General features: G+C 56.8%; 2 protein-coding genes and 1 long non-coding RNA gene across 3 annotated transcripts; 2 read left to right on the top strand and 1 right to left on the bottom strand.

Annotated features, from left to right (window-relative positions):
- Positions 1–140689: 140689 nt before the first annotated feature.
- Positions 140690–150609, bottom strand: ACKR3 (atypical chemokine receptor 3). Its single transcript, XM_081142680.1, has 2 exons — positions 150534–150609; positions 140690–142552 (listed from the first exon to the last, which is right to left on the bottom strand). Exon 2 carries the CDS (start codon positions 142507–142509, stop codon positions 141424–141426), a length of 1086 nt encoding a protein of 361 aa, XP_080998806.1. The 5' UTR covers positions 142510–142552; positions 150534–150609; the 3' UTR covers positions 140690–141423.
- A 130-nt stretch (positions 150610–150739) lies between these two features.
- On the top strand, positions 150740–158260 carry LOC308559613. Its single transcript, XR_013999185.1, has 4 exons — positions 150740–150991; positions 151278–151396; positions 153874–154146; positions 157579–158260. It is a non-coding gene; the product is annotated as an uncharacterized lncRNA (long non-coding RNA).
- A 13798-nt stretch (positions 158261–172058) lies between these two features.
- DRC11 (dynein regulatory complex subunit 11) lies at positions 172059–243414 on the top strand. Its single transcript, XM_081141897.1, has 19 exons — positions 172059–172376; positions 177894–178218; positions 180072–180191; positions 183243–183434; positions 183993–184064; positions 193395–193600; positions 205272–205356; positions 212304–212420; positions 215180–215255; positions 218807–218913; positions 219043–219144; positions 220579–220634; positions 222271–222353; positions 224198–224305; positions 227971–228170; positions 236362–236448; positions 238454–238631; positions 241980–242218; positions 242793–243414. The coding sequence occupies exons 1-19, from the start codon at positions 172366–172368 to the stop codon at positions 242916–242918; spliced, it is 2490 nt and encodes an 829-aa protein (XP_080998023.1). The 5' UTR covers positions 172059–172365; the 3' UTR covers positions 242919–243414.
- The last annotated feature ends 6068 nt before the right edge of the window (positions 243415–249482 follow it).

Here is a 249482-nt window from a genome sequence, read left to right on the forward strand (position 1 = left end):
TCAAATAACATGGACAGACGGCATTAATGTTTTCAACACCCAACACAAAATCTCAAACATGAGATGCTGTTTCCCCTCTGCTATAAAATCTGTGTACGCGCACTCCCGCCCACTCTTTTCAATTCCTTTTACCAATAAGCACAGAAATTTCGGTACATTGTAGGTCATTTTTAAATTTTGCTTTAGCAGCTCTCCTTTCAAAATGTTGACTTTTACTATGTTTCATAAACATAATTACCATAGTTATTTACACTCAGTCCTGGGTTAAAATGCTCACCACCAACCAGTTTTTCCCCCCATAATATCTCCCTTTCGTCTAAGTTGGTTTTTCTTTTTATTTTCATTCCTTTCAAGTATGATCTACTAGTTATTTCCAGAGACGCTTATTGTATACTTGGTCGTGACTTGCTGTCGGCCTTTTCCAAGAAAACCAGCCTCGCTGGGTACCAGCGCCGGGGCTCCGGCTCTCCGTCGGCCGCCTGGGCTTGCCGGTGTATGGAGCTGTGTTGGGGGGCGTCTGCACACGGGGTGCTTCCTTCTGCTCTCCATGACGGGAACGGCGGTTTCTCTGTCTGGAAGCTTGTGGTGCTCTTTCTCCATCCTTGGAGTTGACGAGTTTCACCAGGGATGTTTCAGGACCTGCCTCCTCCATTGAAATGTCCTGGGACATTTCAGCAGCCGACGGAGCTCCCCTGTCCCCGGGACGGCGACTTCTCCCCGTGTCTGATCTGTCCCGTCCCCCCACACCCCAGGTGCCCGCTGGCTGTATATTGGACCCCCACGGCCCGGCTGCTTCTTCTGCGATCTTTTAAAAATTTGATTAATCTCTTTGTTGTTCCCTTTATTCTGCGTGGACATTAGCTTCACAGTGAAGAGCGTGGAGTGTGGGTTTTAAATGAGGAGCTTATATTTTCTCTTCGGTCTTGGGTACGATGCCTTATGTTTGCGGGCCCAGGGGCCCCTCTGAGTCCCGGCGGTTCCCTGTCATTCTGTTTTTTTGTGTTTTTAAAAAAATATATCTTTATGGACTTCAGGGAGAGGAAGGGAGAGGGAGAGAGGTAGAAACATCAATGATGACGTGCTTCCAGCGCACAGCCCACCCCTTCTCCGAGGGCAGGCAGGTAACGTCGGGTGGGCTCCTGAGAAACCGCCAGTCTCTCCCCTACAGCAGGGCACGTTCCCACGGCTCAGCCGAACACGTCTTAGCTGTTACAGGTTTGTAGTGTTACTGTGCTTCAACGCCAGGCCCCCACACTGTTCATAGGCTCACTGCTGGGTTCTCTCTGCTCTGGGATGTTTCTAATCCACTGGCTCCTGCCCTGTGTTAATGCCCGGTCCCCGCTCCCTTCATTGTTCGTCACGTCTGTGCTGATACACTTCTTACAGACCCTCTTTCCCTAGCCAGACACCATTTTCCCTCGGGCCCCTCTCGTCCCACTGGGTCCTGGTTGCGTCTCCCTCAGGCCACGTGAGCTCAGCAACCGTGTGCTGCTGGTTACAGCCACAGCACGGGGTTTCTCGGCTTCAGGGCGGCCGTCACTGCGCCCAGGAAATTCTCGGGGGGGGGGGGTCCCGGGCATGGCAGGGTGTCCGGCAGAATCTCTGGCCTCCCCTCGCTAGATGCCAGGGCAACCCCGCCTCCTACTGACAGCCTGAAGTGTCCCCAGACGCGGCCACGTGTCCCCATGGCTATGACTTAAGCGTTTCGACAGCAATCCCACTTCCAGAACTTTATCCCCCACATTCCTGCACATGTTACGGAGAGAGTTGTAATAGCAGCCTTTCTAAAATGAAATATGAGAGGTGTAGAAGCGGGGAAAGTTAAATGTTTATACGTAATTTTTGTATTTACACCAAAAGAAATATTACGCAGCCATTAGAAGCTATAGATTTATATGTGCTGACATTTGAAATTAATTGAATTTATTTTCATTATGCACATGTATTATATTCACAGTCCCTTCAAATTAAAGAATTAATTAAAATCAATTAAAAGTCCTACTGGAAGAAATACAAAAGACTGTCAAGGACACAGCGGATGGGCTTCAGGATCTGTACAAGATAAAATATAAAAACGTAGCAGGGATAATTACAAATATGAGAATAGAAATGTTAAAATATTAAAGATAGTTTTAAAAAAACTTAACGTGAAATAGAGTCCGGAACTTGCATCATCGAGGGGCAGTCGGGCTGCAGGAGACGCGTCCTGACCGGCCGAGGTCCCTGCACCTCAGGAGCAGGGGGAACGGGAGCAACGGCCCCATTATTCAGCCTCCGCGTGGGCTGCCCGGCGTGTGCGCGGAGCGTGCTTGCTGGGCGCGGGATGGGCGTGGGGCGCGTGGACTGGGTGTTGGCGTGTGTGTGTTTAATGCATTTAGTGTAATAACCAAGGACCATGTGGGAACCGCAGCACACTCTGGGCTGAAGAATGTTCTCCCAGGGGCGTGTCCGGGGGCTCCCTCCTTCCCTAGGACCCCGGCGGGGAGCCAAGGGGGCGGTCAGGGGAGAGCAAAGCGCCGCGCAGCTCCTGACATGAGACCACTCGCCCTCCAAAAGTAAAGGCGACGCCTGGACACTGTCGTGCCTGAAGGACCCAGCAGCTACAGCAGCTGAAAGCTGCCCCTGGGAACCCCAGCTCACCGCACCCCGAATCCAAATAAGCAAGTCAGGGAGAAACCAGATGGCGGCGCAGGAAACCCTGCACGCACCCGCCGCCTCCCGCAACCACAGCAAAATCACAACTAAAACCCAGAACCACCCTCACGCAGAGCCTCCTGAGATCCTGCTGCACGGAGCCCGGCAACCAGGGAGCTGGAGACGCACCGAGACAGGCAGGAGGGGCGGAGACGCGGGCGGGTCGGGGCTGAATCGCAGAGATGTGGCCGCGGGCCCACACCTGGTGCCGCAGGGTAAACCCGGGAGGGAATCTCGGCGGTGGGGGTTTCCCGGAGGAGGGAGGGGTCCCAGCCCCACATCAGGCCTCCAGCCCAGGGCTCCAGGCCCAGGAAGAGACGTCCCCACAACTCCGGGCTGTAAAACCAGCGGGGACTGTCCCTGAGGGTCGCGGAGGCCGCGGGAGCCCCAGCAGCTCCTCTCAAGGGCCCGGCAGGACTCACTCGGACGCTCCCTCTGAGCCCAGGGCCGGGAGCAGCCTGAAAGGACCCGGGACACTCGGGGGGAACTGACCTGCTTGGAATCCAGGCGAGAGGCGGAGGGCGGCTTCCTCCCGGGCAGAAGGGCTGGCGGAGGCCACGGCTCCTGTGGCGAGTCCTCCCCGCACAGCCCGCAGGCAGGCGCCATGTTTGAGTCGCCAGCACCTGACTCACCTTTGGCCCCGCCCCGTGATTCCGGAGGCCCCGCCCCTCCCCACCTGCAGCTCATCCAGGCCCTTTCCAGGGGCTTTTCTGTGCAAGTGGCCTCAAGCCTCACGCTTAGGACTTTCCTAAAATCTTTCAAACAAGCAGCAGCTGCCCCATGAGGCTTGATAAGCGGCCCCAGGCCTGGCACTAGCGGCAACTGCATTGGTTCATCGCTTGGCCTCTCCTGGGCACCTCCAAGCCCAGCACAAGGAGCAGCCAACTGCGGTTTGCTGTGTAGCTCATGCTGGGGGGCCCTGGGCAAGGCACTGGCACAGGCTGACTTTGCACCTCCCAGGAGGCCCCAGAGACAGTGCACCTGGTGGTCAGACTCCACCACCCTGGATCACAACCCTACCACAGCCACAAGTGACACTCAAGGGGTGCACTTGGTGAACACCAAAGCCCCACTGAAGTAAATCCTGCTCCGTAGGGGTGTCTCCAGCACAGCAGCTCTTTGGCTGTAGTTGCAGCTGGTCCTCACAGCTGATTGACCTGGGGGTCAGTTCTTCCCAGGGACACCAACAGCAACCAAGGCTCAGCTACAACAGGACAGTGCGCACAGCCCACACAGGGGAGCACCTAGAAGGCCCAGCTCAGGTGGCCGGGGAGGCTGAGCCACTGGGCCCTACAGGACACCTACTACACAAAGCCACTCTATAAATGCCAGGAGACATAGCAGCTCTACCTATACATAGAAACAAACACCTGGAAGCAGCCAAAATGTGGAGGCAAAGAAACATGTCACAAAGGAAAGAACAGAAGAAATCTCTAGAGGAGGAACTAAATGAAATAGAACCAAGCAAGCTAACAGGTAGAGTTCAGAATTTTGTTTATAAGGATGTTTAAGCAGATGGTTAGGGAAATAACTGAGTAAATCTATGACATAATAAAGGACCAATTTGAAATGAAGGCTACAGGAACTGAAATGAAGAATAATTTACAGGGAACCAACAGTAGAGTAGAGGACGCTGAGAATCAAATCAGCAATTTGGAACATGAGGAAACAAAAAACACCCAACCAGAAGAGCAAAAAGAAAAAAGAATCCAGAAATATGAAGATAGTGTAAGGAGCCTCTGGGACAACTTCAAGAGGCCCAACATTCATATTATTCAGGTGCCAGGAGGAAAAGAGAGCAAAAAATTGAAAAGTTATTTGAAAAAATGACAGAAAACTCCTCCTACCTGGGGAAAGAAATCGACTTACAAGTCCAGGAAGCACAGAGGGTCCCAAACAAAAGGAACCCAAAGAGGCCCACAGCAAGACACATCATAATTAAGATGCCAAAGGTTAAAGACAAAGAGAATCTTAAAAGCAGCAAGAGAAAAGCGGTTAGTTACCCACAAGGGAGCACCCATAGGACTGTCAGCTGATTTCTCAACAGAAACCTTGCAGGCCAGAAGGGAGTGGCAAGAAATATTCAAAGTGATTAAAAACATGGAACTACACCAAGATTACTCTACCCAGCAAAGCTATCATTTAGAACTGAAGGTCAGATAAAGAGCTTCACAGACAAGGAAAAGCTAAAGGAGTTCATCACCACCAGACCAGGACTACAGGAAATGTTGAAGGGTCCTCTTTAAGAAGAAGCTAATGAACAAAAGAATCTGACGAACTAAATAGATCCAGAGACATTGATTTAGGCAACAGACGCTCATATTTCAGAGGGAAGAGGGAAGGGGGGTGGAGGGTGGGAAGAGAGTAACCAAAGAAGTTATATGCATAACCCATGGACACAGTCAATGACGGGGTGAAGGCCTGGGGAGGGGGTGGGAGCGAGGTGGAGGGGGTCAATTGAGGGGGGAAAATGGGACACCTGTAATACTCTCAACAATAAAGATAAATTTTAAAAAACCCACAAAACCACAAATAAGCAAGTCAAGAAGTCCCTCCCCAAGGAAATACTGCAGAATATTGAGTCCCAGCGGGAGCAGAGCACGTGTTTAAATGTAGAGTCGGGACCAAGCCGTTCTGGGAATTACTGTTAAGGAGCAGATAGTAGGTCCCAGAAACCTTTCAAATGTACAGAGACAGCTGCCGAACCCTGGGGGGCAGGGGAGAGGGGGCAGGGGAGGGGGGGCAGGGGAGGGGGGCAGGGGAGGGAGCGAGGCTCACCCATCCGGTCATCTTTCACAGCAAATTAACAGGAACCGCGAGAAGCTGAAACAAGCAACCAACGCGATGCGGAGACTGTGGCCTGTTCATGGTTTATCATCGTCTTACGTTTCCAGGTGTCTTTTAGAAACCAATTTGTTTTCTCCTGGCGAAGAGGCAAAGAAACCCTTGTAATTCAGCACTTCCTTAAAATGAAAGTCAGTCATTTTTGATAAATAACACTTTATAGCATAATCCGTTTTTATAAAACCATTTCCATCCATCTGTCTGTAAGTATATTACTCTCTGTGCTGTGACATTCCTAGGCTCATGTTCAACAAACCTTACTTCTTTCATAATTTTTTCACAACGTCTGGGTTATCCATCTAAAGATAAATGTTCTTTTTGTTTTCAAAACACTAAAGTCATTTTCCCCCAAACCCGGTAGAGTAGGGAGTTCCTTCCCTCTCCCCACGACGGACTCCCACCCTGCCCGGCAAAGATTTCATCGCCGCCATCCTTTTTCCACCCATCCTCCCAGAAGACGTGTAGCCGCCGACTGCCGTGTTCCCAGGACGGTGTCATTCTATACTCAGGGCTCTGCCACTTGCTTTCCGCAAACGCCAAGGTCAGCTTTCCGATGGCTCCTCCTCCAGGCCTGAAAGCACTGCGGCCCGGAGGCGCTTCGGCCTGCGTCCGGCCCGTGTCCTCGGCCGGCGAGTCTCTCCATCCGCACTGATTTTTCTGGAGCTAAACGTCGGATATCCGGGAAGGCCGGCTCTCATCCCTGTGATTCTCCACAAATCCCTCAATCACGCTCGCACGCGTATTTTCCCACATGAAATTTAATATCCTGCCGTGGAATCCCAGAGCGCCCTGTTGGTGGTTTACTTAGCATTGCATGGATTATATCGCCTAATTTAGGGTAATTTCGTTTATGTACACGGTTGAATCTGCCGTTCCAAAGATAAGCTACGTTATCTCATTGACTCAAAGAAAATGCCCCTCAGGATGAGTTTCTCTTTCTCAGTAGAATAAAAGTCCTGCAATTGTCTCATCTGATTTATTCGTAGCTGTTCAAGCGTTATTGCCATTATAAATGGGAGCCCCCCTTCGGTCACACTTTCTAAGTGTTTAATTTTCAAGTGAGGGAAAGCTATTGATTTTTGCCAATTAATTTTAAAACCACACAGCTCGTTTAATTCTCCCATCGATTCCAATAATTTCTTCAGTTGACTATTTTGTCTTTTTAGCTATGCAATTACGTAATCTTCTATTTATCTAATTGCATTGGTCGGTATTTTAAAAACAATAAGTGACTATAGTGGACATGGGCATTCATTTCACTGCCCCGACTTTAATTTGAATGACTTTATGTGTCACCATTAAGCATGACAATGACTTGTGTTTGGGGTTTTAAAGAGCATATTAAAGACCCACAATGCATCCTATATACTAAGGGTTGTATGTTTAGGGCGTGCATGTGAAATTAAGACATATTCCATTTTATCTGACAAGTTCATTGCCATTTTATTCATTGTTACTTTCTTTCTTTGACGTATTAAATGCTGGGTTAACTGATAGATCCACGTGCTACTTGGTGGGGTTGGTGTGTTGGTTTTAAGTCCTTGCGGAGGGAAGCCTACGCTTGCACAGCACCGGCGTGGACATGGTTCTGAAGTTATCATTTAGGCCTCAGCTTAAACACTTTCACGTAAATAACTGTAGTTGCCTCCATTTAGGCCTGTGGTTCAAACACGATTTCTCCAATTTTCAGGTAAAAATCTGGAATGTGACGAGGTCAGAGCTGGTTCCCGGTCTCCTAGCCTCCGGGTGGGGCTGGGGCCACCTGGGGCCACCAGCTTTCTCCCCCCTCCACCGAGAGGAGAGACAGCCATGCCCGAGTCAGAGAATCGAGCATCTGAACATGTCCCTCAGGGCGACCCTCGCTCCCCCCAGGTGGAAATCAGTAACAGGCACCCTCCCACGGGCCCAGCCCCTCGCCCTCGCCCCGGGCTGCCTCTCAGGAAATGGGGGAGGGGGGAGCTCGAGGAAATCAGATCTAAAGAAATGTCGAGAGTCCATAAAAAATAATTATAACCATGAGCCACAGGGAAGGGGAAATGGACTCCGGAGCCTGATAAATAGGATTTTATTAACTTGTTAACCTTGCTGGCCTATTGAGGAAGCTAAAAGCGGGACCTTTTGGCCCAGCGGTGACCGGGACACGCTGGGACTTGACGGGCAGACGAAGCCCAGGGGGACAACGTGTTTACACAGAGCCCGAAGGTGCAGCCACACGAGGCATGCCCGCCCCGCCTTCCTCCCTACTGGAGACTTCATGCCCGCCGGAGCCTTCATGCCCCCCAGCCTTCCTCCCCACTGGAGACTTCATGCCCGCCCGGCCTTCCTGCCCACCGGGGCCTTGGCTGGGAGGAGAAGTACCTTGAAGCGTGAGGCTGGAGATATTTCATCCGTGGCCACACTACAGATAAAAGGTGTTTAAAAACGGCTAAAACAACGTGAAGGAAAGAGCATGTTAAAGGGTTTAGGATAAAATGCGTCCCTTCCTCCCGCGGGAAGGTCAGCTCACGTTTGGGGAACATAATTTTAAGCCCCCATCCCCCCGCCTGCCGCCAGGGCTCAGGGGGAGGCGGGGGCCCCTGTCCCCTCTCCCCAGAAGCCAGCATGTGGCCCCGGCCGGTAGGAAGGAAGGGAGGGGGCACAGCCTTGGGAGAGGGGCCCTGGGCTCCCCTGTCAGCGACATTAGGGGGCCGCAGCTCCTGGAGACCCAGCAGTCCTCCGAGTCGTCTGCCGTTGCTGGTCCCACAGGCAGAACGTGTGGGCCCAGGAGGAGCCTGGTCTCTGGGTCCAGAGAGAGGAATCCCAGCGGCCCTGGGCTCAGCGTCGCAGCTCCACAGAGAGGGGTGGGAGCCTGTGGGGGCCCGGCTGCCACACGGCCCCTGGAAATGGCTCTGTGGGCGTTCCAGCTCCAAACCTCGGGAAGGCTGCCCATCTTCTCAAACGCCAGGTTTAGTCTGACAACGACCCATGGCCTGTCCCCTCACATACCGAGGCCCTTCTCACCTGTGGGCCGACTGTGGCCACCGTCACTCCACACCAGGGCCTGTGCCGGGGCCTCTGCGCAAATGCTCCGAGGCAGGCCCTGGGGACACTGTCACCCCTCCATCCCTGTTCCACTAGCTCTGCAATGGGACAGCCAGGTCTGCTCTGCGTGGCTGGCTCTCGCTTTGCTCTGTATTTCCCACGGCACATACCCCCTTGTGCCTTAGGAGGCTTGACTTCATTTATTTAATAGAATGTGGGCACCTGGAGGCCAGGGGCTCGGCCTGTTTTCTCGCTCACGTGCTCCAAGCACCTACACTAATGAATGAGCAATAGACACGTTTTTTTAAGCCCCGTGAGCGGTTGCACGTTCCCATCAAACGTGGCCTTGGGAGCATGTGGCGCGTCCCCGCCCTCTCCTGTCCAGGACAGTAACACGGAGAAGGGGGTGTGGTGGGGGGAGATCCTTTCGTATTAAAGGCCCTGGCCTGGCCTCCTTCCTCCCGGACGAGCTTTCTCTGCTCCAGCAGGAGCACGTAGCCAGTGTCTGTGCTGAAGTCCGCTGTCAGGGGCCTCAGAACAGTAGGTGATCATCCAAGATTTACAAGCGATGGCACCAGGCCTGATGGAGACGGAGCCAAGAGCCGTGTTCCCGCTGCCTCAATTCCGGTTTCCTGGCTCACGTCTGCCCGGCTCTAACGCAGCTACTTGCACATAAACATTTGTGAGGTGTTTCGTCCACACGCTTGGAGAGGGCCATCCTGGACGGTCGGGACGCTGCTGACCTAGGCTTCCCGACCCTGCATCAGAAGCCCCCTCGAAGGGCGTCCTCGCTCTTCGCTCGTCTCTTTTCCTTTCACTCACTCCGGGAATGTACTTTATTTTTGCAGTAGTTAGCAGGGAAATTGCATAAAGACGCAGGAATTTCAGGATGGAAAAGGAAGCCTAGGCTATGGAAGCTGACAGGGTCGCGGATGGCGGTGCAGCCTGATTTATCGGGGAGACTGGACCAAAGGGAAGCCGCGGCCGCGGAGTCAGCGATAACCTCGGGTTAGCACAACACAGCCCCTCGGCCTTTCACCCGCCGTGTTTGAACTAACCTCGGTGCGCCCCCCGCTGGAAACCAGGCCCCGGCTCCCGGGAGTGGGGCCGCCCGCCCCCTGGACCAGGCCGGCCGGCGTTCCCCGGGTCTGATGCTCGGCCGATCATTTCACGCAGCGCAGCCCAACGCGGCGCGTTTCCCACCCTGAGAACCACTGTTTCACAGAACAGAAAACCTAAGAAAGGGAGGGATCCTGTCTGCATCTGCGGCAACACTTTCTATCGCACCTCATGTCTATCTCAAGACGTTTGCTTGAGTGTTTCAAGGAAAAATGAATCCAATGACCAGAGCCTGGTGGTCTTGGCCGTGAGTCCAGTTATTTTTCTTGGTAAATTAGCACCTTGATGGGGCACCGGGTAGACCTGTTTTTAGCACTATTTTGGTCAAGACACCTGAGAGAGTCAGTGTGTTCTGATTTCCAGCCTCTCTTTTTACTTTATTTTTATTTAATTTATCGGGTGACATGGGTTAATAGGTTGTATAGGTTCCGGGCGGACAGTTCTGACATCATCTGTGTGCTGTATTGAGTGTCACCGCCCCAAGTCAGGTCTCCTCCCATGGCCACGTCCCCCCCTACCCTCCTCTGTCCTCACAGGAGTGAGGGGCCGTCTCGCTGTGGCTTTAATTCCCATCCCTCTGATGCTTAGTTGAGCAACTTTTCACGTGTCCGCCGGCCGTCTGCACGTCCTCTGCAGGCAGGTCCCCTGAGAAAACAGTAGAAAGCGTGGCCTGAGGTCTGCGTGCGAGAATGCCCAGGGCGGTCCTCTCTCTAACGTGAGGACAGTAAGAGCTTAGTCGTGGCGGAATGGCCGACCACCCTAAGGTACTAGGGTCATACAGGGTATTACAAATCCGTAAAATTATACCCTCGCGGAGTATTAAAGGTCCGGGGGAATCTAAAAATATCAAACCGTGGACAGCAGTTATGTCTGAACTGCGTGCTTACAGAGGATTTTATTTTTTATACTTTCTCAGCTCCCTTTTTTAAAAACAAACAAACAGGGTTTATATAGTGCTTTTGTTCTCTGGAGAAATACTGATGCCGCCTTGAAATACAATGGACAGAGCCTGGCGGAATAAACTCTGATGGGCTATCCGCATCATCTTGTTAGGGTCGGGATTTGGGAGCAATGCAAGCGAGCGACCTCCAGCATCCTCTGCACCTGGTTGGAAAGTGCCTGGTCCCCAAACCCAATGTCATCATGCCCTTTGGCTTAAATAAAAATACTTTGGATGTTTGTGGGGGATCAGTCAAAATGACAAACTCTCCCTTCGTTACCGAAGGAAGTGCCCTGGTCCCGGTAGGGGGACTGGAGACCGGTGCTCCTCACGCCCTAGAGACCCAGACATTTCCCTCTGTCCCTCTCGTGTCCTGACGTCCCCTCCAGCTCTTCTTTCCTTCTACTTTGTCACGAGACCAAATATAAATCCAGAAGTGGACAGAACTTGTCCTTGGGGCTTTGCGATGAAATGAGACCAACGGCATTCCGCTCTCTGGCCCCGAGTTTACTTTTGGAGTAAAAATAATGCCCACAGATGCCTCTCTGGCTCCAGCAAACATAAACGATGTCTGGAGAAACGGCGGCTTGATTAATGCAGGCAGTCCTGGCAAACAACGTCAAATTCCAGGGGAGAGGAAATGCCAGTAAAAAGGCCGCGTGGCCGCGGGGCCAAGGCCGCTGCGTGTGGGGAGCCGGCTGCGTCTCCGCCGGTGCTCGGTCCCGACATCTGGACACCTCTGGGCACAACCCTGCGCAGGGGGGCCGCTCGCCCCCTGCCAGGTAGAGCGCCCGCTTCCTCCGTTAGTGTTATTTGTTGGTTAGGAAAACGCTTGTTGGCCAGCAAACGGCCCGCGCAGGAAGTGCTCAAGCCCCACAGCCCCTCAGCGCCCGCGACAGCCCCTGGGTCTGACACATTCGTTACGGGCCTGTCACAGTGACGGGGGGGGGGGGGCAGCGGCGGGTTTGCAGCTATTCGTATGGGGAATAATACAATAGTCAATAAATAATACAAGAATCAACTCTGCGTTTTGAGCACTCGCCACTGTAACCTACTTTTGCCCACCCCTGTGACAGGCAGATTGAGTTCACTACTCGAAACATTAAAGTAAAAATAGCGTCTGTGTGAGCAGCGCACTTGAAGGACGGTACAGCATTACTCCCGGGCTTATTTTAATAATTCAGGAAGATTAAGTATCAAGGGACCCATTTCTTCTACCTAAGAAGAAGGATCGCTCTTGCTAGCCGTCGCTGGGTATTTACTGTCCGGGCAAATCCACGCGTCATTTTCGACGTTCCTCCACCAGCGCGCCGGCCCCGAGGCCTCGAGTTCCAGCTTATTTCTACCCCAGCATTTCTGTGTGTACCTGGGTCTGTTTATTTAAGCAGCCTAGTGGTTCTTAACCCGTCAAAAGTGTTATTTTAACAAAGAATACGAAACAGTTAACCTCCGACGGGGGGAGGAGGGGGGGGTTGAAATAAGCGAAGTTTATCCCTCGGTCCTGACCAGCGGGAGCCCCCGCGGAAGCGCAGAGACACTGCCTATCTTGCTTGACAAGACCATGACATGTTCACGTCCATGACTGCCGCCTTCTCAGTCATCCAGTAACAGCTAACTAAGCCTCCATGGCCCTCAACCAGGCTCTGGGAGGGCTTCAAAGGTATACACAGCAGTCCCGCCATGAGTGGCCTCGGGATAGCCCACAGCCCCGAGTGCCCCGCCACTAGGAGCCCCGACAGATACCCAGGTACGGGTTCCAGCTCTGCCTCCTCTATTAGTGGTGCGGGATTGGGCAAGACGCCACTTCTCACCGAGCTTTGGTTTCTTCCTGTGCAGAATTAGGCTAATCAACTTCTAGGAAATAAAGACAAAATGCGGGCCCATGTGACTGCACTCTAATCAATGTCACTGTTCAGCCATAAGGGACTCTCCAAGGCCACGGTGAGGGTCAGCAGTGAGCCGCGGAGCCAGTGGAAGGACGGACTTGGTGTAGACTCCTCAGCACGGTGGTGGCTTCAGTGAGACCTCAGCTCCTGATGGCTACCAGAGGCTGCATGCGGGGAATCTGCCTCCCGGACACCAATTTCCTGTCAAGGACATGAAGCAAGAATGCCCACGTTCTTCAGAATTAACGACAGTTTACATGTGACTGTTTAAGTCTCAAACACAGTATCAAAGGTTACAAAGGGGGCAGAGGGAGGGAAAACTTAGTATCAAAGATGACAAAGGGGGCAGAGGGAGAGAAACACAGTATCAAAGATGACAAAGGGGGCAGAGGGAGAGAAACATAGTATCAAAGATGACAAAGGGGGCAGAGGGAGAGAAACACAGTATCAAAGATGACAAAGGGGGCAGAGGGAGAGAAAACATAGTATCAAAGGTGACAAAGGGGGCAGAGGGAGGGAAAACTTAGTATTAAAGGTGACAAAGGGGGCAGAGGGAGAGAAAATCTGTGCTACCCTAAATGCTATGATCTGGAAGGTACTTGGATAGTGGGGGAGGTACAAGAAATATGACACTTTTGCTTAAAATATCAGTTAAAATGCCGATTGTTACAAAAACAGAACATGTCACCTATCTCCACACTTTAAGTCACTTCTGGAGGGATCATAATTCTCTGTCTCCGTTACTTTCGCGGAATTGTCGCTCTGTGGGAGCTGAGGGAGCCCGGACGTGCCGGGAAGCGGCGGCGCTGATTAGCTGCGAGCCTTCCTCCAGCGTTTCCCCGAGGGCACGGAGCCTCGCTCCCCTTCGCGGCGGCTCTTGCGTGTAAATCTCTGCCCGGCTCGTGGGCGAGAGCCCATTCTTCATCCACGGAGAAAGCAGAAAAGCTCAGAAAGCAAAACAAAGTTAGCGTCAGGAAAGAGGGGAAGCGTCTCGAAACCACTCAGAAGCAGGGAGCTCGGAAGGTAAGGGGGCTGTGAGGACGCGTGGACCCCCGGGTCCCCGAGCCGGCTGTCTCTGCGGAAGGCGGTGGTCCCCTTGGTGGAGCTTCACCCGGGAGGAGTCAACAGGGTGGGAGCGACAGGCTGAGGAAGAGCTGCAGCGGGTCCTAAGTCCTCGCTCGTCTCCAGGGCCAAATGAGGCCGAGCCCCGGGCTGCAGGCCGCGGGAGCCTTCCTCTCCCCCGCCAGGAAGGAGGGGCCCCTGCAAAGCTGAGCTCCTTCCCCAAAGGTCCCTTCCTCGCGGTGCGCCCACGACGAGATGCCTGCTCAGGGGTCCTCAGCCTTCAAGGAACAAAATTCCCTCCATTGTTGAGCTCGAGGCTCGAAGCTTTCTCCTCGCCACCCCGGTCACGATCCTCAGCGGCCCCAGGACCCCGGCTCTGGGCTCTGGCGGATCTGACACTGTGCGGGGCCCCAGCTCTAAGGCTCCTCAGAGCTGCATTGGTCTCCTGCGGTGACAGTCCCTTTCCTGTCCCGTAGGAAAGATGCTTGGGAATTGCTCACGCCGGAGCCTTGGAAGGAGGGGAAAGAGGGAAGAGTAGGCACAGGAGCTGGACAGGTTTTTTTTGACACTGATCACAAGGCACGTTCAAGAGGCGTCACCCTCTGCAGTCGGTACCAAGGCAAGAAGAGGAAATGGCTCCGCTGGGAGCGCCCGTTATCTGATGCCATGGGGGGGCCGGTGGAGAAATGCCCAGGAAATTGTAAGTGTGTGTGGCAGCCTCAAGATGGGGGACTGAAGTCAACAAGGTCATTGTTATTCATCGAAGGCCAAGGTTCCTGAGAAGGGGGATTGTTTAAAGGCACAAATTGCAGTTCTTACTCGAGAGTGTTGGAAATTACGCTGGACACAAGTCTTGGTGTAATGGTCCCATGAGGCGGGCAGATCAGCGTTTTAATATTGTTTGGCACCGTATTGAAAATTAGGACCAAATGCCAGTAAATAATGCCCGTACTTTTCTAGGTGAGTTTTCTCCCTAATACTCGGTCAGCGTGGGATCGAATGCCAGGCCGACCCAGAGAGCTCCGTGGGAAACGAACAACCTGAGCTTTGAAGAATTTAGTTTCACCCAAGGCACGCCAACGCTTTGTCTACACAAGTATCTCTGTCCATTTAACGCGGTTCACGGTCAGGAGTGTCCGACGCCACGTGGTGCTGGATGTTTTCACTTCATCCGCCCCCTGACACATCTAGTTTAACTTAATCAGGGGCTGAGGCTAATTTCCTGAGGCAGTTTCCAGGGTCCTCGTGCAAAAAGGGAAAACCATTCCCACTCTCCTAGGACATCTGGTTGTTATTACGTGGAAGTTCTCTCCTGCCATTCTGCCCTCTCCCCACCTCCACAGACGGGGCTTAACCACGGGGTGTCCAGTGCACCAGTCTTCCGAGGCTCTCTGGCAGGCCTCAGCCACGCGCCTCCCTGACAGCAGGGGACGCATCCGCTCCTGAGCTCCACATCCCACCCTGCCCAGCCCTCCCCACCGAAGGCACTGCCCTCGGGAGGTGGATCTACTCACAGGACACCAGGTCTCTCAGAGAGCACCGTGGGGCAGGACATCTCCGAGAGCACCGTGGGGCAGGACCATCTCCGAGAGCACCGTGGGGCAGGTCATCTCCGAGAGCACCATGGGGCAGGTCATCTCCGAGAGCACCGTGGGGCAGAACGGGCTTTGGACAAAGACACACCTGCGCTTGACAGAGCTCTGTCACACTGCCTGGCTGACTCTGGGCAAGTCACTTAAACTCTCTGACCCCATTTGTGAGCTTAGGAATGATACCAACAAGGTCACTGCCTTGTGAACATTAAATTAAATGACAAATATAAGTGAAAAGCATCTCCCTCAGCACAAGCATTCAATTATCTTCTCAAAGGGAAGTCGTCATAGAAACAGGCCCACGGTCAACATCACTGACCCGGCTTTTACAGGCACAGCAGTGGACGTGGCAGAAGCCGATGCCCTGAGATCCTGGGGACACCACCGGCTGGGGACACCACCTGCTGGACTGGCCAGGCCCCTTTCGAGCAGAGAAGCATGGAAACGGGCCACACTGGCATTGGTGAGCCCGGGTCAGCTCAGCAAGCTCGGGTCTGTGCAGTGGGCAGCCAGAGCTCAGACATCACGAGGAAGCCAATTCCCAAACGAGCCCCGATTCCCATGGAAAGGAGCGAGAAGTAGTCATGGAATTTGTGCTTCTTGGCAGCCACTCCCTCCTGGGCTGTGCCCAGCTGGTCTCCGCGCTCTCGGCTCCTGTTGACCTGTTCCCAGGGACCTTGGCGGGCCTGCTCTGCCGGGCTTCAGTGGGATCTGCCCCAACCCCAGGGTCAGCTGAGATGTCACCATGGAGACAGCTGGACCTCCCCGGAGCTGATCTTCTCCATACTCGTTTCCAGGTCATTAAAGTGCACCCCAAACACACACATGCTCACAAGAGCTCCCCTCCTCTAGGATTTATGGGACGTGGCCAGCAGATACGGTTTATTTCATGGGTGGATGCTTTTAAGTGAGGCTGTCTCCACGATGCTTACATGGTAAAAATTACAGTCTAGCTAGACTTTTAGTGTCGGGTAGATCTGACCTTTCCTTTGAGCCTAATGTAGTTGAGGTCAACTACAGATGACTCAGAGCAAAGGGACAGCAAGCCCGTGACTTTGGTACCTGCCTGTCAGTCCTCTTAAAGTGGGATCCCTGTGTTATTTCAGCCCATCTTCAGAGTGATCACCCGCAGGATACTGGCTTGAATTCCCCAGACTCCATCCCGCTCAGCTGGGGGCAGGGGCCCAGAGTTCGGTGAGCATCTTGTCTCGGGAATCGTGAGACTCAGAATGAATTCGGAGCAGTATAGATAAGGCGTTAGATGATTATAACTGAGGCCAGGACAACGGGCCCGGGCAATCGGAAAGCAGAGGGGTGGCCTGGGCTCAGAACCTTCTTCCGAGGAGACCAGTTAGGTGTCCACGTCTGTTTTCACTGGATGAAGCCCAGCTGAGCTGGGGCCATGGCTCACTGGCGATTTGGAGGCCCGCACACCCCAGCGGAGTGACGCACTGCAGGTCAAGTGACTCATGAACACTGAGACCTCGAGACAGTTCTCTCTAAAACGGGATAAAGAATAAAAGTTACTCTGCTCAGCTCACGGGGCCATTGTGACGGTCAAGCTGCGCAGGGCCTTCTGCGGCACCAGGGGCAGAGGGAGCGCCTGAGGGTGTGGGCGAAGGCTTGCGTCGGACTCTGCCCGTCACAAACCGGCGGCATGTCTCCACCGACAGGCTCGCGTCCAGGCATAGGAGCAAGGGCCTGGGAGTCAACAGCGAAGGGGGGAAGTCCATACAGTCTATGTGATAAACTCTAAAGTGCGACATGAAGCTGGTCCACCCCCACAGGGCAGACCGAGGCGAGAACAGAAAGGTCTCAGAATTGTCCACCCGAGGAACCGACGGGGGAAGCGTGCACCCACAGGCTCCCATCCCCCGGCCGAGGATTGGCCTGTGAGATGAAAGCTCCTCCAGACCGCGGGGGCGCCGTGCATGGCAAGCTGGAGACCGGAGGCGCTCCCGAGGTGAGCTGCGGCCAGGACAGTGCTGACCAAAGCCCACATCCAGCTCTTCACGGGGCCCCGGGGGAACCCGAGGTAAGACTGAGCAGGGCAGGGGGTGCCTCAGGGCTGGCCGGTGCCCACCCCTCCCTCCTGCGCCTCAGGGTGCGTCCCCGTGGGCACCCAGGCTCACGCTCTCAGCTGCTGCTGCTACAGCTCACTCTCCCTCCGACGAAACCTTGTTTTCCGTCTTCCCTGCATGTCCTGCAAACACCCCCCTTTCTCACCTTCGCTGCCATAGCTGCAGGTCTAGATCCTCACTCCACCCACCCATCCGGTTTAGCTCCATAGTCTCCCGGTGGCCTTGGCCATTGATTCCCCTCTGGCCCCTCCTCACATCACTGCCACACCGACTCCCCGAATTGCTTTTCTCGTCACCGCATGGTCAGAATCACGGCTGCCTGCGCCCAGCCAAGTTCAGACGATAGATGGGTCAAGGGCCGTTGGTGGAGTTTGGAGTGTCCTGCAGGGAAGTATAGCTATTTATACACAATTTGTTTATCCGTTCCTTTACCCAATAATGTTTATGAGAACCTGCTCTGCTCCTGGCCTTGCTCCAAGCGCAGAGATGGAAAAGCGAGTGCTCCAGAGAAGGGCTCTGCCCAGGAGATGCTGAGAGGATGTTCCCGTAAAAGACAGAGACCACAAACAGATGTGAAAAACAGTGACCGCTTTTGGATCCTTTTTCTTAAGCGGGTGTTACAGACTGAACCGTGTCCCCCCAAAATTATATGTTGAAGCCCTAAACCCCATGGGACTGAATTTGGAGATGGAACCTTTAAGGAGGTGATTAAGGTTAAATGAGGTCATGGGGGTGGGGCCCCAACCTTATAGGATTCACGTCCTTGTAAAAGAGGAAGAGACACCAGAGACCTCTCTCCACAGGGACACAGCAAGAAGGTGGCCGCCTTCAAACAAAGGAGAGAGGCCTCGCCAGGAACCTAAGCTGCCAGCAGCTGGGTCCCGGGCCCCCGGCCTCCAGAACCGTGAGACAGGAAGGTCTGTCGTCCAGGCCCCCCATGTGGCGTGTTGCTGCGGCAGCCTTGGTGCACGAACACAGTAATGACACGGAGTGAGGTGATGGGGGGCCACTGGGTGGGGGGAGACTCGGCCTCGGCCAGGTGGCGAGGAGAGTGTCCTCGGGGAGGTGTGGCAGGCAGAGCCCCGAGAGGAAGCAGGAAGCAATTAGAATAGTCAGGGTGCTGCTGTTATTATTTTTTTACAAAGGGAGTGTTTATGCTGGTAAAGGGGGTTCAGGGACATGTGGGTGATGTGCCTAAACGTCCACGCCCCATACCCGCGGCCGCTCCCCGGTGCCCCTACCTGACCTGGCCTGTTGAGACCTGTGGGCCGAGCTGCTAGCTGGTGCTTCACTTCGCAACCCTCTCACCAGAGCCCGGACCAGGCCTCCCCCAGGTCTGCGTCCACACGGCGGAGGAGGGGGCGCGCTCTGCCCCCGTGATGCTTAATTGCGAATTCCTGGCGCGAATTTCTCTCTCCCGCTCGCCCCGCAGGTGGTGAGAAGCAGGGCTGACTCCACAATCTCGCAGTCGGCACTGTTGCCATAGAGACTAAGTGCTCAGCTCCTCCACCCCCCCTCGCCGCCCACCCGCGCTTCCCCCGGCAGACCCCTGATAACAGGATGATCACACAGTCGTCACGAGGCCGCCACACGCTGCGCATTAATCATGTCGCCAGCGGGGAGGGCGCCTCTGGATCATTGACATCCGAGTGGTCCAATCCGGGAATCCACAGTGAGGGTCCGAGGGTCTGCTTTGCCCACCGGTTCTGGTATTAGTAAGAGTCCCAACAGAAAACAGGGCACGTTCAAGTTAGGATAATTCAGAGAGTTTTAAATATTTTCCCCCATCAGTTGGGAGGGGCACCGGGGGCTCACAAGGAATGGTGCAGTAGCCCAGGAGAAATGAGGACTGGTGGCTACGGCACAAGGAGAGGGTTGTGCAGGGGACCTGCCCTGCGGGGAGCAGGGAGTGACAGTCCAGGGATGACCTGCCAGGGTCGGGGCAGGTGAGTGAATACCCGAACTGTGCGTGCTTTCCCTTATCTCGTGCAGGGCTCCCCCCGTGCCCCCCCCCCCCCGCAAAAGCAGAGGGCACCAGGGCCCATGGCTGCAGCCGGCACCAACCTGCTTTCTATGTCCTATACTTTGTGATGCTTTTACATCTTGGGGCTTTGCGGACCCTGGAAGGAACTGTCCCTCCCAGGGTGAGCTAATTCCTGCAAGCATGCCCGCCAACCAGTCCTGAGTCCATAGCCCCAATCGCCTCCTTTGCCCAACCCTCACACACCAGGGCCGATCTTCTCCTCACCCTAAATCACCCCATGACCAGGTACTGAACAACCAGAGACCACTCCTCTAGCCCAGAACACAATGAACTTATTCCAACTACCCAACCCTAAGCTTGCTCAGCTGGTCTCTCCTGCCTTGTCCATCCCACCCACAAAACTACAGTCAAGGTCCCGGCCCAGGCTCTCCCCTGGCTCCCTCTGCCTCCTGACCAACCCTGGTGCTTCCCCATGTGGCCCTGCATGGCCTGGTATGCCCCCCACAGGTGGTGTGTCCTCTCCTTTTCTTACAAGGCAGTTGTCTCTGTGTTAGTCATTTTATCGTAACTAATAAATTAAATCCTGGATCCAGTTCTAAACACAGCCCGCACGGTCAGCCTCCCAGGGCAGGAGCGGGGGGAGGTGGGGAGCTGATAAGGTCCAACAAGAGTCCCAGCACAGGCGTCCACTCTCCATAGTAGCTCAAAGCAAGGAAGAGGCGGCCAGACCCAGCAAATAAAAATACAGGACACCAGTGAAACCTCAATTTCAGATAAACACAAATAACGTTTTAGGATAAGTACATCCCGAGTATCTGAAATTCCAATTTTACTGGGCGTCCTGCATTTATCAAGCAACACTGGAGAAGGTCCCAGCCACTGTCCTTGCAGGGAGCTGAGGTCACAGGGGGGACAAGACCAGATGCGAACGGTCAAGTTCAGAGGCGGCCAGATGGGGAAGGAGGCAAAACGGGATGGAGGCTGGACCAAGTGGGAGTCGCCTGCAGCAGCAGAGCCCAGACACGGACAGTGTCGGACAGGTGGCCCACAGCCCACCAAGCCGGCTTCCCCTCCGGTGGCTGACACCTGCACGGTTTGGGGCTGTTACGGGAATTGAAACCTAATCTCTGCAGTCCCTGGGAATCTGCTCAGGAAGTCAGGGGGAGAGAAACAGAGGCTCCTCTGCTCGCCCGCCAGGAGCAGAGCAGATCCTACTTCTCCTAGGTGTCCAGGACTAGGCACAGGCGGGCAGTGTTGAGAACACACACACACACGCACACACACACACGTACACACACACACACTCACACACATGCATATGCACCCCCCACATGCTCAGTCACACACACACTCATATACACACACACTCACACACACGCACCCCCCCACACATGCTCAGTCACACACACACACACACACATGCACATGCACCCCCCACACACATGTTCAGTCACACACACACACTCACACACACACACACGCACCCCCCACATGCTCAGTCACACACACACACACACACTCTCACACACTCACATACACTCACACACACTCACACACACACACATGCACATGCACCCCCACACACATGTTCAGTCACACATACTCACACACTCACACACTCACACACACACGCACCCCCCACATGCTTAGTCACACACACACACACACACACACTCACACACACTCACACTCATACACACACACACACACACGCACCCCCCACATGCTTAGTCACACACACACACACACACACACTCTCACACACACTCACACACACTCATACTCACAAGGGCATCACTCTGCAGTCTGCTCAGGGCCCATCCCCCCCCCCCCCACTTCTCTTTGTTTCGGAAGCAAAATGCATGTTCCTGCCCCTGTGTCACGGTCTGACCCAGAGACCTATTTCCTGCAAAAGCTTAGTCACAGGGGAAGAAAATGCAAGAAAACCTCAGGGAAACCTAAGCTATGAGTTTCCACTAGTTTTCTGGAAGGAGGCCAGGAAGAGTGACCCCGGTGTCTCCATAATTCCTGGGGACAGGGAAGGTGAGGTTACCCCCCAAAGACCAGGGGAGGCCCTGGGAGCAAGGTCGCTGCCCCGTCTCCCACGGGCACCTGGTGCATGTTTGGAATGAATGCTGCCGTGAAACATGTGGACACGCACGCGCACGGGAGGGCGTGCTCCCGGGAGACGTAGAGGCATGTGATTGTCACAGCAGGCCTGTGACAGGTGCTGGGGCCATCCCACTTCACAGGGGAGGATTGGAAGCCAGGGAGGCCGGCCATCTGCCCATGTCACACCCGGTGAGTCAGCAGTGGAGCGGGAGGCAGACACCCCCGGTCCACGTCCCTGCCCACCTCGAGTCCCGGGACTCAAGGGCAGCATCTGTCATGATGTAAAAGTGAACAACCTGCTCTAAGTTAGGGTGGACTCCAGAGCAGGGCCTCCTCCCTCACTGTCCCGTCCCGAGCATGGACACGGAGGACCATGGCGTGCTGGGGAAGCTCCTCTTTGCTGCGTTCCAGGCCCTTCTACCCTCATTTCTGTCCTGGACGCAGATGTCTCCATGGGCACGTGGGCCTTGCTGGGGCTCAGAGCAACTCCCATGACCTCAGTCCTCGGCTGGGCCCATGAGCCGCATCCTTGCAGGGCAGGAGGCGGGCAGGCCTGGGGCTGCTGGTCTTTCTCAGGGAAACGCCAGCCTCAGCCAGGCCGCTTGGTTTTGCTGAGAACACCAACTAAGGGCATGTTGCCTCCTCTCTTGAGCTTTTAGGGACCCGCGGTCCTGCCCTCTACATGACTGACCACACTGGATGGACGTAGCAAATGCCAGACTCCGGCCAGAAATGCTCCCAGGGAGGACGGCGGCCGTCTCCGCGCCTGGGGGACGGGGGATGCTCTCGCTTGCACTTTCCTGCCAGGTGGGAAAATAAACGTCACAGTTTCGTGGAACTGTGATATATTTAGCGTTTGTTAAGTTTAGACTTCCTAATTTTTCTGTCGCTAAACAACGACACACAAATAAGATGCAATGTTTTAGCCCAAAATAAACACAGCGAATAGTTTCCCAGACACCACGGGAGAGAGCGCCCTGCGCTGGTCCCTCCGCCGGTTCTCACGCAGGCTAGGCTGGCCAGGGTGCCCGCTGGGACCGAGGCCCAAGACACCAGGGTCGTTTGGTTGCTGCTTCTGTGTGACCCCGTCGGAAAGGTCTGCTTGTCTGAGTGTTGCAGCCTCGCCGGGCCCGGCTCTCTGTGTGTCTGACACCGAGTATGGACAGGGAATTTGCTGAGTCCTGATTTGCCTGAGACAGGCAGGTCGGGGAGCTTCAGGCCTGGCGGGGACTGGGAGGCCCTGGAGAAGCTGTCCTCCCGGATGGCCCGGGCAGCTCTTTCGGTCAGTTCTGGGGTGGAGGTGACCTTGCCAAGGTGCCCATTTTGATTCCAGGCAATCCTCTTGGTGCCTCGGGGCGAACGCATGGACTCTTGTACCCGCCTACCCCTCCCCCCCCGGGCATTGTCCCCTCTGCCTCCTCCCGCTGCCCGACGACGCTCTGCTCTCGGCCACACGGAGCCTCCCTGCTCCTCCTGCCACATCAGAGACGTCAGCACATTTGAAAATGGCTATCAGGTCACCCAAGTAAGAGGGTGCTAATTTCCCCTCTTACCTGGAAGGCATCTCAAATAACTGCTGAAAGGACGGATTAGTCAGTGTGGCGATGACATAATTGGTTAACTGTTTAGTTTAGATTCTTATCTCAGCCGATGGCCCAAATATATTCCAGCTGGATTAAAGATGGAAAGATTCTTTTAAGATGAAATCATAAAATAATAACAAATTTTAAAATAGCTACAAGAAAATGTAAGTGGGAGGAAAAAAAAAAAAAATCTGGGACTGGTTTGGCCTCTCTCAGCATAACCCGGGTCAGAATCCACAGGAGCCGTCCGCTGACCTGTTCAAACCTGCGAGCAACACGTAACTCTAAGGTGAAATAACCCGTAAATATAATTAAAAATAAAGCAGCACACTGGGGAAATTCTCAGCATGTGTGACAGACAATTGGCTCCCAGGCCATCGCATGAGGACAGTGGGTGTGTATCACCCATCCACTCGCAACGCATCCCCCCCACGAGCGCGTGCTCCCCGCGTGGCCCCCAGGCCGGGCCAGCGCGAGCAGATTGCCGTGGCTCAGGTGCGTGAGAAGAGGGAACCGTGGGAGGAGGGCGGACGGGGCAAGTCCAAGGTCTGGCACACGGCAGTTGCCCTGCAGGTGCCTGCTGCCCGAATGAACGAATGAACGAATGAACGAATGAACGAATGAACGAATGAACAAATGAACGAATGAATGAATGAGCGTCACGTTTTCTCAGGTTCCCAGGCCCCCTCGCCGGCTGGCTGACAGGCGGGCTGCTCCCGGTCCTGTTACCTCCTTTGAGTCAAACAGGAGCAAAGGTTTTCAAAGATGCTCAATACATTTCTGGTAAAATAAAACATACAACAACACGTCAAACCACATAGCAACTACCCGCCTACCCAGACAGCAAAAGCCAGATTTCCACCCTTGGCCAGAAATGCCCGCCCGCCAGCACAGAGAAGAAAAACCTCACCCTGCGCTGAACGTCGGGGTGACGGACAACTGGGGGGGAACAGAGAAGCCCTCGGCCCGTCTTCCCTTCGCAAAGGATGGTCGCAGGGCGTCTGAGTCCCTGTGGTGAGCGACGCTGTCTCGGTCTGCAGGGGCGACCAGGCGGCCTGGGCTGGCCCCGGACTCTGGCACCTCCTGGGTTTGAGTCCACGGAGCCGGGACGGCTCCTCGTGGTGTCCAGGGCTCTTCCGTGGAGCAGGGTTTTTCCGTTAGAGGCGCTTGGAGTTCTTCCTGCAGGTATCGCCCTGGGAGGGTGGCCGACGTCTGTGCCCTGGGCGGCGTCCCCACAGCACATCACGGCCAGAGCACCAGAGGGGGTGGCCTACGTCCCGACGGAGGGTCAGGGCCAGAAACATGCTCCAGAGTCTGGTGATGTCCCGAGGTGCCACAGGACGCAACGGGCAGCTGAGCCGACGAACGCTTTCCTCGTGGACCCCTGGGGAGGCTTGGTTCGAGCTGCGGCTGTCCCTGGCCAGGTTCCTCTTGGTGAGAACAGGGCAGGAAGACCGGCCCGGCCACGGCTCTGACGCTGGGGGGGAAATGCCTGAGCTTTGCGGGCCCCACATCGCGGGCGCTCAGACTCGGGTGCCCACGGTGCCCCCACTCCTGTGCAGGCCGCCTGCTGTTCTCCACGAGCCAGGACGCTTGTCTCAAGCTTGGCCCCTGTGGTCCCTGTTACCAAAACAATGTGCAATTTATATCATTACCCAACTTTAGACACAGCGCATGTTTTTTCAAAATACACTCGATCCGCACCTCCAAACGCTGATCCTGTGCCCGGGGTGGGGGCAGCTCTCAGACTCAGCTGCAAACCTCCCCTGCACGGAGTCAGGTCTCGCTGACGGCCGCAGGGGCCTGGGTAGGGAGGAGAACAGGCCGAGGCCAGTCACTCGCCTCCAGCCAGGCCCGGCCATCAGCCGCCACTGAGCAGGGAGCTGCTGGCGGGGAGGAGCCAAACCCTGTGTCCTCCAGGGAAACCAGCCTGTAGAGGTCCCCGAACCAGCTGGCCAGGCTCGGGGACAGATGCGGGGTCTCTGTATCCCTCGTCTCAGCAGGAGGAGATATGGAAAAGCCGACCGTCCACCAGGCTCGGGCTCTCGCAAGTCAAAGGACGTCGAGGCCGGGCCAGGCGAGCGAGGCCGAGGGGGGGGCGCTGGCCTCGGGCCCCGGGGGGAGGCGCAGCTCCAGCCCGGGCCCCAGTGGTCCTGAAAGCGTGTTTTTCTTGCCCACAGACAGTGTGTGAGAAACGAAGTCACGGCCCGTCTCCAAGATCTCACCACTTTCCTCCGCTTGTGGCAAAGGAGGCTTCTAACAGTATGTACCCGTCTCACACCCGCCGTGGGAGAATCACGGCGTAAAACAAGCCCCACCCTGGACTGAGACGCTCCTGGGGAAACAACTCACGAGCCAAATACGAAGAAATGAGCGAATCCTGTGAGGGCCAGAGGCTCTCAGACCAGGAGGTTCCCCAAGATCCGGGATCACCGCCCTGTGGAGGGGCCGCCTCGCTGGCTCGGACGCTCACACTCGGGCTTTTAAGTCTCACCCAGACCGTCCCAGGAGGCCTGTGGCTCTGCTTGTTCTGGGGTCACACAGGGGAGCCTGCCCTCGGGTCCTGCTGTAAACAGACAGTTGTCCTGCAAAGTGGCCGGGACCAGAAAAGCAACTTCCCCGAACCCTGAGAAAAAGGGGAAGGCCCTTCAGTACGTTTCTGGGACAATAACATTAAAAATGTAATTCATTAGACTACTTCATACCACACCCCAAAATACACCCAAGATGGGTTCAAGAAGGACGGGCTTAATCATCCGCTTTTAAAACGCAGCAAAAGTGCAAGAAAGTGAACATCCGTCATGAAATCTCTTGAGAAGGGTGAGTTTTATATTTTGAAACGAGAAAAGAAACTACAAAGGAAAAGTTGCCAGTTTCTGACCGGGCCCCGTTCTAAACGCCGACGCGTTAAAGCTCTAACGGGGATTTCGGAGCTGAGGGCACAGACGGGGCGTCCCACTCACAGCCAGACGTCCCCGGGAGGGCCCGGGCCGCGGAGCCGCGAGAGGAAGTACAATTAGCAAACAGGCGCTTGGGAAGGGTCCCCAGCGCCGAGGATGGCATGGACACAATTACAATAATTACGCGGCATCTGACCCACAGAGTTAACAGAGCCTGTGAAAATAAACACGTTGCCAGAGAGGCCAGGAAACGTGGCCGCTGGAGTGGACAGGGCTGCCCCGGAGCCAGGGCCGTCCCCGGTGACGGCGCAAGTCGCCTACCCTCCGGGAACCCCGAGGCAGCGAACAGGGACCGGGAGAGCTTCAGAGAGAAGGGTTTTTCGTTGCCGTGTAACTCACAGGGGACACGGATGGACCGTGTCACAAACCCCCCCGTAGAGCCGCGCGGGTAAGGAAACGCACTGCTTTGCGAAAGCGATGGCTTACGTTGTAAAGGCACGTGTGTCACGGCCAGGAGAGCGCGTCCCCCGAGACAGGTGCTAAGTGGGAGGCCGACCCCAAGCCTGCATCCACGGGGTGATCACGTCTGTGCTGGAACTGGTCCCGTGGGAGGCGGGGGAGCTGACCGAGGTCCCTCGTGGGATTAGGAGACATTCATTCTCATTTCATTCTAAGAGCTTCTATTTTACAATCTGATTGGCTGGGTGGGTCACTGGCTCCCAAGTTTTAATCTGTAGAAGCAACATTAGGATGCCCCTTAAAAATAAGGATTTTTCGGCCTGGAGAACCTGATCTACGAGACCTGGAAGCAAGGCTTTCGTCAGCATTCAGGGGATTGTGACGTCGGCCGCTCTTAACCGATTCTCCGACACCAGCTGGGGGTCCCACAGGTCAACTCGATTCTGACACTAACCACCCCACAAGCTAGAGGGCAACTTCCCCACAAGACGGCCCCCGTGTCAAATGCCAGCTGCCAATGGGATCCCGAGGATACCCCGGCTTTGGTCCAACTTGGCTATGAATTTGGGGTTCCCATGACCCCTACCCCATGTTGGATGGTTTGCTAGAGCAATTCCCACAGCCCAGGAACGTGCTGACCCTTGAACCACACGGGTCTGAATCGCACAGGTCCACTTACATGCAGATTTTTCAATGGACACTTTGAAAAAACTTGAAAACAAACCATGTAGCCTAAAATAGAGGATAGACACTTACAGGCTCAATACCTACAGCACCGTCAATGTACTCACTCTTCCTTACGGTTTCCTTAATCACGCCTTCTTGCCTCTCCCTGACTGTAGGGCAGAGCACAGCATACGACACACAGCCCGTGAATTGCCTGTTGTCAGCCAGGCTTCCGGCCAACACGGGCTCCTAATGGCTAAGTCTGGGGGGAGTCAAAAGTTACATGTGGATTTTCAACTGCACCGGGGGTCAGTGCCCCTGACCCCGGCCGTGTTCGAGGGTCAATTGCACTTATAATTACAGTTTTATTTTAAACAACGCAAATTAAAGGCAGGAAAAAAGAAGCACAGGGCGAGGTGTGGAGAGGGGTAGCCAGAGCTTCCAGGCCCTGTCCTCCCAGAACCCCGGCCACGGCCCCCCAGCACATCAGGGACAGTGTCCGCCAACCAGGAGGCTCCCTCACGCCTGGTTCAGAGCCTCTAGTGGGGTTTTATCACCTGTGGATGACTGATCACATCACTGGCCAGGGCTGCACACAATCGAGTGTAGACATAGGCGTGTCTGCCTATGGGACAGGGCGACACCCAACAGGGAGAGCCAACAAAGAGGAAAAGCAGGAGGACAGAGAGCCGCAGCCACCAGGGCACAGAGGAAAGGGGGGGGCTATTAGGGAGACAGGAGCAAGAAGCCGAGGACCCTCCAAGGGGAGTCCCGGGGAGACACCAGAGCAGCCCCCGGCTCTGCCCCCGAAGCCCTGGGACACCCACGGGACTCACTCACCCACTCGGCTGCAAAGTTAACCAGGCTGGGGAACTAGAGACTTAAATCAGCATTTTCCACACTCGGGGAAGACGTTCCAGTCAACGCTGTGTGGGCAGAGCCAGCAGGAGCCAAGGTGATTAAAAGCCCATAGATTCGGGTAGAGAGAGGCTGGTCACGGTGCAGAAAGATTCAGAACAGACCTCGGGGTGCCTGGGAACTCGATGTCGGCAGAGAAATGGCCCAGCCCCGCAGAAGCCAGGCCACCGGTTACCAAGCAGCCCCGGGAGAGCCGGTTCTGTGCTTAAAAAAGAAGCCAAAGGTAGATGTCCCCCCGAAGTCACATCCAGGTAAAATGTAGGCCAATTAGTTAACGAACAAAATGAAAAATATATGAACATTGATACAATCTCTGTCTAAAGAAGGGCCTTCTAAATAAACAAATCACTTACATAAATTAATATCCAGAAAGGAGGAGCAGAACCAGAAGAATGTGCCCCAGAAAATGGTGGGGGTGTTTAAAAAAGGGGGGGCAATAGTGTCAACTACTGTGGAAGTGACATGCGACCGCTGGGGTCCCACGGGCACTGGGCCTTGAAGAAAGGCGATTTAGACGGTGCCCGTGGGAGGGCAGGGCCAGGTGCCAGGCGGGGCAGGGGGACAGCCAGGCCTTCAGCTGGCCCGGCTTAATGATCAGGTAACAAAGGCCACCTGGACCAGGGACACCACCCGCCTGGCCTCATTCCTGCGACTGTCAGTGCCGGCATGTGCGGAGCCTTTGAAACAAATCTAATGACTCCAGCAAACACGTCCCCGCAGGCCCTCGGGGCCAACCCACCCCCGACGCAGGACACCGACTGGCCAGAGGGAACCGCCGCCTGGGGAACCGAGCCCAGAGATTGCCACGGGCTGTGGGCAGAAGGGTTTTCTAGCTATTTCCTCCTTCAGCAAACACCCGACGAGCAGCTTTCTGCGTGTCATCCAGGGAGGCGGGGGGTCCGAGACAGGCCCCTCCGGTCGGGAAGGAAAAGTTAGGAACGAAGGGGCAGGGACAGGGGCGGACACTGGACTCGCTGCTACTCTCCCCAGATGGGACTTCAAAGGAAATGCCCAACCCGCCCTTAAATGCCGCGGGTCTGTTTCATCTTCAGGCGCTTTCTCAGGGAACAGACAGAGCCTCTGAAATGCCTGGGAGCGGGAACCAAGCGCCTAATTTAGGGAGGGCACGCCGTGTCCCATTTTAAATGACGTTTTATTTTCTGATATTCAAGAAAGAAACTAGACCATTCTACGGAGAGGTTAGGAAAGATACCCTTCTGGGAATTACAGCCGTGGGTTTTCTGTGCCGTCTCGGCTAAGACGTCCACAGAAGGCTGGGAGGGGCGTTGCTGCTCAGTGCAGACCGGCTCGAAGGTCCTCTCAGCAAAGCTAAAAAGCAGCCCGGCCGGCGTGGCTCAGCCAGAGGTCGAGCATCGACCTAGGATCCAGGAGATAGGGGTTCGATTCCCATCAGGGCACAGGCCCAGGTTGTGGGCTCCATCCCCAGTAGTGGGCGAGCAGGAGGCAGCGGATCAATGACTCTCATCATTGATGTTTCCGTCTCCCTCTCCCTGAAGTCAATTTTTAAAAAAGCAGTTTTTCCTGGTGACGAATCCTAGATTCAAATTGATGCCATTAACATCTACCGGTTTGAATATCAGGAGATGCTGACAGGCCTCTGCCGCACCCCCAACTCGCACGAGCCCCCCTCCAAGCTCCTCCCGACCTCCTGCTCTCTCCCAGGTGGAGGCAGGAGGCCTGAGAATCTCCGCTCCCCGGAGCCCTCGGCCCTCGTGTGAAAGATCAGAGGCCTGGGCCCTCCTTCGGAGTGTTAACAGGTTCTCGCCTTCAATCGAGCTGCCGTCCTTCCATCCGGCACCCGTGTTTACGGAGCTGATTACAGGTGTCCTCTCCAGGCCCACCTGGCGTGGGGTGGGGACAGTCCCCTGAGGGGCAGTGTTTGGTGAGAAGGGACCCTCTTCGGGGAGACAGGATTTTTTGCGATGTAGGCACCGGACGGATGCAGACGCCTGCTCAAAGCTGAGAGCTCGTTAGCATGTGGGGGGGACCACAACTGCCCACAGCACTCGGGGATTTGCTCGTGTTTTGTCTGTGGAGCCCTAATAGAAACACTTCTCCTTCCCAGGAGAAGGGTGGAGGGACAGCAAAGTTCCCCTTTATGACGCTCAGGAGGACGCTGGAGCTGACGTTACTGAGAGTGAAAGGTGAGAGCTGGGCAGAGGCCCCGGTCCCGCCCGAGCCCCCACCGGGGCCCCACCACCCCACCCGGTACCCCGTCCACACCCCGCAGTGTCGGAGGTGTGGGCCTCAGGAGGCAAGACCGCGGGGCCCTCGGGGGGCTGCTACCACACACACCTGCCCCAGGGCCCACTTTCCTCTCCCTCCTACTGATTTACTGGCCCAAACAAACAAGTGTGTTCAAACATCTCCTAACTGCAAAGTGCCAGGGAACGCTGGGCCCATCCACCTGGTGTCACTAAGAGCTTCTTTAAAAAGCCTCAGCTTTCTCAGCTCCATCCCTGCTTCTGCCCCCTGCACCCTCTTTCCTCCCGCCCTTCCTCTAAAATTCCTACGTGGTCCCCAAAAACAGCGAACACTGTGACTTTGGGGGCATCTCTGGGGACATGGGCACAGGGAACACCCCTTCCCTTTCTGAAATACTTTCTCCCCCGGCTTCTTTCTCTCTGTGTCATCTCTTAAGTCCCTTCTACATCCCTCGCCGCTCCTTCCTGGGCCCTGTCCGTAAGCGCTGGCACGTGCGGGGGATCCATCCTCAGGCCCGGCCCCTCCCCTCCCTCCCCTCCCCCTCCCCCTCCCCTCCCCCCCTCCCCCTCCCCTCCCCCCTCCCCCCTCCCCCCTCCCCTCCCCCCTTCCCCTCCCTTCCCCTCCCCCCTCCCCTCCCTCCCCTCCCGGCCCTCCCCTCCCCCTCCCCCCCTCCCTTCCCCTCCCCCCTCCCCTCCCTCCCCTCCCCCCTCCCCTCCCTCCCCTCCCCGCCCTCCCCTCCCCTCCCCCTCCCCCCTCCCCTCCCTCCCCTCCCCGGCCCTCCCCTCCCTTCCCCTCCCCTCCCCCCTCCCCTCCCCGGCCCTCCCTTCCCTTCCCCTCCCCTCCCCCCTCCCCTCCCTCCCCTCCCCCCTCCCCCCCTCCCCCCTCCCCCTCCCGTCCCCTCCCCCTCCCCCCTCCCCTCCCTCCCCTCCCCGGCCCTCCCTTCCCCTCCCCTCCCCCTCCCCCTCCCTCCCCTCCCCCTCCCCCTCCCTCCCCTCCCCCTCCCCTCCCCTCATCCCTCCCCCTCCCCTCCCCCTCCCCTCCCCCTCCCCTCCCCTCATCCCTCCCCCTCCCCTCCCCCTCCCCTCCCCCTCCCCTCACCCCTCCCTCCTCCCCTTCCCTCCCCTCCCCCTCCTCCCCTTCCCTCCCCTCCCCCTCCCTCCTTCCCTCCCCTCCCCCTCCCCCTCCCCCCTCCCCTCCCCTCCCCTCCCCTCCCCTGCGCGGAGGCCTGGCGCCCACACGTCACTCTATTCTCAACGCCTGGCCAAGGTCAATACCGCAGCTTCCTGCCGCTGAACCACAGACGCTTCCCACAGGAGCTGGGGCTCCGAGTCCCTGCGGCCCTGACTCCGAGGCCTCCGTGTCCTGCGTGGCAGACGCCCCGGGGGGGCAGGCGAGCGAAGGCGCAAAGTCTGTGTCGGGGGAAGAGGTGGGCGCGCAGGCAGGCGCCTGGGATATGTCACACGTATCGCCACGTGTTGTGTTACATGCACATTTAGGTCATTTTTTAGTGGGTCAGGCACCAGGAGTGTGTCTGGGGTCTTCATGGAGTTTGGAGTGAGAGGGAGAGAGACCAGCGGGAGACACAGGAGTCCTGCCTCCAACGGGATGGACCCTCCTTCCTCCGACGGGCTCCCTGGGCATCTGGTCCCCCCGCCCCCAGGCCACCCGCTCGGCGCGGCCCAGGGAGACGCTGCCCGCCTGGCGTCTGGGAAACAGCGGAGGGCGATCCTCGCCGCCGCACGCGCGCGAAGTTGCCCGAGTCACGTTCCCACGTGTCACCCTGCGCGGGGTGGGCCCGGCCTGTTGTTTCTGGACCAGGCTCTCTTCCCGGCGCCCGAGCGCCGCCTGTGACGTGCAGGTGACTGGGAGCCAGGGGAGCCCCACAGGACCCCGTTTCACAGGCACAGACGCGGCTTTCCTCAGAACATTGTTTCATACATCACAGCCGCGGCGTGGGCCAGTGTCAGCTGTTGGAGAAGAGAGCGCCAGACTCCCGTTAAAGGGCAGTAATGAGGCGGGGGGCTCCCCTCCCGGCCCCTGCGAGGAATTCTGTGGCAGCTGTGAGCCTTCGCGTGAAGGGGGGCCTCGCGGGGCCTGAGAACCTCCCAGCCGCGTCCTGGGTGGAACCTCGGAGACGCGTCCTGGGCGGACCGCAGCGCCCGGGGGACACGGGCGGCCTGGGTTACATTTTCTGTGTTTTCATCTGTCCATAAGGAACCATTTCTGCTTTTCCCCCCAGTTCCCTTGGCTGTAGGGGGCCAACCCGATGTCAAGGCCGAGTCCCCTCTGCCACTGGAGCAGGTAACCAGGTGAGACCCGTCCTTCCAGGTGAGACCTCGCCCTTCTGTCGCCAGACCCCACCGACTGTGGTCACCGTGAACCTCCTCACGGCGAAGGCAGGCTCTGCAAGAAGCACTTGGTTGACATGTTACCTTCCTTTTTATATTCACGGTGCTTTCTTATACCAGCCTGTCCTGGACGGGCCGAGCTCCGGGGGGATGCAAGGGAGAGGGGGCTGTGCTGGCTGGTGGCTCCCCGCCTTCTGCTTCCCGCCGTGGGGGCAGCGACTCCACCTGCGACAAGGTGGCGCCAGACTGGGGCAGGCGGACGGCAGGCTGGACACGTGGCCAGTCCCTGCCCCTCAGGTGGGTGGAGGTCTGAGAGCCCCAGAAGAGCAGCAACAAGTCGGGGGGCTGGGCCAGGACACGGGGTGCACTGCAAACAGCGGCCGCCTGCAGCCCTGGCGCCACCGTGACCACCTCGCTGAGCGAATGTTTATCGATCCCGCTTTCCGTTAATTAAATTAAAGCTCTCTCCCCAGCCAGCGCCGGGCAGGCCAAGCCGCCGGGTGGGTAAAGGGGTCTATTTTCCCAGGTGCTGGGTGGGGCTGTAGCCAAGGGGAGCGAAACGTGATCCCCCCAGGTGTGAAACTCCCCCAGAGGCGCCCCCGTCACCAGGCCAAGCTCGGGTTTCAGCCCATCCTGCTTCAATTCAGAGCTCTACGCACAAAATCCCACGCAGAAAAATAAAACCCAGACCTAATGATTCTGATTGAAAATTACTGCTCTCTAACATAAAACATATTAGACGTCATTAAGTTTTATGGGTTATGATTCCCTGGTGGACGTTGCGCCAGCCCCACGTGCAGAAAGCGGCACTGTGGCGAATTTGGATCCGTGTGATTTATGGGGACGCTCAGACATGTCATCAGGTTGCCTCGTGGCCCAGAGGCTGGATCGATCCTTTAAGAACCCCGTCTGCGCGATTTTAATTACTGTCAACCCCTTTCACTTGCCGACTCCACGTTTCAAATTCACCTTCCCGCTGAAATGTATTTGTGACGGCAGCCTCAGCACGCACGCGCCTGGCGGGCAGGTGTGACAGGTGCAGAGCCACGCGCGAGTCGTGCAAAGCGCGTCCCCAGGTGATGGGGGGGGCAGCCTTTCAGCTCCCGCTGTGAACAAGGGTCCTTCTGCAGTCCACTGAGTGCCACCTGGGTGGGGGTTTTCATTTCTGTGTCTTTGGCGGGGGTTTCACGGTTTAAGGTGGCCCCGCGCGCAGTGCCCAGGCGCTGGAGGTAGGTGCCCCTGAGCTGAGGGGGCTGTGAGGTGCCGTCGAGCAAGCACGTGTCAGAGGCGCCTCCCTCGGGCCTGGGTGCAGGTGCAGGTGCCTCGGGGTCGGGGGGCGGGGGGCAGAGCACGAGGCGAAACCCGGGGGAAGCCCGGTGCACGCGAGGCCGCTCCGGGAAGGGCTCAGGGACACCCAGCGCGAGCGAGAGCCACGGGGCACGGAGAAGCAGCTGCATTTGTGGGGTCGTGAGATGCTGGCTGATTTTAAAAATGTGGCAAAGGCATTGCTGTGAGGTTAAAAGCCAGAGAAATGAATGGTCTGAATGGTCACGTTGCCCGGAGCCATCACGTGTGAGATCTTCCTCAGGGAGCGTTTGTTGTAAACACTGTAATTAGTTATTTATGAGAAATACGTGTTAAGTAAGGTGCCTTTAAACAGAAACACGTGGGAGGCGAGGTTACATATCGATCGGCTGATGGGAATGTTGTGGCCTGAGGCTCACGGGAAGCTCCCCTGTGTTTCCTGGGGGCGCAGGGCCCCGGGGTCCTTCCCTCAGGGCTTGTGCTGACTTGATACAAAGTAACTGCTCTGAAGAAGCAGAACGGCCGCGGCTGTTTTAATTAGGCTGTTTTATTACAAAGTTGCACATGAGATGAAGGAAAGCTCATCTCATCTTGAGAAGAAAGGGGACAGTTACAGTTCTGCTTCCGGCCCTTTCTGCCTTCTCCGGGGTGTCAGTGTTGGCGTCCCCACCGTGCCCTGTTCGGGCTCCGCTTGCTTCTGGGACGTTACCTACAAGCATCGCCCTTTTCAGTGAACATCCACCTACAGCCTCGCTGCTCACAGCCGCGTCCTGCTCCGTCCTGGGTTTGCCTGGCGCCCGTCTCACCCTCTCTCATTGGACGGGGCTTCCAGGGACGGCACACAGGCCGCTCACTGGCCAGCAGCACCCGAAGGGAGCGCGGGAGGGATGAACGCAGCTCGCCTTGAACACGGGAGACCTTGCTTCCTGGCGGGAGCTGTGTCCTTCTGAAGGAAGGGACGCCTGTCGGCCCGTGAGCCTGGGGCTGGGTGCCCAGTGAGCACACCCTCACCCCATCTCTGCGACGTCCCCTGGGTCAGGAGGGTCCCTGGTTGGACATTCAGGTGGCGGCTCATAAAATCAGGGAGGCCATGAGCTGGTCGCCTCCCGGCGGCAATTGCTGTCATCCTGTGCTGATCGTTTCAGAAGTGGAATAAAACTTTATTCACTGAGAAGCAGCCTTTGCAGGAGATGGAATGACTCAGACGCGTGGGGGCCGACGTCAGGCCTCATGTTAGGACGAGCTCTCCCCAGTCAAAGCGAGTAGATCGAGATTTCGACGGCGACACTGCGAGGCGCCCTGGAGCAGCGAGCCTTCCCGGGGGTGCTGGCCCGCCGGCTAAGGGACCGGCGCCAGTGCCCGAACCCGCTCACTGCCGTCATCCTCGCTTACTCGGCAGAGCTGAGAGGTGGCCGGGCTCCCCTCACCTGAACCTGAACGTGAACAGGAGGGAAGAGAGGCTGGCATTTGTCTAGAGTGCTCATGCCAGCAACCTGGCCTTGACTCGCCTGCTCTGGGGAACCTCCCCACACGGCAGCTTCTCTGAAAAATGAGATGATTCACTTGGCCACCCTCCAAGTCCTTCTACAGAAAAATAATTCCAGTGTCGTGTGTGCTAGACTCTGGCTTTTACTGGGGGTGTTTTTAGTGTCGGCATTTTAACCAGGAGCATGTCTTCATTAAAATTCTGGACGTGCATTCCCCAGACCCTGTGGCTCGCTGCCTAATGAGTCACTGCTGTGCACTGATCCTGAGGATCCATCTGCGGAATCCCCTGTCCGGGGGCCCCGGGGCTGGGGGACCCTGGCTGAGGCCTTAATCACCCTGCTGTTCATCTGCTCCCCACTGGAAGAGCAAAGTCACAAACCAAACACACGGGGAGACACTAAAAATGCATTCTTTAGTGTTTCAAATATTTTCTGAGTAGCTAAAATATATGTTCTCTGTCCCTTGCAGGAAGGACTTCTGTGTCCTGCCAGCACTGTGGCCTGGCACCTTCCCACCCTCCATGTCCCTGCGTGGGGAGCAGGGGTCACCACCCCGGCAAGGCCTGTCCACCTGCAACCAGCTCCGAAAGGTGACCCCACTGGCAGCGCCCCCACACAGCCAGATGAATGAATATCTAAGAGGATGACTTCATTCCCAGGGGAAGTGTTGTAACTGGATAGAACCACCGGCTAAGCAGTTCAGGGGGACCTCAGGTGGTGAAGGGAAGGGTGGCAGCAGCTTCCTCCCCCGAGTGGGTGATGGTGCTTTGCTTCCAGGACTTGGGGCCCCCCTGACCCTCCACGGTTAGGTCGAAGGAGCCTGTGCCTCCCACCCCGACAGGAGTGGGTGGCCGGAGGGCTGTGCCTCAGGAGGCGGCGGGGGGATGGCCCGCCCCATGCCGTGGGGACAGGCTGGGTTTACCAAAGGCAATGAAGGGAGGAGCCTTCAGGGAAGGGGACCCCGTCGCCCCCAAGGCCGCTGCCGCGGGGCCTCACGAGCCCCCTCCCTGCCCCGCCGGCTGGCTCCCGGCCCCCCCGGGTCACAAAGACAACGAGCTGCTCTCTCCCCAGTGAAAAACGAGGCACCACACAGACCTGTCCTCTCTTTAAGCCTAAATCAAAGTAATGAGGGGCCTGGCATCGGCAGCCTAACTTCTAATGACCACGCGAGTGGGTTCGTGCCATGTTCCGATGAGCTCTGACACTGTCTCAGTCACAGAAGGGTGGGACGAGTGGGGGCCGAGGCGATGGTGCAGACGCCTCCGGCAGACAGTCCGCGCGTCCCGTCCAAGCCCCCTCTCTGTGCGGCGACTCAGGCTCCCGTCTCTGTGGAGCCTGGCTTGTGACACGGAGCCGTCGGCGTCGATAATCCGGCTTCGTGAGCTCCTGCGAGTCTACGAGGCAGGTGTGGGCCCAACAGCTGGCTCCTCGCAGAAGGGAGGTTCCTATTCTCTGAGCACTTCCCCCCCCCCCCGCCACTGCGTGAAGGGGAGCTGGGGTGGCAGGACTCGGGGGGCGGGCCTTGGAAACAGAAGCACCCTTGGGGTGCCCAAGTCTGGGTCGTGCCCAGGAGACTCCGGGACCCCTTTAAACCTCCCTTCCCTCCCGCTCTGCGAGCCCCTCGGCCTGGCTCCAAGGGGGCTCAGGACCCGCTGTTTCGTTTTAACAGTCTTCTTTCCTCGTAGAAGCAGAGCGAAACCATTTGTGAAAATTTTCAATATATGGAAAAAAGGAAGGAAGGAGTGGACAGAGCACACCTGAGACCCGCACCCGAGGCCAGGTGCCCGGACCCGTACCCTCCCCGCCAGTTAGTGTTGGGTGTGTAGTTCTCGGGCGATGGTTGTGGCCGCCTGTGAGCCACCTCACGCCCGGGTCTGTGGAGTCGCATCAGAACAGCGTTTAGAGCAGATGGGGAGCAGTGTCCGGGTGCGAGGGGCACCCAGCGCCCGCCTCGGCCTGCGCAGAGCAGCGGTGCTGCAGTAATTCTTCAGCGAGCCCAGCCGGTGTGGCTCAGTGGTTGGGTGTCATCCGCGCACCAGGAGGTCACCAGTTCGGTTCCCGGTCAGGGCACATGCCCGGGTTGCAGACTCAACCCCCAGGAGGGGCGTGCAGGAGGCAGCCGACCGGTGTTTCTCATGTTTCTTTCTATCTCCCTTCCCCTCACTAAAATCAATAAAAAACATTAAAAAACCAATAAAACCAATGAAAGCATCAGGAGACTAGGAAGTAGGGGTGGATGGGGCAAAGTCATATTTTTGAAGCAAAGAGCTTGACAGCCTCAGCGTGCCCTTTTCTATAATAATACAGACTGAGTGGGTCCGGGTCAGGACTGGGCCGAGGCTCAGGTGGACGCTGGGCCCTGCTTCCCACCTGCAGCCGCGTGTCCATCCCCTGGGCCGTGTCCACCTCTCGCCCCAGGACCTGGCCCAGCCCAGACGACGGGGCAGGTGATCTGGAACCACTGAGCTTACAGGGTTCCCTGGGCCTGTCCCCCTCGGTCCTATCAACCCAGCTGGGTGGGCACCGGCCCCGCCCTGCCCACGTCCCCCTGAGCCTGGCTCCCTCTGACTCAGCACCTCGGGCCCATCCCTGCACCGGCAGCTCCTGATTGTAGTCCATTTACTCCAGACACGCAAGAGGGCCTGTTGTGACTTATCCGTGTCGTGGAGAAGAGCGAGGTCGCTGTTCTCTGAGGGGGTCTGTCAGGTGTCCTTGGCGAGCTGCTGGACGCGGCTCTGCTCTCGGGCCCACCGTCTCAGAGCCGCGGGTCTCGTTCCAGGCGTCCATCACCTGCCTGCCGGCTCCCGAGAAGGCGAGACCGGGGCTTTCATGGGAAAGAGCTGACTCACTCTGGTTTTGGCATAGTCTCCCACCTTCCAAGTACTTAAACCAGCCTCAGGGACAAAGCACCTGGGTGCCAAGTCCAGCCTATGTGGTGGGGGCGGGGGCTGCTCCGCACACGAGTCTCCAACAGGCCCCGACAAGACCAGCAAGTCTCGGGATGGGTGGGCATGTGGAGGGGGGGCTGCCGAGGACCGGGCCACGTGGGGACAGTGCCCCGGTGAGGACGGGCTGGGCTGCCCGTGGAGGGAGAGGGAAGCCCCCTGGGCTCCAGAGAGATGACGGCAGCCGGTCCCAGCACCGGTGGAAGGACAGCCGGTGGGAGAGAGGCTGTGGGCACCTCGAGCTTCTGGGGGAGCTCGAGGGAAGAGAAGCGGCTCTGTCTCCCTGTCCCCGCTTGGCTGTCCGCACAAGTGGAGGGGAGAGCCCGGCAGCAAGCGGAGGTGTTGGAACTGAGAGAACAGCCTTCGTTTTCGAGTCAGCCTGCAGCTCATGAAGTGGGGCTGGGGAGGGGTGACCAGCAGGCCCTGCCCAGGGGGACATGAGGCCAGAGCAGGGTCAGCGCTCAGAGCTGCTCTGACCTGCAGCCAGGCCCTGCGTCTGTCCTGCGTGCGCCCGAGGTTGGGGAATAACCTGTGAGACTCTCCAAGGCAATCCCATGGCACAGACAGGTCGGAAAAGAGCGCCCCAGGCCTCAGGAATGGTGATTTTGTTCTGTCCCCTTGTCAACGTTGACCCCTGTCCCCACATGTCCAACAAAACATCTTGAAGGATTATTTCTAAAATTTGCCCTTCCACAAATCTTAATTACTGCAAAGAATTCTATGCCCAACATGCCTCAGACCTAAAACAATCCCCCAAATGTATTTGTCTTAGTACAAAGCGGTCGGCACCCAGCAGCTCTATCTTTTCGGGCCCAGCGCCCTGGTTTGGCGATTCCGACTGAATTACGGTCGCAACGACTCATCTCGCTGAAAAAACTTCTTAAAATATGATTTGCCTGAATTTTAGTCGTAACAGTTGTTTCATTAGATTTAATTTATTTAGATGAGGGTCGGGGGGAACCGACTGTAATTCTGTGATTAATTGCCTAAAACGGTTAAAAGTTTATTTCCTTGCTCCTAAGTTTTTTTCTCCCTCGAAGACCAAGTTCATGCTAACATTTCAGAGAAAAGAGATCTGTTTCTCAGCTGGATAGAGAGACTTTTATGGGCCCGAGCAGGCTGACCGTGCGGGGAGAGCCACACCCAGAGGCCCCCCTCAGTGGGTGGACCGAGCACGGGGTCAGTCAGCAGGCTCCGGGCAGCAACTCCAAACCGGGCAGAGAGAAGCCAGAGAAAGGCTCCCGCCTCTGTCCGTCTCGCCCTGGAAGAAGTCCAACCCTGTCTTCAGCAGGGCCAGGATTAAGGCCGCTGCCCATCGTTTCTGCTCCACAGTGAAGCGCAGTCCAGTAGCCTGTGCCCCCGGCTGCAGCCCATTGCGTGTCGGGTCCGCACAGCCATGAGCCACGTGGCTGCCGTGGAGAGAGAACAGGTGAGCGCGTGGGCAGGTGCAGGTCATGGAGCAAAAGAGAGCAAACGTGCCGAAGAGCCCAAGAGGCAGGGAATCTTTGGGGATTTTAACTTTCCAAGGTTTCACACATTTCTGATGGGGTCTGCAGGCCAGCCCACCCATTCCCCAGGCTAGAAGGACAGGAAAGCACCTCCCCGAGGTCACCCCGACTTCACTGCGCATGAGCCCATCTCCCCTTTGTTTGATCCCTCCCCCCAGTGACCTGCAGGGAATGGGCCGGTGGTTCCCTGGGGAGCGTGAAGCTGTAGCTCCTTGGGGAAGCTGCCCAGATGGCCATGCTTATAATGTCCAGCCTGCCCTTTGCTTTCTTTCCTTTTAGTAATACTAACTAGCTGGTTATGATGATAATAAATCCAGGCTAGTTCGATGGGTTTGGAATGATGGGTCTCACAGAAAACATGGAAGCGTTTGTCCGGCCCTGCGATTGAGGCCCGTTTCAGAGGTTCCTGGGCGGAAACCCTCGTCTGTGTCAACTTATTTTTTTACATATTCAAGTTTCTCCCTGTGCCTACCACGGACGCAGGATTTAATACTTCTTTGTAGAAGTTTTGTTATTTACAGCTAGACCTCGGCTGTGATGTTTGTGCCAGTAAATCTCTCAGGCTTCTCATAGACGTTGCTGAATCCCTCCACCCCCAAATAATCCAGACCCAAAAGCTGCATCAGAAATTAATAACCACGATCGTAAATCAAAGTGAGGTTTTTATCTGTTCATTCCGCATATGCCATCAGGACTAAATGAGGACCCCAATGCGCACGGGACTTAATCAGAAAGGGAGGGAAAAAACTTCCTTAATCAAAGGCATATTTCATCTCTGAAGAATTCATCAGAATGTGGTATGGTGTGACTGCACGTCTTGAAAATCTCTCCCCAGCACATCTGGAAACTCGCATTTTCCCCCTCATCATTACATTAGGAACACGAGCTGTTTCGATTTGCATGCACGGAGCCGTTCCTTCGTCTCCCACCTTGTGCGCCGTGCGAGCGGATGTCTGTGATCTATGTCGCGGTTACGGAGACGTGGATTATCAGGGCCCCGGTACCCAGACGGCTGCTGCGGCCAAGAAACTGCCGGAAACACGGGACAGCGCTGGGCACGCTCCGCGGGGGGTCAACACGGAGCCCTCCTGCGGCATCTGCCTGGGATCAGAGCTTCCAGGAGCCCCCGGCCCCTGAGCGGGAGTGATGCTGACAAGCCCCCCGCTCTTGCAATGTTGCGCTCACAGCCAGCTGCTGACGCCGCCTCCGACTCCCGCAGCCCGCGGCGGCGCCGGCCCTCCGCTCCGCCGTCGGGCGCCGCCTCTCGTCTCTGAGACACACCTGCCGGCGCTCGTCAGGTCTCCCAAGGTGGAGGTTAGGTGCGTCTGCTCCTTGTATGTTGATATCAGGGGCCAAAACCTCCAGGAAGGACTCTCATCATCTATAATCATGCCCTGTCTGCCCGTTCACAAAATAAACAGACACCGGAAGAAAGCAGTCTGCGTTCAGCAAGGCGAGGTATCGGAATGTCACGTTCATCACCCCCCCCCCCCCCCGGAGCGGGGCTGCTGGTGCCCGTGTGGCCTCATCAGCGGCGGCGACCCCGTGTCCGGGGAGGCAGGCGCCGAGAAACCCTAACGATGGCTCCGTGCTCAGGTTCAGTGACGGGAGCCTGGAGAAAACCTTCTGCTGGGTCCTCGGCTATGAAATGGAAACAATGATACTGTTTAATGCGTCTGTTCCTGTCCTGTGGCCGCTGCAACAAAGTATCTCAACCTGGGTGGCGCAGATCCGCAGGAATTGATCGTCTGGCAGTTCTGGAGGCTGGAGTCCAAAACTGAGGTGTCGGCAGGGCCCGCTCCCTCCGAAGGCTGCAGGGGAAGGGTCCCGGCCTCTCCCAGCGCTGGGAGCTCTGGACAGGCCTTGGCTTGTGGCCACACCCCTGCAGTCTTCACCGGCCGTTTTCCCTGTGGCTCTTCACAGAGTCCTCCCCCCGTGTGTGTCTGTCTTTCTGCCCCCTTTTTATAAGGACGCCCTGGTCACACTGGACTAGGGCTGACCCTAGGCCCTCCTTTGAACTCTATTATCCCCGTAAAGGCCTGATTTCCAAATAAGGTCCCCTTCTGAGGTTCTGGGGGTTGGGGCTCCAGAGTGTCCTTTTAAGGGATCAGAATTCAGCTATAACGTGTTTGCAGGGGGGTTTGTGGGAGCTGGAGACGGTCGATGCGCACGGGCACGTTAATGACCTCAGCACCGTCCCGGCCACCTCGCCCCAGGCCCCGAGGACAGACACGCGGGGTTCAGCATGCAGGGGCTTCTTTGCCAACATCCAGCCTGAGGAGTTGGGGGGCTTGGCTGGGGCTCACGCTGCAGCAAGCGGGGCGCCACTCCCAGAGCCGCAGGCATCGCAGTGGGTCCCCTCAGAGATGCAAACTCAGCTTCCAGATAATCCCGCAGCACACACAGCTGCCCCGGCCCCGGCGGGGTAAGCACCACGTGAGCTGCTAATTCTGGCACAAAACCTGCTTTCTTCCCAAATCACGGGCAACTATTCTCTCTGAAAAGACCGAGATTGTTCATTGTTTTCAAGGAAACATGAAATGGAGCGGAATGAATAAAACATAATATTAACAGCTGCTCTGGGGCTGAGTGTCGCACAAGGTACCGGGGGCTCTGAGCAAAGACGGCCACAAAGACCACGAGAAGACACTCACGTCAAGTCCGATGGTAAGATCTGGGGGTTTGGGGCAGGGCTGCCGCGGTTCTAACTCGGCCCCGCTGTACCCATGAACCCCTTCTTGACGAATTTGTCATACACAGTCTCACGCTGATGCTGCTCAGCCGCCGGTCCCCAGCCCTGGACCAAGGGCCCGACCAGGCTGCAGGGTGACCAGTGTGCACTCCCGGCGGGTCCCAGGGGTTGTGCTTCTCGGGGTTGGCGTTTAAACACCTCTGGGTGACCGGGCCTCTTGGCAAGTCCACCTGCAATTCCAAATAGCACGAAGCAGGACGTGTGGGCCCCCCTGCTGACGTGGCTTCAGGGGCGCTGGCGGCCGCCCTCCTGCCTGGGAGGGCTGAGGACAGTTCCACGGGCCCACGTGGCTTCACTCTCAGAGCCGGGGTTAATCGCGTGCTGAGACCCGGCCTGTGGGTTAGTTACCACCAGAGATCATCGTGTGGTGTCATCTCATCTCAAACCCGGGTCCTGAGCCCAGCGGATATGCTCCCCAAAATGCCGTGACACAGGGCTACCCATGGTGAATTCTGAAATCATTTCTCCCTGCTGGTGTCGCTGAGAAATCATACACAGTGGAAACTGAGGCTGCACAGGGACATGACAGATTCCCCCCCCCCTTGGCTACAATTTTCTTACTACAAAAAATTCCCAGCTAAAATAACTTCTCCAATGTTCTACATGGAATAGACCTTCGGAAACCCACTGGTTCCTCTTGTGCCCCTGACCCCCTCAGCTCGATTCTGGCGCGGAGCTTGGGTTTGGGCCCTCAGTCCCCACCAGCAGACGTGCGGCGTGAGCACCTGGCGAGGGCCAGCCGCTCGAGATCAGCCCATTTCCTTGCTCTGGCGGGGAAACGGGGCTCGCAGAGCCGAGGCCGCTGCAGATGTAAAGTATCTGGGTCGGAACCGCATGTTGGAGAAGGTTCCCACGCTGGCCTGCGGAGGCGAACGCAGGGGGATCGCGCTGGGTGGGCCGGAGCGGAGGGCTGCACCGAAACGGGGCTGATCCCGCTCACGCGAGCCCGCAGCCCGGCCTGCTTGTTGCTGCAGCAAAGTTGACCTGATCCTGACTGATGCAAACGCGTAGCCCATGGGGACAGCAACGGGGGCCCAGGCAGGCGTCGGGCAAGGTGGCCTTCTCCGGTGGCCGCCAGCTGCGCCAGGTAGGCCCATCCTGTGAGGGAGAAGCGGGCAGGGGGCCCTTGAAGACTGGCAGAATCCAGGCAACCATTCGACCAGGCTTGTGAACGCTGTTAAAACAAAGAAGTAAAAGAAATAATAAGATTAAAAATGTAGATGGGTTGGTAGCCAGGAGACACTGGATAACACCCTAGCGGCTGGAGGAGATAAGAGAGACGAGGTTTTCAAGGAAATGGGAGAGGAGCACAGCCAGAGGACAGAGCTGAACTCACTGATGAAATTCCACTTGGACCTGCCCTGCCTGGATTGTTCTGAGTCGGAGTCTCCGGTCACTGGCTTACAGATGTCGTGCCGGGCTCCACGGTACCCGGAGAAGGTCCTGAAGAGACCAGGCTCCCGAGGGGGGGGGTCCCAGGGCTCGGACTCTCTCCTCACCGTGTCCCTCAGGGCGGGTGGGATCCTGGTTGGATGTGGGACTTCCGGAGGCCATCAAAGCGCAAGACAATGTGTTTTCCCTTTGTCTGGAGGATCCTAGCAGAGCTTACTGTCCGGTGGCTCCAGTTGGTCAAACTCAACAAGCAAACAGTGTTCAATTAAAATGTCACCACGGCGTCCACTTTCCATTTGTCTTCCTCACGGAGAGGCCCGCGAGGAGCCGCTGACCCAGAGCACCCTCTCGCCTCAACCCCAGCTCATTAGGGACGAACCCTGCCGTCCCGTCCCCAGGCTGGGCCCAGGTCTGTCCCGCCCACGGGGAGCACGACCCCCACCCCACAGGGCGCAGGGAGCTCTGCCCGGGCCCCTGTGATTCCCACGCAGGGGGCCTGGTCCCGCAGATCAAGGCGGCCAGTGACTCCGGCTGAGCAATTGCATTTGTTTCGACACTGGACTTAAGTACCGCATGTTTGTTTGAGGAAAATCAGCAGTCGTTGGTGCTTTGCCCACAGCAATAGCGCTCGTGTGGGTGGGTGGGTGAGGGCGACATTGGCTAGAAAACCCAGGTCCCACTGGCCGGGCCTCTCCGTGGAAACTGTGGCTCCAACCCCAGGGGGCTCAGACTGACGGGGTCCAACCGTCTGTCAACAGTCCCCGAGGCCAAACATGCCTGGGCGTCGACTACGGGGCGGGGGGCAGGGGTCACCGCAAAGCCCTCCAATATTTCTTTACATTACATCACTTCGCAAATCAATGACGTCAGTTCCACAGAGCACGAGCGGGTGTTTCTGCTCCTCGGGGTGTCGTCCTCGCTGGCAGTGACTCAGCTCCTGACCACGGCCCCCGGGGGCTGCGGGAATTCATTCCTGATGAAATAACACGGCCCGCGCCCAGAGCCCAAACGCCGCGGATTCCGGGAAACCGCTGCTTTGCGGCTCCTAGAAAACCATGAAACGGGGGAGAGAGAGACTTGGGAAGCGAGAGAGGCGTTGTTGCCCCTCAACAGCCCCTCCCACCTGGCGTTTCTGGGGCGGCCGGCGGCTCCGCGTTTGCTTTCACCACGGAGGCCGCGTTCCTCGTGGGCGCCGCCCCGGCTCGGCTTTCTCCCCGCACGACCGTCGGCCCCGCGGCGCTCAGCTAGCGCCCTGTTTTGCTAAATAGACAGAATCCGCACTCCCGCCCCACGGGGAATAACTCCTCGGCGTGCTGTTTCTTTTTTATTTTTTTTAAATTGAGTTTATTGGGGTCACACTGGTCCGCAAAATCCTGCGGGTTTCAAGAGTACAACTCAAAGCATCGCCTGCACGTGCATCGTGGGCCCATCTTCCCCGGGCAAAGCCTCTCTCTGCCCCATGCCCCCCTTTGCCCCGCCACCTACCCCCGCCCCTTCCCTCTGGCCCTCCCCACACGGGCGCCTGTGTCTGTGGGTTTGCATGTGTCTTGGCCAATCCGCTCACCTTCTCCCATCCAGCCCCCCGGCCCCCCACAGCCGCCAGTCTGCTCCTTGCCTCCACCCGTTTCCATCCTGTTTGTCAGTGTATTTTGTTCATTAGATTCCACGTATAAGTGAGACCACCTGGGACTTGTCTTGCTCTGACCTTCGGACGCCCGCTGTTCCCAGAGGGGCAGGTCGTGTAGAGGCCACAGGCGGCATCGTCCGCGGAGGGAGCAGGAGCGCGGGTCCCTCGGCGCGGGTCCCTCGGCGCGGCCTGTCTCACCTGCATCCTTCACAGACGCTCTCGAGCAAACCTCAGGGGCCGTCCCCCTGTAAACGGCGCTCTCACAGGTCAGCGAATGACACTCCGCGGAACGAGCCGTTTCCAGCCTCAGGCTGTGTGAGCTGGGTCCTTCTCTGACGGCCGGACAGCAACAGGTGGGTCCTTCTCTGACAGCCGGACAGCAGCAGGTGGGTCCTTCTGTGAAGGACAGACAGCCAGCAGGTCCAGGAGCAGAACATCCCCACCTGTTGTCGTCGAACCAGCTCTTCCTACCTGGGACTCGTTCCATCGAGGCCTCAGCCTGGGACAGGGACAGCGCGGTCCTTTCTCACGGAGTTGGGAGCGGGGCTGACCAGATGACCAACTGCGCACTGACAAAATGGAACAAGGGCCCATTTACGTCCGGGTCACAGGACCGGGTCACGATGCTATAAATCACTCCCTGCCCGGGACACACGGTGACCGTGTGAAATGACCGCGGTTACCCTCTGACGGCCCTGCTGTTGGGAGGTGCTCTCCGGCCTGCAGTCACCCGTCTCCAGTCTCCGAGGGGCCCCCAGGGGTGCCCTGCAGAAGGACCCGGGTGTCCGACCTGCAGCCTTGGGACAGACGGGCCTGAGTCGAGGTCTCTGGGGGTGGCCTGTTCACCCCTCAGATGCAGGAAAGCCAGAGGGTGGCCCCGGCGGGCCCTTGAGGGGAGGAGGGAGAGGAAGGGGGAGGGGGAGGGCGGGGAGCCATCCCCCGTGACCGCCTCTGCCTGGGTGTCATTTTATCTGTTGCAGGGAGCAGGCGTTGCTTCGGAAAACAGCCGAGGAATGCGCGCTGGCCTCGGGGCAGAAAATAACTCACGCAGGCTACAGACCTGGGTGTGGCTGTCCCCGGGCCGCTGGCTGTCAGGACGAGACGGGTAAATTTGAATATCAGATTTCTTGTGAACAGATGTTAAAATCAATGGAATAATATTTGTCCTGGCAACGCTGCCTGGGATAAACATGATCACTGATAAAAAATGAACGGTGTGAGGTGGGTGAGCATGGAACGGGGGCGCTGGCGCAGAGGCTGGCGGCGGCCGCCTCCCGAGCTCGCCCGCGGTGCGCCCAGGCCTCTCCTCGTTAGCGAGGAAGGAAACGGCCTCGGCCCTGCCGGTGCGGCTCGGCGGTTAGAGCATCGGCCCGCGCACCCCGGGGTCAAGGGCACGTACCCGGGTTGCAGGTTCCATCCCCAGCCCCAGCCCGGGAAGCAGGGAGCATGCGGGAGGCAACCGATCGATGTGTCTCTCTCACACCCACGTCTCTCTCCCTTCCTCCCTCCCTTCCACTCTCTAAAAAGCAGTGGAAAAAATATCCTTGGGTGACGATTAAAAACAAAAAACACCGCCCTCGGTCCTCGCAGGAATCTGGCGTCAACAGAGCCGAGCAGGACCCAGGGTCCCTCTCTGGCCCCCTGGGGCTCGGCTCCATCCTGACCCACCCCACGAGGGCCCCCGGCGGAGCGGTTGTGCGGGGGCAGGTTGAGGGTTTAGCGGGAAGGTGTGTGTCTGGAGCGCTTGTCCGAGCTGTGTGTTCACAGTGAACACAGACGGCGGGTGTGCACAGAGTCGAGGCGCGATTGTGCACCTGCTGTGGACAGAACCACGGGATTTGGTGGGAAAGCGGCTCCTCCCCAAGGCCTTTCATGGTGACTGATTCGCGTCCCGTCCGCACAGCAGAGAGATTTGCGAGGGTCCCCATCGCGCTGCGTGTACCCCCCTGAGAGAAAATGAGTGGAGGCCACGCGCCATCCGGCTCCCCGGTTACACCGTCCACAAAACTTACGAGACTTAAAAACCCTCATTAAAGGCTCAAAGCCATCAACATTCACCCTCAGCAACAGGCAGAGCTGCTGTCGCCAGAGACACCGCGGCCTCGGGGGGTCTGCGCGGCCCGGGCCTCGCCTCGCGCACGCCCCGCCGTGTGGCCCGGCCTGAGCCCAGGAGGCAGGGACCCCCCTAAAACGCCAGAGAGGCTCCCAAATAAACACGGTTCTCGAGGGTTAGCGCACATTCCGTGAAATGTCTTTGCAAATGGGCTACAAAACTGAGGGCGAGAAATCTCCAAGTACAAAAAAGGGTCCTCAAATGTTTGAAATTCTTTCTCAAAATGTCAAGATTCCTCTCAAGTTCGCTGGTTTCCTCTCAAGAGTTATTTTTGCCATCACCGGGAGCAGGGGCATGAAATGGCCTCTTTGTCTGAAAATCCCTAATTGTACTTTCTTTTGTTAGATCTATAAAGTTCGGGGGTGGGGGGTTATGACTGTATTTCTGTCATTGTTGTCAAGAGCCCGGTGGGTGCCAGGAACCCACAGAACTTAAAAAAAAAATCCTTACCGAGGTCCCTAAGTCGCTATGGCTGTTCTCACAAAATGCCCTGTAACCCTGTTTCCAGGGGAGTAAACTACAACACTTGCTTTTTTTCAGTCTAGGACTCTCCTCTCCCATAAAATAGCTGCTCTGTGAACAGGATTTTATTGGATTATAAGAAATACACAAGCAAGCAATTATTTCCACATCTTAAATGTTCAAATAAATTATGGTTCATCAACACAGTGGGAGCCATTAATAAAACAGCTATTGACTGTTACGTTTTCAGAGAATTTTTAATATTGGAAACACGCTCACCATCTGAGGTCAAGTGAGAGCGAGCCTGTCGCGCTGAACGCACAACCTACGGTTCCTGGAAGCCATCGGCTTATTTCTAATTTAGTTATCGGACACTTGCTGTGTGCCAGGAACAGGCGGATCCTGGCGTACTTTATCTCACTTAATCTTTTATTTATTTATTTTTATTTATTTATTTATTTTTAAAATATATCTTTATTGATTACAGAGAGAGGAAAGGAGAGGGAGAGAGAGAAACATCAATGATGAGAGAGTCATTGATCGAGCCCACAACCCGGGCATGTGCCCCGACCGGGAATCGAACCCTGATCGCCTGGATCCTAGGTCGATGCTCAACCGCCGAGCCACGCCCAGCCGGGCTAATCTTTTTTTTAAAAACTATGTTTTTATTGATTTCAGAGAGAAGAAGGGAGAGGGAGAGAGAGAGAGATAGAAACGTCAATGACGAGAGTCCTTGATCGGCTGCCTCCTGCACGCCCCCGACTGGGGATCGAGCCCGCGATCCGGGCCTGTGCCCTGACCCGGAATCGAACTGTGACCTCCTGGTTCATGGGTCGACGGTCAACCACTGAGCCACACCGGCCAGGCCATCTCATTTCTTCTCTATGGAATCTCTACATGGGAGATGCTATTCCCATTTTACAGATCAGGACACTGAGGCGCAGAGAGGCCCAATAACCTACTCCCAGCACTTCCGCAGGATGAGAGAGCAGCCTCCGGGCTCCAAGCCTGAGCTCCGGCCTTCAGTGCTCAGAGCCGTGGTTGCCAGACCGGCAGCATCGTACCACCTGAAGCCCAGGCAGGGGAGCAAACCTTCTGAATCAGAACCCGAACTGGGGCCAGATGTCCAGACGACGGCCGTGCACTGTCCCCTTCCGCAGACACTGCCCTAACCCGCGGCGTGGAGAGCACGCAGGGAAATGTCAGCCGTGATTAACGGCGACTCACAAGCGGTTTTAATTCGCATATTCACACTTTTCTGTATTTTCCAAACAACTTCAACGAGCGTCTATAATAAGAAAAATATTGAAGCCAGCCTTCCGTTCTCACTTGTTGGTCCCACGGAGCACAGAGCTACAACACCCTAAGCTGCCAAAACATAAATAAGAACCAACTTTCCCCCTCCGTCCCCACCAGACTGCGGACGGATGAAGCGCAGGCGTGAATGTTGATGTCAACAAAAAGGGAAAGTCTAAACTGGGGGCCTGCCGTCCCCACGCTCCTTCGAGGACGGTCTCGCTCTGCCAGGGCGGCCCGCGCGGCTCAGCGGCCAGAGGCAGGGAGAGCAGAGCCGGCCAGGGTGGGATTCGCTCGCCGGCAGGCTGTCCCCGCCTGCGTGCTGGCTGCGGGGTGTTCTGGCCCCAGGCTGGCGTGACGAGGGGAGTTGGTTCAGGGGATGAGCTAAGGAGCGGATCTGAGGACGGGGATGGGTGGCGGGGCCCAGGGAGCGGTGCTGAGGTCTCTGGGGAAGACCATGGTCACAGCCCCTCATCGGAAGCCTGTCCGTTGCCTGTGGGACGCGGTGCCCACATGCCTTCCCGCCCCTTCCTGGAGCTATTCTGTCCCTGCCCCGCAAGACAACCGTTAGGGGAGAGACGACCGAGGGAATTAAACCAAACCCGGCCCAATGCAGGCAGCCTCGCCCTGGATTTTCTCGGCACCATTTCAAAGCCATCCGAGCAGCTACAGAGGCATCGGGGTCTCCAAAATGCCTTCTGAAGGCCCACTGTGGGGGCTGCCGGCGTATCTGACTTTCTCCCCGAGAGCAGCTCATTCACACTAATCTTGTCGAGTCCTTGGCACTGTGACTGGTTTTGAATTGCGACCAGGGTTTCTCTGTACCCAGGAAAGGGACTCTGCCCAATTCTCATCAAACCAGCTGTCCCCAGGGGCCCAGATCTCGTCTTCCCCTCCAGAGACACCCTTCCCCCTCCCTCCCGCACAGGTCTGGAGGGAGGGGTGATGGCCCCCTGCACAGTTGATTCACCAAGGGTGGGCTCTTAATCCAAGCTCAGCCAGCAAACATCTCTGAATTTTTCCACCTGCGTCTGAGGAGTCCCATGCCCCTTCAGAGGGGGAAGCTTTCACGACAAATGCAGGCACTATCAGTGACTTTGTTTCTCTTGTAGGGAGATCACCAGCCTGTCCTGAGCGAGAGCACTCATGGGGGTCAGCATCCCAGCCTGTCATTCCTGAGGCCCGGCCCCCCACCCCCGAGGGCTCTCTGGGCCGTGTCCTGCTTGTCCCAGGAGATGCCGGGCAGCTCCCACCGTGTGTCTGCCTCCCACAGAGCAGGAGCCGGGACAGCCGGCTTCCACGTGGGTGGGCCGCCGCTCTCTGGAAAGTACAACTGAGTTGTCACAGGTGCTCTGAGGACTTGGAGAGGCTGCTCAAGGCTGGGGACCTGGCAGGGAGGAAAGCAAGCTTTCCGAGGATTGGGTGGAAAAGACGCTCCACGGGCTGGTCCAACATCCCGGCCCCTGGAGGGGGCAGGGGAGGGTCCTCTCCTTCCTCTTCTGCAGGACGGTGTCTCTCTGGGCCCTGCTTGACTCATTCTTAGAAGCTCACATCTCAGATGACGAGGAACGAAGCAGAGGCCCTGCCTCCCCCTCACGCACATGCCCACACACAGGCACACATGCACACTCACACAGGCACATGCACACACACACACAGGTACATGCACACTCACATAGGCACATGCACACATGCACACTCACACAGGAACATGCACACTCACACACATGCACACATACACAGGCACATGCACACACACTCACACAGGCACATGCACACACACTCACACAGGCACATGCACACTCACATAGGCACATGCACACATGCACACTCACACAGGAACATGCACTCACACAGGCACATGCACACTCACATAGACACATGCACACACACTCACACAGGCACATGCACACATGCACACTCACACAGGAACATGCACACACACTCACACAGACACATGCACACATGCACACTCACACAGGCACATGCACACATGCACACTCACACATGCACACGTGCACACACACACACATGCTGCCAGCCCCCAGCCCCGGCAGGGCGTTCACAGCAAGGGTGGGAATCTGCCCAGCCAGGTGCAGCTGCATTTTCTGCATTCTCCCTCCAAGCACAGACCTGCCCAGCGGGGACTCACCCTTCAGGGCCTGTCACACCCCGTGCAGCTCAGCATGCCTGGGCCACACCTGGGGGTCAGCACGCCAGGAGCACAGGGTTTGTAGCTTCCAACCTCAGGGCATCTCTCTGGCTCCACCTTCTCAGCTCCTATTGGTCCAGGTTCCCAGGAAATAAGCCATTGAGTGGGGGGAGCAGTGATCCTGACTTTGTAGCCTCCCCCCTGCTGAAGGGCCTTGGAGAGCAGGGAGTAAACCCCCAAAGGAGAGGTGCTGTGTGCCCCCCCCCAATTCCCCAGTTAGCTCTGGGTAGACAGCTGATGGGCTCCTTAATCTACCTTAGATGGGGCTGGCCCTGAGTGCCCCCTGGGGGATGCTGTATCCTGAGGCTTCTGGGTCTCCCTGTATGCACCCTGGACTCCAAGGACTGAGCACCCTGGAGAGCGAAGCCCACCTGCCTGGGCCCCACCTCTTGCTGCCTCGATTTCCCTCACAGCCCAGGCTGCGCCCCCCGCGGTGCCCCTCCCGCCTGCCCTGTCATCCCACCCTGCCTGGGTCTCATCCTGGGCATTCGCCACTGGCCATGGTATGGGCGATGCAGGGTGAGGGTGACCCCTGCCCTCACGCACCCATGCCCCGCGGCAAGGACGCCGTCTAGCAGGAAGACACAAACCCTTAGCCAGGCACCCAGGCCTAGCCCCTGCCTGAACTCCTGGACTCCCCTCAGGAGGCCCTGGTGGGAGCCCATTGCCCCCTCCCCCGCCGGCACGTCCTGGGGGCCAGGTCAAGGCCCTTCCTCTCGGAAGCTGCTCCCCCCGCCCCTTCCCTACAGGGCCCTTGCCTGGCCTTGGTCACGTACCATGTTCCTACTCCCACATGACCCTTACACTTAAAAATGATTAAAATTGTGAATTTATATTATGTATATTTTATCGCAATTTTTTGAAAAGTCTTGATGGGCTGAGTTAAATTTGAGTCACAGATGTGAAGTCAGCCTTGCTTTTCGACCAATAAACTCGAGGAGCGCCTCCGTGTCCAGCTCCTCTCTCCCTGGGCCTCTTTGCTGGGCCCCCGAGCAAAACGCCGCAGGACTCAGCCCTGAGATGCTCGGGGCTCCGCCCTGCTCACCAGCCCCGCACCTGGGCAGCTGCGGCCGGCCCGCCCTGATGGCCCCAGACGCTCGCAAACCTGCGCGTGCACGCCCGCGACCCGGAGCTCAGGTGCCTGGGAGCCTGAGTTTAACCTACAAACCGTACGGATCGAATGGCTCTCGCCTTTGTAAGTGCAACACTTTTATAAAACCGGCCTGAAGCCTTTCCCAGGCTCACGCCGACTAGAGGACCGGACTAATCTTCTCTTTCTAAACCTGGTGCTTCCTGCCCCAGGGTGGTCCTGCCACTCCAGCCTCTGATGCCCTTTAAAGGCTGTTTATGGGGAAGGGCTTAAGCTTTGGAGACTCAGATCTTTTGAGAGGTGGACGCATCTAAAGCCCCTGTCAGAGCCTCACTGACGTGGCCACACAGCCAGCCCCGGGCAGGGGGGATCTGTCCCGCTAAACCCTGAGCATGACAGAGATTAGACTCACTGTAAACAAGAGAAATTAAGAACAAAAAGCAGAGCTGAGCAGGATCAAATAACATTGATTGTGAGAATACAGGCTCCTTGGAAGGTTAGAAGGCGGCTGAGTGGAGACTGGAGCTGGTATCTTAGATCACGCCCACAAAACCCGCAACGATGTCCTTAGCGAAACAATAAAGCGCTTCCCGCACCAGCGCCTCCCACAACAGAGGCAAGCTGCCCACGCCAGTGACCGCCACCCCAGCGCCTGCCTGGCCGTCACCTTGGCCTCCAGGTGTTTTAAGCTCAACGACTTGCAGGTTACTTCTTGGCAACGGAGACCCACTCGGGACTGTCTACAGCTTTCCTGTTGACTCTGCAGCTGGTCCCCAAGCCCCTGAGGGTCTTCCCCACCACCACCACCCCCAAAAAAACTTTAGAAAGAGGGCCCTTTCCACCTGGTTTTCTCAGCATAAGGCTCCAGCCACGTGCCGGCAGGTCCAGGTCCGCCCACGCGCCTCCAGCGGGAGGCTTCTCCACGGGCGCCCAGCGGTCGGCCACCTGGCCCACCTCATTGCTCCTGCCTGCAGCTCGCCTGTCACTCACCGTCTTCGTGACAGTTACCCCACCACCGACATCAACCGCTTCTAAATCACCAACCTACACGTTGCGAGCACCGCATGGGAGGGCCCAGAGCCTTTCCCACGCCACGCGCGGCCCCCCAGGAGAGGCCTCCCGCCTCCCTGACGCCGGATTCTCTGTCTCACTCTGGAACCCATCCCTTCCCAGCCACAGGACCAAATCCCTGGGCGCCTGGCGGGAGGCAAGAGAGCACAGCACCGCGTCTACCACGCTCTTCCAAATACGACTAATCTGAATCTCATCGTGAGAAAGCGCCGGATAAACCAAAACTGAGGGCCATGCCCCATGATCCCTCGAGTGTCATCTTCAAAAGCATGAAGGTCGTGAAAGTCAAGGACAGATTAAGAGATTATTCCAGAACGGAGGAGGCAGAAAGAGACAGGACAACTAAACACAAGCCACGGCTCTTAGCGGAGCAACTGGTCAAACTCGAAAGGAGTGTGGGAATCAAGGCGTCCGAGGCGTCAGCCTCCGTCCCCCGGCCTCGGCGGCGGTGCTGCGGCCGCGGAGAACGGCCCTGTCTGCGGGGAACCCCAGCAGGCTCAGGGGACAGTCCCAGGTGCTGCTGGTGCGAGCTTTCTTGTGTATCTAAAATGATTTCAAAATAAACAATAAAAGAGTGTGCTGAAATCATTACAAAGATTCACCGACGACAACACGTACGGACCAGGAACCTTAAGATCCATATACATTTTGACCCAGAAATGTCGCCCTACCAGGTAGGTCCTGAGCATAAAATGACAAATGTCGGCAGAGACTTAGCTCTCAAGCTGTTCATCCGTTTTATTTATAGGTAGGAAAATGGGAGTCGGCCTCAATATGTTAGGATGGGATTGGGGGCCATAAATTACGGTGCAGCCGCGGAACGAATACGAATGCGTTTCCTGTGAAGAAAGATGTTCGAGGGAAGTTCCTTGACGGCTTGAAAAAATGTTTGTGACGTGTGATTAGGTGGAGAAAGCAGGTTTGAAAACAGTACATTCAGGTCGTCTCATGGTTGAAATAGCGGAGAAAGACAAGCGTCTCGTGCACGTGTGCATGCGTGTGTGTGTGTGCATGCGTGTGTGCATGTGTGCATGCGTGTGCGCGTGTGCTGTGGACAGCAAGTTAACCGGACGCTTTACCACAAGGAAACCCAACACCCTTCCCGTTCAGATGTGCGCTGTGGGTCTCCAAAGCTGGGATCACGGGGCCGCGTCCCCCAAACGGATTGGACCGTAGAGCCCTCCTGCTTTCAGAACTCCTGAGCCCGGCCTGGGCTCGCCGCTGAGCCCCGGGGCCCGGGGGCTCACCCCTGCACCTTCCTCTCCGCTTCTCTGCGTATCCCAGTCCCTGCCGTGCTCTGCTGCAAGTCAGCGGGTGTCGTCTCACATCCTATTTCAAACAAAATGTGTAGCGTTATAAATTAATAATCAGCAAGAATTAGACCTTCTTGAAAGAGGCCCGGGGGCCTTGGTCCCGGGATGCCCGTCCCCACCTGGCGGGCTCCCCGCCGGGGCCACCTCGCCCTTTCTCACCCTCTGGGCGCAGGGCCCTTTCACAGGCTTTCTCTCTCCTGGGAACTCCTGTTCCTTCCGCTGACACCGGAAACCCTGGAGGCCTCCCTGTGACCGTCCCTTCCTCAGGAAGCCTTTCCTGCCCCATTATTACTTTCCAAGCTTGTCTTCCTTCCCTAAGGACGCTTCCCACCATTGTGCCAGCGCCGGCCTGCGGGACCGGGCCTGTTCGCCTCCAGCTGAGCCGGGCGGCCGCGTGGGCATGTCTGCCCGCTCGCCCTGAACCAGGGCCGTCCACAAGCATCACAGGATTAGAGCAGCGATGAAACAGCAAACAAAAGAGTTTGCACAGAATATTATCAGTGAACCACATGCTGAAAAGTCAGGCGGACCTCGAGGTGAAGCGTTAGAAGGCAGGCACTGCTGTTCCCACGGATGGTTTTGGGAGCCTGGTCCCACGACCTTCACGCTCTGCCTGGCCCGAGGTGGACATTCCTAAGAACCTGGGGTCAGGCCAGCTCCAGGGGAGGGTCTAGGGTGGGAGCCGGTGGCTGCCAGCTCCAGGGGAGCGTCTACAGCTGGAGCCCCCAGGCTCTGCACCCGGAGCCAGCCTGCGGGGACCCCCAGGCACTCACTCCGCTATTGTCTGGCTCCACTCAGCAAAACCAGAGAAAAAGCCTTAATGTCAGCCTGGGGAACCTGTCAGAAAGCTCCCTAGCCATACGCTTCCATGATTTTAAAGTATCTTTGGCTCAATGGCCAGGACTCAGAGGAGGGACTGGGGGCAGGGTGCTCAGAGCTGGGACCCAGGGAGATCCTGGAACTGGATATAAAACAGCAGACTCAGCGAACAGGCTGGGAGGCTGGGGGTCCGCTGTGGCGGGAAGTACAGCCCAGGGAAATCGGTTAACGCCGATGTCTCCTAACGGTGACGCTGACTCCTTTGGGGGCCCCGTGGGCAAGGTCAGCGCGCCCAGTGCATTAAAGAAGGCGGCTGAGGGATGTGGCTGCAGCTGGCTCTGCCTCCGGGTGACCCTTCTGAGGGGTGCCCCCACCAAGCCCCCCTCTGGAGCTGTGGAACATTCCAGAAAGCAAAACCCAATGTGGAAGCAGAGCAGTGGCCCCTGTGGAGCCTGAGCTGCCCCCAGGCGCCCCTTGCTGGAGGCGGGGGAGACGGAATCAGGGGATCAGGGGACCTGACGCCCCCTCCACGGCGTCCGGGGGCAGGGATTCTGCCTGCATGGTGGGGCGGGGACGCCCTGCCCGCACTCGGTCCCCGGCAGACAGTGGAGCGTGCGGCCGGAGCAGTGACAGGAGGGAGGTGGGCCGTCCCACCCGGCCGGCCGCCGTTCTCACGGTGGGCTCAGCGCCGGGGCTGTGGCGAGCACCCCGGCCAGGCAATAGCGCAGGGGCCCCTTGTGGTCGCTCCAGATGTCTGAGGACTGGGTGCTGATTTTAAAGTGAATTAGCTGGTTTTTTTCCAGACTTGAGGAAACAGAAAGACACTTTTTTGTGGTGGTGTTGGGCTGATTTGATTTCATGAAGAGACTCAAGTAGCGGGTGATACAGAAAAAGCAAAACAACCAAGTGACCAATAGCAGCGAGGACAGCAGTGCCCCCCATGGGCCCCCGGAGGGTAACCTCACCCCACAGCCTGGGGCTCCCTGGCCACCCACAGGGGACGAGGCCCTGGCTTCCGGGCGAATGCAAACCGCGGGCTCAGGCTGCCCCTGGGACACCAGTGGCCTCTGTGAATTCCTCGCACATCATGAGGTTAGAGACCCCCCAGAGAGGGGCATCTGCGGCCAACTGCAGACCCTCCGCCAGCCACCTGGGGTTCTGACCCCGAACCCAGCACGTCCCCGCCGGGGTCGGCCGGCGCCAAGGCCTGAAGGGACACGGAGACGGGGCGCGTCTCAGAGGGTCGCACACAGGACTCCCGGCATCAGATGAAGGACGTCCGTGAGCCAATCGCCCACCTGGCAGGGAAGCCGCGGCTCTGGCCTTTCAGCCAACAGAGACGTCACCCCTGCAATACAAGGGGACACGCTGAGGTGACAGCGCCCTCTCAGCACAGGGACAGCTGCGTAGACAGCCGGGCCTGCTTTGTTTCTGCTTTTCTCCTTCACTAGGAAATGCTGGTTATGGAGCAAGAAGTGGCCCCGGCCGGCGTGGCCCCGTGGCTGAGAGTCGTCCTGGGCACCAAGAGGTCGCCAGTTCGATCCCCAGTCTGGGCACGTGACCGGTTTTGGGGCTGGATCCCCAGTGGGGGGGAGCAGGAGGCAGCTGATTGATGTTTCTGTCTCATCGATGTTTCTCTCTCTCTCTCCCTGCCTCTCTCTCTAAAATCAACAAAAACATATATATATACATATATTTTTTAAAGTGTATTGACTAGGATTCGAGGTGTCTGGGCTCTAGAATCAGCTCTGTCGCTGTGGAAAGCTGGTCCCACCCCTTTGCTTTGGGGTTTCTCACCCAGAAAACCAAGGGCCCCCTGTAGACTCCGGGTGTCAGATGGGTGGTGGCCCATCTACCATGTGCCCCCAGCCTGGGCAGCTCTGCCAGGCCGCTCCGAACCCCTCCTCTATCACAGGAGCCGACTTTCTCTTCCCACTGTGTCCTTGGAGAGACAGTCTTCGCCTGTTCTGTCTTTACGTCTTTACAAGAAACGAGATCGGAACCTACCTGCCTCCTCGTTTTATAACTCAAATGGCGCTTTCACTGTTTAACAGTTTTGCGTCTGCCGAGATACGGAAAATTCCGCTCAGCACAGCTGATTTTAATAAAAGAGCCCTGGAAACAATGCTCCAAACAAACAAAGCATCCGTCTTCTCCAGCCAAGGAGCAGGCGGGCCCGTCCAGAGACCTTCCGGGCACGGCCACCCCGCACGCAGGCCGGGCAGCTGGTGGGACCCAGCACGCAGGGCTCATCAGGATGGTGGCAACCCTCAGGGGTGACGCAGAGCCCCGGGAGCTGGGACCCGCCGAGCCTGCGTGGGGGGCAGGCCACTCGGGTGTTGGCAGCCAGCCCCCTTACCTGACGCCCAGCTCCCTCCCAGGGCAGCCATGCCCCGAGGAGCAACGCGGGCGGTCAGAGACGCCAACCTCTCGCCTGCCCACCCGGAGCGGGGGCGGGCGCGGGCCTCTCCGCAGACACAGGTGCTGCGGCCGGGGGCAGTTCCTTCGTAGCAGACACGGGCTCGGAGGACTTGCTAAAATGCACTTAACGGGAAGACGCGGGCTCCTGATGTAAACCGCGTGAGCTCAGCACTTCGTGACCAAGGTGGTCTTGGGTTCTGCCTGCCCACCTGCCAGCTTCCAGCAGCTCCCAAGCAGGAAGGCGTCCCCGGGCACCTGATGCTGGCTCCGTCTCTTCGGGGCCCCCTCGATGTCAGTCCCTCCGCCTCCCTGGTCAGCTGGACCCTGTGAGCTGGCAACGGTTGGTTCCCTGTTAGTGAAGCCCCCACGGGCATCTTAGCTGTTTACCGAGTGTCAGGAAATTCGGACCCTGTGCTTGTGTTTTAAGTCATATTTCTGTGCGAGAAGAAGCCAGGTGGGGCTCACATCCTAACACTACCTCGAGCAACCCCAGCGGCAGGAACCTCCGCGCTGGGCCCTGGAGCCTGGGACTAGGACCCTGTACCTTGGTATTGTCGTCGGATCCATGACCCAGAGTTCCTTCTTAGGAGGACGATTCAGAAAGTTTTCCAAAGCCGTCCTGGCGACAAGAAGAGGGAATCTCGCCAAGACGTGATGGGAGCAGGAATTCACTCTAATGTATTTCTTTAAATCATCCACAACCTTCGAAGACGTCACCCTGCGACCTAAGCCTGGTCCTTAAGAATAATCTTTGAGTAACAGGCACCTCCGCCCTGAGTCGAAGCACATGTTGGCTTATCGGGTCGGCGATAACGCCTGTGAATTCTGTAAACCAGTCACGTTCTCGGGGCTAACAGACCACCCAGCTCGGCCAGCGCACGGTCTGAGCCGGGGGAAACCAGCCATCGGGTGCCAGGCTACCTTCTGTCCGGCTCAGAGAGCATCAGGCACGCCTCCCGAGCAGTGGGCCCCTGGGTGCGGGAAGGGAGAGGCCTTGGGCACACGGGGACCCTGGGCAATGACTCCAAGGGCCCGACCCGGGCCCCTGTGAAAGCTCCCTTCACCCTCATTCCTCAAGGCAATTAGGCGAATCAGTGACAGGGGGGATCTGCGCAAGCAGCAAGGGATGAGTTTAAAGCAAACAACCCGGAAAACCGTGGCCAGCCGCCTCCTGTATCTCCCTGCTGTCGCCTTCATTTTTTTCTGAATGGAGGGATTTCCCCACTCCCGCGTCTCTGGCCGTGCTCTGTTTTGTTCTGTTTTGGACACAGAAGTAGGAATCTGTGGGCCTCGTTAAAGGCCTGATAACCGAGTGGGGCCCCCTCCGCAGTCTCCCGCCAGCGGGTCTGCTCCGCGGGCCATGCGCTCCCCGAGAACGGCTGCTGGTCAGCGGCGTCATGCTCGTGGTCGGGACGGTCAGCAATGTCATGCTCGTGGTCGGAATGAAGCCCTTTGCAAACGTCTAGTTGACAAAGTGCAGCTGGCACGCAGGAGCGTCCGCGGGCGGGATGCACTGTGACTCCTCTGAGGCAGTTTTGCGTTTGCCAAACGCATTCCGGTGACTTTCCTGGGGAGATCCTAGGACGGCCCGGGGTGCATTCGGTAGCTGGACTTTGTTTCACGTGGCCGGGGAAGTCAAGGCGTAATTCAGTAACCTGAGCACAAGAAAATGCGGAGCTGTGGGGCCCTGCAAAGCCATCCCCGAATCCCTCGGCTCTGGGGGCCGTGGCAGGAGGTGCCCGTTCAGAACTGTGACATAAATGAAGACAGACCGGATGGTGACCCGACGGATGGGGTCAGGGTCACCAGCGGAGACCAGTTTCAGTTCGGTTTTATCCTCTGATCCGTCCCCAAGAACTTGCATCTTTTAAAAAAAATTTATCTTTATTGTTGAAAGTATTACAGATGTCCCCATTTTTCCCCCACTGACCCCTCCCCCCTGGACCCCCCTCCCCCCAGGCCTTCACCGCACTATTGTTTGTGTCCCTGGGTTATGCACATACGCATACAAGCTCTTAAGTTAATCTCTCCTCACCCCCACGCGCCTTCCCTCTGAGACCCCTCAGTCTGTTCCATGCTTCTGTGTCTCTGGATCTATTTTGTTCGTTAGACTCCATATGAGTGAGGCCATGTGATGTTTGACTTTCTCTGACGGGCTTATTTCACTCAGCGTAACACTCGCCAGGTGCCTCCGAGAACTTGGCCTCTTCATTGTCTGACGGAGCTTCCAAAGGCCTGGATGCATGTCCCCAAGATAACCCAGAGGAAGACAAGTGTCCTCCAAGAGGACACTTATTCATGAACCGAGAGTGACCTCGAAAGGTCCAGCCACAGCCAGGAAGAGCTGCTCCCATGGGTCACCCAGCCCTATTAGCGCATTGCATCGAACACTTGCGTTCTGGGATTAGGGACGGTCTTGCAGGTGAGTGTGCTACCGCGAAGTCGTTTTCAAAGAAAATTCAGGAGAAAATGGAACCGGTCCCTAACGTCACCTCTGCTAAGCTCAGGACACTGTGAACAGCGGAGACGGGAGGGGGCAGGGAGGAAACCCAGCTGACCTCGTTAGCGAGAGCACTCGGGGCATCGTCAGGGATGCATTGGCCTCGGGGCCCTGAGCCTCCGCAAGAGCCCACAGCCTGGGGGGAGAGGTCGAGGGACATAGTTTTGGTCGTCGGGTAAATCCAGCCAAACCCGCCTCCAAGGGGCTCATTAAACAAAATGACTCAGAAAAGTAAAAACGCCCAAGCACCAAGCGCTGGTCACTCAAGCAGAGCGAGGGGGGTGGGGGGGTGGCCATGGAGCCCCACCTGCGGCTCTGCCTGGTCATTTAGGTTAATTAAGCCTGTTAATTAAATCCGCAGCCAGGAGCTACACAAGGGGGGCCCTGAGCGTAGAGACACTGCCGAGGGAGGACTGACCCACCGTTCACGGGGTGAGAGAGGAGTAAATGAGGTGCAGTCGCTGGGGGTGCAGCCCCTCCCCAGGCAAGAGGCTCCTGCGGGCCTGAGGGACCAGGCTGCCCCCCAACCCCGCACCCCGCCCGAGCCTTGGGAGCTGGTGCAGGTTTCACTTTGAACACGGAATTCAGTTCTGTAGGGAAAAGGTAAAGTTTCGGAAAGTTTGATTTTCTGGGTGGATAACTGAAGAGAAGCTGCCTCAGGAGTGAGGGCCTAAGGGGACCTCTCGGGCACAGGACACCCCAGCCCAGCCAGCCTCCCAGCTAAGGAGCCCCCCCCTCCCCCGGGACTGCTCGGCCACCTTTCCCGGCCTTCACTGACCAACAGCCCCAGGGGCACTCCTGGGCCATCGGGGAGGGAAGTTGGAGCTCAGATAACACCTCCCACAGCCGAGTGAGCGGGTGGGCAGCTGGGCGGGATCAGGGCCCGCACCTGGGCTCCTAATCCAATCACAATCAAACTAAGTGGATTTGGTGTCTTTCCTCATAGACCAGTGTCACCAGGACCGATTCTCTTGTTGGGTCTTTGCAAATACTTACCTGACCTCAAAGTGATTTTATGGAGGGAGGAAGGAAAGCATGGTAATAATACCCCAATGAAAAATTAAAATATGAATACTGACAGCCCGGCCTGCGTGGCTCAGAGGTTGAGCATTGACCTAGGATCTAAGAGATCGTGGTTCAGTTCCCAGTCGGGGCACATGCCCGGGTTTCAGGCTCGATCCCCAGTGGGGGCGTGCAGGAGGCAGCCGATCAATGACTCTCATCATTGATGTTTCTATCTCGCTCTCTTGCTCTCTCCCTTCCTCTCTCTGAAATCAATAAAGATGTATTTTAAAAAATAAAAAATAAATAGAGCTCAGACCTCCTGCTAAAACCTAGATCCCTCCAGTGGCTCCAACCCCACACAGTAGTAGCCAAAATCCCTCCGAAGACCAAAGCTTCCCTGTCACCCCCTCGCCCTGTCCCGCTGCCCTCCTCCCACTGTCCCCAGCCGCAGTGACCCCCACTCGGGCCCCTGCATTTGCCTTTCCCTCCCTGGGATGCTGTTCCTGCATGCAGGTCGCCCCACGGCTCCGTCCACCACTCCCCTCTCCCCCGGCGCGCACTGGCCACGCACACTCGCCCACAGGCACCCACTCGCTCCTTTCCTCCCTTCCCCTCAGCATTTACCACCCCTGAACGTTTTTAGACCTTCCTTGCTCATTGTTTCTTTTTCACCCCGCAGCCCGGCGGGAAGACAGCTCCGGGCAGAGAGGGCCTCTGTGTGGCCTTATTTTGATTAGTTCCCGCCGCTGGCCTCTCAGCACGCGGAGCACGCTCGGCACATGGCAGCGCGGGCGTGTGTTGAACAAGCGAAGGCACCTCTCGGAGGCGCCAGACAGATGGCTGCGTTCCTACTATCTCAGCGGCCGGCCAACTGGAGCTCATCTGTTTTCCTTGGTTTTGGGCCATTGAATATCCGTGACCCAGAGAGACACCATTTCAGAGGAGAGGCTGCCTGGGAATCGGGGAGACCTTGCTTCTCATGATCTCACCAACGGGTGAGACGCAGGTGACTCCCTCACTCCTCCCAGGACGATCCTCACTCAGCTGTAAATAACAATTATAGAGACGGTAACAACTATCACCTTCCAGCCCTTCCTCATAGGGCAGACGCTGCGCTAATCACCTCCTGGGGTTCTGGCAGGAAGCTCAGGAGGTGAACACTGTTATTATGCTGATCTCATGGAGAAGGGAGTGAATTCTCAGGAGCAAAGCAGCAGCAAAGCTGGGGTTCAAACCAAGACAGTCATATCCACGTGACTGTTACTAGGCCACAAACATTCGCTGGGAAAGGAGGCATTGGAGCTAGCATCCCCTCCAGCTGTAAGAATTTATCTCTGCCCAACCATCCATCCACCAGCTCACTCATCCATCCATCATCCATCCATCATCCATCCACCCATCCATCATCCATCCATCCATCCATCCATCCATCCATCCATCATCCATCCATCCATCCACCATCCATCCATCCATCCATCCATCCATCCATCCATCATCCATCCATCATCCATCCATCTATCCATCCATCCTCCATCCTCCATCCATCCATCCTCCATCCTCCATCCATCCATCCTCCATCCATCCATCTACCATCCATCCATCCATCCATCCATCCATCCTCCATCCATCCATCCATCCATCCACCATCCATCCATCCATCCATCCATCCATCATCCATCCATCATCCATCCATCTATCCATCCATCCTCCATCCTCCATCCATCCATCCTCCATCCTCCATCCATCCATCCACCATCCATCCATCTACCATCCATCCATCCATCCATCCATCCTCCATCCATCCATCCATCCACCATCCATCCATCCACCATCCATCTACCCACCCACCTATCCATTCACCTACCCATCTACTCATTCATCTACCCACCCACCCATTCATCTGTCCATCCACCCATGAGTCCATCTGTCTTCGCATTTATCAACCCCTCCTACTCTCTCACCTGCTGACCTGAGGAACTAGAGTCATGGACAACTTAGTGAAGCCCATCTTCCCGGCCGGAGAAACTACTCACAGGGCATGTCCTCCTGGCAGTCAGTCACTGGTGGCGTCTTAGCTCTCAAAGAACAGTAAGTACTTCCTGACTCCATTAGCCATACCAATAACTGGGAATTTGAGATGACAGAAAACTGGCCCAAAAAACAAACAAACAAACAAAATCCAACCAGGCAGGAAACGCTAGAGCTAACATTTGGTGGAGAGGGAGCCAAGAGAACCATAACCGATTTTATAGCACAGACTGTTTGGGAACTGGCTACGCCTTCAAATATATTCAGTGTCTGAATATTTTTTTTTAAATTAAGGATTAGATTGGCAAAAACACAAAATGCACTTTACAGGGACAAATAAAAACCATTGGCATCCTCTGCAAGCATTTACTGCAGGCGGTTACAAGCACGTGGCTCTTCTCCATCCCACACCGCGTGCTCGGGGGAGCCCCAAAAGTAACAGGCATGCAGTTCCTCCCCTCTAAGACCCTTCATCTCTGGGGGAGGGGGATAAAACATGATTTGGGGCATGAAGATGGTGCATAGAGGTGCCAAGGTGTGGGAAAGGCACCAGGGCAGGGAAGTGTACCCGTCAGGTAGTTTGCGGGGAGGGGGCAGTGCAGGTCTTCCCAGGAGGCAGGAGCCTCCTTACTTGGAGACAAGCAGCCTGAAGGCACAGCTTTGGTGGCTCCCTGTGGGGTGAAGTGAGAAGCCCTGCAGGGTGTTGCTCCTGCCAGTGTCCCCCCCCCCCCATCTATAGCAGCAGGAACAGCCCCCCACGAGGCTCCCTGTCACCACTCGTTCCACCCTCCAGGCCAGGGCATGAGACAGGGGTGCCCACCGCATCCGTGTCTGAGGAAGTGGCCCCAGCTGGGAGCCACAGAGCCTCCTGCCCTGGGGCCACTCCACGCTGGGCTTCAGTGTCATTTGCTGGGATCCTGGGCCACTGGCATTTCCACCCATCACCCGTTACCACACCTCCTGCTGAAGGAGCACCTGCCTCGTCTCTCTTTCATGCAGACGTGTTTCATTCCTTTAGATAAATAAATGCTAGCAACGTGTGTGGTTAGATAGTTTCCTTCCTTACAGCTCAGACTCGATTCCTTGTGGCCTGGGGCCTGGCTGTGCTCACTGGGGACCCCCGGGCCTGATGCGCTCTGGCCCTCAGAGGGTTTGCCACAGTTTTTGTGTGTTTGTCTTAAAAAAAACAACACAGCTCATAAGATTCACGCACCATACAATTCACCCACTTAAAGTGGGTTTTTAGCATATTTCGGATGTGCAGCCATCACCACAGTTGATCTTAGAACATTTAAATCTCCTCAGGAGGAAGCCCTGTGTCCCTTAGCTATCTGCACCCTGTCCTCTTGTGTCCCAGCCCTAAGCAGCCACCATTTACGTTCTTTCTCTATAGAGTCGCCTCGTCCCACAGTCAGTGTAAACGGAATCATAGAGTCCGTGGGTTTTGTCCCTGGGTGTTTTCACTTAGCGCAGTTTCAGGGTTCATCCACGTATGAGTATGTGTTAGTGCTTCCTCCCTTCTTGTGGTTGATAGTGTTTTATTTATCTATTCATGGACTGATGCACACAGTTTTTTTGTGGGGTTTTGTTTTTTGCCTTTTGGCCAATATGAGTAATGCTATAAAATTAATGTACACGTTTTTGTGTGGACATGTGCTTTCATTTCTCTTGGGTGCACACCCAGGAGTGGGATGGCTGGGTCCTATGTAATTATGAGTTTAATTATTTGAGGACCTTCCAGACTGTTTTCCAAAGTAGGTGCACCATTTTACATCCCCAGCTGCATGTGTGAGGGCTCCAGTCTCCCCAACACTAGTGATGGTCAGATGGGCAGGTGTGACACAGGTGGAGAGACCCCTGCAGGATATGAGCCGAAGCGAGGCCAGGCCCTCAGGTGGGTGTCATTACCCACGATTCTCAGCCCTCCCTGCAGACCCAGCTTGGCGTATGAGGCGGGTGGCTCCCCAGGTTCCCACGGGGCATCGGTCCCCATCCTGAGAGATGGCAGCCTCTGCCCACATCCATCCCCTTTCTTTTCCGACCCCTCCCCATCTTCTGTCCCTGCTTTTGAAATCTCCCTTTGCTCATGCAAACCTGGGTCCACCCCGACGTTGCCCCTGACCGCCACACTGAGGACCCGGGCAAGGCACCCACACAGAGGTGAACACCCAGCTCCACCCAGGTAACCAGCAGGGGGGGCCCCCACCTGACCACGCCACACACCCCCTCTGGTGGGAAAGGAATGAGCAATACTGAAAACTCGGCGAACGTTTTCACCTGAACGGGCGCTGACCACCGGCGCCGCAGCAGGGAGAGGTCCGCACGGCCCCGGAGGAACGAGAGGCGAAGCCGCAGGCCCCCTGAGCGGCACAGGTGGGCGCCCCACCACCCGAGTCAGCGCGGGAGGGCCGGGCGGGCGCTCGGAATCGCGTTTCCCTTTCGCCCTCCTGGGGAAAACAGCTGAGTTCACTAAATGAATGATTTTCCAAAAGGAATTCAAACCTTTTGAATTAATATATCAATTAATTAATATCAACTCAGACTGTGGGTCCTGTCTTCTCTTAAAACCATTACCGTTGCCGGGCCGGCGTGGCTCAGCGGTTGAGCATCGACCTAGGATCCAGGAGATCCTAGGCTCGATTCCCGGGCAGGGCACAGGCCCGGGTTGCGGGCTCAATCCCCGGGGTGGGGTGGGGGTGGGGTGCAGGAGGCAGCCAGTCAATGATTCTCTCTCATCACTGATGTTTCTCTCTCTCTCCCTCTCCCTTCCTCTCTCTGAAATCAGTAAAAACATATTTAAAATAATATAAAATAAAACCATTACCGTTGATGGAGTTTTTTGAATGAAAGTTTTGTAGCCGACCTTGGGTTTGATTAGTCTGTTTGTGTTGACAAGTTAGGAAGGCACGTTGCCTGGCGCCCTCACAAGCGGTCCCGCGGTGACCGAGGCCACCTGCAGCCCCACAGCGCTGAGCGGGAGACCCGGGAACAAAGCAACGGGCTTAATCCCTGAGAACAGCACCCGGCGCCCTTTCCCAAGGAGCAGCCGAGCGTCCCTCCCGAGGACGGTGGTCGGTGTTAAATAACAAAGGGGCCGGTGCTGAGCGAGCTTATAGCTCGCCGATTAAACACAGTGGAAGCGGGTTTATTTACTGCAGCATTTTTGTAGGTTTTAATACTGCGACGCGCATTACGGATCTCCAGGAAGAAGCTGTCCTCTGTGATTTTCCCAAACTCCTCTGACCACAGAAACCGTATTTTAAAGAGCGTCCGGGGGACTGTGTTTCCACGGGGCCCAGCCTACACTGCGTTACATGCCAGGGTGTAGAAACCGGAGATGACGGAGTCTGTGAGACGGGGGGCGGCCCGGGCGCCCCAGCTGCGTCTCCGCCCGTCTTCTGTTCGCCTCTGTCCTGAGACCGCCCGGCGCACACGCGGCTCGGGACGGCTGCCCGCAGAGCTGCGGCTCGCGTCTGCACACTTCCTGCAGCTTCGCTGCACTCACCTGGCCTTTTTGTTTCAAGTGCCGTGCTTTGTAGAGACACATTTTTTCACAGCATGTATTTTGTTGTTGTTAATCCTAACCTAAGGGTATTTTTTCCATTGATTTTCAGTTAGTGTGGAGGGAAGAGGGTGGAGAGAGAGAAACATCAGTGTGAGAGAGACACACCGATTGGGGGCCCCCCCGCGCCCCGCCGGGGGCCGGGGATTGAACCTGCAACCCAGGGCCCTCCGGTGCGGGGGGCCGACGCTCCAGCCACTGAGCACACCAGCCAGGCTCACCGTGCATCCTACCTTCTCCCCCCGGGATTCCTGCAGGGCCTCGCGCAGAGTCCGATCCTTGGGAGCGACACTGTAACTGTCACCTCGTCATCAGGCCATTACGTGTCACTGCCAGGGAGGTAGAGCCATCAACACACATGAGAGGCTCCGTTTCCGTGGTGAAGAGAGGAGGGCGAGGCCGGGGACCTCAGTGCCGGCGGCCGTGTGACGGCTTCGGGCCGGAGCCGGCGGGCGCCAGCCTGTGAAGAATGGTCTCCATCCCCGTCGACCCGGAGAAGCCGCGTGGAGGAACATGGCACCGCGTGAGACCGGAGGGCGCGAAACGGAAGAGCGCTCGACACAGCGGGTGACAGAGTTCAGCCAGGGGCGGCCGTAACAAAGCGCCGCAAGGTGGGTTTATTCGGACAACAGAGCGCACCCGCTCAGCTTCCCGAGGCCAGGACTCGGGGTGAGGGGCTGCCGGGCTGCGCCCCCCCAGCCCCGGGACGCGCGGCCCGTCCTGCCCGCGACCTTCAGGCGCCGCCTTGCCGCAGCCCGAGCGGCATCGCTCTGGTCACCCCTGTCCTCGCGTGGCATTCCCCCGCGTCTGCGAATCCGTGTCCAAATTTCCTTCTTACACGAACACCAGCCATTCAGCCAGGGCCACCCCACTCCAGGGTGACCTCATCTTAACTTGATTATATCTACAAAGACCCGATTTCCAAACGAGGCCCCCTGCACAGGCACAGGGGTTAGGGCCAGAAGGTACATTTCGGGGGGGACCACTCAGCTCAGTGCAATGACCAAGGTGAGGTCTATAGAAATTTTGATAATCAGAACAAAAGAGCAAGTACCCAAGAAGAAATGAATAGTGATCATTTAAAAGCTTGCACTTGGGCTCAAAAATACATCTAAATATGTCTACATTTTTTAAAAGATATGATTTGAGGAAACACGTTGTGAAAAATCTTGAGTATTTTAGTTGAGTGCAAAGTTCTTACGAGTTAAGCCTGCATCGTGCTGGTTAAAAACGCCAGCAAAACGTCCCCTCTGACCTCTGGCTGGGACACCCAGACACAGGGAGGGAGGACAGGTAACCAACAGGCCGTCACCTGGCCGTTTTTAGTCACTTCCTCTCAAGTGAGGCATCGCGAGTGGGCTTCTGTGTCTTCGAGGCAGGAAGTCCCACCCACGTGCTCTCCCCGAGTTAATGTCACCTACTGTCCTCTGTTGGCCTTTAAACCACCCCCTGTCCCCCTCTCCGGTGTCCCTCACAGGCGGAGGCAGGGGGCTTCCATGTCCCCCAGACGTCCCTGGAGCCCTGGCCAGATAATCGCCGCGCAGTCGGCTGGCTGCTCCGGAGGACCCAGGGCCCCCGAGGACACGGGGCAGGTGGGGCCCAGGCTGCTCCCCGGTCATATTTATGTGGCCTCTTGGACAGAGACGGAGGGAGGATGCGCCGTGACCCCAGGTGAAGGAGAACAGACCCGGCCCTTGCTGGGGTGGCCAGTGAGTGGACACGGGTCTTTCCCAGGCCACGTGTCTTGGCCCTGAACCCTCTGTCCCAGGAACCTGACTCCTGCAGAGTGACCTCGGGGAGCCTTTTGGGACAAGGGCACTTGGTGACGGTCTGTCCTCTGTGGTTGGCTGCGGTTTCCGCTGAGGTGAAGCTGGGGCCAGGCTCCACGACAAGGACGTGGCTTCCTCCCCCATGTTCACGCCTCGGACACACCATCATGATTTGGCCCTTCCCTCTGTGAGGTGACTGCCTGGGGCCTGGGCTCTGAAGGCAGCTTGTCACTCACAGGCTGTGTGACTGTCCTGGATATAGGCCGGTCAGCCCTATGTACCCACCCCGCTTGCTGCCATCAGCAGTCCTGCCCAGGGCCCTGGCTTGGGAGTCCTGGGTGCCCAGATTAGACTGTCCTTCCCTCTCAGGGCCAATGCTGGGGACAGACACAGCGAGGAGAGCACATCACACCAGCCTGAGCGTCCTTGCTCCGGGGGCTGAGGCCGCGTTTGAAGTCACGGTGATTTGGAGAGGAAGCTCCCGAAAGCAGAGCCTGGTGTCCAGAAGGGCCAGAGACCTTGGAAGACAGAGGGAGACCTTGGTCCTGCTGTGCCACCAATTCCTGGTGTCCTGGCTGGACGTCTCCCTGAGACCTTTACCTGCACAATCACCTGTGTCTTCAGTTCTGAGAAGCCTGGACGAGAACATGGACCTCCCTGAGCCTGAGTCTGTCCCCTTGGAGGAGGGTCAGTTTGAGAAGTGGGCGGGATAACGCAGCCCTGACACAGTGTATCGAATGGCGGCTGTCCTGACACAGTGTATCACACGGAGGCTGTCCCGACACAGTGTATCACACGGAGGCTGTCCCGACACAGTGTATCACACGGAGGCTGTCCTCACACAGTATATCACATGGAGACTGTCCCAATACAGTGTATCACATAGAGGCTGTCCTGACACTGTGTATCACATGGAGGCTGTCCCGACACAGTGTATCACATGGAGGCTGTCCCGACACAGTGTATCACACGGAGGCTGTCCCAACACAATGTATGGAATGGATGCTGTCCAGGGTGTGCTTTCGGCATTATGGACCCCAGTCTCTGTCACACCACTCAGCTCTGCCACTGTGGCCTGAGAGCAGCCGCAGGCAATGGTACCCAGATACCCAGCTGCATCCAAATAAAGCTTTATTTACAAAGCCAGGGACAGGGCGGGTTTGGCCCCTGGGCTGTCCATAGCTGACTGTCGCTTAAATTGGCCGTCCACCTGTCCCTGCAGTGGGCATCTCCCCCCCCTTCTCCCACACGCCGTGCTGTGCCGTGTAAGTACCCCTTGAGGTGGGCGTGTGGATCTGGGTGGCCCTGGGGCTGCCAGGTGCCAGGTCAGGTACAGGTGCCCAGTTATGACTGAATTTCGGAGAAGCGGCCCATCATTTGTCTCAGTGTAAATATATCCCGCTTATGGGACAGGCCGTATCTACTCTAAGAAAGAATCTGTCGTTTGCCTGAGGTTTGAATCTTACTAGACCTCCTCTATTTTTATTTGCTAAACCCCCCAGCCCAGGGACATGCCACTGCAGCCTGGGCAGTGTGGAACCCAGCATGTGAGTGCAGATGCAGGAGAGCTCGCTGCTAACGGCTCTGGAACGGGTCCCCAGGGAGCCCCTTGCAGAGTCAGCAGGGCTGAGAGGGCAGGAGGACGTCAGCCGGGCAAGCGGGGCCTCCCATCCTGTGACCTCCTGGACGGCGGCCTGGGGACAGGAACCAGGCCGGCCAAGCAGTTCACGGCCTCAGGTGACCCGAGTGCCCCCATCAGCCTGCCGTGCGCTCGGTGTCCCCAGCCCCAGACGGGAGCAGAGTCAGCTCGTTGCCAAGTTCGCAACCCGGCAGCCGGGCCTGACGTCCCAGGTTCTGATCTCACTGGAGCAACGGCCTCCTTTTCTCAGGAAGGAAGGAAGGCCGCGAGCACACTCACCAGTCTCCCGCTCGTCTCTATCGCGTGCGAACTAATTACTTAAATGTGCTGCTGGTGGTTTAACGGTTAAAACCTAATGGCTTAGAGCTGTGTTAATAAGGAGTGTTTAGTGCAGAGGTACAGAAACTCACTTCTGGACTGTTGCAGCGATTATTGTCAGGAGGTGCTATTATCATTTCTGCCTTCCAGTTAGGGAAACTGAGGCACTGAGGAGCTCAAGCTCACGCACAGGTGGACACGGTCAGTGGGGGAGGCAGGATCGGAACTCAAGGGGCTCGACGCCGCAGCCCAGTCTCGCCGCACTACACCCAGAAATGGCCTGAGCACACTTAGAATATTTTTCAAAACCGAATCTGTTTCTAATAGTTTGTTTTAAGCGTGGCATTTGCTTCTGTTGCCTTATTATACAAAAAATTTTAAATGCAAAATAAAGCAAAAAATCTACCACGAAATGCAATAACCTTTACCTTTGTGGATTGTTACTTTATTACTTTCTGGTGTTTTCTGTGAGCAGGTACAGTGTGTGTGTGTAAATGTGTATATTTAACAGAACCGAGCCCCGCCCTGCCTTTCTGTTGAATGAGAAGATCCCTCCTGTTCTCCCCAAGGAGCCGCACCCTGCGGACGCTCTGCTCCGAGAGGCGCCTGGGCTAGGGCGTGGCCAAGTGTGGGACCCGAACCACATTTGGAGCAGTATTTCCACCGAGTTTGACTGAGGGGGGTAACATCCCACCCATCCTGCTATCTGAGATCCCACCGGCTCCGAGGAACTGGTACAGGCGGGGGGGGGGGGGGAGACTGAGGCAGGGCTCCCAGGGCAGGTCGTCCAGATGACAAACCGTCCGATTCCTCCTCAGATTGTCCCTGCTGACCAACTTCCCATCCTCCACCACTCCCCATCCGGCCAGCGGGCTGATCTCGCCAGGCCTGCCTCCTCCCATCCCCAGGGCCATGCTTTCCCTCAACTCCGAGGCCTCCTCTGACCTTGACAACGACATTCAGGTGCCCCCCTCCCCAGTGCCTCCCCCAGGGCACAGGCCAGGGTCTGACCATTCTGCCCCTCGGTCCACTGACCCTCACGACCCACGTGGGACTCACGGAAGTGACTTGGACAGAAGCAGCTCATGACAGCCTCATCTCTCAGATCACCTCTGTACAGGAAGGTCACAGGAACTGCGAGTATTTGTCCCCACACCAATGTTTATGGGCCAGAGGTCCCAGCATCAGGCGTTGGACAGGAACTCAGAGAAGTGGCAGTTCCCGTGCCCCTGATTCCGCAGCCTTGGACGCTGGAAGTTGCCTCTTACTGACAATGACGGGTTGACATTAGACTCCAGAACAAGCGGGCGGGTGGGACGGGAGGGAACAGGAAAATAAACAAAGAGGAAAGGAAACACGACGTCCTTCAGGTGGGCCCGCTGCCTAGTGCTGTGCTTGACCGGACCAAGTGACGCAGAACAAAATCCTATGACAGGACCGGTGGCCCGGGACAGGGCTGCCGGACGCACCGGCCGCTCGCTCGCTCTCTCACGACCACTCGGCCATCACTCACTGGCCCTGGCTGTTTCAGAGCTTTGAGCCGAGCTTGTGGGGAAGGGAACCGTCCTGCCCTCAGGGACGCCCTCGGAGGGGACGGGGCCCAGGGAGCCAGGGCACAAAACCGCAGGCGGGGTGCCAGCAGAGAGGAGCTGAGAGACACTTAACAATCAAAAACAGGCCGTTCTCCTAAACACAGCGTGGAGGTCAGAAAAGACTAAGACTGGGGCAATGTACCAGACCGGAGGTGACTAAGGACATGACAGCCAAGTCCTGGCCAGAGAGAGAGTGTGAGAGGACAAGTGGCAAACTTTGCAGAAGGTTTGAATGTTCCTTAATGAGGCTGCACCTGCAGTAAATGCCTCGATTAATCGTTGTCAGATGATTGTTTAACATTTGGGGAGGTAGGAGGAAGGGTATTTGGGAGCTCTGTGTATAATTTTTACAATTTGGTTGGTTCTAAACGTTTTTAAAAAATAAAAAAAAAGTTTTAAAATATGCTCCACGGGAATGGGCTTGGGAGCTGCCGCCCTGCGCGCTCAGCGGAGCCCTGTCTGTGGCCGTCAAGAGGACGTCGGGGAAACGCCGACCGGTTCCGGAGCCTTCACAGAATCGCTGAGATTAATCTGAATTATGCCATTAAACAGATGTGCTCCGTGGGGCATGGACAACTTTTTATTTCTCAAACGTATCACCTGCTGCCTTATCCAATGGCATCAAATTAATTATACAGTTATCAACGGGCGTGACATAACAAGCCGTGGCACAGCCATACATCATCGCCAGTCACGGCGGAGCTGCCGCCAGGAGGGGGGATCAGACCCCACCTGACCGGCGGGTGGTGGGTGACTCCCACACACGCCCAGGGCACACGTGTGTGCATCTGAAAACGTACATGTGAGCTGAAAGCAAAAGCCCCCAAATTAGAGACATATCTAAATTGACCAGCACTGGTTAATGGATACAGGTGTATCACTTACACTTGAAAATGCAAGGTACAGAAGAGGTATGCTTTGAACATGCATTTATACGTTTAAACACAGTGCTCTATATTTAGGACTTAAATATAATGCTCTATATGTGTGTTTGAATAGTCTGTGCCACATGTATCCTGATAATAAATGTGTCTTTTTCAGTTCAGCCAGCTCAAGTTGGTTCTTTCTCAAAGTCCAATGGTCCAACTAGCAGAGGTCACCGACAGCCTGACCTTGACCCCAATGTGCCCCTGCAGTCCTGCATGAGGGCCTGACCTCTGGTTACAGACTCCGGCCAGCAGGGCCTCCTCCTCATGGCCCCTCTTTGCCTCTTGGGCTGTACATCCGGGCCCTTGTGACCTTGACCCTGACCTGACCATGACCTGATAATAAGACCCTTTGGGTCGAGTCAGACATTCACCTCCTACCTGAAGCTCAGCTTTAGGGTTCATTGGGAACTGGGGCACAAGCGGGGCCTGGGGAAATGCAAACTCCTCATTAACCAGTGCCCGAGCCCATTTTCATCCAACCTCTGACTTCCCAGGAATATGTGTACAGGCTCCACGTGGCCGCTGAGAAACACCAGGCGCAGCCGTGGGCCTGGCGCACGCGGCCCAGCCGGCCTGGAGCTGGGTCCCGAGTCTGAAAATCGGCAGAGGCAGGTGGAGGCGAAGCCTGGCCAAAACCATCCCAGCAACACAGACCCGCCGACTCCTGGGGCCGAAGAAGCCCAGCGGGAGAGAAACGAGGTCATGGAGGGGAAGCCCAGGAACATTTTCCGTGGTCACTGCTCCGCCGGCTACGGCGAGAGTGAGACGGAGGAGGCGAGGTGTCGGCGCTGGCCCCTGGCGGCCTGCATTCTGCAAACTCGTGCTCGGGCCCCAGACTTCACACCACCCCGCATAAGGAGCTCTGCGAACCTCGCACTGGGCCGCTCCGTGCCTGCTGAGGGACAGACTCAAGGAAAGTGCAGCTTCTGGGCACCCCAAAACCCTGGCCTTCGATGCAGAACCCCCGGATCAGTCTCAGTTAAACCACTGGATTATCCTGTGACGGTCCTCAGGCTACATTTTGAGAAACACCATTGGATACAAATAGACTTTAGAGTAAACTCAGCGGCCCCGGGGCCCCGGGGAGGTCCGGCCGGAGCTCGGCTTCCCGCGGCTGTAGACGCCACCGGCCCGCAACCTGCAGCACGCATCTCATCCCAGCCTGCTGATGGCAGCCTTTCTGTTTCCCAGGAAAGACCAGAGTCTCTCTTTCTTTGGCATTTCAGTCTCCGTGTCAGGGGATGGAGGAGTTAAACACTCGCGGAGCCACATCCCGACCTGCGACAGCCGCCCCTGCCCGGCTCCGGGAGCCCTAATTAAAGCATGTCAGGATCTGCCAAGCTCGGAGCCTCCGGTCACATTCGCTCGTAAGACAGTCGGTGCGGCTCACACGATGATAAACGATTTTATCAGCACGATCACATTACACGGAGAGAAAGCGGGAGGGCCCTTAATATGCTGCTCCGGGAAGAACCCAGGGCCCTGCGGGGAGTCCGGGCTCTCTGGGCTTCAATCCATTTCCATTATCGTAAAAAATTACCAGACTAAGGGCACGAGGGGGCCAGCCCTTCCCTCGTGTTAATTCAGACCCACCACAGCCTCGTCTTCATCTTCATTGTCTCCGAGCAGAGGTTGGATTCCACTTCAGCTCAGCGCACTCTGGGTTCAAGGTGAACAGGCGGAGGCAGTCAGCTTAAAAAAATTATTCCCGGAGGCCATATTTTGTGTAGCAGGACCAAATCCTGACTTTGTGAATTAAAATCCCAGTTTTCCCCAGTACGAGCGGGGTAACTTAGTTGGGCGAATTCTTGTGCCTCTCTGTGGTTCAATAGCCTCATCTGTAAAATGGGTATAAATGCGGCGCCCGCCGGGTGACAGCTGGAGGGAATTAAAGATGCTAACACACAGAGCTCTCCACACAGGCCCCGGCATCCCGCAGGTGGAAAGAATGAAGAGCCATCGTGGACTTTCACACCCTCCATGAGACCCGGGACTTAGCAGGTGCCTAGCTTGGGGTTCCCACCCCCACTCTCCCCCAAAAAGCAGAGAGCTGAGAAAAGTCCCCGTGGTCACCTGGATTTCATGCGGAGGATCGCAGGGAGCCAGGGAGAGTGTGAGAAGCAGAAGGGAGGTCAGTAGAGGGCTGTGTTACTGAGACGTCCCCTCGGAGAGGACGCCGGGCCTTGACCCTGCTTGGGACCCTCTGGGGAGAGGGTAGAATTGTCCCTGCAGGGACTCAGGCCAAGGGTTGACCCACTGGCCCCTCCCCCAGGTTGAGAGTGGTCCCCAGGACTCTAACTCCCCACACTTCTGATTGACTAATCGGCTCCAGCAGTGTCTGCCCCCCGGGGAAGCTGCCAGGTAAGGGGACCCGCAGATGGACGTCAGAAAGGGGACCCGAGGATGTGAATCGCATGGCGCAGGCTTAGGTGCCAGGCAGAGACACGGGGGAGCGGGTTAGGATCCCTGAGATGGGGGTCGGGGGCTTAGGGTGAAATAAAGCTCGTGTGGATGCCCTGGGGCAGGTGCTGAAGACGTGACTTAGGGGAAAAGCCCAGTCCCGGCGATCAGGGTCCTCGCGCTGGGGGTGCTGGTGGCGCCGCTGGAGCACCCACGCTGCTCCCTCTCCCAGGCCGGGTGCTCGCCCCCTGACACCCCCAAAGCACCAGCCTCTCGCACCTGGGATGCCACGGTTGGTTAGCCATTCCTGAGGGATTTGAACAATGCTTGACCTTGACCTTGGCCTTGGCCTTGGGTGGCGGCTGGCCACTTGCATCTAATATTATTGTCAGCGGCAAGAAATCCGTGACACTTGAGCAGCAAAACGGAAACCTCGGCGAGAAGGCGTGAAGCAGCTCATTACAGGCGTGTCACTCGCTCCCCGCGTCGCTAAGCGCGCACACTGACAAGTCCTTACGGATCCCAGGTGAAAATCCAATCAGAGCGACGTTTCCAGAAGTCCCATCTCGCAGCCATGATTAGCTAATAGAATCCCCGCGGCCTGATGATATTAGTTTTCTGGGCTGTAATTTCCATCTGGAGTGCAATCCATCTTTGTCGGAGCCCAGATCCATTTCTTTGCAGCTCTGGGCACCAGCTAATTTGAATAAATGGGACAAGCTCGGCGGACAGGTGACTATCCATCACAGGTCCCACATCCCCTGGGGACGGATGCCACCGCGCCCTCCAGCGGGCGGTCCCGGCCCGGGCGCCCGGCGGCTCTGGCATCGAAGGAGCGCCGCCAGCCCGAGCGGGCCAGGGCCCGACAGCTCAGGGTTTGGTCTGGCGCCTGAGTCCCTCGAAGTTTCTGTGACGGATGGAGGGTCCGCGGCGCCCCACTGCCTTCCCGCCGAGCCTTCCTCCAGCCTGCTGTTGGGCTGTCAGCGCAGACAATGGCCCTGCCGCGGGCCGCCCTCCGCGTCCATCAAGCGCGGGAGAGCAGACGGCTGCTGTCACTGTTGGCGAAGCTCCCACCCCGGGGCAGTGCCGTTTCTTCCCCTGTGTGGTCCTCGGGCCGAAACCCGCTTTCTCAAAAGCAACGAACTTTCCACCCGCAGTGAGGAAGCCGATCTCTCCTCCCGTCCTCTCTCCGAAGGCACGTCCCGCCTGGGGGTCCCCAGTGCTGCCTCCGGAGGGAACGTCGTCCTGGAAGGTTTCGTGACCTGAGGACTCAGGGCCTCAACCCAGGCGGAATCCTGCAGCCGCCCCAGGAGTTCCCTCTGAAGCGGGAGAGGGTTTTCCCATCTCCGGGCCCCGGCCATCGTTCAGTTTCCTGTCAGCAACGCTCTCAAGGCGACTCCTCCGTCTCCTGCGCGCGGCCTCGGCCCCAAACCGCGGCCCCACACGCATGCGCGCACGGGCTAGCGGCCTGGCGACCCTGCCCGGGGACCGCGGCCAGGGGCCCGGGAGCAGCTAGCAGGCCGAGGGCCCGGGAGCGTCTGCCCGAGCCTGACCGTGCCCTGTCCGCCAGGCACGCGGTCGCTGAGCCCCGGGACTCCGGACCTGGACGTGTAGCACATGCCGGGCTCAGGGGCACCACAGGGAGGAAGGATAGAAGCTGTCTCTCTGGTCAGTTTTCCACGGAGCGCGTGTTGAAGTGAGAATATCTTGGATGTACTGAGTCAAATAAAAATATACTATTAAAAATTTTACCTTAAAAAGGCTTTCTAAAATATAAGTTCTAGAAAGTTGAAGGTTTTGTATGTGGCTCACGTCGTATTTCTGCCGGGCAGCCCCGCTCTGGTCCGTCCCTGGGTGGCGGCGGGGCCCAGCTCCGGCCCGAGCGCCTCTCGGAGCCCAGGAGGAGCGGCGCCCGCAGACGCGGACGTTCCCCGGGCAGAGGACAGCGTCCGCGGCTGGTGGTCCGCGAAGGGTGCGCAGAGCGGGGCTCCAGCTCAGCCAGGCCTGCCCGGGCGGAGGGAGGGGCGGCCACATTTGTGTGGCACAGTTGTGCGTGGGGCGTGTTTGCGTGTGCGTGAGAGAGGCTGGGTGGGGTGTGAGCATGAGGAATGTACGCACATGCTCGTGTGTGCGTGCGTGTGGGCGTGTGCTGTGTGCTGCGTGCGCATGTGTGGGGTGTGTGAGTGTGTGTGCTCGAGCGTGGCCGGGCACACGCCCAGCCCATAACAGCCGTTGGGTCTGGCCCTCCCTGTGGGAAGCCAGGAGCTCGGCCTTGTGTGAAGAGTCACATCAGCAGCCCCTCGGGCCTCAGCCCGGGCCGCTCTAGGTTGCGCTCATTTCCGAGGCCGCTGTTAAATCGCCGAAGCCGGGTGGCGGACAGCAACGGAAGGTCAGCCTCGCGCCACTCCCAAGGCCAGGAGCCCAGGCCGAGGTGCCCGCAGGTCCACCCCCCGCCCTGGAGGCGTCTAGGAGAGGGCCCTGCCCGCCTCCTCCGGCGCCTGGCGGCTCCAGGCGTCCGCTAGCCGGCGACAGCATCTCTCCCTCTCCGCCTGTCTTCACATGGCCTCCCGTCTCGCGTGTGCGCGTATGTGTGCACCGAGCTCCCTCTGCATCACTCGTGACGGCCCGTCATGGAGTGCAGGTTCATCTTTATCGTCGAGGACAAGTGCCTCCTCTCAACATCCTGGAATCAGGCAACATGCACGGGTTCCAGGGACTTGGATATGACACGTCCTCTGGGGCCACCGCTAAGCCCAGCGCAGGCGGCAGGCACCACCGTCGGGCCCTGGCGAGCAGGAAGCGCTGTGCTCTCCCTGCCTGAGTTTATGGGCATCCCAGAGTCGGATGGCATTTCTCATTCCGGGAACTCGGCAATAAAGTGCCTCAAACCAAAATCCCTCCGATAAGGGGGTGAATTGTGTGCGAGTTCAGCGTATAGGGTACTTTTCCAAACCACACCGTAAGACCGGAGCCAGGGCGCTGTCTCAGGTGGGCGGCGAGCTGGTTATTGCTGTTCCTGGAGGCCCTTCAGCCCGGCCTGGGCTGGACCCAGGCCCACCTCGGATCCGGCCGCAGCTGAGCCTCCCAGAGCATAGCCGCCAAACCCAGTCTCCAGGGTGACCCCGGCCCCGTGACTGCGTCACCTCTCCACTGTGACCATGTCACCTCCCAACCTCCCCCAGACCAGAACCTCTGGGGAGGGAGGGAGTCCCAGGGACTGGGGCTTCCAACAAACTCCCCTGGTGATTTTTATGAAAAGAAAGCGTAAGAACTGCCGGGTCTTCTCTGACCTCTGTCCTTGAGGGAGGCTGAGGCTGTGGGTCGGCTCACAGGGCAGGGAGTAGCCACCAATTCTGCTGGTGCGGGGCAAGCCTCGGGCATCGAGGGATGAACCCCATGGCGAGGACTTTATTGCCTTCGCATCTCTCTGCCGCAGCTCTGCCTGTGACGCCCTCGCTGCTCATCTCCCGTCCAGCAGAGACGGGGACCCGGCCCCCCGGCTGAGCCGGGCCACAGCACGGCCCGGAGGACGCCTCTCTCTGGCTTTTGTCCCTGGTACGGGACAGTACTTTTCAGTTTCAGGTGGTGGCACTAAGTTCCCTTTTTAACATAATGTATTACAAAAATAAGTCAGTTTGAGGGAAAACATTAGGAAAATAATCTCATCCAGAAACACCCCACACCCTCAGAATAACGTCTGACCGAATGGGCGGCCTGTGGCTCAGGTGAGTTGACACAAAATTAACCTGCACACTGGCCAATAGAACACAAGCAACTAAGCGTGTCGGAGCATGTGTGTGCATGCACGTGAGTGCACTGTGTGCGTGCGTGTGCACACTGAGGGAGCAGCTCCTTGGTCCCCAGGGCTCAGTCCAGCAGGAGGGGCTACTTCTCAGGTTGACCAGATGGTCCAGTTGGAGTGTCCGGTTGGACAACCTGGCTCAAGAAGGTAGCTTATGCCTGGGCTCTGACTCACCACAGTCGCTCCTGCCAAGCAGGTGACGTCACCAGAGCTTCCTCCCGCAGCTCTACCTTCGGGACTCACCCGCCACGGCTGGGGCGCGGGCCTCCTGTGGAAGGGGCTGCGGGTTGGAATCCAGGTGTGGATGTGGGTCCGATGGTCACGATAACGCCCTCCCTCTGCAGAGCTGGTGCACTCGAGGTAAAATATTGAAATAAAAAGTCACTACAGGAAAGAACAGCACGTGGCAAGTGTTCACAAGGAGATGTGAGGGTGGTTTATTAAAAGGATGCACACTTTCTAGAAATAAATAGCTTGGAGTCAGGGCCTTAGGACATCACTCCATCCCTATCAGATCTGATTACTGTTCAAAGCTTCACAATTGTTGCTCCACTCGTATAGCAAATAGTCGTAAGTAACTACTATAAGCCAAGAAGAGCAACTGCAAAGGGTACAAGCCTTTAAAGACACAAATCCAACCCTCTCGCCAAACCTTTGCCTTCTCCCCCTTGCTGCTCAGGAAAGGGCCCAGCTCCCTGGTGGCCTCTGGCACCGTGAAGCCTGTAGGCTCACCCTCCCCTGTTGCCCCCCCAGGGCCCCCCCACCCCGCCTGCCCAGCCACATGGTCCCGCTGCCCCAGAGCTTGGACTGACAGGCTTTTCTGTAAAGGGCCCCGCAGTAAACATTTGTAGGTTCAGTGGCCCGAGGGGTCTCGGTCCTAACTATTCAGCTCTGTTATTATAGCACAAACACAACCACAACAGTCAGTGCGTAGCATGTGGGCGTGGCTGCATGCCAATAAAACTTTATTGACAAAACAGAGAGTGGGCTTGATTGGGTCGCCACCGCAGGGTGCAGACCCTGCCCTCTGACTCTGGGCCTGGTGCTCGCTCCTGCCGCGGCCGACACGGCCTTTTCTTCTCGCCCAGCTAATGCCCGCTCTTGCCCAGGCGTCAGCAGACACCCTGCCCCAGGGCCCTCCTCCCTGGCTGCTCAGGGAGGTGAATGCGCTCCTGGGGCAGGTGAGTGGGGGCCTGCTGGAGGTGACCCCTAGGGTGGGTGGGTGGCAGAGCAGGGAAAGAGGTCAGGGTCACTCCAAGGAGTGGGGCTGGGCTTCGAGGAAGCAGAGAGATGTCGGGGGCTCTGCACCATTCCAGATGCAGTCGGATTGTGTGCTGAGGCCTCGTGGACAGGAAACGGACGGGGGACTGCAGGCGCTCATTAAAGAGTGTGTATTCTCAGTGGTGTGTGTGTGTGGGGGGGGTGCGTGCGTGTGCACATACTTGAGCTGCTGGAAATATAAACATCTTGCATATTTTGTTTGTTTTTCTTCCAGCACAGAACAGCCTTCCTTCGGTTTGTCATCTGCAGGCCCCTTGGCAGCCGGGGTGTAACCTGATCGAGGAAACTCAAGCCCAGTGAGGTGTCCCAGGATCCTGAGTTGGCTTTTCTTGGGAAATGGCTTCTCCCAAGATTGCTGTCACTGCGAGACTGCGTTTGCACAAGGCCACTTAGCAATACTGGATGTGACATTTGACTGGGCCTTCCTTTAAAAAGGTCAGCTCTGCTCGAACGGTGGTTCGTGTCATTACCGTGTGTCACAGAAAAACACGAGCCGGTTGACAGACCGGAGGCAGAGTGGGTTTTTTCAGCCCTTCGATTGAGACTTCCTAGAGACGGTCCCCAGCAGTGTACATAAATATTGGAATGTGGTAGCAATTATAATGTGTGAATGGGGCAGAAAGGTTAATTCTGTTTCATTTTGGCACCTGAAAGTGTCCGGCGAAATGTCAGTTTAAAATGTTCCGATAGAGCCTGTTCCTTTCGAGTTCAAGTAAGCCAAATACACATCTGACATTAGCCAAAAAGCCGGTAAGTGGGAGAAAAAAAACATAACTCGAACCATATTCCATGTCCGCCCTCCAAAGATGGACATCCTAACCAGCACCATGGAACCGTTTGGATCGCTCATGGGCTTCCAAAGAAAGATGACTGGCTACCTCGTAGGTCCAACGAGCAACCAAGGCCCTGTTACTAAGCAAGAGAACAGAGAACCTCGCGATCCACGGCAGGTCCAGATCAGGGCCCAGGGGGACCCCGCCTTACCAGAGAGTCAGGAGTAGCACCCTGAGTCCACTTCTGCGCTAGAGCCAGCCTCAAATTGAAGGCAGGAATCAGATGATGACTCCTTCATCATCCGATGACCACGGGCCAGGGAGGGAAGTGAGGGGAGGCAGAAGGGTGGGGACCTGGCCCAGAGGGCATCCCCTGGTGGCAGGGCTCTATGGGGGGTGTTTGCCTCTGCCTCAGGCATTTCGCACACTGACCGAGACCCAAGTGCAGTGGTGTGCGGGCTCCAGGTTCAGGTCTGGCTCTCCCCTCTGCCTCGGGGACAGCGCGACAGGCAGGGCACAGAGATCTGGGTGGACGGAGACTCCAAGGGGAAGGCGGGAGTCATAGGCTGCAGAGGCCCGGAGGAGGGAGCAGGTCCTACTTGTGGGAGCAGACAGGGAAGCACAAGCTTCCTCCGCTCGCCACCCACTGTGGCCTCTACAGCCGGACCCTGCCCAGCCTCCGTGGCCTCTACAGCCGGACCCTGCCCAGCCTCCGTGGCCTCTACAGCCGGACCCTGCCCAGCCTCTGTGGCCTCTACAGCCGGACCCTGCCCAGCCTCCGTGGCCTCTACAGCCGGACCCTGCCCAGCCTCCGTGGCCTCTACAGCCGGACCCTGCCCAGCCTCCGTGGCCTCTACAGCCGGACCCTGCCCAGCCTCTGTGGCCTCTACAGCTGGACTCTTCTGGGCCCCAGGCTCTGGGCGCTTTTCGGGCTCCTAGGCGGTGGAACTGGGTTTCTAAGGGGCCACCCAAGCAGCACTCCGCCAGGACAGTTCTTATTTTTAGGAGTTTCCTGTCCTCACTTCTGGCCTCGATCGAGAATCTCGCGTCAGAAGGGCCGAGCTCTTCCTTTCTCTGCCCTTTTCGAAATCTGCTACCTTCCTCCACCGACACGGAGGGGCCCTGGCACGTGGTCCCAATGGCAGGGAAGTTGACACTGGGGTCAGTGTGGGGTGAGCCCTGGTGGCCCTGAGCCACTGGCTGCTCCAGGCCAAAGGAATGTGGGGTGCCCAGGACCCCCAAAGCCACCTCTGAGTCCCGACCGGACGGCCGAGTCCCTGGGCAGCTCCAGGCGTCACCTCTCCCACAGCCCGCTTTCCTGTCCGGCAGGCCTCCCCTCGGCCTCTTTCCTGCCCAGCAGCCTGACACCTCCAGATTTTCTCCAGTGTCTGCAATCCCCTCCAGCCCGCAGGGTTCGGTGGCACTTGTGTTCAAGGTGCATCCAGTGGTGCCTCACAGGCAGAGGGAGAGGCTGACCTCACGAGTGAGGGACAGGGGCCTCCAGCCACCTCGGTCCCCATGGTCATTGCTCGCCTGTCAGTGAAGCCCCCTGGGCTCCAGCCGGGTGGGGCACCTCAGCTGTGGCTCCCTCGGGAGCCTGCTGCAGAACCTCAGAGGCCGCATCCACTGTCCACCTGACTAAAGCCCAGGCACCACCGTGGGCAAATCCAAGCCCTCAGACCTCCCTCCAAGTGCAAATCCAACAAAGGAGAAGGGACGAGAGCAGGAGAAAGGCCCTTTTGGCCACAAGGCCTCACCTGGCTGGTGACGTTCCTCTGGTGTCCGGGCCGGCTGGGTCATCCTGCCCACAGAGGCTGATGGCCATCCCCAGCCAGGGAGCTGGCAGCCCGGGGAGTGGGGACCACAGGCTGGGGCGGGGGACGTCCCTGAGCTAGAAGCAATGGGATTGCCTGCAGAGACTGAGGGTGATCCGGCAGATCCCAGCCCCAGGCGAGCGACGCAGGTGAGTGCACACCACCGGCCCTGGCAGGCACGGCACCGAGCTGGCGGAAGGAGCGCACCTGCTAACCGCTGGCGCCGGGCTGGACGCTTTTCCTTGGTGAAGGTCACTTGCTGAAGCTCCCACATGCGGGGGGCAGAGCTGGACATCCCAGCGGTTCCGTCCACAGCAGATGAAGGTGCAGGAAGATGGGGTGTGGAACTCATCCTGTGCTGGGCCGGCAGCTGATTCATCGGGCAAGACAACCCTCCCCCAAGGGAGAGCAAAAAGGAAACAGGTGATCCCAACCCCAGGAAACCTCGATAATGAGAGGGCGCGGGGGAGACCTGCCTGTCTGCCTGGGGCCTCTCGGAGGACTTCCAGGTTCTCTTGGAATCTGGCACCTGTCCACGAGCAGGAGCTCAGTGAACACATGTTGGATGGATGGATGGATGGATGGATGGATGGATGGATGGATGGATGGATGGATGATGGATGGATGGATGGATGGATGGATGGATGGATGGATGGATGGATGGATCGATGGATCGATGGATCGATGGATCGATGGATCGATGGATCGATGGGTCAATGCATGGATCAATGAGTGGACAGACAGATTAATGGGTGGATGGATGGACGGACGGACGGATGGATGGATGGATGGATGGATGGATGGATGGATGGATAAAGGCACTTGAGGGACCGCCTTTGAATCCAAGGCCAAAAATAACTACCTTTCAACTTCGGGCAAGTCAGACCAACTCCATCTTTTTTATTGTTTATCTATAAAATGCAAAAAATGATTCCACAGGTTGTGAAGATGAAGCCTATGTCACGGAGGAGCACAGCCCGGCGGAGGGCTCACCGCCTGCCAGGGCCCCTCCGTCTTTCCTGGGCATGTCCTCAGCTGGGAACGGAGGCTGTCTGACTAGACCTGGTTGCGGTCGCTCCCCGCTCATAGCCCAAGGATCCGAATGCTCACAGGCAGGCATGCGCGGCCCCGGGGTCCGTGGTGCGTGGGAGGGGACCAGTCGGGCAGAAGGTGGCGTGTGAATGCAGTCGGCCCTGCTGGGCTCCCGCCTGTGTCTTGGCTCAAATCCGAGATAGGAGAAAACATTCTTTGTTTTCAATTGCTGTCCTGACTGACGGGTTCCGCGGGGTTCCCTCCGCCCGCGTGGAACGCAGAAGCGCGGGAGCCAGGCATTCCCAGCAGCCCCGCAGACGAGCTGGCCACTAATTAGGCCCAAGGGCCGGGGCTTCGGCCCGGGCCGGTCCTCAGAGGGAGGCCGACCCAGGAAGGCGGCCGCTAGCATGGGGCCCGGGAGCGGGTCTGCACGCTCACCTCAGGCGGCTGAGGCTGAAAGCACCGAGCTGGGAGCCCCGGCATCTCCGCGGGGTGCTTGTCCTGTTCTGCAGCTCTGGCAAAAGTCCTACAGGACAAACCTTAAAACAGTTCACAGACGAGGCTTCCAAATCTGAAGGAAGGTCCAAGGCATCTTTTCAACGACCCAGACCACTGAGGAGGCAGAATATCCCCCGAACTTGGAATAAAAAAGAAAGCAGCCCTGGCTGGTGTTGCTCAGGGTCACGGGTTCGATTCCTGGTCAAGGGCACACACCTGGGTTGGCGGCTTACTCTCCACCCCCAGCCAGGGCACGTGTGGGAGGCAGCCAATCAATGTGTCTCTCTCACGGCGATGTTTCCCTGTCTCTCTCTCTTTCTTCCCCTTCCCCTCCCTTCCTTCCACTTTCTCTAAAAATCAGTGGAAAAAATATCCTCAGGTGAAGATTTTAAAAAAAAAAAGGGAAGCAACCTGTCCCTTAAGAGTTAGATTGGTATCGACACACAAGGGCGGCCTGAGCGACATGCAGAACCCTCTGTGGAGGGCCCGGCCCCTCTCCGCAAACCCCACTGTCCCGTCTAGGGACAGAAAGTGCACAGCAGACGTGGGCCAGTGGCCACAGGGGCCAGGACAAAGCCCCCCTGAGAAAGCGAGGGATACGATGGAGAGAGGGCGTCCCAGCCGAGGGCAGGACGGTCCCTGTGCCACACCAATGCCCACCACGGGCATGGATTGTCGGGGTCTCCTGATTTGGTGACATGAAATCCAGCAGGGCTGTCACAGCGCAGCCTGACCAAGGGCTCAGCCACAGCACCCGCCAGCCTCTGTGGCCTTGGACTTGCTGCTGTGTTGAAGTCTCATCTTCCTAAAATACATATATACAGGGTGTCCCCCCCAAAAATATGCATACACACTGTAACAGCTGATAGCTCAATTTTAAAAATGAAATGTATTTTAATAAACACTGCCTTTATAATTATTCAAAGTGTGTGTATACATTTTGGGGGCACATCCTATATTTTTCCACATAGAACAGCCTCTCGATAAATGTTAGCTTTAAAAAAGGTTCCTGGTTGGCCACTTTAGAAGCACCTTCTGAGTTATAATTTATTTCACCTCCTGAAATGAATGCCTGGTCGGCTCCCCAGCAGTCCCACCCTCGCCTCGCCCCCCAACGGCATCTCCTGGCTTTGTTCTGTGCCACGTCTCTGAGACTCGGCGGGCATCTCTTCCAGTGACACCCAGTGGTCCACTCCAGCGGGCACTTCTGACCCGCCCTGCTCGGCAGCACGCGGATCACAGGTGCCGAGGCCAGCCTGCAGCTCAAAGCCACTGGGGGCATCTCCTCCAGCCTGGCGTTTGACCCGTGAGGTGACTCCACACAGGCAGGACTGGGCTCCGCAAGCTGGAGCAGCCAATGCCCTCAAATCCCCCGACGCCAGACCTTCCCAAGCCTCCCTTTAACTCCTAGAATTCTTATCGTTCAGGGGAAACCATTAAATTGGAAGTTTGGACCAAAGCAGCAGGCTGCTACCCCAAGGTCTCAGGTTCCGAACTTGGTGCACAGAACAAGGGAAATGCCGGCCCAGGTGACAAGGGGCTTCATGGGGGCAGTCTGAGGGGTGTCGCCTCCTGGTCAGGGCGCCCGTGGGTGCCCCTGCCCACGTGGATGTGTTTGCTTCCTGCCGGTGAAAGATACGCTCGCTTAGCAGCATCTTCTACACAACTGCCCGGTTCCCGGAATCGGGACACGAGTGGAGCGTCTGCCCCCAGCTGAGCTTGTCTGCCCGGCGGTCCCCGAGCCGCTTGGCTTTCTCCGTGTGTGTTTCTATAACATGAATGCCTGTCATATTCCCAGATGTTCATTCATTTGGATTCAAACCAGTTCAGAATGCTCAGCCCCAAGTGAGCATCCCTGGGCCCTGTCCCCATGGGAACATGACCAGCCCCACCCCACAGACGACCCCAAAGACCCCGCAGACCCCCGCCCGGGAGCTCCCCCTAGAGGCCATCCTCAGCACTGTGGTTCTCAGGGACAGGCAATGCCCCTCTGCTGGCCTGGCGTCCACCCCAGGTCTCCGGAGCCTCCAGGAGCCCAGCAGCACAGGGGGGCAGGGAGTGCACCCTGCGGTGCTCGTGCAGGCTGATCAGGAGCCTCAACAAGACCCTTTCTCAGGTGCAGCTGCTCCCTCTGGGCTGAGGTCAGGGCTCCCAGTCCTTCCCACAGCACCCCACCCCCAGCTTCCTCTCTCAGCCACTCCCAGCCCAGACATCGCCCTGGAAACCGGAGTAAGTCCTCAAACATCTTCCTATTCCCACAGCATTCAGGAACTCTCCGTGGAGATAAGTGGGGCCGTGTGATTGTTTTTACAGATGAGGGAACGGCAGAGAGGAAGAGCATAGAGTTTTCCGCAATAAACCGTCTCCATAATGCACTAAATTAGAGCTACGCCTCCTCCTGCAAACCCAGATTCTCCGGGCAGACAGCTCAGGGGCTCACAGAGCATCTGGTAGAAGGAGCCACCCCCGGTAGCTTCATCTCGATGGAGCCGGTGAAAGCGCAGAGCCCACCGCCCGGCCGGGGACACACCCACAGCCCCTGGACCACAGGCCAGGCAGGGAGGGCGGAGGCAGCCGGTGGGACAGATGTTCAGGTCTGATACGGGCCCGCGGGCCAGAGCCAGAGGTAGAGGCGGGGCCTCAGAGCCCAGATAAACCCAGGGTCCTGGGGCCGCCAGGCCCGCAATGAGAAAGAAACAAAACCCCAGCAGCCCCTCTGCACGTTTGTTCTACATGCAACGCGCAGACTAGGCTTTGCCAACCTAAAGCCCCCAAGAGAGGCCGTCAGATTATGGGAACCTTCACTGCTTCCTCTCAGCGGACTTCCCAGCGGGGTCGGTCAGCCAGGCCTCTGGGAGGCTCACCCCGGCCCAGGCCCGGCCTCTGGAGCAGTCCCTGCGGGAGGCCTGCTCCCCACACTGGTCATGCCGCCCAGACCCCAGGCCCTGGACTCCGTGAGCACTGAGTCCTCTGTGCTCTCCTCTCTGCCTTCAGCCCAGGCCCCCAACTGAAGCCCGGTTCACCCATTTTTCCCCATAAACCCCCATGGGGCCTGTCCCGTCTCTGCCTGGCCTCAGTCAGTCCTGCCCTCCACCCTAGTCTCCAGCCATAGCCACCGCCCTGGGACTGTCAGTTCCTGGTGAGGACACCCTGTCCCAGCACTGACAAGGGGCATACACCCAGGGAGGCCCGAGGGACCGCAGACACATCCCGTCTCCACTTCCCGTCTGGAAGCGGCTTCACCTCGGGGCCTGGATGGTGAAGAGGCTCCCACCACAGGTCAGGGAGGCAGCCTGGGCAGGACGGCTGTGGGTCTGGGCCTGCGGGCCACCAGACAAGGCTCACGTCCCAGGGTTCACAGCCGCCACTGCACAGAAGCCAGCCCCTCCCAGGGCCCAGCACACGCCCTCTCCTGCCCACAACACTTCGGGGCCAGGATTCCCGCCACCCACGTGGTGGGCTTTCTGAGCTGCCATCTTATAGGAGGCACGGGGGGGCCTGGCCACTGGCCTCCCTGGTGACCGGTTGACTCTCGGGCTGGGCCTGGCTTCTTATCCAGCTGGGATCTCCTGGCACAGCCTGTTGTTCAGCATCTGTGACGTCGGGGTCATGCTGGGTCATGCAGCCCTTTGGCTGTCACCTTGGGATTAGCTTTATTCATGCGGTGATATCGGGGTCCCTTCGTTCGCGTGTCACATGCCTGCCTGTCCTGTCCCAGGGTCTTTCGATCCCAGCACAGGGGAAGGGCTCGAAATAAAAGCAACGGGGGAAATGCATGACCATTGCTGACCTGGGAGCACCATTGCTGATATCGACTAAGGACTGAATTTTGATGTTCCCGGCCCTGTGCCAAGGTCCACAGAGTTCCCTCACCCATCCGCACGGACATCCCGGGGAGCGGACACCCTGGCCTCCGCTCTGCAGAGGAGCAAGATGAAGGAGAGTTTGGACATCAGGGTCTGCAGCCGGGGAAGTGACAGGGGACAATCCTCTTTCTGTTCTCCGGGGGAGGAAACTCAGACCGAGACGGCGACAGGGAGCCCCAGGTGGGCGGGGCCCACAGCCAGGGAGAGGTTAGAAACTGGAGGTGGACCACAGAACTCGCCCGACTCGGGGTACCATTTTGTCTCTAATTGTGGACAGAGAGAAATTTTGGGGAATAGACACTCTAATAATTCAGTCCCCACACTGCCACTCACAGCAGCATCCTCAGGCAGTTCGCCCCGGCCCTCAGCCTGGGTTTGCTCCCCTGGAGACGATGGGGGGGGCCCCACCCGCCCGGCAGGTGGGCCCGAGAGTCACGCTTCGCGCCCAGCCGCGTCCTGGCGCCCGGGGCTGCTTACGGGGACCAGCCCGGTTCCTCCCAGGACGAGCCCGCCCGGGATTCCGGGATGGGTGGAGCCGCTTTCTTTTTTCTGGATGCGAGGCCAGCCTGTCCTACGGGCGCCGGCACATCAAGGTGTCTCTGCCTTCGCTTCTTTCCTAAGCCCAGGGAGACGAAAATAAAATCTCCTTCCAAGAAGATCCACACCCAATTTATCTAGTCAATTCCAGGAAATCAACCCCAAATCACAATGTAGCCCAAAGCGACAGGGCGGGCTGGCTGAAGGGAACGGCCCGGGGGACTCTTCTCCACCCAGTTACTTCTCTCACCCATGTTTTCGGCACGTGTGTTCTCAGGACTCCCCTCCTGCACCTTCGGCAGGGTCCTGGGGTCTGGATGGTAACAGTCTCCGTGGAGAAGTACAGCTGACTCGGGAGGAGAGCTACAGGGACCTGGACGCAAATGTCCCCACCACCGGCAGCAACCTTGGTCTTATCCCACCTCACCCCGGCGTCACCTGTGAAATCAGGCAAAAATACTGCCCCAGGGCTGGCGCCAGGGTCAGTGTGGCAGCAACTCAACTAGTGGGGGGGCCCAGCTTTGCGCCATGGGACTCGATGGCAGGTTCAGAGGGGCCTCTGCATGGCTCCAGTCGCCTCCCCCCTTCTCGCTCCCTCTCCCCCTCCTATCATCTCTCTCTCCCTCCCTCCCTCCCTCCCTCTCTCCCTCTCCGTTCATCATCTCTCCCCACCGATCCTCTGCACCCCTGTAGAATCATCTCCCTCACAGCCCAGTGTCCTGTCTCCATGGGCCCATGGCTTCCCCAGCTCCCTATCACCCCCCACCCCTGAGAACTAGCACCAACAGACACTCATCACATTCATTGGTCCCAAGTCCAAATTATGGGGACAGCCTCTCCCTGGCCCAGCTGGGTGGGGGCCAGGGCATGCAGTCATGGCTCGGGGTGCTGGGTCACAGAAGAGTGGGTGCTGCCGGGTGGGTGCATTCGCCGACATGCCGACAGCAGTCATCCTGGAGATGCTGGGTTCCAGGGGACACAGCTCCTTGTGTCATCCCCTAATCTAGTCAGGCTGAAGATGCCACAGAGACATAGGAGCACCTGCCTTTGGTGGCGTCTCCACCGTCCACCCTATGGCCCTGCGATCCCCCCCCCATTTACGCTGGGGGCCAGGAGAAAGCGCTACCACGGCTTCCATCGGAATGGGACGCCTCCCAGGCTGCCATTCTTCAGCTACCAGAATGCCAACCTCCTTGCCAAAGAACCAAAGTATTTAAAAGATACTTTGCCCAATTAACACGGGGACATACAAACAGAGGTGTTTGTGGGCTTTCTGCTCTCCTTAATTAAAGATCTCCATGGAGAAATAAACAAACGCTCTCCCGGCCGCAGCCGCGGGAGGCGGTCCCGGGTGGGTCGCCGTCGAGGCGCAGAGGCTCCCGAGCGTCAGGGCGTGTGAGCCGTCAGAGGGCTCCCGGCCTTCCTGGGCGATCTCGAGCCCGTCTCCGTGCCTCGGTTGACTTTTACAATCTGTAAATCTTGCGGGGATATTGAGATCGGTGAAGGAATGTCTGCGGAGCGCTTTGAACCCCGAGAGTTAGACATTAAGTAAATAGCCGGTGTTATTAGAACTCCGCTGGGGCGACAGAGTGTTCGAAACGGGACTTTATTATAAATACTCCCTGGAGTTTGCCAAGAATAAATTGAATGGGCAAAGACAACACACTTGGCTGTAACTTAACCCAGGCTTGGCACCGGGCTGCATAAATAGGAGCTCTGGAGGGAACATGAAAGGCTTCTGTACTCGGGCCAACTGTTTGGCTACATTTCCACATAGTCGCTCTACTCTTTGCATCCTGCCTCATAGGGGAAAGCAGAAGTTCGAAATAACAATGAGGGTCCATTAGCCTGCTTGCATCTTCCTGCGATTAATATGACTGCACGTAACTCGGTTTAAAGATCGCCAGGAAAACCCCACGTCGCGTGACTGGAGTGGATGGAAACCAGGATTCCCTCCTCCGAGTTCCCGCAGCAAAGCTGCAGCCCTCAATGGGCCGCCTGTGCGTGGTCGTGACTCTTTCCTCTGCTGGGATCAGTGGAGGCCAAGCCCACAGTCCCATTAGATGCATTTTAAAGTTCACCATCTTATAAGGAAATGGTGATTTTCCCCGAGCGGGGAGGGAGTGTAGAATTGCAAATTCAAAACTGTTGCGTGGCCCCAACGCGTGCGTTATGACTCGGAGCGTTTTTAAAGACGCGACGGGTGGCGTTTACCATCCATTACTCGGAATCGGGGTGTTTGGTCTGCGTCAGGAAATCGATCAGGGCAGACGGCGGGGAGCAGAGGAAACCCCAGCCAGTCTCGTGGTTGGGGCTCCGGAGTCCGGTCTCGCGTCCGTCGCGAACTCCGTGTGGGAGCGTCAGCCCCGCGCCTGCACCCCGGGCTCCTTATCTGTAAGACGACAGCGCCGATCCCACGAACCTGCTTCTTCAAATCGCCACGTTTCTCGAAAGCGTGCCAAGCAAGGATGCAGCCAAAAGAGTGCGTTCCTGGAAGGAAACAGCCCCAAATTGAGGCTCGAGCCCTCGCTCCTCCCCAGACGAAACACTTCGGAACAACACGCTTTAATTGAACCCGACGTCTGAGTCTCTTCGCCGTCACCTGCTTACAGGAAAGAGAAAATGACTTTATGTTCCCAGGATGCCACTGGCTGCTTCCAGCAGGAAGCCCCAGGCCCGTGCGCCCCTGGGTTTAAACTCAGCACGTATGCTAATTCCTCAGTCCAAATAAATGCTTGGAGGGATGTTTCCAGATACGCTTACCAGGAGATTGCATCCCCATGACGATGGCGGTGAAAATAGGAGCCACGTGTTTTCTGGGAGGGTAAATGCGGGGGGTGGGGTGGGGTTAAAATAAGGGCTGATTTAAACAAAGCACTCGCCCAGGGTTTTGTCTCGACTGTGCTCTCTGCCAATGAGCAGACCGTCCGGATGCTCCAGCTGACCCTAGGATGGGAACGAAACGCCCCCCGACATGGCCCAGAGGAAAATGGGGAGATGGAGCCCGGTCGCCGGCCAACCCGTGGCACCCCCACCCGGCTTTCCACGAGCTCACTGTGCTCCCAGCCCGTGGCCCCTGCACAGGGGCGGCCAGCACAGCAAAATGCACTGGGAACCTGGGCGCAGTGGGCATCTCGTATTTGGTTATCATGAGGCCGCCTGGGTGGCCTGAGCTCACAGCTGCAGGATGGGTGGGTCTTGGCCACCACCACATGGGTCACTGACTGAGAGTTAGGGATGGTGGACAACAGAGCCGGCCCTGTACCTGTCAGGACAGACTAGGCGACGCTGCACAGTAACCATCCCCCGTCTCAGCGCCTGAACAGCAGAGGCTTATCCCCCACTCTACCCGTGTCCACCGAAGGACGGCTGGGCTGGCAGGCACTCAGAGAGCCCGCTGATGGAGTCGCCTCCGTCTCAAACTGGGGTCAGGGAAAGAGCCCCAAAGTGCTGCTGCCACTCAGCAGTCAGGACCCGTCACAGGGTCCCGCCGAGCCCCGGAAGGATGCCCCACACCCTCCCCTTGTGGAGGGACAGGAAGCCAGCCCACCCCGCCCTCCGCAGGATGGCCCCGTCTCAATGGCGGTGGCAGTTCCCCCAGGTGGACGGAGTCTGGGTCCCTCCGAGAACACAGGGAACTTAAACACAGTGGACGTGACCGTCTGGCAGAACCAGAGCAGGACAACCCACCGCTGAGCCCGGGGTCTGCCATCGGCCAGCCTGCGCCCCGGCCCACAGGTCACCAAGGCCGCAGCTCGGAACCTCAACTTCAGAGAAAACGACTCACCCTCGGCTTCCTAAGGTGGAGACTTAAATGAAGGATCGGGGGGGGGGGGGGGTCCTTTGTCTTGAATGGCACCATTTTTTTCTTTCTACTGAGAACAGCATCACGATTCTCTCCGTAAATGTAGAAATTCCTCACTGCGGCCCTGCTCCAGGCCCCAGGACGGTCCGGATGGGACCGCACTTGGCCCTCACACGGAGGCTGCAGAGAGCGCCGTCTGTGAGCCGGGGAGGCGGGTAGCCTCAGGCGTCCTGTGGCCCCCCTCCTTCCCTTCCCAGGTGATGGCGCCCGTTTGCTCCAGGTTGAGCAAAACCCTGTCTGACCGGCCAGAGGGCTCAGGATGACTGGCTGTCGGGGTAAAACCAGCCCCCAGAACTTTCTGTTGGTCTCTGCTATTTTTGATCATTGAATTAGTTGCCAATATTTTTATTCATTTTTATTTTAAATATGGATAAAACATTTCACATTTTAAAAGATCCAGATACCCAATGTCCCCTGAAAATCCAAATGATCAACAAAACGTGGGCCTGTGTCCTTGAAATGTGACGGTCAGATGGACCGGGGGCAGGTGGCCGTGGCATCCCTCCTACACCCCTCGGTCCTTCCTGCTCTCCTCCTGTGCCCCAGGCATCTGAGGTGGTGGCCCCAGCAGAGGTGTGCGCTATGCAGCTGTGGCCCTGAGCCCGGCCCAACCCAAGCACCGTGTCCTCACGGGAGGGGCCAGTGGTACTTGAGTTTATACCGAAACGTGTGGGGCCTTCGATCAGGCACCAGGGTAGCACCCGGCTCGGCCTCTTGCTGCTGTTCCCGGCCATTCCCTTATGGAAATAGACACGGAGTCCGGTAAGAGGTTAACTAAAGCACACAGGCGACCAGGCCCAGCTTGGCAGACTGCCGGGCCTTCCCGCGTGGCTGCTCTGAGAACGGGCTTCGCCCTCGGCCCGTCCTTGGGGTCAGCAGTGGCAACAAGCAGAACCCACCTGGTCCTCATGCCTGCGGCCTCTCAAGGTGTGTGCAGGGGGTCCCTGCGTGCAGGGGGCACCTGTGTGCAGGGGGCACCTGTATGCAAAAGACACCTGTGTGCAGGGGGCACCTGTATGCAAAAGACACGTACCTGTGTGCAGGGGGCACCTGTGTGCAGGGGGCACCTGTGTGCAGGTGGGCACCATGGCAAAACCGGCCCCATCAAAGGCAGTCGGAGCCACTCTTGCCTCAGCTCCTCCAAAAACCCAGGGAATGTCAGCAGCCCAATCACCACGGTGCCACGAGCGCCGTGCTAGCTCCCGTCCCAGCTGTAGCAAATGACCACAAAGTGGCTTAACACAGCACGAAGCTCTTATCTCACAGCTCTGGAGGCTGGAAGTCCGAGAAGGGTCCCACCTGGCTACAGCCGAGGAGTGGGCAGGGCTGCCTCCTTCCCAGGCTCTGGGGACCACATTCCTCGCCTTTCCCGGCGTCCGGAGGCGCCCACCCCTGAGCTGGGGTCTCCTCCATCGCAGAGCCAGGGGCTGCCTGCTCTGGCCTCCCCTTTGTCCCCGGGTCCCCCTTCCCAGTGCTCAGGCCCACTCTGTGTCCCTCTTCCGCCTTAGGGACCCTGTGATTACACTGCGGATAATCCAGGATAATCCCCCTATTTTAAGCCAACTAATTAGCAATCTTGACTTCGTGTGCACCCTGAGCTCCCCTTTGCCATATCACCTACACACACCCTGGTTCCAGGGGTAAGGACAGGGACATCTTTGGGGGGCATTATCCTGCCCCCCACAGGCATGTTCCCAGGGAGTGACGAGACCACTAACCGCTCACACACCCTCTCTGGTCCTCACCTAGAATCTCAGACACTGGCCCAGCCAGGTTTCCAAACTCATTTTTGCTTCTTTAGCTGGGGAGCCTTTCTTTCCTCCCGCTGAGATCCTACAGTACAGGAATCCAATGTGGGGAGCAGTCAGAGCAGAGAGCGGGGGCCAGGGTCACGGGGCTCCTGGGGACCCCGCAGCTCCCTCAGCAAGAACCCCTCCAAGGGAAGTAGAGGCCGGGAGGCCCCGGAGGCCCCTTTGGCCCTCGGACCCCTTGAGTCTCTGGCCTCAAGACTCCTAGTCTGTCCTGTGGGGTTTTTTCTGGTCCTACGTTGCCCAGATCGCTATCCGGCTACCGTGTGTGGTCCAACCCCCGTGATTCACCCAGAAACCACGCTCACTGATAGACCCGGGTAAATTGTTGTAACTTGCTCCAATTACTTAACAAAGCTTGTCGGGTGTTTGAGGGCCGCCTAATGAAAGCAGCGCCAGTCGTGTAAAACATCCTCGGTATACCAACAGCCACGCGTGCCAATTCCCGCGGCCCGCCCCTCCCCTCAGAGGGCCCGGTGAGCTCTGCCCGGGTACCGGGGCGCGTGGCCCGGGGCGCTGGGGGCAGACCCCCGCCCAGGATGCAGCGGCTGCCCCAGCAGAGGGGTGGTGACAGCGGAGGGGGGAGGGGAGCGGGGCCGTGCCCCAGAGGGAGGGGGGCCCCAGTGCCCACTCGGTCAGAGCCCACAGTCCAGGGAGGCTGCTGAACGTCAGCCGCGTGCCCGGCGATTAGGGCTGCGGTTTGGGGGGCGTTTCAGAGACGCCCCCGGAGACGCCCCAGCCCTCTCAGCGCGGCCGTCCAGAGCCTGGGTGAGCGGGGCACCCTGTAGGCCACCCACCCATCACGCACATTCCCCACGGCCGTCCTAATCTCGGCAGTAATGGTTGGCCTTTTCTTTTTCTGATCCAGGCAGGATACGTGGGTCCGACGGCGACATCCTGCCCACTGACCGGACACGGATGCGGGTCCACGGGAGGGGAGCCAGGGAGGCTGTGCTCGCGGACTTGAGGCGCCTCGCAGGCCTGCTCCTGGGATTGCGTCCCTCTCGGACCCGCCTCTCCCCGAAACCTGGGGCCAAAAACTCAGCCGCCCGAGACACAGGCAGGAGGCTGGGGACATAGGTCAGTACCCGGCACGAGGGAAACGTCGGGTTCTCCTGACTGCCGCAGGGGCCCGAGAGGCGTCCTCAGGTGAGGCCCGGGAAGTCGCCCTCCCCTCCCCGAATCCCTCACCGGGGCTTCCACCTCAGGCTCCCAACCTGCCCTCTGCAGCCACCTAAGTCCAGCCTCTCTTCCTAACGCTACTCCTGCCCGTCGAAGCACGAGACGGCCACCAGGCACCGAGGCTCTGACCGCCGGCCACCTGCCTGTTACCCTGCGGGTGGCCTCCGAGCGGGGCTGCTCCTCCCGCCAACCGTCTCTGGAGCCGGGAACTCTGGCCCCGGAGCTCGGAGAACCGGGTGTGAGGGGGGGACGCGGGCGCACGGCTCCTGGTGAACCAGCACCGCGGTCCCGCCCCGCCCGGGCCTCCGTGCGGTCCAGAGGCATTTCAGAAATGACCCGTTCTGCCGTCTGAGTCACTAGCGGAGGAGACGGGCTCCGTGCCCGGTTGTCGCCTGTTCCAGACCAGGCAGGGGTGCGCTGGCTGCCTCGTGTCAACAACCTCCTGGGTGGCTGGGGTAGGACAGCCCTGCCCGTAGCACTGGCCAGTTTCCACCCCGTAAACAAACCCCTGCCCATCGGCCAGTTTCGAGGTCCCAGCGTGGAGCCGCCCAGGGGCTCTGCCGACGCCTGAGCGCGGGGCACGCGGCCCTCACAGCCACGGGCAAGCCGCCCCCGCCCCCGGGCCGGGTCTCCTTCCCCGCCCCCGCCCCCGCCCCCGCCCTCGCCCCGCTGCAGCTCCGGGTACCTTATTTACTCTCGTCAACTAAATGCCGAAGGGCTGAAAACGTTTTTGGCACGAGAACCAGACAATCTGGCTCTGGCAGAGGCAGGGGGAGATTGAGTAAATCTGAGTTTGCTTTTTTTGTAAGAGGGAGGGTAGGTGCAAAATCGGGCAGGAGGCGCTCGCGCTGCCCGCGGTGACCCCCAAAGGCACGCGCTGGTCTCGGGAGGCAGGCGGAGAGCTGGTTCCCTGTCCTTCAGCCCCCAGCCACCGAGTGCTGCCTGTGAGACGAGGCCAGTCTTCATTGTCTCAGGATTGCTTGCACCCGTTGACTTCTTTATTACGGTTGAACGTTGATAATGTCTCCAAAACCCTCCAGTTCTGCTTTCCTTACCTTCCTGAAACGATTTCACAACTTCCGACTTATCTTCAGTGACAGGGAAACCAAAAGCGGAGCGGTGGTCTCGCAGCTTGACGTGCGACGTTAGGTCACTACTTTCTGATTTAAAAATAAACGACCCCTTTGGATGACACCGTGGCCACAGGTCTCTAAGGGACGCCCACTCCACGCGGACGCCCCCGGGCGAAGAGAGAAGCTGGGCAATGGGGACCCCAGGGCCAACCTCAGGAGGAGAAATGGCTTCACAAACATAGAGGAGACTTAGCAGTAACTCAGAAACACCAGGGAAAGACCGTCAATAAAACACATCAAGTGACTGAACATAAGCATCGAAGTCCCCCGGAGGCCCCTCCCCACTCGTGATGCCCCCTCTTGTCTATTCCAGGTGGGAAACAGCTAAAAAGAGCGAAGGAGGAGGCGCTGTTCATTCCTCGGGGTGTCCAGGGAGGCAGAGGTGCTTCGGTCTTGATGACCAGCCACACGGGGTTCATATCTGCTCGCCTCCCAGAGACGAGCTCAGGGCCCGCTGCTGGCCGCCCTCCCTCTCCGCAAACTCACTGGCACTTACCCTTTGGGCCCCGCCGGGGTCACTGTGATTTGCTGGACCTGTTGCTTTCGGGACAGAGGCTGAGCGAGAGCCAGGCGGCGAGGCGGACCCAGACCCCATCCGCCGACGGCTGCGCGAGGCCACCGGGCTGCGAGGTTCCCTCCCGTCGCCCGGTAATCGCTCTTGTCTAGCGCGGCCCACGGCTCCCCCAGACAGCCCGTAAAGCCATCCGAATCTGACTGTTTAGGGAGGTTAACCGGGGAGCACCAATTACCACCACGGGGTTGACACGCGTAATTAGGTTAGAAAAGCTCTCTCAGTGAAACCGAAGACGGAATCTCATGGAAACAGATGTGGATCCGACGGACGCTGTTGGGAGAATGCCACGGGGCCGCGTCTATGACATCTCGGGTCTGCGACATCCGCACTCTTGCCTGATTGTAACTCAGAGGTCTCTGTTTAACGGAAGATAACTGCCCTGTCCCGGGACCCGCGCACGGGGACAAGAGAGGTCATGCCCGCCTGGCACCCTGCCCCTCGCGCCTCTTTCGCAGCCTCGGACCTACACGAGGCGAGAGGCTGAGCGGAGTCTCCCCCAGAAGGAGCCTGGCAAGGGCGGTGCTGTCCCAGAGAAAAGAGAAGCGGCCCCCCTGATATCAGAGCCACGTGACGGTCACTGCCTGGCCCCAACATAAATGCCTGTCCCCATTAGACAGCTGGAGGAGCACTGTGCCCCTGGGGGCCCGTCAGCTGGGGAAGCGCGACAAGCCCAGGACGTGACATTCAAGAGACCCAGTCAGTGGCCCCTTGTCTCCTCACACCCAGAGGGAACGGGAGGGAGGGTGAGTGCTGACCAAGGTGGACCTCAGGGGGCGACGCCTGCCCATCCCGCCCACCACCACGGGGTTTCCCTTCCGGGCCACGGGGAGAATTCCCAGCACAGCCCAGCAGAGAGGAAACCCCTCCTCTCACCAGGGGGTCCTGCTGGTGACCAGAGCAACTAGACCAGGAGCACCGGTCTGTGCACCTGTCCCTGGTTTCCCTGAGCACTGGACACCGAGCCCCCTTCTTGTTCGGACTGACAGTCTGCCTCCACCCGCTACAGGGAGCAGAAGGCCAGCCCAGTGGGTGACGTAGGGCGCTCGTGAATGTCCCTCCCTGCTGTCCCCCAGCTCCCTCCTGCGTCCCATTCCCTCCTTGCTCACCGCCATCCATCAGCCCGTCTCCCTGGACGCGTCCCGTGGCCACACCATCACGAGGTCTGTCAGTTCTACTCCCAAAGTTGTCTTGAGTCTGTCCACCCACGTCGGTGTCCTCTGCTGCCGCCCGGCCCCGGGCCCCTGCGGTGACCGCCTGCTCGGTCTCTCTCCGCCCATCCATACCCCACGCCCCCCATTCCACACGTGACGCCCAGAATGACCCATTTAAATTCCTAGTCAATCAAGTCATCTCCCTGCCAAAACCCCTTTACGGCTCCCTACGCCTCTGGAGACAGTCCAGCCCCCTCGGGTCTCAGAGGCCCCGAGGGACTGAGCGCAAGGAAAAGTGGGGCAGTTACGGACAGAGACCATCTTAAAGATGCGGCGGAGGGGACGTGAGCTTTTTAGCACAAGTCAATGTGAAACTTAGCTGCCCGTTTCCTAAACGCCCATCAGGAGGGAAATACCCTGGTGCGTGATTATGTTTCAGACAAACGTTCCCACGGAGATGCATCTAGAGAGAGCAGCCGACTTTAAACCCGGGGCCTTGACTTAGCCTAAGGATGGAAACCCGCTCGCCGGAGGGGTGTGATGGTAACCTCCCCCTGCAAGGCCGAGGGCCACGCCTCGGGCCAGCACGAGCTCCAAGCGGGATGCCGATGTACCTGAAGGTGCTCTGTCAACTGTCAAGGGTCCTAACCAACCTTGGGTCATGCACACTGGGAGGTGGGCTCCATTTCCACGCTGTTTTCACGACTGAACGGAGACATTGCTGGGGATAACTAAGGTCCTGTGGTCGGGACGTCCTGCTTCTCAATGAACGGGAGCGCGTGGCGAGAGCGTGCGTTTTAAAAGAATAGGCGCGAGGCTCTCCCTCGCGGAGCCCTTTCCCGAGCAAAGCTCAGGCAGGTGCCGGGCCGCCGCCCAGGATCCGAGCCCTGGCGGAGGAGCCGGCGCTGCGGGTTCCGGGCAGGAGGCGGGGGGGTGGCTTCATTCTGCGTGAGCTGTAAAACGGCGGCCTGAGGACTGACTTCTTCAGGAATGACTAACCGCCACCCCTCCTCCACTCGGGAGCATCGGGCAGTGAGGGACACGGTGGCAGGTCGCTGCCCCGGTCAGGCCACATTCCAGAGCACTATCCAGGTCTCTTCCTTCGGTCTGGAATCCGGGCAGGTCGGCTCTCTCTTCTCTCTCTCTCTCTCTCTCTCCAGGAGCCATCCCTGGGGCTGCTGGAGCATCTTCCAGAGGGACAAGGGGACGAGCTGAGGATGGAGCCCAGGAGGCTGGATCGTAAGTGGGTCCCTCCTTCCCACGCTCAGGCTCCTGCGGATGCTGCGGGGACCCAGAAGGAACTCTTGCCCCCAAGCCCTGCACCTGGGCCCCCACCCAGCACAGCCCGGTGCCCCTGCTTCCTCGGGGTCTGGCCATCCTGGAGGGCGTCTGCCGAATGCCCCCCAGGCAACAGCAGGGACCTAAGGATTCTTTGGAAACTTTAAAATCCTTGCTCAGCCTCTTTGGTCTCAGGTACACCTTCAGTCTTAAGCTGAGCGGGTGTCTCCCAGCCAGGAAAGCACTCAGCTCTCCACCCGTTATTAGGAGCTTTCCTCCCGGGGAAAGTGAGCTGCTTGGGTGACAGCCAGCGATTCTTAGGAAATTTTCTGGCAGAAATTTGGCTTGTATTTTACAGGTGTCAGAAGCGTCAGACCTCCACGTGTGTGACCCACCTTGTCACGGGCTTTGGGAGCCGCTCCTGAGCTATGGCGGGGTCCCCGCTCTCTAAACAAGACACTTGGCGAATGCGCTTTGTTCTTCTTGACGTGGGTGGGGAGGACCTGCCGTGTCCCCGGGGCCACGGCCTCCCCACCCTCGCTACGGGTTTCCCACTGTGACCAAGCTTCCCAAGGTGCAGACTTCTCAGGCGACCCCTAGGAGCGTGGATGGTTTCATCCGCTTTGGTTCATTAGAGCACATTCAGAATCTTTCGTCGCCTGAAGTTGTTTTTCCAACGTTTTTATTGATTTCAGAGAGAGGAAGGGAGGGGGAGAGAGAGAGAAACATCAACCACGAGCGAGTCATTGATCAGCTGCCTCCTGCTCTCCCCCTACTGGGGATGGAGCTCGAAACCCAGGCATGTGCCCCGACCGGGAATCAAACCGTGACCGTCTGGTTCATGGGTCAACACTCAACCACTGGGCCACCCCGGCTGGGCTACCTGCAGTTTTTACGCAGGCATTTAACCCAGCGGCACCCACTGCATCTTCAGAAGCCCTCTGCCTCAGCTTCCACGTGGTCTGTCTCCTTTCCGTCCTGTGTTGGTCGCTCGAAGGGGACCTGCCCCTCTGAACTCTGCCCCTTCCTCCTTCAGCCCCCGCACCCAGCTCTGCACCCGCAGAGGCCCCTTGCAAACACAGATTTGCGACCTCGCGTCAGGCCCAGCGTTAGACAGGACCGTGGACGCACAGCCCATAAAAGAAAAAACAATGGGTCAACTGGACACCATCAAAACTTCAAAACATTTGCTCTGTGACAGAAAATGAGAAAACAAGCCACCTACGGAGAGAAAATATTTGCAAGTCGTATAACTGACAATGAACTTGAGGTACAAACAGCTCTTGAAGATCAACAAAAGACAAAACCCAAGTTTTTTTTAAAAAAGGGAACAACATTTGAACAGGCTTTTCGCCAGAGAAGACACACAGGCGGCAAATAAGCACATGAAGAGATAGAAGCTCAAAAGTTCCTTAAGAACAAGCAGACGCAAACCGCGGCGAGATACACACGCTCATGAGAACGATTCCAAGGCCCTCGCTGGCAGGCGCACGGAATAACTGGGGCTCCCTCACTGCTGCGGGGCACAGACCAAGGCCCTCTCAAAGCAGGTGGACGGTCTCTCGTAGTCAAACACCCACCGAGTAACTCTAGTACTTACTAGAGAGAAATGGAAACGTTTGTCCACAAAAAGCCTGTGCATGAGCGTTGATCTAAACTCACTCTCTAGTGCAAGGTTGGCAGACCACCGCCAAGGGCCAAATCCAGCTCACCAGTGATTCTTGTGAATAAAGTTTTATTGGAAACAGCCAGGCCCGTCCATCTACATATGATCTATGGCTAGAGTTTACTTGTCACAGAGACCGATGGCCCACACAACCTAAAAAATATTGTCTCTATCCAGCCCTTTACAGAAAACGTTTGCCCACCCCTCATGCGGTGGGCCTCCAACTTGAATCTGCCTAAGTATCTTTTTGGAGCCTGTTAAACCTGAGTCCTACCCATAGAATTTCTAATGGAGTAGGTCCAGAGCACGCCCAGCAGTCTGAACGCTTCTAGATGATCCTAAAGCAAGTAGTCCTGGAGAACGCTATTTAAGAAATCCAGACGTTGCCCTAGCTGGTTTGGCGCAGTGGTTAGAGCATCGGCCCAAGGACTGAAGGGTCCCAGGTTCGAGTTCAGCCAAGGCACCTAAGTCCATTGCAGGCTCACTCCCCAGCTCCCCAGCCCCAGCAGGGGAGTGTGGGGGAGGCAACCGATGGATGTGTCTCTCACCTCGATGTTTCTCTCTCTTCCTCCCTCCCTTCCACTCCCTCTGAAAAGCAATGGAAAAAATATCCTCGGGTGAAGATTTAAAAAAAAAAGAAAAGAAATCCAGGCATTAAGCAAAGAATTGCAATTGAGTGAATCCTGTTTGCAGGGTTCAACTATAATTCATGCATTCAGCTGGAATTTAACAGCCTGGCCCTCTTAGAAGTTGCTTCAACTATTTGAAGGTGGCATCCTCTGGGTAAAACAATATTTTGAAAGCAGATGTTGGAGAAGAATTATGGGCACGGGGTTACTGTAGTCACCTTATCTCCCATTACAAATACATATAAAACTGCTCAAGAATTTGGTAATAAAACCACACATTATTTTAGGTTTCAGCCCCAGTCCAGCCCAGCCAGGGTTCACGAGCGAAGCCAGCCGGCCCCTCTGCAGGGAGGGTAATAGCCGTGTCCATGTGTAATCCTGATGGGGGGGGACATGCTGGGAGACGGGGGGCACTGGGGGCGGGGGGATTTGCCAGCAAGTCTCCCTTTCAGAACCACCTAGAACTTTCCCTTGTTTCTCTCCATCCAAACTTGCCCTGCTCCGCTTCCCTCCTTTCCGAGCAGGAAGGCCAACCCCTAGCTGGGCCCTGGGGTCCCCACACACTTGCAGAAGGGGACACAGAATTACAGATCAGAGCGGAAGCAGGACCACCTTCAGGGAGCGGAGGAAGTTGATGCGAAATAATTATTCACCTTAGCTCTGAGTCTCCTAAAACCTAGAGTGAAAAATTAAATAAAACGAATCAGAAACTACCAACATCACCGAAATGCCCTGGCCATGGGTCGGGGTGAGTCAGAGAAGGTGGGGGAGGGGCTGGAGGAGGGCCCGTGTCCCTGGATCTGCTCCCCAGCCCGTCTCCAGCAGCCACCCCAGGGGGACTTGCCGTTGGTTCAGGTCCGTTTGCCTCGAAGCACAACTCTGGTTGTCGAGTTCAGGGCTCTGCGGTCAGCACAAAGCAATCCAGTGAATTCCGCCAGCTTTAGGGTCCTAATAATAACCATTCCAGAACATCGCATGCTGGGGATATAATTGCTTTAATTAGTAATTAAGTGACATCACTGGGAAGGTTTTATTTTGAGGACGAAGCTACCCAGGGTGCAAAATAGAATTATTTTTGGTCTCTCCCAGTGTCGCCCTGAGGCTGACGCTTCCGAAGCCCCACTGAACATATGAACTATGCCTAACACGTAAACACAAGCTTTCTTTTGAATTCTACTCAGTCTCCAAATATACTGAGCTTGAACCGGACATCTGATGCCAACATGGCTCTGCTCTGTAATTAATAAGGAATCGTCGCCTGTCTTCTCTCCATTCTTTTCTTTCTGGTTATTACTTGACAAAATTAGTATGTCCAACCGGTGTCCCATCGGCGCCTTCTCGTCAGCGCCCGGGGCGGGAGCGTCGCCGTGGTGGACGGGGCGGGACGAGGGGATGAGTTTCCCGTGTGCGGAGAACTGCACCGTGGACTCCTGGCTGGGTGAGGGGCACCCCCGCCCCCGCCGTTCCGGGGACAGCGGGCGCAGCCAGGCGAAGGCCGATTCCTCCTGCTCAAAACAGACCCCACGCGCCGCCCCAAAGAAGATAAACAGGGGAGGGCACAGGGTCCTCCTCTCCGCTGCCGAGCGTGGCAGCAATTGACGGGCAGACAAAAAAGAGGCGGTCACGGTCACCCGGGCCCTCCTGCGGTCAGGACTGGCCTGCCCGCCAACGCTGCCTTAGACGCGTTTGTTTGTACGGGACTGTCCGGCTCACCCGCAGCTCCAGTGGAGGACGAGGCCGCCCCGGGAATGCCAAGCTGTCCAGGTCAACAGTGACGAAGCGTGTGGTTGGCGGAGCTCAGACACTGCGTCTGGGTCCTAGGTCACATCAACAGTCACGGTGAGAGTGACCAGAATACATTGAGATTTTTACTCTCAGAAAAAATGTTCCGAATATGTTAGCAGTGTTCATTGCTGAACACCTTTGTGTGAGAAAAGAAAAATCCCCATCGGCCAACGCCGTGCAATAGCCAATGTCTCAAAGTCATTCCCCGACCCAGTGGCGGGAAACATGCCCTCCAGGGGCGGTGGGAGCGCCAGGAGGCAGGACCCCAGGTGGGTCTGGCGTCCCTCCCGCATGACCACCTGACCTTCAGTGACCTTCGCTGGGCTCCTCCGGGAAGCGCCCAGGGAGAAGATTCGGAGGTGGTCCACTGCTGGGGCTACAGAATTTCAAAGTGATGAAACCATAGGAGAAATGAGATCCAAAGTCCAAGGAATTCTCAGGAAACCCAGCCGGTGACATTCCAGAGCTGTTTACTCTCCTGATTTGAACGGAATCAGCCCTGCGTTTAACACACACAGCCCGCTAGGCCCAGCTGAGGGTTTTTTTCTTGGAAAGGGCAGGACTCAAGTAAACCCAGAGGCGGTTGTGAAACCCCGGGGCCGAGCTGTCAGGACTCAGCGGCAGAGCCAGCAAGCGGCCGCCCCGCCCAGCAAGCGAACAGGCTTCTCTGAAACGTGTGTTCCCACCGGCTGTTTTCCCTTCACCGCCACTCAGGTTCAGATGACCCTTCCGAAGGCGCAGGGCCGGCCAGAGAACATTCCTTCCCCGGGGCGGAGGGGGGTCACCTCCAGGGGAAACAACACCAGATGTGAGCAGAGGACACAGGCTCGGGCGGGCGGCACTTTGGAAAAAGCGCATGGGGCCCAAGCCCTGCGTCAGCTCCTTCGGGTTGTTTTCCTTACCTCCGGGATGTTTGGGGAGCCACTCAGCGGCCCCTCCCCTGGAAGGAGCTCTGCGGGCTTTCTCCTGCTCTGCTGGGTCTTCCACGGGCACGTGCTCAGGGGCCGTGAGCTCCCACGCGGTGCACGTGGCAGCCCCGCCGCACCTGCGGAGGAAGAGCGCCGGGAGGGGGCGCCAGTGTGCCTGCGGGCGGTTTAGACTTTGTGCTTGAACGTCCCACAATCCCTCCGATGGGTCCCACTTGCTAAGAGGCACTGAGTCCCCCGACCTGAGGTGACTCTCTGGGCCCCGGGCCCCAGGGAGCCGAATGCTTTGCCCCGTGTCTCAGGATGAGGCCCCAACCCCCCAGGTTGATTCTCTGCCCCATCCTGACACTCCTGGTCCAGCCCCTGTGGGGAAAGCAAAGGAAGGCTGTTTCCTGGGAAAAGATAAAAGCAGGAGCCCGTCAGGTGCGCAGGAGGTTTACTGGCCGGAAACCGACCCGTTCAGAAAACCCTGTGGCCGGGCCGGTGGGGCTCAGGGACCCAGGAGCGTCTTTTTCCCCAGGTTCCAGGACCACGAGGGGCCCGAGTGCTGGGCTACCTGAGCAGAGGGGACGGGTCCTGCCCCGGAGCAGGCTCCCGCTTAGAGAAGGGATGTAAACGGAGGCGCAGTGCAAGAGGCAGCCGTTGGCAGGTCCTGGCCGGGTCACCAGGCCTCCAGCTGTGTGGGTGATGGACGAGCCTCGGGCTCCCGCGGGGGGCTCGGCCGAGGGCGTTGCCCAGGCCACCGCAGGGCCGTGGCTGCCCCTGAGGACAGACACACGAATTTCACAGTCGCCTCCGCTCCACCGTCCACACCGCCTTCCCCCAGGTATCCCAGCACGCCTCTCCCTGCGTTATGTTTTAAATGTGCTTTATTTTTTATTTTAGAGCCCTCCCCACTCCCCACTCCCCACCCCTGGGCGGGTTTGTTTGGCCTTCGTGACGTGGAACAGACGCTAGGCTGCCTGTCTCGGAGACCCTCTGGGCTCCGGGCTTGCCGGGCTGTTGCCCCCTTAGTGGGGTCCTGGGGAAGGCGGGTTGGCGGTGGCGCAGGGCCGTTCCCTTGCACGCCGAGCCCTCAGCCGCGCGCCCGGGGCTTGGGAAGCGAGCGGCTCCGGGGGCGAGCTGGGCCTCCTCTCCGGGGCCTGGTTCCTCAGTGGGAGGCGGTGCTCAGACGCCAGGGTCTGGGCCAGGGATGTCACTGTGTCTTGGCGCCACTGGGGACGGGCGATAAGTAAGCATGTTCCATTCTGATGCCTCTAGTTCAAGCCAACGTTACGGACCCTGCCTCACCCCCTCCCACACCTGTGCCTCCCTCTCCCACGGGCGGGCCCTGGGTCCCAACAACACAATAGATCTATTTGTTTGATCTCGCCCGTGATATTTACAAAGCAACTTAAAATGAGAATCGCAGCAGCCACGGTCAACAGCAAGTGTGCTGAGCAAAGTTCCCAGTTACTTAAATTAATTCCTTTCTTTTGTGCGGTCAGGGTTATCAATTGGACGTGCAGCTAAATTCACTTGCGTATGTTTTTTCAGTACCAGAGTTTGCTTTTTTTACTATTTTGTATTTAAAACCTTATTTTCAAACATTAAAATATATATGTTGCAAAAATCACAATCCCATGCGAAATTATACTCAAACGACTCTCCCTTCCTTCCCTACCCTCCACCCCGTTCTTACCCAATCCCTACAGGTCACTCCTTTCACTAAATTCTACATCATCTTTTCTGGGTCTCTTTTTGCACAGATATGCAAATAGAATGATATATTCCTTCTTTCCAACAATCTTTGGCACCTTAACAATATATTTTCACTTACCAATACATCTTGGAAATCATGTCATATCAATTCTCTATTTTAAAGTAAGTGTTTATTGATTTCAGGGAGAGGAAGAGAGAGAAACATCAATGATGAGTGTCATTGATCAGCTGCCTCCCGCAAGCCCCCTACTGGGGATGGAGCCCGCAGCCCAGGCATGCACCCTGACCGGGAGTCGAACCCTGACCGCCTGGCTCATGGGTCGATACTCAACCACCGAGCCACACCGGCGGGGCTCTATCAAATCTTAAAGACCTCCCGCATACACTCTTTTACAGGTGCACGTTATTTCATTGATGGTCAATCTATCCCACCTACCACCTGCCTCACATAGAGTCCCACCCAGACGTTGCTGAGAAGGAAACGCGGGGGTTGAGGGCTTGTGCAAAGCAGAAGTTAGAAGAGAGGAGAGGACAGTGACGGATGGGGGAGGTCAGGTCCAGAGTGGTGCCTTGGCGTCTACCTGCGACACCACCCAGTACGGCATGTACCCCTGAGAAAGGAGTGGCTTCAGCAAGACGCATAGTAGAAGGGACCCCCCACTGCCCAAGCAGCAGGTTCCCACAGGCTCAGAGCCGGCCCAGAGAGTGTCAGGAAAGGCCGTGCCGGGTGCGGTCCTACCCAGCAGGCTAGTGGGTGTGCTGGACGCAGACGGCATCCGAAGCACAAAGCCGGGTTTGCAGCTTAGGATGTTAAAGCATCTGTGTAGGATTAGGCATGCTCCTGGCACAGTGACAGGTGAAATGACAGTCACCAAGGCAGCCCCATCCTCAAGAGCAGGGGCTCTCCGCGCGAACCCTCTGAAGTTCCTCACAAAACGCCTGAGCGGGTTTGAAGGGAGCAGGAGGGCTTTCATCAGGGTTTACATGGAGGGCTGGCTCAGGCACATGTATTTAAAGCTGAGGGGCACCGACGGGGCGGCCAGGAGACGATGGGGTGAGCAGATGGCCGCGGCCGCCACACTGATTGCGCAGATCCGACGCTTCACCGACAACGACTTTCCCAGGCTCGTCCCCGAGCCACAGATGCTCTCTGCATACATCGTCTCCTGCGTCCTCCTGACGAGTGTTTACCATTAGCCGGGTCCCAGAGGGATCCCTAACAACCCCAACGCCACGACGCTGGCAAGCGGTAGAGCTGGGATTCGAGCCCACACCCGCCGAAGCCCCCGTCAGAGGGCGCCTCACCAGCCTGGCCCGCGTACCTCACTTAGAGACCAAGTGGGAACCTGCTCAGAGGAGGGTGGCTGCTCAGGGTGAGAACCCCCCGCCTCATCCCAGCCAAGCCCAGCCAGGTGCCCGCCCAGGCTCTCCTCTCCTCTCCCCCAGCCAGCAGTACCCGCAGCCCCACTCTGCCGGCTCCCCCATCACGGGACTGCAGGGTGCAGGGAAGGTCCTCAGCCCGCCCGGCCCGGCAGGGCCCTGCCACAGCCCTGTTCTGTCCGGCTCCGCCTCGGGCTCCAGCGCCTCCCGTGGCCAAGTCATCGCCTTTACCCACCTCTGGACACTGGGTCCCCCATGGCCTTGGCACTAGACTCTTTTTAGTCCTCTGCCCGGTGCCGAGGCGCCCGCCGGCCCTTGCTCCCGCCCGCTGGCTCACTTGCAGGAAGCCGAGGCCCTCCGCCCCCTGGCGTGGACCCCCGCACGGGTTCAGTGCCTGCTGCTCTCCCTGCTCCCTCTCCAGCACCCACTCCGCCAGACCGCGCGCCCCGGGGACAGGGCATGTTCCCTCCAGATGGAAGCCCCCCTGAGTCTCGCTGGCTCCGCCGGGTCCAGCAGCACCTGCAGGCCTGGTCTCGGTACATAGCGTCCTCCAGGCTATGCAGCGAGCTCTTCTCACAAAATGCATCCTGCTAGCAACCAAGAAATGAGTGCCAAAGCCACAGTGGTTTATCATTTTTTAAAGTTTATTCTAAAAGCCTTTTGTGAGATGCCCACACTCTTAGGACTTCTCTGTCCTGCAGGGGAGACACGGGCACCTCTGCCACCCAGGGGCTGCCGGGCAGGTGCAGAGTGCCTCATGAATATTAATACAGATATGTAAATGAGCCCCACTCTTCCCGAGGGCCCCAATAGGAATCCAATCAACAACGAATGGAAAGAACCCACTTATTTGAAATGATTATGGCAAAACATTGCAGTTCCACTTTCATTGGACTGCAATTTCCTGAAATTGGTAGTTTTCCATGGCTTCTCTCTGGAGGGAACTTAGGAATATTTTCCAGTATTTAATGAGGAATCATCCCCTTCTTAGGAACATCCTGGATTTTGAAATCTGGTGCCTCCCCTCAGCTCAGCAGCTGGGGTTTTCCATGAGATCATCCTGGAGGAAACGCGGACTCTGGTGCCTGCAGTCAGCCCCGAAATCCTGCCTCCCGGTCACACTGCTGTGTGGTTCCTTCATTAGCAAACCCGGGTGCCTGTAGCACGTACGCTGTGCTGGGCACAGTTCTAACTCTAGAAAAATCAAGTCATGTGACGGATGTTTTCACAAGACACCCCGAGGTGCAGAAGTCCACCCGGGTAGGAGTCAGCTCTGGGAAGCTGGGGGTCCGTATGCCATTTAAAATTGACTAGAAGTAAAAAAAAAAATTTAATTTTATGCTAATTCCAGCCAAAATAAAGAAGGTGTGTATAATACTGTGATAATTAGGAGCTAAAGCAGACTGGAGACTGAGAACAAGAGAAGGGCTGTGTATGGCCATGAGAAGAGAGAACACACCAGGGTGGCCACAGAGACACGTGGCTCCAGGTAGGCACTGCAGGGGTGGTCATGAGGACGGCTCCCTAAGATGACCCTGTCCCATGGCCCGCACCAGAGCACCTCATGGGCTCCCAGACGCACTCCCAGCTCCCCGAGAGAGAGCGCGCGTCTTTGAGACGCCTGAACGAACAGGATGAGGCCCGGGCGGGCTCCCAGGCCCTCAAACACTGGGCCTTAACTGGTTACATTTGCAAAGACCCAGCCACAGTCCCAGGTCCCAGGGGTTGGGATGTGGACCCATTTGGGAGGGTCATCGTTTAACCTGCTATTTTAGAGATGAAGACACAGGAGGGAAGTTCGGTGACCGGTCAGGCACACAGCTGGCCAGAAGCAGAGCGCAGAGCTGTGCTGTGCGCACGTGTGCGTGCGAGTGTGCGGCCCAGAGAAAGAGACGGGCAGCTTAGATTTCTGATGACACCCCAGAGCAAAGCTGAGCACCCCAAAACGGCGTTGGCTCCCCCGCTCCTAGAACCACTGTGCTCCCACGGGCTCTGTCTCTGCACAGAACACAGGGCACCCGTCCTCGGCGTGACCTCCAGCAGGGAGCCGCCCGCCTGCAGGGTCTGTGACGTGGACACGAGCGGCAGTGACCACGGAACGTGGAGACGTGGCTCTAACGGCACGCGCGCTGGCTTTCCCCTCCGAACCAGGAGGACGCCTCCCGCGCTGGGAACGCAGACGTGCCGCCGGGGCCTCACCTGGCGCTCCCGAGGCGGCGCTAATTCACGAGGATCCATCATAAATCCTCATTTAGCGCAAATCACCGCTGAGCACCTGGGGAATATGTCAGCTGTCACCAGCACCGGGGCTCCACTCCGCTGCCTTTGGTGAGTCGGGCCCGATGCTCGGAGAGGAGGCGCGTGAACCAGCCTCTGGAAAAATTACAGAAACCTGGGAAGAGGCGCCGATGTCTCCGGCCCACCGGTCCAGGGCCCGAGGAATCACAGCAGGAAACGCGCCGCGCGCAGGGGGTGCTTCAGGGCACGCTCGCCACCCGGGACGGGACGTGGGGCACACAGAAATACGGAAAGTTAATTAACCTGCCACGCTTCCAGCCGTCACCTGCATTTCACGGCTGAGAAGAGAAAGATGGAGAGACGACGGAGAGAGCCATTTCCGGGGTGCAGGCAACGTGTAGAAGCCGCCCCCCAACCCTAACGCCGCCGGGAGGCTGCGAGAAGTCGGGGGGTGAAGGGAAAGCCGCCCCGCTCCTCAGTCCGGGCTGCCTTTAGAGGCTGGTGCCCCCCACTGCCCCCCAAAACGGCTTCCTGTTCAGAGAGCTGCCAGCTTCGCCCCTGACTGTAATCCGTGTCCGCTGAGGGCTCCTGAAAGCCCTCCGCCTGCAAACGTGAGCGCGGAGGGAACCTGGGTCGGTCTGAACCCGTCTCAGGCGAGCTTAGACCTCGGCACCTGGGCGGTCGGTTGTGAGGACACTCTCAGTACAGTCACCAGCTCTGTCCCCTCCCCTCCGTCACACCCCGCCTGCCCCCGGGGACAATGCTGATTTTAACTGTGAGCCTTTGAAAGTCACTCCCCCGCCTAAAACAGTCCAGGGCTCTCCCTGCCCCTGGGAAGGAACCCTGAGTGGTCACCTGGTCTAAACACCCTGCAGGGTGGGCCCTGCCCGGCCTCCAACTTTATTTCGCTCCCCTCCCCGCTCTCACCTACCCTTTGCACCCTCAGACACCCCAACTCTGCCTCTGTTGCCTGCCCATCCCCCACCCCACACCCCTGCTCCTTCTGGCCCATCAAGTTGCCCTTTGGGGGGGGGGGTAACCCTCACCCGAGGATATTTTTCCCTTTGATTTTTAGAGAAAGTGGAAGAGAGGGAGAGAGAGAGAAACATCAATGTGAGAGAGACACCTCGATTGGTTGCCTCCCACACTCCCCCCCTTCCCCCCGACCAGGGCCGGGGATCAAGCCTGCAACCCAGGTACGTGCCCTTGGCTGGGAATTGGACCTGAGACCCCTCAGGGCCCAGGGCCGATGCTCTGGCCACTGAGCCACACCAGCCAGGGCTCCAGTCGCCTCGCAAGGTCCCCTCCTCAGAGCAGCTGCCAGGCCACCGGGGGAAGCAGGTGCCCATCACCACGCCCTGGACAGATGGAGAGGAGCCGCGTGGGCCCAGTTAAGAGCAGGGAAGGGCTGGGCAGACTCGGGTGCCCGGAGAGAAGGACCCGAGCTGGACCTTCAGAAAGTGCTGGACGTCCCCTGCGGGCCGGGCCCTGGAAACTGCAGATAAAGGCCCCGCGTCATCGGCTGCAGGGTTAGAGATAGCGCATCGGAAGGGCCGTGCGCTGCGGCGGGCACGGGGCAGATGCTCGCCCCCTTCTTCGCGTTTTAAAGACCCGGCCGAGCCCCAGCGCCCTTTCCCAAACCCGCCGGCCGCTATCGGTCCCCCGCAAAACGCCGCCTGCGTTATCTCCCCCATAAGTCACACAGAGCAGCCCACTTACGAAAACGTCAACGCTTTACCTTTCCCACATTGCTGGAGTTCCAGAAAGATTATAATAATGTGTTTGAAGCAAAATGTCCTTTTTTCAGGGGGTTAAAACATAAAAGGCGAATTTTGAAACTCTGCTCGGAGGTGAAGGACCCCGAATTCCTGTGTAAGCTCCGATCAAAAGAAAAGTCCAGAGTGGAGAGGAATCTGAACAGAAAACGAGGGGGGAGCATTAGTCAACGGCTGCGCCCTCAGCCCGCCTTTGCTTGTGAACCTCCCCTGGTTGAATTTTAAAAAGAAAAAGAAAACCTTTTCTGAGTGACAATGAGGGTGCTTAGCAAACAGAGACATAAAATAGGGGGGAAAGTGTAATTTATTGTGGTCAGGACCAATGCCTGTCAAGGAAAACAATACACAAAGGGGCAAGAGGGACAAACCCCAGGACAATGGGCTGCAGGGAGGGCTTGAATGGGGACCCGGGGCCTGGCCGGCGCAGCTGCCTGGGAAGGGAAGTGGGGTCACACAGCGACTTGCCCCCAAACGGGCACATAAAAGTGGTGAAATTGTGGCTCGGCCGAGAGCCGTGTCACGGCTGGTGTTGGGGTGCTGGGGAGCCCTTGATGGATCGTCGCTGTGGGGGGGGGGCCCTTGTGCACAGAATAAAGAGACATCCTGTGGGTTCCCCTGCCTCCCGGTGCCCCCGTCCGCCGAGGGCCCGCTGTGCACAGCCGGCTCCCTGCCCCGACTGGCCACTGTCTAGATAAGGCCTGAGCCCTGTTTCCTGAGCAGAGTCGGGGTGCAGCCTGCGGAAGCAGAAGCAACATTGGGGTCCTTGCGCCTAAGCCTTCAGGCTGCGGGCGAGCTCAGGGAGCTCCTAACGGAAGCCTGGGATACACCGGGCTGCCTGACCTCTGAACTCGGCAGTTCAAAGACTCACTCCCCCTGCCCAGTGCCACTGGCCAGGAAAGTACCTAAGATAGTGGTATCTCCAGACAGCCGGGCCCAGATCGCAGCAGAATGGCTTCTCTGTGTCAGGCTCTGAGTCACCAGAAAATGCACCTCAGCCGGGCTGAGGTCCACGGGGGGAGGGGGAAGCCCAGCGGCCTGGACCCCGGGGCGGGCAAGCAGGTCGGCGCTGGGCAGGGGGGTACGGCCATCCCCTGGGCCATTAGAGAAGCTGTAACTCAGTCAAGCTCAGCAGAACAGGCTACAGCTCCCAGCCCCGAACACCCCAACTTCTGTGTTAGGCTGAGCGTTGTGGGGTGCATGGTGGCTCCCCCAAAGGTATGTTCTCATCCTGGAACCTGTGAATGGGACCCGATCTGGAAAAAGAGGCTTTGCCAGCGTAATCCAGTTAAATGAGCCGGATTATCTGGGTGGGCCCTGAGTCCAACGACAAGTGTCCTGATAAGAAACGGGGAAGACACAGGGGAAGGAGGGGACGGCCCTGAGGAGACCGAGGTGGGGACAGGAGTGATGTGGCCACAAGCCAAGGGACACCTGCAGCTTCCGGACGCTGGAGGAGGGGGACTGGCCCTGCCCGAGGACGTGGCGGGGGAGCTCGGCCTGTTGGACCTGGATTTCAGACTCCAGCCTCCAGGGTGCCAGGGAGCACATTTCTGTTTTCCAAGCCGCCCCGTCTGCGGGATTTCTTATGGCAGCCCCGGGACAGAACACACTCGGTTCCTTTAAGTCAAACCAGACTCAAAAATGTATCAGTTGCTGGGAGCTGGCGCAGGAACACTCGGCACCCAGCCCCTCCGGAGGCAGCAGGGGCCCCCCTTCCGCCCGCCCCTCGGAGGTGCTCTCCTATTGAGAGAGGGGCGCTGAGAACCTGGCACCTCCACGAGGGACGGAGCTGCTTCGAGGGCACTTTCCTGGAAACCGGTGACGGAGACAAATGGCCCTCTTGTCTCAAAGGCTCAGCCTTCCCCCGCGGCGAGCACCCAGGCCATGGCGCATTAGTGGGGTCCTGAGAACAGGGGGCTGCTGGGCCCGTCTCCTCCGGGCCTTTATTCACCGGTCCACCCTCGGTCCTCAGTGGAGACGGCCTCAGCCAAGGGCCGGCGGGGTAGAGGGCAGGTTCCCTCGGGACTTGAGAGGAGCCTTTGATTCGGTGTGTGCAGGGCCGGGCGTGGGGTGGAATGCTGAAAGGAGTGGTGCGAGCTGGGGTGCCCGAGAACTCAGTCCTCCCCCGACCTGTGACCCAGGGAGGGCCCCCCTCTCACAGGCTCCCCACCCGCTCTGCTCCTCTTGGGTGTGCGGACCGCTCCAGTCCTGCTGCGGCTTCCCTGTTCCCCTCCCACTCTCCTCCCCCGAATTTTACTAGGCCTGCCAGCTCCCTTCTGGACGGCTCTGAGCGCTCGTTCCAGAGTGGCCGAGGAATTGGATTAAAAAGCTGGGAGTTATTAAAGGGAATCAGCGTCAGGAAGCCTGGTCCCGCTGGCGATCGGTTCCCTGATTGTTAACAAATGGGCAGGCTGCTGTCCGCAGCCCCAGAGCTGCCGACGTCTGGAGCAGAAGAAAGACGTCTGTCTGTCCTATTGCCAACACGGTGGACACCGGTGTGGGGCCCCGTCCGCCCGCACAGCCCGTGCCCCACCTGAAGGGCGCAGGTGTGCCCTTTTCTCTGTGATCCCCCACACTCCCTGCCCCTTGTCTACACCCCTGGCTCTCCGTGCCGCGCACCCCGGATCCTGACCACTGGGACTCCGCCTGGCACAGCTCTGGCTCCCTTCACATCCTGGGCGAGTGGCCCCTCGTGTGGCACCTCTTGGTTCCCTGGGTAAGCTTTTGCCTCCCACAACGCCCCAGTCCCTCCACCTGGGCCCCTGGAGCATAGGAACACCCACCCCTGCTTGGCATGTCCGGGCGCTCAGAGGGCTGGCCTTGGACCCCCCCCCCCCCCGCGTTCCTAGTGTGGACTCTCCTTCACCCTCGTATGACGACACTCCACCCCAGGCCGCCTCCCCAGGGCCCTGCGACCTCCCTGTGGACGGGGGCTGTGGCTGCCTTAGCTGTGCCCCCGGGAGCTCCACTGGCACCTGACGCTGAGTCGTGGAATGTCCCAGTGACATCCTGGGATGCGACTCAGGCTTTAGTGTCCCGGTGCTGACATCGGCACCCATGAATCCCCGGCGCTCCCTCCCACCTCCTAAACACTGGCCAACAAGGCAGGTCACCGGAATAGGGCGGATCACGGTTAACGTGGGAATCTTTCCGAGGCCAAGACCATCCAGGAGACGCTGAGGGTGGAGCTGGAGAGCCCGCCCAGCTTCCAGTCTCCGGCGGGCGCACCTGCTGTGGGTCCGACAGGCTCCACCTGAGAAACAGGACGCTGACCAGCTCCCCTCCCCTGTGCCCCTTCCTCCCCCGGACACTTCCCGGGAGGGTTTCTGGGTCCTGACCATCCCATTCCTGCCCCAGAACCTGCTCCCCCTCCACCAAGCCGGGGAACAGCAGGCTGTGAAGCAGAACAGTGATTCTGAGACACGGAGAACAGGGCTGATCTCCCGAGGTTCCCAGGTCAGCGCCTCAGCGGGATAACTGAGTCTCAGAGCGGGACACCCAACCCCCCTTATGTGTAAAATCCCCCCACACTAGCCAAGACAAGTGGGCGAGTGCCTCCTCTTGGATGCCTCTGTTGACTGGGACCTCACCATCACGAATTCACATCAGATGCTATAACCTGAAAATCTTTATATGGAGCCAGCCTCTGGCCCCTCGTCTGGAAGCAGATAAAACAGGTCTAACCCACGTCCACCTGCTCTACCGCCAGTCAGTCCTCAGTCCCTGACCAGCGCTGCTCATCGGCTTGAACACACCCGGCCTGTCCCCACTCCTCTCAGAGTCCTGCCTGGGACCCAGGGCCACGCTGCAAACGTGATGTGACCTGACCTGGGCACGGCTCAGAGGAACCAGAGCCTTCCCTGGCCTTGCTGTGAGGGGCTATTTCCGTCTCAGAGCCCAGGGGCACCCGGGCAGACACCACTGTCCTGACTCAGTCTGTATTTACAGCCCGAGGGCTGTCTCGGGTCATTTTCAGATGAACTGTTAGTAAACCAACCCTTTCCCGACCGTGCCTCACCAGCTGGGCTTTTCTGTGCCTTAGGGCAAGACTTTAAAATAGCCACCTTCCCCTGTCTCTAAAGATATCTGAGTGTCTTATAACAAACATACATAGGAAGCAATGCACAGTTCAGGCACTGTGGAGAAGCTGCACGTTTAGCAACGAAAGGCAGAGCTAATTCCTCCAGGTCCCTAAAATATGATGGTGGTGACATCTGAGCTTCCTGGAAGACAATGCAAAAAGGGAAAACATGACCAGTCTCCCCTGACGTGTGAAGGGAAGCACGGCGGGCCTTGAGTCAAGACCAAGGTTTCCCGGCAGCAATTCAAAATGGAACATGTGTCAGTGTTTCCTAATGCGAGTGCCGTTAAGTAACACAGTAGGAAACACTGGCCACGGTGGGGCTCTTCAGGTTGTGACGCCAGACGTGGAGAGAGGCCGCCTGGCGCTCACTCGGGAGCAGAGGCAGCCTCGCCGCCACATGTCAGCACCTCCGGTTCCGTGCATGATCCGGCCCACGGGGTCTTTCTAGATCCGGGGCTGTTTCCGGCAAAGTCGATGTCACGAACAGCCTGGTGTCGTGGAAAGTTTAATCCGTGCGTCGTCCGAGTGTGCACCCAGTGACTCGGATGCAGGCCCGAGCGGGAATGAGGCGGGTTCCGACAGGTCCCTGCGTGACTCTGGGGAGAAGGGAAGGCGTGGGCTCTGTGTCCAGCCAGAGCCGTCCTGCACTGGCCAGCATGGCCCGGGTGGGTGACACGCCGCCAGGGAGAAAGAGGGGCCACGAGGGGCCAAGAGCGGAGGCCACGGCGCAGGCGACTCCTCCAGGCTGCTCCCGGGCAGCGGAGGGGCGCACAGCAGGCTGAGCCCCCGGCTGTGAACCCAGGGAGCCGAGGCCTCGGGCCCCTAAGGCCGCCCTGGGACCAGCTGGGCCTGAAGGCTGAGCTTTTTAATCCCTCCTCCCTGGCTGCCACTCTGCCTCCATCCCGGCTTCCTCTCTGGTTTATTTTCTGTTTCCTTTTTCTGAGTCTTATTTTGTACCTATTTTCTCATTTTAAAACAAGGAGAGCAGGACACAGGATGGGGAGGGAGGCCCTTCCTCCAACACCTCTTTCGTCCAGGTAGCCGCTGGACAGCCCTTCCACCCCCACCTCCCGGGACAGAGCTCCCGGCACCTTCAGTGGTGACCCTCTAGAGACAAAGGCCCTTCTAGGCCAAGGGCGACTCTGCTGGGACAGGAGCGCCGCCCCGTCCCCGACCCTGAGCCGTTTGGACTCGGCGTGGGAACCAGGCGGGACCTGATTGGGTTCCCGTCGCGCTTGGCCCTTTCCCGCCTGCGCCCTGTGCCCCGTGCACCCCACAAAGCCCTGGGCTTCTGCAGGGAGACAGCGTCCTCACTGAGCCTGCCCCAGCAGCAGCCCGGGAAGATGCCCGGCATCCACTCGCGTTGTTCTGCCAGCAGATAGCAGGCGGGAAGGGCCCGGAGCTGCCGAGAATAGAGCCAAAGGGCAGGAAAAGCCCTGATCTGTCTGCCGGCGGAGCAGGCGGGACGGTCAGGATGAGAGCCCCCGGGCTGCCCTGGACCCGGGGCACCGCTGCAGGGGGGCCTCTGGCGCTGCCCAGGAAGCAGGAAAGGCTGGAAGAGGGGCGAGTTCTCGGAACAGCAACGCCTCGCTCATTGGCACAGATTCCGGTTCGTGGCTTAAAGAGGCGACCGCTCAGCGCTCGCTGAGTCTCCCCCCTTCTCCTTCGGAAAGCAGGACAAAGCCCACGCCTCGGCCCGCGCAGGGTTCCCCCTTCCGCCCGCCAGCCCCGTCGGCATGCGGTCCACGTGCCTGCACCTCTCTCCGGTTCAATGCAACCTCACAGAAAGCCCCCACCCTGAGCACGGCCTGAGCCCCGGGACGGAGCAGGGGGGCCTGCCTGGCGGGCCAGTCCCGGTCCCGCAGCAGGCCAAGCCCAGCCCGCGCCCAGCCCGCGCCTCAGCTTCCCACGGGGATTTACCCAGCCCGGCCTTGGGAAGACGCTGACCTAGGACGGCCAGCGCAGTCCTGTCCCCAGCCAGAAGCGACACCCTCATTCATTCGCTCACTCAACAAACCCTCGTCGAGCACCCGGCACCGGCCAGGCACAGCTCTGGGCATGGAGGACACCACGGGGGACAAAGTCAGGCCAAAGCTGAGCTTCTTCCACCCCGGCCCCCGCCTTCTCCTTCCAGCATCCCTGCCCTCCCAGGTTGCTGGTCGCCAGGTGGTCACAGGTCCTCTGAACTTGACGGCTTCTTTCGTCTGCTTCTCTCTCTACCTTCTCTTTTCCCCCCAAGCTGGGAGGTGCCTCCAACACAGTGCCCCCCACCCCCCACCCCGTGACCTGTGAGTGCGTCCTTACAGCCAGAGGGGCTTTGCAAGTGGGATTCAGAGAATGCTCGTCAGATGAAGACATCACCCTGGACATCTGGGTGGGCCCTGAATGGAATCACAGATGCTCGTATAAGCAGGAGTTGAGGGGGAACCAAACACTGAAGAGAGAAGGGGAGCCCTGTCAGCGTGGCTCAGTGGTTGAGCATCAACCTGTAAACCAGGAGGTTTGTGGTTCGATTCCCGGTTGGGGCACATGCCCGGGTTGTGGGTTCAGTTCCCAGTGGGGGGCGTGCAGGAGGCAGCCAATCCATGATTCATCATTGATGAGTCTATCTCTCTCTCTCTCCCTCTCCCTGCCTCTCTCTGAAATCAATAAAGACGTATTATTTAAAAAAAAAAAACAAAGGAAAAGGCAATATCGAGATAGAGGCTGAGGTTGGAGCACTGTACTTGGAAGATGGGGGAAGGGGCCACAAGCCCAGGAATGTGGGCAGCCCCCCGGAGCTGAGAAGGCAGGAAACAGATGATCCAAAGCTTCCAGAAAGAACCAGCTCTGCCCACCCGGGCGTCAGCCCAGTGAAACTGAGTTTGACCTCCTGAACTTTAAGAGACAAACGTGTGCTGCTTTAATGCACGAAGTTTGCAGGACCTTGTTACAGCAGCCGTGGGAAGCTATCCCTGCCCCTTCCCTCTGGTGGGGCTCGCATGGTGCTGTAGTGTCCAGGCCCAGAGGGAACATCCTGGACCAGCTCATATTTCTCCAGATTTGTGATGCCCATCAACTCACTAACTGGGCAAATATACGGAGCAAGTCTGAGTCGAGCCTGGTGCCCCTGATGGGAAGGGGGAGGACACAAACAGCCCTGGTGCCTCCCTGCTGGGAGGCGGCTTACACACATCCAGTGACGGGGAGCTCACTCTCATTCAAGGAAGCCCATTTTATCTTGGGACAGCTCTTGCTGTTAGAAAGTTCTTTCTTTGACTAAAACAGGGTGCCTTGGAAATTACTTCTTCCAAACAGTTCTAAGGAAGCCACCTGCCCAGAGATGAAGGCGATACGCAGATGTTTTTCTGTGTCTTCATTCCCCATCCCACTCTGCTGTGGTGCAGCCTGCAGCCGAATACTCACCTCTAAACCCATTACACCATCGTCCAGGATCCCCGGGCTCTTGCTGGCATCGTTCACACACACCTTCCTTGTACCTACGCAGTGGGTGTGTTTTTGAGGCCACGTCAATTTTGCTTATGAAACTGCACCTTTTACACGTGTCCTACTACCTCCCACCCACCCCGACTGTGTCATCCAGCACATCCACAGACTCCTCAGCTTCATGTCACCAGAAGAGCATTTCTTCTATTATTTCCCGGAGGTAAAAACTCCAATGATATCTCTGCACAGATCCCTCGGACCCACGTCTCCTGACCCCCAAGCCCTCCCTGCTGGGGGCCGCTGGACACGCATTAGAACGTCTGCCACCCGACGCTGCCACCTCCCCCCTCACCTGCGCTCCCCGGGCAGCGCCAGCCCATTGCCAAGCGAGAAGCGGTCAGGGCATCCCCTGGCCCCGTCTCCCGCAGCCCCAGCCCCAGCCCCAGCCCTCCGCGGTGCACATTCCACGGGCCTCGCGGTACCAGGCAGAACCCTCCCAGAGGATTCCGGGGGACGCGGGAGGCACGGAGCAGGCTAATCAGGCCGCTGGCCCGCAGCAAAGGTCAGGGAAGCCTCCTTATCAGCCTGGGAGCTGCAGCGGCCGCCTCCCGCCCGCGCTAATCCAGCGACAGAGAACAGAGCTCGGTCATTAGGGGCACGCCGTGTATTAGAGACAAAGAGCAGGGTGACAGGGGCTAAGACTGGGGGGAGTGAGAGGGGATCCTCAAAATGTAAGGGGCGTGGCTTGTATTCACAGCCCCCCAGCGAGGCTCACTCTGGAGCTTCGGGCTGTGCCCGGCTCGGCCCGCACCCCGGTCCCAGCACAGGAATAGAGGGACGGGACTTTGTGTGAGCAGCAGGGGAAGTTCCCCATCACCCCGCCACAGTCCCCCACGGCTCAGAAAGAACCACTAAGAACAACCTGGTTTATCTTTCCGGCTCTGTTGCTGAGCTGGACGCACAGAAAGCCACCGACACGTGGGAGCGCTGGAAGTCGCCACCCGCGCTGCTCTTCCTCTGCACACGCGTGTCTCCCAGATGACGCCTTGTGCGCAGTTTCGTTTATCCCGTCAACGGCAGGGCGTGGGTTTCCTTTCATGAAGGGACATGTGAACCTGTTTCACCCCTTGTCACAGCATCAGGGCGCTTTGCCGTAGGGACACACCTGTTGTGTCGCTGTCCCTTTCACGGTGAACGTCGAGGTTGTTTCCGCCTATTTCTGTTACTAACGGTGCGTCCCTGAGTCTTTGTCAACCAGCCACTCCTGTCATCGCTCTTGGAGGTTGGTCTCCAGCTCCTTTCCCTGATCCAACTCCCAACCTTCCTCCACGAGCAGCTCAGGGACCCGCGTGCTGTTCCCTGAACAGGCTCCCCCACCTCGACGCGGCCCCCGGTCGCCCCCCCTGCACAGCGCCTCAGTCACCCACCAGACCTGCCCGCCCTCCACGCCCGGCTCCATCGACACCTCTACCGAGGCCTCCCATCCTCCCAGGCAGAGTGTGCCTCTCCCTGTCCTGAGGGCCCTCCTCAGGTCCCCCGCATTCTGCATCCCAGCCCCTGGCGCGGTGCCGGAATATAGCACAAATTCAATAGGCATTTGCCGACTGGCTGCAAGAACAAACAACATGCATGCAAAATGTGGCGAGGGTGGGTGCCTCCTGCAGTCCACGCCCACCCACCGGCAGCACCCAGCAGCACCCCACACACTGCGCAGACCTTGGGGCCGACGTGTCTGCATTTGCTGAGTCATTTCCAGCCACTCCCTGAGGCCGTGGCTCCCTGAAAAGCCTCGGTCTGCGTTCCATCCGGGTGGGGCTCTGGGTGGTGAGGCAGGAAGAGAAAGGAGTTTCCTGAGACCGCCCTGTGCCAGGCCCCGAGCAGAGCCTTGGGGCACTGCCTCCCCCCTCCTCCCCCAGGAACTGCCTGAGGTCCCCAGCTGCCGGGCGCACCTGCACCGGGTTGAATAGCCTCCCTCAGAAATTCCTGTCCACCTGGAACCTGTGGATGTGGCCTTATTTGGAAATTGTCTCTGCGGGCGGGATCAGGTTACATTTAGGCCACACTGGACTAGGGTGGGTCCTAAACCCAGTAAGGTTGGTGTCCCGGATTGAATGATTGTGCCCCCCGCCCCCCATGCATGTATTGAAACATAATCCCAGTGTGGTGACGTTAGGAGATGGGGCCTTTGGCAGGTAAATAGGCCATCGGGTGGAGCTCTCGTGGATGCAATTAGTGCCCTGGGAAGAAGAGGCTGGAAGGCGGGGGAGCTGTCCTTCTGCCCCATGAGGATAGAAGGAGAAGCGGGCAGTCTGCAGCCTGCAAGCAAGTGCTCCCCCGAACCCGACCACGCCGGCGCCCTGATCTCAGACTGTGAGAAATAAATGTCTGCTGTTTGTGAGCCTCCCAGCCTACGGTGCTTTGTCATAGCTGCTCATACTAGGACCGCCGGTGTCCTTACAAGAAGAGAAGACACACATGGGAGAGGCCATGTGACCACAGAGGCAAAGATTGGGGTTCCCAGGAAGGCCAGGAATTGCCAGACACCACCCGAAGCTGGAAGAGGCCAGGAAGGATTCCCCTGCAGGTCTCAGAGGAGACGTGGCCCGTGACACTGGAGCAGGCACTTAGTGGGCATGAGCCGAGCAGGGACCAAGAACCCGGTACAGAAAGTAGCCAGGGCGGGGAGCCCCGGGGAGCCCCTGCGTGACCACGCCCTTAAGCATTAACCCCGGAGATGACTTCTAGGCCTCAGCTGTGTTTCAGCTCTAGGCCCAGAAAAGCAGCAAACCCAGGTGGAGCGACACCGTGGCCGACATCAGGACCAGCTGCAAGGACTAATGACTCCCGGGGCTGACCCATCAGCGGAGACCTGGGCCCCCAGCAGACACAGCGGAAAGCTGGCGGATATTCTATTGAGATCTTCCCCTGAGGCCTCAGGTAAAAGCCCACCCTCGGGAGGGAGGGCCCCCTGGGCTCCTCAGAGCAGGCCTGAGCCTGTCCCACCCACCTCTCCTCCGGGCTCTCTCCGGAGCACTCGGAACCTCTCCTCTCCCGTCTCTCAAGGCACGTCTCTCTCTCTCTCTCTCTCGCTCTCCCCCCACCCCCAGCTCCAAGGGCCCTTCTTTTGCTATAATTTGTTTCCTGAGCCCATTCCTTCTACACTCACTTCTTCTACCTCTGTGACTCTCTAAACGAACTTTCTTTTACAGTTTGAGTCTCGGCTCTGAACTCTCTCAGCCAGAACTCAGGGCCTGAGGTTGCTGGACTGAGGTTCACACCTGGTGCTGTGTCTCCGCCGCTAACGACGCCTCGATCCAGCCTCCCAGCCTCCAGAGCTGTGAGATCGTTTTGTCCGAAGCCACCCAGTGTGTGACACTTGGTGACAGCAGCCTTAGGACACGAATCCACCCTCTTTCCTCCCTCCCATCTTCCTCTCTCGCCAGGGAACCTGGTCACACACAACCCTCCTCTCCCGAGACGGAGGCCGCGCACCCTCATGGAGGCCGCAGGGCCCAGGGCGGTGAACACGGGCTCCCGGCTCAGAGGCTGCCTCTTTCCTTCCTCAGCCTCTCTCCGCCTATCACGGAGGTTTTACTTGCTGTTGGTCTCACCCTCGCTTGGGCGCAGGGGTATCTGCAGGGCGACTGCAGACCTCGCGGTGCCCAACCCCACCCTGCGCCCACCCAGGCCTCCGCCGGGGGCGGAGGGCAGCAGAGGCGGCCGAGCAGGCTGGGTGGGGGAGGGACCCACGTCGCAGTCCCGGCAAAACACACGTTCGGGGAGAAAATGATTCAGGATTTCAAGGTGGTGACCGCGAGGCATTCCAACCCAAGTGCAGGGCCTTCTGGGCACAGGCCCCGTGACACCTGTCACACCCAGGAGGCCAGCCCGCTCAGACCAACCAAGGCCACGCAGAAAACAGCACGAACAGTTATTGAGTCTGTTGCGCGCCAGACTCGGCAACTCAGAAACCTCGTGTCCCGTTTCCAGCAGGCCCTGGGTGTGGTGGCCTTTCCCCGGTGAGGAAGCGGAGGCCCCCAGGGATGAAGGCAGGTGAGCCCACGTCTGACTCCAGGCCATCCTGGCACAGCCTTTCCGTCAGCGCCCACCCCCCCCCCAGCCGGCCCTCCCAGCCGACGGAGGAGAAGGTGGCCCATTTCCAGAGGAGGTTTGGGGCAATTTACGCAGAGATGCAATAAATCCCAAAACCACTGAAGCATGAACAAAAACACCAGAGTCAAAGAGTGAGGTGGGGAGGCCAATGTTTTTACCAGAAACGCTAAGCTGAGATACGCGGCCCCCGGGAAACTCGCCCCCAGCGCTCCGGCAGCTGCGACAGACGGAGGGCTCGGAGGGCTCGGCGCACCGCCCTGGCTCTCCAGGAAAAGGGAGAAAAGGCGTTTTTCACAAGACGCAGCTGCGAGGAGGCCCTGCTGCCTGCGTCTTCGTGGGGTGCGCGAGACGGCGCGGAGGACTGCTGGAGCCTGGGGATCACAGTTCTACAAAAGCACAGGAGCTCGGAATGGGACCATTTCAAGAAATGACTCTTCGTGCGGAAACCACGGGCATCCCGTGCAGGTGACTGTGGGGCAGAGGAAGAGGGGCACAGAGGGACCAGCTTCAACCAGCCCCGGTGCTGGCATCCCGAGCCCTGGGAGCAGGGGTGAGCTTGGGGGGGAAGTCGCCTCCGGGTCCCTCCCCCAGGCGTTCCCAGTGCTCCCGCGTCAGTGGAAAGGAGACCCAGACGGGAGCCTGTTAAACAAGCAGGTTGCTGAGTGACCCCCCCCCCCCCCCGCTCTGGAAGACGTACCTGTGCACCACCTCCCTACACAAACATCTCTTTAAGTAAAACAGATGGTTTTAACGTAGTCAAAATAATGTTCCCCTCTTCAAAAGGATACGGTTTTGTTTGAGCAGAGATAAAAGTATGTTGCTCACAGCATTGCTTTTTTTGGCCCTCGTAAAATGTGACCTTGGCAAAGGCTGACCTTGGAGAGACCCCTGGAGAAAAAACAACCCGAAGACGGTGCCATAGACTCAGCTCCAGCCGGGGGAGGTGCGCCAGCAGCCGCAGTGGGGGACGGGAGACCAGCGGGCATCGAGTGGCCTCTGCCTGGCTGGAAGAGCTCTGGGGGGGGGGGGGGGGGGGCAGCTGAACCAGGGGCACCTGAGACAGCACCTGCAGCCAGGCCAGCCGGCCCCCTCCCAGCCCACAGGGACCGGCTGCGCGCCCTCGGGCCCGCCGCCCTCCTCATCTGTACATGGGGGCGATGGTGGTGAGAAGGGCTCAGTGAACAAACACCAGGGACCCAGTGCTGGAGGGCGTGTTTCCAGGACATCACTTTCCTGCTCCACCCAGCGGGGCCTGCCCACCCCTGCATGCCCGCATGCCCCACCCACAATACAGAATCCTGGGTCCCTTGGGAGAAGGCAACGTGGCAGTAAAAAGCTGCTTAGGGGACAGTCCAGAGTCACCTGACGCCTGCACAGGAATCTCTGGGCTCCCGGCAGGGAGAAGCCGCTGTCCTCCTGGGTTTTATAACCTCAGCTCACGTGAGGACCAGTGGGGAACCTTGGCCTGTCGGAAAACATGGCCACAGAGCGGGCTGCTTTTCCCTAAATCCCACTGTTCTGCGGGTGCCGGTGGAGACAGCACAGGGGGGGCTCACCCACTGGAGCCGCAAAGGGTGCCAGTGAGCAAGGGCTGGAGGGCCTCCCAGCCAGGCGAGGCTGCCCGGGTTCAATGCCCCATGTCCTTCCCGTGAGGACCGCAGCGCCAAGAAGAGGCTGCCCCTTCAGAGAGCAGAGCCCACTGGCTGCCCCGTGCTCTGCAGCAGGGACAGAGGGACAGCCTGAGGGACCGACACAGCCGTCCTGTGGCGTGGGGTTGGGAGCAGCTGTGGCCAGGCTTCTGAACCAGGTGCTGGAGCAGAGCAATCAGAGCAGGGAGGGGGCGAGCAAAGCCGCCAGCCTTCTTATGTCACACGGAGGAGGTCCCGCCTCAAGGTCAAGCAGGAGATCCAGGGTGAATGACAGAGGCTCCAGGCCACCGGGGGACCCTGTGTGAGGCACAGTGAGGCCCAGCTCTACCGCTCCATGGGGGGACATGGAGGCACCGAGCGGCAGCAATTCGGGCGTTTCCATCTGTGTGACTGAGCCGGGAGCCGGGGCCTCAGGGAGGCTCACAAGATCTGGTGCTTGCAGGGGTCACACGAAGCTTAGCTCCGACTTTCCCTGGCTGGGCTCAGCCCCCGCAGGGGGTGGCTTCAGAAAGGTGGCAGGTGAGCAGTCCCCTAACATCTGTGCACCAGACCACGCACAGCAGAAGCCTATCGTTATCCCCAAACCATCCTCTAAAGGCTCTAAGGGAGACGTAAGCTTTAGGAAATGAAGATCAATGTTGCTGCTTTTGCATCGCATCCAGTAGACAGCCCACCGGATCTCCCTCCATCCAGTAGACGGCTCACCGGATCTCCATCCAGCAGACTGCTCACCGGATCTCCATCCAGTAGACGGCTCACCGGATCTCCATCCAGTAGACCGCTCACCGGATCTCCATCCAGTAGACGGCTCACCGGATCTCCATCCAGTAGACCGCTCACCGGATCCCCATCCAGCAGACGGCTCACCGGATCTCCATCCAGCAGACCGCTCACCGGATCTCCATCCAGTAGACCGCTCACCGGATCTCCATCCAGCAGACGGCTCACCGGATCTCCATCCAGTAGACCGCTCACCGGATCCCCATCCAGCAGACGGCTCACCGGATCTCCATCCAGTAGACCGCTCACCGGATCTCCATCCAGCAGACGGCTCACCGGATCTCCATCCAGTAGACCGCTCACCGGATCCCCATCCAGCAGACGGCTCACCGGATCTCCATCCAGCAGACCGCTCACCGGATCTCCATCCAGTAGACCGCTCACCGGATCTCCATCCAGCAGACGGCTCACCGGATCTCCATCCAATAGACCGCTCACCGGATCCCCATCCAGCAGACGGCTCACCGGATCTCCATCCAGCAGACCGCTCACCGGATCTCCATCCAGTAGACCGCTCACCGGATCTCCATCGAGCAGGCTGCTCACTGGATCTCTCCTGGGTACCCTGTTCCTGGTGCCTCGACGTGCACATCCTGGGAACCCTGGGCCATCGTAGGTGTCCCGGATGGTAGAGGTGAATGACGCACAGCCCCTGCCCTTGGGGAACGTGCCATCTAACACAGAAGGGGGAACAGGCGAGTGGTCAACAGGTCAGACCCATGACTAAGTAGCAATGAGCTTTAACCCGTGACTTCCAAGACCAGGCTCTAACATGCTCGGCAGGCAATGTCTGCATCATTGGGTCCCCAGCCTCTACTCCACATATGACCCAATGGGAGAACCCCAATTTCCAGCTTCTTCAGTGCTGGTCCCCTAGAGCCAAGGTGGCCAGTGAGTTTCCCCTCTGGGGCCAACCTCAGCGGACTGAGAGTGACTTCTGTGGCACCGTGTCAAAAGGACTTTGAGCCAAGCCAGCCAGACTCAATGTAGGAGACCCGGGGCAATGAGCAGCGCCTGCCCCTGACACCCAAGGGTGCCCTCGTATACCCAAGGTACTATTGATGCCACACATCCCTGATATTTCTGCTCAGCTGGTTTTGCCCCCCCAGCCTGACCCAAGTGAACAGCCCAACTTCTCCAGATCTCCTCTGCCTGGATGTCACAGTGGCCACCATCGCTTCCCAGGGCGGCCTCCACCCCTCCTCCCTCACCCACGGTCTGGGGGCGTGTGCGGTAGGACGCATGCCTGGCCCCGGGGCACGGCCCGCCTGGGATTGTTAGCAAAATAAATTTGGACCTAATTAGTTCACTCAAACCATCCACTGAGGAGCAAGCTAGAAGGTTGAAGCTGATTAATAATTGTTGCTGAAGCCGGGGGTAATTAGTTATATAATTTTGGGCACTTGACCTGTAATTCCACAGAACTGACATCACAAGACCAGAGCATCCGCATGGATTACTTTCAAAGGGCGGAGAGAAATGACTCAACGTTCACGTTCTCTCCGCTCTCGCTGAGCCAAGTCCAGGGCCAAAGTCTCACAGTCAACTTGACATTGTTTTAATAAAACGTCTGTGGAGCCAGAACACATGCGGGTTTCTTTACTGACACACCCGATGCCCACTCGGGATGGAACGCACCCACTCTGGGTGGTAGGTACCCTGTGCCCTGGCTGGTCCCCCCGCCCCCCCCCCAGTGGGCTGCAGCTGTCCCTGAGCAGGGCTCCCTCCCCATCTCTGCTGTCACGACTGACAGGCCCCAGAGCTTTGTTCCCCATGTGCTTTTGCAGCTGCTGGTGGCGTTCGTCACGGTGATCTGAAGAAAGCCCCTTGACCCGTATCCCTCTTTCTACCCCTTTAAGGCCGTAGGTGGTCAGTGGGCTGTACTTGTGCGCACTTTGGGTATGTTTTGTTTGTAAAAAATGTGAAATCTGGGCCTGGGCACTAATTTCTAAAATAAATGTGTATATATATATACAGTGTAAGGTTAACCCCCCAGTTCCTGAACAGACCTCGGCAGGCATCAGTCTCCCTTTTTCTAACTCAAGCCACATGGGTGCCTGGGTGCCCTTGGGGGCACTCGGAGAGCTGGGACCACAAAGTCAGAAGGCTCATCCAGGGAAAGCGACAGTTGGAAATCGTCAGATTCTCTGTTGACTAAACTTCTCGGGGGAAACTGGTCCGTGGGTAGAAGTTGGTGGGTGAAGCCCTGGACGCTCTTAGAGGTGGAACTGTCCGAAGTCGTGGCCCCTGGAAAGTGTGGCTGTTCCTAACGTTTGACAGAGGTCACCCTGCCCTCCAAGGAGCCGGTGCCCTGTCGTGTGCGAGCAGCCTGCTGAAACGCAGAGCTCGCCGGGCGTGCCGGGGAGACGCTGGAGCGGCTGCGGGCGTGGCGTCTTCGTGGCATCCTCGTGGTGCATTATCGCACCATCACGTCATCTGGCCCTGATTCCAACGTTTTAAAGAAATCCCTCCAGGGGATAAGCTGCCTGGTGATTAATTAAACTCTGTAACAAGCCGTTTGCCATCTCCCGGGCCTTATTAAGCCGCAGATACTCCGTAAAGGGGCCCCGAGAGGCGTTGCCGTGTCTGGAGACACGTATTTAACCTCCCTTGCTTTGTCCGCTAAATTTCTGGCTGTTTTTCTTGATGACAAAATGCATTTTGGGGAACTTGTCAATTCCCCTTTATGCCCGTGCTCAGCCCTTAATAAATTCTTCAGATCCTCAGCTGGGGTAGCCGTGCCCCCCCCCAATACATGTTACAGAAAATGAAGCTGGGACGTGGCCTCCAGGCCACAGGGGCCCAGTCCTGACCTCTGAACTCTCCATTCAACCCTCGTCCACTGTGCACCACTGACCCAGAGCAAAGCAAAGACACCGTGACCACCCACCTCTTCTCAAAGTCTGTAAAATGTCCACCACGGCGTGGAAAAGAAATGCAAGGGGAGAAAAACTGTCTTGGAAAGAGCCACATCGAAGAACTATGTGTGTAGAAGGAAAGCCGTGCTGGGAAGTCATGAGAAGATGCCCACATTAAAGGACTGATGGATGGCCTGAGAGACAGCAGGGAGCTCGGCCAGGGCCTGGGCACCGGGGCTCAGCACGCAGGGGCCTGCTTCCCAGATGCCGGGGACAGGGAGTCATCAATCTCCGAGCGTAAGGAGGGGCCCACCGTGGGTCTCCAGACGCTGAAGTTCACGGGATTCATGAAATCCTACCTCACGCGACGCGCCTCCTGGGCTGATAAACAATATGTGCTCACCTACGTGGTCTCTCTGGTGGCAGCTCCGGCTGCCACGTCAGGCCACGTGGCTCCCTGCCGCCTCCAGTCTCCATCCCAGCCCCCAGCTGTGGCACCGAGAAAAGGAGCTTTGTGGTCTGAATTTTTCATGCTGAATCCCCAGTGCTCTCGGGGTTTTTTCCATTTATTCAAACCTAATTGGTGAAAGAGGCATTTGGGGAGCCCTTATTAAACACTGTCATTTCAGAAGGGAGTGTTTATATTAATGTAACAATCAGGATGTGCCATTTGGGGATTTTGAAAAATAACTTCCCCCCCCCCCCCAGCATCTATGAAGTTGGCCTTCCCTCTTGAAGTGTGGGTGTTGTGTTAGTAAAATGAGCGTCCCCTGGCAACATTTTCAGAGGGGAGCCGGCCGGTCACGGAGCACAGGTGACCGAAACAGCAATATTTCTCTCCGGCCAAACAGCCCGTGCGGTTTCTCTTACTATAGCAACATCCAGCACCGCCTCGGGCTCCCGCTGGTAAAAATCAATTCTCGCACCAGCGTGGACAGCAGGGCTGATGAATGGAGTCATTCGAGACGGAGGGTCGGGTAGCACAGCCAGTCCCTTGTGAGCTGCAGATCTGGACAAAAGTAAATACCTCTGGGTTGTGACTTTTGTTCTCAGTAGGAAAAAGAAACCTTTCAAAATAACGTTTCGTGCTGACCTCTTCTGAGGGTTAATGCCAGGTGCTGGGCTGGAGGGGGCCAGGAGACCAGCCTGAGGTTGGTGGCAGCCACGTCCCCATGACGCGAGGCTGCCCGGATGTGGGAAGGCCCGGCATCGACAGCTGGCGTTTGCGTGACGAGCGATGTTACTCACAGGTCAGCCCGGTGCTCGGGCCCCAGCGGCCGCGGCTGCTCCCCGAGGACACACTCCAGGTAATTACAGAGGAGCCTGCTCCCCGGGTGTCTCGGGTGAGTCCTGGCTCCATTTCTGTTGTTTGGTTTTCACTAAGGAACCCACAGGCGGTTGCTCTCCAAACCCAGCCTGCCCTGAGGGTCCATGTGATGAGTCTTGGCCAAATGTATGAGTTCCATGCAAGAGCATAAATCAATCAGCTGGGCCCAAATGAGCGAAGTCTCTCTGTTCCCTCGGAGGGCGTGGGTCTCACTCACCCTAACTGAGCAAGTACTTATGGCCCCTCTGATGTTCTGGGCACTGTGTGAGGACCTAAGACCCCAGGATGGCAGGACGGTCCCCTGTCTGATGGTTCCACTGCCCTACTCCTTTTAGGTGAAATAGAAGGTCCGGGTTGAAGAACACACCCCCATTCTCTTATACGCCAGGTGCTCCCAGGTGGGCGTGCCTCCTAGCCTTGGCTGTCCCTTCTCTGCCACACCTGTGGGAGCATGGAGAGGCTGGGTGCCCAGGGACAGTGGGGACAGCTGCCCCAATGGAGCTTGCCAAGTGAATTTGATTGAGGTCCCTGGAAGAATTCCACCTCCTCCGGGAAGCCCCCTGAGGCCCGCCCGTAAGGCAAGCTGGAGCCCTTCCCTTTGCCTCGGTGACGTTCCAGAAATTCACTGCCCTCGGGGAATGCTGCCCGATCGTCACTCACTCAGGCCCTGGCTAAGACGGAGGGTGACATGGATTGAGTCACCATAGGTGGGGCCGAAATTTTGGTTTTTTATTTTCCCCACCGTTACCAAGCTTTGGAAATATGTAAATTCCTCAGACATTATGCATTCGACCACAGGGCGGGGGCTTGGGAATTAATCACAAGGGGCCATGAAAGTGGGAAGGAAGCTCAAAGTTGAAATGGAAGAACCAACAGCCCCCAGTAAATCTGTGTAAGAAGTGATGACACGGAAGGAATTTTTTTAGAGCACCAAGAAGAGGGCAACGCGATGGGCCGCATCCAAGTCACGTTCCATCTGCCAAGTTCGCCAGTGGGGAAACTGCGCCCATCCTTCCATTCATTGGACAAGCGCCCTCCAGCCTCCCCTGCGTGCGGGCCCCTTGTGGGTGCAGGGCGGTCCCAGCGCCGTCCACGCCTGTGGTCACAGGCCCGCTCACGCATCCTCTCGACAGGCCCTCTGCGATAACGTCGAACACCAGAGCGAGGCTGGAAAGGAAGGCAGACAGGTGAGGGGGGAGCCAGCGCGGACGGGACAGGTGCGCCGTGTCCAGCTGTGAGGTCGGGGCTGTCACAGAACCGTCTCGACCAACACTGACCGACAGGCACTCTGAGGTGGGTCCCAGCACGCAGTCCTGGCTCTAGGGGAGAGAGTCCAGGCTGAGGCCGAGTCCTTGCAGAGGGAGGACCCGAATCTAGGTGCATCCGATTCTCAGCCCTGTGCCGTCTCTGAGCCAGAATGTGCTGGAGAGAGCACAGTGAGCACGTGGTGGACGGAGGAAGCCAGCTCTGGGGGGAGGGCAGTTCCTGCTTCCCCAGCCAGGCTGTGAGCTTGGGGGACACCCCAGGGAAATTTGGAAGGACGGTCTGACTCACGGAGACCCTGGCTTCACGGACCTGGGTTGGCAGGATCAGTGAGGATGGGTCTGGGGGTGGCGTGTGGCCTGCCCTGCAGCAGGGACGTTCAGAGAAACAGAACCCAAGCTGGAGGGGAGCGCACTTCCTCTGCCCAAAGCCAGACCCGGCCGACCCCAGTGATCTTTCTCTTCCTTGGCCAGTTTCAAGGAGCTGAATTAAAATCAAAGCGGGTCACCCTGGCCAGTTTTGCTCAGTGGTTAGATCACTGGCCCGTGGACTGAAGGGTCCTGGGTTCGATTCTGGCCAAGGGCACGTACCTCGGTTGCAGGCTGGGTCCCCAGCCCCGGTCGGGGTGCGTGCAGGCAACCAATGGATGTGCCTCTCTCACATCGATGTCCCTCTCTCCCTCTCTCTCTCCCCCTTCCACTCTCTCTGAAAAGCAATGGCACAAATATCCTCAGGTGACGATTAAAACAATAATAATAAAATCAAAGTGCGTCCGCGCTGTCTGCATGCTCCCTAATTGAGAGATGTGCTACCAGAAAGAGCCATCACCTCCCGATTCCGTCAATCACTCAGTAAGTCCAGGGGCCTCTGCTAGGCCGCGTTGCCAGGCACCGTCGGAGCCCTGGGGCTGCCGAGGTGTGGAGGCGTCTCCTGGAATCGGACTGCGTGGGATGCTAACCGCAGAGAAACAAACACAAACACTGTTTGCCGAGCACTCGGAGTCTGGTTGGGGGGGGGGGGGCGTTCTCCAGATCAAGTCACCAAAAGCAGGCCCCGCCCATAAGCGAGTGGCCGCTGCGGAGATGACCGTTGGTTAGAGTGAAACTGTGCTTTGTAATCAGAACTGAGCAGGGGTTTGACCGCCTGGCCGTGAAAGAGCTGCCGGAGGCAGCGGCCTCCGCTCGCCTCCCCTAAGAGCGGTTTCCGATTTCAGCCCTTCCAGGCTCTTGCACAAAAAACAAGCCTCGCCGCGTGGGATTTCGAGCCTCCCGAGGGCACTGAGTCCTTACGGCAGGGACCCGGCCTCCGAGAGGCGCTCTCTTCCTCTGCACGTCACGATCGGTATTTTTTGTGTACTGTCCGGGAAGAACGGTCAGTCTAACAACTGTAAATCAATCTTCTTAGAAGACCGTATGCAGCCAACAGAAAGGAAGGAGGGAGAACGAACCTGAGTCACAATCGGTGTCCCTCGCTCGGTTTGAAACCCACCTCTTCATGTACTACTCCTGAGCCACGGTCTTGCTTGGCGTTTGCATAACCTGAGGCCGTGGTAAACTCCGTAAAATAAACCTATACTCCATCAGGTGTCTCTGTCCTTGAAACCAGAGACTCCAGGCCTTACGCTCAAATGCACAGCTCTAAAAAGAGGGAAGGAAAGACCGAATTCTTCTGCGAGTTGGGCTGGGATTTCTGGCTGGGCCAGCCGGCTGAGAGTGCCCCGTGGGCCCCCGACGCAGTGCCCAGGCCCGCGGCTTCCTGGGGACATGTCCAGGGGAGGGGCCTCCGGACCAGCCGGTCTTAGGCTCAGATTCAGACCTTGTCCCCTTACACTCCATGTGCCAGTTCTTTTATGCCTGAAACAGGAGTCGCGACGAAAACTCCGCCCTCCGAAGCCTGGAGCGGGGTCTAAGGAGATGGCGCCCGGGGCAGGCTCGGCCCAGCCCTGGCACCTGAGCTGGCGTTTCCCTCCCGCTGGCTGCCGGGCTCAGACCTCAGGGCGTAGCTGGGCTCTGCTTGGGGCCCGTGGTCTTCAGGGGCCACGGGTGGCGTTCACCGCTGGAGCTGCCAGCGCACGGCCACCGCGTGGGCCCCGCGGCCGGGACCCCTGCCTTTGTGCACCAAGAACACAGCAGCGTTCTCCCGGTTTGGTTCGTTCTTTCATTGTCTGGACCGGCTACAACTTTAACAGCCAAAGCACAGGGAGAGGTGTCTTCTTTTTCCTTCGCACACGAAAAAGAAAATCCTCATACTATTTAGTGTCTTCGCTTCCAGGTCTCTGAGCTGAAGACCGTTAGACGTCGTGGGAAGACCGACTCCAAGGACGTGCGGGCCTGTGGACGCAGCGCCCGCGCTGTTAGCGCCCCCGCCAGACGCAGCGTGGTGAGCTTGGGGCTTGGGCTTCAAAGCTCTGACGCCTGTTCACTTATTTATTCAACAGCAGTGTGCAGAGCCGGGCACAGTGCTGGGCACCGAGGTGCAGAGAGTGTTTGGCCCCTGGTCCAGGGCGCTCACATCTGGCTGGGGACAGAGGAGGCGAGGGGAGTCAGGCCACAGCGCTACGGAAGCCCAGAGGGACACGTAAGTCCCGCTGACTACCCCGCCCTATGGGGAGTGCATCCCCTGATTTTGCTGAACAGTCTGTACCCTTTCTGTGATTTAATCCTCAAAATGAGTCCATGAGGAAGACACCAGCAGCGTTCCCACCGGCCGCATGGCCGCGGGACCCGAGGCTCTGAGCTCTTGTATAACTTTCCCAAAGCCACACAGAGAACCGTGGAGAGTAAAACCCAGACCTGCTAGAGCCCAAAGCTTGAGTTCCTGACAATTTTTTTGCACGCTCTGTGTCACCTACGACCTTGGAGTCTCCAGCCACACCCCTTGCTCAGTTGTCTGCTATTTAAAACCCCTGAGGCATCTTGAGAGCAGGGTGGGGAGGTAAAAATAATTTAAACATGCAAAGTATTATCAGTAACCCCTGAGTTTTCTATACAAGGAAGTCCTCGGTAGGCTGAGCAAGGCCTTGATGCATTTTAACAACCCTGAAACTTAACTTGGAGATGAGATAAGGCCGGTCAGTTATTAAACATAACTATTCGCTGATTTCCACATTCTTCTGTGCGGCCAAGCTTAGCCACGGGAGGTGCATGGGAGTCACGGGGAGCCCTGTCCAGCCCAGCTCCCGCCACTGTGGGGCCCGCCCAGTCCAGGGTGCTCGTTCCGGAACCTTCTCCCAGGAACTCTGGTTCTCCTGGAACCGCCACCACCCCGGGGACCTGGCTCCAGGAGAGCCGGCAGTCCTGTGTTTTTTCCAGGTCCCTTGTCCTGCACGGTGGCTTCACCATAGGAGTTATGAGGCCGCCACCAGCTCACTGGCTCCCGTCTTCCCTCGCTGCTCGCTGCCTGAGCCCACCTCCCAGGAAGCTTCCAGGCCTATTCGCCTCCTGGCCACTAAGAGGTACCTTGTGAGTCAGTCACAATCCATGACCCCAGCTCTTCCCGAAGCGGTTTTAAATGGGCCGTGCACTTCCCAGACCTTTCCGACGACGAGGTCTTCCGAGTTGCATTAGCTGCATTTTGGGATGGGTGCAAATGCACATTGTAGCATGTGCCGGGGCGTCCTGGGAGCCAGGGATGATTGGCATTCTCGGGGCACCCCCCCCCCTCCAGTGCCTCCCAAAGCAGGAGAGCCTGAGTCAGCAGCTCAGGTGAGCGCTGTGGGAAATGTCTCCTCCCCCCCACTCTCTCCGTGAGAGCCACTCAGCAAAGTCACCTCCCCGCGGCTGTCTTTCCATCCCTCGAAAGGTCTCTCCCGAGACTGTGTTCCCAAGATGTTCACCCACAGGGCGGTGTGGGACAGATCTGCGCCTCCGTGACCTCTCTCTTCCGTTTGCCTCGGGGATGGTCAGACTTAAAAGTCAACCATTGGGCTCTTTGGCCACTAAAAATGCTTGCATGGGCACGTCTGTCCACATTCGAACCCGAGTGATCATCAGAGTCACCTGGGAAAGTTTTTAAAAGTGTGAGACGTGGGGTCCATGCTGGAGTTCCTAAACCAAGGCCTGCACTGTAGACCCTGGGGATGTGCCTCAGGTCCCCGCAGGGTGCCTCCTCCTGGCCAGGCTGGGACACCCCACCGGGCGCAGTACTGGCCCTGCAGGCAGCACCAGCTCAGAGGGCCAGAAATTCATGCTCCCGAAGGAAAGGCCTCCACAAAGCTAAAGGGGGATCTTCAGCCCAGGGCTCTGGAGCCTCAGGTCCTGCTCCGAGGCCTGGGATGCTCCTGGGATGAGAGGCAACTGGTCTCACACCTGCGACACAGAAACCCTTTCTCAGGGGCACACATGGGGCGATGGCTGGGCAGGGCCCCGGAGAGATGCCTGCAGGACTCGGGGGGCGGGCTCCCCTCCGCCCTCCGTCCTCAGTGCAGGTATCGGGTGCCTACGGCCTGTGCTGCTGGGAGCTTAACTCAGCCGAAATCCATCTCCCCGGGAGCTACCCCAGCACCCTTCTGGCCGACCTCAGGCCAGACACTTGCCCTCGCTGTGACTGTCCTTCCCTGGAAAGCAAGTCCTATGCCCGCGGCCCCAGAGTCGAGCACCTAACAGCCGCAGCGGAAGGACTCTAACCTGCGAGTAACCGGCCGGGCTCTTAGGTTTGGTCCCCGAGGAAGGTGAGACGGTTTGTTTTACCCGATACAGGCTCGAACCAGCAACAAATGTGCAGGAACGGCACAGTGAGCTGAGCGGGACAGTCCAAAATGATGACTTAAGTCAGCCCGGAGGCAGGCGACCAGTGACCACACCTAATTACTCACTGACCACTGGGGCCTGACCCGAGAATTCCTCCTCGATGAGTCACCCACCCTCCTGGTCCTGTCTTGACAGATGGCTGCCTGGGGAGCTGGGCCCCTCCTGTTTGTGCCCTTGTTTTCTGTCACTAACCTACAGGACGTTAACCCCGAGTGTGAAGGCAAGGTATTTGGGGGGTCACAGGATTCTACGTGGGCAGCGCTGGAAACAACGTGGACTTTTACCAGCGCCCGTGACAAGCATTGGGATTTACTAAAAAGACAAAAAAGCACCAGGTGCCAAGTAGTGGGAGTGACGGGGTGTCGAGAGCGTGCTTATGAGAGCGGGAGACGTGGTCAAGTTCACGGAAAGCGCTGGGAGTCCAGCCAGGAGCCAGGAGCCCGCCAGTGGTTAAGGAGAGGAAGCCCGGTGGGGCCTCGGTACCGGGGGCTGAAAAGCCATCGGGGACAGTGAGGGCCCAGGGATGGGCACCAGGGAGGGAGCAGCCACCTCCAGGGCCTGCGGAGCTCATGGGTGACCGGAGCCGAGGCCACGGCTACCTGGAAGGAGGGCTCTACGGCCAGGCACCACCTGCGGGAAGGAGGACCTTAGACCCCACAGCCCACCCCTCCTTCCGTCAGGGAAGCACTCTCCCTCTCAGGACGGAAGACCAAGCGTGACCTGTGGGGAAAATGAACCAGAGGGACACGGCGCTGGGCTCCCTCTGCCACCCCGGCGGAGTCCGGGCTGAGCTTGCGCGTAGTGGACGATTAAAGACTCCTGCGTGTGGAGAGCGCGATGGGAACGTCGGGCCCTGGCTGGCGGGGGAGGCCGCGCGCGGGAGCCCAGCGTTTCAAATGCGGCCTCTCCCCTAACGGAGCGGAAAGAGCCGTCCAGCCGGCGCTGTGAGCCGAACACCGAGAACCGCAGCGGAGAAATGTTGGCTGTTTTGTCGTGAACAGTGCCACCGGGAGAGCGGGAAGCTGACGCCCCAAAGCCCGAGCTCCCGATGGCAAGGAGGGGACAGATTCTCTAGGACACAATCACAAGACACAGGGGTTAGGGGTCAGGGCTGTGCTGGGAGATGATTGTTGAAGGTGAGGTAGGGAGACGAGTCATTTCTTCAGGTCTGAGGACAGCTCTGGGGTCTCCACCCAAATGGTGTCCCCTGGGCCCACCCCTGGAGCCCTGCCGGTCCTCAGGCCAGGGTGGAAGGGCCCTGTCTCCGCCAGCCTCCCGATCCTTCCTCTGAAGGCTCACCCCTGCCAGTCTGCTCTGGGCGCCAGGGTGCCTCGCTCCACGCTGGCCCAGAGCCATTCCTCTACGTCTCGCTGTCCATCGCCCCTCTAGGCTGGGAGCCACCTCCGATGTTTAGAGAGACAAGCTCGGTGCCTGGCACACAGTGGGCGCCCAGCGCAGCTTGTCCGACCCGTGATTGAAAGAACAAAGGCCTGGATGGGTGAATAAATTAAGGGGACCGTGTGCTGGGGGCGGGGGGCAGGGGAATGCAGAGAAGGACATTTACGGGCTGCACAGCTGAGCAACTGATGATTTTTTCATTGACACTCAGGCCCCACACGAAATTCAAACTCTCTTCGCTGCCCACACAGAACACAGTCTGCGCTTGTCACTCGACCCGAGACAGGCCCCGGTGGGGGGACCGTGAGCGTGTCCCTCCTCGGGACCGCGGCCCTGCAGAGGGGATGGGAAGCTCAGCCTCAAACCCTTGGTGGGAAAGGCTAAGAGGAAGCCATCCATCGGGTGCGGGGAGCCCCGGGCCCCCCCCCACAGGCCCGGGCCGCCCTCACCAGTGTGTGCGGCTCCCCCGTGACACGTTGCCCTGCCAACACGCATTCTGAGTCACCCAAGCAGACGTAATGCCATCGCCACCGTGACTCGATCCGGTTGAAAGGGAAGATTCCGACCTACCTAGGAAATGATTTTAATCAGTTTAGTTCCAGAAATAACTATGGAAATTCAGATTTTCCCATTCGGCTGCTTTCGGGTATTACATTGTGACCAGTGACTGAGGAAGCCACCGCTCCCCACCCCCAGCCCTTCCTCGGGGAGAAATGACGTGATTGGCAGCCATTCTGAGTCCCACATGGAAAGCTCTAGGGACATAAGCATATGAAAAGCCAACAAAAACGAAGCTTTTGAAAATAGAAAAAAACACCAAAATTACCGTCACTCTCACTCACGGAGCAGACAGCCGGTGCCTCTCGCATTAGGACGAGTCCTCCCCTCGCGGCCAAGTGTCTCAGTCCCCGGGAAGCAGGACCTGGGGCGTCCAGATGGTGACCCCCAGCGAGGCCCCGGAGAACGTAGCCCTGGAGCGTGCGGCGTGGCGGTGCTGGCCCTCGGTCATCCCCAGCGGCGGGCGGGCAGCTAAGGACACGAAACACGCCGGGGCCTGGGAAATTCTCGGGGCCCCTGTGTGGCCGGCCCGGGTTTCTAAGGCCTCGCTCGTCCCTTTATTCGTCCATTCAGCAGTATTTATTGGCGTACACGCGCCCCTTGACCCCTGCAGTCGCCTTTCACGGAGGTGGGGAGGTCGCAGGGAGGGGGAGCACGCTGAAGTCCACGGTGAAATGCAGCCAGCGTCGCCGAGCTGCTGAGCGGCGGGCTTGCATGTCACCTACCTTCTGTCGCAGCCCCGCCGCGAACCACGCCCTTCCTGGGGCCTTTTAAAGTGAATATTGTAAATATTAAATTGGAAGTTGACCCAGACACTGGCTAGGGCCGTCCTAGGCGTGACCATAGGCATCGTGGCCGGGACACGTGAGAGTCACCACGAAGCGCGTGTGTGCAGAAGTGGCACTGGGTAAGGAGACCGGTGGAACTGTACGGAGGTCGGGCCACCGCCAGCCGCCCAGAAGGACCAAGTAAAACAGCCCCGCATTTCCTCTCAGGCCTGACGGAACCAGCACCGCTCCTGTCAGATGCCGCTGGTGTGAAGACCTGGGACCCTAGCAGCCCCCCCGTGTACACGCGCCATCCAGGATGGGGACTAGCTCTCCCCGGGGGGCCCAGGACAGGGGGAAGGGTGCGGAGTGTTTCAGAAAACCGGGTAGAGCTTTTCAAGCCCTCGGCCATCGCCCAGGAGGACCGAAGTCTCAGGCCTGTCTCCACCCAGAGACATTGCCCGTCCCTCCAGGAGGGAGCTGCGGGGACCCTCCTGCACCAGCAGCCGCGCACTCGTCCCATTCGGGGCACGCTCACAGCTCCCGGTCCCGGTCCCCCTGTGTCGGCAGAGGTGGCGTGGGCAGCGACGGGGAGCCAGGCCTCCCGAGCCCCCGCCCTGACGGACCTGCTGGCCGACGCCTCTGCGGCCCGGGTCCAGCTGGGGAAGGCTCAGCCGAACCGGCATCCTGAGCGCGCTCTCTAACCGGGAAAGTAGGTGGCTTTGGTCACTCACTTAGCACATGGCCTCAGGAACAGGGTCGTTGATGGGCTATCTTTAAATAAAGAGATTTTCCTGAAGAGAGAAAGGGGAGTGAAGTTTAAACCACAGAAGGTTCAGGAAGCGGCGATGTGTGGCCCTGGGGACACCAGAGTCCTGGGCCCTGGGTGTTGCCTCGATGGTAGTGGTCTTTCTTTACAACATGTTCACTGTATGTTGACCTGCATGTGCTGTGTATTTGTATGTTTTTATCATATGTGCCTCCTAAATGCCAAACATGCTTTTGAAACTGAGACTCAAAAGCCATTTTAGGAAAAAAAAAAATCTTTATTTTTAAGAAAATAACTTACAGGTTGAGCGAACTCTGGCCTACGGCTCTCTGTTCTATGCACAGCGTCGCAGGCCGGAACAATTTGCCTTTTTTTGTTGTTTTTTTTCTGTTTTCCGTATAAGTTTACAGATATTATTCACGTCAGAAACTGCGTCACAGGGCAGTCCTCGTCGCACACCCCACGCCGGGACAAAGCGCCCCACGTAGAAGGCTGTTGTGAATAGAACATTTCCGCCGAGGCCGGCATAGATTTATAGATTTATATATAATTTCACAACAGCTAACAGTCATTGTCATCCTTAGTCAAAACCGAAGTCACACTCACTTTCAAACTACAACACGGAGTACATGTCAGCGTTACACTTCCCGTATTTAAAATATACTTCGACTTTCAAATACATTTATAAGGTACAGCGAGAGCGAGAAAATAAAGTCTCGGCATTTAAATACAAACCACCATAGAAAACCTTCAGGAAACAGAAAGTCCTATAGTACAAAAGTGCAGCAAGCCCCGCCCTCCGGCCGCAGGCCCGGGCGAGCGGCACCCGCGGGCGGCCCGGCCAGCCTGACGCACCGCCGGGGTCCCAGCCGCGCTGGCACGGGAGACGGAGGGAGGCGCACAGGGACTCGCCTCCCCGCACGCTGCCCGGGTCTCGAGCCCCGAGGTGGCCGGGAGCCCCGCGGACAGCTACACACGCGTCCCGTCCGGAGACTCGCATCACTTGGTGTTTTGCTCCAACGCGGAGTACTCCGTCTCCGACACCCTGGAGGCGTCGATGAGCTTGGTGAGGCCCGTCTTGGCCGAGTACTTGAAGATGAAGGCCTTCATCAGCTCGTACCTGTAGTTGCGGTTGATGAAGCTGTAGAGCACGGGGTTGACGCAGCAGTGCACCAGCGACAGGCACTGCGTGACGTGCAGGGCGGTGAACAGGAGGCTCTCCAGCTGGCAGGAGTAGGGGAGGAAGTGCAGCATGGAGCACACGTCCAGCAGCACCGCCACGTGGTAGGGCAGCCAGCACACCAGGAAGACCACCACGTAGGAGAAGATGATCCTCCGGCTGCTGTGCTTCTCCTGGTCGCCGGCCGCCGCGATGGCGCGGGCCAGCAGGAAGTAGAAGACCGCGATGACACAGAGAGGGATGACAAAGCCCAAGGCCACCGACAGCAGCTCCGTGCTGACCAGCCACTCCTTGACGCTGTGCTCCGGGTAGAAGGGCCGGCAGTAGGTCTCGTTGGAGGCGGACGTGACGGTCTTCAGGTAGTAGGTGTCGGGCAGGGACACGCAGAAGGCCAGCAGCCACACCAGGACGCAGACGACACGGCGAGCCACCTTCTTCCTGTGGCTCGAGGTGTTGGCAAAGTGGGCGATGGACAGGTAACGGTCCACGCTCATGCAGGTGAGGAAGAAGATGCTGCCGAACAGGTTGATGGAGAAGATGAGGTGGGTGACCTTGCACGTGAGCTCGCCCATGGGCCACTGGTTATGCTGCACAAGGCTGACCACCCAGACCGGGATGGTGACCACCACCCACAGGTCGGCGATGGCCAGGTTTAAGATGTAGCAGTGGGTGTCGTAGCCGGTGGTCTTGGCCTGGATGTTCACCCAGACCACCACGGAGTTGGCGATCATGCCGATGACGAAGATGAAGATGTAGGCGAAGGACAGCGTGTAGAGCAGGACGCTCTTGTTGGCCATGTTGGGGCAGGTCACCGTGTCCACCACGATGCAGTCGCTGCTGTTGCAGGGCCAGCTGATGTCGGAGAAGTTCCCGGGTTCCGAGTAGTCAAAGAGATGCAGCTCCATGGCGGTGAGGGCAGCGACCAGGTGGCCTGCGTGAGAAATCGAACTGGAAAGACGGAAGAGGAAAACTGCGTCATTAGGAAACACTCGAGTTTAGGTCACAACGCTCTTTCAGCGCCTCGTAGGCTTCGGCTCTGCAGAAGTTTTGCAAAGAGAACAACCATTACAGGACTCTGAGAAACAAAATCAAACAGCCCGGCTGGCGTGGCTCAGGGGCTGAGCATCCACCTATGAACCAGGAGGTCACAGTTCGATTCCCGGTCAGGGCACATGCCCGGGTTGTGGGCTCGATCCCCAGTCGGAGGCGTGCAGGAGGCAGCCGATCAATGATTCTCTCTCATCATTAATGCTTCCATCTCTCTCCCCCCTTCCTCTTTCTGAAATCAATAAAAACATATTAAAAAAAAAAAATCAAACACGCCCAGAATCTAAATCCACGTGGTGCTCAAAGAGACAGTGTTTGCTTTCTCTCTTTTCATGGCTGTGTTTGCAAGAAGTCGCCAGCCCGGCTGTGCCCAGGGTGTGAAAGCGACACAGTCCAGGGGCCAGAGAAATGCCAGGCAGCTGACATGGATGGCCGGCTAGCTCTCAGCGAGGGGACAGTGGAGACATTTTATCTACAACCCCCAAAATGGCAGAATGAATCTGTTCTTTACCCGTGTCCTGCTCTGGGGTCTTAGTGAGACTGATTCAGACTCTCTTCTGAATTTGCATTAAAAACGGGACTAGTTCTTTCAACCTCTCTGCAAAATCAGCACGTAATCCGGGTCTTGGGCCACCCTCCGGCTGCAGACATGCAGACCACCGGGGACGTGGTCAGCATGCGGAGCACCCTGCAGCTGACCGCGCTCCAAGCCCGCGGGCTCCGAGGCTGCCCTGTGACTCCCACCCGAGGGCAACCGAGCAGCTGCCTCGAGCTCTGGGCCAGCGCCTGGCTTTCCACCCTTTATCTGTGCAACTGCTCCAAGGGCTCTGTGTGCCAAGACCCAAAGCACAAAAGTCACCACCTGCTGCCATCCTGGAGGAGCCGACACGTTTCCCAACTGTCTCCCCTGCTGACCTGACGTGAGGCCGATGCTCCGAATTGTCACCACTCAGCACTCATGGAGAACCCAGCCCAGAGGTACCACTTGGCCTGGCAAGGATTTCTCCATGAATCACCAGCTACGGGAGGTGCCAGGGGCTGTCTTCCACCACTGCCCCCCTTGCCCCCAGGGCCCTGAAATCCTTCCTTGGCACGCATGGCTCTGGGTGGGCATGACTACAGGGGGAGATGTAAAATTAAGATAATCACAGGCCCTGGTGAGGACTGGGCGCTCACCCTTCCTTCTCACCTGTCCCAGGTAATGACTGACCAAGCCAAGTTTATTTGCGCAGTTAAAGCGGACTCCAGGTCACACATGAGAACTCCCCGGAGGAGGGAGGTCGATGGTCCACCCGCGGTGCGCAGGTGACCACGCTGATGGTATGAGAGGCAGCTGGGAAAAGCTCCCCGAGAGCGGACCCTCCCGGGCCGGGATTCCGGCTCCTCACTCGTTAGTGTTTACTTGAGCCTAGTTAACCCGTCTGCCCGCAGCTTCTCAGGACACCAGCGCCTAAGAACCGAAGGCCCTAATACAGAACCTAACACATAGCAAATGCTCAATAAAACTTTCCCTGCCCTCCTGCTCCCTTTAGGGGAAAGTGTGCCCTCATTTAATTCTTCAATTTAATTTTTTAAATTTTATTTTATTGTTGACAGTATTAGAGATTTCTCCCATTTCCTCCCCTTCCTCGCTTAATTCATGCTGCAAATCTGAAGCTGACACTTCTGGGCAGTGTCCCTGCCGTGGAAGTCATGCAGGACACAAAGACGGGCAGTCGGTTCTCCTTCAGGATAAAGAACAGAGTCCCCAAGAAATGAGACATTTCCCTGCCTCCCAGGACCCACTGGCTCCTCACAGCCTCAAAACTCACGGCAGGCGACCTACCCTGGAACCCCGATCACCAGAGGCCGCCTGCAGGCTTCTGGAAGTTCTCCTCTGTTGGGTTGTAAGTGGCCATTGGTTCCCCTCCTGGTGACCTACCCAGGCCTCAGTGTCCCCACTGCTGATGGAGAGGGCGGAGGAGCTGGGTTAGAGGACAAGTCACAGCCTGGCAAGCCAGAGAGGTGGGCCGGGCCCAGGGACAGGAGAGCCACTGGGCTGGTGCCGGGCTGGGCTCCTTCTCCGCCTGCACTGGGACAGCCCAAGAGGCCATGGCCACAGCCATAAACCCTGGGGTTTGGGCCGATCACAGGGACCAGAAAGAAAGGAACACAGAGCTGAGCGTGCCCCATGCCCACATGACCTCCTCTGCAGCAGCCGGTGTGGATGGTCAGCTTTCCTGGGAGGCAGCGGCCATTCTTGGAGCTGAAGCTTAGGAGCAACTTTGTGGTGTCAATCAAAGCTGCCCACTGCCTGCTACCCTGTGGCTCGGAGCCCACACCAGGGTGGGCCAGGGCACGAGCCTCACCACAGACACTTAGGTTGTCAGGTGTCGACATAACAGGTTCCCGGCAGGGGGGAGAAATGGGGCACAGGATGAAAGACATTTCCAGTTCCGTGACTCCACAATTCACACATTCCTCCTCCCGAGAGATTCTCATGTTCCCAAGTGTACACACAGGAATGTTTATTGATGCACAGATTATATGCTAGCAAGACAGAAATGCCCATCAATAGAGAAATGGTTCAGTAAGTTCGGGTGTCCACTGTTCGTGGTGAAAACAGAGGAGACAGACCCTTGAGAATGTGGAAAGTTGTAACGCTGTTCAGCGGCAGCGGTGAGCAGATCCGCGCCCATTCACAGGGCGCAGTCTCTTTCATGTAAAAAAAGGCAAACATTGTGCGCATTTTATATGTAAATGAGAAAAGGCACAGAGAACTGTCATATTATGTACAAAACTTTGGGCCAAGATGGTGGGGTGAGGGGACAAAGCAGGGATTGCAGCTTTGACTCTATAAACTTCTCTATTATTTGAAATTTGACATCAGGAATTACATAAATTTTAATTAGGAACCATAAATCGGCAGTTACAGAATAGTCATGAGTGTGTAAAGTACAGCACAGGGAACAGAGCCCATAATATTGTAACAACTGTGGAGGGTGCCAGGTGGAAACTAGACTTATCGGGGGATCACTTCATACGTTATATACACGTCTAGCCACCACGCTGTACACCTGGAACTCATATAATATTGGATGTCAACTGTAATTGAAAAATAAAATAATTATGTAAATTTTAATAGAGGCAGGAATGTTCCAGAAAACAATAAAGGTTCAGGTTCCACGTTTCCAGACCACAGACACTCAAGTGAGAACAGAAAGAAGTAGGTTGCTGACCCCTCCCCTCCCCCCACACTTCCCGGGTTTATCTTACGAGTCACCTAGATTCCACGGAGTCCCCGTCCCACACCTGCCCTCAGGCTGCATTTCGCACCAGCCACGAGGGGCAGTGGCTCGTCCTGGGCCTGCGGGGGACCAGGTCTGCCAGGGCCTCGTCTACCACTGATGTCCCACGTGGTGGAAGGGCTCCTCTCTGTCCCCGAGGACGGTCCTGGGAGCCGTGCCTCTCACTTCCCAGGCTCACTATTCACCCACCACGTATCCCTGGCAACGAGTGAGCCGCAGCCAGCAGCCTGGGGTACTTAGCTGCATCCAAATGCTCTGCCCGAGCTCTCTGGGCAGGCTGCGGGGAAAGCCGGGATTAGAGGCCTCTGAGCTCAGCGTCCCCACAGGGCGGTGATTTGTCCTGCAGTAAACTGTCCCTTCACCGGCCAACAGTCAATCCCTCTGGGACAGACTGCCAAGTGCTCAGGTGTCTGGCCAGTGTTCAGCCAAACCGCCTTCAATGTGTTTGCCATTTCCCATCACAGGCCAGGAAGCCCCTTCCCAACTAACCCCTCAGCCCCTCCCGTCCCAAATGACGTGTCCCGGTTCCTCCCGCCTTCTCCTGCCCAGGCCGAATCTCTGTGTATCTGGTTTACATTTCTCCTGCCTGCTCACGACATCTCACTCACCTTCCTACAGACACAGCCAGCAGAGCCACCGGGCCCAAAGTAGGTGGTCAATGAATCAACAGTCAGTGAATCAATAGTCAATGAATCAATGAAACGAAAGATCTGAGACTGTCCCTGGAAATGGGTGTGCAGAGGAGACTCCTTGGAAATTCCCACTGAGTGGGGATACCATCACCCCTCCTCAGGCCCCCAGAAGTTTGTGGAACCTCCTCTGTGAGGGGCTCTGCTCTGGGGCACAGGGACCCAGCATGATCACAGCCCTGCTAACTGAGGGGGTTCACCAAGCAGAGCTAGAGGCCAGAATCAAGGCTTGATGGGGGGAGGGGTCAGGCTGGGCCTGTCCCTGCAGGAGCCACATGGTCTTGAGCAAGCAAGCGGCTTTGGTGCTGAAAAGGCTCTGAGGACAGAGGTGACACAACCACACAGGCTTGTAGGTGTGCCGGGTGGCAGGGAGGACACACTGCTGGGGGAGGACACCTGGGGAGGAAGGTGCCCGCAGTCTCCAGCAGGAAAAATAAGATACGGAGGGCCAGGCAAGGCCCCAGGCACCCGCAGACACCGAAGGGCCCCTGCCTACAGGGGACCTTCTTTATCCGCTTTCTGCGACTGGGGACCTGTTCTCCCAGGCTGGAAGTTGGGGGAGCAATTCAGTGCTGTCCCCAGACGAGGTCACCTGTCCAGCCCCTCTCACTGCTGCGCACCTGGAGACAGGCCGGGCAGGACAAGGGGCGGGCACCTCACTCTCCCGACTTCTCCTGAGACTCTGGGGAGGGGAGGCCTGCTCGGGTCTCCTGCGAAAGCCCCACCCGCTACCTGCCGGGCCTGCCGTCTAGACGAGGACCCCCAGGACCTAGAGAATCACTGGGCAACTGCACAGGACCGAGGTTTGGTTTTCAAGTGTTCGCTTTTTGGAGTGTTTTTGTTACCAATCCTGCAATAAATCTATGGGGTGGTTCTCAGCCTAGTGGACTCCTGTGGCCAGAGCAGCCTGGGGTGCAGTCTGTCCCCCAGAAAACAATGCTGACTGGACCACACACACACACACACACACACACACATGAGTGACCCTGAATGATCCTGGCCTGCACAAGTAAAGAACTGCTCTGAACCATTTGAGAATTCAAAAAATAATAGAAAATTTAAAAAGAAAAAGCCATACCCTAATTCAGATGCAGGCTACCTACTCCCGGGGTCCTCGGACATATGCCACGTCAACACAGGGGGCACCTCGTCCACTTAGGTACTGGGGGATACAGTGAACCCCCACATCCAGAAACCCGACCTGGTCTGTGTGCTCAGCTGCCCACAGGGAAGTGGAGCTGCGCCCAGCAGGGCAGATCTGAGGTCCCGAGTCACAAAGGCGGCCGCCAGGGTTGGCGGAGTGTAACCAGAGCCGAATTCCCACCCAGCTTAGGACCGGGACCAGGCGGCGGGAGGTCAGCCAGGCTGAGAGCCACTCAGGGCTCCCGGCACACACAATGGGGCTCCCAGGAGAATGCTACGCAATCTCAGACTCTTCCATTCAAGCCGGGAAAAGGGCCCCACAAAGGTATCTGGCACAATAAGAAATCTGGACGTGCCAGCGAGGCCTCAGGGTGCAGTCCCCATGCTGCGCCGTCCACGGCCCCGGATCTGCCCTCAGCCAGCAGCAGTTCAAGGCCACCTGAGGTAGTCGCAGCCTTTCCACCCTTTGGGCACTTGGAACAAAACAGGGTCAGCTTCCACACCTACTCTTGGCTCAGCAAAATTTTTGCTACAAAACTACACAATTCCTCCAGCAATTCCCCATTGCTTTACTAAGGAAGCAATAATGGGCTCCCCGCCCCAATTCTAAATTAGTAGGTCCTCGTGTAACAAAGGCATCTGATAGCCCAGCACAGAGCCAGTTCCCTTTTTTTTTTTTTTTTCCTTGCCTTTATTATAATAGCAAATGTGTGTCCTAGAGCTATGATTTTCTGGACTTGAACAACATACCTGCCCACTTGGATGCTCCCAAGAGTAAGACTAAGTTCCTGGGTTGCCTGGTTTAACAGCACAAATCCTTCCCAGCCCCCACTTCCATTCAAGTCCTGCAAAGTCACTGGGAAAAATCTCGCCCTGAAACCTTTCTTTAAGGCTGTTTCCTCCTCATGGGCCACTCTCAGGGTTGAGAGTGACTCTCAGGCTCGGGTTTGAGAAACTGCCACCAACTTCCGTGTCTCCCAGGAAAACAGGAACCTCACCACCTAGAAAGATCACACAAAAAGCCACTGTTCTGAGTAAATAGGTTTTTTTGTTTGTTTTATTGTGGGTTTTTGTGTGTGTTTTTTTCCCCAATTCAGAAAGCCTATGCTTGGCCTGTTCTGGGCCTGACCAGAAACCACAATATCTTTTCCATTCTCTCAGGATTCGTTGTTAACGGGTAACCTCACCTCTAGAGTCCTGACCCCCTGTTAAAGCCCAGGCAGGCGGCCTGGGCTATACTTTTCAGAACTTTCTTTAAACTATGATTGCGATGCAGGCCCCGTTTAAAAAAAATCAGATGGGCAGCAAAATACGGTCACTTTCCAATTTCCTTTCTCCTTTCCACCTGCGTTTCTCAGTTTTTCTTTTGCTTTTCCACCCCGAGCAGCCTCCGCCCCCACTCCACCCCCCACCCCAGGAGGCTGTGGAATCGAGCTCAGCAGTTGTGTGCACACTTGAGTGTTTATGGCAGAGACAGGGGAAAAAAGGGCAAATTGTTTCCAAGGTGGAGCTCCCCTGTGCCCCCGGGAGAGCCGTGCATGGGGAGGCTGGGCGGGTGGGGGGGGGGGGGCAAGAGCTTTATCCACTTAAATCTGCAGAAAGTTGGGCGCAGGCTCCAGCAGCCTCCACTCTCTTTTCTAGGCAAGCCTATTTGGTCTGGCATTTTCCTGGCATAATAAAGGCACACAAAGGCTGCATCTGTGCTTAAAAAGAGAAGAGAAAGTTATCACATGGAGACTCTGCAGAGTGAAGTTTCAGGGGGGGGGTGTCACTGCACCAAACACCTTCAAAGGCTGGCAACCACTTCGGGAGCTGGGGGGGGAGGCAGTTCCACTTTAGGGAAATGTAATTATTCTGTAGCGAGCAAATGAATTGGGGGGGGGGGGGGGAGAGACAGAAAAAGAGAGCGAGAGGGAGAGAGGGAGAGGGAGACAGCCAGTCTGACTTTTACAACTTCTCATTCTGTCTGGAAATCACAAGTCACGGTTAACCACCCATCTCTGCCCTCGCTCCAAAGTCCTTCCTCTCGGACGCCTCCTGAATTTTTGAGCCTGCTGACAAAGCTGAGCAAAATTTACGTTTTACCGAAGGGGTACATATAAATCATAAAGTCCTAGCCTTGGACTAAACACGTCCTGCGCGAACAAGAAGCACTCGGGTGAGATGAGCAAGGACGTGGTCGGGAGAGAGACGCCGAGCTCCCCGGCTCCCAGGACCCGCGATCCCCCCGAGGCGCTGAGCTCGGGCGCCCTGGGCTCCGCCGAGCCCCGGCTGCGTCTGCTCCGTTAAGGATGCCTCGGAGTCCAGGGTCCATCGGTCTGGACTTGCGCGTGTCCTACCGAGTCGGTCTGTCCCGCAGCTGACACGGCAGAAGCGAAGCGGGGTGCCAAGCTGTCCCCCGCGCCGGCTCCGAGAGGCACAAGGGACACCCGGCCACCCCCTCGCGGAGTCCTCCGCGCGCTGGAGCTTCGGCACCCACCGCCGCAGATGGACACGAGATCCCCAAACCCAACGGACGCACGAGAGGTCCTGCCACGAGCGACCTAAGAAAACCGCCCTTTCGCCCTCCGCCGGGCACGGCGCCCCGGCCCCGCGGCGGCGGGTAGGCGCGCAGTGCGGCGCGGCGGTGCCACGAGCGCCGGCTCCCCGCCCGCGGACCCGCGCGGTCCGGCGCCAGCGCCCCGCAAACCCCCCGCCGGAGCGGCAGCCCTGCCCGCCGCCTCCCCTGCTCCCCGCCGGGGCGAAGGGGAGCCGCTGCCTTACCTCCGGCCGCGCTCCGGCTCTGGGCTCGCCTGCGGGCTCCGCGCTCCCTGCCTGCGGGCTGAGCGGTTCGGGGCACTGCGAGCTCAGGGCTGCAGACTCGCGTTATATACACTGCGGGAAGGCGCCTCTAGATGGCAGCTCTGCAACCCACAGCCCCGCCTCCCTCCCCCCGCGCCGTGCCACCCCCGCCCCACCCGACGGTCGGCGCAGACACACATGCATGCTTGCACGCACACACCCCTCCGTGCACCCCGGTCTGCTGCTCCCAGCGAAGCCCCTCCACGCGCACCAGCCGCTCTTGGAAAACCCCCACCTTCCTTCATTTGCAAAGTCTAATGAAGCCGCCAGGTCCAGACCCCGTGGGGAGAGGGGGCGGGGGACGGACGTGTCAGCTAGAAGAAAAACTGCGACGAGACCCTGGTGCTCTGTGAAATCGTCAAATATTTATCCGGTCTCAGGTATATCGCGAACAATCCCATTAACACCAGTGCGCCCTTTGAATGCCTCTCGGCCCCGGGAAGACTTTGTTCCCCAGACAAATGCGCTGAACTTCTGAACCTGGGGGCTGACTTAGGCAGCCTGGGTTTCCTTTGTTAATTCCTCCAAGACGGAGGTCACGGTGTTAGCGGGAGCAAGCAATCGGCATCATACCGAATACCCCCAAAGCGGGGAAAGAGCCTCCGGAATAGATTTCAATAGATTTTATTTCAAGTCTTTTTTTTCTTTTTTTTTCTTTCTGTAAAGTACTTTAGGCCCAAAGCCCTTGAAAACCGAAGCAAAACGATACTCTGAAGCTGCTACACAGTGCGGGGCACACACAGTCAGGGTAGAAAAAGTGTCTCTTGGATGATGTTTTTCCTGAGGTGAGTTTAGCCAACGCTTTATTACTATTATTGTTATGATTATTTAAATCTACATTCTTATCTAGAAGTGTGTGGCTGAAGTTCTGTCCATGGGGGAATTAAACCTAAAAATGTGCTCCATGGAGCGTTCACCTCTCGCGCCCTATTTAGAAAAGTAACCACAAAGCAAAGACCTCAGCTTTCACTTCTAAAACCACGGTAGGGGTGCTCCCCGGAGGGAGGTGCAGCGTTTCCTTCGCGGGGGGCTCTCTGAGGGCCTCCGGAGCCAAGTGCGCCCCTTGCAGAGTTTCCACGTTCTCCCTCCGGAGCCTCTTTTTATACTTTTACTAAAAGTAAGAGCAGCCAGCCAAGGCGGGGCCGGGGGGGCGGGGAGGTCGCGCGCCCCTCCGCTGGAGGCCTCCTTAACAAAAACAGTATTTTGTTTAGATCAGTCTTCAGGAGCTGAGCGCACACCTGCTCTCCCGGGGCGCCCCGAGGGGGTCTGCTCCCAGGGGCACCCCAAGGCCCAGCTCCCAGAGAGAGCTGCCCTCCAGGAAAGCTGCGGGCAGCTGTTCCGCACCCCCGGGGTGCAGGGGGCGCTGTGAGGATGCTCATGCGTCCGTCTTGGGCGCCGATTCCTTCTGCGGTTACCCAACCTCCGAGCCCGAAGGAAATGCGCCCCCAGCTGTGAAGCAGGGGTTCCTCCGTGACACTGGCCACGGGCTCGTTGTCTCCGTCTGTGAACTTGGCCGTCGGTCCCTTAGAGACGCATCTGTCCCGGGGCAGGTTTGGGTGCTGCGCTGAAAAAACAGGGTGGGTTTGAATCCGCTCGCATCCAGCGCGCTCTCTTGAAAAAAGAAAAAAGAGAAAAAGAAACAGGCATTGAAAAGAAACCTGCCCCAGGATGCTGTTGCTAACCGTGGAGGAAGGGACATGCAAAGCAGCTGTAAAAAAAAGCACCCGGCTAGTTCCTCCGCTCTGGGGCCCTCCCTCCCCGCCCGGCCGGGTGCAGGGGCGACGGCGGCCGGTGGACCCAGGACTCGCGGCTGCGGGAGGCGCAGCTCGGCCGCGCGCAGGAGGCGGCCCGCGGCCACCCCACCCCCACCCGCGTCCGCGTCCGCTGCGGCCCGGGTGCCGCACCCCCGCCCGCCCCTGTTCCAGGCCCGGGGAACTGAGAGGTGAGTAAGCAGTGCTTTCGAAGGGGACGGGACTCCATCGCCCCGGGGCCTGAAATGCCTCTGGGGCCCTGGGGAAGTGTACCCCAGCTTTGGGAGGATCGCCTTTGTAAGGGAGGGGCCCACGTGGTCGGCTTAGGAGTTTGGTTGCTCTCCTAGGAAACCCCGAGAAGGGGGGTTGGGGCGCGGGCCGGCTGACTCCGCGCTGGTGGTTCCCTGTGCACTCAGTGGGTGGGGGAGGGTTCCCAGCCCGGCCCCGCGGCCACCCAGCGGCCACCCCGCCTGGGAGCCGCACCTGGGAGCCGAGGCTCCAGGAGAGGCCGCCCCGCGCCCCACCCTCGGCCGGTAGGCGAGCAGGTGTGACCGCCTGGCCCAGCCTCCTGCCCAGCCCCCGCCTCGCTTTAAAAGCTCTGGGATGCTGGAGGGCCAGGGCCAGTGCCGGTGGGTCCGGGTGTCTAGTGACCAGCTAGAATGGAGTCAGCTTGGATACTGGGGACTGCAGATGTGACCTCGAGGACACTCAACTGTGCGCCTGGCTCGGGGAATGACTTTGCCCAGCACAACCTCAGAATATCACACAAGGCATTTCGGAGCCCTGGAGCCTGGAGTCCCAGCCCTGGGGGGAAACTGCAGCATCTACAGGCCCGGCCTGCTGGGAGTGGGCTCAGCTAGGACTGGACCTCCCCTGAGTGACAGACACTTAGAGCTTCTTCCTGCAAGGACCTCGGAGTAGAGACAGGGCCCCAAGAGCCTGGGCTCTGTCCAGACAGGTCTGCCTGGAACCCCAACTTACACATCACGTCTCCCGAGGCGGCTCAGCCTTTTTGAATATCAGGTTTCTTATCTTTTAAAAAATTATAATAGAACCTTCTATTCTTGCCAGGTGCTTCTCAGGATTAACTGAAAAGATTCCCGTTAGAGGAACCTCCTCACAGGTCCCAGCAAGGCCCCACCCCTGGCCCCACCAAACCCCAGTGACTCATAGCGTTTTTTTCAGGAATTCAAAGATACTTAACTCAGGCCCTGGCAGGTTTGGCGCAGTGGTTGGAGCGTTGGCCTGTGGAGTTGAAGGATCCTGGGTTTGATTCCAGCCATGGGACACGTACCTAGGTTGCAGGCTCAATCCCTACCTGGGTCAAGACGCGTGCTGGAGGCAGCCAATCAGTATGTGTCTCTCACACTGACGTTTTTCTCTCTCCCCCTTCCTCTCTCTCTGAAAAGCAATGGGAAAAATATCCTCGGGTGAGGATTTTTAAAAAGATGCTTAACTCAGGTTTCAACCTCTGATGGACCCTTTGATAAAGTTTGAATGTTTCATCACAGGAGCGGCATCTGAGCGTGACTCTGCAGTCTCTCTGCTACGTGTTCTGCCTGGAATCTTCACCGCAGCTGGGAAGGTGCACCATCCCCCCCCATGTGTGTAACTGAGGAAATGAGGCCCAGAAAGAGTGGGCAGCCTGCCCAAGGGGAGCCCTGGTGACAGAGGTAGAGCCACAGCCAGGCCTGCCTGGCCTCATAGCACACGCTGCCATCCAGTGCCACAGAGAGACAAGGGAGAGAGAAAAGCCACAGTAACAACACGAAAGACTGTCTCAGGTGAGGCTTCCTAAAGCGCACCCTGCATGAGAACTCAGGGCAACCGATTCAGGAGGGAAGGGCTCCCGGGAGAAGCTTACAGGGAATGGGGGAAAGACAGCCAGAGGCAGGACTCTGGCCGAGTCTCAGCTGCAGCCTGACCCCCGCCTGACTCTCTGAGAAATGTTGGGGGAGGACGTCAGGGGATCTGGGAGCATCAAGACACTGAATTAGGCATCGTGGCATCTATTCTATTAGCCCTGAGAAGACACATTCTTACCTCAGGACCTTTGCACCTGACATTTTCTCTTCCTGGGATGTCCTTCCCAGTGATTGTTATAGGGCTGCTCCTCTTATTTGGACGTAGGCTTAAATATAACTTCTTTAGAAAAACCTCTTCTCACCTCTCTAGCCAAAGTGTCCCCATCCCAGTGATTCCCTTGTCACTCGATTTTCTTCATTGCCCCGATCACCATCCAGAGTCAGCAGTTCACTGTTCGTCTTCTCCTCACTACAGCACTAGTCCTCGGGGGCAAGAATGTTGTTATTTGTTCAGTGCTGTATCCCCACGTGACACATGGTGCTTGGCCCATGGTAGATTCTCATCAATATTAACTGAGTGACTAAACTCAGATGAACCTTATTTTTAATCAGGTGTTTGCCCTCCTCTTATTTCACTCACCTTCTGCCTCATAGAATTGGGGATGGGGGGTGGGGGGAGTAAGGAAAGGGCTCCGGTTAAATGTTTTTGGAAAACAGAAAACCATATACATTAAAAGTAGGCAAAAGGCTTGAATAGGTATTTCACCCAAAGGGATATCCAGGTGACCAATAAACATGAAAAGCGGACGACTTCCTTAGTCACTGGAAAAATAGAGTTAGAATCACAGCGCCATGCCACTGAACACCCACCGGAATGGCTAAAGTGAAAGTAACTGAATGTTAACAGGATGTGGAACCACCAGGATTCTCATTCACTGGTGCTTCTCAAACTCCAAGTGAAGGACCGGCTCTCTTTTTTCTTTTTAAATTTCCAGTGCATTGCAGACCAAACACGGTCCCACTGAGCACGACTAGCACACAGCTCCTGCTGACTGTGCCTCAGCTCTCAGGTGTGACATCTGAACTGTCCATACACCCTCAGATAAGGCTGCTGACCCCGTGTTTGTATGTCACCTAACTGTCATGTCTCCATAAAAGTTTCCAAACACTCAGTATCAGTTTCTGGATTTACCTCATTGCAGACCAGTCGCCAATAGCTCGAAGCCCACCCTTGAGTGGCACTGCAGTACCCTGATGGTGAGTGTGAATTAGCACAACCACTTTGGCATATTTGCTGCAGTTGAACATACATATACTGTAGGACCCAGAAATTTCACTGCAAAGTATGTATCCAACTTAAAGGTGTAATATTGCGCGCAAAAAAAATGCAAGAATGTTTATAACATGACTATTTCTAAGAACCCCAAACTGGAAATGAACCAACATTAGCAGAAAAAAATATTACAGACCAATATCCCTCATGCACATAGACATAAAAATCTCTTTAAAAAGCAAATCAAACACAACAGTAAGCATCATGACTAAGTAGGGGTTGTCCTTGAAATGCAAGTCTAGCTTAACATTTGAAAATCAATATAATTTACTCAGTTAATGAAATAAAGCATTGGAAAAATTAAAAATCAATTCATGATAACAAATTTTCAATCTAAAAATAGAACGATTTCAATTTGATTTAATTTCTCAATTGGCTATAAGGTATATATGAATTTGATATAGGGCATGTATGAATACTTAGAGCTAACATTCTACTTAATGGTGAAATTCGAACACTTCTAAAATTGAAAACAGGCAAGGATATCCATTTACCACCTCCTTTCAACATTGCACTGGAGGTCCTAACTATTGCCAATAAAGAAGAAAAAGAAATAAAGGCATATGGGTTGGAAAGAAAGATGCAAAACCACTTTTATTAGCAGTTGACATGATTTACATAGAAAATCCCACAAATACACAAAACAACTTCAAGAACTAATCAGTGAACTTGGAAAGGCTGAAGAATATAAAGTCAGTATACAAAAGTCAATTGTATTTCTATCAGCAAGAAACAATTAGAAAATAAAATTTTAAAATTCCATTACAGTAACACCAAAACTCATAGAATATGTAGGAATAAATTCAGCAAGAGGCACATGAGACCTCTATAAAAATAGCCCTGAGAGAAATTAAAGAACACCAAAATAAATGGAGAGATATACCATATTCATGGATTGGGAGATGCAATATTGATACTATGTCAAATTTCCCCAGATTGATGTGTAGATTTAATGTAGTCCTCATCAAAATCCCAGATGGTTCTTCTGTAGAAATTGGCCAGTTAATTTTCAAATTTTTATGGAAATTCAAAAAGACCTATAAATAGCTAAAAGTATTTTGAAATGGAGGAATATTGGAGGACTCACACTTTGTGATTTCATGACTTACTATAAAGTCATGGTAAGCAATTTAGTGTGGTATTGGCATGATAAACAAATAGAGCAAGGAAACAAAATAGAGTCCAGAAACAGACTCACACAGGTGCAGTCCATTGATATTCAACAAAGACATCATAGCAATTAGCAACATTTAAGGACAGTTCTATTACTATATCATGGTAGAACTCAGATAATTGTGGGGACTGACTGGAAGGGGATTTTCTGGGATGATGGCAATGTTCTCTATTTTTTTAATTTATCTTTATTGTTGAAAGTATTCCAGATGTCTCCTTTTTCCCCCCTTTGACCCTCTCCACCCCACATCCGCCCCCCCCCCAGGCCTTCCCCACACTATTGTCTTTGTCCTTGGGTTATGCATTTATGCATATAAGCTCTTTAATTAATCTCCCCCCCTTCCCTCTGAGCTTCATCAGTCTGTTCCATGCTTCTTCGTCTCTGGATCTGTTTTGTTCATCAGTTTATTTTGTTCATTAGATTTCACATATAAGTGAGATCATGTGATACTTGTCCTTCTCTGCCTGGCTTATTTCGCTTAGCATAATACTCTCCCGGTCCATCCATACTGTCCCAGAGGGTACAAGATCCTTCTTTACAGCTGCATAGTATTCCACAGTGTAAATGTCCCACAGCTTTTTATCCATTCATCTACTGATGGGGACTTGGGCTGTTTCCAGATCTCAGCTATTGTAAATAACGCTGCTATGAACATCGGGGTACATACATTCTTTCTGATTGGTGTTTTGAGATTCTTAGGATATATTCCATTTTTAATTTTTTGAGGAAACTTTATCCTGTTTCCTATATGGCTGCACCTTTTCAATTGGACTAGTGCTTACATGGGTGTATATATTTATCAAACATCAAACTGTACACTTAGATGTGGGCTTTTCATTAAATTTTACCTTGAAAACATTGTAGAATATACACATAAAATGATATTGTTCTTTTAAAATTTTAGAGCAGTCAAAGAAAAGTACATATGGTTTGTGGAACTACACAAAAAGCCTACGTCGATGTGAGAAAGGCCATCCACCAACTTGAAGACAACGGTTACCTCTGAGGAGAGAGAGAGAAGTGGGATCAACTGGGATACACGGGGACATCTACACCATCTCTGTGATATTTTTACTTCTTCAGGCAAAATGTTCACATTTGTCAGATCTTATTGGTGGCACATAGGTATACTTTAGATGATTTGTCATTCCCTGTGTCTGAAATGTTTCGTTTTAGCCTTTAAATTTTAAAAAGAGGAAAATAAACTTGAATAGAAAGTTCTGGGCGAAGCATGGCTATCTCTACTTCCTCTCCATTGTCAAGTTTGACACAGAAAAGAATGTTTTCTGATCTCCGAGTGAGCCCAGGAAGCTGCTCCCACGAGAACACATCAAAGCGTGAGAGCCTAATGGGACGCCAGGGACAGCGGGTCAAACCCGAGGCTCATTTTTCTGAAACTTGGACAACATTCCACAGCATTGTCGTTTCACGCCCATCACGCTTCAATATATAGATCCTGCTTCAAAACCTAACACCGATGCGGCTGAAAAGATCTAAACCTGGAGACAAAGAAGACACATCTGAGTTCATCTGGTAAAATTATTTCAGCGGATATGGGTTTTAAGATTACAAATTTTATATATGCCAATAGAGTTATATATTTTAATTTCCACTTATGTTTGGAAAGACTTCTAAGGAGCTTAAAGACACCTTGTGAGCTCAAATTAGTAAGGGAGATGCTCCCTCCCTCCTTCCTTCCTTCCTGTTCAGAGAGAAATAGGAAAAAATAGGGCAGAGCAAGATCTCACTTTCAAAACACGCTCTTCCTAAAAATCGTTAACACCAGATTTCCAGGGTTTCTGCTTACAGTTGCATTAGCTTCTGCAGGAGGCCCGTCCCAAAGACGCGAGCCAAGGGCGCTCTTGCCTCGTTTACCGGTTAAGTCAGGTGCTCCTTGTTGGTAATCGCCAGAAACCCAAGTTGAACTAGTTCAAGCAAAAAGGAGGAGCTTATTGGCTCAACTGGGCAAACCAGGGCGAAGAGGGCAGGAGCTGGCCTCGGGTCGGTGGGACGCGGACTCTGCGGGCACCGGGACGCCCCCGTTCCCGTCCCCCCCTGTCGCGGGCGTGCTCTCTGGCGGGACCGGGCGGAAGGCAGCCGCTTGGGTCCATCACAGGCGCTTTCCTTGGGCGGTGGGCCTACGCGCGCTTGGTCTGATCTTACTGATATTCCCGGTTGTTCAGCATGTAAATTAGAAACAAGTGAAATGAACTAGGAATAGATCAAGGGCAGGTAGGCGGAAGCAGATGCACCCTCTCCCCAGCATTTGTCCCCTCCTGTCGCTCTCGCACCTCAGGACAAGCTCACAAGTCCTGGTCCAGGGCCGCCCACCAAGAACGTCTCCTCCCTCTTGCACCTCCTAGCAGGGTTTCACTACACACATTTACATCTTAAAAGATCATCTCAGTTTTGCTCTGGAAAGTCCCCTGGCTCCCCCACGGAGATGTAAATACTGTGAGTCAGGGTTTGGGACAGGAAGCAGAGGAAGGTTCCACCAGGAGAGGAGCTGTGGGAAAGTCTGATAATGGGGGAGCGAGGCCAGAGGCCCAACACGGGTACCCGAGCCCCAAGGCAAGTGGGAGGGAAGCTGGGCCTCCTGCTCTGCGGGGACAGGGCCAGGCTGGCAGGTACTGGTGGCAAGAATTGGAGCACCAGGGACGGGCTCAAGATCCAGGCTGATGGAGGCCTGGGAGGGCCGGGAGGGCCAAGAGCTCTGGGAGGCCTGGGCTGAAATATAAATCCAGGCAGTCGGCACTAACAGTGAGAGGAACTTTATTTCAAACAGCCCGAGACACTTCTGTTGTTTGCAGAGGCTCCATTTGCGAGTTCGAAGCGTCATTCTGTGGATTCATTGCTGGGGGCGGAGAGCAGGAGACGGTCCCCACACAGCCTGTTTTGACGTTGGGATCAGTTAGTACAGGGATCAGCAGGCACCTGGGTCCCAGTCTCCCACAGCGACAATGACCCTGGGAGGGGCTGGCGGGACAGTCCCCTCACGCTGTGCCTCGGGTTCATGGGGAGTGCTCCCTGTGTTCCTCTGGGGGGGGGGGGTCAGGAGCCAACATTCCTCCTGGGGCCACTCAGCTGGTCTTGGAGACAGACACTTCCAGCTCAATGTCATGGTGGAGTTCCTGGGCGCCTGAGCGAAGGACTTCACCCAGCTGGTGGGAGGGGCGCCGGGCTCAGCCCCCAGGGGGCCCTGGGAAGGAGCCCTGAGTGCTGGGGGCACTAGGAGAGGCAGGGGCCGGTCACACAGCCCCTCCTTGCGTTACTCAAGCCCCCACGGGACTAGCCCTCAGGTGGGGTGGGGTGGGACAGGCCGAGGCAGGGAGGTGCCCCGTTGGCGGCGGCCAGAGGACAGGGGCATCTGCAGGGTGGAGGGGGCAGGAAACCAAATGGGGACTCCCCTGGGGAAAAAGACGCCGCCTCCAAGGCAAGGACTTGAGCACAAGGTAGAGGCTGGGCAGTGAGACTCCGGGAGCAGGGTCCCTGGCTTTCCCTCGCAGGCGGGAACAGGTGCAAGTCCCTGCAGCCAGGTGGGGATGACATGAGTCCCATGTCGAGTGGTTTCATTAACAATGAAGGAAAGGATGGCGGTAACAAGTGAACGCTGAGTGTCGCTCTTTCACAGAGACGTCGCATGTGTCTCTGAACCCTGGTAACAGCCCTGCAGAGAGCATTCGTGTACATTAGTATACCTGTGTCACCGAGGAGGAAGCTGAGGCTCAGGGGGGTCCCCTGCCTCGCCCACAGCCCTGCCCAGCTGCTGGGTGTCACTCAGCCTCCGGCCTGGTAGGGAGGCTGGGTCACTGGTTTTAGAGAAGCCGCCTTGCCTGGAGCGGGCCTGGGCTGCGTCTCGCCTGAAACAGAGCCAAGCTCACTCCGGCAGGACTTCCCCGGAGAGGTGAGGCCATCCGTCAACACGCACTTGACTGCCGGTGACGGGAGGGATGTTGACACACCAGTCCTCACTGTGCCGGTGGAAACCGAGACCTTGTCTTTAACCCCGCTCTGCAGGTCAGCGCGCCGGCCGGCAGCTGTGTGGCCAGCGGGGCGCCTGCCCGACCCCCAGCATCTCCTGCTGGGAACTCATCTGGCCAAGCAGCGCTGGGCGTCCAGGCCCACGGGGCCCCGGGTGTGGGCACGACGTGGCTGACCTCGCCCGCAGCCCGCAGACTGCACGCACCGGCCAGGACAGCCACCCCTCTCGTGACCACGGCCACGGGAAAGGACAGGGCGTGAAGCGGAAGCCACTGCTGTGCTTCAGCTGCATGCCGGAGAGCTGACGTCTCGATTGTCCACTTTCTCTGTTTTTATTTTTTTCTTTGTTAATCCTCAGCTGAGGATATTTTTTTTTCATTGATTTTTAGAGACAGTGGCAGGGAAGGAGGAAGGGCGAGAGAGAGAGAAACCTCAATGTGAGAGAGACAAATCCATCCGTTGTCTCCTGCACATACCCTAACCTGGGTTGGGATCAAACCTGCAACCCAGATAGGTGCCCTTGACCAGGAGTCGGACTGGCACCCTTTGGTGCTGGGGCTGATGCTCTGACCAGAGAGACACACTGGCCAGGGCTTGAGTGTCCACTTAATGTCCACCTAATGCGCCCCAGGGTGGGACCTGGAGAGTGTTATGCTAAGGAAATAAGCCCGTCAGAGAAAGACAAGTGTCACATGATCTCATGCACGTGGAATCTAAGGAACAAAATAAACCGATGAACAAAATAGACCCAGAGACACAGAGGCATGGATGGGCTGAGGGGCCTCCGAGGGAAGGTCGGGGAGAGATTGACCTAAGAGCTTACACGCATAAACGCATAACCCATGGGCACAGACAATAGTGGGGTGAAGGCCTGGGGGGCAGGGTGGAGGGGGCCAATGGGGGAAAAGGGGACGTTGTAATACTTTCAACAATAAAGATAAATAAATAAAGAGGGCTGAGTGCAAAATAGAAGCCTTTTGTGACCGCAGAGTAAGTCTGTTCACGCGGACAGTTCGGGTCTCCAGTCAATTTACAGGGTTCTGCGACCGTCACCCAAATCCAGCCTCAGAACATTCTCATCACTCCATGGATGCATCTCATTTTTTAATTATTTTCAATGGCTCCTTTCCCAAAGAGCATTTTGACAGTAAAGTCATATTTATAGTCAAAAATAAACATTTTGGATGATCAGGAATTGAGGATTTTTTTTTTTAGCAACGAACCTTCCTTAGAGGAACGTCTTTAAAGGTTCTTCTTCTGGAAGAAATTTTGAAAATTAAGAAAAAAAAAAAATTGATATGCAAAAAAAACCAAAAACAAATTAAATAACAAACTTGTGGCTAAATCTGAACCAATTCTGATCACATATTTATGGAGTGTGATCTTTCTATATTCTTTTGCAGATAAATTGGGACACGTCGTCTCTCTTTGGAGCATCTCTTAAGACTTAAACTTTAGTAACTGCTTTTGCATTGACTTGAATTATGTTAAAAAGACAAAAAGTATATTTTTAAACAGTCGTGATTCGTGTGGAGAGGCTCTGGATAATTTTTATTTTCTTCTTTATACTTTAGCATGTTTTCTGCATTTTTAGAATCATCATAGCTGTGGTCTGAAATAATAAGAAGACACATCCAACGTCCCTCGGGGAGGTGGCCAAGCTGGCAGCCTGAGCACCCTCCCCAAGATCAATGGACAGCTCGTCTTGCATTTTACAATGGACCTCAGAGGACACTCTTACTCTCTTAAATTTAATTCACTGTCGCTGTAACCCCCAAGAGCTGACAACACATTTTATTAAATTCGTATAGAAACAGTAGCTGTGTATTAAAATAACACGGAATAGGCCCACCCTTGCACGGAGAGAGACCTGGAGAGAGGGAGGCCCGTAGCCTCAGGGGCGGCCCAGAGTGAGCCGGACAGAGGCCAGTTTCCCTCGTGGGCATGCCGGTCATTCAAGTAACCGGGTATCTAGTTTCTCACGAGACCAGGAAAAATCCACGTGCGGCACTAAAGCGCCCGGCACTTCACAGTGCGCGGGGCCGCGCGGGGCGAGTCTGAGAGGGGAGCAGGCCCCTCGCGGGGGACGTGGCTCCTTCGCGTGAGCCCGAGAGGCCCCAGAGGGCAGCTGCCTGGCAATAACCTCATTTCCTTTCTCACGTGCGGAAACCAGGGGTTTTCGGTTCTCGCCACACCTTGTGTCTCGGGCCTGCGAACTTCAGCAGGGCGAGACCACACCATGCAAATAATTTAATAACTAAGCACGACTCCTCTTTCTAGTCATAGAGGAGGGCTTGGCTCGCCCGTGGCTCCCTCCAGAACAAGGTACCATGACCGTTTAGTCTCTGTTGCCCGCAATCGAGGTGTATGCCTGGAGGGCAAGAGCCGTATTCTGTCACGTCGATGCTTCGGGCCTACACGTAGTAGGTATTGGACAAATAAATAGCCCCTAATGGATAACTAAGTGTCCCCGCGAGGGAACAGAAACCGTGACAGAGAGAACTAGAGTCGTGGGGGCTCAGAGTGTATACAAGACACCCCCTAACGCGGGGGAGGTCCCCGCTGGACTCTCCACCGAGGGCTGTCCCGGATCGACACCGCTTTCCTGCAGGGCTTACGCTGGGGATGAGAAGCGTCACATACTCTTCCACTTGCCTGAAAGCTTAATTCCAACTGAAACGCAATCCTCCTTGCGATACCACAATGGTGCTCGGGACAGAATCTGCACCCTCCTTCCTAACCCAAAACACGTGTAAATGGGATTACAGGCTTCTAGCTGCCAATTTGCTCTGATGGCATAAAAGACCCGAGAGACAGTCCGAAGGCTCTGGGGTAATTACGGAACTACAGCTAGTCGGGGAAGCCTCCAACCCTTCACGGCAGGGGCCCCTGCCTGAATAGGTGCGGCGATTTTGAAAACGGGACACTCGTCTCTGGCAATGGCTGGAGCAAATGAGTGGCATGCTGGCAGACGCCCGGGGGACATGCGGCCCCAGAGTGGCCCGCCTCTAACCATGCCCGCGACCCGGCTGCCTCTCCCGGGCCCTGAGGCTGTTCGGGGCCGGATCCACCGCCGCCTGTCTGGGCCTCCTTCGCCCTGAGCTAGGGTTCCAGGTTCACAGGACAAAAATACAGGACTTTCAGTTAAGTTTCAGATAAAGCACAAGTAATTTCTGCAGGTCCCATACAATATTTGGGACACGCATGGCACATAGATGCATGGGCCATACTTACCCCAAAAAGTATTCATGGTTCATTTGGAATTCAGATTGAACGAAGCAGCCCCACACCGTGGTTTCTGGAGGACAGGACATCCGCTGACCGAGGGGTCCACTAGGCCTGGTCTTAACCCACATCCATTTCCCAAAGAAGAGAGACAAGGAGGGACCCCCCCCCACACACACACCCTTCAATGCGGGGTGTCAGTTTTCCTTTGATTTCTCAAAGGGGGGGAGCAGGTCTCGCTGTTCCTCTAAGCTGGGGGAGGGGCACCTCCATGGAGGGCCCTTGGCTTCTCCTGGGGCCACGGACAGAGCCCAGCCTCTGGCTCGAACGGGTTCTTTGGACCACACGGTCATTGCTTTCAATTGGGAAAGTGTGTCGCTATCATGTGGCTGTTTCATTCCGGTCACTCGTGTCTGCCTTTCTGTTCGGGGGACGCCTGAAGCTCCGATCCTGTGTAGACAGGCTCGGTCACCGTTCACGTCTGAGATTACAGCCGCACCGGCCCTCGGGGGGTCCCGAAAGTCCAGCCCCCGACGCGCGGGCCCTGGCCAGACCCGGAGCAAGGGGAGCGGAGTGGGTCGGCCTGTGCTGCTCCTCACGCCGGTAACAAAAAGGGCCTTTTCATCAAAACCTGTTAAGAGTTGTTCGGGGAATTATTCTTAAAAGAAGCGTTTTTTTCTTCAGAATACCTACTTTGAACATAAACACTTTCTTAATAGGCTCTTTTTTCCAGCCTGACAGCTGAAAGAGGTATAATTTGCAAGTGCTGATTCCCTGAAAGAGCAGGAATACATGTCAGCGAGAGAAAGAAAGTAAATGTGATGAGGAAATTGTACCTTTCGGGGGGGGGGGGAAGTGCAGTGAAGGGGGTGGAGGAAACAGTTTGATCATAAAATTACTGTGCATTTCCCTCCCTGAGTTCTCTGCGGAAAGTAACTACCGCTGGCTCGTAAGCACCGGTAGCAGAAAGACAGAAACGGAAAATTAAAAGCAGACCAGGTTCAGAAACAAAGCTTGAGGAATTCGAGCCATTCGGAAGGCCGGGCAGGCCCGGCGCTGTTTCCGGAGGAGGCGGCCGGGGCCTGGCCTTGCGTGTGCGCTGGGACGGCCCAGCTGAAGGGGCTGGGAAAGGCTTGGCTCCCGGACGGAGCCTCTAGTCGAAGGAGGAGCCTGTTCCCAGAAAAGGGCTCGCAACTTTACGTCCATCTCAGGAGGCTCGGGCGCTGCCCACAGGTCTGTCGGGGGCCTGGGCGGGCCCAGAATCCTGGAGCAGCGCCGAGCCGGAGTCCGTGGGCTGCCCGCCTCCTCGGGGCCCAGCCCCACGCGGCCTCCCCCTGAGAACCCAGGCAGGCCGCCCACAGGCGGACCTTCTGTCCTCTACTCTCCAGCAGCTGGCGTGTGAGTGTCCCGCGTCCAGGGTTTCTAGAACCTGGTCAAGAGCCCTGGAACGCTCACCAGGCGACACCACGCTTTACCCAGGCCGTGGGGAGCGTGTGGGGCGGGATTGCTGAGCTCCTCTGGTGCAGAGGGACAGACAGTGAGGAGACCCGGTGCCACTGCCAGCCGACCCGGGGTAAGGCCCTTGGTCCTGAGTTTCTGTGTCCCCACCTGTAGCTGGGGTGATGCCAGGTACCTCCGCGGGGCTGCAGTGAGGACTATGTGACGTCCTGGGTATAAAAGTGCCGGACGCGCAGCGGGCGGTCGTTCCGGAGAGCTCTCTCGTCTCGATCTCGCTTCCTTCCCCTCCCCCCTGCTTTCTGGGACCACCTCTCGGTCCCCTGGCACTCATTCCTGCTCTGGGATCAACTTGGGGAACCCAGTCTGGACAGAGCACAGCGAGAACGTTTACTGAATGGACTCTGGGCCTACGGTTCTTGGGTGGCAAAGACAGAAGTGATCAGATGAGGCCGTCGGCTCAGGTGCCACCCAGGTGCTGGCAGTGGAAGGTGAGCTAATGGGTTACTTTCAAAAGGACATCAGGCATTGGCTTGTGGACCCGCAGGCCACATATAGGGTGTCCCCCCAAAATGTATACACACACTTGGAATAATTATAAAGGCAGTGTTTACTAGAGTACATTTCATTTTCAAAACTGAGCTGTCAGCTGTTACGGGGTGTCCCCCAAAAATGTGTGCACACATTTTTGGGGGACACCCTGAATATGGACCCTCGTCACCTGGCATGCGACCCTTCACTGGCATTGCCTCATGGTGGGATCTCCCTTCCTGGAGCCCCACCTGTTGACACAGGTGTGGCCACCTGCTTACGGTCCATGCAGCGCCTGGGGCCCTCGGCCCGGGAAGGTGCTGAGTGGTGACAGGGGGAGAATCTGTCAGCAGACACTCAGGAGATGATTTTCCGTGAGATCAAGGGAGTGTTTGCCTTGAAGTTTCCTTCCCTTTTATATGTAGGACTTAAGCTCCTTTGGTCCAGAGAATGGGGCTGTGGTGTCGCAGTCCCTGACCACAGATGGTATCTGGATATCTGGACGGAGCTTTGGAGGGGGGAGGAGGAGGGGGAGGAAGAGCTCTGGACTTCAAAGAGGGGAGCCGGTGACAGCGAGGAGGCTCCAAGAGGCCGCCGTGTGATTTGGGAGTGCTGACAGGTGGCATCTGACCTCCGCCTGGGGCGGCAGCTGGCCCTGCCTGCGGCTGACCCTCCCCATGCAGCCAGGGCCGGGGCACAGATCCTGCCCGAGAGGACAAGAGCGGAGCAGACCCATCAAATGGTGCAGGGGGAGCCTTTTCTCCAGGGCCTATTATTTTCAAAAACGTACCTGCGTCGGGGGAGAATGCCCGTGGGCGAATACAAGGTGGCGGCGCTGCTCTTACGCCCACGGCGGCCAGTTTACTCCCAGGCGGCGTCCCTGACCCGCGTCCCTTCCCCAGGGAGTGCGGCGCCTCGGCTCTCCCGGGTACAGCTGTCCTGCCTTCCGAGTGCCGTTCCCAGGGCCCCTCCCAGCGGTGCGCTCAGGTCCACCCTGACCTGGGGCCCCGTGCCCAGGGCTGGTCCCAGGAAGAGCGGCCGCATGCCACACGCTGTCCTCTCGTCTGTGTGGAGGACTTGGGGACGGCACGTACCTGGGACGCTGTTCAGCGCGGAGCTTCTCGTTGACTTTTGTGCTTTCACTTGAAATCCTGATAGAAATGTCCTCATGTTGCCGAAAACCTTCAAAACTGACTGTGGAGTGGCTGAGACGGGGCCGACAGGCAACGCTCCCGTTTCCTGACGCTGAGTGTAGACAGGTTTCCTCCTCTTAGGAAGTTCCCGGGAGTTGTCGGGCCTTTTGCCCAGCTGGTTGCTGCGCAGTCACCAAGCTAATGTGTGTGAGGGACACTGGGCACGGTGTGTCGCGGTGTGGGGGAGCCTCCGGCGAGAAGGTGAGGCCTTCTCCTTCCTCGCGGTGAGTCAGTTCAGCAAGACATCAGCCCGACCAGCGTGGCTCAGTGGTTAAGCGTCGACCCCTGCGCCAAGAGGTCGCTGGTTCGATTCCCAGTCGGGGCACATGCCCGGGTCTCGGGTTCGGTCCCTGCTCTCTCCCTCTCTGTCTTCCTCTCTCTCTAAAAATCAATAGAAACATATTTAAAAAATTAAAAAGTAAGAGATTAGAGCCTTCTCAAAAAATGCAACAATAATGTTAATGTGACCAATTGCTGTCAGTCCTAAAAGAAAAATGGACGATTGCCCATCAGTCGGCATTACTCTCAGCCACTAGTAACATACATCATCAGTGCACTTCCCGGGGCCCAGAAAAATACTCGCGTGGTCAGACCTTCTGATCACGTGGGGCAAGATCTATTCATTTACAGACACGCTAAATAAATAAATAAAGTGACCCAAAGGAAACTGCTATAGGTCCTATAACTCTCTCTTGATTTTGGCCGGAACATGGCCTACTTGAGCGAAGCCAGCAAAGGGTTCCACCCCGTGCCACCAGGCAGGGACTGCGGCTCTGGTCACCGAGAATGAGAGGCTGGTGTCCACCGGCCAGGCAACAAAGTCTGAGTTTGCTGGAGACGGTGTAACCCCCAGGCTTCCCAGGGTTAGAGGCCAATAAACATCCCTCTTCCCTAAGCCAATTTGAGGTGGGTTCTCTGCCCTTTACAACCTAACAAAATAAACAACAGCCCCGCCTCAGGAGCCAGATGGGGGGAGACTGTCCTGGGGGGAAGGGGCTCCCAGGCGAGACTGGTGGGGCCCGTGGGCTCGGCTGGTCTTTGAGGTCACAGCGAAAGGGGGAAAGTGAACACAGAGGCGCGCAGGGCAGGAGGGAGCCCTCGGGGCTGCAAAGCCAGAAGGGACCGTGCCTGAGCCTGGGTAGCGTCCCTTAGTGAAAGGCCTGGGCTCGGTGAGCGAGACACAGCTCGGAAGGGCAGCTCGGTTCTCTGGGAGGAAGTGGAGACCGAGAGAGAGACGCGGCCGTGTGGGCGCCTGTTCCCGTTAAGCTTCCACGGAGCCGAGCGGCAGCCCCGGCCCGATAACAGCGGGATCCCGTGCTCAGCGCTCTGAGCGCGCTTGGTTCACGTTTCCTCCGAGCTCAGCCTCGGAGCCCACCCCGGGACTCCCCTCTAGGCTGAGCCGGGCCAGGGCTGTTGCTGGTGTGTTTACATTTCCTTGCGAGGTGGCCCCTGGAGGCCCGGAAAGCTCTCCGTAATGCCCCTTAGCTGGCCACAGGTCGCGCCAGGTCACCGTGTCAGCAATAATCCCCTCGCACTGCCATTTACTTCATGCGGGGGCAATAAGCCCCCTGGCAGCCTTCGCTCTGCCGATGGTATCCTGGCCCTGCACCCGGGATGCCCTCAGAAGACACCGCACCACCAGCCCTGCCCGCAAACCCGCCTCGTCCGCCTGCGAACCCAGCAGCTCAGGCCCGTGAGGCCACCCCGGAGCCGCTGGTTACCGCTGCCGACTGTCAAAGTACGTCTGTGTCCCGTTGTTTCTCCTTACAGCGAGGCAGAAGTTGTTCAGATAGTATTTGTGCCATTTAAAGGCCTCACTACTTGGAGAATATTGTTTCGTTTTAACACAGAAGCACCTCTTAAGAGGCAGAGAGCTCGGGGAGGAGCCCACTTGATGCCACTTTCCGGGCTGACCGCAGGCACTCGATCAACACGGGATAAAGGGACCAGGTGAAACCTGCTCTCGGGGACCCTCCAGGACAGTAGCAGCCCCTCTACGGCGTGGAGACCGCACTCGGCCCTGTGACGGGTAGTGCCGATGGGGGAATTACTTTCACTTTATTTTTTTACGACACTGAAGGGGACACAAACGTGATTAAGGGGCACACCCTGAATCGGTGGGGAAGAGACGTAAAGTACGAGAGACACGGCAGGATGAGTGAAACGTGTTACGTTCCTGCACTTATAGTTTAATAAAAAGTATCTTAAAAGCTGTAGCCGTCAATATTGCTATCGGCATTTAACGTAGGAGGACAACTAAGAAGCCTGAAACCATTTTCTCAGCGTAACTAGCCGAAGTGAACAACCCCATGGGGCCGCACGAGGCTGCGCACCTGGGCTCTCCACAGCACCCGCAGGCCGCGGCCATCTGAGCAGGGACGCCACCCTGTCGCCTGCTCTGCGGGCCTCTGGCATCCTCGCCCTGCCACAGGGCAATGCCACCTCTCAGAGCTACTGCACTTTTAGGGAGAAAATACCAGAGAAGGGCACGTAGAGAGAAAACTGGGAGACAAACCGAGGCAGCAGGGCGCAGGTGAGAACTCTCACTGACCTGCCGCCTGTTTTTCTAAAACCAAGATTCTACTTCTGTCACGTCTAGCAGTGACCTACGGTAAATTAATAGGTGAAGTCGACCTGTTCTCTGCTGCTAAACTGCCTGGGACTGATACGCTCAGGCCATGCCGGTCTCCCGGTCAGTCTCACTCATGTGCCGCTTTTGTTCCATGAAAGATGCAGCTGTTGCTAGCATTCCGCCCCGAGTGTCAAGGACTATTGTTTTATTATGAGCATTGTGGACACAGCAGAAGGGGAGGGAAGTGGTAGGACAAAACCAAACAACACAGAAATTGGACGGACACGTTTGTTATTCAGAAGTATCACCAAAATACAGGTCCTTCTCGAGGTGGGTTGAAGGCTGAACGGCTGGACGGCCGGTGGGAACCACGCGCGTGCTCAAGGGCGGCAGGTGTGAAAACAATGAAAACACCTGGCTTACAAAAGCTGCCTCTGCGCCTGGGAGGAAAACAGGGTAATGGTAATAATAACCAAAAACATCCTGCCTCTGGCCGGTTCCTTTTCATTTTTTCTCACACTGGGCAGTTTTATTTATAGATAGAGGCCGCTTCTAAGAAACACACACACACACACACACACACACACACACACGCTCATTTCCAGGTGGAAGTGAGTTTATCTGACGTAAAACAGCTTTGGTGTTTGTATAATCTGTTTTCTTTGGAATCCCATCCAGAATGGGATGTGGGGATTGTTCACATCCGTTTTAATTCACTTTACCAGCACATGCTCCCCAAAATCCGTCAAATAAGACTCATTTCCCAGCCCAAGTCCTTCTTGCTGTGTGACTGTAACGGACTGGAGAGAGGCCAAGCTGCACGGCCACGCTCCGCCGTGGGCCGGGCAGCTGTCAGCTGTCGGGGTCGTCGTTGCTAAGCCCGGATCTGCGCTGTGAGCGCCCAGCTGCACCCCCTGCGAGCAGCAGATCCTGCACACCTGGGACACCTCTCAAGACTTCTCTGAACCCCCAGACTAGGAATTCTGCTTATTGAGATGCGGATTCTGAGCAGACCCCTAGGCAACCCCGGCAGCTTAGGGGAGCAGCTGCTGCACGCTCGCGTGTGGGCTCTAATTTGTGCCAAGAGCTCCGCGTACATTACTCATCTACTCCTTATAAGGGTCCTTTGAGGTGAGTGGAACGGTCCCTGTTACAAACTATCACGTGTCCTGGACGTCGGGGTTGGTTAGAGAGACTATGACTGTGAAAGCCATGTCTCCCACCACCAGCCCAGCGTTCACTTTAACCATGATGTTAACACAATGCCTGCTTCGTCTACTTCCAGTTACGTGTGGAAATGTTCGCAGCAGCGGCATCTCGTCCATTCGCTTCTGTGCAGACGTACCTCAGGCCTAAAGGCTGCCTGCTGCAGCAGAGTCAACATCTGGCATTTAAAACGCACCTCTTACGTAGAGTGGCGTTCTTACACTTAGGCCCAGGAAGTGCTTCTCACATCTGAGCTCAGAGGAGAGGGCCTTCGAATCCGGTTTCAACGGCGCACCTTTTCCCTGATGAGCCTGCCTTCGCCATCCCACCTGAGGGTCGCGGAGGAGCTGGATCCAAGTCGGCGTCAGGCCCCTTGCAGTGGGACCAGGGCAGTCCCTCCTCAAGGTTCAGCACTCACGCTCCTGGAGGACCTCGCTATGCCTCCTGACCGGCTAGGTGAGCTCAGCTTCGGGAGACGGCAATGCAGTACCATTTCTGGAGTCTATGGCATGAAGTTGTACCTAATTTTTTCGTTAGGTCGCTCCTTTATTTTTTGCTGGTTTTTACTGTTCTGTTCGTTGCATTACTAACGGCGGGAGAGGGCCTCTGTGACCCAGCTTCCGTCATTTGCACGTGGGTGTCCTCGCCACGCTCTCGACTGCATGACTTCTGTATATGTTCCTGTACGAATTGCAAAGTGTAAAATTTGCTGATACATCTCAACATTTACTAACTAGGAAGGGAGAGCAAAGGAAACAATGGGAGTCACCTGCTAATAACAAACACCCGCCTAGCATCTCAGTTACCACGCACTGCGCGCCTCCCTTTCCATGAAGCCCGGGGAGGGCAGCGTCTGCACCCCTCCTGGATCCCCGACCTAAGCCTACCCTTGACCCAGAGCAGATGCCCAGGAACGTTCTAGACGAAGGAACGACTGTTACCCCACTTCACAGGTGGGAAGACTGAGGCCGCCGTCATTCGAGGCCTTGTCCAAGGCTACATATCTGAAGGCGGATGAAAACGGGGCAAACGGGACGAGGAGCAGAGCGGGGCGCGGGGCCCCGGGGCCGGCGCGGGCCTGTCCCCGGGCGGGCGCCCTGGAGGCGGCTGCTTCTCCCTCCCCGCGGGGCCGCAGCCCCTCCGCCCCTCCGCCCGCAGCGCAGAGGCGCCCTTGGCGTCCAGCGCGGTTGCCACGGAAACGGCGAGCGGCCGCGCAGGCGCGTAGAGCGCAGGGGGGCGGGGAGCGGCACTGCGCAGGCGCGGCGCCTCCGTTGCTAGGAGCCGCCTGGCGTCCGGAGAAGTGGCGACGGCGAAGTTCCAGAGCCTCGGGCCGCGACGGACCCATCAAATCCCGGTCTCCGCGCCCGACCGTCCCCGCCGTCACCGTCCCTGGCCCCACGTGCGAGGCTGCCCCAGACCCCTGCCCCCCCCCTCCGGAAGGATCGCCCCCTGCTCGCCCCTGGAGGGGACCCGGCCCTGCGGCTGAAGAGCTTCCCGGCGGGCGAGGGGAAGAGGGAAAGTAGCCGGCATGTCGAGCGCGTAAGTGAGGCTGCTGGGCCACAGCCGCAGGGTGGGCTTCTCCCAACCCAAAAGCTCCTTTGCTCTTTTCTTCTCCCACCCCCGCCCCTCCTCCTTCTTACATTCTAGCAAATAAAGATACTCCTCAGGCTGGAGTATCAGCTTCTTGTGGACAAGGAACCTCATACACTTAGGCCCCCCGCCCACCCTGCACCGCCTCCTCCCGCCTCCGGCCAGGCCACCTCCTCCGGGCCCCCTGCTGCGCCCCCTGGGCCCTGCTGGTGGTGTACTTTGGAGGAAGCAGAAGCTTCGGAGCTTCGGTGCATTGCCCGCTGCTTTGCTAGTATTTCGAAGTAGCATGTGGTTGCTTTGTGAAAACGCCCGGGTCGCAGTATTGAGTCAGGAAAGATCTTGCAGAAGGTTTATTGTTCCCATTTGGCTTTTTCCTAAGGACCCCAGTCAGGTGTCCATGAAGGGCACGCCGGGGCCTCGCACTGCACCGGCCCTTGCTCAGCAACTATTTCCTCGGCCTTCGTAGTCATCACTTCAAACATGTCTCATAGCGCTGACTCTGGGCCTGTTTAAGGGTTTGAAATAGAATAAGTTTCCATCTTCACACACCCTGTCACGTAGGAGCTGCTACTGTTACGTCCATTTTACAGATGGGGAAACAGGCACAGAGAGGCGAAGCAGTTCATGTGCAGGAAGTAGGCAGTGCCAGCCCAGGCGCTGTAGCTCCAGCCTGTGCCATTCCAAACCCTGTTTTCCAGGCGAAGAAGTAAGAGCAGAGAGGTGGAGGGCTTGCCGGGGTGTGCAGGTGGGGGCGGTCAGTTCAGTCTCTGACGTGTTGAGTTTGAAGTGCCAATTGGGCATCCAGCGGAGATCACGTAGGCAGTTAAATACTCAGGTCCTGAGTTTGGGAGAGGGGTCTGTGTATGAATATAAGCTGGCACTGTGGGTATATGGGTGGTCTTTATGAGGCATGGAGCGAGTGTAGACAGAAGAGAGGAGGGGTTCAAGGACCTTGGGGACAAAAGGAGAAACTAACAAAGGGGTCAAAGGCGTGATCCGTGAGAAAGAGGAAATCATGGTGCCCTGGAAGCCAGGTGGAAAAAAAAATGTTTCTCAGTGGAAGGAGTAAGAGACCCTGTAAAACGCTGCTGGGACAGGTCACAGGAGGGCTGGGAATTGAGCACTGATCTGTCAGTGTGGGGGCCAGCGGTGACCTTGACCTTCAGGGGAGCAAGGGAACAGGAAGATCATCTAGAGTGAGCGCAGGAGAGAGAGGGGAGAAACTGGAGACAGCGAGCACAGCTAACGTTTTAAAGGAATTTCGCTGTAGCTGGTGAATGGGAAACGGGACCCGGAGACAGACTTTTTTAAAGATTTTTTTTAAAGATAGGAAACAATAGCCTGTTTGTTTGTTGGAGGGAATGGCTGGGTGGTCAAGGAAACGGGGTGCTATGGGAGAAGGGGGGAGGACCGGGTGACGTCCTGTTGGAGAGGGCACAGGACCCAGTCCAGGCCTTGGCTGCAGAGGCAGGAAGGTTTGTCTCGGGATCTGGTGAAAGGGCAGGTGGAGGCTCCGTGAACATGCACGCAGCCCAGCGGGTGGGTGCCCGGGGGGGCCTGGAAGGGTGGTGCAGACGGTAGATGATGGAGGCACTGAGGGGCAGTGGGCAGTACCCTCTGATGACATGAGGTTCCGAGCTGGGGAGTGTCGGGGAAGGGGGGAGAGAGGTCTGGAAGGGGCAGTGAGGAGCAAGGTTGGCCCGTGACCCAGCTCCTCCCCAGTGGGAGAAAGGAGCCTCCCTGAGAGGGCACCTGGTCCTTAGGGGACAGCCAGGATCCCTTGGAACAAAAAGGCTGAGGGGATATTCCAGAGAGAGCATTAGCAACTAGATGACACTGGAAGAATCGAAGGCTCATCGCGTGTAATATAACTTGGGAAGAATTCCCATTTTGCAGTATTTAGATTTTTTTATCGAAGCACATGGTATGTCTGAATATTCCTGTCCCCCCGCCACCCCCACTTCCAGTTTAGGAAGACTGCCAGGTGTGGATATCAGTCTGGTCTTTCTCAGCCGTCACATTCGGTCTCCCCGCCCGCAGTCCTCCTGACTTCAGTATCTGCTACGTTTCTAGGTCGTGCGCTCGAGTCTGAAACCAATCATGTACTTAAACAATTCTAAGTAGCCTCGCGGATAAAATAGTGCCTTCTCCTTGCAAGGCGCGTTTAAGATTTCCAGAACACCCCCATCTGTTACCCCATCCCGCGGTAATCCTCAGGGTGTCTGGGACAGGCGTCCGCACCCGGCTTGAGGAAGTCAAGGCACAGGAGGTTAAGTGACCTGCCGGGGGCCAACTCCTCAGGAAGCGGGTTCTCATTTTAAACCTGGAGGGTTTTTACCTTTGAAAACTGCCTCGCCATACCCAAGGAAAGTAAAAACACAGGTCCACACAAAAGCCTGCCCAGGGATGCTCCCGGGAGCATCAGTCACAATAACCGAAAGGCAGAGCAACCCACGGGCTGGCCTGGCTGAGGCCCGGGGAGGGAGGGATTGTGGCTGGTGGACACACATGGAAAGATGACCAAAGCCAAAGCCAGTCTCCATCCGGGGTCAGGGTAGGATGCAGGGGCCGGCGTGCTCATATAGCTACTTAACACTCCCACCAACCAGCAGCCTTCGTCTGGTCTCCCCAAGGACCAGCAGAGAGGCAGTGCGGAGGAAGGAAAGGCTGTGGCCCAAATGGCAGGACCTGGAGGGCTCAAGCCAGCAGGACGGGCTTTGGCCAGAAGTCCCAGGGAGGGGTCGGCTCCGCCCTGGCCCTGGAGGGATTTCTGCCTCTCTGGCCCTGGGTGAATTTGGGCAGCAAGGGCCTGGCCGGGCCGGCTCCGAAGCAGCGTCTGGGTGCCCTGAAGTCCTCGGTGTGTTCCATCCCGCCCATTCGGCTGTCGTCCCCCTGGAGGGAGCCTCCTCTACCCACGATCCCTTGCTGCCGATGGGCTTGGGGCTCTGCGGGGTTCAGGTCACCCCGGCAGCGCCCTGTGAGGCAGCCTCCTCAGCTGTTGCGCAACCTCGAGGCTGACGGGCGTGTGCCAGGCTTTGGAGCCTGATAAGACGTCTTTCTCTTTCACCGTGGGCTCCCTCCCCCACGCAGAGGTTATGACTGACGCCGTTTGCAGGGTCTGCGGCGCATTACTGCCCAACTCTTGGCCGTATTAAGCCTGCGCGTCAGTCCCGGATCCGCTGTCTCTGTCTCGCCCTCTGCGGGCGGGCCGGACCCTGCCTCCCGCCTGCTGTGCCCTCCTCAGCTGGCCCCCGAGGCCCCTCTCCAGCCTTGGCGGCTTCACCCGTGTCCCGCTGCCTTGCTGCACTCACTGACTTCTTCTATTTTGTTCCGATTTCCCTGGATTTTGCAATGGCGTCGTTTACAGGGATTTTTAAATCTTTTCTATGACGCCCTCTCCTGCCCGTCTTTCCCTTGTATTCTGTCTTCCTGGGTGCGTTTCTAGGGTTTCTCTGCTGAGACTAGTTCGGTCTCCGGGTTTCAGCATTTTGAACTGGTCGCCGTCTATCCCTGGGGCGTGCAGACCGTGCTGGCTGTTCATCGGGCGTGTGCTGTAAATTAGAGTTTATGGGGCATCTTCTCGGGATCTGTGGAAATCGTCTCTGGCATTTACTGTCCGTCGCTGTGCTCCGTGCAGCCCTGTGTTTAAGTCTCCCGAATTCCTGAGGCGACCCCTCCCTGGTCACCAGGAACGGCTCTTTTGATCTGGCGCCGGGTTCTGTTTGCTAAGTGGAATTTCAGATCCAAGTTTAAACAGAATTAGCCTGTCATTTTCTTCTGTGATGTTGTCCTGACAGGTTTAGGCCCCAAACCCTCTTTCCCCACAGCACGGACGGGGCGGGTTTTCTGTTTTATGTGAACATTACTTGAGCCGGTTGGTATGCGCACTGCAGCCTGCGGCCCCCGCCCGTGGGGTCAGCCGGCGCCTCGGGCCGCGAAGCCTGGGCTCCTCCGGCTGCTGCACAATTTTATATTCCGGGGGCACACGCCCGATGAGCCTCTGTTTGCTCTTACCCGAGGTGCGCCCGGCCCGGCTCGCTCTGCCCCTCCTCTCCTCCCGTTGGTCTTTCTGAGGTGCCCTCGGGGCGGGAGAGGAGGGGCTCCGTGTAGAAAGGAGAGTGGAAGGAGCGCATTTACACGGCAACAAAGCATTTAAAAGGCTAGAAACGCGCGAGGCCAAGAGGACACTGGAGCATTTGACGTGGGATGTCCCTGAAATGCAGGAGGGGGGAAGGAGACTGGAGGAGAGGAGAGGGGGGCAGGGACGGTGACCTGGGGCCAGCAACGGGGTGGGGAGATAAGAGGCCAGGTCTGGGCAGAGCCCCGGGACGGGGCGGGGGCATTCCTGTCCTTCCAGCCGGGCGGACTGGTGGGGACTGGCTGCGGATCTGTGTCAGGGACTCCTTCCCAGAAGCGCTGAACTTCAGTTAGCTTTTCAGTCATTGTTCTCAGATACTATAAAAGAGCCAAAATCACCCAAAATTTTTTCTAAAAAGTCTCCGCCAGGAGTGGCGGAGTCCCAACAGTAAAAGGGCAGCACACTCAGCCTGGGGCGCTAATAAAGGGACCAGTGACAAAGGTGCGCGCTGAGCCCAGGGAGGCCAAGCAGGGATGGTGTGGCGCCCTGGGGCTGGCGACGCGGAGACGGCACCACCCTGACCTGCGGTAGAAGGAGGGTCATGTGTTGGCTCCCTAGGGAGGCGGCGGGAGAGGGCGCACCTCTGTCTCACTGCCCCCGGCTTCCTGCCCACCCCCGTCCGCTGTCTCGGCCAATGGGACGCGGGGGCCCCGGGAGCCCCCGACCCCGTCCCCAGAGGCCACCATCCACGCGGCGCCCGCCCCGTGCCGGTCACGCTCCGCTGTGTCCGTAGGGCTCCTGGTTGGTGCCGCAGCTGTGATTCACTCACTTTTCACGGCTGTGTGATAGTCCGTGAATTGCTGCCGTCTGCCTGCCCATCTCTTGCTGGTGGACACTTGGGTTATGTCCAGGTCTTTGCTATTATAAAGAAATCGTCACTCTGGATGCAGATTTGCTCGCGTTTCCCTGGGTGTGCGTGTTCCTTCCAGGGGATGCACGTGTCCCGCTAGACGAGAGAACCCTCAGTTACTTTCCAAAGGGGTTCATCCAGTTTATACTCCACCAGCTCTGCACGTGGACAAATCAGTTAACCGGCCCGGTTATCGGCTTTAACCCTGGCTTTACGGGTATCGCCGGGAATCACTTCGTGTCCTGTCGGTGAAAGGCTTTCCCAGCTATTTGTTCGATGATGATGACAGCAGTGGCCACACCCAAGAGTCACACCCGCGTCCACCTAGGCCATGCACTGAGTGAGGAGCCGCGACTGCCCGCGGTGTTCTGAGCTCGCCCCTGCGACGTTGCCGTCGGTCGCCCCAGGCGCCCGGCCTGCGCGCCTGACGAGGTGAGTTCTGCTGACGGCGTTATCTGAACCCTCTGTGTCTTCTCAGGATGTATGATACGATGTGGCATCGGACCCAGGACGCCCTCAATTCTTTGCTTGTTAAAGAGTCTCAGGAGACGGCAGAACCGCCGAGAAGTCAAGTCTACATTTTCCACATGTTAGCCACCTTCTACGTAAAATATGTACAGATCTTTCGGAACCTGGAGAACGTCTATGACCAGATCGTTCATCCGCAGAAGCGAATACTGATCCGGAAAATTCTGGACGGTGTGATGGGTCGCGTCCTGGAGCTGAAGAATGAAATGGTTGAGCTGGAGTTATCCGAGTTTCATTATTTCGACGAGATCCTACACGACCTAAAGTTGGCTCCCGTAAGTACTCGGGTTTCTTTGCTGATTAGTTTATTTTCGTTTTCAGTAAGATACGCAGCCCCGCGACCTCCCCTCCGCAGGCTGTCCCGACGCGTTTACTGCCCTCGCCCCCCCCCCCCCCCGCTGCCGTGGGCGTGGCCTGCGTCTCCCCGCTTTGGGGCACGAGTGAATCGTTGGCCTTTGGGCTGTTGGACGCTGAGGTTATTGCGGTCTCGTCACCCGGTGCCTGCCAGGCCTGTCGGACCGGAGCAGGCTGACCCCTTCCCAAGTGTCCTGCAGCACCAGCCCTCCCAGTTTCCAACAGCAGTGTCTCTCCTGTTTCCAGAGGAAACCTCTCTCTGGCCTGTCTTCCCGTCGCCTCCTGGATGAGTAGCCCTTGGCCGCTGGCTCCCTATTACCAGGGACGCATCTCCTCCATTGTTTGGGCCAGTGGTGACTCTGAGGACGTGTGGCAGTGGGCCTCTGGGCCTCAGGCACCGAAAAGGGCTCCGTCTCCCTCGCTGAGGCCCTGGGGCCCCCCACCGCCACCTGCGGACAAAGTGCCCTCCTGTGAGCGCTGCCCTGCGGCTGCCCTCTGACCCTCGCTGCCAGGCGCCCGGGGCCGCCTCTGACGCTCTGTCTGCCTGGGTCTTCCGAGGGCCAGTGGATGCCACGCTGCAGGGTCGCAGTCCCACAAGCTCAGGCTTCATTTCGACAGAAACGTTTCCCTGAAGGAAAGATAAAGGAGAAAATGTTGAATTTTCTACATGGGGTTTAATGTTTCTTCCTTTTGAAAATATTTGGGCTTCCTTGAAGGTTCTGTTTCCTTCTGGGATAGACTTTCCTGGCAGAAGTGGTGCATTTTACCAGCATGGAGCTGAAAGAGAATCACTGAAATGAGTGGAAATGTGGAAGATCATTCGAAAACATTCATGTTTATTGCATTCGTTTATAAGAACATGAGTTAAATCATTTCCAAGTCATGCACTTTACCCACTTGTGTGAAAAAATCAAGAACAACTTAGGTATATGCACAACCCAAGGACACGGACAATGGTGGGGAGAGGGACCGGGGAGAGGGATGGGACGGGGTGGAACCGGTCATAGGGGAGAAAAGGGGACATCTGTAATATTTTAAACAAAAGTAAAAGTAAAAAAAAAAAAAAAGTAACTTAGGAAAAACATGAAATAGTTACCCAATTATGTTCCTAAATTTAATTAATTAATATCAAATTTATTAATTTAATTTTAAGGTTATTAAATAATATCCCTAAATGTCAGGAATAAAGAGTTTATGCAATTTATATGGTAACGTGCACAGTGATGAATAGAAGTTTATATTTATTGTATGAAAAACAAGCATCCTAATAAAGCAAATTAATTTTGTAAATAATTTTTGTAATGGGATAATTTACATAAAAATAAAGCCAATTATTAGAAAAAATTGTGACCATTGTGTCCAAAATTCGATGGTGGTAATGATAAATTATTAGGTTTTATTCAAAGATATCTATAGCTCAATACTTCACCATCCTAATTTACATCATTATTCTAGGTAGACTGAGGTGATGTTATGTTTCTTTAAAGAAATTCATTAAGTTGCCTTTAGTTAGTGGAAGCCCAACTTGTATGAATTACTGAAGTCTTATGTGATGATTACAACAGGGACGTGGCTACAGTGTTTCCTTTTGACTTTATCTGTGTCTCCTTATCGGTAACAAACTCTCTTCACTCCACTGGCCTCCTTGTCTCCCAAGGGAGGAGAGGAGGGTGGGAAATAAAGCCCGTCTTGTTCTTACCGTACATTTCAAATGGACTTGAGTCCTGGAATTGTGACAAAAATGCTCTTTTGCTTATTTTTTCTCTTTCTCCAGGAACAATTAGATATTCCCATACCCAAGTACTTTTTGAAGGAGAAGTTGGAAGTAATAAAAAGAAGAGAGAAAATCCTTGCTCAAATATTAGCCGACATTGGATTGGACATGGAGCACATGGTTTGTATATCATTTCAACCAACATTAGCCCATAATCTATAAAATCTGCTCTTTCTGCTCCTAATTGAGAAGCAGTTGGATTATTTTGTTGTGAGGGGAGTGGTACCTTCCCCCCGCTTGTTATTCAGTATAGTTTTTGGTAATTCATAACGATTATTTGTCAAGAACTTAGAAATCAAGACCAGAATATAATACGTTGTTGGTTAAATCAGCATTTCTATGATTCTGTAGATTAGCAACTCCGTCTAATTTTTCGTCTCAGATTCACCTCACCTAAGTCCGAAACGGAAGGGCGCTCATGTAAAATAATTGAGGGCTGCCCAGCCGGCGCGGCTCAGCAGTTGAGCATCGACCTGTGATCCAGGAGATCGGGGTTCGAGTCCTGGTCAGAGCACATGCCGGGGTTGAGGGCTCGATCCCCAGCAGGGGGCGTGCAGGAGGCAGCCGATCAATGACTCTCTCATCCTTGATGTTTCTCTCTCTCCCCCTTCCTCTCTCTGAAATCAATGAAGATATATGTAAAATAAAATATAATTGAGGGCTGAAATAACTCACTCAGAACTCACAAATGACCATACTTTCTAAAAAGCTGATTGACCTTTTACAACTTCAACTTGAGTGACACTTGGACCACCTCGAGTGGACTGTCTGTAGGAAGGAAAGATCCTTAAAGTTCCCCGGAGGCCAAGAGCAGGATCCTGCAGTCCTCCGCCCTCCCTCCCTCAGCCCCTCGCGGGCAGCTCCGCTCCTTCCTCTCGGCCTGTAGCTCTGGCCTGACCTGCTCCGGGTCCGTGCTGGGGTCTCCCGTTCAGCCTCCAGGGGCGGTCTTGCTGCCAGTCCTTTCCACGGGCACCGCCCTGGCTTCTGGCAAATCTCAAGCATTTCCGTGACCTTCCCTGCCTGCGAGTCAGTGCCCCTGACCACCCAAACCCAGACAGCCCTCAGCGAGCCGGGCACCCTCGGCGGCGATGCCACCCCTGCGGGTGCAGACCGGGTGTCCAGGAGGGATCGGGCCGCATGCTCGGTCTCCCTACACACGGCCCCGCCGGGTCCTGTCACCCCGGCTCCACCGCGAGCGGCCGTGGGGCGGGAGTGCAGGCCCGGCTCACCCACCCTGCGCCGCGCTTTGCGGAGGCGCTCTTGCTTCCTGGGCAGAGAGGGCTCCGCCCTCTCCCTCCGTCCCAGCCTGTCCAAATGATTCTCGTTCCCACGGGAGCCCTTTCCGGACCCCGCTAATTCCAGACCATCTCTCCATCCAGGGCCTATCCCCTAAGTGACTGGCCCCTCTTCCCATTGTTCGTTCGCCAAGGCTGACTTGCCCGGGGGCATCCGGCCGCCCTGCACCACCTGGCTCCTGGTCCCACCTTCAGCACGAAGCCCTTCCTTCAGCCCCCACCCCACCCACCTCTCCGAGGAACCCCTGCACAGAGCGTTGGCGAGCCTGCAGAATTCACTGAAGGTGGCACAGGGGAGCCGAGAAGGGAGAGTAAATAGTACACACTAAAGTAAAACCCTAAAATTCCCTTTGCTGTTTCTGCCCCCTCCCTCCCCCCCAATCCCTCTTCCTCTGTGGGATCTGCAGCAGGAGGTCTCTTCCCTCCCTCGGTCCAGCCCTGGGCTCTGCCCAGTTCTGGGTCACAGGTGCTCCCGCTCAGCAGGACTTCCAGCTTCTGGGCTCCAGCCCCGAGCATCTGGGTGACGTCCCCATGCCCTTGGGGTCTCCCTGGACCCCGACTCTCATCTTAAGCTGCTTATTCTTGAAAATATATGTGATATTTACCCCAAGAAGCATTTTGATAAGTGGACATTACTCTCCACATCTACTTTGTGATGTTCAACATTCACTCTCGGGGCCCCATCCACGTCAGAAATCTCTGTCGCAGAGACTACCCCACACCTCTTAGAAGGAGCCAGCAGGGACTGTAATTATTTTCAGAAAAACAGTATAGAATCTAAAGGAAATAAATGCAATAAGAGCTAATGTTTGCTGGGCACCTGCTACCTGCTTAAGTGTCTGGCACCTGTAGGTTCTCAGTAAATGTCCCTTTGCTCCCTTCCTGTGTGTACACACACACACACACACACACACACACACACACACACGCCGTTCGTTACACAGAGGAGTGATCACCTGGGGAGCGGTGGCCAGGTAATGAATTGAAGCACCCCCCCTTGGGACCTCAGTGTCTCGCACTGTATCCTGACATCGTGGCCATTGCTGCCCTGAGGCCTGTACAAGGACTCAGCCCGTGGTTGGGTGTTTTTGATCCCAGTGGCCCTTCTGCCCCATCCGTGCATGAGGCTCTGCCCAAGCCAGGCCACGCGCACAGCCTCTCCCTCACTCCCGGGACAACCGAGGGCCAAGGGCCTGAGCCCCCACTAAGCTCCCGCAGCCTCGCTCTTACCCCTCTTTCCTCCAGAAGAGCACAGCCCCTTGCCTGACTTTGCCTCAAAGACGGCATTGGACTGCACAAGCCCAGTGTTTCTCAGTCTCCATAGCACCCATCACGTCTGAATGTTTCGAAATGCAAACTTGTAGGTACCGGAGGACATTTCATATATAAAGTTAATGCGCCTGCAAAGATTCTAGCATGAGTCATATTCACAGATCATCCTGTAATGGGTTTTAAAGTCGGCATTTTCCTTCATGTGTATTTTATGTTTTAAATTCTCGCATTAGAAATATGTTTTTAATTTATGTTTACACTATTAAGTCAATGAACACTGATGGCCATTTCAAGTTTCCTTGAATCCATTTCATTGGCATTCCTCATGTAATTTGCTGCCAGCCTAAAACGTGGAGCTAATTAGTGTTTTGTTTGGACGGTGGGGGAACGCCGAGGGCTGCTTAACCGTGGGCCGCAGCACAAGCGTGGCACATCAGCAGAACGCACAAGAGTCACGGGAGGGCGATTAGTGTTGAGCCCACGTCACACGGAGCAGTTTGGCAGCTCCGCAAGGTGGGGCGGGAAGTGAGCCTGTGATGTTTCTGGGATCGGCTGGTGCAGTTGACATGCTTAAACACTGATTGATCCCCAATGTGTTTTGCAGAAACCCCCTGAAAAGATCATTCCCCTCGAGGAGGCCGTGAAGTTGATCCAGATCGCAGAGAGGGCGCGGCAAGGCCGCCTGAGGGCCATGTTCATGAAGGAGATCTTCCTTCAAGAGAACAGGGCCAGGCTGGCCAGGATGCTTGGCGAGAAGGTCGCGGACTTGGGGGCGGCCGCAGTGCGGATCCAGAAGGTGTGACGGGGGGGCGCTCCCGGACCCGGGGCCAGGTGTCTGACGCTGCCGGGGATGCGGGCCAGGGACGCGGTCAGCTCCGAAACCCAGAATCCCCAAATCCTACTGATAGAACCGGGTTAAATTCCAGAAACATTGGCTTTCTTACCCTGGGGAACCGTTCCCTAAGCTTGGTGTGTTTTTTTACATTTAATTATAAGTAGGTATAAAGCGCAGGGCATTTTCTTCAAATGGCTTTGAAATCGTTGCTATTTGTTGGGAGAGAATGTTGCTAAAAACTCATTGAGGATATAAATCCTTAATGAACCTTTAAAAGTCCACTTACACACGGGCACATATCACCGCAGGCGGGGTCAGCGCCTGCGAGCTTGCAGTTCACACGGTCCCAGCCACCAACGCGAGGGACCAGAACCTCGACGCTCCTTTTAAAAATTTCTCCTGGATCCTAGGTTGACGCTCAGCCTCTGAGCCACGCCGGCCAGGCGCTCTCTCTCTCTCTCTCTCTCTCTTTTTTTTTTTTTTTTTTATGTACGAAACGAGTAACCGTTTCTTTTTTAGGTCTGGCGAGGTTTCCATCAGAGTAAGAGAACCAAGAGGGAGCGAGAAGAGGAGCTGGTGTTCCTGGGGATGGTGAGTCTGCGGCTTCCTGGGAGATGACGGGACCTGTGAGGCTGACCTTCCGCAGCCGGTTCTCGAGGGACAAGAGGAAAGAAAAACAAATGGCCAGTGGCTTCCGAGGGCGGGGTCCCCTGTGGGGTGGGGAGAGCAGGGCGTGTCCCGCACAGCCCTGTCAGCACCCGGGGCTCCCCGGTGTGGGCACCGGGGCTGAGCTGCCGCCCGTCTGGCGTTAGCTCGCACGCGGCTCTATTAGCGCTGCGGCCGCGGGACCGGGTGGCACGGATTCGCTGCCCTCTGGGGGCGGTGACTGAGAGAGAGAGGAGGGTGTATGAGTTACCCCCTGCTGTGTAACAGATCATACAAACTGAGCAGCGCACACGCACACACACACGCACGCACGCTCGAGCGCGCGGCCGGCTCCGTGGCAGTGGCCAGGGGTCTGCGCTTCGCTGGGCCCTCTGCCCGGCCTCGCAGACTCTGCAGTCGGGGGGCCGCTGGGCAGGGCTCCTCCGAGGCGCAGCCGGGAAGGATGGGCTTCGGCAGCGTGTGTGGGTGTTGGCAGGGCTCGGCCCCGTGGGCAGTCGGGTGGGAGCCTGTTTTCTGGCCCGTTGTTACCCGGAGACAACCCCAACTCAGTGCCACGGGGGTCCCTCCATGTGGGAACTTGCCCCCCAAAGCCAGCAAGGAAGAGATGCTACCTTCCTGCAAAAATCGCAGAAGTAGCACCCCTCGCCTCTGCCCTGCTCGGTGGGTCACCCTCCCTGGGCAGAGGGGCAGAGGAGGGTGCGAGCGCCAGGAGGGGGATGGCCGGGCGCCGCCCCAGAGGCTCTGCCGGTGCTGGGAGCTTCCTGGGTGTCGGGCCCGCAGGGGGGGCCTCCACGGCGGGGGGGCCGCGTCTGCTTTCAGGGCGCAGCCATCGCCGGGAGTGGGCGCCGTGCGTTACACTCGCCCCGCCTCTCAGCCGCGGCTGGCGAGCTGCAGCAGGACCGTCCAAATACGTATAGTCTTCACCCTGATTCTATCTCTACCTTAAGGAAACCATCGGAAATAGAGGTCTATGTGCATAGGAGTTTCCTGGTGTTCTTTTTAATGATGAAAATTAGAAATAAGCAATTCTAGTGTTCAGAGTGAGGACGAAGCTAAGTGATTTATGGTGGACCTACGTTAACACAGCAACGGGCCACCCTCGGAAACATACGTTTATGACTGATTTTTGACGGCCTGACAATGCTCAATGTGAAAATACAGGAGTTAGAATTATACATATAATTTCGACTGGATGTATACACACATCCACACACGTGCCAACAAAGGAAGGAAATACACCGAGTTCAAATAATGGTCAGTTTTTAATGTGGGGACTTTGGAAGATTTTTTTTGTCCATAATTGTCTGTATTTTCCAAAGCATTTGAATTTTGATTCATTAACTGGGGGGAAAAAAACAGTACATATTTGAAAATAAAAGTAAGCCCTGGCCTGTTTGTCTCAGTGGTTAGAGCGTCGGCCCATGGACTGAAGGGTCCGGGTTCGATTCCAACCAAGGGCACGCACCTTGGTTGCAGGCTCCATCCTCAGCCTCAGTCGGGGTGTGTGCGGGAGGCGACCAAGCGATGTGTCTCTCACATCGATGTTTCTCTCTCCCTCCCTTCCACTCTCTCTGAAAAGCAATGGAAAACATATCCTTGGGTGAGAATTTTAAAAAAACCAAAGAGAATGAAAATGAAAGTAAATGCCCAGAGAATTGCCCACTTTGCCCCAAGCCCTCCAAATCGTGTGCTGCGCCCGGGCAGGTGGGTGGGGGTGATCCAGCCTGGTTTCTCCGTATCGCCCTCAAGCGGCGCACAGATCGGAGACGTCAGGATAAAAGCAGGGGGTGCCTCCAGCTTCCTCCTTTAAACGTTAAACTCACACGCAGAAGAGTCGACCTGGGATCGTCTCAGGTGCACGTGACATGTTGTGCTAGCAGCCCTTGTAATTCCCCAGTTCCGTTTCACTTTCCCAGCCTGTGATCACGGGCCCGAAACCTAGGGGAGCGCCAGCCAAGGCTTTTCCATCTCGAAGTCTTAAAATCTTACATTGCTACCACATAGGGTTACATGTTTTTTCATTATGATTTTTCTGTTTCACTTTGTCATTGGTATCTGCTCAGCTCAAATAAAAAAATGCCTGTTAATTTTTCAGCAGCGCAGAGCCTGGGCAATATAAGGAGAGGGACTTATCTGTTTTCTATTAAGCGCGGCTTCCCCGCCGCGTGTGCATGTGTGTGCGTGTGTGCGCGCACATGCGTGCTCTCTAGATATTCACGCTCATCTGAAATTTTACTCCATCGTATAATATATGGATTCAATTTATAAAGAATGGTATCTCTGCTCACTGGCTGATAACCGTAAAAATCCATTACCCCAAATCGGAGACGTGTCTCCGACTGCATACATTTTCCACTCTGTCACTAATTAAGATATTGTCTGCTCATTTTAAAGCTTCATTTTTCCATTGTGTGACTGTGTCCTATCACACCAGCGTCGAAACCACTGGCTTATCTGATCAAAACTGTACAGGAAACTCAGCCTGTTTCCAGGGGAGACTCTTTAGGAACCAAAACCAGAATTAGAGCGAGAAGTGTCTTACGCCAAATGTTTTTCTTACACTGTGATATACACTTTTTTTTTCTGATATCGCCATTTTAAATATTTATATTCTGAAATCTACAAAGGAAAATAAATAGCCCTCTGAACATTCATGTGCAGTTGCTCTAATTGGCAGAGCCGATGGGGTGGATCAGGTAGAGGGGACGTAATGAATGCCATACGCCTCACTCTGCGGACCCCTTCAGAATAATTTGTCCCACAGTCACGACCGTATATATTCTGTGTTGGCCTGAAGCTATCGATGTTTGCATCCTAATGAACAGTGGGGGACGCGCATTAAAGAGAGAGAACTGTCACCGTGAAACGCACCAGAGACCCCTCGAACTCTGCTCACTCTCACATCCTAACACGAAGCAAGCTGGGCGCTGGATTACTTTTTGGTGAATAAATTCGACTTCTTTCTATTATCAAGTCACCCCAAGCAGGAGTGGGGCACCCGGGCGCACTCCCTCCATGGCTCCGTTGGGAAGGCGGGTGCAGTGCCCTGTGCTTCCCCGCCCTCGGCACCCGCGGGCCCCTCTGTGGAAAGGACCGTCAAAGCCAAAATGAGCCAAGAATCAAAATGAAACGCTCTTTTACGGTCACAGTTTAATATCAGCCAGGAGCCTTGTCGTCCAGCCCAGCCATGTGCGTTATTTAATGTATTTGGCTCCATATGACGTTGGATTGTTTCTAGAAGGAAATTTATTCTCAATAAACGGATGGGCCATGATGTATGGGGTTCTGTTTTGATTTGTTTTAGATTTGTTTTCTATTTTAAATGCAAAAGAGCCATCCCCCAAGTGCCCTCAGGGGAGGCTGCATCTTAGAAATGAGTGGGAGCCTCCGCCGTCAGCGTGGAAGGGTTTGCTCGCCATGTGGTGCAGAGCCAGGCACCCGGGTGGCCAGCTGGGAACGTGGGCCCGTGGGAGACACTGAGCGACCCCCCCCGGCTCTGAGCCTCGGTCTCATCCCCCGTGAGAGCTGTGGGACTTCGGGAGGGACCACGCACCGTCCAGGAACCACAGCTGCCGGGAATCGTCTTGGGAGACCCCGCGCGTTGTCCTGATAACTGAACGTCACACAATACAAAGTATCAAGAAGGTGGTAACTTTCCTGTGTCACAAATGACGAAACACTTCAAAACAAGTCGCTGCATGAAACACGCAGGCCGCTGACTTCAAAATAGAAAACGTCTCGGCCCCTGCTCGTCGGATGTGTCGGCAGCTGAGCCGGAGCAGCGGCGGCTGTGGCTGCCCGGAGATGCTGGGGGTCCGTCCCTCAGCAAGAGGCGCCGCCCCCGGGACGGTCCACAGACCGGGCCGCGCAGTGGTCCTGGGGCGGGGGCTGGGTGTGCAGGCCCCCAACGGGCGAGCGAGGGATCAGAGCACCAGTGAGGACCCTGAGTCACCTTCGTTGATTTGAAAGTCCACCTCAAGATGTTTTGGGAAAAAAGGAAAAGTCACTTTTTTTTTCCTGTTAAGTGGGATTTTACAATCTAGTGGCCTGGGAACCTTTCGTCCGATGTTGTTTTTATTATGACTCTGCTGTCGTCTTGTCCAGGCCTCCAGGCCATCAGAAATCCAAGGGTGAGAAGTCCTCTCTCCCTCTCGCCTCCTGACCCCAGGATTCCTGTGGGTGACTCTGTCCTAATTTATCTCCAGTGAGGCCCAGGCGGAGCCCTTCGAGGCAGCCCCAGGGCGGCTGAGGCCGTGACTCTGGAGCCGCCTGGGCTCTCACTCTGGCCCCACCACCCGCCGGGGGGACTCGGGCGGAGACCTGGCTTCCTGGTGCCGAGACCCCCGCATATGCAGGTTGGAAACGGTCCCGGCTCCCGCTCGTGGTTCTGTGTCCGTATTGAAGACACTGGTCTCTGTAAATAATCAGAATAGTCTCACGTTGTGCACAGCGAGCGCCGGGTGTCAGCCGATGTTTTTCTTCCAGTGGCTTAGAATCGTGGGTCTAGATGCTCGCATGAGTCGTGATTTGAAAAGGCTTGTTTAAAAATCGCCCTTTTACCTTGCAGTTAGCCAGGATCAGAAAGGTTAATGTCACAGTGTTGGCCAGGACTGTCGGGGGCCGAGGGACGGGTCAACCTCTTCGCAAGGCAGATGGGCAATAGCTCCTGAAATTACAAATGCACGTTTTTTAAAAAGTATGATCCATAGGAGCCATCAAAAAACATTTTCAGACTAAATGTTTCAAGCTGTAAGAAACCTGTCAGTGGAGAGACACAGCAAAGCACAGAGGGTAAGGTTCCCGGAATCAGTGCCCCGAGGCCAAGCCCAGCCTGCCACCTCCTGGCTGTGTGACCCTGGGTAAGCTCCTCGACCTCTCTGTGCCTCAGCTTCCTCAGATTTAAAATGAAAATAATGATGGTACCTACCCATGAGATTATTATGAGAAGTAAATAAATTAGCACTTAAAATAGCGCTTTGCAACCTGTAAGCGCCATCGAAGTGTTTATTTAAAACACTTTCAAAGAAAGTGGGACGCTAGTAGCAGAGAAGCTTCCTCCACTGATCAGTTATAAGCTCAACCAGACTGTTCCAGCCCAGCTCCTAATTCGCACATTGTGAAACTACCAAGAAATTTTTAGAAATTGGGCTTAACGGACTAGAACATTTTTAATCTTTAATAGTTTGGCACCCGCTCAGATTGTGGCGCCTTCAAACAAAGGCCCAGCGTAGCTGTGCGGCTGGCAGAGGACACTGGAGACCGCGGGCTCTGGGTCTCCCTGCAGCTGTCCCCGCTCCCACTGGCTTTGTCGTTCTGAGCAGGCCCAGGTCAGTATAAACACGGATGTCGAAATACAGAGACATTACCCTGAAATGGAATGAAATGGCGCCCGGCCGGCGTGGTCAGTGGCTGGGCGTCTTCCCAGGCACCGCGAGGTCACCAGTTCAGTCACGGTCGGGGCGCCTGCTTGGGTTGTGGGCTCGATCCCCAGCTGGGGGGTGCGGGAGGCAGCCGGTCAGTGTTGATGGTTCTCTCACCGACGTTTTATTCTCTCTCCCTCTCCCTCTCCTTCTCTCGAAATCAATTTTTTTAAATGTTTAAAATGAAATGAAACAAAATGGCTTATTTCTATAAACTAAGGGACCCACACGCAATCTTGAAATGGAGCAACTGGAGAGCCGTGCCCGCCACAGCGTGAGACGGTCGTTCCATGGGCCGGGACAGACGAGGGGCGCCGGTGGCCCAGGAACGGGGGCCCGAGGGCTCCCTAACCAGCCGACACCCGCTGCTCCCGGAGGCGGCCGGGCACATCTATCTCTAGCAAGAGGTCCCTCAGGATGGTCATTCGCTTCGCTAGATGCCCCCCGTCTCCTCACTGCTGTGTCTTCGCCTTCGGGGACAGCAAAGCACCGTGAAGAAGCGGGACCCCCCAGGACCGCGAGCTTTGGAGAAAGCCGCCCTCACCCAGCCGCTTATTTGCAAGTGTACTTGCGACTGACAAATGGAATGGATTTTCATTTGGACAAATGTCCATTTTCTCTTACTAATTTGAACACGGATTTCTAAAGACGAAGCCCATGAAACATTAGCTAAGCATTTTAAGTTAATGGGCCGTGGAGTCCTATTTCCCCTCCAACCCGGGAAGTGTCCCCCGATGTCCTGTTTCTACAGCAACATCAATTATTAATACGTGTGTTTCTGCTGACGGAGGACCCGCCGTCCGCGGGTTGCGTTCTCCGGTCCCGGGTCATTAGCTGTGGGGAGCTTGTAAACATAATGGCTTATTCCCGTGGGAAGCCTTCATTAAGACGCGTAATTCTGCAGCTAATGTATTTCGCTACATTGTGTGTTATCATGTTCCCTGTTTCCCTTTTAATATTCGTAATTTGTTTTTAAATGAGTTGCTGTTTATGGGACGATGAATTCTCGAATTTGAATTCCGTGTGATCAGAGTTGCCAAGGAGGAAACGATCTGTTAGCCCCGAGGAAACGCTGCTCGTTAACACGGGACCCAACTATATGACAACCGTTAAATTCAGAAGCAACTGGAGGAAGACTCTCCCAGGGACCCCAAGTGCATTTCTGCCGGAGAAAGTCCGTGTGGAGAAACAGGCATGAACACACGTGTGAGCAGCACCCCGTGGTGTGGCGGGAGGAACCCGGGGAGCTTCTCGTGGCTTCTCCGTTAACACCAGTGACGGTGGAAACCCCCTTATGAACCTTGGTGTCATCTGTCAACGGGATGGTCCCGTCCCCATTTCTACCTCAAAGGCAGGTGCAAGTGTGAGTGAAGAACCCCAGTGAAAGATCGTGGGGACAGTGAAAACCCGAGGGGAGCTGGGAGGCTTCCCCCCCACTCGCAGGTCACGGGAGCAGCATCGTTCGCCCAGCGTTTCGGGAGAGCCACTGGCGGGACACGGACCACGGGAGTCACCTGCTCAGTGCCTCACTCTTAGGGGTACACCGGGAAAGGCCCAGCTTCAGCTACAGTTTGTGTGGGTGCCTCTGGGAAAGGGGTTTATTGCGAAGGACCGAGAGGAGGGTGTGATGGGGTGGGGGCCATTCGTGGGACTCGCTGACTGAGGATCGTCAGGTGGACGCGGGACCTCGATACAATGTTGCACGTTCAGCACAGGGAGGAAGTGCGGCCTTTGCAGCAGACCCACGAGCACGTCGCAGAAACCCTGAGCTTCAGGTCGTCCTGGAGAGGTCAGAGGAAACTCTGAAGAACTGGGAAGTCCTGCTTCTTACATTTGAAATGCAGACTCTAGGAATGAGGGGCATTACCTGGGAGATGTGGGAACTGGAGACGGTGCTTCTTCATAGGATGAAAGGGAATTCCCGCCTCTGTTTGGACACAGTGTGTAATATAAGGCCATGCCTTTGCGCACCTGCAGGGTGAGGCCGTGGAGCTTGTTTTTAAGATTGTTCTTTAAATTGAGTCTATAATTCTCATTCCAGACTCAGTTTTGAAGCAGTTTTGAGGTTTTTTCCTGCCATAACTGTCACACGTTGTACTAAACGTAGGCAGCTTATTTCCTTGGACGTTCCGATGCATATTTTTATAAACTCTTGTAGGTGCGATTTTCTTTCCATTTTTCTCACTTGATTTTGTGTCATTAAGTGGACGCCAAATTCCAACAACATCTGGACTGTGGTTTCAAGTTGAGAAATCACTCCCAGGGGCTCACAGGTATTTCTTGGAGGTTGTGCGTGTGCGTGTGTGTACTTGTCACATTTAACTATTTCAACCATTCGGAATTTATTTCAGAATATGACCTGAATTGAATCTTTAACATTACCCTTTTTTCCCTTCCCAAGTAATTGATTTACATTTACAGTTTTGTCGACGGAGACAAGACCTTGGATTTTGTCATATACTAAATGCGCAACTTTCGAAATGGGCTTTAACGTTTTTCTCTTGTTCTGGAATTTTCTCTACAAGGGAGCTTCCTAGCCTGGGTCCCATGCACATCAGTGTGGGTGCTGCTGGGACAGGGACAACAATCACACGGACCCCCGCACCAGCCCCCGTGGTGGACCTGCACTGAGCATACCCCCTGGGCTCTGGACAGGCTTTCCAGGGAGGGGCCCCTTCAGCCTCACGCCTAATGCCGGCCCCATCCTCACGAGGAGGAGCCGACCCTGGGTGGTGGCTCAGTGGTTAGAGCCTTGGCCCGCGGGCTGAAGGGTCTCGGGCTCAATTCCAGTCAAGGGCACGTACCTCTGTTGCAGGCTCGATCCCCAGTCTGGTGGGGCACATGTGGGAGGCAACCAATCGATGTGTCTCTCTCTCTCTCTCTCTCCCTTACACTCTCTCTGAAAAGCAATGGAAAAAATATCCTCGGGTGCGGATTTAAAAAAATTAAAATTCTGAAAACATATCCATTGAGTCTCATGAGCCATTACGGTGGCTCCAGCTCACCCCTGAGTCGGCCCGTCCTTGCTGAGTGGCCTGGGCCGAATGCCTGAGCCGCTGGCAGCTGGGGACCTGCGCCTGTGCAGGACACCTGTCCCCCCGCCCTCGGGTTCCCGGCACTGCGAGCCCCGCGCGTGTCTTCCTCCTCCGAGTCCTTCAGCTCCTCCCACCCACGCCCACAGCGCAGCGCTTTCCTAGACTGCCCGCCGTAGTCCCAGGCCGCGTCCCGCGTCGCTCTTGTCCCACCAGCTGCCTTTCTCTGGGGATTTTAAAGAACAGGGGCTCTGTCTCGACATCGCCTGGCATCTGCTCTGACACCCTCCGCGGGCGCTGGGCCCGGCTGAGCACCGGGGTGGGCTCAGCGGCCAGGCGTTGGCCCACTTGCTGATCTGCAGACCTCGAGGGGGAAACGTTCTGACAATAAGATATGACATCGGCGAAGGTCAGGACCAGCAGAGAATCCTCCCCTCGGGGCGGACGCAAGAGGACAGATGTGCTCAGGGCGGATGTGGGTTTCCCCTCTTCCCAGCCCTTGTCCCGCCCCAGGTGCTGCCTTATTCCAGCCTTTTCTCCCACTGACCGAGACCACTCGGGAAAGGTTTCCTTTCTGTAGTTTGGGTGAGTGTGGAAAGCTTTACTGAATGTGCATTTTCCACGCCAACTCCCCCCGGGACTCTGGGACGCGGTGTGGCCTGAGCCCCGGCTTTCCCCCTCGTGGCCGTGACTCCGGCAGATACCCCCCACGTCCGAGCCTCGCGACCTGCGTGGGCCGTGGGTAAGATGCCCGCGAGCGCCGGCGGTCTCCCTGGGCCTGCAGCCTCCCCTTGTGTTTCCAGAACCCGCCCCCGCTGTTCAACGAGGCGAGCGCGGCGGTGACCCAGGCGGAGCGGGCGAGCCAGCAGCGGCGGGAGGTGCAGGCGCAGCACGAGGAGGACTACGGGAAGGCCGCGGCCGGCGTCCGGGAGGAGCTGGAGCTGACCGAGGGCCCCGACATCAGGGAGCACCTGCAGGACCAGATCCGCCGCTGGTTCATCGAGTGCAGGTGAGCCGGGCGCAGAAACCGCGAGGGGGGTCCCGAGGGCTCGCGCTTCCTTTGGGGAAAGTGAAATGCCGAGGCTAAGACTTCGGGAACTGATTTTTTATAATGAAACGGCTGGTATCTTTTTTTAAAATAAAATTTGTTTTGAAATTTTATTTTATCATGAATATAAAAATCACAGTATCAAAAGTACATTTTCTTGAAATGCATATTACCACCAGAATATTTTATATTGAACTGCCCAATTATGTTTTCCTTTTCTTCTCTAAAATTATGTAATTTTTAAAATTGATTTATTGATATCAGAGAGGAAGGGAGAGGGAGAGAGAGAGAGAGAAACATCACTGATGAGAGAGTCATTGATCGGCTGCCTCCTGCACGCCCCCCACTGGGGATCGAGCCTGAAACCCTGGCCATGTGCCCTGACTGGGACTCGAACCCATGACCCTTCTGCCCAAAGTCTGATGCCCTAACCGCTTAGCCACACCAGGCAGGGTGTGATTCTTTACTTTTATATAGACATTTTTAAATCCAATTTATTTTCAGGTGACAAAATCAAGTTGAAAGCACTATGTACAACTATAACCTTAAATTAGCTAAAATACATAAAATGTACAGATACATATACATGTATACATATATATTCATACACACATTGAACTTATTAATTATGTCTCTGTATGTGTGGAGAATTTCTGGAAGGGTTCACTGTTAGTGTGGCCACCGCTGGAAACTAGACCAGTGGCGTTACCCTTTATTTTATGTTACTCTCTTCTTTAGAAGTCTTTTTGAATAAGCGTTATTTTTACAATAAAAAGCCTAGTTAAAATATAATAGAAGAAAGACAAGCAATGTGCTGGGCATAGTCCAAAATAAACATGTAACATTTTCTAACAGCCTGATGTTTCCAAAGTGATGGACGGGTGCCTGCCGACACTGTTGCAAATCACCTTGGGATCAAAGGCTGGGGGGGGGCCTCCCCTCACCTGAGGCTCTGGGAAGGTCGAGGGAGCCTTCTGCAGGCCCTGGGGTCACCGGGGAGCGGCCCCCTCCCTGCGGCCCAGGGGCGCTGGGCTGCCTTTGAAGACGCGGCCTCGCTGGCCGACCCCTTGAGAGCGTCGGTCCCGGGTCAGTGCCCCGACGTCCGCGGCCCAGTCAGCAGCGCCCAGGCTGTGCTGCGCGGGACGCGGGGCTGTCGAGATCCCTCCGGGGAAGCCAAGCGGGGTCAGGGTGAGCTCATCTCCTTAATTGGGTTACATTTACCTGATTGACTTTGATAAAACACTTTTCCTTGCTCTTCTAAATCAAAGACAAATAAAAGGCGAATCTGGTCTTTTGAAACACCCGACGTGATGAACCCTCAGGCTAGACTCCAGCGGGGGAGCGGGCGGTTACCAGGAGTCAGCGTTCGTGTAGATGCGCCACAGGTTCGGACACTTCTTAGCTCAGCTGATGACTACTTACAGTTGCCAAAGAGGGTGCTTCTCAGACTTGTTTTCTTAAGTCGATTTTTAAACTATTTTAAAGGAAGTCTTTCTTCCCAATGTTAAAAGTAATACATGCTCATTGTAGAAAATTCACAAGATAGAGGAGTTTAAAGAAGAACATTAAAATCATCATGATTTTTGTATGCAAAGCTTGTTACTATAAAATTTCTGGTAAATTTCCTCCCAGCCTTTTTTTTTTAATCTTCACCCCAAGGTGTTTTCTCCATTGCTTTCAGAGAGAGTGGAAGGGGGGAAGAGAAAGACGTCGATTGGTTGCCTCCTGCGTGCACCCTGACCGGGGCCGGGAATCGAGGCTGCAACTGAGGTACATGCCCTTGACGGGAATCGAACCCGGGATCCTTCAGTCCGCAGGCTGACTCTAAACCACTGAGGCTAACTGGCCAGGGCAGCACATGTGGGTTTTAATTGCAGTTTTGTGGATTCTTTTTCTAATTTGAAAAAATTTAATATTGGGCCCGACCAGGTGTAGCTCAGCGCTTGAGTGTCGACCTAGGATCCAGGTGATCAGGGTTCGATTCTCGGCCAGGGCACATGCCCAGGTTGCGGGCTCGATCAATGACTCTCTCATCATTGATGTTTCTATCTCTGTCTCTCCCTCTCCTTTCCTCTCTCTGAAATCAATAAAGATATATATATATTTTTAAATTTAATATTGGGTTTTTCATGTCTTTAAAATATTTTCCCAAAGGGGTTTCTAATGGTCGCCTAGCGTCCTGTCGCTCGGATGCCCTAGTTAGTGGATTGGTTGTTATCTTTTTAATCTTCCATCAACTGAGAGGAGAAAACGCGGAGTCAGTAACCTTTTTTAAACAATGTATCCTTATTTTTGATAAGGATACATCTGTAACACTAACATCTCTAAGTGTTACAGATGCCGCCTTTTGAACCACCCCCCAGCCCCGCTGGCCCCTCCCCAGGCCGTCCCCTCACCTCGGACTGGCGGGGCTGAGTCCCTTCCCGCCCCCTCAGGAACCTTTTAATTTGCATTTATTCCATGAGCCCACGAGGATTGAGGGGGCTTTGGGGTTTTGTCAATATCCCTTCCCCGTCTGTGAACTTCCCTGTCATTTACCTGCTTCCTTTCGTGAGGCCCTTTTAAGTGGCCCCTCAAATTCAGTGATGCACACGGGGCACCCCCTCCCCTTCAGCGAAGGCAGGACCGGGAGCCCTGCCCGAGGCGGTCAGATCAGCGCCCAGATCAGCCCCGGCAGCGCCTCTGGCCGCAGCCCGGCCCTGCAACCCAGTGCCCCGCGCAGGAGGCCGCACCTCCCCACGCACGCCTTGCAGCCCCTGCCTGGGTCCACGGCCTTTCCAGCCCAGCTGTCCGCGTCTTTTCGAAACGCTGGGTTGTCACCCATCCGCGGGAGGAGGGGGGCTGAGGATGGAGGGTGGGGGTGAGGAGGGGCTGCGAGGGGCAGGCGGTGGGTAAAGCTGAGGAGATGACCGCAGGCAAACAAAATAGCGGGAATGTGCTTCAGCCCGGGGCAGGGGCTCAGCGCGCCTGGGATCCCCGCAACCTCCTTCTTTCTGAGGGGGCTTGGCATGCTCTGTTTTGTTTTGTTTTGTTTCGTTTCTAAAATCAAGATATAATTTAAATGCGGTCAGATTCACCCTTCGTGTGCAGGTCTGCAAGGCAAGCTTTGTCATTTTAAGGCAGGTGGGCCTGTGGGGCCTACAGACTCCTTGTTTCACCCGTGTCCCCCCAAGTTATGCCAATCTCGGGATCTCCAGGATCCCAGAGGAGGGGCTCCAGACTGACCGCAGGCGGGGAGAGTGGCTGCTCACAGCCCAGCAGGCTCCGGGCGAGGGCAGAGATGGGCCGAAGGTGAGCAGTGTGTTTGGAGTGAGGGGGCATGTTAGGGTCTCCTGAGGTCCTGGAGAAGGGGGTGTCTCCTGTCGACCTAAGAGGCTGTCTCCTGTCCACGAGGGGGGCTGCGAGGGTCTCTCCTAAACCCTGGCCTACCCAGTTTCCATCACTGTCCGCCCCTTTAGACACGGGCCTGTCTTCTGTCTCTTGGCTGCTCCTTCATGAGGGACGGTGCCGGGTGCCTGCCACAGATGCCCTTATGGGACACCAAGGCTTAGGAAGGTTGAGTGAGGTTTTCTGGGGGTTCATGGCTCATGAGAGGCAGGGCTGGAGTTCAGACTCGGGTCTCGATCCCAAAATCCACGATGCTCCCAAAGCACATTTGTCCTGAGGGCTCCGGCTGCAGAAACCCTGCCCTGGGGTCCCGGCCCCGCCGTGCGGAGTGTGCCGGGTCATTCTGTGGGAGAGATGGCATTGCCAAGGCCACAGGCTCACTAGCAACACCCTGGAAACTGGGGCCCTCATTCCTGACCCTCCCCCTTCCTCCCGCTTCCAGGCCCCTCCTCACGGAGCTGGGGACGGCTCTGTGCAGATAAAAGGGGGGAAAGCTGGCTCACCCCATTATTCATAGACGGCAACGTGGACTCGGGGAGTGAGGGGACTTGGCCAAAAACTTGGGTAGTTACGAGCAGAACAGTCTCCCAGCGAGTGGGGACTGAGGCGAGCCCTATGTGAGGCCGGATTTGGGCCTCGAGGGAAGTGCAGGACTGTTCCCTCTGAGGACCTGCCGGGACATCAGAAGAAGCCACCAGCAGGTTGACAATAGGTGTCTTCGGGTATCGGGGCCTCGGTTCTGTCCCTTTACTCTCCACATTTTCTATGGGGAGCGTGAGTGACTTTCAGGGTGAAGACGGACTTTCAGAGGCGGTGGGAGCGGGGTGGGCACCCAGGGTGCGTGAGGGGCCTGTTATCTCGGATTCCTCGTGTAATTATGTTTCCAGTAAACTCTCAGCGGCAGCTGTGGCCGGCGGTGGCGAGGTGAGCATGCGCAGGTGGCTCAGATGAGAAGGCAAATGAGGTTTTTCTGCCAGTTGCTGTGTGGAAAGTGAATGGGGGACATAGGAGAGCAGGGATGGGAACCCAAGGTCCCGGCATTTCCACCGAGGCCTGGGGACAGGGGCACATCCCGTGAAATCGCGTGTCTGGGTGTCAGTGGTCGCGGTAAGTCGGATTAGGAACACGCAGCCCTACAGGTTCTTCTGGTTTCTCCAGGCGCCGAGTCTTGTGGAAAAACAGGCCCAGGGCTCACGTGCAAACGCAGTGGACACACTCCCTTCCCTCGGCCCCGTGGACCGTTCCAGGCGACACTGGCCGCTGCGCTCCCCGCATCCCGCCTTTATGCCTCCCTCTGGGTTGCAAGCCTTCAGGGGACAGGGCCCAAGGCCTCCCGGCCGCCTCCTGCCGCAGGGCCTGGGGAGCAGATGCAGCGTGTGCTGAGCCGACCGGGCGGGCGGAGGGGAGCCGCTGGGGACCCAGAGGACACTGTCCTGAACGCTGAGCCCGGCCTGACGCCCCTGGGGCTGGAGCACAAACCAGGGCGGCTGGAAGGCTTGTTAAATCCCAGTTCTGGGCCCAGCCCCCGGAGCTCGCTGTCTGCGGGTCTCAGGCGGGACCTGAGAGGCTGCATCTTTTAAATCACCTCCCACTCCCTTTATAAATAATGCGTTTTATAAATAACGTGCTCACCGCTTGATCGGATGAGGTCCTGTCTTCGGGATTAAGCGTTTTGCCCTAAAACCGCCCTTTTCTACAACTCACTCTGCTGCTGTTGATAACAGATTGTTTATTTTTTAAAGTAGCACCTAAGACATGGTATAAAACGTGCGTGCCCAGGCAGTTTGCTAGCTTACTTCCTCCCCTCTCCTAAGCTCCCTGGGCGCTCGCGCTGGGGGCAGCGACGCCCTTCAGTCGGGAGGGCTGGCGGGTGGCCGATGTCTGGGTTTGAACCGGGCCCGTGCGGAGAAGCGGGGGCGGCCTGTTTGACCGGGAAAACCTTTCCACCCCTTCCTGCGGCGATGCTCTTGCCTGGCTCTTAATGCTCCTCTATAAATGCGTATTTAGGACAGAGGGGTGAAAATAAAGCCCGTGCCTCATTTTCTCAGCAGACGGTCAACCCAAACCACCACAGCCAGTGGTGCCGTTCGTAATGGACTGGCCTTTTTCTTAAAACAGAGCGGGCAGAGGGCGGGCAGGGAGGTTCCCGGAGGATCCGAGCATCGCGAAGGTAACGCCTCAGCCCCAGGAGGCGCTCCCGTCCCGAGAGATGGCTGCTTAAGACGCCGACTGACCCGCGGACGCCCGGGGGTAAGTCCGGGCGCGTGACGGCCACTGAGCAGCCACCGGGCTCCGCACAGGCCTCCTCCCTCCGCTCCTTTGAGGGATGGAGGCTGCGGTGACTGGGCCCATGTGCAGCCAATTGCCTTTATTGAGTGTCAGTGAATTTATGGGCAGCGACGGACACTCCTGGGGGCTTCTGTGCAGTGGCACCGGCCGCTTTCCTTAGAAGGCGGGAGAGATTTACGAGCCTGCTGACATAAGCGGAGGTGACGGGATGGCTTGGGGGGTACCGGCCGGAAACCCCTCCGTCCATATATTTTCCATACTTGATGAAACACAGATAAATCTCTGTCCCGGGCATCTGAAACGGGGGACCCGCAAAGCACGGTGTCAGACCCCGGGGGGGACATGGATCATGTTGGCAGTCCTGCTTTCTAAATCACCCGGCTCTGGAGCCGGTCATTCGCACATTTGTGTGAGAATTTTTGACAATATGCATAAATTTTTAATGGGCCTCGACTTTACCAAATGCCCTCCACCCCACATTTGCGCGCTGAGAGTTGCTGGGCGTGGGTGCTTTTCTCCTCGGGCGTCGTCAGTACGGAACAGACGGGCAGGTCACTGCGCTGAAGGCGTTTTTTTATGAAAGGGACGTGAGTCGCTGAATGATTCTGTGAGAAATCAGCACCCCCCTCCCCCGCCAGCCTTTGTCATGCATAAATCCTAGAGTTTCCAGAACTGGAAGGAACTTTGGAAATCGGCTAATAGCCTCACAATAGTCATTGTTTAATAACTGAATGACTCAGCCTCGTTCAGTGGCACCTCGTGGCCGAGAGGGACCGGCCAGGCTCCCATAGAGAGGAGCAGTTTGCTCCGATCACACCGCTGATTAGTGGCAGGAGGCCCAGGTTTCTGCATTTCCAGGAAAATACTGTTTTCATTACACATCTAGCCCCCTCGTGCTTTGTCTCGCGTCTGAGGCCTTAGTTCAGGGTTTTATTGCTGGAACCCAGTGGGCAGTGTGCCCTCGGGGCTGTGGGCTCGGCCGTGCCGAGTCCCGGGTGGAGCGCCGGGCAGTGGAGCGAGCCTGCAGGCTGGAGAGCGGCTCGGGGCTTGGCCCCACTCGGACGCTCTCAGGCCTGCCCAGGCCTTGCCCCCCGCCCCCCCCCGTCTCTGTGGGAGTCTCATTGGGGTGCACGGCTTTCGACTCCATCACGCCGCTGACTCTGGGGGGGTGAGTCTCCCGTCCAGGTCGCTCTCTTAAACTCCAGAGGTGGAGGCCCAGCTGTCCAGCCGTGTCCCCGCTCAGGTGTAGGGGGACAGCGGAGGCTCCGCAAGTCCAGAGCGGAGCTGGCGTCTCACCCCCTCCAGCTGCCCCGCACAGAGCCCCCCCCCGCAAGCTCAGCCCAGCACCCAGCCAGTCAGAAAATGCCATTGGCTCTACCTTCAAGATGCGCCCCAAACCCGCCCGCTTTTTATATCTTGTTTACTGCTCTGCTCAGTGCCTACAACAGTGTCGACCACGGAGTAGTAAATGAGTATTTTTTGAATGAATGAAACACTGGGTATTTTTTGCAACAAAAGAGAGCTACACACTTAACGAGGAAACGCTACGGTCCTTCCCGCGAAAGGAAAGAACAGTGTGAATGGCCTTTGCCCCGGTAACATTACTGCCGTCATATGAGTTATCGTTAATATAATCACAGAAGCAAATAAGAGCAATAGATATTTTGAAGTGTTAAAATGTATTTTTTAAATCAGTGATAGAATTAATACGAAAGAGAAATATATGAAAATGTACAAAGTCTATAAATTTCACAGGAAGACATGACAAACCACTTGAGTAACCGGCAGGACGCGCTGTGTTCCGGTTAAATGCGAAGATGACACGTCGGCTCTGGGTAATTTATAGAGAGAACACGGTTTCAATTAAAATCCCAACAGGATTAGTTATTGAACTTGCAAACATACTCGTTAAAGTCACTGGGATTAAAATAGGAACCTAAGGAAGGACAAATGGCCCAGGCTTTCAAGGAGATTATAAAGTGAGGCGAGGGCCCGCTAACGTACAAGCAGAGATCAGGGGGCAGAGCGGCCCGGAACCCGCGCCGAGGCCCAGCCAGCGCGGGGTGAAGTAAGGAGAAGGAAGGGGGCAGGAAAGCGCAGCTGCGGCGACCAGGCGGCTTCAGCAGGGTGGGGAGCGCCGGCCCCCGGAGGGAGGCCAGAGCCTCCCGCTGCACAGACGGAACCTTCAAAGAGAACGGAACCGATTCCGCTATAAAAGCTACAAGGCTGCCTGGCCCGCGCGGCTCTGCCGTTAGGGTGCCGGCCCGCCGGAGGGTTGGGTCGCAGGTTCGATGCCCCGTCGAGGACGGTACCTGGGTTTCAGGTCCAATCCCCGCCCCTGTCGGGACACGTGCAGGAGGCAACCCATCGATGTGTCTCTGTCACATCCCTCCCTCCCTCCCTCTCTCAAAAAAAAAAAAGAAAAAATAATATCCTCGCTCCTCAGGTGAGGCTTAAAAAACAATTACAAGGTTCATCTATACCTCAGCCCTAAAATGAGGAGACGTAAAAGGAGCTGGGTGCACAGAAGCAGCCGGGAGAAGCTCGAGGCCCAGAGCCTTGGCTGGGACAGCAGGACCACGCGTCACCAGGAGGCTGGTTCCCCGGCAGGGAGGGGACCCGGCAGCCCCCCGGCTCCTGGCTTCCGTCACAGCCCAGAAGCCGTCTGGGCTGCAGGACCGAGCGGTGCCATTTGTTTTAGAAAAAGATTAAGCAGTGTCTCAAGTTTTCTAGATAATAAAGTCCATGCTCAGTGTTCATATTCAAACTTTTCTAAATGCTTTAGGGAGTGGATTTAATGAATAACTTAAAGTCTATCTTTTGGGAAGGATACTTCTTAATACAAATTAGATACTGTTCCAGAGGGCTGAATTCTTGCTTTAAAAAGATGTAGTCCCCCTGGGGCGAGCCAGCACTTGCCCGCTGGTGACTCAGCGCAGACCGAGCTCAGGACACCGGCGCCCTGTCTTCCCCTTTCTCAGACCCTGTGCTCGGGGAGCCTTCCTCCTGTGCTGCTGCTCCTTCCCCGGCTTGTCCTGCAGCTCTGGGTGAAGTCGGAGTCGTCACCCTTGGGTCACCTCCCTGCAGCCATGTGTCCCGTCACTGCGGGTGGTGAAGGTGCACCCAGTCAGTGTCGTGTGGGAGAGAAGGGCGGCCTCTGCGCCTCGGTGACCCTGGGGCTTCGGGGAGGCAAGGACAGGAACAACGTGCTCCGGGACTGGTGGGGGTGGGGGAGGGACAGGTGGATGGGAGCCCAGCAGAAACCAGACACTCTGTTTCTACTTTTAATTTTTCCTGACACCGCGTAATTTGAAGTCCCGGTTACTCCCTGAACGTCCCCAGGTGGGCCGTCACCTGCGGGGACGCTGTCAGCCCAGCACCTGTGCCAGAAACACCGAGAAAACCGAGACAATGTTTCCATTCGCTCACGTCTGAGTAGCGCTCTCCCCGGAGGTTTCACGCCTTCTCCGTGCGCTGCGTCCAGGGCACGCAAACACTGGTCACCTGCGGCTTCGTCACGGCAGTGACAGATCGATCGCGCCTTAGCCAGGCACACGCCGAAAACGTGGGGTGGCATCCAGCCGCCAAGGAACAGAAAATAGAATTCAAAAGCTGTTTTCTCTTAGCATCCTCCGAGTGACCAAGTTACGGGGACAGAGTCCCGACCGGGACAAAGGCAGGGCACCCTCGGGGACAGAATAGAGCGGTGTGAGCACAAGAAAGTGTGCGCGCATGTGTGTGTGCGCCTGCACGCGTGTGTGTGTGTGTATGTGCGTGTGCGCGTTTCTGCCTGCACACAAGATAAAGAGCTGTCAGTTTGCACTGTCGTTTTCTGGATACAAATTTTAAAATTCATCTTTTAAATGTGTTCCCTACCACAGCTTTTACATTCTTTCAGGATAAGACTAATTCAATTTCAGATTATTGATTGTTTAAACTATTGTGACTAAGAGCTAAATGTCTTCACTTATCTGTTAAAAATAAACATATTTAATATTTTTGCAAAAAGTACTATGAAAAGTGCATGTTATTAAATCTTACTGTGACATTGACGTGCGACGAAGCTAAGAATCCCGCTGTAAAGTGGAAGATGTAAATCCTTTCGTTTTTAGTTTACGGAGATTGCTGGGTGGGCTGTGAGCCCTCAAAACCACCCAAGCTCTAGGTGTGGAAATGGAAGCGCACAGCAGAGGGGCCTGGGAGGAGTCGGGTGTGAAGCCGAGCGAGGGCTCTGAGTTTTCGGCCCAGCAGAGGGCTCTGAGTTTTCGGCCCAGCGCGCTCGCAGATTTCATCCAAGAGCCAGGCAGGCCGCATGATGGGGACAGAGCATGTCAGGCGGGTTAACGAGGCCCAGACATGAACCCGGCGGACACGCGGCGTCCAAGTCGAGCGCGGGCGTCAGCCGAGCACTGTGCGGCGTGACAGGAATGTGAGCGGCGAGGGCAGGGTCAGCACCTCTCCATCTCGGCCGCCGGCTCCATCGCCGCATCCAGAATCGGGTTGGTGCCGAACAGGTGTTTGTCGATCGGCTGTGTGAATAAGTGGATGGACAGATGGGTTAGTGGAAAACACCGGCTGGGTGGACGGATGGGTGTGATTTGGGTGTGAGGAAACGTGTCGGCCTTGGCAAGATCCGCGTAACTCAGCGCACCAGGCGACCGGTTCCTGGTGCTGCAAAACCACGCGTCTGCAAAAAACCTGTCCAGCGCGCGAGACGGACCAGCGGATGTTCGTGTGACAGAGAAGGAAAGTCCGCCGATGGGTTTCAGACCCCACCTCCCCGCGGCCTTTAGGGAGCCGCCGCTGTCGGGAATGGTGCAGTCGAAGCGGAACCTTCTCAGTCACCTACGAGGCCATCAAAGCCGCTGTCCCCCCTCCAGCTGCGCATCCGCGGGAGGCCGCGGTTTCCTCCTAACGCTTCAACCAAGACAGCAGATTCAGCACAGAAGCAGAGGTGAGCGTCCAGCTACGTCCCACGAAGGCAAACCTCAGAGTGACTTCAAAGATGCCAAATAGATTCTCCTCACTGATTTCCATTGATTGGGGAAACGTGTTATCGTTAAAAATGATGTCGACGTTAACATCTGATGGGTTTATTATTGTAACTTTTAAAAATGCGTATTTCAGAGATTGCTCAGTTTTACTAATGCAGTAACTCTCCATAGCAATAACACATTTTCAAAGTGCTCTTTGGGAGACTGAAAAGTTGTGCAGGAGTGTGAAGGGTTCCTAAGGCCAAAAGTTTGAGAAGCACTGTTGCAGAGTCACTTGAAACGTGGTTGTCTCCTCGGGCCCCTGGGTCCTACGCCTCTGTGTGTCAATGGAACTAACGTGGTCGACTTCTCCTCCTGTACGCGGAGTAAACATAACAGTGCCACACAAAGTCAGTGTCTTCTAGAAATATTCACTACATCTCCTTCTGAAATTCCTCCGCACTAAATTACAGAGCCTGCTTTTCAGAACGGACAAATTACAGGGCTGCCGCAAGAGTAAATTACTGCTTGGAGCCCATAAAACACAGGCCCTGGGACTTACGGAAGCCTAGAGCCTGGTGCGTGTTTCCCGCGAGTGACTAAACCTGTCCCCGTAGCACCACCCCCCCCCCCCCCCCCGCCTGCTTAGCTTCAAGCTCCTGTGTTTATCTGCAGCTTTAAACAGGAAGAAATGATTTGTGCTCCTCTCGGCCATTCTTAGCTCAAGCACAGAGCATCTCATTAATTTAAAGGGGAAAAATAAGGCGAAGCGAACAATCTGTTTCAAAGGGAGAGAGCAGCGATTCCTGTGGGGGGGAGCCTGCTCCTGAGGGGCCCCGCGTCCGGCCGAGGATGGCAGGGAGCCCCCCCAGGAGCCAGCACTCATCTGAATGGGCACAGGCGGAGCCAGCCGGGGGGTGGGGGGTGTAGCGGGCGACTGCGAGCATTTCGGTTTAATCTGCCTGCTTTTCTTACCTCCTCAGGCACTTAACCGGCAGCTTCCCCAAATACCCGGACGCAGAAGAAGGGGGATCCGCTGTCATTTTCTCCAACAAGACCCCGCAGCAGGTACGAATATGCCCGAGAATTAAATGTAAATGTGCCACGACTGCGTCTCCTCAGCGTGAGGCCGATGGGCTCGTGGCTCCGAGGCCTTGGCTGTTATTCTAGGTGGAAAGGCTTCGGGTGACCATGGGCGTCTGTCCTTCCCAGTTCGTGTCAGAACGCACTCACCTTTCTCCCGTCTTGCCCGGAGCGAGACCTGACAGCCTGCGGCCCTCAGCTTCTCAGTGAATTCTCAGCCGGCGATCTCAGGAGCCCTCCACGCCCACGTCCCTGCTCACCTCGGTCTCGTCTCCGGTCCCATCTTCACCCAGTCACCCCGCGCCCACTCCCTGTCCTCTCACCTCTCGGGCTGCGGCGCCCCATCCTCTGCTCAGGCCCCGCTCCCCGCCAGGCCTCCGCTCTGCCGTGTCAGGGTCCTTCTCGGACACGCCATCTGGTCACCTCTGTAGACGCTCCCAGCATCAGATGAAATCAACCTCGAAGGCTCGCTTTAGGAAAGTCTTAATGAGCTAGACATAGGAGAACTTTTCTTACCCTCGGAGACTCGATCACAGGAACCAAGAGAAGTCTGCATGGCCCTCACCAGCGAAGCTTTAGGGGCGGTGCCCTCGGAAGTGAAACTCAAGAAAAAATAGTCGCTGCCAGAACTATTGGTTAATATTTTCCTATAAGTTCTAACTATCTGTCTAATGCAATAAGAAAAAGAAAGGAGTCATAAATGTTTAAAAGTGATAGTTTTATCATTTTTTAAAAAAAATTATGGGATTATCTTCCTAGAAAACCTAAACTTAACAAAAATTATATTGACATGATATACAGAATTATACTGACAAAATTATACCGAAGAATTTGAAAAAAGACTTGAACCAATAGGCTGATGAATTACTTCCTTGGAAAGACTCAGTGAAGTACAAATACGCATTATCTGTCCATTGTTCTGCACAGTCGATGCAATTCCAATCAAATCAGAACAGGTTTAGGACAAAATTATTTTCTCGTTTACGTGGAAGAATAAATACATGAAAATATGCAAAAAGTTTTTGAAAAAAGACCATAATCACAGGGAAATGTCCCACCTGATACAAATCAAACTATAAAGTACTTAAAACATCATAGTAATGGGAAAAGAACAGACTGATAACTTATGTGACAATAAATATCTTTCACATATAAAGAGTTCTTAGAAAGCAATAAGAAACATCTGAGCACCTTAGTGAAAAAGATGGCAAAGAAACAAATAGAAATTTAATAGAAGAAATTTTACATGTCACTAACAAAGAAATTTCAGTATAATCTTACCATATCCCTTTTCACATATAGGATTGGTAAAAATTTGAAATCATGATAATAACTGGAGTTTCTAAGCATGTGGGGGGAAAAAAACCACTCCCCTACATTGCTGCTGGAGTCATAAATTAGCATAACATTTTTTTGAAAGGCATGGACGGAGTAAATATCAAAACTTCATCTGTACACCCCTTGATCTGTAAATGTTATTTAAGGAATTTATTCTAAGGAAATACTAAGACGAGAAGCCATGGATTGGGATCAGCACACTTTTCCCATGAAGGGCCAAATAGTAGATATTTGAGCCTGTGGGACGTACGTTCTCTGCCCCAAATGCTCCACGTTGCCGTTACAGTGTGAAAGCAGAAATGGCCCCTATGTGAGTGAGTGGACATGGCTGTGCCCCAATAACATTTTATTGATAACCCTGGGCATCGGGCCAGATTTGGCCTATGCACTGTAATCCGATAACCCCTGCCACAGGCGTGGAAAAAGCTGTGTGTGTCTGCATGTGGTTATAAATGCAGGAAACAGGCCGCTGGTCCTCAGCAGGGAACTAGTTAGGCAGCATGCGCAGCTATCGGGGGCCCCAGTCATCCTGGCTGTCCCCGCGCTCCCCGGCGGGAGCCCTCAGAGCCACACAGGTCCCCCCTACCAGAGCCAGCTCGGCGTCCACAGCCTTCCCTCAGCCCCCCGAGGACTCCTGTCTTTCTCCTCTGAACTCTGTGGACACCTAATATCTACCCTCCTGCGCGGCCAGCCACCAAGCCCTGCCTGGGTGACTGTCGTTTAGACTTGGCGCAATTTCACCCGTTAGGTGTAGGCCTTGTCCCTCCAGCTGAGTCCTCAGGCACAAGTCGGGTCCTGAGAGTCCATGGCAGGCAGCCAAACCCTGTGCACGCTGGTGCAGAAAGGTAGCAATTATGGGATTAAGAACCTCAGCGGGATGTCTAAATTGTACACGAGAAACATCCCAAAGTAGAGTGAACATCTAGTCAAACCAAAGACAAAAGAGAAGCGAGGATGCCCAGTTAATAATTAAAATAACACAAAGGGGCCCAGGACAGATGACTGACAGTCAGGCTGGAGCAGGGGAGTCACAGTCCCCCACATGCTAGGTCTGCAGCCCGAGGCCGGCTGGACCCCCTGAGCCTGCATTTTCTTAGCTGCACGTGGAGACCCGAGCTGTGCCCACCTCCTGGGTCGGATGCACTGATTAGAGGGGTGATACGTGCACAGAAACAGAGCCGGGCCTGCCGAAACCTCTCACGAGGCTTAGCAGTTGTTCAGGTGTTAGTTGTAGCAGGATGAAGAAAGGTGCAGACCAAGCCTAATCCTTATACTGATGCACACAAACAGTCAAGCTTATATTTGCAAAAAATAAAAATAGGACAAATACTTTTTTATGAAATGAGCATAATCACATCGATACGAAGTCCCCGAAAAGACTGAATACAAATCGGACCACAGGTCAGTCTTCCTTGGGAGTATTCATGCAAAAGTTTACACCGAATATCGGCACACTGAGAACCGGCGGGCCGCGGTCAAGCAGGCGCCAGCGGTCGGGATGCAAGGACGGCTCGAGCTCAGGATGTGTGTGAACCCGCTGGTCATGGAGGGAGAGCCAGGCCCCAAACTGCGAGCTCCCCGGGGTGGATGCTGATGGGCGCTTGACAAATCCAGCCGCCTTTCCTGGTATTAAAAAGTAAACCGATGGGAATATACGGATACTTCTTTAACGTGACGAAATATTTCTAACTTAGTTCAAAAGCCGTTACTATGCTTAGTGAAATTCACTGGAAACGTTTTCACTGATGTCAGGAAAAATACAAGGGTGGCCACTGTCACCCTTGTCCCACCTGATCTCTCGAACACTGTCAGACAGAAGAAAGAACATAGAGATGTGGAGACCAAGCCTAATCCTTATACTGATGCACACAAACAGTCACTTTTTGAACGTGTGTCCTGTACTTGTAAAAGGAAAGAGAATAGAGTGGAAATCTATGTTAAAAGATCTGAGAAGTCAGATGGGCGAGTTATAAAATTAATACACAGAAAGCAGAAGCTTTTGTGGGTACAAACAGCAGCTGGATAGGAAACAGAATAAAAGGGCCCATTTACAACAGCAACCACACAAAGGTAAAATACCAGGAGTGAACTTAATAATCAATGTGTTTATGTGAAGAAAAATTTAAAATGTTCTGAGGGATGCAAACAGAAGGGTGCAAAAGCGCGTCCTGCCCTCAGGTAGGGATGCTCTGCACCATAAGTACTTCAGCTCTGCCGACATCCCCGATGAACTTAATTGACCCAATAAAATTACCAAAGAGCATTATGTTGGAGCAGGGAGGGAGCGGGCGCAGGGAGGGCGACCCATGGATTCCGAACTTTAGGTAGAAAGTAAATAACTGAGAGCAACCAGTAAAATTCTGAAAACAAAGCGTAAGGAGGAGTAATGAGCCTGCCAGGTATTAAAACATGATATTAGAGGACCATCGGTATAAGCAAATGACTAGAAAAAAACATTAAAATGTATGTTTTTATTGACTTTTTTTTTAGAGAGAGAGGAAAGGAGAGGGGGAGAGAGATGGAAACATTGATGGGAGAGAAATGTCAGTCCCCTGCCTCCTGCAGGCCTCCTCCTGGGATCCAGCCCCAACCCGGCATGTGCCCTGACCTGGAATAAAACCAGCACCTCTTGGTGCACAGAAGGGTGCTCGGCCAGCTGAGCCACACCCGCCAGGCGAGAAGGACACATTAGAGGAAAGGACGGAAAATGAAGAAATACACCCAGGTACAGTACATAGGGAAACGTAGTGTGTATATATATATATACACACATATATATACACACATATATATACACACATATATATACACACATATATATAATAAATGTGCCATCTCACCTCTCCTGTGTAAGAAAAAAAAAGACCATTTAATATACAATATTAGAATGACCAGGCTGCCATCTGATAGAAAATTAAATGACTATCTCTTCATAACAGAATGGTTTCAGGCAGGTCAAAGATTTAAGGGCCAAACAACAGAAAACGACAGAAGGGCTTGAAGAAGCCGAGGGAGAAATACGTCACCGAGTGGGGGGGAAGACCTCCCGACGACCGACCGCTGTAACACACCCGGGGGGTCACAGAAGAAAAAAATGAGAAATTCAACTACACACACAAAAATATTTTTAACCTGCACGGCGGAGCCAACCCCAAGCGAAGTCGAATGGCAGAGGGCACGCGGGGGGATTATTTGGAATAAGTGTCACAGATAAGAGATCGTTTTTCCAATATATGAAGCGCTCCTACAGCTCTGTAAAAAAAAAAAAATGTAAAAAAAAATCAATAACCAACAAAAAACAGCCAAGGGATAGGAACAGACGGTTCTCAGAACAGAAAATCTAAATGGACTTGAAACGTCACAAAAGGTGCTGGACGTGTGAAGAGATGGTCCCCTCACCCGGCAAGAGAAACGCGGGTGAAAGCTCCACGGCGGGGGACACGGGTCGGAACCTCATCGGAACTCAAAGCGTTCGCACTTCCAAAGACGCTAAGAAAACGCGAGGACCGGAGCAGCCGGGGGAGGGTCTCTGCCAGCCCGGGGGTGACGGGCCCGTGGGGAGCCCGGGGAAAGACGCCCCCGGACAACTCGCAAATAGATGCCTGAAGGGCTGGTAGGCCCCCGAAAAGATGCTCCAGGTCACCGGGAAGCGCAGAGCAAGGACAGCGTGTGCACTACGCTGACGTTCGCACCAGTCCGCAGGTGTGTGCCCGTCTCACGTGCGTGCGTGGATGCGTGTGTGCACGTGTGCTCTCGGAGGGTCTGGCCGGAGTGGAAGCGAGCAAGCGCAGTAAACGCAGCGCCGGTGTGGGGACGGCCGGCCACAGCCGCGCCCCGCTTCCCACGGACGGGACCGGCAGGCGACCTCCGTGCGCCTTCTGCGTGTGGCGTGTGCACACACACATTCGCACACGGGTACCCGCGACGGCCTGGAGGCCCACCTAAGGCGCATGAGCGGGCTTTGGAAAGCGCCTCCCGCGGGCCGGCTCCCAGCCCGGAGGGAGGAGACGCTTCGCCGCCCGCGCTTCCGTCGCCTGTGAATTGTGACCCCTGCAAATGTATTATCTGTCCGAAGGCTGAATTACCGCGGAGGCAGGAACACAGTTAACGGGGCTTTAACAGGTGCACGGAACTGCATGCTCCACAAATGAAGATTCACCCCTTTTCCAACGGCTCACATTTATATAGTTTTTAAAAGTCTTTACGTTTCTGAAAGTTTCCAACCTTCCAAGAACCAACAAAAGCCGGTCGCGCTTCCGAACAGGGCGCCCCGGCAGCCGCGGCCCCGCTCCGCGAGGGAGGGGAGCCCGACCCCCAAGGGGGCGTTGCTGCTTTGACAAGGGACTTTTCATCCTGTCCAAGGCGCCCTTTTTATTACCGAAAAACACACACAACACATACGTCACCTGTCGCCTTCCCAGTTCCCTTCTCAGGGCCTCGCCCACCGCAGCCTCCCGGAGCCGGTGGAGGAGGCCTCTGGACGCGGGACACGTGACTGTAGCTTCGTTTGGGGGGCTGTTGTTTTTAAGTCCAGACGGTGCCAGAATAGCTGCTTTGTTCATGATGAAGCTGCTTTTCATACTTTTAAAGGTGTGAACTGAGCTCCTAAGGCATAAACATCAAAACTATAATCCCAGACGCTAACGAGACGCAGGCAGGCAGCCTTGCCCCCGACGGGGGTGCCACGCAGCCGTGAGGGGAGGGCGGCCCCTTGACCTGGCCCTGCGGGGAACCACTGGGCCGGCGATCTGTCGTCACTTTAACATGTCTGCACGTGCCCGTGTCCCGAAGCTGCAGCGTTATTTCTCACCTACCTGTGTGCACGTCACGCCACAGGATGAGTTTCCACGTGTGGCTCCTCCGGTCCCACGTTATGAGGCGCGTCCCGTGGGCGCCGCTTCGCATCCCAGCTGAGCCGCCGCCTGGCTGTGTCCTTGGCCAGGTTGCTGAACTTGCGCCTCAGTCCCCTTATCCCTGAAATGGGCTGACGACAGCCCCACGCGGGGCTGTGTTTAGGAGGAGAGGAGCCGGCCTTTGGGGGCTCGCAGAACCGCGCCCAGCCTGCCGCCAGTGCCGTGGACCGTGGACCGACGCGGACGCGGTGGCTTCGTTTTCGAGCTGAGGAGACTGAGTCCCAGATCAGTCACTTCGCTCGTCTCGGCCCCACGGCCAGGGAGGAGCAGAGCCTGAGGGTCACGCGGGTGTGCGTCCGGCCCCGCCGGGCCCTGGCTCTGTCCCAGGCAGTGAGAGCTCAGGCCCCTGCTGGACGGGCCTGAGCTCTCTGGTGTTTTCCAGACGGGGCGGGCTCTTCACCGGCACCGAGCCTCTGAGCCGAGCGCCCCCCCAGGTGTTTAAACTGCAGAGGAGCAAAGGGGTGTCGGCCACTGGGGAGCATGAGTTACACCCTTCGTGTCCCCGAGCCCCTCGCAGTCAGCAGCCCTGCCTGGGGGGGAAGGGGGGGTGCCCCCCCGGCCAGCACAGCCCCCGCCCGGCCGGAAAGCCGCGGTGATGCGGGCTCGGCTGAAAGCGGGCTCGGCTGGACGCGGGCTCGGCTGGACGCGGGCCCGGCTGGGACACTGGCGCTGTCTCACCAGGTCATCGAGGACATTCTCACCACACAAGAAGACGATGAAAAAAGCAAGAAGAAGAAACCGGAACCGAAGAAGAAAGATCAGAAAGTCAAAAAGAAAGAACCGAAATCAAAGGTCAAGGTAAGGGAGTCGGGATTTTAGAAATCCACGGGGGGTTTTGCTCTTTTGCTTTGGGTCGGGGGGGTCACCTCGGGGCGCGGGGAGGGCAGCCACCCGAGTCCGGAGGCCACGCGGCCCCCGCGGCTTTCCGGCTCTGCTTCCGTCGGTCGGCAACCGGCTGCCACCCCCTGCGACCTATGAACACCCACAGGGCGAGAAGGGCCCCCCCCCCAGCCCGGAGTCTCCCCCGTAAGCCGCGTGCGTGATCGTTTTTATTACTGAAAATAAGCGGTGCCACGCATCCCTCCTCGAGGGCAGAGGGCCGGAAGCTGCCCGGCGGACCAGGGGGCCCTTGGGTAATGGCCTTGGCGCCTCCACAGCGGGCTCCTCCCCCTGGCGCCCGACGCTGTCTTGGGTGTATTTTCACGGAGTTGGCGTCTCGCTCTCTGGAGCAGGTCGGAGGTCAGGCAGGGTCGCTACGAGCCTTGCCCTGTGCGGCGGGGTCGGGGGTGACTGTAGGGTTGGAGGAGCCGGGGGTTGGGGTGGGCGTGGGGCGGGCCCAGCGGGTGCTGTCCTCGCAGGACCCCCACCTTGGGGCGCGTGGAAGGCGGCTCCCAGGGCTCTCGCTCAGCATCAGCACCCCCACGGGGAGCGGAGCTCGGCCCGAAGCTCGTGTCCCCCGAGAGCGCGACTAGAGTAGCATTTCCACGCAGGGGCCACTTCACAGCTGACCAGACCACAGCCGCAGGACACTGGGTCCTTAGAGGTTAAGGTCCCACTGTGACTGTCCAGAGGCGGGGACCCAGCTCCAGCCCAGGCGGCAGTGGCCCTGCTCCGTGTCCCAGAGCTGGGTTCTGACGGGCGCTCGGGCTGCAGGGTGCCCCGGGGGACCCGCTCAGCGGCGTCTGGCCCCCTGCTCCTGGGAACCCTGGTACCACGTCCCGGTGAGAGGACAGGACAGTCTGGGCGACTCCAGAGGGTGGGGAAGGAGCCTGAGCGGGGAGCCCGGGGAAGGGGCGGGCGAGCAGAGGGCAGCACCCAGCGCCCAGGTAGGTGCAGGGCACAGGCCGGGGTAAAGCCCACATGCTGTTGAAATCCCCCCGCGGCGGCGCCAGCCGGCTGCCCGCGATGGCCGCGCTCGCAGCGCTCAGCTCCTGCGCTGTGACGGGCCGTCCTTCACCCGCCCCGTGCGTCCCTGTCCCTCCCTTTAGCCGTGTCCCATTGTCCACCGCAGGGTCAAAATGAGGGCGACCCCTGCTGCTCATTTGGGCACAGCCGCCCTGCTGGAGTGGAGGCCGAGGGGGCCTCTCGGGGGCCCCTCCAGGACCCAGGGGCTCGGGCCCCAACCGCCCAGAACGTCCTGAGCTCCCGGTCTCAGGCAGCTGACCCGTGTGAGGTTACCCTCCCCCCAGGACAGTCACCTTAGGGTGCGAAGGCCCAGCCCCTCACCCGCTGGTCAGCCCCTGGGCGCCCTGTGATTGTGCAACAGCTGCTCCCTCCCCCTCCTGTGGGTGCTGTTCCCAGTAAACCCTCTGAGTACCTCCAGGGACCCCTTCTCGTGAGACCACCTACTGCCCTGCTAATTTGCCTGCACCCCAAAAGTTGTGCATTGTTCCATCATATCCCCAAAAAAGCTGTCTCGCCCGATGAAGCTAATTTTGTAACTCTCCTTGGTAAGAGAGTTTTTAAGCGGCGCCGGAGCACAAGGGCAGCCGGAGGCGTTTCGCGTCACCCTCGGCATCTCCTCTCCGCGCTCCGGTGGAAAACCCGCTGTTAGCGAATCTCGTCCCATAAACACGGAAAGCGCCCGCGGCGCCACCCGCCTGTGCGGAGTGAAGGCGTTTCACTAACTAGCTACGGAAGAGGCGCTTGGCCACGAACAGCTGGGGACGGAAAGCGACGTGTGGGCCCGTCGGCACTGACGATGTGGTTGTAAAGGACGGGTGGGCCCTGCAGGACGCTCAGAAATGAATTTAGTCCTGAAACACAGGCCTCCAACGCGGCAGTGTGATTATTAAAAGAATAAGTGGCCGTCGCTAATAAAAACTGGAATATTTAAATTATATGGGGACACTTCTCAGAGATGGGATTTTCTTCCCCGTGGACTTTGGAAAGTCTCCTAGAATCAACCCCAAAGGGCCTGGGAGCACCCCGGAGGCCAGCTAGTCAGATCCGGGTGTGCAATTTGGTACTTTGACCTGTAGAAAAAAGGCATCGTTACAGTCCCCGTGCAAGGGTGAGGCCGGGAGAGGAAACGTCTCTGTAACATGCACAGACACTGACTCACCGGCCCGAGCCCCGGGGGCCGAGCTGTGATTTCCGTTGGGTATTTTACAACACTTAGTCCCTACCAGTCGCCAGCCCCCTACGTGCAGTCAGGAAACTTAGGAAAGACCTCATATTAAAAAAAAAAAAAAACCCGGCAGGATTATCTGAATATTTGCACTAACCTCTGTAATTGGAAAACCTCCTTCCAGACATCACACAGGTAGAAGGTGGGAAGCTCCGTGAGTCCCCGAGACGTGACAAAGTGTGGACAGCAGGAGCGGCCTGGAGAGGGGCCTGGGGGCGAGTGGGTGGGAAGGCGGGACGAGGGGTCCCGGGCGGGGTTCCAGGCGACCTCGGAGCCAGAGAACCAGGGGCCCCCCTCAGGGAGGGGCGTGGTGGGTGTGGGGCCCGCCGAGGGGGGCAGGCGGTGGGCAGGAAGGGCGCGGGCTCGCGGCCCAGCCTCGGCAGGCGCCGTGTCCGCACGTCCCAGGGACGTTACTCTGCCCCGTCAGGATGAAGAGGAGCCCTGGAAGATGTCGCCCAGCGCCTTCCTCCCCACCGTGGAGAAGGGAAACCGCACGTACAAAGGTCAGTCTGGGGAACGAGCGGGGCAACCGCGGTGTCACTGTCCCCGGCAGGCCCCTGGCCGAGCCCCGGCCTCCGGAGAGGCGGCGAGCACGCAGCTCGGAGCCAGGACTCCGTCTCTGTCTTAAAATCCCTCTGGTGCCTTCAAGGCCTATCGTGGGTGAGACGGCAGGACGCAGGCGGGGTGAGGGATCCCCTAAACCTCTGTTCCGCTTCGAACCCCCAACACCTCCATTCCCCTGCCGGTGATGGAGGGAAGGCGTGTCCTGGGTGGTTTAAGAAAAGCAACGCCACCCGGACAGCAGACATTTCAACCCCGTTAGACAGGCTGTGCCCGCAGGTGATGTGGTTCCTGCAGCTCATGCGCGTAGTTAGCTCAGCCACAGCCGGGCCCACGTCTCCACGCGGTTCACGAGCACAGTCATCCCATTCCCTCGGGTCCTGTCCACCCTCAGGACACACCCAGCACAGCACGACCTGCCTCGGGGACTCCGGTCGCTCGCGCCGCCTGGGGATCCCTGGGAAATGTAGTGGGGTCTCCCGGCGTCGGTCCCGTGGGCGCCGCCTCTGACCCTGGTCCTGTGTGGACAGGGCCTCGCGCCTTCTGTTCCCCTTGCCTGGGAAGCTTGTCCCTGCGGCCTTGCCCACCCGGCCCAGCTTCGCTTCCTCCGTCTGACCCCCACGTTGCTCCGCCGTCTCGTGCGGCAGGAAGCCCGTCCCCGCTACGGGCCTCAGAGCAGCGCCTGGCTGGCCACCGGGCTCCGTGGAGTCGTGAATTTAACACTTTATGAATGAAGTCTTTATAAATTAGGCGACATGAAGAAATCAGACTCACAAATACATCTGAATCTATTCAGTGCGTTTTCTAATGAACGAATGAACGTGGGCGTGAATGTCATCAGGCAGTGTCACCGGAGGCAGACGAGTGGGACAATTTCCATTATAATCCTTAATGCTCCCTGACTTTGTTTAATACGATGTGCATGCATTGTTTCGATGGAAGCAAACATTAATTTGGGGGAAATCTTGTGTTTCTGCGGGAAGCCAAGACTTTTAACCCACTGACGGCCCCAGGAAAGCTCTTGAGACTCTCGGTGCCTTTTGTGTAATATCTGTTTCCATTAAAGCTAAATAAATAAGAAAATAAACACCCCCCCGCACAGTGGCCCCTGCGGAGCAGGAGCGGCGCCCTTTCCCTGTCGGACTGGGGGCGTGTCCCGCCCAACCTGCCAGGTCTTCAGAAACGTAAGGAAATGGCTGCCTCGTCTTAGACGTCTTCTGAAAACGCGAAGGTTTTCCCTTTCAAATCAGACATCAGCCTCTTACTCACGGGGCTGGGGCCCTCCCCTGAGCCCGGCCTGCTTTCCAGTCGGGGAGAAGGTGCGTTCTCTGCCGTGGGGCGAGCGGGGGGGGGCCCTGAATAGCTCCCCGCATTTACCAACGTCCACGAGAGACCTGAAGGGATTGAGGAGAGCCGGGCACAGACGCGTGTGGGAGAGGCACAGACTCGGGGAAAGACGCCCTGCGACGGGCCTGGAGGCGAGGCCGGGCGCTGGCCGCAGGCGCCGCTGCAGTTACACCCGTGACCGCGGCGGGGGTCCTTTCTGCGCAAGGCTGCGCGCCTTTCTTCTCTTTATTTGTTTTGGTTTTTCCCCACCTGGCCCGGTCCGTGGGCATCACGGTGTCACTGACTGCATTCCCTGCGCTGTACTTTACCCCCGTGACTATTTGGCGCTTCTGAACCCCCCACCTCCCTCTCCCAGCCCGCAGCCCCCTCCGGCGACCGGCAGCCGCGCTCTGCGTCTCCGAGGCGGTTTCCAGGCTGTTTGCTCATTTATTCTGTTCGTTAGACTCCACACAGAAGCGAAATCCTATGGCATTTGCCTTTCCCGGCTGACGCGTCTCACTTGGCATGATGCCCTCCGGCCCGCCCGGGCCGCCTTGTCGCCAACGCTAAGGTTCCGTCCCTGTTCCGCCCGAGCGATATCCACGGTGTATGTGCAGCACCGCATTTTCCCCTCGGCTGCTGGTGGGCACCTGGGCGGCCCCGTACCGTGGCTCTGGTAAACAACGCTGCGGTGACCGTGGGCGCGCATATATTCTTCGGAATTAGTGTCCTGTGTTCTTCGGATACATACCCAGACGTGGGATCGCTGGGTCGTAGGCGGCTCCATTTTTAATTCTCTGAGGACCCTCCGCGCTGTCTCCGCAGTGGCCACCCGTCGCCCTCCCCCCAGCAGCGCAGGAGGCTCCCTCTTCCCCACGACCCCGCCAGCTCTCCCCTTGGCTGATGGGTTCCTTTCATTATTAAACGCATTGCTTCCCGATTTGGGTAAATCCATCCAGGGAGCACCCAGACGTGGGTTCCTCTCTGTGACCGTGACTGTCCTCTCTGTGTCCATCTAAGCTCCACCCCTTCCTTCTCCATCAGCCGCATCAGGGCCCACAGACTCGGTCAGTCTCAGGATCCCCAGGCCCTGCTCACAGGGGAGCCCGGGGCTGACAGCCCCCTGCCCCCTTCGCTCACCGCACCGCCTGCCACCCAGGCTGCGTGACCCGTCCTCCCAGGCCCCAGCCATTGTCGGAGGTGGGGAAGCCTCCTCCCGGCCCCAGGCCTTCAGTTGCCCTCCCCAGTTGGCGGGAATCACCGCCCAATAGTGAATTCCCCGCGGGGCGGCCACGCCGGGTGGTGGCTGCAGGTCCCAGCGGCTTCCATCACATTCTGAACGTGGATTCCAGGAGGAGACGTCCTTTCCCAAACTGACAATCTCGTCTCCCGTGGGAGACACGCACGCACCCGTCCCACCGCTGGGGCCCCAGTGACCTGCCCCTCGGCACAGCTCCCGAGAAATGAGCTTGATTCCCACCTATGCCAGTGACGCGAGATTCGCCTTATTTTCTCCAGGGGCACGTTCCTCTCACCACCCCCCTAGTGCCAGGCAAGGCAGGAAGGAAGTGTAAATCTGCGTGACCTCGCGAACACCCCGAAAAGTAGCTCAGCCAGACAGCCGTGGCGCGGGGGGCAAGCAGCGGGGCCTGAGTGTTCAGCGTTGTCTTTAACGGGCCCGGCCCGGGGCTGCTGAGCTGAAGAAGCAGCACACGCGCCCGCAGTTAGCGATTTGAACAGTGAGACAGTCCCCCGCAACTGTGCAGTTGCAAACCCACAACTGATACATTGTTTCTTACTTGGTAACAGTTGCAAACCCACAACTGATACATTGTTTCTTACTTGGTAACTCTCACGTAGAGACGCTATTTGCCCCGTCCTCTCTATTTGATATTTTCGCATTAGCGGCTCCTTCGTATTGTTGATGTTACACACGTTCGCGTCTCCTGCCTGGGAGGCCGAAGCGAAGGCCACGTGAGCCCCGCACCCCCGCCCCAGGTCCGTCCTTCCCAAGCGGGCGTAGAATCCGCGCCATAGGCTAGAAAGCAGATGCGCGTCTTCCACTGCGGGAGCCGCTCTGGCTGCTTCTGGCGTCGGAAGAAGCGTTCACTTTCCTGTCCTCTGTCCTCGGTCCTCGGTCCTCGGTCCTCGGTCCCCGGGCGCACAGAGCTGTGGGAGAAAAGGGACGAGTCGTGGAACTTCCGCCAGGGCTACGATCTGGACATGATCCGGGAGGAGAAGCGGCAGGAGCTGGAGTCGGAGATCCGCGTGCAGGTAGAGCCGCGCCGGCCCCGCGGGTCACGGCGGCCACGGGTCGGCCCGCGTTGTCCTCACGACCCGCCGGAGCTGGGCACGCGTGAGGCGCAGCGTCGCCCAAAGGAGGCGTGTTTTGTGTTCACATAGGTGGATGAGCTGATGAGACAGGAGCTGAAAAACTTAAAACTCGCTGTGAACAGAGAGAAGGAGCTTCCGATCAAACCGGGAAAGAAGAAAGGAGGTAAAAATGTGAGTAGCGAGGGAGCGCGGGGAGGGGCGAGGCCAGGGCAGAGCCCCGCGGCGGGAAGGAGCCCCCCGCGGGCCCCGGCTGCCCGGCCGCTCGCAGGGAGCCCGCCTTCCCTTCCTGAGTTTCCGTCTCACCGGTTAGCCCTCGGGTTGTGGGCTCAGGGACGGGGCGATTCACCCCCTCACCACGGTGGAGTCGCATTGCCCGGGCCCACACGAGAAGGCCCAGGCGGTGACCTTCTCGGGTGGTTCTGCAGGACATCGGTCGGCATTGGGAGCAGCCTGGCAAAGGCACCGGGATCTCTCTGTATGATTTCTTACAACTGCATGTGAACCTACCGTTATCCCACAGTTTAAAAATTAACTTTAAAAAGCCCAACAACATGAAGTGTAGCTACTTGCAGCCACACACGTGAGTCTTGCCGCCGTGATCCTGCCTGAAAGAAGCCAGGCGTGAAAGGCTTTGCGGCGCAGGATCCACGCAGGAGAGCAGGCCCCGGGTCTCCAGGGCGTCGGGGACGTGGTCACAGACCCACTGGGAGGCAGCAGGAGGGAGGGAGTTCGGGCGATGGGAACACATGCTGTATGTCGAGTGGCATGTGTTTAAATGGTTACACATAAAAGGGAATACAGTCATGTGTAGAACTTAATTTACATGGGGATAGACGTAACTGTACATAAATTACGCTGCGATAAAAATAGCGAACGAACGAATGAATGAGGAACTAGCACGGAGGGGAGAGAGCGGAGCCTTAAGGGCCCGGTGGCCAGTCCTGTGCAGCTCGGATCCCCGGTGGCCTGGGGAGGCCTGAGCTTGATGAACTGGGAAAGGGAGAGAGAGACGGGGCTGGGAACACTTGGAGCCTGTGCGGAGGGGTCCTGACCTGCCTGCGGGAGGGATGTTCTCGTCAGAGCGGAGAGGCCAGCAGCCCTGTTATAAAGGACCAGGCCCTCTGCTCCTTCCCCGCTGTCGCGAGTCCCCCAAGGCAGAGCCCTCGGGGAGCAGAGGTGGACAGCTGCCCGGCCCTGCAGGCTCCTGGTTTCAGACCGGACGCTAGCAGAGAGGTGACTGGGTGCCAAAGACACGCGTGGCTTGCTTGCCCGTGCCCACGGCACTCTCACCCCTTGTCGTATCCTGTGCCCGAGCCGAGGAAGCGCATCACAGTGCGCAGGGCTGATGGGAATGCGGCCCATGCAGTTTCACGGTGCTGACCTCACTTTCTGTCCACCCAGGGACATGTCCACTGGGCGCCGGGGGACCTTCCGGGCCAGTCCCTATGTCCATGGAAACGTGCTTCCCACCTGCTTTACGGTTACGCGCACCGCGGCCAGCTTCTCACCTCGGCCTCCCCGCCGCCTCCAAACCCCGGCTCCCTTAGCTGATTTCTAGAGTCAATTGTTTTTCCTAAACCCTTGGGCATTTCCTTTTTCTTCCAGAAAAATAAGGGGAAGAAAAGTAAAAAGGGGAAAGACAAAGACCTGACCCCTGACAGGTAAGGAGGGCCCTGTGTTGTTAGGGTGGGGTGGGGGGTGCCCTGATGAGAATGGGGCACAGCACGGTCAGCCCCCACCCGGCAAAGGCCCCTGTGGGTTCTCCACACCCCAGCTCCTCCCTGGGTGTCCCGGGGACAGTGCCCAGCCCCTGTGGGTCCCGAACAAAGAGCGGCACCTACTGGGAGATGCGCCAGGAAGGGGGGCCCAGAAGGCACAGGTGGGCCCGTTGCCTCTGAACTCCTGTGACCTTCTTTACATTTTAAAATTCATGGGCTTCCTAAGAAATTGTTTAAAATACATCATCCTGACCCAACTTCTGAGGAAATACGGAGGTACCGTAAGAAACGTCTGCTTCATCAAATTAATGGAAACCTTAAACGGGTATTTTTACAATAGCTTAAGGTAGTTTCAAAGTTGAAACCGTGTCCTGTAACAAAAGCCTGTTTCACGGGGAGATCCAAATAGGGGTCTGTGTCCTCTTCGTACATTGTTTCGATTATTTTAGAAACTCTCGCATTTTGCGTTACCATTTTATGCATGTTACATGGTTACATTAAACAACTTGCTCAGCAGCTGGTGTTTCCTTGGCACAGGTCAGGTACCGTTATCCCAGGTTCCGTCGGAGTTAAAACTTCCTAATTCTCAGCTGAGGGCCCCCTATTTCCAATATATTTAGTAGAATAAAATTCCAGTCGATCAAAGACTGGGGTCACTGAATTAGCACTTATCCCAACGGTATTTGGCCTGAATCTGATATTCTGGAGCCTCTTTTAACCGCACTACCTGGGACCCCAGGACGGCCAAGTTGCTGCTTAGATATGGTCATGTTTACAGTCCCTCAGTCTAAAGAACGACCCGGGCAGGGCCAAAGAGTACGGCCCCTCGAAAGCAAAGGGAAAAGACAGAACATCTCGAAGGACTATGCCAGACAGTGTTTGAACTTGACCTGCCCGAGTTCCTGCAAAGCCAGGCCCCCGTCAACTTCCCCGGGAGGTTCATTCGTCAAGGGGCATGGTTCCTCCATATTTTTCCTCAATTAGTATAAATTACCCGTGCGCTGGCTACGTGCCCAAGGACCTCTCAGGGAAGTGGTTTTGACATCTGCAAACACTGGAAAAGCATAATATCCTCCTAAAAAACCATCCCACTCAGAGCCGTGGACGGTGTTCCTTTCATTTCGAAGCGTTTCGCCTGTAAGCCTCCTTTACCCAGGTTTCCTTTACACTCTCGTGCTGGGGGCTTAAAAGGCAGGTCAGTGTCGCGTAGGATGCGTGGCCCACGCGGCCTGCAGGCGCTGACTGAACAAACGTGGAATAACGGCCCATTGTGTTCGAGTTGTTGGGTGACCTCTGATTCTTACCCGAGCCGCCTCGCAGACCGGTGGAAGGGCGGGCGGCCCCGGGGAGCGTCCCCATTCACGGGAAACATCAGGCGCACACGTGGACGTGTGGACGTATTGTTTTTAAAAAGCCTAATATATCCCCAAGTTGCAGAAGCGCCTTGAGAGTCCGTGTGCGGGCACGTGCCCAGGTGTACCCTGACACGGAGCCTGGTTAGAGTTCCCTGCAGACGGGGTGATGGCGGAAACGCCGCTGGCTCCGCGCCCCTGAAACCCCCCGTCTGCTCCCTCCGCAGAACCATCGAGTCCCTGTACAAGGAGCTGGTGCAGGAAGGGCTCCTGGTCCAGGCTCTGAAGGTCAACCTCTCCGACTACATCGGTAAGGCGCAGCGGAGGAGAGCCCGCCCGCGGCCCGCGCCGTCCCGGGTGCTGAGCTCCCGGAGCTGGAAATCTGCCCCGTGTGTGGTCCACGCCCGGGGCTGGCCCACAGCGGCGTGTAGTGTGCCGGGTTCGAATGGATTTGAGTTCGTTCTGTGCTGTGGACCAAGGGGTCCGGCTCTCTCCCCGGATGGGGCAGAAGCAGGTTTTCGAACCTGCTATCGAGGTTCCCGGGGCTTTCTTTCTGGTACAGGCTGGGTCAGGGAGAACTGTTCCTGCGTTCACGTTGTTTTTGTTTTTAATTGTCACCTGAGGATATTTTTTCCGTTGCTTTTCAGAGAGAGTGGAAGGGGGAGAGAGAGAGAGACACCCATGTGAGAGAGGCCCATTGGCTGGTTGCCCCCCACATGCACCCCAACCAGGCCGGGCACCGACGCTCCAACCACTGAGCCACACCGACCAGGGCCCCGCATTCCCGTTTAAACAAATGCCCCCCAGCTACTTCCATGACTCGGTCCTTACGGGAGGGGCCCTTCCAGAGGGGCCGCCACAGAGGAAGGTGTTGGGGACGTTTGCCGGCCCCATCTTCAACTAATGTCTTTTTCTTTATTTTAAAAAAAATAATAATAACCTGATGATCTGAAAACACCGTTAAAGCTTAAAACTCTACACAATCCCTCCACTTGAGGCGGACGTCATTGTCACTGTCCCGCGTCCGCAGTGAACAAGGGCGTCCTAGTGCATGGCCACCGAGGATGCTCACGCTCGGAAAATTTAACGCGAATACGATACTGTCCGCTAACGTCTAATTACCAGTCGATCCCACCAGCCGTCCTAATAAAGTCCTGCAGAACTGTTTGTCTTTTTCAACCCAAAACCCAGTCCAGGACCACGGACATGCCGGTCATTTATTTTTAGTCTCTTTTCATTCAAATCGTCAATCCAGGACGACTTCTAACTGCGGTTTTCCCCGCGTTGGAAGAGACTTCAAAGCTTTCGGTATTTCCAGTGTTTCGTACGCACACAAGGGTATTTCTTCAGTATTTTTATAGACACACACGGATGTGTCTGCCGCACGCATGTGACATCAAAAGCTCGGCAGCATCCGTACCGGTTCCGGAAAGAGCTGGGAGAAACGGTCGTGTGGTATTTTCACTTCGGATCCGGTGCAGATCCAGAGGCACCGTGAGCGCGTCAGGGCCCATCGTCTCCACCGAGGGGCGGCCAGGCTCGTCTGCGCGGTGACCGCCCCCGGATTAGCCGGAAAATAACGCTTCAGGGTTAGGACGCGGCCCAGTTACGCCCTCTGGTGCCTTCTGGTCAAGCCTGTGAAGATCTATTTCCGTCTCCTTTGGGGTTCCTTTAAAAATGTAAATGAACATCACCCTCCAAAAGAGATGTTTGGACTCGTGTCCCTCCTTCCCAACGGGTGTATTTTGGACTCAGAGGTGCTCTGTCCCCGGGCGGGTTCCACGTGGCCGCCGGTTTGTGCGAAGGTCATTCGGCAGCTCCTGGGCTACAAATCAAACAAAGCTGCCACGTTTCGGTCGCCTGCACGTGTCCTGGTTAGAGCTTTGTTCCTGCTCACAAGCCCAGTAGTCAGAGGTGATTTTTTTCCGCTCTGGAGAGGTTACTGTCGCGGTCAACATACCTGTCTGCTTTCGCGATCGGACAGTTCTTCCTCGAGCCTTTCTCTGAGAAAACGTGTGTCCTTCACACTGCGCCCCCCCCCATAGGATTATATTTGCTCGGAAATGTTCCATCGGCCTCCTGCGTGAACGTCCACGCGCCCCGCTCGTGCCCAGACTGCGGCGCCCACTCATCTGTCCCGTTTCCTTTCCCCAGGTGAGTACAGCTACCTGGGGGCCACTCTCCGCCGGCTGTCCATAGAGCCCATGCCGTCCCTGTCCGACGTCCGCCAGCTGGTCGCCCTGTACGGGATCCTGCCGCTAGGTAAAGCCCCACGCGCCCTCTCCGGCCCGTTCCGGACACGGCACACCCCTCGCCGGCTTCGGCCGTGACTCCCTGGTCGTCACCAGTGTGCATCGGGGCTTCACTCGCCTCCGAGGCTTGAGCGAGGGTGGTTCCCTCGAGCGGGTGCATCCCAGAGCACCCCGAAAGGGGCTCCCCGGGGATCCCGTTGGAGTCCCCGCTCCACGCCGTGGATGGAAGGTCCCGTGGGCAGCTGCCTGGGGAGGTAACAGAGCGAGCGCCTGGGAGCAAAGTGCATCGAGTCAGACGGGGGCTGAGGCTAAGAGCAGCTGGAACTTGGGCCGATGGAGATGAAATACGTGTAACAGACGGACAATACCAGGGTCAGCACAAAAAGTGCTTAATATCTGTGGGTCCACGAAACAAAATAAATAGGCTGGTCCTCAAATGTCACCAGTGTCATGGGCGGCACTGGAGCCCAGACACCAAGAGCTGGCAAGATGTTAAGGAAACTCCTGACAAAGGGGAGGGTGTGCGTGTCCTCGGCTCCTGGGGACAGGTGACCGATGTCCTTCCCAAGATGCCTGAGAGTGACAGGGAAGATGCTCGGGAAGCAGCCTGCCCGGACCCTCCTGTCAGTGGGGAGCCTGGAGCCCCTTCGGGTGGCTGGACTCGCCGGACCCCAGAGCTGGCCAACGGTTGTTCTCATGGCCTGTGTGTGTCTGTCCGTGTGTGTGTGTGTCCGTGTGTGTGCGTTCATGTGTGTGTGTGTCTGTTGTGTGCATGTCCGTGTGTGTGTGTGTGCCCGTGTGTGCGCGTTCATGTGTGCGCATGCCCGTGTGTGTGCGTGCCCGTGTGTGTGCGTGCCCGTGTGTGTGCGTGTCCGTGTGTGTGCGTGTGTATGCGTGTCCATGTGTGTGCATGTCCGTGTCTCTGTGTGTGTGCATGTCTGTGTGTGTGCGTGCCCGTGTGTGTGCGTGCCCGTGTGTGTGCGTGTGAGCAGCGTACAACCAAGGCCGAGAGAGAAATGTGTTCGCCTCTGCCTTCCGAGTGTTTCATCTACATTCCAGCATCTGAAATAGCCTCCAGTTACAAAAAGGAATGTGCCCGCTGGCCCGGATCATTCAGGTCGCCGCTGCCAGGACCAACCGACCCGGCGCCCGGCAGAGGCACGGAGGACTCAGGCCGCAGGCGTGCACGCCCGGCCCCCTCGCAGGCTCTGCTGCCCCCCGGCTCTCAGGAGCCTCATCTGGGTTCCCGGGGCCAGGTCTGAGCTTTCAGAGCCCCCTGGGGGGATAAAGGAAGGCCCAGGATGCATCTGCTCAGCGCCCACCCTCCCTCCGGGAAAGGCGACCGACCCCTGGAGCAGGAGGGGGAGGAGGGAGGGAGGAGGGTCCCCACAGAGCAGAGCCAGGAGTTTCACAGGAATGGAGTGGCCTCCCGGCAGAAGTCGTCCAAGCGGACGCTGTCCCGGCAGAAGCTGGCTGGGTGGACGTTGGACCTGCTATTCCGGACGAGCGAGCCGCCTGGAGTCCGGTTTAGGAAGCAGCCGAGGCGCCTTGTCACGTGGGACGCCGGCCCTGGGACACTAACCGTCCAAAACTTGAAGAGCCTGGAAATTCACTCTGTCTCTCAGTAATTCTCTGTATTTTTTGAAACTGCCACTGAAAGTCAAGATAGTCAGGAAGAGCCGAGGACACCGTGGCAGACATGGCCCGTCAACCCCCTGCCCCTGCCCCGGGCTGATCAGCGAGGCCCAGGCCACCCTCTTACCTCTCTCAGCGACCCTGGGGCCACCCCTTCCTCCTGAAAAGTCACTGCCCCGGAGTAAATGGGAACCTCCTCCTGGGTCCCCCCCACCTTGTCCCCTCCCTCCTCCTGGCCCCTCCCCAGATTCTGTCCTCAGCTCTCTCCTCTCCCTCCACCCCTCCCAGGAACTTCTCCCCACCCCTGGCCTCAGCCAGCACCCTTGGCTAATCCGCCACCCCGATCACCTCCCCGGGACCCCCGCAGCCGGCGTCAGTCTCTGTCCCCACCTCCCGCTGCCCCTAACATGGCACCAATCAGATTCCCTGCCGCCCCCCAGCGCCTGCCTCACTCCCCTCGCCAGGCCTGTCCCCCCCTGAATCTCCCCACTCGCCCCCTTCACTAGGTCTCCCAGTTCGGCCTTTGCTTCCTGGGCCGCCACCTCCTGGAAGTCTGCCTGAGCCACCCCCACCCGGCCTCCACCAAGTTAAATTCAGTTTCTCTCTGGACTCTTCTGTGGCTCTCACAGATCTTAGCACTATTTGCCTTCCATTTGAGTCACGTCCACTTGGGTTTAATAAGTTGTTTCCAGCAATTCCTGACCCTTTTCACATTGGAAGCCTGGAGGCCGCCAGCAGGGACCAGGACCCGAGCAGCCCTCAGGCCCAGCTGCTGAGAAGACCCAGCGAGTGGGCACCTCGCTTCCCGGTGGAGGGCAGGGTCCCCTTCACCCCTCACTCGCCACAGATAAGGCACGCCTGTTAATTCCATGTTTTTAAAATATGTCTTTATTGACTTTTCGAGAGAGAGAGAGGAAAGCAGAGAAACATTGGTGAGAAACATCACCCATCGGGTGCCTTCTGCACGCCCCCCACTGGGGTCCGAGCCCTCAGCCTGGGCAGGTGCCCCGACCGGGAATCGGACCAGCGACCCCTTGGAACCAGCGGGACTCGACCACTGAGCAACACTGGCCGGGCCGTTTAATTTCATTTTAAAGAGTACGTCTCACAACTGTTTCCAAGTTTGCGTGGAGCAGGTCAGTTGACCACAGAAACTGTGTCTAGCGATTCGGTAGATTCACAATAGCTTTTCAGTTACCCAGGAAAAGACAGAAAACAAGAACAACACGATAGTTATCATGATACTGATGCATTTAGAGCTGCTCAGAAAGTGCCCAGCAGTTGACCAAAAGCCAACCGGAGAGGCCGCGTCTCCACCTCGGCCCTTCCCGGGACGCAGCTCCTCTCACTGTGGAATCGATCACGTGGGGCCCGTGGCTCCCCTGGCGCCCAGGACGGTGGGAGGTGCTCCAGCCGGGGTCCCCCTCTGGGCCCGAAGGAGATGGACCGTGTGGCGGGGGCACGCGGCGTGGACGGACCTCTGCGTGACACACGGTCATCCCGGTCGACTCGCCCCCACCGACAGGCGGGAAACCAGGCAGAAGAAAGACGTCCGGCTCCGGCCTCTGCACCCTGGGCTTCCCCTGGTCTCCCAGGAATCGCTCATGGCCGCTTGTCAGTGGTCCCCCCGCCCGTCCCCACAGCCTCCTCCCAGGTTTTCAAATGATGTGTTGCAGCTGCTGACAAGCAGAGAAACCCCATCCCATCCCCCCCCCCAAAAATTGCCAGAGGTAAGTCACTGTAGGAATGTGCTTTAAAATTATGAGTTTGGGGGAAAGTCTGAGGGGGGGGTGGCAGAGGAACAACATGTCGGATGCCCAAGGAGACCCCTGGGCTCCACCTGGAGCCCCGACTACAAATCAAAGCGTCGCAGGGCCAGCAGAGGTGGCAGGCGTGCCTCTGGTTAGAAATGCCTTCGATGCATCCATCACAGCCGCAGAAACGGGGGTCAGCAGGCGTGGAGCCGTGGCCTCGGGGACCCCCAGCCTGAGCGCCGCGACTCACCGCGCGACGCGGGGCCTGGGGCTCTGCCTCTTGCAGGTTCGGCGGCCGTGCGCGAGAACGCGCCTCTGGTTAAGTCGCTGCTGCTGGCCGGGCCGTCGGGCGTGGGGAAGAAAATGCTGGTCCACGCCATCTGCAGCGAGACGGGCGCCAACCTCTTCAACCTGACGGCGGCCAACGTTGCGGGCAAGTACCCGGGCAAGAGCGGCCTGAAGATGATGGTGCACCTGGTGCTCAAGGTACGTCCCGCTCCTCCTTCCTCGGCGCCCGTTCGCCTCCCCCTTTCAAGTCACATTTTCAAACCCCGGCCTTTGTCTCCTCAAGCGGACGGCACTGGCCCTGGCGGGGAACTTCCTCGGGCTGGGCTGACGAAAGCACCCCCCGCGTCCCCGCCGCGCCCTGTCCTCCCGCAGACGCCTCGGTCAGCGTGCCCGCTGAGCCTGCGGCCCGGAGAGGCGGCGCCTTCCTCGGCGCGGGCGCTCACTGTGCCCGGCTGCCTCCCTGTGCCACCGGAGTCCTCTCCGAAACGCTCGCACCTCCCGTTGGAAATTACTTCTCCCTCCGGCAAAGGCACCGACACTTGCATTTGGGGCCCTTTCCCACGCGCGGGAGTCGCCCAGGCCCGGAGCCTTCTGCGCATCAGCGCCTCACACGGGGAGCGGGGGGCCCGAGGGAGCCGGGCAGCCGCAGTCACGCCCGCACTCGGCCGCAGCGCAGGCCGGCGGATGGGGTGTCCTGGGGGGTCCGCGCCCCCTCGGCTCCGAGATCTCAGATGAGCTCTGCACTGCCCCGGGTCTGCGTGTTATCCCCCCAAAACGAACGAGCCGCGCCGAACGGGGGGAGGTGCTCTCGGCCCTGAAACCCACGGTTCTCTGATGTCGTTTGTCTGTAGCTGATGATGGTGATGACAGACAGAAATACAGGTCGATGGGTGGATGGATGATTGTTAGAGAGATGACAAATGATAGGCACATAGATGATAGATGATAGATAGGTAGATAGATAGATAGATAGATAGATAGATAGATAGATAGATAGATAGATAGATAGACAGATACATAGATACATAGATAGATACATAGATAGATACATACATAGATACATAGATACATAGATAGATACATACATAGATAGATAGATACATACATAGATACATAGATAGATACATACATACATAGATACATAGATAGATACATACATACATAGATACATAGATACATAGATACATAGATAGATACATACATACATAGATACATACATACATAGATACATACATGCATACATACATACATACATGGATAGACGGACAGACAACACACATGTATACACACAAGGATTACCAACTTTTAAAGCATTCTGATACAGAATATTTATATATAATATTAAAACGTCACAGGATTTTATTTTTATTTGGTCGAGCACCTCAAGGTTGACTTCATGCTGTTCAGTTTATTTTCAGTGGCCGGCAGGCCCGTAAGGCAGCTTTACTATGGAAAGGCTTACGCGCAGCAAGAGCCGTCCTGGGCTTGGGGCTGGACATTGGCCGCGCATCAGCGCTCGGGGGGCGCTAAGACACGGGCGATTGTCACCGTACACAGTGGCTCACAGAAGCGGTTCCTTCCCCATCACCCCCACGGCCACAGTGCGGAAGTGAGGGCGTCGAGGAAGGACGTTCCCCGGCCTCCTTCCTTCCCTTGCTGGTCCAGAAGGATCCAAGGAGAGGACTGGAGGGAGGCGGGAGGCGGGGAAGGGGAAGGTGGGTGGGAGTCGAGACAGACCACCGAGCTGTGCACAGAGCGCCTCGAGCGGGGGAGGTGCTCCCACCTCTGTGTTGTTATGTGAGGGATTCGTCACCCCCGTTTTACAGAGAGAGAAACTGGGGCTCTGAGGGGTGACGCAGCTTGCCCAAGGCCACCAAGGGCAGTGGCCAAGCTGGATTCAAGCCGAGGCCCTTCTCGTCTTCACCCTCTCGCGCTGTTTTTATCAAGGTAAAATTTACATGCAGTAAAACGCGCAGATCTCACGTGGACGTTTGAGGTGCCAGCCTCGAAAAGTGTGCGTAGCTGCGTGACCACCGTCTTCATGCGCTTTGGGGCCCCTCGTATGACTTCTTTCCCAAAACGTCTTCCAAGTCATTGGCCAGTGTCCACTGGACCGTTGGCCTCGTGGTTCCTCCGAGTTGTCTGTGGTGTGGATCCAAGTCCTTTGTCGGACATAACGTATTGCAGGTGTTCCCTCCGTCACTTGCTTTTCCATTTCCTCACATTGGTTGTTGTTCACTTGTCCCATCGACCACTGAGAGAGGGTGTCGAAGCTCCGGCTAGGGTTGGAGAACCCTCCCTTTCTCCCCGTAGCTGTCGGGTTTTGCCCGGCGGATGTCAAAGCCCTGTGGTGAGGTGCACCACGTTTGGGACTGTCGCGTCTTCCTGCTGGGTTGTTTTGTCATTAGGAGGTGTCCCCTTTGCCTCTGGCAACACTCCTTGTCTTGAAGGACGGATACCTGGTCTGATCTGACCAGAGCCACCTGGCTTCCTCGGTCCTCCTTCGTGCTCAGCGTCGTTAGAGTGGCTGCACTTCTCGCGGACGGTTGCGTCTTGCCTCTTGCTCCGGCTGAGACGCGGAGCGTTTGCTTGGTACAGAGATGCAGCCGCTCCCGGGTGGCTTAGGTCTAATGCTCCCGGGTGGCTTAGGTCTGACGCGTTGCTGTTTGTTCTCCGTTTATCCCATTTCCCATTTTTTTCCTTCTGTTTCTTCTTTTCCTGCCTTCTTTTGAGTAACTCAGTACTTTTTAGTATCTTATTTGAATTCCGCCATTGTCTTTCTAGTAATGCCACTTTCTTTTTAAAAAAATTCTGGCTTTCACTTATAGTTTGCATTCAACATTATTTTGTATTAGTGCCAGGTGTACGGCACAGCAGTTGTTCAGTCACACACGTCAGCAATGCCTCTGTCTTATTTTTTAGTGCGATGGCCCTTTTTAATTTATCACAGTCTACGTAGGGTGAATAACGTTCTATTTTACACAAAATATGAAACCTTACAACAGTATAATCCTTTGTATTTTTATCATATGTTTCACATCTATAAATGTTATAAACACCATAATAGAGCGTTATTATCTTTGTATTAGTCATTTGTCTTTAAAGAATTTAAGGGGGAAAAATTAGTATTTTACCCTTAGCCACCTATTTCCCATTTTCAGTACTCTTTATTCCTTTCTGTTGCTCCAGCTTCCCACTGGGTGTAATTTCCCTTTCAGCCGCAGAACTTCCTTCCATATTTATTTTAGTGCAGGTCTGCTGGCAAGAAATTTTCTTGGTGTTCATTAAATAAAATGTCCTTATATCACCTCCATTTTCAAAGGATAGTTTTGCTGGATATAGAATTCTGGGCTGACATATGTTTCTTCCAGACCTTTAGAGATGTAACTGCGTGAGGCACAGAGCATTCCTGGTTACAATGTTGCCACGTGAGCCCTCAGCCTGCATCCAGAGCCTCCAGGTTTCTTAAGTGCGTTATCCAGCCTCTCACTGAAGTCGGGCTGAATGAAGCCTGTCCTCTGCCACCCCCCAGATGCCTCAGTGCTCCTGGTGAGATTCTAGGACAGCCCATGCCATGATCATGGTGTCCTCATGCTCAGGAAATTGTTTCTGCTGCTGAGAGGTATTTGTTTTTTTTCCCCTGGATATCTGATAAGCTATGCTGGCATGTTTTACAATCGCTGCAAACTGACATTATGCAGACCACAAAATGCTACATGTCAAATTTTCAAAATGTGAAACGGCACACTTATCCACCAAGGCCACTCCATGTCAGAATGCCTGACACACACCTCATTAAGCTTCACCTCTACTGTGTGTATAACTGATTAATGAAAGACCCAGGGGCCCAGGTGTGGGAGTCATTCAATTAAAAACCTTGTGCAGCGAGGACGCAGCATCTTGGCATGAGTGACAGACCAGCTATCCGCATTGCAGAGAGGTATTTGCTTTTAATTAATTCAAAGAAAGCTGGTAAATCCCTGGCAGGAGGTGCCATGGGTGCATTCCTGTGTCATGTGAGCCGTGGCACGGGGGCCGTGGCTTGAGGGTAGCCCATGTGGATCTGTGACATCTGCTGGAGAAGGAGGAATAGCTGAAGGCTGGTGACATTCTATCTTCTTGTAAAGATTTCCTGTGACTGAATTAATGTCTGGAGAGTGGAGGTGGCAACAGTTAGGAGACTGTTCAGAAGTTCACTTCTGACTGGCGGCCTTGCCTCACGCCCAGCACCCCGCACACATGCAAACACACTGGGAAGACTAGTCTCTGGTTTGTTTCACAACCACAGACTCAAATCCATTTTGTTTTCAATGTTTCTGGAGGGTTCCTTCACTTCACACACAATAACTTTAATGGACTAACAACTTGGGTTGTTAAGAAATGTGTTTGCTGTTATTTAGAATTCCCTCTTCTACTGAACAACTTAGTCAGAATTCTCTCTTCTGCTAAAGCTGTGTTTGGAAGAGAAATACATCTCTTCAGTGAAGAAATGTTAGAAATACAGCCATCTAACCTTTTAAGGGTTGTGATAAATTGATGTTTAATACGTATTTCATGTACTAAAGAAGTTACCAAGGCGAGGCCACCGCTCAGCAGGCCTTGGCCTCCTCGGGTTTGTGCAACAGTAAATCAGGGGCTGGATGGGCAGGAAGGACTGACCTCGACCCCTGGCCAGGAGTCAGCACACACCAAGGAGTTGTACGCACACATTCCCTTTCCTTTGGAGCAAATCCCTGACGAGGCAGGGATTAATGTGCCCATTTATAAACAAGAAAACAAGGCTCACAGTGCTTAACTTGACAAGAAAATACGAAGGAACATAAGGCCTAGCATCTGGATTTAAGCCCAGGTCTGTCTCTACCACCATTACCTGGCCCCAACTGACCTCTAGGGGAGTGGAGGCTCCCTGAGCCCTGCCCTGGGGAGCTGTCCTCTCATGGTGACACTCCTGGGTCTGGGTCCAAGTGTCAGCTGGGGACATTTTAGCCTGAGAAGGGGAGGGAACTGGAAGCCACTGCGTCCTGTTGGAGCACTCGGGCAGGGCTCCACTTCTTCCTGAGCTCCCCTCTCCAGCATCCCTTCTCCCTGACCCTCCAGGCCATCCCGAGAAGGCCAGGGTGGACCCGTGGAGCCCAGGGAAAGAGGCCAGAGCAGAACATCTAACCCTGTGTTTCGGACCTTGGAGACGTCCTCCCTGGGAGAACGGGCTAAGGACGCCGCCCAGCCAGTGTCAATCCAGGCCCCGTGGCCTGCTGGTCTGGACACAGGGAGGCCGTGACGCTGCTCCCGCCTCGGTGCCGCCCCCAGGGCTCCCACCCAGATGTGCTGATTTCAACATCTGGGCCAGGAGCCGGGCTGGGAGACCTCCACTCCAGGCTAGTAACCTGAACAAAAGCAGCGTTGTGATTCGTGGGTGATTTTTTTAAAACAGACACGCAGATGTATAATAAATGTAATAAACATGTTAGCCCCACCTTTACAAGGTGAAATTCAGTAAGAAAACGAAGCGAAGACCTACACCTGACCCAGAACCCAGGGCTGCTCAGTGGGGGGAGGGGAGAGGAGCGGGACTTAGCCCCCGAGGGGCAGCGCCGGGTGTAGAATGAAGGGAGGGAGGGCTGGTGGCGCAGGCCCTGAGCCACTCGGCTGTCAGGGAGCCTGGTCACCGTGCGCGGTGTCGTGCAGTTTCAGGCGGAGGCAGGGAGCACACAGAGCATTCAGACCTCGGGGTTTTTTCCCCCCAGACATTATATTTTAGAGCAGTTTTAGGTTCACAGCAGAGTTGAGCAGCAGCAGGTGGGCTCCGCGGGGAGGAAGGTGGATGGATGGGTGGGCCGTCCTTCCCAGTTTGGGAAGCTGGTACACAACCCCTGAAAAAAGCAGCCGGTTTTTTCTAGGTTTTTCTAAACAGAATAGGACCCTTTCAGAAAGAACTTCCGAAGCCTCCAAGGGTCGTCTGGGCAAATACAAACGGATTTTCACTGCTGAGCTGTCATATCCCAGCCCCCGGGAACGTCGCTCTGATGCTGAGCGCCTGGGAGTGTTGCTTTGGAGAAGACAGAAGGTCAAGCCCATGAAGCCGACGTGGGTGAAGCGTCTTTAATTCTTTCATAAAACTTCCCAGGTTCTGAAAAGGCCGACGTCGGTGGAAGCTGGAGCTTGCTGCTGAAGGGACCCGACCGGGAGCCTGTTGTGACATTTGATGGGACTGAAGAGCCCCCTGGTGGCAGCTCCAGGAAACGACCCCCCGTGACCTGAAAAGTCTAATTACGCATTAATTACACCCAATTGTCCATGACCTCAGCTCTCTGTGGGTAATTTCAATGAAGCCTTGTCATTGCTGCATGAAAATTAAGAGAGCAAAGGATACCATTTTTCACTGACAAATTGGCAGCGTTTTTTGTTGTTAATACCGAGGAGCAGAGTGGAGAACAGACCCGAGTTCTCAGGGCCGGAGCGGAAACAGGACCTCGGGCGGCAGGTTGGTGACACGTGTCAGGACACTGGGCCCTCGGACCCAGCAGCGTGGCGTCCGCCGTCGCTCTGAGGGAAAGACCGCTCGAGCCCAGGCCTCCCCCCTCTGCGCCGCTTGATCTCAGGAGAAGGCGGGAGCCGCCCAAATCTCAGGCACAAGGCCCGGAGCAACAGACGCGGGGTGATGCTGGGGGACACATTTCACAGCGGGCGAGCGGGCGCGGAGCAGGGCAGGAGGCACCGCCCGGGCGTGCCGTCCGCGTCGGTCGGTCTGTAAGGACGGGAGACGCCGGGCAGGCAGCCCCGTGCAGGGGTGAAGGCTCTGGGACGGTCTGATGTGGACTCAGGGTTTTACTGATGAGCACAGCTTTGCAGTCACAGGGAGAGGACCGAGTTCCTGGCAGACGCGTTTCCCAGCTCAGCCTGCCGCCTGGTGCTTCCGCAGACGGCCCCTGTCCCTCGCCTGAGTCAGCAGCCCTCTGTCCGCCCGGGTTCGTCCTGGGGCGAGGACAATGAGCCCCCTCCCTCCAAGCTCACCCTGGAGGGCGGGGCTTCCCCTGGGGGCCGGCGTTCAGGGCTCCTCTTGGCCTGCGCCCGGCACGCTCACCTGGCGGCCTCCATCCCGCGCGCCTTGTGTGGACGGCGGAGCCCGTCACGCTAACTCAGATCCGAGACGGAGTCGGGCAGCCACGCCTGCTCTCCACACTGGCACACCGTGGACAGGCCGCTTGATGCCTGAGCCTCGGCTGCCCCGTCCGTAGACGGTTGGTAGTAATGGCACCTGTTCCGTCGGGAAGCAGGGAGGGTGGAGGACTTGCAGAGGAGGAAGCGCGGGGTCCGCGCTGCCCTGAGCGTGGCCGTGAGACCACGCGCGAGGCCTGCGGCCCGGCCGGCGCCTGTGGCTCCGTAGCTGCGGCCGTTGGCATAGCGCGTGCGCCCCCTCGGGCCTGGGGGAAAACATGCAATTCTGAATCCTTAGCGCTCTGGCTCCGGTTCTGAAACACAGTGCCCAGCAAACAGCGGGTGGCTGGTGCTGCTTCCTCTCTGAACGCCTGCGTGGGGGCTGTGAACGCGGCCCGCCGGGTGTCGGACGGGCACGGGGACCCACTGACACCCAGCTGGTCCCTGGTGGTGCACAGTCTGCTCCGCTCCCTCCAGGTGCTGGGAAACGGACCGGCCAGTGTTCCTGGTGCTTTCCCATCGCTGATTCACCGCCTCTCCTGGTTTAAAACCAGCTGCCTCCTCAGTGATGCTTAAGGAAACGTAAATAGGAGCACACAGCACCATCTGCTGTGGCTGGACGGCTTTTACCCGTCACTGTTCTCACAGAGCACAAACTAGCAAAACTGCCCGAATTTCGCTATCCCAGGGGCTCTTTGAAGAGACTGTTAGGTGTGTGGCAATTATCCCCCGGCCCCAAAAGTCCCCGCGCTGGCCCTGAAGGGGCTCGGAGTCACCTTCCAGGCAGGACCTCAAGGGGACAGCCAAATGAGCCGAGCGAACGGCCTCGCAGGGCCTGGGCTGAAAGGGCTCTCTCCCCATGAGCAGACCCGGGGAACCTGGGCGCCGGGCAGGCTGTAGTAAAACCCAAGCCCGAGGCTCGGCTTCCCCAGTCACTGGCAGCGGAAAGCTATTTGTTGGCTCATTTCAAGCCAGCCGGAGTGGAGGCCTGGGTTTCTAGAACAGAAGGCGCAGATGTCGAGCGTGCCCTGCCCGTAAAGTGGGTCAGGACCCTCGAGGTGCCCCCATCCTCCAGGGAGGGAGGGGACCATCGTGCGCAGGCAGTGGCCCCCCCCAGGCCCCGCCGCCCCCAAGAGCCCACGCAGGGAGCCCTGGAGTCCCGCCGTCCCTGCGCACCAAGCGTGCCCCCAAGACCGAAAAGCGTTTCAACCGAGGCTCTTCCTTCCCCTCGCAGGTGGCCCGACAGCTCCAGCCGTCCGTGGTGTGGATCGAAGACACGGAAAAAACCTTCTACAAAAAAGTACCCAACACAGAAAAGATGGTGAGGGCTCCTCCGTCGCTCCTCAGCCTGGGCTTTTCTTTCCTCCGAGGGGGCCCCCGAGCAGCGCTGTCCCCCCTTTCCGAGAAGGTCTTGCCTTTTCAGGGGAGGCAGGAAGCGAGGGGCAGCCCTCTCCCGGGGTGTCTGAGAGGGTCCCGTGGGCTGACTTTACGGGGCGTCATTTAGAAGAAAATGAAGGGCTGTGTGTGGGGGGGGGAGCCGAAGCCCCAACACCTGACTCGGTTTAGAGGGCTCTGCTCCGCCGTCGGGGCGAATGGCACACACAGGAGTTATTATCGGGACTTCCTATTGAGTCATCGTAAATAGCAGAGCCCCGACGTGTATGAACAAAGGCCCTCGGTGGAACTGGGAGCGAGCCTGGGCCCGGGAGCCCCCTTTCAATTGCTTCCTTCCAGCTTTTCTCTCCCGTCAGCAGCCCCACCCCCACACTTCCCCCCACAAATCACCAGCAAAGTTCCCACCGGTTGAAAAAAAATTGCAGACCCCTGTGATTGTTGTTCCACGTCAGTTTGCACCAAAGCAAATCGTGGTCACCGGCGAATGCCCGATGAAACGCCCCGTAAGGGTTTTAGCCGCCCTGGGCCCTGGTGCCTTGCGCGTCCCTGGGAGCAGGTGGAGGCGATTTGGAGGAAGGCCGGAGGCTCCATGGCTCCTTCCCCTTCCCCCCAGGAGCCCCCTTGGCCCTGTCATTCTAGAAACTTGAGAGCACACGGGTTTCACCTGCGAGCCCAGCGGTGAGCGCCCTCTGCTGGCGAAGTCGCTACGTGGGGGGGAAAGTCCACAGAGAGGCAAACTGGGGGCGGGAGTTCCCGGGAACCCCGCGAGTAAACCTAAAGAGAAGTGCCCGGCGCTGTGCAGTCCGAGTCACACACCCGATGGCATTGGAAGCTTCGTCTCATTCCTGGGCAAGGGCCACTCGGTTCCCACTGGACGGCAGCCCCGGGACCAGGAAGGCTGTGGACGGTGGGGACTCGGAAAGGGGTTCCTGGCCTGCTCTGCCGTTCACCTTAGCTGGCTGTGTGTCCTTAAGCAAGTAGCTTAACCTCTCTGAGCCTCCACTTCCTTCATTTTTTCACTAAAGAGTTTCAGAGAGAACAGCCCCAGGTCCATGAAGCTCCCCTCACATTCTCTCCCACGAGCCCCTCTCGCTGTCAGCGGTTGCAGCCCCATCGGGCATTTATTCTGTCTCCCCACCTGGTGTGGGGGACACACAGGGCCGGACACCAGGTGCAGTCGATGCAGGGGGTCTGCAGGCCGCTCCAGGGAAGGCGAGAGGTGGGGTCTTGGCTCAACATTCCCACTGTAACTCATGAGCTCAAATGCCCCTGAACTAACCTGAGAGCAAAACTGGCCAGGACGGAGCCTGGGTGTCCCCGTGCCGGCTCCTCACCCGGCGTCCCCCACCTCCCCGGGCTTCCTCTGGGCTCCCTGTGCCAGGCCAGGTTCATGGACAGTCTGTTTCCATGGCGACGGGGCCAAATCTGACCCCACGTGGACTCTTCCTCCCTGGGCCCACCTCCCTTCTCTCTCCCCGTTAGTGCTGAGGTGACGCTGACACCGCAGGTTCACGCTATTTCCAAGCTGCCTCCGGGGCACAAGCGGCACCACCGTGTCACCAGCATTTCTCAGACACGAGGTCCTGGACCTGGGTCTGTCCCTGGCCCTGCGGCCAGCAGAGGAGGCCTCAGGTTCCCCGTCAGAGCAGCTCAGGGGAGCGCGGAGCCCCGCAGGCTAACCCTCCGTCCCAGCAGCCCCCCCGCGCGTGGAAACCCACCCTGCTTCCGTCCTGGGCGAGGGCCCAGGTGTTAGACTGTCCCCCAGGTGCTTCCTTCCTCCCCTCCCAGATCCGAATTCCAGAGGCCACGTGAGGACAGGAAGCCTGCCCTCCGGTCACCCAGGCCAGGGAGCAGCCCCACCGCCCGGGACCAGCCTGGAGAGACGGGCTGTCCCCCCACGACACCCCATGCTCTCCCCTCCCTTCCCCCAGAACGAGCCCAAACGCCTGAGAAAGCAGCTCCCCAAAATCCTGAAGCTCCTGAAACCCAGCGACAGGGTCCTGATCGTGGGGACCACACGCCGCCCTTTCGACGCCGATCTCCGGTCGTTCTGCAGAGTTTACCAAAAGATCATCCTGGTTCCCAGGCCGGACTACGCGTCCCGATACGGCAAGTACCCCGGCCCTGCCCTGAGCCGCGGCGAGGCTGGGCTGTCGGGCTGGGAGGGTGGCCTCGTCACCCATCACCACCAGGTGACGTCACCCGACGTCAGCGAGCTCGGGGCCACGAAACTGCGGGGTCACAGGGCAGAGCTCCGTCTCTGTTCCACGGTTAACACGCTTCTACCCCCGAGCAAAGGAAGCGAGACGGTTAACGTTTGGGCCCTGAAGGTGACGCAGCCTCGTGGGTGGGCACCTTCCCTCGAGCGTGGCGTGGGGTCGCTCGTCTGGTACCCGGGGTGGTGGTGTCTGTCTCGGACACAACCATTGCTTTTCGCCGGGTTGATTTTTTTATTTTTTCAGTCTCGAAGTGTGAGTCCAGGAACATGTGGACTTTTTAAAAATAAACATAAAATATAACAGAAGCTTCCTTTTTCAAATTTATTTTTTTAATCCTTGCCTGAGGATATTTTTTTTCCATTGCTTTTCAGAGAGAGTAGGAGAGAAACATTGATGTGAGAGGGACACGTCGATGGGTTGCCTCCCACAAGCGCGCCTACCAGGGCCGGGGATCCGGGGATCCGGCCTGCAACCGGGGTACCTGCCCTTGGCCAGAGTCGAACCCGGGACCCTTCAGTCCACTGGCCGATGCTCTAACCACTGAGCCTAACCAGCCAGGGCATTTTTCAACTGCTTTACTCTTGAATAGAAAGATTCGAGCTCTACTTCTTTTGAAATTGTCTTTAAATGGAAACAATACAAAGAAGAGACCCTGAGGGTGGCAGTGAGACTGGAAAGAGCCAGGACTCGGGCTCTGCCAGGGCTGGTCTGGGTCCCGCTCGGCCAGGGAGCAGCTGGGTGGCCTCACAGCTCAGAGAGGTTAGGTCGCGGGGCTGTGTGACCCTTGCCGGAGGAGGTCGGCAGAGGCCTGGCACCGTAGCAGCCCCAGGAGAGCGTGGGCCGCGGCGGTCGACATCGTAAATGCCGCCGGCGTTTCCCCGGTGCCCTCGGAGTTCTCGCAGCCGCCGTGGCGGGCCGCCCACTGTGCAGAAAGACCGGTGCCGTCCGCAGCGATCAAACACGGCCGCGCCCAGCGCACGAAGCCGGGGCTGCGAATCCCTAACGGGCCCCGCTCGGCCACCCGTCTCCCGGCCGCAGCGCCGAAGGGGCAGGGAGCAGTCGCGGTCGGGTCCCACCGTCACATCCCCCCGGCGGCATCGGGAGTGACGGGCTGAGGGCAGAGGGGAGGGCCAGCCGAGGAAACGCAGACCTTACGGTTCACCGGATATGATTCAGGATCTACCTTCTCGCCCCAGGTCAGGCTGTCCTTCAACATGTCCCTGCGAAGAAAACCCGCCCCCGTTGATTGATGCCCTCCCAGTCCCCACAGCTGCCTTGGGGCCTACTTCCCCCGCCGTCCTGGGGACCCCTCCTCTTGCCTCTCCCCCCGGGGGTCAGTCTCGCTAATAACCCGGCTCATCACGCCCGCGCTGGACGCCTGGCTGGCTGTGCGCACGGAGGAGTCACACCCACGACTTCTCTTGGCTCTGGGACTGTCGGCCTCAGAGGCCAGGGGCTCGCCCATATCCCATTATTCACCCCTTGTGCTTTTGCAAAATCCTAAAAAAAAACAAAACTTTAAGATACTGTGTCTTCCCGCGCCGGTCAGGGTGGGAGGAGTCTGCAGTGAAAGCACAGAGGAGGCCGAAGCCCCCATCCCTGGTCCCTTCCGGCCCAAGGAGGGGAAAGTGTCCCTTCCTAGCACCTCAGCTCGCCGCAGGGCCAAGGACCCTCCACCGAGGACAGTGGAGGTGAGCGGCTGGAGTGACTCGCGGAGTAACCCAAAGCCAGGCCCTGATGTGGTCGGTTACCTTGCGAGTCATTCATTCCTGGGCGGCAGGCAGACGTGCGCATTTATTTCACTGAGCTTTTCCCAGTCGATGAGTTTGGGTGGCACGGTCGCTTCACAGACCCGGCAGTGCGCAGATCAGGCGGTGATGTTAGGCCCTGGCCGTGTGGCTCAGTGGTTGGAGCATCGGCCAGGGGACTGAAGGGTCCCGGGTTCAGTTCCCAGTCGAGGGCAGGTACCTGGGCTGCAGGTTCCATCCCCGGCCCTGGTTGGGGTGCGTGCAGGAGGCAACCCATCCACGTGTCTCTGTCACATCAATGTCTCTCTCTCTCCCCCCCCACTCCCTTCCACTCTCTCTAGAAATCAGTGGAAAAAAATATCCTCAGGTGAAGATTAACAAAAAACACACACACATTTTAAGTATTCCTCAAAGCAAGTCCGAAGGCTTTAGCGCCGCTCGGCCGGGTCTCCCAGGCTCTGAGACGGGCCCTGCCGACGGCCTCCCGTCTCGCCCGACCACACCGATTCCGGTGGCTCCTTGGTGCCCCGCTCTCCACGGACGGGCGTGGCTCTGAGCGCAGTGTTACCTCCAGTGGCGCGTGGGTGTCCCCTCGGTCTCTCGCGTTAAGTAAACCTCAAGAACCGCTTCATAATTCACGTTCACAGCAGCCCCGTGTCCTGAGACCTCTGGGTTCCCCAGGTCCCACTCACCCAGAGAACAGCCGGGCACCCACCCGGTGGACCAGTCAAGCTGCCCATGTCCTCGGTCCTCAGGGGAGGAAATAAGGGCAAGTGGCTCTATTTAACACGAGGCGCAGCACCGCGTCTCACAGCCGAAGGGGCACGAGCCCCGTGGCGCCTCGTGGGAATCAGAACCTGCCCGGCTGGCGTGGCTCAGCGGCTGAGCACCCACCCATGAACCAGGAGGCCCCGGGTTCAGCTCCCAGTCAGGGCACATGCCCTGGGCGCGGGCTCGATCCCCGGGGGGGGGGCATGCAGGAGGCAGCCCATCAATGATTCTTTCATCATTAATGTTTCTCTCTCTCCCTCTCCTTTCCTCTCTCTCTAAAATCAATAAAAACGTATCTTAAAAATATATTTAAAAAATTAGTAAGAAATGAAGTTTTTAAAAAGTCACCCTCCTGCTTATCCAAACTGCAGAAAACATAATATTCCGATGAGCAGAGACCCCGTCTGCGCCTACGGGGGTCTCCGATTTTGAAAGCGTTTGAATCTTTCAAGGCACCACCCCGAAGCGGTGTGCCCGTGGTTTAACTTTCCCTTGTCCACTCGCAAGGGCCTCGTGGATCTGTAGACCTCGCTGTGTGCGTCCTGTGGTGGGGAGGCAGCCGGAGGCAAGTGTGCCCTCTGCTCATGGGGATCGGGGAGTGGACCCACTGGGCGCTCCTTCCTCGCCAGGATGCGGCTGTGTGTGGAGAACTGGATTAATCCGCCTTCTCGGGGGTGACCCCGGTTGTCTCTGTCTTTCCCTCCATCTCGGACACACAGTTTTGTGGAAGCAGATCATCCAGCGCCACGGAGGGGTCATTACGGGTGCCTTGAACGTGAGCTGCCTGGCCAAGGTCACTGACGGCTTCACCCAGGGCCACATCGTCCGGGTGGTCAAGGGCGTGCTCACCGACCGCAGGCTCCGGCAGCAGCCGCAGAAGCCGCTCACCGCCCTGGAGTTCATCACGGCTCTCGGCCGCGCGGACCCCGTGTACCAGGAGGAGGAGGACAGCTTCAAGGTGAACTTCCCAGGGCCTCTGTGCACCGGGGGGACCACTCACGTCACCAAGAAAGCCCCCACCCCGGGACAGAGTCAGACCCCCGGGAGGCGGGTGATTCATCGGGAAGCTTGTTGGTTAGACTGGCCTGTGGTTCTCTGAAACCATTAACCCCTCGAGAAGTTCCACATTGTGTAGAAATACAGGTGAGAGAGAATTTGTATTAAACGTACATTAAATGCCCAAAGCTTAAGGACAGCGTGCCCCTTCCATCTTAGCCAGGTCTTTCGTTTTTCATCTTTACCCGAGGACGTTTCCATTGCTTTTAGAGAGCATGGAAGGGAGAGAGAGAGAGAGAGAAACACTGATGTGAGAGGGACTCATGGGTGGGCTGCCTCCCACACTCACCCTGACCAGGGTGGGGGATTGAACCTGCAACCCAGGCACGTGCCCTTGACCGGGAATAGAACCTGCCGCCCTTCGCTCTAACCACTGAGCCACCCCGGCCAGGGCAAGATCTCCTTTCTTTGTAAGAGTGTTCCAGCAAATTCACATCATTTTTATTTTTTCCCCCCAAACATCTGTTTCGTTTCAGAACTGGTACGCCAAAACCCCCTTGGGTAAGAGGCGCGCCCTGGCGTCCATGGGAGGGAACGTGGGAATGGCAAAAGACAGAGGGAAAAAGAAGGAAAAGACAGAGAAGAAGCGAAAGAAAAAGTGATGCCTCTCTGAGGAGCCGGCCTTGAGTCCGTCTCGGGGATGGCGGAGGCCGGCTCTCCAGTCCGCAGAACCCAAGCGGGTGCCGCAGCTCCTCGGCGTCTGATGTGCTCGGCTAGACCTCTGCTGGGTGCCGCACCAGGCTAGCTCTCCACAGCACCGTTTCCAGAGGTGGCCACTGTTCCTTCGCCCGTGTAAAGTTTGTACATAACCAAAATCCACTCTTCGCACTCCACAACCTTTTCCCTTTGGATACTTCCTCATCTCATCAGTACTAGTCGCCAAATTTAAAAGTTGGTAGTTAGGAAATACTCTAATTTGACAACTAGTAAGTAGCTGGAGTCTATTACCAAATGACTAGCTTTTTATTAACCCATATATTCTATATATTCTCTTGCACATGTTTTAATAAATTAATCTTTCCACTATTAATAGACTTTATATAATGGAATAAAATTCTGTTGTCTTTGAACTGACTCAGTAATTTGGTTGCTTGAGCTAAAAAAAAAAACAAAAACAAAACCTTTAAAATTAGCTATGTCCATCTTCTGACTTTGAATATAGGGAAACTAAGGCCCAGGATCATAGAGAAATAGAATAAGAAGAGGTAATTGGGGGGGGGGGGGATCACAAAAAGAAAGCTTAGAAATTAAAAATATAGTAATTTATATAAAATGGGAAAAAATAAAAAGAAGTCTGAACTCCAGACTAGACATGGTCAAAGAGAAAATTAGTGAACTGGAGGATGGTCCTGGGGAAATTACCCCAGAAGGCAGCACAGAAAAATAAAAAGATAAAATCTATAAAATGCAATTAAGAACCTTTAAAGACACTGACACCTCACTAACAGAAGCCCTAGAAGAAAAAAAGAAATACCAAAGGACCAATAATCTGAAGAAATACTTGCTGAGAAGTTTCCTGAATTAAAGGCATGAGTTCTCAGACTTTTGGAACATTGTGGGTGAAGTAACTGCCCCTTAACTCCCAGTCCCCTGCTCTTGGAAGCATGGGAACATTGGCAGGCCAATGGCTGGATGAAAATGACAACATAGAAATGGGGTAAATGTGGAGAAGATAAAGCCTAAATGAAGACGTTAAAAAAAAATGCTGAATAAGAAATGGAATAAATAATAGCAAAACAGGGATTCAAAGAGAGACTTGAATTTCCTGTGACATGAAAAGACTGGAAGATTGTGAGCCACCCATTTCTCAACTGTGGCCAGAACACAGAGGAAGGAGACTTACAGATGGGATGAGTTTAACCTGAGATTTATGAATACCCTAACTGACAGTTTCTAGTTCTGCCACAGAATGTGGCACAGTCCCCTACTCTGCAGACTGCAGTAGATGTCACCGTTTTCCCGGATTCCCAGGAGGCTCGACCTTCAGTGCCCAGATCCACCGATAGTTCCCAGTATCTCCTAGACACCGGCACTCACCCTCAGCCTGTGTCTATGCGGGAGGCCAGCGCATTAGGATGGAGAGAGACAGCTGTGGGCCCACATGCTCTGGACACAATCTCAGCACACAGGGAAGCCATCCTGAGTCCATCCCCTGGAACAAACTCTGCTTTCCAAGTGCCCTGCCAGAGACCTGTCTTCTCACACCAAAGGACCCCTGATTCAAGACGAGGGGGCCTGGTCTCCCCTTGCCCACTTCACACTGTGACCAAGGCCCAGAGTGACCCAAGAGATGGACAGACTGCCCTCCCTCACCTCAGAGAGCAGTGTCGTTTCTCCCAGACACTTGCACCAAGATCCTTCCTAACATATATCCTGGGAGACAGGCCTTGGGTTACGACTCTAGCAGAGAACCTCAAGACTCTAGGATTTGATGGTCGATGCAGAACAATAGGATCTGGAGAGTAAAAAAAAAAAAAATGAATGTTATGATAATGAAATGGACATTATGAAAATGTGAAAAGTAGACACCACCATTGGACTTGGTCTCCATTTAACCACAAGCGTACTTTATCAGGACTCATACAAAGCTGTGTTGGTCGAGCTTAATAAATAATCATCAGTGATGGAAATTTAACCAATGAAGGGGCTTTAGAGCAGCCGCATCTGATGGAATTCCTGCAGTGATGGGAGTGGTCCGGATCCCTGCTGTCCCTGGGGGTGGCCAGTAATCACAGGGCCATTCAGGACTTGAACTGTGGCCACTGCCACTGGATGATTTTTTTTTTTTAAATATATCTTTATTGATTTCAGAGAGAGGAAAGGAGAGAGAGAGAGAGATAGAAACATCAATGATGAGAGAGTCATTGATCAAGCCCACAACCCGGGCATGTGCCCTGACCGGGAATCGAACCCCAATCACCTGGATCCTAGGTCTACGCTCAACCGCTGAGCTACACCCGGCCGGGCAGGATGATATTTTTATTTATTTAAAGTTAATTTACATTTAAATAGCCACACGTGGCTGGTGTGACCGGCGCATTGAACAGTGCAACGTTAGAGTAACTCGAGTGTTAAACCTGGCAGAGGTGAGTAAGGGGGTACCAACCCAGCCTGCTTGCCCCCCCGTGCACACTCACACTGAGATGTGGTCCCCGCTCGTCCCTCTGTTTGCTCCCAGCTGTGACCTCGTGCCTTCCTATTGCCAGGTTTTCTCTCCAGGTCCACAGGGTGTGCCTCAGCCAGCACCCCCTCTGGCTTCCAAGAGCCACGATGTTGTCTCCCTCCCCAGCAGGCTTTGTCCCCACCCACACCCCGTTCACAGATGCTGAGCAGACCCCCTTGTAGGTCAGTACAGACTCCACGAGATCCCGACAGGCCGTAGCCCAGCACCTGTGGCACGTACACCCTGACCGCCCTCACTGCGTGTGTGGCAGGGACATGTAGATATGTGGACACACAGCCACAGGGACGTACGTTCCACTTTCTCTACATAAATGGTAACATATATATAGTGCCCCCCCCCCCCCCGTTGCTCTTTTCGCTCAGAGCTTTTTGTGGGCAGGCACAGGGGTGGGGAATCCATTGGATAAATTCCCAGAAGAGAAATTACTAGGTCAAATACCTGTGGGTTTTTAATTTGGGCAGCTCTGGCCAGATTGCCCTCCAGAGAGGTGCTCATCACAGTCTCGTGCAGGAGGATGGGTGCCCCTCACGGCATCACCCATGGGGCAGGGTCCTGGAGGGGTGATGCAACAATGGGCCACAGCTCCCCTTTGTCGCTGATACGGACACAGGAGAAGTGGCAGCTCTGATGTGGGAGGAGAGAGTGGGGAGCGGCACAGAGAAGGGGAGCCACCCTCTTGCCCGAGTTCTGCCCAGGCCTGAGCTTTCCTTGAGCCCTTGTGTGACAATTAGCTCCTCTAGAGCCCGTTCTTACCTGGAGAGGACAGTGATTAATGTCATTAACCCTCAGCCACGGAGCTTCGGTGGAATGAAGCCTGATGAGGGTGGGATCAGAGCTGGGAGCGGGGTCTGCACTCGGCCCCCCCGGGGACCAGCAGGCTCCAGGTCCAGAACCTTTGCAGGAACATGCTGCTCCTGAAGAGACCTTCCCGGGACCCTGGGGCTTGACCACTTCCTTCCAGAACTGGCCCAGTCAGAGCACCCGGAGCTAGGAATTCGCTCGTGAGACTCCCCCAAACAGGCATCCACGTTACAGGAAAGGCAGGCAGTGAGGTGGGTGTCCTCAGGCTGCACCCCAGCCCGTCTGGGAAGGGAGACCAGCCAGCGAGCTGGGAAGAGGGTCATGACCTTGGGCCAGTGCAGCCACACACACACGCGCGCATACACATGCACACCCATGCATACATGTTCACATGTATACATGGGTGTGCATATGTGTGCATGCACACGCATGCATGCACAACACATGCACACAACACACACAATGTGAACACACACACAAATACAGGTATGCACACATTCACTCATGAACACACCCTGCACACACAAACACACACGTAATAAATGTACACATATTCACATACACACACACACAACCCTCCTACAGCCCCATTTCTTCAGTAGACCTGACCGCACACGCCCGTGGACCCTGCAACCCGTAGCACCAGGCTCCACCTGGGGCCGTGGGACCAGAGCAGCAAACAGGGACGATGCCCGGCAGGTGCTTCTGGGCCCCAAGGACTGGGGGTGGTGTTTACTGTCCACACGGAGTGAGTGTGCCCTGAAAACATCCGCTTCCTGCTCCCCGGGGAGTTGGGGGGGGGCGCCCAGCTGCAGCAGGAAAGGCTGACGCAGACCCCAAGGCCCCAGCTGCACGTGTGGGGTGGGCAGGAAGGCCGCTGCCCAGAGAGCACCGTGCCGGTCACCAGGCCAAAGTGCCTCTCACCGGACACCAGACACCGGCACCACTGTCCCCACTCACATGCAGGGCCCAGAGAGGCCAGCGGTCTGTCTTCCCCAAGTCACAGAGCTGCTCCCACTCCACAGACCACCCACGGGATCTGGAGGAGGGAGCTAGGGGTCTGAGCACCTGGTGGTCCGGGGTGATGTCCCCAGGGAGCCGTGCGTGTGTCTCCTCAGCCTTAAAAGACCAGGGTGAACTCCATAAAGATCCTCCGGGCTCCCAGTTCCCATGGCCCCCAGACAGGAACTTTCCAGAGACCAGGGATCTGAAAACCCTCACCCCCAACCGTGACCACAACCAGGGCCACGCATGTCTCCCAAACAGCTGGGCTCCGTACAGCCTGGAGGAGGCTCCGGGACCACAGGGTGAAGCCCCCCCACGCCGCCTGATGTTCCGCCCACTCCCAGCGAATGGAGCCGGGGAGGCGGGAGTCTGCTCCTGAGACACGAGACCCCCGGCTCCCGGGAGAGGTACGCAGCAGACGCTCGGAGCCGGGTGCGCTCCTCATTTCACGTCCCCGAGTCCCAGCCCCCTGCAGCCGCGCCTGGTCAGAGGTGGCCTCTCTCGGAGGACGGGCCGCCTGCGTCTAAGACACACTGGCCGGTCAGAGCCCCGGGGGGCCCTGGGGAGCAGCTGCCTCCATCCCCCGGGGGGCCCGGGCTCTGCGCACCAGCCTCGCCTCTTGCTGGCACCATTTCTACACTTAGAATAGAGCATTTTTTTAAAAAACTATGACCAGCAAGTGCAAACTGAAAGAAAGGAAATCGCCGTTTACAGAGGGAGGCTCTGGCCACGATAACGCCACATGTGGAAGGGTGTTGGCGAGAAAACGGCTTCAGGCGCTCCTGGGACTTAAAAGATGTCGCCGAGCAGACGCCAGGGCATCTCTGTCCTGCTGCCAATTTCAGCTTTAATTTTCGTGCTAAACCTTCGTCTCCGCACGTCCTCAGAGGGCTCATCTGGAATCCCAGGGTGAGTTTGTAAGAGGCGGACAACGCGCTAGACAACGGAGAAACGTGGCTTTGGAGGAGCCGAGTGGGAATGCAGTGTCGCAGGGAACAGGCGCGCCTCGCCCAGCTCAGCAGAGGCCGGGAAGAGCACGGGATCGCCTTCAAGTATCTGCAGACCAGCCGCCGAGGGGAGAAGCGGGGCAAGGGGCCTCCTGTCGGATCGCGGGAAACCCCACCTCAGCCCTGTCAGCAGCCACTGTCCCCCCGGGCCTGGCTGAGCGCCGTGTCACACTCCAGGGCCCACGATCGGGTGTCCACAAATGGGCTTATTCCACAGAAGAGACCCGGTGAGCCAGAGGGGATCCCCAGGAGCCCCCTCACAGTCCTACCCAGCTGCCAACCCCCCGGCCCGCTGGCCCCGCCTTCCCGGCCTCCGTGCTGTCCCGACTCTGAGCCCAGGACCTTAGCATCTGCTTCACCGTGACCATCTTCTCCACCACTGCAGCCCTCGCGCCTCCAGGACACCAGGAGGCTGGGTACAGAGCAGGGCCACTCGGAGACATGTGACCAGAAGGATAGGATGATGGAGGGCCAGCCGGGAGGTGGGGGACACCAGGCAGGGCCCCCCCACTCTAAGGAGAGGGACCAAGCGGTGGACCCAGGCTCCAGGCAGTCCCCGAACCCACAGTGGCCTTGCAGAGGTGCCCCCGAAACACCTGTCCCCAGGTGTGGCAAAGCACAGCCACCTCCAAAGCCTCCGCCAGGGACACGTGGCTCTTTGCCCATGTTTACGGGGCTTAGAGGTGGGGACAGGTCACTGTGTGGCGGGCGCTCTGGCAGGACTGACTGGAACAGAAACTGACACCAACCAGGAACCTCGGGCTCCCTGCTCACAGCGGGGCTCTGACCTCAGGGGCCTGGGGCTCCCCTGGCTCACAGTGGACGGTGCTCAGCGGCCCTGACCTCAAGGGGTCTGGGGCTCCCCGCTCACAGTGGACGGTACTCAGAGGCCCTGACCTCAAGGGCCTGGGGCTCCCCGCTCACAGTGAACGGTACTCAGAGGCCCTGACCTCAAGGGCCTGGGGCTCCCCTGGCTCACAGCGGGGCTGTGCTCAGCGGCCCTGACCTCAAGGGGTCTGGGGCTCCCCGCTCACAGTGGATGGTACTCAGCAGCCCTGACCTCAGGGGCCTGGGGCTCCCCGCTCACAGTGGACGGTGCTCAGCGGCCCTGACCTCAAGGGCCTGGGGCTCCCCGCTCACAGTGGACGGTGCTCAGAGGCCCTTACCTC

Source organism: Miniopterus schreibersii (assembly GCF_964146895.1).
Source record: "Miniopterus schreibersii genome assembly, chromosome: 7".
Lineage (NCBI taxonomy): Eukaryota > Metazoa > Chordata > Mammalia > Chiroptera > Miniopteridae > Miniopterus > Miniopterus schreibersii.

What these genes read in the sequence shown, in the direction of transcription:
- ACKR3 (XM_081142680.1), bottom strand. Translation starts at nt 142,509, where the DNA reads ATGGAGCTGCATCTCTTTGACTACTCGGAACCCGGGAACTTCTCCGAC.
- DRC11 (XM_081141897.1), top strand. An exon ending in AGTCGGAGATCCGCGTGCAG is followed by an intron (nt 218,914 to 219,042) that starts GTAGAGCCGCGC and finishes GTGTTCACATAG; the next exon opens with GTGGATGAGCTGATGAGACA. An exon ending in AGAAGAAAGGAGGTAAAAAT is followed by an intron (nt 219,145 to 220,578) that starts GTGAGTAGCGAG and finishes TTTTTCTTCCAG; the next exon opens with AAAAATAAGGGGAAGAAAAG.